Below are 282,339 nucleotides of genomic sequence, written 5' to 3'. Positions count from 1 at the left end.
CAGCGAAAGAGCAAACAGAAAAGAAATAATCCTTTTGCAAAAAAAGCAGAAGAAGTTGTCAAAGAAGTTGGCTCATTTTTGGCTCTGTTGGAAAAATAAAAATTGAGTCTCTCTTGAGAAATTCTAACTCTAGGCGTTCCCTCACACAAAATTTGAGGTTTGAATTTGCATTGCCCACACGGTCCCAGAACTCCTAAGTCTGGAAATTAATATAAAAAGCAAACACGGGGTGGTTTACACCCACAGAGCAGGTGGCGGTAGCAAAGGCAAACCTCTCTGGAGAGATATTCCCACAGTAAAGGCCACGTCGGCTACTCACAGATAAAAGCCTTGCTAACACGAGCTCTTAATTCCAAATTACAAAACGTACAAAGAAGCAAGCCACAAACCACAGAACAACAAACAGCATATATAGAATCCTGCATCTGATGTGTTATTTTCCAGCACACACCGAAGGTTTCCAAAAATGATCGTGAATATCCTGTAGTAGGACATGAAACCAGTCCCAATAAATTTCAAGAAATTGGTATCACAGATCATGTTTAATTTAAAAATCAATAGCAAAAACTTAACTGTTAATTAAAGACAAAACCTCATGTATTTAGACAGTAGCCCAGATCTCTCATTCCTGTGCATTTTTCTCCCTCCCCAAACTTCTGAAGTCTCTTTAGAACAGTGAGATTCCAGGATGGATGTGAAAGTGTTGGTCAGATGGCGGGCACACAAGAGGGTCACAGCCAGTCTGAGTTGAAGCTGGATGTGGGAACTGGTCCCCCTCTGATCTCTAGATGGGATGTGATCATTAGAGCCAAAGACCAAAGTCCTCTCTGTCTTTTCCAAAAAAATGGGCTCAGCGGGTGACAAAGACATGAGCCTGCATTTAAAAGACAGATATCAGCCATCAGCTTTTATGAGCCAGAGGGTCTGGGAAACTCTTGCAGAGCCAGCCAGGGTGGGCTGCTAGGAATGGGACAGAGCAGGTGGCAGGGGTTCTCGGTGCTATGTCATAAAGATGAGCCCCCCCCCCCCGCCAACAAGCCCCATGCTCTTTTGGGGTGGATTTGGAGGTCCCCAGGGGTTCTCTGTAAAGGCTTGGATACTCCCGTCCGCGAGCAAGGAAATAGGACACGCTTTGAAAGAGGCACACGTGGCCTCTGTCCCCCATGGGGACTCATTATAGTGATCGTCATCTCACTGGCTCCCTGGGCCATCCGTGCGGGTGCTCACAGCTGTTTCCACGCAGTGGCGTCCTCCATTAAGGCTTGCTGTTCTCACCATCCCTGGCTCCCTCCCGTGCTCATCTGCCAGCCTGCCTTTGACAACTCGGGCACCGTAAAGAGACCCTTGTCCAGGTTCAGATGGCCAGGTCACTCCCCTCTCGAGGCCTCGAAGCTCCTCAGCAGTAAAAGAGGCCAGGACTCCTTGCTTGGCACGGTTCCTTGGGAGGACTGAATGGAATGAATGTGAAAAGCATTTGTTCAAGCACCGCATGGGTAAGAAGGGACACAGATCTTCCTAACCTGTGTGGCCAGGATTGACCAGTCCTCTGACTTCCCATCCTGGCGTTCCAGCCTCCCCCTCAACAATTCTTGATGCCTTCCTCCCATGGAACAGCTTGTCAGTGGTGGAAGAATAGTGGAGGAGTCTGAGCTCTGCCAGCTGTGTGATCTCAGGCTGGTCAGTCACCCTCTCTGAGCCCCTGTAACCTCTTCTGTAAAGTGGAGGCGAGAGCTTCCTCTCATCATCTTTTCCAACTCAGAATGACTCTAAGGGTAACTAACGAGGACAGAGTGGACTTTTCAAGGACTGACTCATTAAATCCTCAGCTTCCAGAGAGCACAGTGCGAACAACACACAGATGAGGGAGGAGCTGAGGACTCAGAAAGGCAAAGTAACTTGCTCAAAAATTCCTACGTGGTAAAGCTGGGGTGTGAACCCATGCAGTCATACTTACCCACCAGGCCAGCATCCTCCCTGCGTAGCCTGGTGAGGGCTCAGTCACTGGGGCTGGACTGCCTGTCTGAGTGGGACCCTGAGCACATTGCTTATCTCTTCCGTGCCTCTGTCTCCCCATCTATAAAATGGGGAGGGGGGGTGAGAGTAATCCTCCCTTCCACCTGGGACTGCAGGGAACTCTGCTGAGGGCTCCGGGGGCCAGGCTCTGTGTTGCACACTCGGGTTTCAGTCCAGCCTTAACCCTCCCACGGTGCAGCCAAGGCAGCTGGAGAGAGAGGTTGAGTCACTTGCTCCAAATGGTACAAACTTGTGGAGCTGGACTTCAAATCCCGAAGCCCCAACTTCAAAGTCCGTGCTATTAACGGCCCTGCTTCACCTCCGATGAGGCCCTCAGACTCCAGGTTCAAAACCAAGTTCCAGACTGCAAATTGGCAGCCCCCCACAGTCTGCCTGACTCACCACCCTCCGTGATGGGGGCCTGAACCTGTACCTCCTCTTTGACTCATCCCTTCCCAGCTAGTCCTCAGCATCGTGACTAATTGACCCCTGAATGGAAAAAACCATTCCAATCCCTCCCTTCCTCCTCAGTTCTGCTGTCCAGCTCAGTCCAGGCCCCAAAGGTGAGGATGATGGATACCAAGGACGCCCATTCCAGAATGTAGACTTGCAACGGAGCTGGACCAAAACGCTCTTGGTCCCTCAGCTTGCCCAGGCTGTGGGGCTACGAAGCCACATGGAGGTGGGGTTTAGAGACAGCTGGGAAAGAGAGTTGGCTTTAGAGACAGTTGACGTCACTCACCAACTTCAAGCCAGGTGAGGGGGCTTCAGAGAATGGAGAGAATGGAGTGGCAGGTGTCCACTGGGCTTTGGGAGGTGGGTGACTGGGTGAGAGGCTGGCTGAGTCCCCTGTTTCCGCGAGGCAGGCAGAGGCTGAACTTCTTTGGGCAGTCGGCAACCCCAGCACTTGGGGGCCAGGATGCAAGCATGTTTCCTGGAGTCCATGCTTGGAACTTTGCAGAAGGTGACTGGTTTGAGGTCGTTGGATTAGGATCTGCCCCCAAGAGGATTGTGGGTGGGGAGAAACAAGGAAGTGATACTTGATCTTATCGGAAGACTTCATGTTGGGTGGGTGGACCTCAATGATAGGTGCTGAAGAGGGGTTGTATCAGCCAGGGAATGCTGTGCCCAGGTAGGAACTGCAGGTGGGACATTCCTAGTGATAGGGGGATCTATGAAGAACCCACGAAAGTGCCCCTAATGAAAAAGCACCAGCTCCCAGGCGCTCATCTGACCCACCTGAAAACACTGATCTCCTGAGAACATCTGAACCAGACAAGCCAGACTTACCTTGTTACCTCTCTCTCCTCCCTACCCCAATCTCCCACCCTGGAGAAACCAGAGGCAACTAGTGGGGGAAAGGGCAAGGGGAGAGCAGACCAAATTGGGGTCTTAGAGCAGAGTCCCACCGTGCCTCCTTCCCCATTATATAGGTCTTTGAGTTTAAGGCAGACTTGAGCTGGGGAAGAGGAGAAGCTTTGGCTAGAGCTTAGAGCTTTGCCATTAGACTCGACTGTTTCAATATCTAAAAGTAGGATAAAGCCCCAAAGTGACTGAACAAGCTATAAGATATGCCCGGGACCTCATCCAGAGGTAGGGAAGTTTGGGTCAACAGAACAGGTTAACAGGGCAGCCACTGAGAGTAAAATTCTTTCTGCCTGCTTCCCTCCAAGCACAGCTCATTCTGTGTGTCCCTTCTCTTAACAGGCCCTTTTACATTCATCTCCTGTTCCCACCCTGGGTTTCCCAGATGATCTTATCAGTGGTAAGAATACTCAGTGGTAAAGAATACTCCTGCCAATGCAGGAGATGTGGGTTCAATCCCTGGATTGGGAAGATCCCCTGGAGAAGGAAATGGCCACCCACTCCAGTATTCTTGCCTGGGAAATTCCATGGACAGAGGTGCCTGGCAGACTACAGTCCATGGGGTAGCAAAAGAGTCAGACATAACTCGTCTAAACAATACAATACAATACAATACAATACAATCCTACCATACCCTGACCCCATCCCAGTCTACCAGGCCTTCCCTGCTCATCCAGGGAGACAGTCTATCCTAGTGATCATGAGCTTGGATGTCTGAGTTAGGATCCTAGCTCCTTGATTTGGCAGCTGTGTGATCTGAAATAAGTTGCCTAACCTCTCTGTGCAGTATCACTGTCTGCCACGGGGGATCATGATAGCCGCACGCCTGTTCCACCGAGGCTTGGTGAGGCTTTTAATGATTACTTATAAAGGCCTGAGGAACATTGTAAGAAGGATTCCAGCGTTAGAGATCAACATTGTTCTCAAATGCTTCCTCCTTGCTGTGCAATCTTGGCAAAGTCCCTTTTCTCCCTGTTTCTCGGTTTCCGAAAAATAAACCGTGCGTGGGTACCATTTGTTTGTGGCTGCAGCTAGTGCTGGTGGCCAACAAACTTCAGTGAGGAGAGAGATCCAAGCCTGGACCAACCCCACGGTGGGCCAAGGAGAGAGCCAGCAGGCTCTGCAGGCAGGATCAGGGAAGGGTCCAGCCAGCAGGACTGCCCACTCTACCCTGGTCTCATGCCTTCTGCCTTCTCCTAGCCTCTGGGAGAGTCTCCCCAACCTGCCCCCGTCTCCCCCTAGGGATCACCTTGGGTACCCTGGGCTAGATCAGGAAACAGATGGCATTTGAGGAGTAGCTGCCAGGCACCCTTGGCTCCTTAATGGGTACAAGTGAACAGCCATCCAGGTGAGGTCCCAGGTACTCACCCCCTTGGTCTTGAGCCCCATCACACACCTCCATCTGGCCCTGCAGTGTCCACCTGCCCCTGCCCCTCGTTCAGCAGTAGGCCTTTTGTCTTTTACCATCTCTGTAGGCAGCACAGAACTGCTCCTACCCATTTTACAGACTAAGGAAAGAATGCTCTCTAAAACTCAGCTTCCATGAGCTACATCTACAGAGTCGGGGATCATCAGAAAAGTGCCCTTTTGGAACTTCACTGGCAGTCCAGTGGTTAAGATTCCACACTTCCAATGCAGGGGGTGAGGGTTTGATCCCTGGTCAGGGAAACTAAGATCCCACGCACATGCCTTGCGGTGCTACCAAAAACAAAAAGGAAAACAGCCTTTTCTAGAAGAGCTGGAGTAACAGCCACCAGCCCTGAGGTTCCATCATGCTTGGATGGAAATACACCCTGAACACAGGCAGGGAGCCAGTGACCAGATACGAAGCAGACGTGGTAACAGACCTCAAGAAGTTCTTGAACTTGGGAATGCAAGTTACAGGTGAATGCAATGAAAACTGGTGCTGGGACCACTGCTGAGGGCAGGAGGGGTGCTGCGGTGGCTGGTGGATTTAGGGGGGCTCCTGGGCTCTGCCTGGGAACTGCCTGGAGAAGAGGGTAGAAGGGGATAGGACTAAGCCGAGGGCGGAAGGAAGCTCCCAGGACATACTGCTTCCTCACTGGGTGGGGCTGATCAACCCAGTGAGAACATGCGACATGGTTCAACTTCTAGATGGACACCCACTGAGGAAATGAATGAATCTCTCTGATTCCAACTTTTCTATTGTTAAATGGGGACGGTTACAGTATGGCGCTCCAAGGTAGCCACTGGTGAGGATCAGGCAGAATAAGAAGTGCAGGGGAGGAGGAACTGGGGGCATTTGGGATGCTGACGAAACAGTGAGAGCCCCGGCCCTGACGGCCTCAGAGAGAGGACGCAGCCTTATCAGGCAGCCACTCCTTCTGGTCCTTCTTGACTGGACCTGGACTCAAGCTCACACGCTCCAGCCAACTCCCAGGCCCCCCGCAAGGAGGACACCCGTTTCCTCCTTGAGTCCCAGCTCCTCCCAAGCTGAGAACAGATGTCCTCGCTTCCTGCTTGAGCCTGAGAGGTGGGTTGGCTCCTTTTCCCGCTTCCAAGGAAGTAAACACCCTGGATGAAAATCTCTGGGCTTCCCCAGAGAGGAAAGCTCCCTCTTCCCTGGTTGCTGCCCCTCCTCTCTGGCCTGGCTCCTTATCCCAGCTCCTGATGCTCAGACCTAAGCCTTTCGGGCCTTACCTGAGCCCTGCTTCTCCCTGGAAAGCCCTGTTCTGGGGTGTGTTGATGAAACACATACATGAACCTCAGTCTGAAGGGTTCCCCAACTCTGCTTGGAAAGAGGGTGAGAGGGGAATGAAGAAAGGACAGAGCAACTATGGAGGAAGGCACTGTAGGCTCCTGGGGAGTCAAGGAAAAGAAATAAAAAGGGAAATTAACATTTAATGAGCATCTAATATATGCTAGGAATAAATAAGGAAGAGGGTAGCATGTATTGGAGGGGCTTCCCAGGTGGCTCAGTGGTAAAAGAATCCACCTGCCAAGGCAGGAGTTGTGGGTTCGACCTTTGATTCGGGGAGATCCCCTGGAGAAGGAAATGGCAACCCACTCCAGTATTCTTGCCTGGGAAATTCCGTGGACAGAGAAGCCTGGCGGACTACAGTCTATGGGGTCGCAGAGTCAGACACGACTGAGCACGCATGCAGCAGGTATCGGGCATCTGCTGCGGGCCAGGCACACTGAGTGCCCTGGGAATACGAAGTAGCATAATAAGAACCAGTCCCTGCCTCCGAGTCCCTGGGAGGTTTCTCATGCAACACTTCATCTGGTCTTCTAATTCTTGTTATAGTCCACGGCCCCATTTTACAGATGGGGAGACTGAGGCAGCTCTGGTCCAGGGACAGCCCATCCGTGAGTGGAGACAAGTCCCTTGGGATGGGGATGTCCAGAATGGGCTCAGGCAGCTCTGTTTGACCCGAGTCCCCACCTCTCCACCCTCCGGGGAAAGGAGGTGCTTTGGTTCACGAGCACAGCTCAGGTGGCGTTGTTTCCAGCCCCCGTGAGTTTGAGTATCCACAGGGGCTGGCCCTGGAGACCCAGAGATGAGGGTGACACGGCCGGTTCCTGCCTTCGAGGGGTTCACAGTCTTTCGATAGACAGGTAAAGGGGGAGAGGCCGTAGTGGAGGGCAGCCCAGGGGTTGAGGAAGGCAGGGGGAGAGAGTCGTGTGTTATTCGATGTCCACTGGGTACCAGCACTGAAGGAGTGTACTTTAGGGATGGTTCAGTTGACCAGCCAGCTGGATCCACCCTGGACTGAGAGGTTTCCTGGGACACAGGACCTGCAGTGCTGAAACTGGGTGAATCAGGTCACCTTAAGCCCTGATTTCAAAGTCTGGTTCTGCCACAGGCCTGTAACAGAAACTAGCTGCCTGACTAGCGCCCACGCCCCTGTTCTTTTAGAAATGACTTTCTTACAGTCTGAAGTTCTCCCTCCACAATCCTACCTCCTCCCTCCCCGCCTGCAGATATGTTGTGCGTGGACTTTACTAGGCTGGGGGAGGAAAGAATATTCTCCAGCCCCTCCTCACTGCCGTTTACTCAGCAAGAGGTACTAACAGAAGGCAGGGGGAATTTAGACTGGGTGGCAGAGGTAGGAGGCAGTGAATTCTTCTTGGGGCCCTGAGACCAACTGTGATGGGAACTGTGGTTCATCCTACCAACCCCTACTTCTTTTTTTTTTTTTTAGTTCTACCACTTTATTACTACCAACCCATCTCCTTCCACCCTTGTGCACACATGCTCAGTCATGTAACCCCATGGACTGCAGCCCGCCAGGCTTCTCTGTCCATGGACTTTTCCAGGCAAGAATACTGGAGTGGGTTGCCATTTCCTTCTCCACAACCCCTACTTCTAAACGTACCCTCAGGAAGAGGGGCCGAGGGAACCTCAGAGGGGCTGCTCCCAGGCTGTGTATGGAGAAGTGAATGTTCATGGAGCAAGGGGTGGGACGTGGCAGCCATGGACATCACCTTTAGGTGCGGTTCTTGTTGGTTGGTTGGTTAGAGCAGTTTTCAGTTCACAGTATATTAAGCAGAAGGTATAGAGGTTTCCCATATCCCCTCCCACCCCTACGCATGCATAGCCTCCCCCATTATCCACATCCTACACCAGAGTGGGACATTTTTTATGACTGATGAACTGATTTTTATGATGATTCTACATCATTACACCCAGTGTCCATAGTTTACATTAGGGTTCCCTCTTTGGTGTTGTATATTCTGTGGGTTTCGATAAATGATACCATTACAGTATCATAGAGAGTAGTTTCACTGCCCTAAAAATCTTCTGTGCTTCTCCTATTCATCCTCCCCTCCCCCATAACCCCTGATCTTTTCACCATCTCCATAGTTTTGCCTCTTCCAAAACGTCATACGGTGGAGTCATACAGAATGCTGCCTTGTCAGACTGACTTCTTTCACTTAGTAATATGCATTTAGGGTACCTCCTTGTTTTCTCATGATTTGACAGCTCCTGTCTTTTTATTGCTGAATAATATTCCATCATCTGGATATATCTGTTTAGTTATTCATTCACTTACTGAAAGGCATCTCGGTTGCTTTCACGTCTTAGCGACCATGAACAGAGCTGCTGTAAATGTCCGCGTGCAGGTTTCTGTGTGGACATCACCCCACTTTTTGAGCCGAAGCCACCCCCTTCTGGAAAAGTACTAAATTGATGACTGGACATGAAAAGTATACTGGGAACTGGGCATTTCTGCCCAATGCCAAACTTCCCTGATAAGCACTGCTGGCCCCAGAGTGCATGGGTGCTCAGTCATGTCTGACTCCTGTGACCACGTGGACTGTAGCCCAACAGGTTCCTCTGTCCATGGGATTCTCCAGGCAAGAATGCTGGAGTGGGTTGCCATTTCCTCCTCCAGGGGATCCTCCCAACCCAGGGATCGAACCATTGTCTCTGCACCAGCAGGTGGATTCTTTTACTGTTGAGCCACCGGGGAAGCCCATTGGCTCCAGAACACCCTGTTAAGAAGGCCAATGCTTTGTCAGATCTGCATGGAGGTCTGAGGTTCAACCTGCCCAATTCTTCTTTCTCCTCTTTCTCTTTCACAGGCCTTAGTCTCCTATCAACCACTTGCATATCTAATGCTATCTTAGTGTCTGCTTCCTGAAGGACCCAACTAAGAAACTCTACCTCTAAAATCAACCCATGGTCCATCCAATTCTCTCCATTATCATGACCTCCAAACCGCTCAGTCCTCTCACCTGGACGGGGGCATGGCCCCTACCAGGTCTCTGTGTTTCCTCTCCTGTCCCTTAATGACCCAGCCCCCACACAACCACCATTGATCTTTTACAAACACTAACCACATGGTGTTGCTTCTTGCTTAAAGCCCACCAATGGAGCTTAAAATCAAACTCATTCCCTCCCCTTGGCCCGTAAAGGCCCACATGACCTTGCCCTGCCTTCCCCTCCAGTTTCCTCTCTCCCCCCAGTGTTCACTCTGCTCCAGCCCCACTGGCCTTCTTTCTGTTCCTGGAATCTATCAAACTCACTCCTGCCTCAGGGCCTTTGCACTAGCTGCTCCCTCTGCCTAGAACACTCAGTCCTTCCCGAAGTTTCTCCATGGCTGGTTTCTCAGGTCATTCAAGTCTCAGCTAAATGCAGGCCTTTTCTGACAACCTTATAAGTAATGCCCATCTCCCAACACCCCTCCCACACTTCTCACACACCTCCTATAACTTTCTATCATGTTACTTTAAAATTTTCCTTATAGTTCTCATTACTATTATAAATTAACTTGCTTATTTAATTATTCATTTATTTACTGCCTGCTTCCCCACTGGAATATAAAACTGTAATTTTATCCTGTTTCCAGCTCGCCCTGGTGCCTGGCACTATGCCTGGTCCAAGTTCAGTTCAGTTCAGTCTCTCAGCAGTGTTCAACTCTTTGCGACCCCATGGACTGAAGCATACCAGGCTTCCCTGTCCATCACCAACTCCCAGAGCTTGCTCAAATTCATGTCCATTGAGTCGGTGATGCCATCCCACCATCTCATCCTCTGTCGTCCTCTTCTCCTCCTGTCGTCAATCCTTCCCAGCATCAAGGTCTTTTCAAATAAATGAGTCAGTTCTTCGTATCAGCTGGCCAAAGTACTGGAGTTTCAACTTCAGCATCAGTCCTTCCAATAAATATTCAGGACTGATTTCCTTTAGGATGGACTGGTTGGATCCCCTTGCAGACCAAGGGATTCTCAAGAGTCTTCTGCAACACCACAGTTCAAAAGCATCATAAGGGTGCTGTTATCTGCATATCTGAGGTTATTGATATTTCTCCCAGAAATCTTGATTCCAGCTTGAGCTTCATCCAGCCTGGCATTTCACATGATGTACTCTGCATATAAGTTAAATAAGCAAAGTGACAATATACAGCCTTGATGTACTCCTTTCCCAAAGTGGAACCAGTCCTTTGTTTCATGTCCAGTTCTAACTGTTGCTTCTTGACCTGAATACAGATTTCTCAGGAGGCAGGTTAGGTGGCCTGGTATTTCCATCTTTTGAAGATTTTTCCAGTTTGTTGTGATCCACACAGTCAAAGGCTTTGGCGTAGTCAATAAAGCAGACGTAGATGTTTTCCTGGAACTCTCTTGCTTTTTTGATGATCCAACAGATGTTGACAATTTGATCTCTTGTTCCTCTGCCTTTTCTAAATCCAGCTTGAACATCTGGAAGTTCTCAGTTCACGAACTATTGGAGCCCAGCTTGGAGAATTTTGAGCATTACTTTGCTAGCGTGTGGGATGAGTGCAATTGTGTGATAGTTTGAACATTCTCTGGCACTACCTTTCTTTGGGACTGGAATGAAAACTGACCTTTTCCAGTCCTGTGGCCACTGCTGAGTTTTCCAAATTTGCTGGTATATTGAGTGCAGCACTTTAACAGCATCCAATGTCGGTCTCAAAATATATATTTTGAATTAATGACTATATTTGTTTATTTAGGGCAGAATTCCCTTTCCCTAAGGATGGAATGAAAGTGAAGGAAATAAAAAAAGGAAAGAGAAGGAATAAAGAACCTGAGAGATGTGAGCTTTAGAAGGAAAATGTGAGGACTGTTGCAGTCTTATGAAAGTTCCCCTGAGAATCCTATTCTGGCCATCTCTTGAGGAATTCTGTGTTGGGATCAGGAGGGCCTCTCCCCAGAGCTCCAGGGAGATGGGTTTCAAGTCCTTTCTGTCCTAACTTCTCCCCTCTGCCTCCAGCAGCAGCCAGTGCTATCTGTGGGGGGGACAAGTACTGCAAACATTCACCAAGAAGCTACTCTGGGTGTGGCCTCATGCTGGATGCTGGGGATAGAGATGAATCAAGGAAGAAGGAGGGGTGGCATTCCAGGCAGGGGACAACATGAGCAAAGAGAGAGACAGGAGACAGTCTGGTGTGTGGGGGAAGTCAGGCGCAGCTTAATGCTGCTCCAAGCAGTGAAGATGGAAAATGGGGCTGGGAGGGGGAGCCCTGCCAAGTCTTGTAAACCAAGAAAAGCTAACATAATACGGCCCAACATTTATTAAGGCTTTCCATGTACTACTACTATTGTCCCATTTTATAGATTGTAGAACTGAGGCACAGAGAGGGTGATGTCAGGCGCTGTCAAAGACCTGGTACTTTACCCTCTTTGCAAACTAGGTTACCCAACTGGTAACAGGTAGAGGCAGGTTTGAACTAGGCCTTCTGGCTTCAGAATCCCTGCCCTTAACCACTAGATACTAGTGCCTCTTAAGGAATTTGGACTTTCTTCCATAAAGTGATGGGGATGCACGCATGCTCAGTCATTTCAGTTGTGTGACTCTTTACGACCCCGTAGACTATAGCCCTTCAGGCTCCCCTGTCCCTGGGATTCTCCAGGTAGAAACAGTGGAGTGGGTTGCCATTGCCTTTCTTCTCCAGGGGATCTTCTTGACCCAGGGATCGAGCCTGCATCTCCTACATTGCAGGCAGATCCTTTTACCGCTGGGCCACCAGGGAAGCCCCAAAGGGGTGGCAATGGGGAGCCACTAATAGGTTTGTAAGCAGGAGAGTGACATGTTCATATCATAGGTTTAAAAAGTCATTCTAGGGGATAAACAGATCACTTTGAGCAAAATTCAACTCCAGCCTCTGGACCCATGTATCCAACTATTCCATCGCTCATGGAGCAGCTTACATAAACGGGGCACCATTTGATGCCCAAGCCACAGAGGCCTGCTGCTCTGGGCAGCAGGCCCCTCTCTTGGCCTTCTCTGCCCTTCCAAGATAGAATGTGAGTGCTTCTGTCTGCGTAGAACACAGGCAGATGTACCAGGAGTCCCAACGCCTCACGTGCCTGCAGGACTTTGTGGCCCCCTTCTGCCTGCCTGCCTTCACCTTCAGAGAGCCTGGCCCGCCTCTCTGTTGGGGAGATGCTTCCTCCAAGCTGTGCTGCTTGGCGGGCTTCCAGGTCACTGCTCCAATGAGTATTAACTCACATCCATGCACATACAGCTCTGGGGGTTCATCGTGTACAGAGCTGGCATTTGATTTGCTCCTACTTTACAAGTCAGGTAACCCTCGACTCCCAGAGATCAGGTAAGCAGGGCAGGCATGATCCTGAGGCTGGGGGTGGGGTGGAGTGTGTGAAATGTACCCAGAGAACCCCTGGGCAGGATCTCAGTGGCCACACAGGGCCTCCCAGGGCTGTTGATCCTGAGAAATGTTCTGGTCTCTCCCCACCACTTTGCTGAGACCACACTGCGTCCCTGGTGGTCCAGAGCCCCACCGTGGGCCTTCCCTTCAAGTCAAGAATGCAGGCTTGGCAGGGAGACAGGCCTGGGTGCGGCCTTGGCTCAGGACTGAACTGGGTGTGGCCTTGGCACGTCCTCCCGTGAACCACAGCCCCTCTCCTCTACCCCAGCCTTCTGAACATTCTCCAAGTCCTGGAAACCCACGCTGGCCAGGAAATGCCTCATGGAAAATTGGAGATGGAGCTGGATTCTGAAGGATGGTAGAGTTTTTAAAAACATTTTTCATTGCCAGTTAATTTGCAACAAAATGTATATAGACATTTTCAACAGGAGAAAGTAAGTTTCCTTCATCACCCCAGCACCACAGCCCGCTCCCATGCCCACTTGTTCTTTCCAGTGCTGGGTCCGCCTGCCCACCGGGCTTTTGCCATGCTACTGTAGACTGCAGTGGGAGAGGGGTCTTCTCAGCGACCCTTGATGTTCTGTGCTCCTGAAGATTCACGGGTGGGGGGAACTTCTGCTACCTTCTGAAATCACAGGGAAAAAAAAAATTTTTTTTTTTTGTATGAGGCTAAGAGGAGTCACCTCTGCTCTTTCAAGGGGTTGGGATGGGAAAGGACGGTTGGGTGGCCATAGTATAACCAGAGGTTGGGTTAGAATCTCCGGTCCCCTCCCCCCTAACACCGGCCTCTTTCCTAGCTCTCCCTAGGCCCACCACAGCTCCACTGCATAGTCTGGGTCCACTCAGATGCCTCCAAGCTCAAATGCTGCTGTAGCGCATACTAGCCGCGTGACCTTGGACAGCGACCTGACCCCTGTGGGTCTCATTCTCATTTGTACTGGGAACGTGTCCACGGTGAGGCTTAATTGTGATCAAGCCCCTGGCTCCCTCAGCACAGAGCCCGACGTGGAGAAAAGCTCCCCGCAAGCTAGCAGACGGCCTGGTGGGTTCGTGGAGGGGGCCAGAAAGCCGTGGTGGGGTGGGGCGGGGGTCGCCCAGGAGTCCCGCCGCCCGGCCACCGGGTCGCCGCCCTCTGCGAGGCGACGGCGGCTGGCTGAGGCTCCCGGCACCGCCCCCGCCCCTCGCCGCATCCCGGGCGGCGCCCCCACTCGGCGCCCGGCACGGAAGGGGTGCGGGGCTGGGCCAGGGCCGGCCCGGGGGAGCCGGCGGGGCGGGGCCGCCGCGCCCCGCTCCCCCTCCCCGCCGCCCGCCGCCTTCTCCTCCTCGCGCCGCCGGGGCTCAGAACGGCGGCAGTAGCGGCCGCGGCCACAGCTCCGGCTCCGGCTCCTCCTGCGCTCGGGCCCCGCTCGGCCCCGCGCGCCCGGGCCCCGCGCCCCGACCCCGCCGCCTCGCCTGCCGGGGGGCCTCGGGCACCCCCGCCGCCCGCCTCACGCTGAAGTTCCTGGCCGTGCTGCTGGCCGCGGGCATGCTGGCGTTCCTAGGTGCCGTCATCTGCATCATCGCCAGCGTGCCCCTGGCGGCCAGCCCCGCGCGGGCGCTGCCCGGCGGCGCCGACAACGCCTCGGCCGCCGCCGCGTCCCCGGGCCCGCAGCGCAGCCTGAGCGCGCTGCACGGCGCGGGCGGCTCGGTCGGGCCCCCCGCGCTGCCCGGGGCGCCGGCGGCCAGCGCGCACCCGCTGCCGCCCGTACCGCTCTTCAGCCGCTTCCTGTGCACGCCGCTGGCGGCCGCCTGCCCGTCGGGGGCCGAGCCGGGGGACGCGGCGCCGGGCGAGCGCGAGGAGCTGCTGCTGCTGCAGAGCGCCGCGGAGCAGCTGCGCCAGACGGCGCTGCAGCAGGAGGCGCGCATCCGCGCCGACCAGGACACGATCCGCGAGCTCACCGGCAAGCTGGGCCGCTGCGAGAGCGGCCTGCCGCGCGGCCTCCAGGAAGCCGGGCCCCGCCGCGACACCATGGCCGACGGGCCCTGGGACTCGCCCGCGCTCATCCTCGAACTAGAAGACGCGGTGCGCGCCCTCCGGGACCGCATCGACCGCATCGAGGTGAGCGCCGCGCCGCGCGCCGTCGGGGACCCGGCCGGGGTGGGAGGGGCCGCGCGCGGGAGGTGAGGGCATCCCCGGGTCCCGCGGCCACCGCCGGCTCAGGTACCCTGTGGTGGGGGTCGCTCTCGAGTCTCTGAGTCTTGGGTTTCCGTCTGTGCAAAGGGGATGGTTGGCCCTTCCTCCCAGGGAAGAAGGGAGGAGTCAGGGAGGACACACAGGCCGGAAATTCACCCTGACTGCGGCGCAGGGAGCACGCGGGAAAAGCTCGCTCCCGATCCTTTTCCCTCCAGGCACCCCTGTAAGCCTCAGTTTCTGAGTCTGTAAAATGGGTATAACGGTGCCCACTTATAGTGTGGATTGATTAAAATGTAGATACGTGAAAATGCTCGGCACGTACCAGGACCTCTTTAAATGTCCGTTTCATTTCCTTCTTTCAGCCATCCCCAAAGCAGCACCAGCCACACACTCAGCCCCCCGTGGTCAGGAGATAGGAGGGCTGTCTGAGGGACTCAGGGTCCTCCTCTCCTGCGGAATGGCAGGGAACAGTGTCGCATAAACCAAACCCGGATGCTGCTTACCTTCTGCACCTCTAAGTCCCCCAACTGGGCTCGGACCATGGACATGGACAGCAGAAGCTCAGATGGCCATAGACCTGCCAAGATGCCTGGAAGCCGGCAGCTCTGGGTTGAGGGCCGAGTGGAGAGTAGGTCCCATCTGGGTTTCTCCCCCTCCAGTCACCTTTTTCAGATGTTCTGTCTCAGGCTTGGAGTCAGACGCGAGGGGTCAAATAGGGGCAGTCCGCCCTTGGCTGTCCTGTGATCCTGGACCAGCCATTTCTCCTTTGAAGCTTCCAGACCCCTGCCTCCCTCTGAGAACCTGTTTGGAACCACCTGGAGGGGGAGCTAGACAAATTAGTCAGGACAGACATCCAGGAGACCCTGACCACTTCCAGCATCCATGACTTCCAGACTGCAGGGAAGGGGGTTCACAGCAGAATGGGATCCATGGAAGGAGGGGGCAGAATGAGGCCCGAGCACCGGCTGCCCCCTTTATTACCTCCCCCTAAACCCAGTGCAGCTGGTGAAGGGGGGAGAGTGGCTGGAATAAAGGAAAGACAGGGACTCTTCCCTCTCCATGGCTCTCAGTTAAATCCCTGGCGGAGCAGCACAGGAGATGCTGTGTGGAAGCCTGTCCTGACCCGTGGCCCAGTGGCCCTCCTAAAAGTCTGTGTTGGAGCCTGCACCCACCCCGCAGGGTGTCAGAGCACAGCCAGGCAGCTATCACAGCCAACCCCAAACCTGGGGTTCAGAGACCTCCTCACACAGACCTCCTCTAACAGACCTCTCACAGAGGTCTCAATTTGAGTGCTGTTTTTATCATTAAGTTCTAATGTTACTAATTTTTTTTAAATAGCCAAAATTTAAAATGAGAACAATCCTCCACTTAGGAAATAGATTGTATTAATGTTAAAAAAAAAAAAAAATCTGGTCTTCAATCAATTTCCTCTTGCCTGCCCTAGCCCCTGCCCCCACACCCAGATGGCTCCCGTGGTTCCTCCCACTTCTGGGGCTGGCAGGGCTTGGCTTGCTCTGGACCTGTTCCCCCAGCATTTGGCAGGGTGGGCTCCACTCCAGTTAGCCCGCTGAGATTGGGGGGATCCTAGTGGCTGGGATTCAGCACCAGGTCAGCTTCCTGGGTGGAAAAGTCCTGCTTCCCTGTACACACTCCTGCTTTCTGAGTGCAGGGGAGGGACTGCCTGCCCACCAGGACTGCCTTCTGAGCCTGACAGCAGCCAGAGCCAGTCTCTTTGGGGTGTTTGACAGTGGCTGGGACTTGGAGCCCAGTGGACTTGGGATCAGACTACTGGTCTCAGCTCATGCACCTTTCAGCCACTGACTAGCTTCCCTCTTCCCATCTCAAAAACCTTCCTTTCTCCAAAAACTTCAAAAGGATACCCTTCAGGGTCTCCTTTTTCACCACTAATTCTCCTACCTTGATTCACCAGAACTACTCATGGTGTTGAGTTGATAAATTGAACAGGAACATTTCAGTCCTTCTCTTGCTGGACCTCTCTCTGACATCTGACCCCAGAGATCATTCCCTCCTACAAATCTCCATGCCCTGGGCTTCTAGGTGCCTCTCACCCACCCGTCCTCCCTCCCTGCTTCTCTGTCCCCTCTTGGGTCCTTCTCCTTTAACATGCGCACCCTTCCTGGCCCTCCTCTCGCTCTCTCTGGCAGAACTCAACCACACCCTGAAGCTTCCAACACCATTCCACCATAGTGCCCCCAAACCAGCTTCGTCCCCAGCCCAGGTTTCTCTCCAAGCTTCAGACCAGTAGATCCACTGCTTCTTGAGCACCTCCCCCAGGCATCCCACCAGCCCCCTGCCTTCATCATGTCCCAACCTGAACTCAGGTCCTCTGCCAACCTGCTTCTCAGGTGTACCCTGGGAAGCCCTGCTCGGCTCCTGTCTCTCCCTCCTCCTCCCCGTCAGCCTCATTTCTCTGTGGGTGCTTGCAGCAGCCCCCTTTCTGGTTTCCCACCTGATCAGGCACACCCCTCCATCCATCCTCCTCCAGGCCACCCCAGGGATCTTCTTTAAGCCGACCATTGGGCTCCCCTGTGATAGCCGACTCCAGCCTGCTCCCAGGCTGCCATTTCATTTCCAGCATGTTTCCCAGTTCCTCCTTCTTCTGCCTAGATTACCCCCAGCTTATCTATACTCATCATTTAAGTCTGCTCTGAGGACACCTCCTCCCAGAGGGCCTCCCTGATTACACTCTGTCCCTTTCCTGTCCCCACCCCTGCACATCTCAGCACCCCTGCTCCTCCCACCTCTCTGCATCACCCCCTTCCCCACGCCACTGGACTGACTACCTAAAGGGAGAAAGGCCTCCCTGGCCCACCCTATCCCTGCAAAGCTCAAGTTGGAGTCACATTTGAGGACTTAGGAAAAATCGCTTGTCTTATGTTTTTATCTTTGTTGTTGTTAATTGAAAAAATGTCAGAAGATTGGGGAGGGGAATTACATTTAGTTCCACCATTTTATTTGTTTCTGAAGCCCTTCCCCTTTTGGTCCTTTATCAGAATGTGGACATTGTTCCCGAGTTGCTGGGGTTGCTAGTAATTACCATTTTAATGATGGTTATAAGATCCTGGATCCATCTCAGCCTTCTCCATCCATCAGTCCTTTGGCTGTCTCCTGTTGCTGGAGATGTAGGTTGTTTCTAATTATTTTTTCTTCTGGATGCTCATTGCAGGATCGATTTCATGCAGATAGTTGTTTTTTGTTTTTTTCTTTTTAAGTCAATTGAGTTATTTCTTTAGGCTGAATTCCCAGGAGTGGTATTACTGGGTCAGATGATATTGACTTTTATGGCTGTGGCCAAAAACCACTTTCCAAAAGGACTATTTATGTGGCAACCAGCCATGTATGCATGTTGCAGTGTTCTGTTTTTGCACTAATTTATGTGTAAAATGGAATTTATAAATTGATTTAAGTAGCAATTCTTTGACGTAAACCACATTCTTAATCCTACGTGGCAAACTAGAGGCCTCTCCTCATCTTGGGGTGGAAGTGATGAAACGGAACACCTTGATATCTTTGACGATAGTCAAAGAGGTTCCTGGAATATTATAATGATTATAGCTCACATTTACTGAGAGCTTACCGTGTGTCAGGTGCTGTGCATTATCTCATTTAATCCTGATAAAATTTCCATGAGGGAGGTATGATTCTATCCCCCTTTAACAAATGAAGAAACCAAGGTTCAGAGAGGTTAAGAAACTGGCACAAGGGGGCACAGCATTGGAGCCTGGGTTTGCCTCTGTCAGTGTCTGACTCCAGAGTCCTTGTTCTTCATCACTAACTCTAGGTTCATCTGAAGGATCAGGCCTCACCTTCCTTCAAGAGAGTGAGGAAGACAAGTGAGGAAAGTGCCTCTTATGTAGTAGCCTGGACCATTTCTGAATCAGAGCATCTACAGCAAGAGTGATGAGGACCAGTCCTCAAAGGTCTTGTCCTGCTGGCTGGCAAGGTAGTCAGGAGGCTGAAAGCAATAAATAATAACAAGTAAGATGTATTAGGCACTTAGTGCATATTAGCTAATTCAGTCTTCAGCCCTATGAAGCAGCCTGTACACATTCCCATCTTACAGATAAAGAAATGGAGGCTCATAGACTCTGGAGAAACCAGAGCCAGCTAAATCACCACCTGTCATCCCTACCCCCAGCTTCTGTTTCCCCTCCATAAAATGATACAGTGGGTAGAGGCTCCCTAACCACCTTGCAGCTCTAAATATCTCTGAAATGGAAAGACTGTATGGCATAAAGTTGAGTTCTTCTTGCTTGTGACTTTAATTGCTTTCTCTGGGCCTCAGTCTTCTCATCTGTAAAATGGGTAGAAGGAGGGGCTGTGTGTGGTTCAGGCCCTTTGGGCTTCAGATTCTGAATTCTTGGGCAGATGTTTCCTGATTAGGAATTGTCATCTGTGCCCTGGAGGCCTCTCCTCCCTGGCAGGACTCCCCCTGGGAAAGAAGACCCCTCCTGCCTGTTCCAAGCCTGGTAGGAGCCACTTGGGCAGAAGACAGGGATGGGCTTACGTGTGACCCTTTTTTTAAAAGATGTATCTTACATTCAAGATATTTAAGAGCTCACATATCATACTTTAAAAAGACACAAATCTTTTTTAAGGTATTTATTTTTAATTGGAGGATAATTGCTTTACCATATTGTGTGGGCCTCTGCCGTACATCAACATGAATCAACCATAGGTGTACGTATGTCCCCTCCCTCTTGAACTTCCCTCCCACCTTCCACCCCACCCCACCCCTCTAGGTTGTCACAGAGCACCAGCTTGAGCTCCTGAGTTATACACTAAATCCCCACGGACTGCCCATTTTACATGTGGTAACATATATATTTCCATGCTCCTCTCTCAGTTCGTCCCACCCTCTCCTTCCCCCACAGTGTCCACAAGTCAGTTCTCTATGTCTGTGAAAAAGACACAGATCTTAAATGTGCAGCTGCATGAAAATATATGGGCACACCCATGAAAGCACCATCCAAATAAGAATCAGGACTTTTCCAGCACCCCAGAAGGCTCCTTTGTGACCCCAAAATCCATGCTTCCCCAGAGGTACCACTATTCCAGTTTTCATCGCTGTAGATCAGTTTTCTCTGTGTTTGAACTTCCCTCAGGTCAACTCAGACGAGCTGCACCCCTTCATGTCTGGTGTCCTCATTGCACGTTGACCTTCAGTCATGGTGTATGTGTGTTAGAGGTTTACTTTTCACCGCTGTGTAGTGTTTCAGTGTGGGGAAACACCTTATTTACCCATTCTCCAATGGACGGACGTTTGGGTTGTTTCTGGCTTGGGATTATTACAAATCAAGCTGCCGTGAATGTCTTTGTGATATCCCTGGTTGACTAAAAGTCCTCATTTCTCCTGGATGTATCCCCATGAGTGGTTTGCTTGGGTTCCAGGAGAGGCATATATTTAGTGCTAGGAGGCTCTGCCAAACGCTTTTCCAAAGTGGCAGTAAGCGTTCGCACACCCACCTGGTGTGAAACTTGTCAACCTTGCTGTGGTCATTTTAAAGACACTCTCCATTCTGGTGGGTGTGTAGTGGACTCATCGTGGTTTCAATTTGTATTTCTCTGATGACTCATGATGTTGAGCACCTTTTCTTATGTTTATTGGCCATTTTGTAAAGTCCTTGCTTGTGGGAGGTGGACCGAGGTCAGGGGCTGGTGCACCCCATCCCCCGAGTGATAAGGCCATTGGTCTTCCCCAGGACAGTCAGACACTTGATCCCCGCAGAACTTGAGACAGGGATCGAGGCAGCCAACCTGAAGTGGAAGCTCTTAGGTATTCCCGCCCATCTCGCATTTGACTCCAGGGGAAGCTGAGGCTCAGAGAGCCTGAGTGATTTGCCCAAGGCCACACAGCATGTGGAATGCTGAGCCAAGATGACAGCCAGGATTTTCTATGAAAATGGGCTGAGGGTGGGGTCCTCGGTCTCTGCTGCAGATTTTGGGTCAGGGTCCAGAAGGTGTGTGGGCAGGCAGGGCCAAGAAGGGATTTTGTGGCAACTTGATGGGGAGTATGTGAAGGGAGAGGAAAGGGGGCCTGGGGATGGCATGTCTAGTCGCTTGCTCTGAGGCTCAGATCCCGGGATGGTGTATGGACAGACCCTCACGGAGCCGATCCCCCTTCTCCCGACCTCCACTCCTGCGTGCCGACTGCTGTCTCTTGGCACCTTCAGTGTACAGAGGTCCATTTGTCTGTTTTCCATTCCAACTGCAAAGTGGCAGTGGGAACCAGGACAAAGATCGGTCTGGCCTCTGCCACCTGCTCTCCTGCCCCTCCCCTGCTGGGGTGAGATGGAGACAGAGAAGCCTGCCAGGCAGGCTCCTGGGGAGGAAGGGGGAGCAGGACAGCCCCTCTGAAAGAGCTTCCCTCGACTCACCCCACCCTCTCTGCCAGCCTGTTCGGAGAGCCTTACAATTTAGTCCCACAAGAACCATGGGACTGTTACTCTCCCCATTTCACAGATGATGAAACCGAGGCTCAGAGAGGTTAAGAACCTTGGCCAGGTCACTCAGCTGGGATTTCAGTCCTAAGCAGTCTGGCTCCCTGGCCCACATCCCACCCAGTTACTACTCACTATGCTCTCCTTGGTGGCTCAGATGGTAAAGAATCTGCCTGCAATGTGGGAGACTTGGGTTCGATCCCTGGGTTGGGAAGATCTCTTGGAGAAGGAAGTGGCAACCCACTCCAGTATTCTTGCCTGGAGAATCCCATGGACAGAGGAGCCCGCCAGCCTCAGTCCATGTGATCGCATAGAGTCGGACATGACTGAACAGCTAACACTTTTTTCACTTTCATGCTCTCCTGCCTCTCAATAATAGTAAGTAATAATAATGGTTATGACTCCCTATCAGCCATTTTATGCCAGACTTTATGTATTTTTTCATTTTTGTCATTACATATATCCTATGATGTAGATATTATTATTCCCATTTTACAGTTGAGGAAACTGAGGGTCAGAGGAGTTGAATAGCTTGCCCAGGGCCACACATCTAGTAAGTGGGGAGCCTGGGAATGACTCAAGCCTTGTCTGACCTGAGAGTCATGCTGGTACCTATGCATCGTGTTGCCCCAGCACATAGTGACAAATGCATGAATGAATGGAGTGAGGACTTGCAGTCCCTCCAGAGATGCCCTCGTTCCCTCTCCCCTTGGAGCATCTTGGCTGAGGCGTCAGGGAAGCTGCCATCTGGTGAGGGTGAGGAGGTACTGGCCAGAGGAGGTGGAATGGGGGTGGGAAGAGTGTTCTTGGCAGAAGGAACAGCATGTGCGGAGGCCCAGCAGTGAGAGGGAGTTGGGGACAGCTGGGCCTTTTAGTTGGAATGAAGGGTACCTCTCGGGTGTGTAGTAAGGGCTGAGAGTAGAGGGGCAGGGTACTGATGGTGGAGAGGGGGGCTACTGCAGGGTGTAAGCAGGGTGGTTGGGTCTGCATTGAGCTGCCTGCCTCTCTGGCTGCTGTGTGGAGAAAGGCCAGAGTAGGAGCGTGGGGATGGTGGTCTGGGCTGGGGTTAAGATTCAGAGCTAGATTCTACCCTCAAGACTCTGCTTTTGGATCTTTCCCCCCATTTTTTAAAAGAAAATTACTGGGGACTTGTCTGGCCAGTCCAGTGGTTGAGAATCTGCCTTCCAAGGCAGGGGGTGTGGCTTCAATCCCTGGTTGGGGAATTAAGATACAACCACACCATACACAGCCCAGCCAAAACAACTTTTTAAAACAAGACATACGCAGAAGTGTAAAGACTACCATCCAAGTCCCCACTGACGCTCAAGACCCAGGACAGTTGCAACCGACTGATGTCCCTGAGGGCCTCCCCTGTTCCAGCCCCAAGAGAGAGTCACCGCTGTTCTGAACTTGTATTTATCACTCCATGCATTTCTTTATGCTTTTATAAAATACATGATCTAGCTTTGAATCTTTGCACTTTTGTATAAATGATATCCAACTGTTCTTCTGTAACTTGCTTTTTTTTCTCAATATAATGATTAAACAAAAACATTTATGGCTGGAGATGAAGGAGGATGGGCTCCTTCAAAGATGTTTAAGGAGTGTTAGTAATAATCATAATAATAGCTGACACGTAGTATGTCATTATGCCAACTCGAAGGGCATTATATCTGTTAACATTTCTCACTGCAGGCTATGAGCTGTTCTTTTTGTACCCTTTTTGCTGATGAGGAAACTGAGGCAGGGAGGCTTTCCATAACTAGGTCACTGGGCTGATGGAGCCTGGGTGTGAGCTGGGGCAGACTCACACAGGACTTAGGGGATGAGCCCATGTGGGAGATAGGTGGACTGACCCACACCACAGCCACCAAGCCTGCTCTCTGCCCTACTGCCCCTGGAGCTGGGCCCTGTGCTGTCTGCACGGAGGGGAACTGTGCAGAGGGTGGAGCCTTGACTGTGAAAACCAGCACCTTCCCTCTGCCCCTCATAGGAAAGGAGCAGACCCCACATGGGGCCAACGTGGCAAGGTCTTCCCCATGCCCTCCCAGCCCCAGAGCGCCCCCACTTAGGCAGGTCCTTCTGTCTGAGCCCCTCTGCGAAGCTGCCCCACCCCAAGGTCTGACACCACCTGCCAGATTGTCCCAGCCTTCTCACGGCCACTGAAACCTCTTCTGCCAGCCCCTGAGGCAGGCAGGACAGCTGGCACTGTACCCATTTGGCAGATCGACAAACTGAGACCCAGACTGTCAGGGCAAGACGGAAGAAGAATAGGTTCTGGAGTCAGAAGGGGCTGAACTGGGGTCCTGGCTCTGCGACTTGGCAGTGTGTGACCTCAGGCAGATGACTTCACCTCTCTGAGCCTCTGCTCTCTCATCTGGAAAGCAGAGCTCCTTAATTCCCCAGATAGTTGAGAGGGCTTGTGGAATGTTTGCACGGTACTTCCGGAGTGCAGGACTTGGCACGCGATGCGCGGCAGTGAGGACAGCTGCCTCTGTTAGCATCTTGTTACCGAGTGCTAATGAGCCCAGCACGTTAGCTGAGTTGGACCGGAACCCTGGGCTCTGGCTCCAGGCCCCACGTACTTCCACCAAACCCCACCCCGGACTCCAAGCACGACAAGTGTGGGTTTCAAGCCCCCATCAGGACCCGCGTGGGGTGATGGCGTCGTCTCCCTACCATCTTGGGCTGGGGGCCCACTTGGCATCAGGCCCAGAGCCCACGCATCACAGCCTGTGCCTGCAACAGATGGGTAAGTGGGGGGAGTCATGTTCTTCTGATGCAGACATCGAGGTGGGGAGGGGGCCACATGGGATCCGGTGAGCCCACCTCCTCCCTGGCCTTCCTGCTGGCGGCAGAGCTGGCGGCTCTGACAAAAGAACAGCTTGTGTGCCCACCTCCCTCAGCCTGTGCGGTGCCTCCTCGCAACGGCGTCTGTGTAAATAGCACTTGACGTCCTTGTTCCTTCCTGGCAGGTCTTTCTCCCTCTGAAGGAGGAGGACACTTTGCAGGAGAGAGAAGGCTTCGGCTCCAGAGGGGTCAGCTTTGCTCAGCCCCTCAAAAGGACTTCTACCTCGGTTTCCCCATCTGTGAAATGGGGACACTAAGAGTGCCAACCAAAATGAGTGGCTATGAGGATTCATGAATAAATACCTGGAAAGTGCCAAGCGGGGGCAGGCTGGCGCACTCTCCTTCAGAAGTGCCCAGGTAGGCCCGGTGGATAGAGGGTCAGTGAGGCTAGAAGGGGGCCCATTCTAGGAGACCTGGCCCCGGCCCTTCCAGTGCTAACGTAGATGGCACTTCATGAGCTAATTGCCTCAGCCTAAGGTTTCCTGGAAGTGCCACTGCCTCAGATGCAGTGGGTGGCTGACCCTGTCGCTCCATGAGCTGTCTGTGGTCACGGAAAGATTCTGGAGGTAGCAAACTCCCCGTCACTTGATGTATTCAAGCCTCACAGTTTGCGTTGTTTTCTCTTCTTTGGCCACACCGCACCGTGTGCAGGCTCTTCATTCCCTGACGAGGGATCGAGCCCAGGCCCCCTGAAGTGGAAGCATGGGGTCTTAAACCACTGAACTGCCAGGGAAGTCCCATGCATTCTGCTTTTACGGTCCACAAGGAACTGTTACTTCCACTGTTTCATTCCCACATCTGTCTTGCGGGTGGGCAGAGTGGGGCCGGTTGTCCCTATTTTACAGAAGGGGAAACTGAGGCTTTGTGTTTAGTCAGCACCAGAGTCAGGATTCGTGGGCACCTGGGGAATTCCAAGGAGCCCTCCAGACAGTGGACAGTGAAGATTCGTGTAATAGGCTGGGGCCGTGTGTGCTGAGCAGTTCATCCATCCATGCCCCTGGGCTCCCCACCTGGTGGCCCAAGCAGATGTCTGCAAAGGTGGATGGGTGTGCCCTCGCACGTGGGACACCGAGGGGGATACAGGTGGCCACACCGGGTCAAGCTGGAGCTCCCGCTATGCACCTCTTTTGATCCTGACCACAGGCCTGCAAGTCCAACGTTCCAAGTCCCCACTTTATAGAGGAGGAAAAATGACCCCACAGAGATGAACCCACCTGCCCCCGCTCTCGGGGTGCAGTGGCGAAACCCAGTGCCTGGTCCCGTCACTGCGGTGGCAGCTGCCTTCTCTCTGTTGCTGAGTGTGGCGGTGACCCTTTGCCTGCACTGCCCTCTCCACCCCTAGCACTTTGAAGCAGGGGACACATTCATCCTCTCATCACAGCGCTAGGAGAGAAAAAAAAGAGCTCAGAGAGGTTAAGAGACTTGCCCGGTGTCACGCAGCGAATGACTGGCGAGGTCAGGGCTGGGCCAGTGAGGCTGCCAGGGGCCCCTTGTGCTTGCCCTGAGCTGTGGGGCCGTCCCGTAGGCACAGGGCGCTCAGCGAATGCGTGGTTGTGCTCTTGGTGTTCCGTTTGGCCCACAGTAGGTGCCCAGTGAATATCTGCTCGGTGAAGGAATCGTGAGAATTCAGTGAGATCAGATCTGCGGCTAAGCCTGTGTTCGGGGCACAGAGCAGGTGAAGTGGGAACCAGCAGAGCCCCGGGACAGTGAGGAAGCATCAGGCTGTCAGTAGGGAGCATGGAGGAGGGGAGAGCGGGCAGAACTGGTCTAATTTGGCTCCTAGAAGCTCAAAATGAATTATTAATTTCCTACTCATCTTCCAGAGTCTACCAGAGACTCTCCCCTCCCAGAATCAGGACTTGTGGCCTCAGCTGCCTTCCTCCATCCCAGAAGGGGTTTCCTCCAGCAGGGGAGGGGAAAGGAAAGACCCCCTGCCTTCTGTCCCAATTCTCCTTCCCGTGGGGTTCTTAAGACAGACCAAAGGAGGACTCTAAGACACTTTATGCTCATCCTGGGTGGGAGGGGGGTGTCTGAGACCACCCTCGAACACCCTGCTCTAGACAGCAGAGTAAACAGGTGCCGTTCACAGGCATTTACCACCTCATCATCCCCACAACCCTTCTAAATAGTTACAGTTGTGCCATATTGCCTGAGAGGAAGCAAGGGTTCAGAGAGATGGGTGCATTTGCCTCAAGCCTCACAGCAGATTGGTTTTCAAGCTGGATTTGAGCCCTGGGCTGCCTGCCTCTGGAGTCTGTGATCTTAACCACCCATCACAGCAGCACTGGAGCCCTATTCCAGTGCCCCTGGTTTGTGCCCCTGGGTCTGCCCGGCACCCACACGGGGTCTTGCACCATCTGGGAAAAGTTTGGCATGTAAATAAGTGAGGATCAGGACAGCCCACCTCTTCAAGGACCCATCAGGGTGCAACCTTCCCGTGGTGAAGGGTTCGGCAGTGGCTTTCAACCCCAACTGCACACCGGACCCTCTGGGGGACTTTCGCAGCTCTCCACTGCTGGCCCCCAGAGGCTGAGATGTCCTGAGGACAGAAGCCAGCCTGCTGTTGGACCCCCGGTGCACGTTCACTGCCTGAAGCAGGCATTGCCATCCCATTATACATATGGGGAAGCTGAGGCTCAACGGGGGTCACTCAAGCAGGGGCAGTGGGCATCTCTGGGACTTTGTCTCCTTCCATCCTCCCCCTGACTGACTTCGAAGGTCCCTTTCTCTGTCCATGAGCAGCAAGAGCTCCCAGCCCGGGTGAACCTCTCGGCCGCCCCAGGCCCTGCGCCCGTGATGCCCACCACCCTGCACTCCAAGATGGATGAGCTGGAGGGGCAGTTGCTGGCCAAGGTGCTGGCGCTGGAGAAGGAACGCACGGCCCTCGGTCACAGCAGCCAGCAGCAGCGGCAGGAAGTGGAGAAGGAGCTGGATGCCCTGCAGGACCGTGTAGCCGAACTGGAGCATGGTGGGTCCTAGGCCCCACAGAAGGCATGGTGGGTGAGGGCATCCTTGGTCCTCAGGGTGGCAGATTCACTCAGAAAAAGCTTCCCAGAGGTTAAAGCTAGATAGGGTGGTGGGGAAGAGGCTGTGAAACAGAAAGGATGATTGGGGTGTTTCGTTACCATTACCAGTTAGCATTTTCTGGCACATTTTCACCCCCTGTATTCTGGGAGTGGGCTAACTACTTGATATGTCAGTTGGTTTACTCTTCACAGACCATACAGGGATGGTTCTGTTTATTATTCCCTAATAATAAATAATGCTATAAATAAATAAATGTATAAATGTATATATTCATAATATTTGTTTTATTATAATTATTAAAATTATTATATTTATAAATAAGACTATAAACAAATATTTATAAATAAATAAGGGAAATAAGACTCAGCGAGGTCAAGTGACTTGCCCAAGATCACACAACCAGTAAGTGGTGAATCTAGACCTTAAATCAGGTCTGACTCTAAAGTCCATGCTCTTAACCACCCTCAAGAGTGCCTTTGCCATCAGAATTTTGTCGTTTGTTCAACACCTGGGCCTGGCACCACAAGGGTCATAAAATCATGACACGTTGGACACTGTACAGGGGTGAGCTTGAGGAAACCCCTCATTCCACAGCTGCCACCGGCTTGCTCCGCGACCTTGAAAGTTCACTTCCTCTCCCCAGGCCTCATTTTCCTCATCTGAAAAATAGGAATTTAGAACTCGTGAACTCTCAGGGATCTTTCATCTTTTAAACTTGGTGAGAACCACCCTTGAGGCTTATAGACAAGGTGAGGTTTCCAGGGGGCTAGTAGCCCTCATTCTGGAGTATGACCTGCCCCCCACCCCCATTCGTGTCCACTGACCCCCACCGTGTTCACCTTGTTCACCCCGCTCAGGGTCCTCGGCCTACAGTCCCCCAGATGCCTTCAAGATCAGCATTCCCATCCGCAACAACTACATGTACGCCCGCGTGCGGAAGGCTCTGCCCGAGCTCTACGCCTTCACCGTCTGCATGTGGCTGCGCTCCAGGTCTGGCGGCACTGGCCAGGGCACCCCCTTCTCCTACTCGGTGCCCGGGCAGGCCAACGAAATTGTGCTGCTGGAGGCGGGCCATGACCCCATGGAGCTGCTGATCAATGACAAGGTGAGCGGGGGCTGGGCAGAGCCGGAGGGATCCGGATGAGGCAGGGGGGACCCTTCCAGGAGCATTTGCACTGCGCTGGTCCCAGACGGGCGGGCCGTTTCCATTCTCCTGCTCAGCAGAATCAGCATGCATGAAATGCCTCCAAGGTGGACGAACCCATGCCAGGCTGGGTCCTGGGAAGTCAAGATAAGCTAGACCTGGGGCTGATAGGATAAGAGCTCCTGTCCAAGAGAGGCTGTCAGTGGTTTACCGTTTACAGAGGAGCATGTGAGGATCACAGAGATTAAGAGACTTCCCCAGCAACCTGGCTGTGGGCGCAGGACTGGAAGTGCTTCCTACAGCAGGGCACCTATGGGGCCCCCAGGGCTCTGTTCATTCTCCTGAACGAAGAGAGAAGCAAATGAGGTCCTAGGACCTCTCTGGAGGGAGGTGGAAGGAAGGGCAGAAGTGCTCGTGGATTCCTTGTCCCCCTCCCCCCTGCAGTCATCCCCATGCCCCTCCCCTCACGTGGCTAGTAGGCTAGTGCCATGGTCAAGCTCTGGCCTGAATGCTGGATTTGAATCCTCGTTTTGCCGCTAACCCACTGTGACCTTCGACTAGTCACTTACCCTCCCTGTGCCTCAGTTTGCTCATCTGTAAAGCAAGAATAATAATCTCAACTGTACATAGTTGTAGTAAGAATTAAATGGCTTAAATACATGTAAAGGGCTTTGAGCAGAACCTGGTATTTAACAAACTTTGATAAAGGTGCCCCACTTCTATTATTCCAAGTCCTGTGCTAGTACTTTACCCATATTATCATCCTTGACCCAACAGCCCCAGGAAGTAGACACCCTATTATCACCATTTTTCAGATGGAAAAGCTGAGGTTCAGTGAAGGCAAATAACTCACCCTGGCCACAAAGCTGGTGAAGGGGTGATGATGTGATTTGGGGGTCTTGGGCTCCACTGTTCTGCCCTTGGGTCACTGATCTTCCCCATGCCCAGGACTCCCACCCCATCACCACTCTCCCAGGAGTGGACAGGGCAGGACAAGCTGGGGAGACAGGGGGAGTGATGTAGCAGGGGTATGGTGATTAAGGGGGAAGCAAGGTGAGCATCTTATCATGCCATTCCCTGCAGATATCTTCCCTAGCCTGACATATTGCTTTGGGTCTCAATGGCATGCTGGTCTTTTGAGATGCCCTGGGAAATGCAGAGAACATATACTGCACCCACTTGTGACCAGCCCACAGCCACACAGAGCTGCTGGGAGTGGCTGACACCCAGCAGAACCCTGCTCAGCAGGAGGTGCCTTTCATGAGTGTCCTGGAGGAGGAGGAAAGAGATAAGCCCACAGGACAATGAATTTCCCTTGTGGCCCAGTACACACTTACCCTCTAAGTCCATCAGAGGGTAGCTGGGTGACATCTAGATCATGCTACCCAATTCCCCTTCATAACCCCTCTGGCTGCCATCCTTGGCTCTGCCCATGGTAGCAGCCGGTTCTAGTATAACAGAAGGAATTCAGCACCCTGGACAGGGCACAAGGCCACCCAATTTCCTGAAATTCTGGTGCCTTTTGAGTACCAGCCTCACAAGCTACTTACAGTTCTCATTTTATTCCAGTCTCTAATGCTTTGCCCCTGCTGTGCAAACCAGCCACCCGCCCCCCACCTTGGTTGGGGGCGCCTTACAGTGGAATTTCCAGAGTTCATTATACTTCCAGATGTGTTTAGATTTCATGTCTTCTGTTCCCACACTCCTCTCTGCCTCTGGGCCTTTACGGCCTCTGTGTCTCCCACATGGCCCCTACGTTACTCTGTCTTGTGATATTGTCCCTGAAGTCCTCCCCTCCTGTGCAGACTCAGCTCATTTTAGGACCGGATCCATATCCCCCGGTGTCCAGAACAAGGCCTGGCATCAAGTAGGCCTCAGAGAATATTGTAATAAATTATGATCTCAGAGAACCTAAGAGATGAAAGGGCCCTTTGGGAGCCCCAAATCCACAAGCAGCAAGTACCTTTCATCTCACAGGCCAACTCCAATCAATCAGCAGTGCCTTCCAAGAGCACTGTGATGAGAAAGATTCCGAGGTTGAGTCTAGGCTCATGATTGATTAGCCATGTCTGCCTTGGGTGGAGTAGGAGGCAGAGGTGGCTGCATATTTGCCATCCTTTGCCCAAGCCACTGACTTTATGGATGAGACTGAGGCCCGGGGGGCGGGGGGGGCGGGAAGAGCAACCTCCCCAGGGTCCCACAGGGTGTTGGTTGGCAGCACTTGGCCTCCGAGTCCAAGGCTTGTTCCATCATTCCCAGCACTTCTTGAACCCAGCTGTGTGCCAGGCACTATGTGAGATATTCAGGGAAGGGAGGCTTGTGAGATACAACTCCCACCCTACATGACCTTACAGGCCTGTCAGAGTGAATAAACTACCTAGAAACAACCGAAAACCAATACTGAGTAGTCCCTTGTGATCTGAGTGAAGTGCCTGATGATATTGCTACATTGTGGAAAGACACTGGGCTGGGAGGACAGGGAGGGTCGGACCTTGGGTCAGCCCATGGAAGGAGGGACACTGGGCTCCCCATCCCTCATCCCACTGCTCCAGCCTTGGGGCTTGTGGCACCTCTGACCCGGGGCTGGGGGACCTGTTTCCAGGTGGCCCAGCTACCCCTGAGCCTGAAGGACAATGACTGGCACCACATCTGCATCGCCTGGACCACCAGGGATGGCCTGTGGTCTGCCTACCAGGATGGGGACCTGCGGGGCTCTGGTGAGAACCTGGCCGCCTGGCACCCCATCAAGCCTCATGGGATCCTTATCCTGGGCCAGGAGCAGGTAAGGGTCAGGGTGGGATGCAGCTAGATATCCCACCCACCAAGGGCGCCTCAGGAGGAGGGGTAGGCGGGGCGTCCCTGAGAGCACAGAAGTGAGTCCTCAGTCTGACCCAGCCTTTCTGCAGATGGGCAGACTGAGTGAGACCGGCCCAAGGGGCTAGAACCTTGGGGCGGGGCTAGGACCTTGGGGCGGGGCTAGGACCTGGAGGGGGCGGAGCTTCAGCGGGAACAGAGTTTTGACTTTCTGAGCACCCCCTCTCTTCTTTTCTGCTCCCTCACTCCATGTCTTTCTTGTTTCTTTCTGCTCTTTTGGTCCAGGATACCCTAGGCGGCCGGTTTGATGCCACCCAGGCCTTCGTGGGTGACATTGCCCAGTTTAACCTCTGGGACCATGCCCTGACACCAGCCCAAGTCCTGGGCATTGCCAACTGTACGGGGCCACTGCTGGGCAACATCCTCCCATGGGAGGACAAGCTAGTGGAGGCCTTTGGGGGTGCAACGAAGGCCGCCTTTGATGTCTGCAAGGGCAGGGCCAAGGCATGAGGGGCCACCTCGTGGGGGGGCCCCCTCCCTTGCCTGCCAATTCGGGGACCTTCCGGGGCGGGAGAGCATTCCCTCCTTAGCCTACTCACACACGCACTGGTCTCCTTTTTCGCCCCACTCCTCCTGTTTTGCCATGCCTCCCATTTCCCCCACCTGTACCCACACCTCCAGAACGCCCTGCCCTTGATGTCTGTCCTCTGATCCCACTTGAATGGGGACAAGCAGCTCGAGTCAAGAGGTCAAACCTGGGGTGAGTCCAGGGCCTGGCAGGGAGTGCATCGCAGAGCCCATGGCTCTTCCGCCACCACTGGCGTTAGAGTGGAGCCGTCTCTCATCCTGTGTCCCCTCACCCGTCAACCACAGTTGATTCCACTGATCTCACAGCACCATCCATGGGGCTGTGTATGGGCAAAGGGCTCACTGTCTCAGTGGCAGGGATGGTTTTCTGTCCCCTTTCTTCCATGAGGCAGGTGTGCCCCCTTCCTCTTCAAGGCCATCGCAGGCTGTGGAGCTGTCCCCCAGCTGAGAGGAAATGACAGAACCACACAGGAGACTCAGACTCACCCCCTTCCATCTTTCCACCAGCTGCCAGTCACGGGCAGGGGAAATCTTGATGAAGTTTCTCCCCTCAACCCCCGCCCCCACCTGCACCCTTTCTTCCTCCTCTTTCCTTGTTTCTTTGTGTGCTGAATGGTTGCTTTGAATGTTGGTTCCATGCCTGGCCCAGCCCCACCTCAATTTCCAGGACATTCCCTTCCCAGCTCCAGCCTGAAAGGTTGGGGACCAAGATCGCAGGAGGCCCACCCATGGGTGCGTCCACTGGTATGGTCACCTTGCCCCTTCTGTGGCCAGAACAGGGCCTGGACCACTTCAGCCTGGGCTGGGGACGGCATGGGACAGAGGGGACAGCGTGGGACAGAGGCATGTGCCCCAGGAGACCGAGGCTCTGGCAGAGCCACAGTACCGACCCGCTTTGCATGTCCCTGCAGCCTTTGTGGAAGGAAAGAAGCGGAGAGGGCAGGGAGAAGCATGGAGCGGTGTGCAGGGCTCTGGGTGAGAAGGCGCCCCTGGTTCTGGTCTTCTCTGCTGCCAGCCTGCTGTGTAGTCTGCTGTCAGTCCCTGTCTTCTCCAGCTGGCCTTCCTCATTTGTGAGCTTTGGTCATTTCTGAGAGCTCTCCAGATCAAAAGTGGGATGGTCTATGATTCCAGGTGCATAGGGTGGGACAAGCCTGAGAACCTACCTGGGGGTCAAGGGGCATAGCAGGGGCAGGCCCTGGGGCTGGGCAGCAGATGGGATCTGGTTAGGCACGGGTCAGGGTCAGAAGCTGGCTCCAGAAAGTCAAGGACAAGGGGCAAGGGTCAAAGCAGACCAACCTCATACACAGATTGTTAAGATCAGCTCTTCTGGATCACCCCCAGCCTGGCACCCTTGCCCATCTGAGTGTTTCAAAGGGCTGGTGGCTTGCCTGAGCCTTGAGTCCCCACTGGCTCCCCCAAGACAAAAGGAAGAATATCAAAAGCTGAGAAAAGTCACCCAGTCTGACCTCTTATTGATCATGTGAGGAGGAGCTCAGAGAGGGCAAGTGACTTGCACAGGGTCACACAGCTCAGTGGAGCCGAGCCAGGACTAGAACCCCGTGCTCTTTCCCCCACACCATGCTTCTTGCCCATGAGAGTCTTTTGAGTCCAGCCTAAACCTAAGATGATTGACATTTGAGGGGTCAGAATGCTTTCCAACATTCCAACAATGCTTTCCAACACTGGACCACTTTCCTGTATGAAACATACAGACATCTTGGCATTCCTACCCCTGATCCCTGGAAGGTAGGGTGGGAGAGGTGTGATCTCCAGGCACTCTGGCAGGAATGGAGAGCTGACAACACTGGGGTCCCTCCCCACTCATCTACCGGGTGTCTGGACAGCTGTTGGTTACTTAAGTCAGATGGGCACTGATGGCTTTTTGTTCCTTTGGTTCCCTGTCTCTGCTCCCCACATCCACTTAGCCTGAGGCATGATGCCTGAGCTAGACTGTGGGGCGCAGGGCCATGGAGGCTTTTCCAAGACTTGTTGCTTCCAGCCCCCGGATCCTCGTTTCCACTTCAAGAGTGCAAATAGACCATTCAGCACTTCCAGCCCAGCTCCCCCTAGAAGGAGGGATGGCGCGCTTTAGCCAGAACCTGCCAGATCTAGTTGCCCTGGTAACAGCCAATGACATCAGCTCCAGTGCTGGGTCAAGCATCTCATAATGACATACGCTGTTGCTGGGGTGACGGCGAAATTTGGAACTTAGATTTCAGGAACACTGGGCTTTATTGGGTTTCTGTTATTGTCTTTGAGGGAGCAGCTTTTGTGGAGGCCTTAGAGGGAAAGAAAGAATCTTAGGAAGGAGGTGATAGAACTTGTTTGGTCACTCAAGCCCACCCAGGAACATCATCCCAAGTCCTTTATGCTTTGTCATGGTGATCATGAAACTTCTGACCTATGTTGAATCACCCTGGTCAGCCCTCCAGAGGGAACAGGAACAAAACCAGAGATGTTGTCGTGTAGGCTCTGAGTCTGGGCCATCGGTGAGTGGCCTGGGTCCCTATTCCCATTCCAGAATGATGAATGTCCCAAGTCCCCACTCCTCCGTCTACTGATTATCCTTCTTTGCTGAATGCCTGTTGTTTGGACTGCAGCTTTGATCTTCAGCTACTCCCAGGCACGCCAAAAAGATGGGGAGGAGCAGAGGTGCTCAGCTGCGTCCTCGAGCTACTCCCAGCTGAAAATGAGGCTGGAACCATGTCTGTTACACCCCTGTAAACTTGCCATGCTGGGCACCTCACAGGGATCAACTCATTCACCCTCACAACAGTTCTAAGTAGGAGAGTTCTCAGCCCCATTGTACAAGTAGAGAAATGGACGCCCAGAGAAGTTAAGTAATCTGCCCATTGTCAATCAGTCCACAAGTGATGGAACCCAGAGTTCAAAGTCGGTGACATCCAAGGCCCACCCTTCAGCCTGAGGGGACAGGTGCTGCCATTGCCTGTGGAGTGGGATTTGGCCATCCACTGCTCCTGAGCCTGTTCACCCTGACCCAGAGGAACACAAAAGTGAGGGGTGGACTGGCCCCTGGGCCAGGGTCCCCTTGGGTGAGGCTAAGGGAGGGTTCTCAGCCCCTTCAGGGAGCTTGTCCCTGTGTGGGGTGGTCACAGCCTAGCCCTTCTCTCATTGGCTGGAGTTTCCAGGAGAGCTGAAAAGGGAGAGGAAGCTGGGTGTCTCCCAAGAGTCCTAGGCTGCAAAGGAGAGAGAGCTGCCCCTTCTCAAACCCCTGCTTTGGGCCCAGCCCTGACCCTTCCCAAACCCCTGCTTTGGGCCCAGCCCTGACCCTTCCCAAACCCCTGCTTTGGGCCCAGCCCTGTGCCAGGTGCTTCAGAGCTCTTATCTGCCAGATTTTCCCACCTTGTGGCACATGGTGCCCCTAACCAACATCCCAAGAGGCCGATCACCTTGCCACATCTGTGCAAGACCTGGGACCACAGGTGTGGACAGGAAGGGCTCCGAAGCCCTCTTTTTACAGATGAAGATGCCAGGCCCCAGGGAGGATGAGCAGTCTTCGTGGCCACCCAGCTGGGACACTGGGAGACCTGAGCCCAGCTTTCTGACTCTGCATTCAGTGCTCACTCCATGATGCAGTGGTCCTAGCCCCCTGAAATGGATCCCCTGCTTACAATGTTTCCCAGCATTCTTGCTCTGAGCAAACTGGGGAAGGGACACTGCTCCCTGCTTCCCAAAAGATGAAATCATTCTCTTCACCGTCTTTGTCCCAACTGCCTGCCACTCCAAACCCCTCCCCCTGGCCCCTGACCCTGCTGGGTGGGGGAGGGGATCATGTGGGCCCAGGCTGAGCAATGAATGAGCATGTCGAGCTGTCAGACACTGTGAAATTAGTGCATCCTACTGGCAACCCGCCTCCCCCGCCCAGCCTGATTTTGTACATAAAGTGACATGAGATGCAACATGTGTGTGTATGTGTGTGTGTGCGCGTGCGTGTGTGTATGCTATGTCATGGTTTTTGTTACTTTTTGTTTTTGTAAATTTGAATGTCAAAAATAAACGTGATGTTTACTCTGAGGCTCTTCTTGCAAAGGTGGGGCTACCCTGGGGGTGCTGGGCAGGAATGAAGTGCCTATTACTTGGAGCAGGGCAGTAGGCAAAGACAGAAGGGGTGCCACCTCACTATGCCAAAGCCTCACCCAGCCCCACCTGTGCCCCCCTAACCTGACAGGCTCTGCCAGTTCCCAGGGGCAGACACACCCCTGTTTCCAGGATTTCTGCAGGAAGGATGTAAAGAACACGGGTCCCACATGGAAAGTGTCCCAGTTCTGATAACTGGGCTTTGGCCTCATTCCTAATACCTCATCCCCACCTCGTGCCCCAGTTATGGGATCCCAGGTTCCTGACTTGTTCCCTGAGACCCAATCTGCCTGAATTACTTTCCTGGGTCCCCAGAGCATCCCCTGGGGTCCTGGGGAGATGGGGTGGTGGAGTGGGAGGAGCCCTGTTGTATTTCAACCTGTCCCCTCCTCACGGTCTACCTGGACTCCTGTGACTCGCATCAGAGACTAGACTGACTCTCAGCGTCAAGGTCTGCTACCCCCAGCCACCCCTCCAGGGCTCAGCCCACCCCAAGAGGTCCTGACCTGGGCCCCAGCCCTCTCTGTGCAGACCACCGCAGGGGCGCAGCCTCCACCCTCCTGCCCCATCAATATTATCACTGCTCCTAGTTAGACCTTGTCCTCAGATGGCCCCTGGGAAATGCCAGGGGGCCAGTCTGGAGTTACAGGAAGTCACACCAGCAGAACAGCCTTCTCAGGCTTTTCTAAAGTTTCCCAAACTTCCAATAAGAGGAGTTCACCCCTATGAAGCAAGGGGTATAGCTGGAAGCAGCAGTTCAAACAGGAAAACCATGTTTGAAGTCCACTGAGTAACCTGAAAAACTCCTGTGTTTTCTGCACTCTACTCCAGAACGAATCCAGATTTGTTTTAAAACATTGCTTTTCATTACGTAGCACTGAGCAAAATGAAGCTGCAGGCAGATTTGCTTTGTTTATCCTCTCTTCCACCGATTTACTCACAACACCCTCTTTCCCTCTGTCCCACTCAGCTGGTACCACCCAACTGTGGTTAAATCCCGCTGTCCACCTGCTTCCTGCCCGCACCTGCACATCTGAACGCTGATGTGGAAAAGCACAGGGCTCTGATGTGTGCTGACTCTCATTTTACATTCATGGTCAGAGGTCTCCAAGGGGCGTTTCTTCCTTTCCAGCTAGTAAATTCTCTCTGGAAGAAGATAGCATCATCCAAACTCATGTATTTTTGCCACACGAGGTTTGGCAGTCGATAAGAAATGATCAGACATATCTAGAGACAAACTGAATGACTGGAAATCAAGAGTGAAAAAAAATTTTTAAGGGCTAATAGCCCTACACATGTGATAAAATTGCATGGAAGTAAATAAATACGCTATATTTAAGACAGACACATATGCACACATCCACCACACATCCACATGAGTACAAGGAAAGCTGCAGAAACTGAAATAATATTGTATCAATGTATCTTGGTAATAAAACTGTACTATAGCTTTGCAAGATGTTACCACTGATGGTAACTAGAAAGGGAACATAAGCTCTCTCTATTATTTCTTACAATTTAATGTGAATCTATAATTGTCTCAAAATTAAAAGTTAATTTTTAAAAATCCCTATAGGAGATTCATATAGTGGAGTTATGAGACCCAGGCTTTGAAAATAATCATGGTTAATATATCTAAGAATTCAGATGACAAATAGAATTTCGAAAGAGTATTGTAAACTAAAAAATAATCAAATGAAAACTCCAGAACTGAAAATACATTAACTGATCTTATGAGCTTAATACACAGGTCTAACAGCAGATCAAACACAGGTGAAGAAGGAATTGTGCACTCCATCAGAGATCTCAAAAGAAATAGTCCTAAATGAAGACTGAAGGGGAAGAACAGAAAGTACAGGGGGGGAAAAGGCATAAGATTCATATGGAACATAATGAAAATCTCTAATATGAGGAGCTCCAGAAAGGGAGGGAACAAATAGAGCAGAAATCAAATTTGAATAGACAATGTTTCCAAGGTACGCAGTTTCCATCCCTAGTGCAGGAACATTCCACACGCCATGGGGCAGCTAAGCCTTTGCACCAGTTACTCAAGGCCACACGCCCTAGAGCCCGTGCTCTGCAACAAGAAAAGCCACTGGACAAACCTGCTCAGCAACCAGAGAGGGCCTCCCACTCACCGTAACTAGAGAAAGCCCGCACACCACAAGAAGATCCAGCACAGCCAAAATAAATAAATAGAATCTCAGGGAACTTCGACGGTGAGAAACACAAAGAAAACCGTAACTGGGACTTTGATAGTGAAACATCCGTAAATCAAAGGCAAATTCTTAAAAGGTTCCAGAGAAAAAAGATACATGATGTTCCACAGAGCAGTGACCAGAGCAACAGCTAACTTCTCAAGAGAAAGAATGAACAAAGGAAGGCAATAAAATGCTGATAGGAAGTAATCGCCACCCTAGAATTCCACACTCATTGAAGACCCTTCAAAAATGAAGATGACATTGGGAATTCCCCGGCAGTCCGGTGGTTAGGACTCCGCGCTGTCACTGCTGGGGCTTGGGTTCAATCACTGGCCGAGGAACTAAGATCCCACAAGAAAGATGATAAAAAGCTGTTTTCAGACACATGCACCAAAAAAACAGAATATTTATCACCAAGGCTTTTTGTTGTCAACAGAGTTTCTCTTAAAGGACAGAACGCTTTAGGGAGAAGGGGAAAATGGAAAGGAAAAGGAAATATGGAAATTCCAATGAGGAACAAAGGAGAGGGGGAACATGTGGATAAATCTAAGCTAATATTGATTGGGAAAAAATTATGTCCTGTGAGCTTTAAAATTCATGGCAGCAACAGAATTAAAAAGTGGGTAGATGCAACTAAAAGATCCTAACATCTTTGCACAGTCCTGAAAACTATTAATTTTATGTTTGACTTTAACAAGCACAGTATCAATATTGAATTCTCCTAGGGTAATCAGTAAAAAGATTGTAAAAAAAATATGCAACTAACAAGTTAACTATAGGGAGAAAAAAACAGAATAATAAAAATCCAAAGAAGGCCAGAAAAGGAAAAAAAGAAAAAGGAACACAGAAAGGGAGGGATAAGTAGAAAATAGTCAAGTTATTGATTTAAACCTAAATTTAACATCAGTGGTTAATTATATTAAATGTGAAAAGATAAATATTCCAATGAAAATATTAATATTGTCAAATTGGACTTTAAAGTAAGTCTATGAAAGGTTGAAATTAAAAGGATAGAAAAATAAGTACCACGCAAACACTAATTCAAAGAAATTTGGTGTAGAGACTTTCCTGGCGGTCCAGTGTTTAAGACTCCGGGCTTCAATGCAGACTGTCTGGGTTCCAGCCCTTGTCAGGGAACTTCAGTCCCACATGCCATAGAGCTCAGCCAAAAACAAATAAATGAACAAAGAACGCTGACATGGCTATACTTATTTCAAAGTAAACTTAAAGCCAAGAAGCACTGCTAGAGATAGAAGGCCCATTTCATGATGATAAAGAGTCAGTCTCTTAGGAAGAGATAATTATAAATTTGCATGTGTGTGTCAGCACAGCTTTATAGTTATTTATATAAAGTAAAAACTGATAGAAATAAAAGGAAAAGTTGACAAATCCATAACTGTAGTGAGATATTTTAACATACCTATCTAAATGATTTATAGGGCCAGCAGAAGAAAAAAATTTCAGTGTAAGTATGAAGTCCAAGCTGGAATTGCTGGGAAAAATATCAATAACCTCAGATATGCAGATAATACCACCCTTATGGCAGAAAGTGAAGAGGAACTAAAAAGCCTCTTGATGAAAGTGAAAGAGGAGAGTGAAAAAGTTGGCTTAAAGCTCAACATTCAAAAAACTAAGATCATGGCATCTGGTCGTATAACTTCATGGCAAATAGATGGGGAAACAATGAAAACAGTGACAGACTTTATTTTCTTGGGCTCCAAAATCACTGCAGATGGTGACCGCAGTCATGAAATTAAAAGATGCTTGCTCCTTGGAAGAAAAGCTATGACCAACCTAGACAGCATATTAAAAAGCAGAGACATTACTTTGCCAACAAAGGTCTGTCTAGTTAAAGCTATGGTTTTTCCAATAGTCATGTAAGGATGTGAGAGTTGGACTATAAAGAAAGCTGAGTGCTTAAAAATTGATGCTTTTGAACTGTGGTGTTGGAGAAGATTCCCGAGAGTCCCTTGGACAGCAAGGAGATCCAACCAGTCAATCCTAAAGAAAATCAGTCCTGATGCTGAAACTGATGCTGAGGCTGAAACTCCAATACTTTCGCCACCTGATGCGAAAAACTGACTCATTTGAAAAGACCCTGATGCTGGGAAAGGAGGAGAACGAGTCGACAGAGGATGAGATGGTTGGATGGCATCATTGACTCGATGGACAGGAGTTTGAACAAGCTCTGAGAGTTGTTGGTGGACAGGGAGGCCTGGTGTGCTGCAATCCATGGGGTCGCAAAGAGTCAGACACAACTGAGAGACTGAACTGAACTGATAAAACATATGAATAAAATGGTAAACAGACTTGACCTAACAGCGCAACTACAGAATAGACTTTCTTTTCAATTATGTGTGAAAATTTTACCCATACTGACTATAAGAAGTAAAATAATGCCCCTCCCCCAAAGATGCCCACATCCTGATCCCCTAGGACCTGTGACTATGTTCTCATGTGACAGAGAGAAATAAGTTTGTGGATAGAATTAATGTTGCTAATCAGATGACCTTGAGATAAAGAGATTAATGAGGATTATCTGGTTGAGTGCAAGGTAATCATAGGGGTCCTCAGAAATGAAAGAGGCTGAAGAGTTTCTGTCAGAAGAAGGCAGGCAGTCTCTAGAAACTGGAAAAGGGAAAGAAATAGCCTTCTGCAGAGACTCAGGAAGGAAAACAACCCTGGGGACACCTGGATTTTAGCCCATTTCAGACTCCTGACTCCAGAACTGTAAAAATAACAAATGTATGTCATCTTAAATCATGATTTTTCCATTATCTATGACTTGCAGCCAATGCAATTGCTAACTGATTCCAGGGTGTCCACCAACAACCATCCTAAACACCAGGGGCAGTGCATGAACGGGTACAGCTAGAACATAGGCTGGATCTTGGGGATCGATGTGAGCTGAGTCTGAATGAGTAGGGTGGGATCCTATCTACCTCATTTATTTATGAAACATTTACTAAGCACCTACTCTCTGCTAGGTCCTGTGTGAAACACAGCAATGCGGAGATGAACAAGACAAAGCCCTTGCTCTCAGGAAACTCACGGGGAAGGACAGAGAATTAAAGTCAAGTAGAAAACAGTGGAGAAGCGCAGTGATAGGCACGTGCCCTGGATGAGATGGGAGCAGAGGACTCTTCTGGTTGCAAGTGACAGGATCCCAATGTGTGCAAGAGAGGACCAAAAGTATATGGGCTAATAGAGTCAAAAGGAGGAATGGGTAGAGGCAGAATGTGGGCAGAGAGGATGCAGGGAGGTGAGCAACGGCGTGGAGTGTGTGGAGAGCCATGAGAGCTAGGTGGCTTGAGCATAAAGTACAAAAGGTGATGGAGGTGCCCACACCATGGTGGGGGCCAGCCTCAAATGCCAGGCCATGCATCTGGGTGTCATTTGGTAGGCAATGGGCAGCTGTGGTGGAGAGAAACAGTTGTTAAAGAGAGGAAGGAAGGGACTTCCCTGGTGGTCCAGTGGCTAAGACTCTGAGCTCCCAGTGCAGAGGACCTGGGTTTGAGCCCTGGTCGGGGAACTAGATTCTACATGCTGCAACTAAGACCTGGTGCAGCCAAAATTAACAAATACATAATTTTTTTTAAAAAAAAGAGAGAAATGCAGTGGTGAAATTTGGGTATTAGAAGTGTCATGCTGACTGTGTTATGGAGGGCGGATCAGAGAAGGGCAAGACTGCAGTCAGGTATTCCTATTAAGAGATTGTTGCAAAAATACAGGTGGGATGATGGTACTGTGTCTATGAGGAGTGCCATCTAGAAGGGGCTGTAAGCAGGACATAGGAGTTGGAATCAGAGGCTCATGATTGATTTCAGGTGGGAAGGGAGAAGGACAATATTCCCTGATTTATATTTTATTCTATTATTTTTTAATATTTATTTATTTTTGGCCATGTCAGGTCTCAGTTGCAGCTCAGGGGCTCCAGAGCATGTGAGTTCAGTAATTGTGGCTGGCAGGCTTGGTTGCCTCACAAGGCATGTAGCATCTTAGTTCCCCCATCAGAGATTGAACCTGCATCCCCTGCACTGGTAGGCAGACAATTCTTGACAACTGGACCACCAGGGAAGTCCCAGATGCCCTGATTTCTGATGAAGGCAACCGGGGATGGGGGTAATGCCATTGACCAAGGTGGGGATGCAGGAGAGGAGTTTGGAGGAAGATGATGGATTCAGTTTACACTGAATGTAGAGGGTTTGTGGGACATTCTGGTGGAGACAGCCAAGGGGGAGGTGGATATTTAGGCCTATAACTCCAAGCCTAATCTGGAGAGAGAAACACAGGAGCCATCAGAATCTACAGGGACATTGACAATGGAATCATTATCAGTTCGGTGACTCTGCAGCCCTCTCTGAAGATGAGTTTAGTTGACAGTTTTACTCCAGCAGAGGGGATGGGTCCCATAAGATAAAGACTACAAGGGTCTATTGTATTCTGTTCTTCAGGAGGTCACTGGTAACCAAGGAAGAAAGAATTTTGGTGGTATAGTGGGAGTGGAAGCCAGATTGCAGTGGGCTGCAGAATGAATGGGAGGTGAGAAAGAGAAGACAGAAAATGTGGACCCCTTTGGGGTGAAGTTTGGATGAGAGGCGGAAGCAAGAGCTTCATCCCCCTCAAAGGCCACCTTCCATCTCCTGAAGGAACTTGGCAAAGAGGATTGGGAGAATCTGGAGGCTGAGTCAGATGTTCCGTGGACCCCAGAACACACCAGGGAGGCAAGCTGGGAGTCGCCAAAGGCCTAGGGAACCTCAAACTTGCAAGTCTCAAAACTAAACCTGCTGCACCTACCTTCATCTACCTATTCCAAATCCAGTCTGCCATCTTCTCCATCCAAGGAATCGTCCAAAACCCAAATCTGCCCATGTTTCTGCCCTACCTACAACCCTCCAGCAGCTATTTTCCCCACTCTCACCTCACCTCCCTGAACTGCCATTCAAAACCCTACTTCCCAGAGTTCCCTGGCAGTGCAGTAGTTAGGACTCAGCACTTTTGCTACTGTGGTCTGAGTTCAATCCCCGGTCGAGGCACAAAGATCTCACAAGTCGTGCAGAGCAGCCAAAAACAAACAAACAAGAAACTCTACTTCCCTCTGCATCTTCACCTCCACAGTCTTCACTACCCCCCATCCTCTACCCAGGCCTCCTGGAGCCACCAGAGGTTCCCAGCGAACTCTGCTCTCCCACCTTCATTAGCCTACTAGTCACCTTAGACTCAGTCAACACAATCACCACATCCTTTGAGTTACTCCCTTCCTGGAGAGAACCAGGACCTTGACCACACCTCCATCAGAGCTCCGGTAGAAGTAATTACTCTGTGTCTATTTGTTGACATGGCTTTCCCCACACTGGACCATGCTTTCTCTGGGACCAAGGTCCCCATCTTATTCCTCTCTGAATCATCAGAGAGGGCGAATCATCAACCTGGTGAGGGCTGAGTTCCCAGCAAGTGCCAATGAATGTGAAGTGGAGTTCCACCCAGAGTACCCATCATGGGAGGGTAAATGTTTAAAATATGAAGTACTTCACTGACCCTTTGATCCACCAATCAAAACCTTGAATCTTCAGGGTTCTCTCCCTTCCCCCCTTTCCGTTCTCCCTAACTGTACTAATACATTCAGATTAATTTCTCCTAAGGGAAAGAAAAGGCAGGCTCTGGGCAACTATATCTTTAAGTCAGATGCTACAGTGTCTCCTACGGACCAGGTTGAGGCAGCTCTATGAGGGTGTGCCGCAGTGCAAGAGCCCTGGGTTCCTTCTCCAGGAACTTAACCTTGATTTTTTCCTTCTACAAACTATGTAACCTCTCTGAACCTTAGTTCAGATGGATGTGGTTACGAATACTATTACCTAAAAGAACTGTGGAGAGAATCAGGTGCAATACTCATGCAAAAGCCCTACATGATGCTACTTTATATTAGGCTTTTGTTCAGTTCAGTTCAGTCGCTCAGTCGTGTCCAACTCTTTGAAACCCCATGGACTGCAGCACGCCAGGCTTCCTTGTCCATCACCAACTCCCAGAGTGTACTCAAACTCATGTCCACCGAGTCAGTGATGCCATTCAACCATCTCATCCTCTGTCATACCCTTCTCCTCCTGCCTTCAATCTTTCCCAGCATCAGGGTCTTTTCAAATGAGTCAGCTCTTCGTATCAGGTGGCCAAAGTATTGGAGTTCCAGCTTCAGCATCAGTCCTTCCAATGAATGTTCAGGACTGATTTCCTTTAGGATGGACTGGGTGAATCTCCCTGCTGTCCAAGGGACTCTCAAGAGTCTTCTCCAACACCACAGTTCAAAAGGATCAATTCTTCGGCGCTCAGTTTCCTTTATAGTCCAACTCTCACATCCATACATGACTACTGGGAAAAACATAGTGTTGACTAGATGAACCTTTGCTGGCAAAGTAATGTCTCTGCTTTTTAATATGCTGTATAGGTTGGTCATAGCTTTTCTTTGAAGGAGCAAGCGTCTTTTAATTTCAGGACTGCGGTCACCATCTGCAGTGATTTTGGAGCCCAAGAAAATAAAGTCTGTCACTGTTTTCATTGTTTCCCCATCTATTTGCCATGAAGTTATGGGACCAGATGCCATGATCTCAGTTTTCTGAATGTTTAGTTTTTTGTTTGTTTGTTTGTTTTTGAATGTTTAGTTTTAAGCCAACTTTTTCACTCTCCTCCTTCACTTTCATCAAGAGGCTCTTTAGTTCTTCGCTTTCTGCAGTAAGTGTGGCCTATTAGTGTCAGGACACTAACAAGTTGCATTTGCTGTTTCAAATGACTAAAAGAAACTCTCCAGATAATACCGCTCTTCTAAATTTCTCCAAAACGAGAACTTCTGTTCATGCCCGGCTCCTCAGGCCCACTTAAGACAACTATAAGTGAAACCCCGCCTCCTCAATCTGTAAGCCTCGCCTCTTTCCGTACAATCTCCGTTGTAGGGCCCTTCAGTGTTGATTGACATCTTGATTTACCAATAGGAAGTAAAAGTCCCGTAACGTCCGGTGAGGGGGCAGGACTTCCTCGCTGTTGCTAAGACACTCTTGTTTCGCTCCTTGACAACCCTGGCGGGGGTGCGCTCGCTGAGGCCTTAGCTCCGGCCCCCTCGGGAGCAGGTGAGGCCACGGGGTGCGGCGGGCAACCGGGCGGGGAGGGCCGGCCCGAAAGGGGGCCGGGAGGCATTGCGGGGCGGGCGGGGCCTCGCCCACCGCGGAGGCCCCACCTCACCCTTCTGCCTGTTGGTCCCCAGTTCCAGATCCTCCCAACCCCCACCCCCCACCCCCCACCACCACTTCGGGGACCTGCGAGCTCTGTCGAGACAGTTTCGCCGTCGCTACTCTGCAGGCCCTTCAGCTTCACGTTCCCCCGTCCTCTCTAACCCGACTCCCCCTGCACCTTGATCCCCCATCGTTCGCAGAGTAACCCCCTCCTCCCGCGGCTGGGCGGGTGGTCGCCATCGCCTTCTTCCAGACCGCTTGAGTTGGACAGTTGACGACTGTCTGGGAGTCGAGGCTGGTCGTTTCCCTCTTTGGGCCTCAGTTTCCCTATTTGTAAATGAGAAGTTAGGTTGAATGATCCCTAAGGTCTCTTTGACTCTGACGTTCCAGGATGTGATTCTTTGACCCAACTGTAGACTTCCCCGAGGACGTGATTCTCATGGGAAGTTTGAAGTGTAGTGAAAAGGACTTTGTTGTTGTTCAGTCGCTCAGTCGTGTCCTCCGACTCTGCGACCCCATGGACTAAGGCACACCAGGCTTCCCTATCCTTCACGTCTCCTGGAGAAAAGGACTTGGCAAACCTAATTTGAATTCCCAGCTACAGGACCCTAGCAAGTTTTCTAATCTCCCTGGAGTCCAGCCTGAGTATATACAGAATTAGGATACTATAGCACATCTCCTCGGTGGATTCTGAGAATAATATGAACTTCCTTCCTTTGTCTCATATTTCCGTGCATTTCCCTCCCCCTGAGAATCACTCTGTTTCTTCATTTCACCCTCTAATTCACATCTCCAGCTCAGGTATTTCTCCTGGGCTTCCATGGTTAGTGAGACTTTGGGGGTGGGGGTTGGAATAGAGATTGCTTTATTGATGTAGTGATTGGACTTGACGGCTCCCCTCCTGCCCCTGGTAATCCATGATTCTGTGATCCTCTGCTCCTGAGGAGATACCTCCATTTGCACAGCTCGCCAACAAATTAAACTCAGTAATTCAAACATCAAAGTGTCTCACATCTCTGTCTGTTCATCTGTTCTACCTGAATTCTCCTATCTCTCTCAGTTAGATCACCATCCTTCTGGGGCATCATCTGCCCCTCTGCCCTGCTTATCACACTTAGGCAGTGTTATGTCTTTGGTTCTGCCTCTGCAAGGATCTCATAGTCTCTCCATGCCTGAAGCCATCATCCTGGTTCAAGTTTTTAATGCCTGTCACCCAGGCCATTGCTATAGCTTCCTAACTGGTGTTCCTACCCCCAGTATCTCCTTCCGTTAACCCAGTCCACCAGAGTAATTGTCAAAACACAGCCATGTCACCAGCCCCTAGGAGACCTCCAAAGGACTTCTCTTTCTCCACTAAAAATATCCATATTTCTTAAGCCTGGGTCTCAGGGCTCTTCTCCACATCCACAACCCATCCCAGCCTCTTACCCAGCATGCCTCCTCTCTTCTCATTTGCCAGTTCTGTCCTCTGGCCAAATTGGACTGTTGGACTTTCCCATAAAACACTTTGAGCTTTCTGCTTCCACATCACTGTGTTTGTTCATCACTCTGCCTGGAATGTCTTCCTCACGTTGCCCATCAGTCAGGATTCCCACTCACCTTTTAAGGTCTAACTCAAATGCTGCCTCTGCCACCAAACTCTCACTGTCCTCTTCCCTGTCCTCCAGAATTCTCCTCTTTCCTCTAGTTCTGTGTCTGTCTGGTGGCATTCCTGTTCTCTGCCATGAACCATAGTTAGTTCCTTGTGTATGTGTGTTGTTCCCTCATATTAGATTGTATGCTCCTTGAAAGCAGAGACTCTCTCTTGCTTATAGCAGAGCAGTTGAAAAAGCTTAGTCCTAAAGTCATATATGGCTGAGTGCATCCTGGCTCATTCATTTATTAGCTGGGTGGGAAGTCACTTTGCTTTGCTCAGCCTGAATGATCATCAGGGAAGTAGGGATAATAGTGTCTGTCTGATGGAGTTCTTAGGGGGAGTAAATGAGATCCTCTACATAAAACACCCGTCCTGTTGCCTTGCTTAAGGTCAGTGCTCAATAGGTGTTATTGAAGGGATTTGATAGGGCCCCCCTTCCCAGGGGGACAAATGAAATACAGTTTAACTAGAGTTTAGATATTTGTTGGGCTTCTGCCATGTGCCAGACACTGGAAACTGCTCTGGGGGCATCTGCAGGAGAGCAAAGCAAGTCCTTCATCCCCGGGAGATTGTCTGGACTCACGACGCACTGTTGAGTCGTGACTGGCTATGAGACATCACCGGTAATTAGTGATTATGAATGATTTTTTTAAAAAGTAACTCAGTGCTAATTCCAGTTTATTTTTGTGATAACATCATTCTTAGTCACTTACGTGCAAATCTGTTCTCTTGAGTGGGAAAGGGGGGAGTAGGTGTGAAAGGAGGAGGGGTGGGGAAGGGGTGGGTAAGAGATTTAGTAATCCACTGTCTGTAGTAAGCAGCTGTCCCCCTGTGAGGACTGTGGTGGTTAATGCTATTTGTTGTACTTTGTATCTTGACTAAAGTGTTTGGATTGCATCCAGACTTGGGTATGTCCGTGAGGGAGTACCATGTGAGTCAGGATGGTTTATTACATCATCTTACCCATAAAGAAAATGTCTTGATCTCTATCTCTCCGTCTCTCCATCTTTCTTTCCTTCCCTCTCCCTGGTTTAAGGTACATCAGTTTTCACCAGACCTCAGTGAAATTTAAAAAAATAAGGGGGATGTGAAAAACAAAACCAAAAACCCTTTGTGTACCTGAAAGGTAACTTTCTTATCGAGGACTGTTCTTTATCCTGCAATCATCTCTTTCTTGCTCTTGAAACTTTCTTTTATAGTAGATGATGCATTTCAAACTGATGGTGAAACCTAGATGGTCCGTGTTGTTTCCTGACCTCCCCGATATCTTAGATGAATGCCTTCAAGTCCTCAGATTCCTTTCTGCTCACCTTACGAGCCTCGCCTTTTGTTTGCCAGAAGGCGGAGGGTGGACTTGTCAGGGGAGGGCAGGAGGATGTTCGAGGTCCGGAGGGTGTGTGTAGCCTCACTACGGCTGGAACCAGCAGGCCTGTGTGGGCAGGAGTCTGAACCGCCGGCTGCCAAGGATGGACATTGTTTGTGTTACTGTCTTGTTTCCTTCTTACTTGGGACAGGAGAGAAAGCGCAAAAGGTAGAGAAGAATAGATGAGGATTCCGACCCTGGCTGTGTCATTGCTGGCTGTGTCCCCCCAGGCCAGCCCCCAGACCTCTCTGAGGTGCCTTGTCTGAGAACTGTGAGCGGGTGCTGCCCGCACAGGTTGTTCTGGGATGAAATGAGACAGCAGGTGTGAACGCACCGTATCACTCCACCCCAGCCCCCCAGCCCAACTGTGTTTGCAGAATTCCCTGTGACTCCTTCCTGGCTCAGTTCTAACAGCACAGAGCGGGAACTCAATGAGTGTTGGTCTGTTTGCCTGAGCATTTCGCTGACTAGTTGGTTGGGATTCAAAGAAGGACGCTTCCTCCCACGCCAGTAACAAAAGCTGACATTGACTGTGAAGTAGAGTCTGTTCTTAGACCCAGTTTCCAGATGAGAAAACTGAGGCCTGGAGAGGTAGACACTTATCCGAGACAGTCCGAGGTGTGAAGCCAGACCTTCCTGTGGAGGCTGTACTCAAAACCATAAAGCTGTGCTCCACACATGTCCTCCCATCTCACCAATGCTGGAAAGAGGTCAAGGCGGCAAGCCGTGGTCTACGGACCAAGCTTGTTCCAGGCGCCGAGTGGCTGGAGGGGGTGGTGAGGAGCCTGCTAACAGACCCTTTTGGCCTTGTTCCCCAGAATTTGTTCATTTTTCCTTCGTCCTTCCCACATCCCCTAACCCACTTAAGGATTCTTCCCAAGCATTTCAGAAGCAAAAGAATAAATGGTGACTGAGGTCAGTGCCCACAAAAGAACAAAGGACATAGGCTTTGACAGGTGATGAGATGAGGAGCCCAGCTCGTTGCCGAGGAGAAGCCTCGCATCAGACACAGGCGAGGCTGCGTAAGGCTCCAGAAGGGCCCTTGGGTGAGAAGGAGAATAAAGGGCAGAGAGGGGACCAAGGCTGACGCTGGCTCTGTGTGCCCAGACGGGCCCCGGGGAGAGTCAAGCTCTGCTACCCAGCAGATTCGCGTGCCCTGGCCGGGAGCACACTTAAATTATTAAAGGGCTCTCTTTTAGACCTGACGCAACTGCTTCCTGGCCTGGACCTGTCAGGCACACACTCGTTTGCATGGAAAATTGATAAGGTTATTAAAACTTGAGTTGTGCTATTTTGGGTAACATTCTTTCAGCAGGGTTTTAAAATCCGAGCTGAATGACTATAGCTGTACTATAATGATACAGTGTCATAAAAAATTCTACCTTTTTACATTTGGAGACACCTTGTCTATAACTGTTCCTTTTCATTCTGTCTCATCCCTTTTGGATCCCCAGAAGTGTGTGTAGAGGTTAGGAAAAGCCATTTGCAGTCATGATCCTTAATAAACGTGGTCGAATGATGTGGACGAAGTCCCGGCTGATAACATGGTGGTTCTTAGAGCAGCGTGATGCTGGGTGCAGAGGGCCCTACGGTTTCCAAACGCTCACATGCATATATACTTGGTGCTCACGACAGCTTCCTGAGAAGGAGAAAGTGGGATCATCCCACTTCGCAAAGGAGGACACCGAGGCTCAGGAGGTTAAATTACTTGCCTCAGGCTGCAAAGCAGGGAAGAGGGCAGAACTGCTTCGGTTTCAGAGCTGGTACTCTAGCCTTAATGCCCCACCTTATAGTCTTGTACCTTCTCTTCTCTATCAGGTGATATCCCACCCCCCCCCCCAAAAAAAAAAAAAAACTGTCCCAGTGGCTTTCCCACTTTGTTCCTGAAGAATGGGCTTTGATAACACCTCTGAAGTGTGGTTTCATCCAGGATTCCACGTGCTGAAGCAGAGTCCAAGCAGTGGTCACGGACCGTGAGGTCCCGGAGGGCAGACGTGTACACAGTTACCTCTGAGTTCCCCTCTACGCTGGCACTTGTTAGCCCAGAGGCTGGATTGAATCGGATTGAAATATTCAGGTGGAAGGGGCCTAAAGCAGCCACTTCAGTGTCATAAGTTGTTCCCACTGAAAAGTCTCTGGAGACAGCAAAGCTTACAAAGGATGTAATCCTTCTACATCAGTGTAGCCCCCACCTTCTGTCACCCCTTGATGATGTTGGGGAGCAGGCAACAAAGTGGCCTTTACCAAAGACTGCAAGGAGGACGGGGGGAATGGGGCCTTAGTAGGAACAAGAAAGGACAAGATGATTCACTGCCTTTTGTGAAATAAAGAAACTTAAGCAGAAAGTACAATGAGATCGTACTTGGTCGTTTGCCAGCTTATATGTAGAGAGACAAACAGACAAGGCTAATATCCGGGTGGTACAAATGCCCAGGATAGTGAGATAAGAGGAGCCGTCTGTCCGCTGGGAAACCAGAGCATACCCAGGTGATGGGGAGGGGAGGCAGAGGGTGATGCCAGGCTTCCAGCTTCCCCCGAGGGAACCGACCACATGGAGTAGTGCTGAGGATTTCTGCAGCACCAGAGAAGGGGATAAACCTGAGAGCACCGCCCAGAAAAAATGTGCCCAGAAAGCTTAAGGCTTGACCAAACAAGGATCAAGTTAGCACTGGACGGGGAGACACCGAAAGGGAAGCTCTAACGTTCCTCTCACTTCTGGGATCACGGGAGCCGTGCTAGTGGTCATGCCTCAGGGGGAAGGTGTGTGGGCACCCACCTCGTATGCTTGCTATGTGCAGGTTCTGTGCTGTGAGGCGGGTGTTAGGATCACCTGTGCTGGAGACCATCCCGGGTCAGCCCCAGCTCTGCCGTTCAGTAGCTGAGTGACCTTCAGAGTAGTGACGCCTCCCTTACATGCAGGACCTAACTCATGGGGTGGTTGGTGGCACAGGGCCAAGTAAATGCACATGGAGTACTTGGAACAGTGTCTGGCCCGCAGGAGACCCAACTGATGTCACCCGTCATTACCTACCTGTTGGTTACTAAGCTGGGCATCTTCAGGGTTTGGAGGCTGTGCAGTGAAAATTAATTTGGAAATGTGAGCGATGCTGGAATACTATAACATTATTTGACTGTACTTGCATACCAGCTCAGTCCTATCCAACTCTTTTCAACCCCATGACTATAGCCCGCCAGGCTCCTCTTGTCTGTGGGACTCTCCAGGTAAGAACACTGGAGTGGGTTGCCATTTCCTCCTCCAGGGGATCATCTCAAGTCAGGGATCAAACCTGTGGTTCCTGCATTGAAGGCAGATTCTCTACTACTGAGCCATCAGGGACACCCATTTGTCCAATAAGGACAGTTAAAAGGGGTTTAATGATGTGGTGGTTCGTTTTCATTTATATTAGTTGTACTTCTGAGATTAAAAGTTCTTTTAGTTATAGAATAAATTGACTTGTAGGATAGAGAGAAACACTGAGTTTCAAGCTCTGCTTCCAGTCATTTAGGATCCAGGCCCATCTTTTAAGGAAAAGCCCCATCTGTTTTTCCATAAGATTTGGAAAGAAAAAAGAAATCTACGCATGTATATTAGGCTTTATAACTTTTCCATCATTTCCTTGTGTGAATCTCCAGGGAGCCAGGGGGAGGGAAAGACAGTTTGCTGGGTATTTGCTGAGTGCCTACTACGTGCCTGGCATACGCCACCTCATTTGATTCTTGTAACAGCCCCACGGGGTAGACATGACCACCTTCATGTTACTGATGAGGAATCTGAGGCCCAAGACCACATAACTAGTGAGCGGAAGGACCAGTAACTAAGGCCTGAGCCTCCCAGCTCCTGGGCCAGCTGGAAAGGACAGGGTGGCCTGAGGGAGTGGACTAGGAGAGCCGGGCTGTCTGGCACACCATGGAGGGCGCAGAGCATCACTGGTCACATTTCTCCTCTAGAGCCAGGACCTGTGGAAGGAGGCACTTGCTTGCCCATAAGCCCAGGACTGTTGAGTACAACCTGACATTTCACTTCCTGACCACGTCTGCCGAGAAGCAAGGATGAGGTACATAGTGGCCTAGCAGAGAAGCCAAGTTCGTTAATTGCAAGCTGAAGCCTCTACCCTCGGCCTGGCCCGCAGTCAGTATTTGTCTTGATAATGACAGTGTGGGCTTGCAGCATCGTATCAGCGTGTTCTTAACTGGGTCCCAGCATCTCGTGTTGACTCATCCTCCCGTCTCCAGACTTGCTGGCCATTTGGAAAAGGATGTGGAGGAGTTGAGACGGGGAGGTGTCAGATTGTTACTGAGACATTTCTAATTTGTGATGTATAGTTTTTAAGCCAACTCGTTTCTCCTGGTTTTTCCTGTTTTCTGCAGCACCCCTTGGGGAAAGACATTTTCTGCTTCCACCAAGCTGGCAGGGCCTGCTTCCTGAATATCCTGGGTGTGTCTTAATTACCAGTCCCAGCACCTCCTGAAAACATCCCTCTCTCCTCCTGGTCACAGTGGAAGTATCATGGGAGAAACAGAAGGGAAGAAAGATGAGGCTGATTATAAACGACTACAGACGTTCCCTCTGGTCAGGGTAAGGCCCAGGGGAGGGAGGCAGGTGGCCAGCAGGGCCCAAGAGCCCTAGAGAAAGAGGCGAGGGGGAGCTTGTCTGCTGCAGGATAGCATTGGGAGGAGGTTATGATGGGCTCTGCTGGCCAGTCTAGAGACCAAGAGGGTGCCCACAGTAATTCATTCTTTCATTCATCCATTCATTCATTCAACAATTATTTAGGCCACCTACTACATATTGGGCGCTGTTCTGGGCACTGTGGATATGGGAGTGAACAAGACAGAGGCCTGGCCCACATGAAAAAAAGGTTTAAAGAACATAATTTCAGGTCACAATGCCCTGAAGAAAAATAAAGCAAAAGTAAGGAGCTGGAGAGTAAAGATTGGCTTCTGGAAAGGGTTCTCTGATCAGAGACCTGAATAAAGTTAGGGAGCATGCCTTGTGAGAGTCTGGAGAACATTCTCCAGGCAGGGGGAGCAGCAGGCATGGAAAGCCCGAGCAGGCTCAGCGTCTGGGAGGCGCCGGAGGAAGGCCAGTGTGGCTGGAGTGAATGCCGAGGGAGGGGTCACAGGATGTGAGTGTCAGCCTGCCAGGCCTGGGGGCCACAGCGAGCAATGGGGATCCCATCCTGACTCCTTCAGCAGAGAAGTAGGAGTCCAGTGATCTTTTTAATGTTTCTGAAAGAGCCCTCCAGCTGTTGGATGGAGAGTGGATTTTAGGAAACCCGAGTGGAAGGAGGGAGACCAACCAGGATGCTACTGCAGAGGCCCAGGGAGAGAGAGGGTGGCCGGGTCCAGGTCACGGAGCAGAGATGGCAAGACAGGGTAGGGTTCTCGACAGATGTTGAAGGCAGAGCAGTAGAATTCAGCAGTGCACTGGATGCTGGGTGTGAGGGAAAGCAGGCCAAGGGTGACTGCCAGAGTTGGTTTTGTCCTGAGTGTGGGAGAGAAAACTGTCGGTTACCAAAAGGGGGAAGATGGAGGACTAGATTTGTAGGGGAACATCAAGTGTTATCTTTCAGACCTCTGAAGCTGGCAAGTAGGCAGTTGGACATAGGAATCTGGAGCCCCAAAAAAGAAGTTAAAGTAAGGGTGAACATGTGGGAACCCTGCCCACATAGAAGGTGTCTGCACCCACAGAGCAGGGCAGGGCCCCTGGAGAGCAGGAGCTGGAGAAAGGGTGAGGGTGGAGACGGAGCCCAGGGGAGGAGGGCACCCAGAGAAGGCCAGAAAGAACAGCAGGGGGCCCTCAGCACGGCCACACCATCTCTCCAGGATCTGAGCGAGTCAGCTGTGCCCTGAGGCTGCTGGTGAAGCATCTCCGCGGTGTGCTCCTCCCTGGGCCAGCCGCCTTCCCCTGTGTGTTGCTGGGATGCATTGGTTACACAGGGGCCCCGGGCATAAGAGCCCATGAGGCCTCGCTCGGTTCTGTCAGCAGATGGGTCATCTCTCTGGGCTCTGCCCATGCCTTAAGCTTGGGACGAGAGGCCAGCCCAGAAGACGGGTCACAGGCTGAGGCTCTATCTGTCTGTCCCCGCCCCGCCTCCAGCACTCGGACATGCCGGAGGAGATGCGAGTGGAGACCATGGAGCTGTGCGTCACGGCCTGTGAGAAGTTCTCCAACAACAACGAGGTATTGCCATCAGTACGGCCCCTCGTGCCTTGGGTGACCCCTGTGGCCCCAGTCCCCGCAGCCAGCTATAGAGAGTGCCGCTGGGGCCAGGCTAAATCCTTCCTGGGAAGCATTCAGAGCGCGGGGAAGGCCGGCGAGGGCAGAAGCTGCTGCTATCTCCGGCACTGACCCAGTGCTAGAGGGAGAAGAGCCGGGGGCCTTTCTGTGACGCCCCTGTCCACGTGCCCCGTCTCAGGTGGGCTGCAAAATAGGTTACCTTTCCCCTTGGCTCCATCCCAGTGGAGAACAGAGGCCCGCCCAGGCATTCATTCATGTATCCATTCATCCATTCAGAAAAGATGTTAAACACCATCCCTGTGCCAGGCACTGTTCTAGGTGCTGGCGATACGACAGGTAGGCATCAACACAGGAAAAGCCATTCATCAGTCTGCTGGTGAACAAGAAGGAAGCCAGTGTGGTGGCAGCCTGTGGGGGAGGCCGACCCTGGCCACTGTGCACCCAGGCTTCAGGCCAGGCAGGCCCAAGTTCAAATCTCAGTCTCCAGCCCCTTGCTAGCTCTTTAACCTTGGACAGGCCAGTTCTCATCGCCCGGCCCCAGTTTCCCGGTCTGTGCCGGAGGCGAGGATGCTGCCTCCTCGCTGGGTGGTCCTGAGGACAGACGTCCTGCAATGATGTGGGTGAGGCGCCTGGCATGGCGGCGGGCGCGGCCAGCGCGCAGCAAGTGCTGGAGCCTGGGGCTTCACCCCGCGAAGGCCGGGCCTCCGCCCCTCCCCAGACCTCTTGAAAGAGCGAGCTCGGGAAGGACGGGAGGCGCCACTGCCGCGGCTGAGGGAGGCAAGGCCGGCTTCTCTCCCAGAGCCCACCAGACGCGCCAGGGAAAGCCTCTGTGCGCCCTGAAGGTAGCCCTGAGCCCGCACCGTGACGATGGCGATCGCTGCATCCGCAGCGCGCACTCGCAGCGCGCACTCGGGGGCGCTGGCTCATTGAGGGCTGACAGCAGCCTTGTGGGCGCGGGCACCGGGGGCACAGCCCGAGCTCCAGCCGGAGGCCCCGTCTCAGGTCCGACGCCCCGCCCTGCCGCCTCACCCGTGTCTTCCGACGGCTGAGGTAGAACGTCCGGTTCGCAGTAGCTGTGTCGTGACCCCTGGTTAGGAGGGGCGGAAACCCTGTCTGAAGGTTCCGAGAGCCGAACAGCAGCCCCGAGGCTACAAGGCCTCTCTCCTGCTGACCCCTCTCCCCCCCAAGGTGCCCCCCACCCGCCCGCCCCCAACGAGCCTGGTCTCGTTGCAGAGCGCTGCCAAGATGATCAAAGAGACCATGGACAAGAAGTTCGGCTCCTCCTGGCACGTGGTGATCGGCGAAGGCTTCGGCTTTGAGATCACACACGAGGTGAAGAACCTCCTCTACCTGTACTTCGGGGGGACCCTGGCTGTGTGTGTCTGGAAGTGCTCCTGACACGCCGTCCCCGCGCCCTTCCCCGCCCCGCCGCCCCGCCCCGCTGTTCCCCTGGGGGCGGGGAGCAGCCACGGGCAGGTCCTGACCTCCCAGAGGAAAGCTGGGGCCTTTTCTCCCTCATCCTGAGCCGCGCCCCGCGTGTGCATCCGCAACCATCTCACGCCGAGTCCCCGGGTGTGAGGGGGCAGCAGGGGGGGTGGGGGCTGGGGGTGTGACAGGGTCGAAGGAGGGGCGGGGGTGGCATTTTTTTCTCACAGGGACCTGCCAGCCCCCCACGCCTGCCCACACCCGGCACTGTGGGCAGGCGTCCGCCCGTCCTTGTCTTGACGGGGCGTGTGCAGATGGCCTCGAGGGAGCCTCTCCTCTCAGGGGGTCACTAAGGGCTTCTCGACTTCTGGAGAAGCAGTCACCCCCACCCCCACCCCCAGAAGCCCCTTTCCCCGCCTGGCCCCGGGCTGAACAAGCCGCTGCGTCTCGTGGGGCCCACCGCTCCACGGCCCCCTGGCTTTGGCATGAGGACCAAGCAGCCTGTCCCCACCCCCCCTCCGTCCCGGCCCTCCCCCACCTCGCCTCCACGTGCGCAGTTGGTAACCAGTGGCTGAGGGTGCGGGAACCACGCCTGCGCGGTTTCTGGAAGTGTCACTGACCTCCGGTGAGACGCCTGGGCCAGGAGCGCCCTCGCCGCGAGGCCTGCTTCAGCAGGGAAACCTGGCCTGCCACTTACTTCTCATCAGGGACCGCATGCCGATTTGTACTTCTTATCTCTGCTGGGTTTTCTATATTCTTTTTGAGTGTGGGGAGAAGGGTTTTAGTAGAAGGGTGAATCCTATTTTACACAGCGGTCTTATTTATATATAAATGTCTTGGATTTTACAATTAAAATAACCAAAAACTGACCTTGATCTTATAGTCTCTTGGGGAGGGAGCCAGGCTCAGTATTGCCAGGCTGTGCGGGGGTCCCAGGAACCCGGTGAGGCTGCTGGCGTCTCAGCGCCCAGGCCCTGCCCCTCCCCGTTCCCTCACGGTGCGGCCCCGGGGTCACTGACTTAGGCACCCTGGTGGCCAGACTGGGCCACTGTAAAGACGCTTTCAGTCTCACATCGTGTCGTTCCGTTCAGAGATGTTTCTTCAAGCAGCGCTGAGGGCCAGGTTCCCCGGGAGTGGGGACACGAAGACGGAGAAGCCACAGACACCCCTCAGTGAGTTTGCGGTCTGTGGAGGAGGAACGCAGGAACCCAGTTATTTCAACTGGACGTGAAAAGTGATGAAATAAAAGAAGGGTCTTCCCTGCTGCTCCAGCGGTTAATCCACGTGCCAGTGCAGGGGACATGGGTTCAATCCCTGACCTGGGAAGATCGCACATCCCGCGGAGCAGCTAAGCCTGTGCAACACAGCTGCGGAGCCTGCTCTCTGTAGAGCCCGTGGTCCGCAAGGCGAGGAGCCAGCTCCACGGCTAGAGAGCAGCCCCCGCTTGCCACAGCGAGAGAAAGCCCGTGCGCAGCGAGGAGGACCCGGGGCCACCAGAAATAAAGTTTTTGAAAAAGAGAGGACGGGGCGTGGTGGGGGTGGACGGAAGGTCTCCATGCCCAGCCTAGGGAGTGTCGGGGAGCCCCTGGCGGGGTGGGCCCTGAAAGCCAGCTCTCAAGGGAGAGAGGGCTTTTCCCCAGGGAGGAGGTGTTCCAGGCCAAGTGACGTTAGGAGTAGATACGTGGCGTGAGGGGCCGCCCTGCAGACCTGAGAAGCCCCCTCCCCGCAATCTGAGTCTCACCCCTAGAAATGCCAAGTCTGGGCAGACCTGGGCCAGCCTGCCCTGCCCCCAGCCTACCTTCCCTTCCTGAGATGGCTCACCAGAACGTCCAGGCCTGGCTGCCCTGGGCCTTGGCCCGGTCATGGCCTCCTAAGGCTTCGAGTCCATTTGTCATGGAATCTGTCGACTGCTCTGCTGGACGGCATCCCCTCCTTTAAGTTCTACTCAGAGACCCAGGCGGCTGAGTAGGGAGGGGAGCACAGTGGACCACTGGTGAATTTCACAAGGGGTCCTGAGAAAGAGGAGGAGGTCAGGGTCACTGCCCCAAGGCTGGTTATTGAGGCCTAACTGGTCATCTGACCCTCTGGGACTTGTGGGATGGGGGTTGGGCGGTGGGGCAACTCCCTTACCTTGGACCTGCGCTGACCCGAGCCCTGGGCCACACCAGGTGCTGCGGGGGGTGGTTGGCAAGGCGTGCAGATGGGAATACAAGGAGGTGGGCGCTGAGGCCTGGAATAGCTACAGTTTATTAACTGCCGCTTTGGCAGCTGTTCTCGCCTCTAATCTGCCACACGTCAGTGCCACGAAGTAAGCCAGGCTCAGCCCGAATCCCAAGTGGTAGGGTGGCATCCGGGGAGTGTGGGCTCTGAGGCCCACAGGCCTGACTCCGGCCCAACCCTGCTCTTCCTAACCTCGCTAGCCTCGGTGGCTTTGTCTGTAAAATGGGGATGAAACGCAGCAGCTCCTGAGGTTGCTGAGAGCCTCAGGCCTGCCCCCGGAGCAGATGGTGCCCCCCCCATGCACACTGTGTCCTTGGGGGTGCTGCGATCTCCCCACCTTGGTGATGGGAACCCGTCTGACACCCAGCTGCCACAAGGCAGGGTGGAAAGTCAGCAGGACGCAGCTGACCTCGGTGGCTTTCCTTCTCTCCCCGCTGGGACCCATGCCAGCCGTGGTCACTTGACCATCCTCCCAGGACCTCCCCGCTCACGGCCAGAGATTCAACAAGCTTTTGCTGACAGGGACTGAAAAGGAGAGGGTCGCGACCATTGAGCGACACACCTGGACAACCCAGACTTGGCAGCAGGCAGCTGGCAGTCCATTGAGGAAGGCAGACCCAGGGATGGAAAAGCGGGATGCACTTATCCATCCGTCATCTGCTAGAGGGAGAGGGACGGTGGGGTTCAGGGGAATGTGGGGTTCGGGGAAGGAGGCGCTGTCACTGCCCCCGGGGCGCTGGGAAAGGTGTCACAGAGGAGGTGGCATTGAACTAGGCTGTGGCTTCCCCAGGGGAGGGATGAGACGGGGTGGGGGGGATACCTGGGGAGGGCAGCCTCAGGTGAGGGGGGCCAGCATGTGCAGAACAGCAGTGCCCGAGGGAGCCGCCAAGATGGATGTTGAGAGTGGTGACGGATGTGCGAGTGGAGTTCCCAAGAGGGCGGAGGGAGGAAGAGGTTGAGGACAAGGAGACTCAAGCCGCTCAGTGTCCCCCACTTGGGAGGCGCTTAGGCTCGCTCCCTTATGACGTGGTGTCCTGTATCCTCAACAGACCTCCAAGGTGGTCATCACTGTCCCCATTTACAGATGAAGAAACTGAGGCTGGGTGGGCGAGAGATCTTGCCTGGGTCCAGCTAGGAAGCAACTCCAGCTGGGACTCAGACCCCCGCCTGCTGGCCTTACCAGCCCTGCTCATCGGGGCACCAGCTGAGTTCCCAGGCCCGCTCTCTTTACCTCCTGCCCCATAGAGAGCTGGGGTCCCACAGCTTGTTGACCCCTCCATCAAGCCACTCCCTCCCGCCAGCCATCAGCCCCCAGCTCCCTCTATTCAGACTGCCGCAGCCCAGACACTTAGTGATCACAGCCCTGCCGCCACCGTCAGCCGAGGCCCCTCTGGTGCCATCCGTGTGTGGGCAGCGGGGACTCACCCAGACACCTCAGTCCCCTCTGCCGGCTCAGCGTAGGGGAAGTCGGGCAGCCTTTTCTGGACACATCTGGGGGGCCACGTCATAGGCCCCCCACCCTCGGGGCCCCGGCCTTCTGCCTGGGAGGGCAACGAGTGCTGGCCAGATGAGAGAACCGAACACTGGTCCCCTCCGCCAGGACCTGCACAGACCCTAGAAGCACAGGCCTCCCCAGGATTGGGGGTGGGAGCGGGGCAAGGGGCGCCGAGGCAGTCAATGTGAGCAGATGAAGGGCAGGGGCTGGGTAGCAGGGCCCCACGGCAACCAAGACGGTGGGCACGCTGCCAAGGGGGCGAGAGGGCTGCCTTTGAAGCTGGCAGTGGGCCCGTGGAGAAATCTTCTGGTGAATATTTAATGCTGTCTCGGAAGTGATGTGGAGAGGCTCCAGGGTCCCGCTTAACCTACTTCCTGCTTCTCCCAAGAACAGAGCCTTTGGGGCAGGCAGGCGGTGTCCCCTGGGGTGGTGGGGGTCCCCAGCCAGCATCTCGCCCGCCCCCAGCAGGTCTGACACAGCTGCAGGGGCAGGGCTTGTTAGTTCCTTGAGAAGAAGGAGCAGGGAACATCAATAATGTCCTTCAGATCCTCCCCCAAGTCTGGGAGGGGAATTGTTCAATTTTAGCCACAAGCCACCACCCTGTTCTATTTTCCTTTTGTTCTCCCCAGCTCATATTTAAAGTAACCGCCTCCCACTGCCAGCTGCTGTCTTCAATCCTTAGGAAGGCGGGGCGGGGGCGGGGTAGAAAGGGAGCAAGCTGAGGAGGTAGAGGATCTGAGTTAGTACTCATAATACTTCCAAACTATTCGGGGTCCGAAGTGTGCCAGGCACTGCCCTAAGCATTTTCCAAACTGTCCCATTTAGTTGGTATGTCCACCCTGTGAAGAGATACTATCGTGTGCGTGCTAAGTTGCTTCTCTCGTGTCCAGCTCTTTGCAGCCCTATGGACTGTAACCCGCAAGGCTCCTCTGTCCATGGAATTCTCTGGGCACGAATACCAGAATGGGTTGCCAATTCCTCCTCCAGGGGATCTTCCCGACCCAGGGATCAAACCCGTGTCCCTTATGTCTCCTGCATTGGCAAGCAGGTTCTTTACCACTAGCACCACCTGGGAAGCATTTTCCAAACTGTCTCCTATAGTTCGAACGTCCACCCTGTGAGGAGATACTGTCAGCGCCCCTTTTACAGATGAGGCATTGAGGCCCAGAGAGGTTAAGCTCCAGGTCACACGGCCAGAATTCACCGCATGCCCACAGGGCACCAGAGCCCAGCTCTGCAAAGGCCTGCGCGCCACAGGACAGCCACGCGGCTTCTCGGATCTCAGTTTTCTCACCTGCAAAATAGGGTTCCCGGCTCCTGCCCTGCCTCTTCTCCTTGGTAGGGCACCAAGGAGATAGTGGTAATGAAGGTGGAAATGCCTGAAGGTGGGAAGTGCTTATCAGGAATTGGGATCAGGGCCAGTCTGGGGAGCCCCCACGACACCTGGGAGACGGGGGAATCTGGAAGCCAGGGCTCAGCAGGCCAGGTAGGTAGTTGCCTCCAAGGCCCTGTTGGCATCTGGGCTCTGCAGGGTCACAGTGTGAGACACAGGGTGACCACACACACGTCCAGTGACTGAGGATCCCGAACAGGCGGGACCAGATGCTGTCCTTCCACCCTGAGCTGGGAAGGACTGTCCCGATAGCAGGAACTTGTGAGGACTCTGCTGTTGCCGAGCACTCTCCAAGCCGTGTCTGTCCTTCGAGCTTCAGAATGGCCCAGGGAAGTGAGCCAGGCAGATTCTATTAGGGTCTCTGCCCCAACAGTGAGGAAATGGCCTCATAGAGAACTTGGGATGTGCTGGGATGGGGGCTGGCCTGGGGCAGAGGTTTCTCCTCTACACACCAGTAGCCTCAGACACGTGGGAAGGGTGCTGCCAGCTCCTCTAGGACTCCTCCCCCCACTGCAGTCCCTGGACACTCCAGGTCACTTTGTGTCCCCACTGTGCCTCATCATTGTGTCTACACCGGGTACGTTTTATTGACTTGGTGGAGACTATGTCTTATCTCTCTAGCATAGGACCTGCCATGTATCAGAGGTGCGTTGTGACTAGTGAGCAAATGAATAAGGCTGGTTAGAGGGATGAATAGATGGATGGATGATGGATGGTTGGATTGATGGAAGATAGATGGATGAATGGATGAGGGATGGTTGGATGGATGGATTATGGATAGTTGAATGGATGGATGATGGATAGTTGGATGGGTGGAAGGTGGATGGATGGATAAAGGATGGTTAGATGGATGGACAGATGGATGGATGGATGGGTGATAAATTAGAAAATTCTCCAGGAAGCTCAGAGCAACAGAGCACATGAGTGAAAAAAAAAACCAGTGATGACTGGACCAGGGGCGTCCCTTTATTTCTGATGCCCTCAGCCAAATTTCCAGGCCCCTCACAGGAGACCTAAAGTTTATTTGGGACTCAGAAAGTCACTCTGCTTTGATCTGATTAATAAGAAAATACGAAGACTCAGAAGTAGCGCGAGTAGATTCCCAAGGCTGGAAGAGCTTGCTAAGGAACACCAAGAAGAACATTGGGGTTGCCATCAGACCTGAGTTCCAACACCAGGTCCACCACTTGCTGGCTGGGTAGCCTTGAGTGAGTCCCTTCTCCTAAGCCCTGTTCTCTTCAGATGTAAAAAGGAGTGAAGTCCTTGCCCTCCTAGCCCAGAGGTCACGGGGAGGATTGAGCAAATGGAGCAGCCCCAGGAAGGGGGTCAGGGCTGAGCTCCTGCTATTAAAGCCTCTGCCAGAGCATCGTCATTGGCTGGCGAGCCATCAGCCAGGACCCTGTGCCCCAGGCTGGCCTTTTGCCTGCTGGCCTGATGCTCTTTCCAGACATCACTCTGCAAGTATTTAATAAGCTCCGGAGATGCCAGACGCTGTGCAGAGGAAATAGGGCCCCACTCTGGTCCCTACCCTTGGGAGCACAGTCTCAACTCTAAAGGGGCTCCTGGAGAACATCGTGCAAGCCAAGTGCAGGTAAGCCGGCGGGTTATTGAGGAGTGTTCCGGGCAGAACCCCCCGCCAAAGCTCCCCGTTGCCCCGGGCAGGCACAGAACCTCCCCCTTGAACGCCGTGTGGTCTAGAGCTCTTCTGAGAGCCACAGGGCCTTGCACTGTGTAGCCTGTCACAGGGCTTCCCTGGTGGCTCAGACGGTAAAGCGTTTGCCTACAGTGCAGGAGACCCGGGTTCCATCTTTGGGTTGGGAAGATCCCCAGGAGAAGGAAATGGCAACCCTCTCCAGTATTCTTGCCTGGTAAATCCCATCTGGACAGAGGAGCCTAGTAGGCTACAATCCATGGGGTCACAAAGAGTCAGATAAGACTGAGTGACTTCACTTTCACTTACAGGGCTTAGCGCAAGGCTGTGTACACAACCGGTGCTCCATAAATGTTTATAAAGTGAATGTCCTCATCCTCGTCTGCAAAACCTTTCTGCACATTCTTTGTGCTGCTTCTGCTGGGGCCCAGGGACACAGGACGGTGGGAGCTTGCAGTTAGGCAGACACAGGGGCCAGTGGGACAGCTCCATGTGCAATGTGCGACCGTGGCGGGGGGGGGGTGTGCCCGGGAGGGGTGCTGAGACCAGAGAAGGGACACAGCGGACGTGGACATGGAGTTCAACACGAGGGGAAGGAATTGAGGCAGAAGTCAGGGTGTGGACACACTTTTCAGAAAAGAAGGCCATTGGATGGAGCGGGAAGGTGGGGGAGATGAGACAAGAAATGGCTCCCAGAGAGGCGGGCAGGGCCAGGCCTTTGTGGGTCTCCTCCATGGCAGGAAGGACAGAAGTGGGGGGGCAGTGAAGGAGGCAACAGCATCCACGTGGCAGGGGCAGGCTGGGGTTTCAGGGCGAGGCCTGCACCAGGATGGTGTTGAATCCGGGGAGGCAACAGTGCACGGTGATCCATTGAACGCTGGGAACACAGGGCTGGGTGGAAGGCCTCAAGGATGCGTGCGGAGGGGTGGCTCAGCCCTTCCTTGCCTGGGTGGTCCTTGCACTTCCCACACCCCCGACTCAGAGCCTCTGTGGAGCTGGGAGGGGCAACGCCACCTTGATGATGGACCTGCATCTTCGGAGGTTTGCCAAGGGCCAGGAGTGGGGCGGAGTAAGCATTCTGTTCCTGAGGAATCCAGAGCCCAAACCTGTCTTCCCCTTGGTCCCTTGGCCCCTTGACCTGCCGCCCCTTCTCTTGTCATTGCCTCTAACCCCGCCCCACACCACCAGCCAGGGCTCCCTCTCTTGGCCGCCTCCACGGCTTCCCCGGGGCCTTGGGCACTCTCTGGACACCATCTCTGGACAGCCCTCCGGGAGATGCCCTCCCTCCATGGCTGGGTCCAGGAGGTACCACCTCTGACTATCCTGTGCGGTTCAGCTCCCTGGCCTTGCACCTGTTTGAATAGCGGCCATGGTACCACCTCCAGCTCCTGGGACTCCTCTCGGTGGTCCTGCTGCTACTCTTGGCTTCCCCCTCCTCTCGGGCCCCCGTAGGTGGCCTTGTCACAGTCAGGGCAGCCCATGCCCAACCCACCCCATCACCCCCACAGCTTGTCCAGAAGCCATGGGGGCTTCAGAAGCCATAGGATTTCAAGGGTGGCAAGGGATCCCTGGAGAAAGGGGTGCTGCCCAACAGAGCCTGGGGCCGCAGCCCAGCAGCTGGGCCAGGGCAAACAGGGCGAGTCCTCTGCCCACCCCGTGTACACGGCCACGTCAGCGCTGGGGCAGGACAAGCTCTGCTGTGTCACACCTAGAAGTTCGCTGACCAACGAGTGAGAATGCTGAACTCGAGTTCGGGGACTCAAGAGTGGGGCTCAGCCTCCCTGGACCCCCCTGTCCTCTCTCCCCACACCCCTCTCGCTGGATGATATACCTGCCGCTGGGCCAGTCCCTGCATTCAGGCGGCTCCACCCCCTGGACCTTGGCTGACAACCCCACTCACATGGTGAACATGGAACTCCCATGGGATGGGGGTGCCAGGGTGAGGCCTCGATGCCCACACTGGCCAGGAGCTCCTCTCAGAGGAGGTGATATTTGAACTGGGCCCAGAAGGGATTTCTGCAGGCCGCAGGGAGATGAGGAGGGGTCAGAGCACTGCAGCTGAAGTCACTGTGGGTGGGAGTGGGCAGAGCTGAGGACAAGGCTGGGGGAGGTGTCCACCTGCCATTGGACCAGCTGTGGGGAGCCAGGGAGAGCGTCTGGCAGGATTGTGATGCCAGAGAGCCACGAGAAAGGCCTCCTCTCCTGGCCTGGAGGGCTGAGAGGAGACAGCCAGAGAGGGCCAGTCACCTGCCCTGGAGTCAGTGTGAGCTGGGCTGTGAGCCGTGTCGTAGGTGCAGGTGACCACAGCCTCCTAACCCAACTCCCCACCACATCTTACTAACCCAGACCAACCTAGACAGCATATTAAAAAGCAGAGACATTACTTTGCCAACAAAAGTCCGTCTAGTCAAAGCTATGGTTTTTCCAGTAGTCATGTATGGATGTGAGAGTTGAACTGTAAAGAAAGCTGAGCACAGAAGAATTGATGCTTTTGAACTGTGGTGTTGGAGAAGACTCTTGAGAGTTCTTTGGACTTAAAAGAGATCCAACCAGTCCATCCTAAAGGAGATCAGTCCTGAGTGTTCATTGAAAGGACTGATGCTGAAGCTCCAGTGCTTTGGCCACCTGATGTGAAGAATGGACTCACTGGAAAAAACCCTGGCTGGGAAAGATTGAAGGCTGGAGGAGAGGGGACAACAGAGGATGAGATGGTTGGATGTCCAACTCGATGGACATGGCTTTGAGTAGGCTCCAGGTGTTGGTGATGGACAGGGAGGCCTGGCATGCTACAGTCCTTGAGGTCACAAAGAGTTGGACACGACTGAGCAACTGAACTGAACTAGAAGGGCCATGTGCTCCCCGGTTTAACTGCCACCTGATAGATTTCCCAATGGCCCAGGACAAACCCAGCTCCTCACCTGGCCTGCAAGGCCCAGCATGGCCTGGCCTCTCTGCCTCTCAGCAGGACCAATTGCCTGGGTGCCCAGGGCCAGGCCTGCCCCTCGGGCATGGGCTTCCAGGGTCAGCAAGAGCCAAGTCAGAGCCCCTGGGGCACCTGCCTCACTTGGTGATGCTTCCACATCAATGGAGACGAGTTGTACCCGCAGCGTGACTGGCTGAGCCTGCCCTGAAGGAGGAGATGGCTACCAAGAGGGTAGTGGCCTTGGGTAAGCCAAGTGAACCCCATGGCCACCCCCATCCTCCCTGCCCACCAGCCCTGCCCTTCCTGACCCCCATCTCCACCTTACAGTCCAGAAGTCTGGGGGAACCCAGACAAAGTGGCCCAACAACAGGAGGCCCTTGTCAAATCCATGAGATGAGGACCTCTCAGGGAGGGGTCCTCTGGGCATGGCCGTGGGCCAGCCGTGTGTCCCCGGGACCAGCCACCCTCTCTGGACCCATTTCCTCCTCTGTGCCCCAAGTGTCCCTCAGCTGATTCTCCAGATGGTCATTCTCCAACCCTGCTGCGAACGCATCCTGCTTTCTGCAAGGCGAGTTCCTGTCTCCACCGCTAGGGGTCCTCTGGGAGGCTGGATTCACGGCGGCTGACGGTGCGGGGCGACCTCTCGTGGCCACGTGTGCGCACAACAAGGCTCCCTGGCGACTGCCCGCTCCGGGACCCCAGGACGGCGCTGGAGGGGCCCGCGCGGCTCTGTCCACACCCTGCCCTTACTCCCAGGCCTGGAGTAGGGGGCCACAACCACTTCCTCAAGTTCATCAAGCCCAAGTGGGAAAACTCATGAGTTATTCGGACCTGACTTCCTTTGGCTCTTCACTCCCAAACATTTATTGAGCACCTATTGTGTGCCTTGCAGTGTGGGTACCAAGGTGCGTTGTACCTAAGAGCAGGTGGGTCCCCACCGTCACTGAAGTTATGGTCCAGCCAGGCCCCAGCGCCTCCACTTCACACTCTGAACCCCACGCTCCTCCTGTAACTTAGCTCCACAGTCCCCACCTTGCAAGACTTCCCCTACCTCCCCCCACCATCCAGGGAAGGGGTTGGTCCTGTTAATGGAATCTGATTGGGGAACTTTTCAAAACAATGAAGATCCTCTCGGAGAGTGAGGGAGCACTCTAAAATTTGCCTTTCAGGACCCCTGGGAATTTTCTGTTCAGTGGGTTCGCTTCAAGCAAGGCAGTACTGAGCCCCTCCCCACTCCAATGGCCAATCCAGGCCAGAGCATGTGGGCTTCGGTGCTATCACCCCAGGCCCTGGAGGAAAACACAGGCTGGGCCAGTCCCTCAGCTGCCAGGGGGTCCTCCCAGAAAGCAAGAAGGCAGACCCTGGACACTTCATGCTGTGCCTGGGTGTGTCACCTCCAGTGCAGGGCCCCTCACCCCAAGCCTACCGTCACCCTGCGGCGGGACTCTTACCATCCTCCACATTTCACCCTAAAGAGAAAAAGAAAAAAAAAAAAAAACCAGCCACTCATACATCTGTGATTTACCTGGTGAGGACGCTGAAGCACAGAGGGGTTGAGTATCCTGCCCAGAGTCACACAGCCACAGGAACTGTGCAGAGGGGGGAATCCAGAGAAGCCTGCAAGTGCAGTGCTCTTCAGAAACCCCAGGCCTGCTTTCCTGGACCCTCCGGCTCAACTTCAGATAGACCTGCCTTGCCTGCCTGTGGACCAATTTGGGAAGGAAGCCAGGGAGCCAATGAGTTAAGTGCAAGGCTCCATATCAATCTTCATTTCATCCTCACCGTGGTCCCTCAAGATAGATGGCGCCATTCCACTTTTTTTTTTCTTTCTTAAATTTAATTAATTTTATTTTTGGCTGTGATAGGTCTTCCTGGCTGCACACAGACTTTCTCTGGTTGCAGTGAGTGGAGGCTTCTCTTGTTGCAGAGCCCCAACTCTCAAGCGTGGGCTCAGTAGTGGTGGAGCACAGTCTTAGTTGCCCAGTGGCAAGTGGGATCTTCCCGGACCAGGGATCAAACCCGTGTCCTCTACATTGCAAGGTGGACTCTTAACCACTGGACCACAAGAGAAGCCCCATTGCTCCACTTTTGACAAAATGTGGAAACCAAGGCCCAGGGACGCAAGGCCACTCCCACAGTCACGCAGCTCTCTCACAGGGGCCGGACTTGGTCCCTAACACTGTGGGCAGGATGCTGGGACATCCCCTCCACCAGGACAGGGAGGTCTCTGGTCTCCAGTGAGGAATCCGACCACTGGGCTCGGGGGTGGAGGGCCAGGTAGGGAGCAGTCAGGGGGCCTTTCCATCTAATATCAAGCTGACCCAAGACCAGGAGACCCCTGCCAGCTTCCGACTTTGAGCAACATAATTCAGAACTCTTCTCTTTGCACCTCCGCTGGCCAGGTTCCCAGTAGCCCTAGGCCCCTTGAGAGCAGAGACAGGTCTTCCTGTCTCCTCCAGCTCCTCCCAGCCCTGGGGTTCCCTGCCCTAACTCCACCCTCTGGGGACAGCTTATTCCCCTGACATTTAGCCCAATGCCTGGGGGCCACCTGGGGGTGAAAAAGGGCATCATTGTGTGTCAGACCCTCTGGCCTCACCATCCACCAGATGCTCACTTTGGACAAGTCCCTTAATTTCTCCAAGCCCAGCTTCCTGTAAAGGTGATGATCACCCTACGTCTCACCTTTCAAAGATTTTAGTGAAATACTAGGTGGTACGAAGTGCCAAAGGCCTGACTGAAAGTGAAAGAAAAGTGTTAGTCACTCAGTCGTGTCCCACTCTGCGATCCCATGGGCTGTAGCCTGCCAGGCTCCTTTCTCCATGGGATTCTTCAGGCAATAATACTGGAGTGGGTTGCCGTACTCTTCTCCACGGGATCTTCCCAACCCAGGGATAGAACCCAGGTCTCCTGTATTGCAGGCGGATTCTTTACTGTCTGAGCTACCGGGGAAGCCTGACTAACAGGCAGTAGGTATGAGCGGTTTCCTTTCCCTTCCCTTTATTCTGGGGCTGAATCCTGCATTTCAGGAGGGTCCCCTCAGACATGAACTGAAAGATGAATAATGTCAAGGAGATCTGAGATGTCACTGCTGATAAGAGAGCCCTGCAAAGCCTTCCTCATGTCCCCTGGTGACGGGGCCCACTTCTCCAGAGTCCCAGGCCCGGGGAGGCAGTGGATTGAGAGCCCTCCTCACGCTGAGACACCCGCTGAGGCCTTTTCCACCCCCTTACTGTCTCCCCACACCAGCCACACCCTAGTGATTCTCCCTGGGCACTCCGCGTCCAGGGTAGACGCCAAGGCAGTCCTCTGGACTCTACCCACTCAGTCTATACACTTCTGGCCAGCCCCAGAGATGGAGCTCATACACTGGCCTGTGTCTGGCAGGGAACAGGGAGACAGTGCTAATGACAAAGGCAGCAGAATTTACAGGGTACAGTGAAGGGACACCTAGTCCACCCTGGGGTCCAGGGGGACTTCCTGGAGGAGATGCTATTGTCACTAGGATTTGAAGGATTTATGAGTTTTGGGGTGCGTGTGTGTGTGTGTGTGTGTGTGTGTGTGTGTGTGTGTGTGTGAGTTAGATGAGAGTTAGGGGAGAGAGGAAAGGCGAGATGGGCTGCCAGGTGGAGGTCACAGCACCACCAGAGGCGTGGAGCCTGGGAACAGCCTGACAGGTGAGGAAAGCATTGTTGAGGCTGTTATTAGAATTTTTAAAATATTTATTTGGCTGTGCCAGGTCTTAGTGCGACAAGTGGGATCCAGTTTCCCGACCAGGGATGGAACTCGTAGGGCGTCTTAGCCACTGGACCACCAGGGAAGTCCTTGTTATTGGAATTTGAAGAAAGAAAGAAACAGACTGGGGCCCGAGGTTCGGAGAAGTGGAGTGCCTGATCGAGCATCTCCGGCTGGGGGATCAGCCTGGCTCCCAGGCCCGTGCTCTCTCTCCTACCCTGGGCCGGCTATAAGAGGGCATGGTTGTCAGAATCTAGACACAGGTGTTGCTGGGATCTGGGGAAAGTGGCAGAGATCACATCAACCAGGGCAGAGTCAGAGCCCAGGGGAGTCACCTCTTCCTGGCAGAATGTGGGGCAGGGGTCCTTCTGTCCCCTCATCCCACCCCCAGCTTGGGGGGAGCCAGGGCCTTGCCTGGGCTGAGCCTGGGGGAGCCTGGTGAGGGACAGGAGTCAGGTCAACCTGCCCCAGATGTGGCCCATACGGCCTCCCTCCTCCCGCAGCAAACAACAGCGTATACCTCCTACTGCTGTAGGAAGCCCACGCTATGCCATGGCCCCACGTGTTGGAGGGCCCGAACTCCCCTTGCTGCCCAAAGCCACCCTGGCCAAATGCCTCAGCTGGCACACAGCCTGCATAGATGCCCCCACAGCAAGAGCAAGAAGGCCAAGTGAGTCAGGGCAAACCTCTCCTCTAGAACGGCTCTGGTCAAGGCCATGGGCCTTCTCATTGCCTAGCGCCATTCCCCGGCTTCTCCTCTGAGGTCTAAGACAGTCACTGGTCAAAGGGAAAGAGAAACGTGCTTTAGAAATCAGCAGCCCCTGGCTGTGTCCAGGCACTGGCTCTTCTCCCCACCAGGCATCAGGCCCCTGGAGGACAGGCATCGTGGTCCGGCTCACCAGGACCCGCAGGCCTGGCACGTGTCAGATGAATTCATCAGTGGTCACATCGTTTACTAGAGAAAACCAGGACCCAGAGCGGAATAGCATCTGAGCCAAGCTCCTTCCCCGAGCTAAGGGCACAAGTGGGACCAGGGCCCCGTCTGCCAACAGCCCCCAGGCCCTTCTCACGACACCCTGTGCTGTCTCGGCCACTGGCCCCCTCCCTTAACCCAGCCTGGCCTGGCTATTTTCCCATCACTGGGTGAGCGTGGGCTGCCCAGTGCCGCTGAACCATGCTGCCCCCCATTTCTGGGCCTTCCTCTCAGGCAGGAGGGGAACCTGGACTGCTGTGCCAGATCCCAGGGCCTGCCACCTGCTCCCTGGCCATCCTGGACTTCCTCCTGAGTGAGACACAGGCTCTGGGAAGTCGGCCAGGCCAGTTGTCCTTCTTGTTTGCTTGGTTTGTTTTCTGGCAGCAGAATTCTTTTTGCAAACTACTTTGCCCACGGAGCCCCCGTGTGGGGAACAGACAGTACAGAATGGCTCTGGCTGAGGGGGATGGGGAAAGCCTGGCTTCCAGGAGCCCCCTCTGAGCCCCCTCACATCTGAGACAACACTGGGTGAGCTGCTGTCTTGGCCACCTGCTCATCCGCCCCCTGCCCATGGGCCAGTGGGCTCAGGTCTGAGCTCTGAGCAGCTGGTCAGTCTGGCAGCTTGGGCCCACTGCCACCAGGCCTGTCCTCTGGAGCTGGGTGGGAGCTGGCTCCTGACTCCCAGCTCAGCAGGTGGGCGCTGCAGTCTGCAGCCTCCCCACGCCTGGGGTCCCAGCGGCCTCCCTGTGGCCCCCTCTGGCTCCCCTCACCCGGCTTTAGGTGGCCCTCCCGACCTGAGCATTTCTAGGGTCTCCTGTGCAGTCTGTATTTTTGTGTATTTGTGTGTCTGTGTATGTGTGTTGGTCTGTGTTTGAAAGTGACCACAAATTTCCCTCTCTGTTTCTAAGAGAGCAAGGGAGGGCTGTCCCAGGGAGGGGGTGATGCTATCCAAGCTCTGAAGATATCCCTGAACCACCACAGGTGAGGGTCAGACATGGACACTGCATTTCAGGCCCAGGGAGAGACCCAGAGGACATCCTCTTTATCCTGAAATGTGTAACACAGATTCATTCATTTAGCCGTAATATTTCAAACGATTTTTTTGAAGAAATTCATTTGAGATAAAGATCATTTCACGTAACCGTCACCAGAACCCTATGAAGCCTTATTGTCCCCAGAGAGGCAGCTTCGAGCGTTCGACAGCCCCTGCTGCTGGCCGCTGCCCCGAACAGCTGCTCCTGGTTCATCGTGGGTTCATCGTGGCCTCGCCCCGCCCTGCACCTGCCCCCGACCCCATCTGAGGCCATGGCTGAGTGGGCTGCATTGACAGTCCCCTTCTGGTTCCCTCCTGGGCCTGCGGCCGGAGTAGGTCCACTCAGAGAGCCTTGTGGCCCTTGGTGACCTGACCTCCCTCCTCACAGTTGGGACAGCCGTGACGACCCGGAGCCAGCCAAAGCTGGGGTTGATTCTCCTTCTTCTCGGGCTCTTTCCCTGCTGACCCAGGGTGTCTTTTTTTTTTTTTTTTTTGGCTGCACCATGCAGTGTGAGAGATGTTAGTCCCCCCTGCAACCCCCGACCAACCGACCAACCGACCTGGGACTGAACTCTCACCTCCTGCAGCGAAAGAGCGGAGTCTTAACCCCTGAACCGCCAGGGAAGTCCGCAGCCAGGCATCTTTGCCAGCTGCTCCAGACCACGGTAGGAGGGGGCAGCCGGAGCCGCTACTCTGCAAGGAGTGTTGTTATCAAGACACGAATCGAGTTCAGTGTCCTGCCAACTGTCACAAGCCTGACCCTCAGGCTTACCACACTTCACAGTCAGCCATAGCCTCAAAAGCTATGTGCAAATAACCAGTCTTTCATTGATAATGCACGCAACAGGCTTGTTAGTGACAAAACATTCAAGAAGGGATCCTCCTTCACCTCCCCTGGTCAAGCCAAGAAGCACTTGAGAAAGGAATAACCACCCCCTGACTTTTAGGGGTCCTCGGATCAGCCAGCATGAGGCCGGGCAGAACCCACAGCACCGGGTCACAGACGTACAGCGGAGGGCAGGGGGACCTTGGAGGAGGTCGCCTGTGTCCTGGACATACAGGTGCAGACGGGCCCGCCAAGTGAAATGGGGAGATCAGCTTACGAACCAGGAGCAGCGGGAGCAAAGGCATGGAGGCCAAACACCCACGGAGTATTCGAGAAAGGATCAGTCAGCTGGGGCCCTAGGACACCCCAGATCCCATGATTGGCTAGGAGGATTCACAGGGTGCCACCCAGGGTTGTACTCACAGCTATTTCACAAAAGGATATGGAGCTTAACCAGCAAAGGGAAGGGCTTCCCTGGTGGTCCGGTGGTTAAGACTCTGCGCTTCCAGCGCAGGGGGCGCAGGTTTGATCCCTAGTCCGGGAACTAAGATCCCATATGTCACATGGCAAAAAAAGAAAAAAATCAAGGACCACTTCTGGAGGTTCAGAATTTCTATAGGCTCAGGCCTGGTGAGAGTCCCTCCCGGTGGAGTCACACATGCTTAACGTCTTCAGGAACGAGCTATGACCACACATATGCAGAGTTGTTAACTGGGGAAGCTCGTTAGAGACCCAAGGCTCAAGGCTTTCACTGGGGGCTGGTCATGGAGGTACCCTCTGCCTGGCATGTACCCAAATCCAGACTCCCAGAAGGAAAGCAGGGGTTCAGGATCAACCACGCTGGCTGCACCAGAGTTTACCCCCAGTGGCCACTCTTATCAAGGAGTGATAGGAACTTCCTGAAATCCAAGTGTCCAGATGCCAGCCCAGGTCCAGCCTTGCAAGCAGGCCTTTGTCTCAGGCCTGCTGTGTTCCTTTTCTGCATGGTTAGAGTGGAGGTGGGGAGGGAGGGAGGGGCTGGGTAGGGGGCAGTGGAGGCCACGTCACAGAGGGCCTTCGAGGCCGGGCTGGACTTGATAGTGGGAGTGATGGAGCCACTGACAAGTGATAAGCTGGAGGCAGGTTACAAGGCCCCAGCCTGGGCTTAGGGAAGGTCCTTCTGGAAGCTTTGTGGAGGCTGGGGTGGGAGTGGGTTGTAGGGGGGCGGGGTGCAGAAGGTGGCTCAGGTTCCAAGGAACCTATCCTGGGAGGAAAGCTGGCCATTAGGGGCGGGGCACAGGGTTGGTAGGGACCCAGCTCTGGAGGATCTGGGCTGGGAGCTGGGGACAGGCCAGAAGAGGAAGGCTGAGAAATTGCCTGAATTACAAATAACCTCAGCCTCCTTGGGTCCTGAGGACTAGACACAGGAGGATGGAGTACCAGAGAAGCAGGGGGCCGGACATGAATGCTTGGAGCACTTCAGACAGAGAAGAGAACAGGGGGACTTCCCTGGTGGTCCAGTGGTTAAGACTCCACACTCCCAATGCAAAATTCCCAGGGTTCAATCCCTGGTCAGGGGAACTAGATCCCACGTGCTGCAAGTAAGAGTTTGTATGCCCCAACTAAAGATCCCACACGCCACAACTACAGAGCCCAAACTCAACACCAAAGATCCCAAGTGCTGCAGCTAAGACCAAAAGCTTTAAATAAATAAATAAATAAATACCCTGACCGAGCAGGCTCTGCGCTGGGTGTGGAGGCAGATAACTCACTCTCCCGCATGTCCTGGGGGCTGGAAAGGGTCTGGGAGGGTGATCGGAGCAAAGACGGGGCAGCTACGGCCAGTGGGAAGGCTGCGCCCTGGGTGGGCTCTGAAAGGACCCCAGAGGCAGTTCGTTCAACCCCTGGGTGGGCAGACTGAGGCTTGCCCGACGTCACCTCACTCCCAAGTGGTAGCCCATGTCTACCGTCCATGTTTTGCACACACACAGGTGTGCACACAGCCACACATACACCCCAGCTGCTAAAGGCAAGTCCAGTCTTGGACCAGTGGGGTGGAGGGGCAGACCCAGGCCAACCCCCGTTGATCCCGTCCTCCCCTCCCGTCTCATTCTTCAGCATCAAGAAGACAATCTTCTTGAGTCCATGGCTCCTGACCACCAGGTTCTATAACCCGAGGGATGGCACGTGAGAGTCTGTGAGCATCTGGAGGCCCTGGGCTGGCGGGTGCAGCCATGCTCGTATGATGCCCAGAGGAATAGGTTTGGGGCGCTCAAAGGTGTTGGTGGAGGAGCTTGCCAGATGGAGCCCGGCAGGTGACCACGTTTAACCTCTGCAGCCCTGTCTCGCCCTGTCTGTGTGCCAAAGCCGGTCACCCAAGATTCCTCATACACGGAGGGCTTTGGCTCTCAGAAAGCAGAGCCTTCAGGAAATGGGCAGTGCGGGAGGCAGTGGGCACAGGAGGAGGACTGAATGAACTGGGGCCCCCAGACTGAAACGCCCTCAGCCGTGACCCCGGCCCACCAGCCCGGCACCCTCTCTGGGACCACACTGAGCGCCCCGTGATGGAGCATTCCTCCCCAGGCGGGCTGCATTGCTGAAGGCCGGGTGCGGAGTGACGAGGGCTCCTCTGAGGTCGGTCCTGTGTAGGAGAGGCGTGCCGGCCACACCAACAATAACAGAGGCAAAGACTGGCCGCCTCGTGAGTCCTCGTGCAGCCCCTTGTCCCCAGGCCTTGGAGTGGGGAAGGGTGGCAATGACATTCCCTCAGCACACGTGGGAAAGCTAAGACTGGGGAGCGGAGGAGGGGGCTGGGCAAGTGATGGGGGTTTGGCTGGGGCTGTGCTTAGGACATCTCAGGTTAGCCCAGGGCACAAGATGAAGGGTCCAGGGACCGTGCACTGGGCATACGCGATCCTGCGGTGTCCCCACGAGCTGGGTGCCCTCCCTGCTGTCCCCTCTGTCCCCTGGCTACTCCCCCTGCCCTTCCGGTCACTGTAATCTGGTAGCCGCTCTGACTCCCCAAATCTGGGTGAGGGGTCACAGGCAGGCATGATGTCAGGGCCCACCATGCTTACAAGGCCATGGAAATGCTCTGCTTATTTTGATCAATTAGAACAGGGGACTAAAATTTTAAGGGAAAAAAAAGAACTAAAGAAAAAAAGAAGTGGGGGAAATGAATAGAACTCAGTCTGGGTTCTATTCTTCTTCACAGCAACACAATCACAAAATAGAATTTTTAATCCTTTTTTTTTTTTTGGAAGAAGTGGACCATGAGAGTCATACTGAGGCCCTGGTCATGGGGGGCCCTTAGAGGCCCATGTGCCTCCCAGGGCCTCCCTGTGGGGATGCTCACTCAATTGCCTCTTCCAGCAAGGGTCATGTCTTACTGTCAGAGCAGGCTCGCAGTAGGCACTGGGTGAATAAAGACAAGCTTGTAAACAGAAAAGAAGTTTACATTGACTGAGTACTTGCCCTGTGCCGGACACTGTGCTCAGCTTTTGTGAGGCAGATATATTACTATCATGCCCATTTCACAGATGAGGACATGGAGGCTGAGAAAGGCTACATGACTGGCCCAAGCTGCTTACCAGGAGAGCCTGAGTGTCAAGCTTACACCATGGGCCCAGCCATGTCCCCACGGGAGGTGGAGCAGCTGGTGGATGTGTCATTTCCAGGAGGGACAATCTCACATAGACATCAGGCAAGCCCCTGATGTCAACCGTGAGTCCTGACCCATGGACCAGTGCTCTTGAAGGCCCCAGTGCCGCCCTGACCTTCCTCCAGACCACACAGCTCATAACTAGGTACTGTGCCAGGGGGACCGGGGGGTGATAACTGATGACTGTAACTCACAGTCACTGAGCACCAGGCACCAGCTCATCCAATCTTCATGGCATCCCTGAGCACCATCAGTTCAGTTCAGTTCAGTTGCTCAGTCGTATCCAACTCTTTGCAACCCCATGAACTGCAGCATGCCAGGCCTCCCTGTCCGTCACTAACTCCTGGAATTTACCCAAATTCATGTGCATTGAGTCAGTGATGCCATCTAACCACCTCATCCTCTGTTGTCCCCTTCTCCTCCTGCCTTCAATCTTTCCCAACATCAGGGTCTTTCAAACGAGTCAGCTCTTCGCACCAGGTGGCCAAAATATTGGAGTTTCAGCTTCAACATCTGTCCTTCCAATGAACACCCAGGACTGATTTCCTTTAGGATGAACTGGTTGGATCTCCTTGCAGTCCAAGGGACTCTCAAGAGTCTTCTCCAACACCACAGTTCAAAAGCATCAATTCTTCTGTGCTCAACTTTCTTTATAGTCCAGCTCTCACACCCATACATGACTACTGGAAAATACATAGTCTTGACTAGACAGACCTTTGTTGACAAAGTAGTCTCTGTTTTTTAATATGCTGTCTAGGTTGGTCATAACTTTCCTTTCAAGGAGTAAGCATCTTTTAATTTCACGGCTGCAATCACTATCTGCAGTGATTTTGGAGCCCCAAAAAATAAAGCACCATAGGGGAACTCTTATTTTGGTTCCAGAACCCAGCCTGAGACGTATGCTGAGAGAGGGATGTGGGATCCATGCTTCTGCCTTGGGAACTTGGAGGCAGAGAAGCAAGCCTTCATGAGACAAGAGACCTCTGAGGCCCTCTGTGAAAGATTAGAATTTCATCAGGCAGAGAAACAAGGGCATTCCAGGCCCAGACACAGCCTGAGCAAAGGTGTGGGAATGCGAGGGGCCCCGGGGCGAGGTTGTGGAGAGTTCAGCTCTGACTGCAAGCCAGGCCACAGGGGGCTTCCAGCTGCTGCCTTCGAAGGCCATGCAGGGGAGTGGGCTGTTTGAAGATTGGGGAGGTGCGGTCAGGCAGGTACTTGGTGCACGTTTATTGGGCATTCCTGAGGAGCGGGGCACTGTAATAGGCGTGGGGGAACAGCGATGACTAAGGCACAGTCACCCACCAGAACATGCCTGGGAGAGTCCCTCTTGGCGGGGGACCCACAGTCTGTCCCTGGTGCCCCGGCTGGTTCCAATAACCTGGATCCATCACCTTTCCCTCCTTGGACTGGACTTCTCCTTCCATAAAACAGGCTTAACTGCACCTGCCACCTGGTGACGGAGCTCTTTGAGCTCCCTGGATAAAAGATCCTGTAAATACAGAGCCTGGTTGTCAGACTGGGTGGAGCAGAGTAGGGAGCCCACATCAGATCCCCAGGAGGCAGAGAAACAGCCCCTGGGGCAGCTGAGAGGGCACCAAGATCCTCTGCGGTTACCATCTCTTGATGGTTGTCAAACGTGTTCCAACAGTCAGCAAGCCTGACATTAAAGTCCCCTGCTCAGCCCCCACCCCTACTGAGGCTACTCTGCCTGTGATGCTTAAACGACAGACGCCACCACCTTGGCAGCTGATGGGTGTGGATGGCCGGGAGGAAGGTATGGAGGAGCCTTGGCTGCAGGGAGGTGGCTGAAGTGTGTGAATCTGACACAAGCGTATGAGCGCCTACCAGGACCCGTCCTGGCACAAGGGTCAGGAGTCCAGTGAGAGGCAGGGTGAGGGCTCATCCAGCTGTCATGCGGGGGTATAAGGGGGAAGCCAGGCCTCTGGAAGCACAGAAAAGCTACCTGATTTGACTTTGCAAGCAAGCAAGCTCAGCTGCATCTGACTCTTTGTGACCCTATGGGCTGTAAACCTGTCCCATCCCTCTGTCCATGGGATTCTCCAGGCAAGAATACTGAAATGGGTTGCCATTTCTTCCTCCAGGGGATCTTCTTGACTCAGGGATTAAACCCGAGACTCCTGCGTCTCCTGCATTGCAGGTGGATTCTTTACTGCTGAGCCACCAGGGAAACCCAATTTGACTCTGAGTCCAGGACCATCCCTTCTCCCTTCATCTCCCAAAGACCATCGTGGCAAAAGCCCTTTATACTGAAGCAGCGCGTCTCCTCGCCTGACCTCACACTGAGGAAACAGGGGCCAGGGAACCTTGGTGTTTTGTCCTGGGTCACACAGCCAGGTGCATGACAGACAGGACAGTTATTTGCATTTTACAAACAAGAGGTGAAGCGGCTCACAGAGCAGACACAGAGCAGGCAAGCGGTGCACCCAGCCCACACCCAGGGCTGCCTTTGGCCAGAGCCTAGTCCAACACAGTTTCCCTGGTGGCTCAGATGCTAAAGAATCCGCCTGCAATGTAGGAGACCGGGGTTCGATCCTGGAGAAGGGGATCCTCTGGCAGGCAGAGGCGGGGTTCTGGGCCCTTCTTACTGCGCTATTCCTCAGCCTCTCCAGCACAGAGCCAACTTCCTCATGTAGCAGAGCAGGCTCAGCACCCAGGACACAGGGTCCTTCAGGGGCCCACAGAAATGTTTTCATTTCTTTTAAAACTGGAAGAAAAATTGAGTATAATAATAATGAATACTTACTAATGCGTCAAATCTAGATTACAGTCATCTTTCTACCCATGTGGTCGTAAAATATAATTTAATTTTTTTTTTAATGAAGGAAGGGGCCAATGAAGCGGAAGTGGCTGGCAATGGAGAAAGCCACCACGTGGCCCCGTGGCGGTAGCCACATTTGTCAGCTACCAAGAGCCTGTTCCAGCTGGGGCAAAGCTGGCCACTTCCACCGTGCCACTGTCTGTGAAATGATGATAGAGAAAGGAGGAACAAGAAGAGAGCTGTGAAAAAGAGAGAAGGGTGCTGGGAGAAGACTGGACAAATGAGTGGCAGCCAGACAGAGAGGGGAGTCTAGAAGGGCAGAGCGTTGCTGAGGGAGAGGAGGGCAGAGAGGCAGGGGCAGCAGAAACGGGGAGACAGGGCTGTGTGTGACCGCCCAAGTCTGAACAGATCCCATCAGAGAGAATGGTCAGGACAGAGGGAGGAGCCTGGCATAACCATGGGAGCCTTGAGTGACAAGCCCAGGGGTTTTCCAGGGGCCCTTATTATGTTCCTGTTTCTGCCGTAACAAACGACCACAAATTCGGTGACTTAAAGCAACAGCGATTTGTCCTCTCATAGTTGAGAAAACCGGAAGTCCAAAATCAAAATTACTGGACCACAGTGGCTAAGACTTTGTGCTCCCCCAGCAGCGGGCCTGGGTTCGATCCGTGGTCAGGGAAATATTAATAGATCGCATATGCTGCAACTACCAGTTTGCACGCTGCAACTAAAGATCCATGTGTCGCAATGAAGGTCGAGATCCTGAGTGCAGCAACTAAGGCCTGGCTCAGCCAAATAAATAAATTAATTTTTAAAAAAATCACTGGACCAAAGTCATGATCAGTAGGGCCTTGTTCCCATTGGAGGCTCGAGGAGTGATTCCGTCCCCGGCTTCTCCCAGCATCTGGTGTCTGCTAGCATTCCTTGTCTTATAGCCACACACTCCAATTTCTGCTTCCGTGGCTGCACCGCCCTCTCCTCTTCTCCTCTGCCTCTCTCTTCAAAGGACACTGGTGATTACATTTAGGATTCACCTTGATAATCTAGGATAATCTCCCCATCTCAAAATCCTTCCATTTAATTGCATCTGCAAAGACTATCCATGTGCGGTAACATTCACAGGAGCTAAGGATTAGAACCCAATATCTTTGGGGCCCATGGTTCACCTACTACAGGCCCATAGAGTCAACATAGTTTAGTCAGGGCTGCTTCTAGCCAGCCTGTGGGCATGGCCCTCTCCTGTGGCCAGTGGAAAGCACATGGCCTCTCGCTTTACAAACCAGCATATCCTGGGAAGGGGGTCCTTCTGCCAGGATCCCTGGAGAGAAGTGAAGCAGGGTGTGCAATGGAGGTGGCAGGATATGGGAACTCCACTGGAATTGGCTAGGATAGAATGGAGGAGTTAAGCACCTTGGGGAGGACAAGGTGTCAAGAGAGGGCCTCCTCCCCTACTTGAATGCTGACTCTAAATCTGATTTGAATTCTCATTTAACTCATCCCATGTTCACCAGATACTCAGACCGGAGCCAGCCCTTGTCTTCAGGAAGCTCGAAGTCATAACCCCAGAACCTAGCACTGTGGTCTTCAATGGGCTGTTAGCGCAGGTGACACTTTTCCAGGTGGGGCAATGGAGACCCAGGGATGGGCCGGGGGTGCTCATCTGTACCTGGAGCCAGCTGAGTACAAGGGCTTCACACTTCCTCAGTCCTCTGCCCCCAGCATCTTCCTGTCTGGATTTCGTCATTTTGAGTCTCTTCCTCTTGGCACTTTAAAAGTGAAATAACACCATTTCACCTTCTCTTAGCACAGGAAGTGCTTCTCCCAAGTGGGGCCTTTTCTGTGCCTGTAGGGCTGGCCCGTGGGGAACCAGGGCCCTGGACCGTTGGAGTCAGGCAGTGTGTTTATTATTCACTCAGTATCTATCAAGCACTTATTCCACAAGCAGATCTGAGTAAGGCATAGGAATAAATAGCCAGTTTTGCCTTCTCAGCCCCAACTGAGGCAAGTGTCCTCCTTAAAATGGAAAAAAAAAAGCTGCCATGTAATTTCAGAGAATCTTCTAATCTCAATTTTGCCTTTTTCAAGCTGTGTAACTTTAAGCAAATCATATAAAAATTCTAAGAACCTGTTTCCAGATGTGGTTTTTTTTTTTTTTTAAGTGTGATACCTAAGAGAACAATTACGCATATGCCTCCAACAATCACTTTGTTTAGGGGAGGGGGCGGTCCCCTAAGGGCTAACTGCGTGCTACCCCTCCAGGTGGGCCCCAGGCCATCGGGGGTCGTCACTGTCCCTTGCTCCCCACTTCCTCGTGCCCTCCTCAATGCCTTTAAGGTGCTGGCACCCCGGCCCCATCGAGTCAGCTTGCGGAGCACTGGGACCCAGAAGATCGCGGGTGGGGTGAGGCGAGTGAGGCGGCGCTAGGAGAGGTCTCAGGTGTTTTCAGCCACCAGACCCAGTCAAGTGCGCAGTCAGGCCGGCCTCAGCCGAGTACCCCAGCAGGGAGGCATCGCACCCCGCTCACCCGCGCCTCCCACGCGCGGATTCTGGTCTGGTCCTGCCCCGCCCGCTGGGCCCACGCGGCGGGCGGGGCGAGCCGGGGGGCCTTTGTGTTCAAACCGCCAATGGGCGGTGGCAGTGGGCGGTGACGCGGGCGGAGCCTGGCCAATGGGTTGCGGCCTGTCAGCGTTGACTGACAGGCACACACATACACACTCGGCCACGCGCGCGCTGTTCGGCCCCACTCGCGCAGCGCAGTTCAGCGCGGGCCGCATTGTCCGCCTGCCAGCCCGCCTGCCGCCTCTCCGCGCGCGCCCCGGGTCCCCGCGCCGACCGCCGCTCCCCGGATTCCGACGCGGTAAGGGGGGGTGGAGCGCCCGGGCGGCGCGGCGGGCCTCGGAAGCCCCCGGCCTTGTACAGAACAGCTGCGGAGGCAGGTAACAGCCAGCCGTGGGCCTCTGGCGGGCGGACGCGCCGGGAGAGAAGGATGGGCCGGCCTCGCCCCCTTCCCCGCGGGTCCCGGGCCGGCCTGACCCCGGGGTCATCGTCAGGCCGCAGCGGCCAGAGCCGAGTTGCCCAGGCCTGGTTCTTCCTCTCCAGCCAAGCTGGGCCAGGCTCCAGCCCCGCCCGGAGCACGCCCCTGGGCCAGTCGAGAAGGGCCAAGCGCCAAGGCGGTCCTGACTCATCGCCGCCGCCGCCGGGCCCCCGACTCCGGGACTGGCCGCCCCACTGGTCGGTCCTAAGGGCGGATGTCTCCGGGCGGGACTTCCCCGGGCCGAACCTCCCCGGGAGGAGGGGAACGGAGACCCGGCTATCCAAACCGGCCCAGGCCGGTGCCTGCGTTTTCGTGCCAGTTCGGCAGTTTCCAGGGACTGGCAGTTCTCTGCTTCTGCCGCCGCTTGTCAGAACTCTGGGAATAGGGAGGAGGCCCATTTTGTTCGGTTCTAAAAAAAAAAAAAAGCAAACAAATAGGGGGCGGGAGTGTTACTTAGAGCAGAGGCAGGGACAGGCGCGTGGTTGGTTAAAAAAAAAAAAAAAAAGAGAGAGAGAGAGAGAGAGAAATGTCCCGCAGTTTGAGCCAGTAGGGCATGAAGGGAGAAGAGTTAGCATCTGGAGCGGTTTGCCCGTCCCACGTGGGAATGCGATGTGAAAATGTCAGGCGGAGGATGTCAAGATCTAGGTTAAGTCCGAAGAGTGACTGGATACTGCCATATAAGTTTGTGATGAGGAAGGGAAAGGTGGAGTTGAAAAAAGGATGTGGTCAGCTCAAAAGTGGGGCGGGATGTTTTATTTGAGGGTATCTTAACTGTGTGTGTTTCTGGGGGCGGTGTTGATTCTGATATGCAAAAGATTTGAGCTCCTAGAGGCTCACCTCTTGTTTTGTTTTGGAGGACAGAGCCTTGACCTTTTTTGTGAAACCCAGGCTCAGTTTTGTGTTAGCAGTATCATAAACTGTTTTGTGATAGCAGAACCCTAGGAAGAAGACACCCCTCTGGGAGGGTGTGCGCTGCTGTTGGTTTTCAACAACCCCTCCCCCAGCCCCAACACACACACACACACACACACACCTCCATCTACATATTTCTTTATATTCTTGCCAACAGCAGCCTGAGTTCTGTATAAACGCTTTGCTATGTTCCTGGCCCAGGGCAAAAGCTTCATCAACTTTATCAGGGCAGGGTTAAGAGGAGGAGCCTGTGCCTATGTGGGCATCTGGAGCTTCCAGGTAGGAAGGGTAGTAGTGGGGGTGGAATTACCTTATAAGGAGTTGAATATAGAAAAGGACCCAGGCCAACTTCCTGCTGTGGCTACTACCAGTCTGTCGCTTTACCAACCTCGGCTTAAACCAGGGACGATGCCAGGTGAGCATCCAACCTGTGAGGACACCAGTAAGTCCCAAGACATGAGACTGCTTATATTCTGGAAGAGAACTTTGTAGAATTCTCCAGCCAGACCAGCCAGATCTCCTGGTTTCCATGGTGTGAGTTGGGATGTGTTAGAGCCTACGGCCACCACACAACCCAGAGAAGTAGTAATTTAAGTATCAACCAGGAGGGGCTTCCATGGTGGCTCAGTGGTGAAGCATCCACCTGCCAAGGCAGGAGACATGGGTTCTATCCCTGATCCAGAAGATTCCACATGCTGCAGAGCAGCTAAGCCCATGCACCACAACTATTGACCCAGTGCTCTGCAACAAGCGAAGCGACTGCAATGAGAAGCCCGTGCAGCCGCAGCAACAAAGATGGAGCACAGCTTAAAAAAAAGTATCAACCAGGAATATTAGAAGGGATAAATCACAAATACTACTAGGGCCAAAGTATAACAGTGACTTTGTAACACAGGCCAACAAAGGCACCATGTTTAGAGTGCTCACACTGGTTATCAGAGATTCTGAATTTGGGTTTCTAGAGCTGAAAGGTTTATTACTCACCCTGTGTTGTAGAATGCCGCGTTTTGCCAGGTCTTTTCACCTTGGCCTCTTCACCCCCGAGCCTTGGTTTCTACCCACTGTGGTGGCTGGTCTGGCTGGAAGAGGCTGACAGCAATCTCACACAGCTGCTCCACCTACCCGTTTTGCTAGTTTGTTAACCGGTATTTGTAATGTAACAACTCTGTCCACAGTCTGTTCTGAACATAATTTTTTTTTTAAAGTCGCTCAGTCGTGTTGGACTCTTTGCAACCACATGGACTATACAGTCTATGGAATTCTCCAGGCCAGAACACTGGAGTGGGTAGCCTTTCCCTTCTCCAGGGGATCTTCCCAACCCAGGGATCAAACCCAGGTCTCCTGCATTGCAGGTGGACTCTTTACTAGCTGAGCCACCAAGGAAGCCCAAGAATACTGGAGTGGGTAGCCTATCCCTTCTCTAGCAGATTGAACCAGGGTCTTCTGCACTGCAGGCGGATTCTTTACCAACTGAGCCATCAGGGAAGCCCTTTGAACATAATGGAGGCTAAAAAAGACTCTAGTTGGGGACACAACAACACCTTTCTGAAACATCTTGAAAACTTCTTGGTGGAGTGGAAAGACCCAGGCCCCAGCGCAGTGCACACTCTGCCACTGTCACTTACAGCCTGGGTTATTGATCTATGGGCAGGTTACTGATCCTCTCAGTGCTCCCAGGTTCCCCCCTGTACAGTGGGAGCGGTGATACCTCCCTTGATCATAAGGATCAGAAATGAGTATGTCAGGAGCCCCGTACCCAGGAGGCATTTAACAAAGTATTTTATCACCACCATCAGCATCATATCAAGAGGCACTGATGTTGCAGGCCAGTAATCACTAATGGGCTAGGCACCAAGGCTCCAGCAGAATGTAGGCGGGGGTTACAGTGGAAAGGTTTTCTGGAGTCAGAGTTTGACTGGGGCTCTGAATCAATGAATACAGCTACAAAGAAAGGAATGCACGTCCCACTTAAGGGAAACAAGCTAGAACAAGAATGGGCACAGCTCTAGGGACTGGGCAGCCCAGTAAGACAGCTGGACTGGAAAATCTGTGCAGGGCAGCAGTGATGAGTGGCGTTTATTTAGCACCTATAGCCTACCTAGCAGGTGCCACGGGCTCCGCCTGGTGTCAGAGGTTGCAGAAGGCCCAATTCTGGATCTCGGAGCTCAGCATCCAATAATTTGAAAGTCTGGAAATCCTGTGTACCTGCTTTGAAAGAGGCTGGCAGAGTGCAGAGGGCTGCAGGTGGGTGGGGCCGGGATGCTTAATCAACGCCCGATCTCGCCCACATCTCAGGCTCTTTGGTTGAATGTACAGGGGTGTGTGCCTCACTGGGAGGCTGTGTCTTGTCTCTCCGACCCGGCCCCGGGGAGGGGCTGAAAGCAGCGCTGAGCCTCACCTGGCCGCCTTTCTCTCCCCAGACTCCCTTCAGGGGAAGGGTCCCCCCACCCACCTCATCATGTCTCGAAGAAGCCAGCGCCTAACACGCTACTCCTCCCAGGGTGACGATGATGGTGGCAGCAGCAGCAGTGGAGGGAGCTCGGTGATGGGGAGTCAGAGCACTCTGTTTAAGGACAGCCCTCTCAGGTAGGGGCTCCCCACCACCCCCAACCCATGTGGGTCCCCCGACCCACTGAGCCAATGTCTTGGGTGGTTCACCGTGCTGCCTCTTCCCGTTGTGACTTCCGTGGACAGAGACCAGACCTTGCCCACGTCTGGTCAAGGGGACAGCCACACCTCCGAGGATGCCAGAGCCCAGCGCTGTTTCTCCTGTCTAAGCTGGGCTGTCTCATATTCAGAGAACAGGAAGTGGGGAGAGGCAGTTTCAAGCATGAGCCAGGCCGGAAACCCCAAAACCGAGTGCTGGGCTCACAGGAACCCCTTCTGCTGTGGATGGCTGTGCCAGACCCACAGCTGCCTGCCTCACCGTCTGCCTGTAGGGCCTCAGCAAGGCCAGCGAAGCAGCTGAGGACATGAACAAGTCCAAGGGCACCAGGGATGTGAGCTAAGGCAGGCGTCCCCCCACCTTGCATCTTGCCCCCGGGCAGGCGCAAGCCCCGGATAACAGCCCCCCGAGGCTTTGAGTAGCTCTCCGAGGCCAGGCCGGCTTTGTCTGGGTTTTCAGTGGGTGGCAGAAACGACTAATCCATCAGGAAGCATGAAAGAACACTGGGGCTTTGAAGTTCAAGACCTGGATTTGAATCCCGACTCTCTCACTGATCTTACCTAACTGCTTGTGAGATTTAGAGATAATGGGAGCACAGAAAGTACCTGCTTTGCATGGCAGACAGTCAGCAGATGGGGGTTGTTAGTTGCCTAGCAACACGGCTACCCACACGCCCCCCACCTCCCCACGCCACTCACCGTAGGAGGGCAGAGCATTCCAGGCCGGCTCACCTGCCTGCTCCCGCCTCTCCCCTCCTGGCTGACCTCCCACAGGACCTTGAAGAAGAAATCCAGCAACTCCAAGCGCCTCTCCCCAGCGCCGCAGCTGGGCCCCTCCTCGGACACGCACACCTCCTACTACAGCGAGTCCGTGGTCAGGGAGTCCTACATCGGCAGTCCACGGGCTGCTTCCATCGCTGCCTCCCTCACCAGGAACTCCCTCCTCGACGACCGCTACTGGAGTGAGTATCCGCAACCCTCCTCCGAGGCTTTGGCTTCCTCTGGAAATTTATGGTTCAAAATCCACCACCCCCCCGCAGGGGGTTTCCTAACCACTGCTGGGCCAGAAGACAGGCGCCCCACTTTTGGAAATCCTTGGAAGAGCAGCCAGTTGTCTGAACTTCCAGGTCCTTTGAGATGATGAAGTAGCCACGTGTCTGCTCCAGACTAGGAGACAGAGGGGGCAGGTCCTAGTCCACCCTTCCTTGGACTCAAGGGGGCTTGGGAGGGGCTCAGAGTAGATTCCATCTGCCCATCAGAGATGCTCCTCAGGGTGTTCCCAAGAACACCGCCTCCCTCCTTGGAGCATCTGCCCCAGGAGAACCCCGAGTTCTTCCCTCCCCAGGTGAGGACCTGCGGGTGAGGAGAAGGAGAGGCACGGGCGGCACCGACAGCAGCAAGGTCAACGGGCTCCCGGAGAACAAGCTCTCCGAGGACTTCCTTGGGTCCTCCTCAGGCTACTCCTCTGAGGATGACTACGTAGGTAGGCGACGTCCTCCTTCCCCAGGCTCGGGGAGACACTCCGCCAGGTTCCCGGGCTGCTGGGAAGCCGGGGAGGGTGCCCTGACAGCTTGGGAGAGCACCCGTGTCCAGCTGGGCGTCGCTGCTGGGCCACCGTGGTACCCAAGCCAGGCCGGGGGTGGTCCTGACATGCCGGGCTGCGATGGCCAGGCCCCACGAGGCCCTGAGCAGCCTGTGACCAGTCCCCTTGTTCTGATGTTTCCAGCAAGTGTTAAGCATGAGCCTTCACACACAGGAGGTAGTGATTCCTTAGTCCAGTTCTGAGTGGTTTGAGGGACTGCTGGGAAGCAGAGGGAAGCAGACAGAAGTTCAAGGGAAATAAAACGTTGGGAACCGAGCATGTCACTCCAACAGCGTTTACTGACCTGCCGCCTGCCAGCCTGAGTCACTTGGACACACCATCTCAGCTCACAGGCTAGAGGAGCAGACAGTGACGGTCTTCCATATTCCAGGGCTCTTATGAGGGAGGACAGTGGTTAGGACTCTGTGCTTCCGCTGCAGTGGACGTGGGTTCCACCCCTGGTTGGGGAAGTTAAGATCCCACAGGCGGCATGGTGCAGCCAAAAAAAGAAAGTAAAAAAGTTAAAATGAAAGCTTGAAGACAACTGAGTTGTTCCCTCTCCCCCTGACTCCCGCCACCCCACAGGCTACTCAGAGACAGACCACAGGGGCTCGGGGTCACGGCTGCGGAATGCTGTCTCCCAGGCGGGCTCTTTTCTCTGGATGGTGGTCACCTCTCCAGGTGGGTGCACACTGCTCTGTGCACGATCGTTTCTGTTTTCTCCGGCAGTTACTTTCGCCCATCTTTCTGCGGTTGGGCATCCAACTCTGTTACGGAGACTGTAGCGCCACCGGGAAAAGCTTGTTCCAGAATAATCGCTGGGAGCCGGGAGCCACAGGAGCACGCTTGCTTGGAAGCGGGCTGGAGGGCGTTGGTAGCATGGGCGGGCGGGTGGGACGATGGGAACTGGGAGGTGTGGGACAGGACAGAGGTGCACTGGCTGTCAGGGCAGGAGGACTGCGGGTAAAGACCCGAAAGCCGCTGGTTCAGGGTGGCACTTAGGCTCCACGGGCCCTTTTCCAGGCCGGCTCTTTGGGCTCCTGTACTGGTGGATCGGCACCACCTGGTACCGCCTGACCACAGCCGCCTCCCTCCTTGACGTCTTCGTTTTAACCAGGTGAGCGAAATTGACAAGGAATCAGAAGGCCCTGGGCAGGGGGGTGGCCAGTAAAGCATCTAAACCTGTATGCGATCGTTTCTCTGAAGGGTTTTCCCCAGTATTTGCTGCTTGTATTAGAGAGCATGGAGTGGATGCCCAAAGCTCGGCTCTGCCTGACAGAGGGTGGGACGCAGGGTTAGGCTTTGCCCCTTGATTTAATAGCTCGTCAGGAGGCGTTCCGGAACACAGGTTCTTGTTTCTTCTCGGGTGCTTCCTGCTGAACACCAGCCCAGCCACTTCGGAGTCTCAGACGAGCTCGGCCTTACTCCCACGGCCAGGCCTTAGGCTCTAGCCAGCAAGTGGTATTTTCCAGCATCAAGGGCGTGGTGTCCTTGGCCCCCAGTGTTTCCAATGTTGTGTTCAGAAGCCATGAACGGGTGTGACCTGAGGATGCTGTGGGTCTGTTCCCCAAGTCCCTTACCCAGCAGAGCCAGATTTTGGGAGCTGGCCCTTGGGCAGAGGAAGGAAGACTGAACCAGGAGGTTAGGGGGTCCCTCTGGCCCTAAACCTGGTTGGAGTGGGCAGCCAACTATGCTGAAAAGAGGAGCAAGGGTGAATTCATGTCACCAAAAAAGGCTCCTCATTTTTCTAAAAGAAATATTGTCTAAGGAGTTAACTTTTCTTTTCTTCTATATTTGCTTGCTTTGAAGATCTCTTTGTATAAGAGTTTTAGGTTATTTAAGGACCCCAGGATTTATTTTTAATAACATCAGTATAATTCAGAGTCAGAATTGTCCCCATCATTCCCAGCTCTGCAGGTAAAGCTCTCAGCATCCAGTCTGGCCCTGGCAAGATGCAAGGCTTGAGGGTGTCCCCCCACCGACTGTAGCTCAGCACTCTAGGGACTCCCTGAGGGCACCCAGAGGCCCTAGAGGTCTCTTGACCCCTCCGCCTGCCCTCTCTCCCCTCCTGTGGTCCAGACGCTTCTCATCCCTGAAGACGTTCCTGTGGTTCCTCTTGCTGCTGTTGCTTCTGACTGGCCTGACCTATGGTGAGTTTCCACTGTCACCGGGAAGGGAGGACTCTCCTTGTGGAGAGGGGGCTGGTGAGCCAGAGGGGCAGGCAGAGTCTGCACCGAGGGTGGCGCTGAGCAGAAATGTGAAAACTGGAGGGACACTGAAAAGCTACAGTAAGCGCAAAGACAAGGCGGGGTCAGATCAAGCCTGGGCAACATCCTGTCTGGCTCTCCTGGGCCCTCTGGTGATCAGCGGGTTGAAGGGGCAGTGCCCCAACCTGCCCATCTGGTCGTTGGTTTGGGTGGCTCTGTGGGACGGCCTGGCATGTCTAGAGCATCCTTGGAAGCCATGGGGCCAGAAGATGCCCTGTTACAGGAGTGCTGGGGTAAAAGACAGGGACTCTGACACTGTTATTAGCACTCATTTTCCCTCCGTTCCAAATCAGGACATAGTGTGGATGAGTGAATTCTTACTGCATCAAGGCTTCAGCTGTCTTTAAGATCAAAACCATGAAGTAGGAAAGAGAAGTAAGAGCACTTTTTTGCACCAAGATACTAAGTTACATTTTGTTTGCAAGATGCTCCACGTTGTGCTGATCTCTATCATTGAACTTTCACATTTTTTTACAGTTAAAATTGCTACACTTCCCTATGAGCGTCCCCTGTGGCCCCCAGGCTCAAAGTTACCAGTTTATAACTAAAGACCATGCTTTATTATTATTATTATTTTAGAGTTGGTTTTTTAACATCTACTGAAGTTGTATTTCTTTAATTTATACCAAAGTAGGACATCTTTCCAAGTGTTGATTCCTTTGCTGTTATAAGAACAGCTTGTTCCTATTCAGTGGAAACTGGGTATCACTCTTAAAACAATAATAATGACTTTGTGATCCTATAGCATTATGTTCGGAAAGCACATTCCCTCGTGCTATCTGTTTGTTTCACCATCCCCGCATGGGGTTGGCAGGGCCAAGGTCGTCACAGTCTCACGAGGAGATGCACATAGAAAGTCTGAAAGGCTGAGGGGTGGAGTGGCCAGCTAAGGGAGGGCAGTGAGCAAAGGCCTGTCCGGAGGGTCTGAGTTAAAGCCTGGTGGTCACATACTTCCCATCGCACCTGCTCAAGGCCAACACTCATGTGGCAAGTGTGGCATCATACCAGGCTGGAGACCCCACAGCCAGTATGGCTTCTCCAGGTGCTGTCACTGCCACGCATACATGTACATGCCCACACATGCACGTGCGTAGCTCAGGAGTAAATACAGGTGGCCCCTAAAGCAATACATCTTTGTGTGGCAGCCTTGTGCTCTGTTCTGGGGCCACAGGCAGCCTCTCTGAGTGGGTGGATTCTGTTCCAGTGATGGCGCAACTATGGCTACCCATTGCAGTCACTTGGGGAGCTTTTAAAACTCATTGCAGAGGGATCTGCCCAGGCCAGCGAGCTCACTCCCTGGCAGGTGGGGCCAGATGCTATTGGAGAAGCTCCCTGGGTGATGCTGCTATACAGCCTGAGAAGCACCTTCAGGGCCTCTGGGTTCCATCCCTGGATAGTCCTCAGCTTCCAGCGATTTCCTGCAAGCCTTGCCGTCTATGGAAAGATTAGGATCCCTGAGGGGATGTGAGAATGCTTATACTCTGTGATCATCAGGTGGAGGTTGCTGCCTCAGTGGGGGAACCTCCATCTCTCCTACCACCTTCAGCAGGAGCAAGGCTCCCACGAGTGAAACAGGCTAGTGATGAACGCGGCTGCCGTGTGCCTCCTCGCTGGGCCCCGGCCCCCGTAACTATCCTCTCCTCTGTTTGCAGGAGCCTGGTACTTCTACCCCTTCGGGCTGCAGACGCTCCACCCCGCTGTGGTCTCCTGGTGGGCCTCGAAGGGGAGCAGTGGGCAGCGTGAGGTCTGGGAGTCCAGAGACTCATCCCCACAGTTCCAGGTGAGCGTCTTAGGGTCGCAGCACCGCCCCCACCCACCCACCGCCCACCATTGGCCTGCATTTGCCATTGCATTCCTTGCCCTCACTCCTCACACACTCCTAGCCGAAAAGATGCTGCCTGTCTCCCAGGACACCTTCCTGTCTCTACTGTTCGTGGTGCAGGGGGTGGGGAGGAAGTTCTGCCTGCACTTAAATGTGACTCAGACCTGTCCTAAAGTTAGTTTCCATCCTAAGAAGCACAGAAAACAAAAGGAAAAGAAATCAGACAAATTGTCTGCTTTCTTCCTTTTTAATACAGTATCACAAATATTTACTGAGTACCTTCTGTGAGTCAGGTAGCATCCTGGTCTGTTACCTACTACTACCAAAATCAGTGCCTTAAGATTACCAGCACTGGAGGGTCACCTGCAATGGTTCAGTGGTTAAGACTCGCTCTTGTATTGATCCCTGGTCAGGGAATTAAGATCCCGCAAGCGGCACAGTGTGGCCAAAAAGAAAAGTGCCAGCATTGGACTAGCTCGTGAATCCGCAGGTCCTCTGGGTAGCTTTTCTGGTCTGAGCAAGGACAGCTGATCTTGGCTAGGCCCCCTCGACTAGAGCATCCACAGTGGACTGGTGGGTCAGCAGGGGCGCCTGGTCTAGGCCTGGCCTGGCCGGGCTGTACCTTCAGTGTCCGGCTAGCTAGCCTGGGCTTGCTCTCCCAGCAACTGGGCAGGGTTCCAGGAGGGTGGAGTCAGGCCAGACTTCAGGGACTAGATTCACTTCTGCCACACTCTGTTGGCCAGATTCAAGGAGAGGGAAAGAGAGTCCACCTCTCAAGGGAGCACCTGGGAAGCCACATTGCAGAGGGTACAGGTGTAGGGAGGAGGGCAGGACAGTGGTCATTTTTTGGATCCTGTCAGAGGCTAAAGATGGATTGGGTCCAGACCATGCCCTCAAGAGGCCTGGGGTCAAGGGCGGGAGGGGTGATGCATGCACAGACAACAGCAGTGTGTGTGTACAGGTCCTGGGCTCTGCGATGAAGATGTAAAACTCTTTGTCCTCTAATTACTGTTATGTGAACTTTGCTTGCATCCTGCTGAATTTAACTTGGCATCACATTTTTAACCATTTATTTTGATGGATAGTACTTTACTGACCGTGATGTTATTATTTCAGAAAATAATGTGTTGTGGCATCTTTAACTTTTTTTAATCACTAGTAAAGACAATTCAATTTCAGGACCAGCTTTTCTGTAAAATGGGGGAAGTAAAGGATGAACCTATCTTTGTATTTACTTTCATCTGCGTTTAAAAAATAGTTTCCTATGAAGGGTTGGTGGTGAGGGCCCTGGGTGAATGGAGCAGAGGTTAGGACCTTGACTTTGCTGCTTGCTTTTTGAGTCATGCAAATACCGCCTCGTTTAAAAATAGAATTTTTGAAAGTTAGAAGCCCAACCTCTGTTCCCAGTAGGCTCCTACCTTTTAATCGAGTTGGCAGGCTGTGTGTTCCTGGGACTCGCTTCCATTTCTTTTTAGGAAGCTCTGTTGTCACGAGTCCCTCACCTCTGTGGCTTTCCCCCCTCCCCGCCCCGCCAGGCCGAGCAGCGCATTCTGTCCCAGGTACACTCGCTGGAGCGGCGCCTGGACGCTCTTGCTGCTGAGTTCTCCTCCAGCTGGCAGAAGGAGGCCATGCGGCTGGAGCGCCTGGAACTGCAGCAGGGGGCTGGCGGGCAGGGAGGCGGAGGCGGTGGCCTGAGCCACGAGGACACTCTGGTGCTCCTGGAGGGGCTGGTGAGCCGCCGCGAGGCTGCCCTGAAGGAGGACCTCCGCAGGGACACTGCTGCTCGGATCCAGGTGGGCGACAGGAGCTGAGGGGCCGTACAGCCCTCTGTGTGGGTGACACCCTGGGTGCGTGGGGTGGAGGGGGTGAGGCCCCGCACTCCCTGACATGAGGGAGCCCGCAGTGTGTTGTCATCTTAGGGTCAGACAGCTCTGCCGCTTGGCAGTTACCTTCTTTAAGCCTTACTTTCCTCCCCTTTGCGATGGAGGCTCTCCTGTCTGCCCCGTCCCTGGTCTTGAGAGCAAGAGGCTGTACTGCACGTGGCACGGTGCCCGTGTGGGTTCGGCAAACCACGCAGGTGTGCAGTTAAGACGAGAGGGGTCTTGGATGTTTCCAGGAAGGCACAATAGCAGAAAGGCCAGGAGCTGAAGTTTGCAATCAAACAGGCCTAGTTTGAATTCCAGTTACACCACTTACTGGTTTTAAGTGGCCCTCTGAGCACGGCTCAGCAGCGTTCTCAGCCTCTCTCCTATACCTGATAGGAAGAGCTAGTCACCCTGAGAGCAGAGCATCAACAGGACTCAGAAGACCTTTTCAAGAAGATTGTCCAGGCCTCACAGGTTGGTGAGCTTGGGGCTTGATCCAATTCATCATCTCCTCTTGGGCTGAAACACCTTGACCCCAAAGGGTCTGCTTAGACATAGAATGGGGAGAAGGATGTGTAGTCTCCTGACCTCTGCTTAAACTGAATACCCCTGGGCTGGAACACTCTGTGAAGATGCCCTGGGAGTATGCCGGAGGACAGGAAGGGCTACTTTCAAGTGGCCTGTTGTGCTCGGTATAACATGGTGAATGAATGAGTGAACGGCTGAACGCCTGAGCGCAATAGTTATGGGGTGAGACTCACATCAGGACATCAACTGGGAGGCCAGTTTGACATTTGCTAGAACAGCCAGGAGGCCCTGGGGTGGGGATGTGGTTAAGCAGAGACCCCAAAAGGAACAGATCCTGCTCTGGGAGACTGATTGCTGTGAGCCTGACAGTCCTTGAATTGGTGTCTTCTTCCTGCTTATAGGAATCTGAGGCTCGACTCCAGCAGCTGAAGTCAGAGTGGCAAAGGTAATGGGCGCTGCTGTCTGTCCTAGGCTTGCTCATCTCCAGCCTCTCCATTCCCACCTGCAGACAGGGGTAGGGGGCAGAAACCCAGAGCAGAGTTCTGTGTCCCAGGCTGAGAAGGAGATGGCAGAAACCCGGCTCAGGACCATCTGCTCAGAGCCTGTCCTCGAGGGGCAGTGGCGGTCGGGACACGGGATCGTGGGTCCTGCGGAAAATCAGAATCCCCGGGTTCGTTTATAGATGCGCCATCTTTCCTGCGCAGCCTTGTGCTGGCTGCCTCCCCGTGCCCCAGATGCCCGTACTGTGGAGGATGTGCGAGCCGAGGCAGCGAATTCTGCATCTGGGCTTAGGAGCGAAGCAGGATAATAACTAGCTCCTTGGGATATGCAGGCCAAGCGTAGGCACCAGAGCTGTTCTACAGCCTCAGTTTAGAACCTCTGAGAGCAGGCCTTGCACTCACGTATGTCAGGTGCCAACTAGGGGATCCTCTCGTTTGCCTCAGCATAGCCTTACCCCTCACTGGAGACCCACAGCTTATTCTTCTCTTTGGGAGCAGGATGACCCAGGAGTCCTTCCAGGAGAACGCCATGAAGGAGCTGGGGCGGCTGGAGGGTCAGCTGGCAAGCCTGCGGCAGGAGCTGGCAGCCCTGACCCTGAAGCAGAGCTCGGTGGAGGACCAGGTGGGGCTGTTGCCCCAGCAGCTCCAGGCTGTGCGGGATGACGTGAGTTGGAACCCTCTGGGTTCCCCGGGAATACCCCTCCTCTGCGCCGGTCCTGGGAGTCTGCGAGGCAGAGTGCCTCCTGCCCCTGCTCTGGGCACAGATGCTGGCTTTCTTTGATGGAAGTTCTTCCTGTTTTCTCACTGATAATATGGAGGGTTGTTCCTCTTTCCCCCCTGTGGCCTGAGCAGGCACGTGCCAGCCCTCCTCTCGCTGGAGTGAGTACAGAGGGGCCTGTACTCACTGCCTGGCCTCTTGACCCAAGCCAGGCGCCGCCCCCCGCCCCCCACTCCAGTCCGGCTGGGCCCTGTGGTGGCAGCTTCCACCTTCCCAGTGAGCCTCCCAGAGTGAGACCATTTTGGTCCCTAGGTGGAGTCTCAGCTCCCTGCCTGGGTCAGTCAGTTCCTTCTTCGAGGTGGGGGAACCCACACTGGGCTCATTCAGCGAGAGGAGATGGAAGCTCAGCTGCGGGAGCTGGAGAGCAAGATCCTTGCCCGCGTGGCCGAGATGCAGGGCAAGTCGGCGAGGGAGGCCGTGGCCAGCCTGGGGCTGACGCTGCAGAAGGAAGGCATGATTGGGGTGACCGAGGAGGTGAGGACTCTGTTCCTGGACCCCCCACACACACTGTTCTCCTCCTGGGAGGCACAGAACTGCATGGTCCCACCCCGCCAGCTCCCTGGCAGGTTCCAGGACCTAAGTGACATGCAGGAGCCTCCGATGTTTGCTTTGGGGCTGGTGTGAGGGGGCGGGGGCACGCCTGGGGAAGCGCAACACGCTTCTGGACACCAGGGTGGCACAGACATCGGAGGGTTCCGTCTGAGGGCCCCTGGCCCCTCAGAACGGGGCACAGAGGTGGACGCGTTGGCTTCCCCGTCACAGCTGCTCTGGGCGCCTGTGTTTTAGCAGGTGCACCGTATCGTAAACCAGGCTCTGAAGCGCTACAGCGAGGACCGCATCGGGATGGTGGACTACGCTCTCGAGTCGGGAGGTGTGTCTAGCTTGCCTCCCTTTGCTGGGCCCCTCTTGCCCCGCACTGCAGGCCCGCTGGCATCTGCTGGGGCAGCCGTGGTGCTAAGCAAGCAGGGCTTGAAGTCAGCAGAAATCAGAACCCAGAACTCACCACAAAGGCGAGCAACTATGGGAGAGGGCAGGATATACTGAGGGTAATCCTTCACCAGGGCGGGCTGATGCTTACTGCTGCTCTGTGGTCTGGGTCAGATGGAAAGTGCTGTCCTGAGGGAACAGGCAGTTTCCCTTGGCTGGCAAGCTAAGGAGCCCACTGCCGGGGTCTCCCTCCCTTGCTAGTGTCCAGCCCCCAGGGTGCCGGCCCCCGGCGCCCACCCTGCTTCTCTTTCCGGTCTCAGGGGCCAGTGTCATCAGCACTCGATGTTCGGAGACCTACGAGACCAAGACGGCCCTCCTCAGCCTCTTCGGCATCCCCCTGTGGTACCACTCCCAGTCTCCCCGAGTCATTCTTCAGGTGGGGCCCTGAGCACCCTGTGTCACCTCCGTGGCTGTCCCACCCTGGGTCATAAAGAGCTGCGCTCAGGGCAGTTCGCCACCTGCCGCGCGCTGACCCGTCTTTTTCCCCTCCAGCCAGATGTGCACCCAGGCAACTGCTGGGCCTTCCAGGGGCCCCAGGGCTTTGCTGTGGTTCGCCTTTCTGCCCGCATCCGCCCCAGTGCCGTCACCTTAGAGCACGTGCCCAAATCCTTGTCGCCCAACAGCACCATCTCCAGTGCCCCCAAGGACTTTGCCATCTTTGTGAGTATCCCTCCTGGGAGCTGGGGGTCTCTATCGAGGCTATAGCTGGGGTCCTTCTTCGGCTGGGGGGCAGGGCATAGATGTGGAAGACAGTGCCAAGGTGGGAAACGGCACTTCGGTGTCAGCTGCCTCAGGCTGCAGAGGAAAAAAACCGGAGGCCTAAGACGTTAAGCGAGTTGTCACAGATCACACAGCAGCCCTGCGTCCAGAGCTCAGGACCCCTGCAGTCCCCAAGGAGGCCAGCCCCTGCCCTGCCAGATGGCAGGGGACCAGGGGGAGCCAGAAGGGAAGGCCTTCCTCCCTGGGGGCCCATGGCTAAGGGCGGGGTCCTCCCTCCATCCTCAGGGGTTCGACGAGGACCTGCAGCAGGAAGGGACGCTCCTTGGCCAGTTCACCTACGACCAGGACGGGGAGCCCATTCAGACGTTTTATTTTCAGGTATGGAACTCTGGGTCTGCTCGCAGAGGTGTGGCATACTTCCTTTCCCATCCATTCATCAGCTGTTTTCTGAGTGCTTACCCTGTGCCAGGCACTGGGGGTCCCAAGTGAGAAGCCACAGCCCAGCCCACCCACAGCTTGAGATACGAAACAGAAAACTGTCCGAGTGGCGTGGGGTGGAGCCCTTCCGGGGATGGTGTTGGGGAATCTGTGAGGGCAGGTGTCTTGAGTGAGGCTGTGGCCTGGCAGGGTGTCACGCGGCACAGCCTGGCTGGGCCCCAGAGAGGGGCCTCTTGCCTCAACCTGAGTGGACATCGGTCTCCTAGGCCCTTGTCAGAAACAGCTTCCCAGTCTCCAGCCCAGGTGACCTGAGAGCCACCCCAGAGGAGTCCAAGTGTGGAAACTGGGTGAGGTGGAGGAGGGACCAAGGTGGGAAGAGAGGCAGGCCTGGCTGCCAGGCCAGAGAATTTCAGCTCTCAGCCGAAAACGAGCGTACAGAGGCTTGATGGGAACTTGACAAAAAAAACAAAAAAACACATTCTGCTTAATTCATGGTGAAGGAATCCTTTTTCAACATCAGCATGTATCAGACTTCCCTCAAAGGTGGTCCTGCTCATGGTCAAAAGGAGCCCCTGGGAGTTTCTCCCAGTTCAGGATGCATCGTGCTCGTGTTCAGTTGTAAGGTCGTATTTCTGTGGCTGTGGGTACCTCACGCAGCCTTAGCGTGTGTTCCCAGCCCCTGTAGGACCTCGGAAGCCTCTGGGGCTTCTTGGCCCACCAGCTGGAAACTCTTCCAGGGCCTGAAGATGGGATTTTTGAAGTCTGGTTTCTCCGCAGAGGCCTGAGGGAGAGGGTGTCTGGCCCTGGGTGTGGCTGTCTCCCCTCCAATCTGAATTCTTAGCCCTTCCTTTCCTCTGCAGGATCCTAAAATGGCCACGTACCAGGTGGTGGAGCTGCGCATCCTGACTAACTGGGGCCACCCCGAGTACACCTGCATCTACCGCTTCAGGGTGCACGGGGAGCCCGCCCACTAGGCCTTCTCTGTGCTGCTGCCGGCCATGCCCCCCCTCTGGGGTTAGGTGCGCAGCACCTCCCCACCTCCCCGCACACGCTTGAAGCGCACTGACTTCCAGGAGCAAGAAAGGAGCCCTGGCGCAGTGGAGATGAAAGAACACGCGGGCTTTTCCTGTGCAACGGGCGGCTCGAGCGGTCAGCAGGCCCCATTCTCTCTCTTCCTTCTTTGCTCTCCGTGTGCCAAGCACTGGGCATCTTCTCCCTCTTGGAAGGGTGTATATATGTAGCATGTCGTGGGGAACTGAGGCGGGGAGAGTGGGGTGATGCCCGTGGTCCAGCAAAAGTGGACCAGACCTGCCTGCCCCTGGCCCGTGTGGAGGGACTGACACCTCGGGAGCTGCGCAGATGAAGCAGGTGCCAAAGCTGTGGGTGAGACAGGCTAGGGCCTGGGGCAGCTGGGCCGTGCCCCCTCCCTCGGCGAGGGGGGTGCTCAGGGTGCAGGTCGGGACTGGTCCCCGGGCATGAAGCTCCTGGGAGCGGGTGGCTGGGCTCCTCCAGACACCAGTGCCGTCAGCCGAGGCTCACAGCGTTCCTGAAGGGCTTCTGTACACTGCTTGTCCTGGGTCTGGGTGGGCCAGGGCCTTCTTGTACCCTGGAGGGTCTGGCTCCTGGGAGCCTACAGGAGCCCCTCTGCTGGGGACAGCAGTTGTCTTCTCTCTCCTGACGCCGGGCCCAGGGCCCTCTCTGCTCCCCTCTCCGGCTCGGGCCCACCTGTTCCCCAGAGCAAGCTTGCCACGTCCCCCCAGGGTGTAGGTGCAGACCTGTCCTCTGGGGGCAGCCAGCAGTGTTCACAGAGCTCCCTGGGCTCTCGTGGTGGCCCAGTGACACGATGAGAGTGACATCCAGGGTGTCACTGGGGTGGGGTGGACTGTCGGCCCCGCCCCACCCCATCAGGCCCCTGATCCTAAGCCATCCCTGGGGCTCATTCAGCTCTTGCTTCATTGTTTCTATTCTGACTCAATTTCTACAGGGAGCAGTCATGGGTGGGGGTGGGGGGGGGTGGTTAAGGAGGGGTTGCTGAGGTGGGAGCTTTTGGACCCGGCAGGCCCTGCTCTATTGTGTAAATATTTTTCAAGGTCCTCCTGTTTTTTTAACTGGGAAGCTAAGGGCTTGATTTCTAGCCCCGTTCTGTGGGGCCTTGGGTGAATTCAGTTCCTTGTAACCTGGCTGCCAAGACGGGCCTGAGGCACTGACTGGGTTCTTACTCTGTGGTTCATTCTGGCCTGTGGGGAGGGGGCAGGAAGGGCTACTGCATAGGTGGGTGCCCTTGGAAGAGTTCCTAGAAGATGGGGCTGGAACAAAGGTGAGGCCCCAAAGACCCCCTGTGCTGTTCCAGCACCGGCCCCTGCCTCCAGGCAGCCAGGTTTTGTTTGAGCTCTCCTGTCACAAATGCTGCACTATTGGTTCTTAATTTTTTTTATCTCCAGATTCTAATTTATGCCTATGCAAAAAATAAATTATGCCCAGGGTTAATGGAGTGTGTGGTGTGGTTTTTATCTGGCCATTGTGTGGGACTCTGCTCTTGGGAAAAAGAGAAAGGGTTCTTAACCAAAACAATGTCCCAAAGGCTTACCTCCTAAGCTTTAGAAACCCAGGCTTCTCAGCTATGATGGGAGATGGGACCGGAGGCTGGCCCTGTTCTGGTGACTCCTGGGTTTGAGAAAGGGAGATGGCTTTATTGGCCATCACTGATGTCCACTGGGAAGCAGGAGGCTTGCCCTGCATCTCTCAGTGGAGCAGTAGGAGTGACCCACTTGACTCTGAGCTCGTCTACGCCAGTGTCACAATCCCCCTCCACAGGAGTTAGACCCTTGTCCCTTGTACCTGTGTTGGAATGGGACGAGGTGTGTCCCCTGAAGAGTCAAACTCTTGCCAGTTCCGGGGAGCAGGTCCTGGCCCTTCCCTGCATGTATTTCCCCAGATTCAGTGCCTCCAATTAGCAGCTCCAGGTGCCAGAGGTGGCTCCCCATCAGACTCAACACACGCCTCATCCTGACCATGGCACCTGGCTCAGGGCTGGGCCCCATCACAGCTGAGAAAATAAAGGCAGGAACAAGTCAGCAGGGAGGAGCTGGGGGTGAACTGCAGTAGGAGAGGGCATCAGGTGGGACACACAGCCAGGCCTGATGCTTTGGGCCAGTTACTCAAGCCCTCAGCTCTCCACCAGGACAGAGCCAGTCCTAGGACGCACGGCTCAGCAGCCGCTTGCTTCATTACCTCCTGTCTCACTTAACACCTGCATTGTATTTACCACCATTTTCCAACAAAGGCCACATGCCTAAGCAGCACCAGTACACAGTCCCTGGAACTGACCACATACAATCAGAGTTCAGGGCCTCTGCTCATGCCCTCTGGGGCCTGTCTGCACATGGTCAAATCTGATGAGTCCTTCATGGTACAACCTGCCAGGGATGGTTCCCCATCTGGACTCAACACACGCCTCCTCCTGACTTTGGGACCTGGCCATCTTCTCCGTGGTCCGTCTCATGACCCCAGTCAAACCTGCTCTTCCCTGCACCATGGCATGTTCCCATTACCTTATTCTGGTGCTGGGGAAGTCAGAGGGTCAGAACAGCGGGCCTGGATGAATTCAAAAAGGTCACACATGCTAACTGCATTGCAGAAGGTCAGGATTTGCCATTTAAGATGACTGGATTAACAACTTTTCTTCAACTACAAAAGGGCTGATGGTTTGTTCCAAATAGACAGTGGGTAGGGCTGAGACCCATATAGGACCTTTGCAGTCCCAGCCAACGACAGTAAAGTGCTGCCATCAGTCCCCTGGCTAGCAGGTGGGGCCTGGTGACCACAGAGATAAGACTGACCTGAGTGTTTGAAGGCAGAGGCCAGGGTGGAAGCCATAGCTTCTTTTTTTTTTTTTTTGAAGCCATAGCTTCTAAATGTAAAGGAAGTGGTTATGTTCACAGAGGCAAGAGACTGCCAGCTAAATGTGGTTCTGTTTCAAGGTCCCACATGGCCAAGTCCTGTGGGAACAAATTCCACAGCACCTGCCACAGGGACTGAGAGTAGGGTTGCTACTCTACCTGGAACTCCCACCATGAAGGCACCCTTGAACCAGAGTCAAAAAAGCAACGGGGAGACAGCCAGCAAAGGAACCAGGGCCAGCTGGAGGACATGCTGGAGCGAGTGAACAGAATGGCTGGGGGCTGGGGGGACTGCTCCCGAGTTCTTAACTGGAAAGACATCACTAATGCCACCTCCCTCCCAGATGGTAGCCGCGAATGTTAAAGAGCATGAAGCGAGGGAAACGCCTGGCACGGCCCCAGCTGCACAGCAGAGCCGAGTCCATGCCACATCTGTCCTTTGGATCCTGTCCCCCAGCTTGTGGCCTCTGCTGTGGACTTGGGAGCCATCATGGGTGAGAAGCCACGTGGTGACCACTCACCAGGTACCTCCCACATGATGGACATATTGGGATCTCACGCTCGTTCTCTCGCTGAATCCTCATCAACCTGAGGCAGGCATTCACCTCTCTCACTGTGGATAAGGAAGTTGAGGTTCAGAGGATGCCAGTTGGTCCTGGGTCACCACTGGCCGAGAAGCCTGGGTTCTTGAAGCCACGCCTGCCTGGCAGGAGAAGCTGGGCTCCTGCAGGCCCCGCCTGTGGCCGGGGCTCCAGGGCAGGGAGAACAATGGAGGTCCCCGTGGCAGCGCCTCCACCTGGAGGGGCTGGGCAGGGAACACGACACCGTCAACTTGGAACAAACTTTTATTTTGTGTGCTGGTCTGGTCGGTTCATGGCCACAGGTAAGTGATAACTAGAAATAGTTAGGAGGAGGGGAGGAGAAGGGACCAGTGGTCTGGACGCAGGAGGAGTGGTGAAGGGTTGGGGACGGAGGGGAGGGGAGGCTGAGGAAGGACTCAGCCAGGTGTCCCTGGACACTCAGGACCCTGGTGTCCCAGGCTAGAGAAAGAACACAGCTCTGCCCACCAGTCCACCCTAAAGTGAGGGCTTAGTCCACAGCTCAGGCCAGGCTGGTCAGGGGGCCCGTGTTGCCCTCTCTGGCCCAGGGCAGCGCCACCCCCACCCCAGGCAGTGACTCTTCCTGAGGGCTTAATGCTCTTGAGATGGGTCGGGAAGAATCTTGTTAATACCTCCTGCCTGCTCTCCCTGTACCCCAATTAGAGCTTCCCAATCTGGGGCTCGGGCCCTTCACTCTTGTGCTCCTGTAGCAGCCGCGCTGGGGCAATGTGGGGAAGTAGAGGTTCTGTTCCTGCCTGGCTCAGAGGAACAGTCGGCACCCCCACCAATAGGAAGGGCTGCTGAGCTGACCCTGAGTGGGCAGCCTCAAGTCCTGGTCCTCTGGCCCGAGGCCCAACAAGACTCAGAGTCCAAGTTCAAGCAGGAGGCAGCCCTGGGGAGGGCAAGGCGAGAGCCTCCAACGTGACAGAACTGGTTGAGGAGGGGTCACCCCAGTCAGTTAAGCAAACAGAAGATTGTCTCAGAGGGGCAAGAAAAGCCATCAGCTGTCTCTAGGTCAAGGGCGAGGGTCAGAGATGGGGGAAGGAGGATCCTACAATCCAATCGCCAATACCCCCCACACATCTACGGGTTACAGCTTAAGAGCTTTTGGCATTAACTGTTTGGGGGTTCAAGGGGAGCAAGAAGGAGAAAGAGAACAGGGAACCACCACTCTTGGCTCTGCTAAGATCCCCGAGTTCCGGAAGGAGGACTCCAGTACCAGCAGACACTCCCACCTGGACGCCCACAGCCCCGAGGCGGCTCCAGGCACAGAGAATGGACACAGGGAGGGGGGGGGGCATGCCAGCCCCTGACAGCCCCGGAAGGTTCACACAGACACACACAGGCGGACGTACGGACAGGCAGCCAGCTAGCTCCTGGAGGCCGGTGGCCAGCCACAGAGGAAAAAGGGGAAAGACGCCCAGGGCCCTGATTGGCCGTGCTCCTGCACCTCAGACACACACCCCCACACACAACCACACGCACACTAGATAGATAGATAGTTATATAACAAAAAGAATAAAAACTAAGGGCCCGGATGTACAAAAAAGGTGTGAGTGAGGAAGAAGGCGGGGAGGAGGGTGGGAGATGGTCAGTCCTCTCTGGAAGTCTGGCCACCTTCCTCAGCTTATAAATTACAGCCCCCCTGGAAAATGGGGGTTGGGGGGAATGATGAGGCTCCAGGTGTGGCTGGGGAGGGTGAGTGGCTCCAGGGCTGCTCTGGTTCCTCTGGTGGAGCTGGGGCCAGAGCACCAGGATCCCTCAGGTGATGGAGGTGGGCTGGGAAGACTCAGCAGCCACTGGCAGGAGTCATGCAGGCCCCCTGGGACTTCACCTTGTGACGTTGGCCCCCCCGTCGCCGGCCCCCACTGCTGGGCTTGGGCTGAAAGAGAGAAGGAGGAGCTTGAGAAGCGGTGGCCCGCTGGGCCCGGGGCAACACAGTGCACAGAGGGGCTGTGGGAAGCGGGGGCCGCCCATGAGCGAGCGGCTCTCTGGGACAGAGCCGGCGCCCACCCTGCCTTCCTTGCAGGTGGCGGGTCCCAGGGATCTGGGTGTGAGGAGCAGTTCAGGGAGCACACAGTGGGCGGGAGCTAACGTGCCGCCGCTGACAGGTGCAGGGGAGGCGGCGGGGAGACTCGACAAGAGGACGAGGGGAGAGCAGCAAGGACGGGTCCAGGCGGAAGCTCTCTCCAGAGAGGGGTCAGGGAAGACCCTGGAAAGGAGCAATGTGAGGGCGCCAGGAGAGGACTCCAGGGCCCAGAGCTGGCTGGAGGTTCTGAGCGAGAGCCACACGGACCCTCAGGAGGTGCCACGTCGGGGAAGGGCCCTGAAGACAGCCTCTTTCGGACACCAGGGGCTGCAGTGTGCAACATCACTTGTACTCTCACACACACACCACTTGCTCTTACTGTGACAGGGAAACTGACATTTTTTTATTCTTTTTCATTAAAACTAAAGGCTAGTCCAACTCATTAAGTTGACTTCAGGTAGGCCACATCTCAAGTTTGAAAAATACTGCCTTAAGAGACCAAAAGCTCATACTTGGAGAGCACTTACAGGCCTGGAGTGTGGAGAAACACCCACCGAGGAACCCAAGGACACGTCAGGCTGGCAAAGGCTGCCTGGGCTCTTTCGTGAGCCGCCTCTACCCCCCAACTCTCGTCCCTGGCCACCCGAGGTGGTCAGGGGCCGCACTGGCTGGGGAAGCACTCACCTGTGCCTGGAGACTGCCGGATGCAGCCAGCTGGGTGGCCCCGAGGGAGCAAGCTTCATCTCCTGGTGGGGGGCCTCCCACTGTGGGCCCTCCAGAGGGGCCCCCCTCTTCTCGTTTGGGCAGGGGACCCTTTTTCGTCGACTGCATTTTGATCTGCTGGGGCTTGGAGTTCATTGGGGAGTTGTTGGTGGTCTGCAGGAGCTGCCAGAGCCAAGGGGTGGGGGCAAGACTGGAGTTGCCGCCCGTGACACGGGCTCGGCTGCCCCCGCCCACCCCAAGGTCTCAGGGACCTCCCCCTCCTGGCCTGGCTGGGCTTGGGCGAGGCAGGGAGGGCTGGGGGGTGATGAAGGGCAGTGGGGTAGCAACATGCCCTCTCCACTCAGTGTACTCGGGCTGCCGTGGTCGGGGCTAATGTCTCACTGGCCTCCGCCCAGCCCAGAAGGGTTCCACGCTGTTCCCCACCCTGGCTGCTCTTCCCATAATCTGTGAACCCCAGCATCTGCTACTCAGCCCAGCTCCCAGGCTGGGGGTCCAGCCTGCCCCAGTACCTCCTGCTGCCCGTGGAACAAGAGTCTGGGGCAAGCTTTCATTTCAGGATTCCCAGAGAGCAAGTGAGTCTCTCAGGCGTGGGAAGAATCTGGAGTACTGCCATCAGAATTCTTAAGAGCTACCACCCAGGAAGGACTGACTCAAAGCCTTCCCTGGTGATCCCAGTTCAATCTCAAAGCAGGGAACGGGTCCGGCTGCATCCCCAAGGGCACTAGAGCATGCTAGTAGCTTCAGCCAAATCCTTAGCCAGTCCGAAGCAAGGGGGCCTTCAAGGACATGATCCTCCCCTCTCCCCAACACACACTGCAGGCCCAGGGTCACGCGGATGGGCCTAAGGCCATTCTGGAGAGAAAGCAAGCCTGAGCCTGATTTCAAGATCTCAGACAGGCTATATGGAGCAGGGGTCAGACCACTCTCTCAAGGGCCCGTACTCGAGGCCACGAATGAAGTCTGCAGAGGGGATGAGGCGGGCTCCAAGACACAAAGAGCTTGAGCCTATGCCCCACTGCTGGCCAGCACTCGCTCCAACGGGACCCGCTGCTGTAAGGGCACCGCCCCAGCCAGGCCACGGGAGACTGTGCCCAGCTTCTCAGAGGTCGACTCCGCCTAGTCTGGACATCCTCCCACCACTCTCTCCTACCAACGACTGCCATGCCTCAACTCCACCTTCTCTCCACCGCGGCTGCCACCACAGCCCAGGACGACAGGAGGTCTAGGGACACCTCTCAGGGCAGCAGAGCAGATGGCACTTAGTAAGGTTTCACAGGGCTTCTCCAAAAGAGTGTGCTGTGCTCACAGGCTAGAAATGGAAGGCCCCGGTACTTCCCACAGGCAGGCAAGGTGGTCCGCCCGGACATACCTTAGTGATGGTGCCCACGGCCTTCGTGCGGCCTTCCCGGAACACCAGTCGCTGGTCTATGTGCAGGTACTCGGGGGTCTTGATGAAACGGAAATGAACGGTGGCCTTGTCCCCAGTGCGCAGACAGTCCTTATCCATGCTCAGGATGGTGGCTGTCTGCCTGATGCTCCCACAGTGCACTGTCAAGGGAGCCAAGAAGTCAGCAGGGGCCTGAGCCGCCCAGGGGTCTCAGGGCAGGGGAAGCAGTGAGTGAAAGCATGAACCATGCTCGAGCTGTGTGGTAGGCTGAACCTGGAGGGACCGAGTGTGGCTAAGTGAGCTGGAGGCCTGTTCTTGGATGGATCCTGCCTCACACTCTCCCACTTTGTCCTCCACTTATAGACTGAACACAGGCACTCGGCTGGCATGCGAGCCTTCTCTGGACTTTGGGCTTCTTGATGGCAGCACCCTCACCCGCCTTGTCTTTGTCCCCCAGCACCTTAACATCACCGCCTGGCACACAGCAGCGCTTGGCAGACATCCACCAAAGGACTGAGTGTGAGGTCCCTGAGGGCAGCTCTGAGTCTCCAGTGCCTGGCGCAGAGCCAGCGCTCGGTTAGTGTTTGCAAGAATGAACAGACCACAGGCTGCAGCTTGCAGGTGGAACAGGGGATGGTGTCACTAAACAGGACAGAGACCTGACTCTTGGCTGCAGCTGAAACTTTGGGGTGTGGGCTGCTGGATCAGGGGACTTTTGGCTGGCAGTGCCCTTCAACACCTACCCATAGCCTGGTACCGCGGGCTGATTGTGGTGGGGTGATGAAGGACCAGGATCTCGGCCTCAAACTCCCAGGAAGCTTGGGGATTCAGGCGTGGAGAAACCATCACCATGCCCTTCCGGATGGACGAGCGCTTGATCTGAAAACAAGAGGGAACCCCAGACCTCAGGGACAGTAATGCCATCTGGCTTCACACCCTGGTGTAGCAGGGCAGGAGTCCCTCTGTGAACCGGGGCCAACAGGGCCTTGACTTCCCATTGCGCTGGACCACCAGCTTTCTAGGGCAGACCGTCCCAGGCAGACTTTAGGGCTCCATCAGGGGTAGTTACTGGGGGTCAGGAAAGACTTCAGTCCGAAAGTGGCATTTCAGCCAGACCTTGTGGATGGGCTAGAATTAAGTGACTGGCCAAAGGGCAAAGGCAGGCAAGTACTCAAGTGGGAGAAATAGGGTAAGCACAATACGACTGATGGAAAGTAGAAAGTCTGGCCTTGCTGGTTAATTTGTTTGGTGGGAAAAGTGGGTGACCCAGGAGCCAGCAGTCACTCCAGTCCCCTGCCCCAGGAACTGAAAGCTGAATGGCAAGAGAATCTGCTACAGACCTCAACAGCCCCAGGTAGAAAGACCCTCTGCACAGCGGGCAGGCCCCCAGCGGACCTCACCCCTGGTGTAGGGTACCACGGCCAGACACTGTGTGGAGGAGCAGAGCTCAGGAGGCCGCAGGCCTGGGTTCAAGTCCCGGTGTGCTCCCCGAGAGTCCGACAAGTCACCCAGGCTCTCTGGGCCTCAGTTCCTCATCTGTAAAAGTGAGGTCAGCACTCCCTGCCTTCCAGAGCGGCTGTTGAAAGCTGGAGGTGAGTCAGAGCCCAGCATGACGCAGAGCCCGAGGGCGCTTGTCGCTTTCTCCACTCACCTTCTTCAGCGCAAAGGAGGCAGTCTGGCCCCCGCGCACCTCCTTGACAGGCATGCGCTTGCGATGGATGGATTTGACAGCAATCGACAGGAAGTTGCCCAAGGGATCTGGGCCCAGCAGCAGCGTGTCATTCAGCTTGATGAGGCCCCTCAGTGTTGTCCCGGACACCACGGTCCCCACACCCTGCAGGGAAGCCCCGGCCCGGTGAGTCCATCTGCACCACAGGTGGCCCCAGTAGCCCCGGAGGAAACACCGCTGCTCAGCCTCCCAGCCCTGTCCAGCCCACCAGAACCAACGCACCGGGACGGAGTAGGTGTCGTCAATCTGAAACTCAGCAGGCTCCTCCTCCCGGTAGCTGGTGCGAGGGGAGAGGAGGTTGAGGAACATCTTTAGCAGGTCGAGGTTCTCGCCTGTGACGTTGGAGATTTGGAATATCGGGCACATCCTGGTGGGGGGGCGGTGTGGAGAGACAGGAAGAAAGGCGCTCACATGGCGAGCTCCTGCCTGAGCGGGGAGGAGCAGCAGGAGGGCTCCTGGCACAGCTGCTGCAACTGAGGGTGCCCCCACCACCCCTTCACTGGCCTCCCAGGCCCTGCCAAGCCCACCGACTCCTGCCTGAGGCCTCTCCTAACACCATTTTGTCCCTGAAATCTGTCCCCTCCTCTCTTGTCTTGGCACCACTGCCCTATTCCAGGTGCTTGTAAGTACCCCTTCTTCTTACAGCACACACATCCTTAAATCCTTAACCAACTCTCCACTGATGAGATACCAGCTGGAATCCCTCCTCCCAACACCCTGACCAGTTTATTTCTCTCAGAGTCCTATATTCCAGCCAGACTGGAGAATCCCCCTTCTCCTCACAGCTTTTTTCATTCCCATGCCCTTCTTCATTCTAATCCGCCTGCCTGGATTCCTCCCCTCTTATCCAACTACCAAATCCTCTCATCAGGGAACTGTATTCAATACGAATAGCCCATCTCTAATGCCGCCTCCTTCCAGAGAATCCTCCCCAAATTTCAGAAAACTTAAAAAAAAAAACAAAACTGAAGTATAGTAATGCTAAATTTTACAGTGCTAAATTTTTCTGTAAAGTGACTCAGTTATACACATACAAATATATTCAATATATATATTCTTTTCCATTATGGTTTGTCATAGGATATTGAATATGCTACACAGTAGAACCTTGCTGTTTATCCATTCTATATACAATAGTTTCCTGTCTATTTGCTATCCACGGTTAATCAAACTTCTCAAGATCAGGAATTACATGTTTGCTACATCTAGAACAAGGACTGTATAGAACAGGCACTCCGCAAAATGAATGAACTGAAATGGGGCCAACTGAAACATACTCCCTCTGCTGGCCAACTGGTGGTCCTAAAGACAGAGCTAGGGCAGAGAGAAAAGGCCAAAATGTCGGGCTGCTCTGGGTCCTGTAGCAAACAGTCCCAAGACTACGGGAGAAGAAGCAGAGTCAACAAAATTCACTACTACCAAGAGACTATCTTTGACCAAGGAGCCAACCACCCTGACGACAAGGACTGTGCGCAAGTCAACTCTGAGTCCTCAATGCCTAAATGAAAAGACCAGCACAGAACAAACATCCAATCAATATTTATGAAATCAAGGAATTCCCTGGCAGTCAACCACTTTCACTGCTGGCCTGGGTTCAACTGTGGTAACTAAGAGCCCAAAAGTCGCCCATCACGGCCAAAAATACATATATATTTATAGAATCAAAGGACATGCTAATGAGTAAATGCCAAAACTCATCTGTGATTAGACAGCTTTTGAGAAACAACAGTATAAAAAAACTAGGGACCTGGTGGCCCAGTGGCTAAGACTCTGCACTCCCAATACAGGGGGCCTGGGTTTGATCTCTGGTCAGGGAACTAGATCCGGTGCAGCCAAATAAATGAAATAAATATACATATATTTTAAAAGTCAACAAAAACAGTTATAAAAATGGCTGTGTATCTAACAAACAGCAGCCATGCGCAGTGCTAAGTGCTTTACATACATCATTGCCAACACTTACAAGAGCCCTGTGAAGAAGATAATATCCATTTCACAGATAAGGACACTGAAGTCTCAGCTAGTACTCCAACCTCAGTGAGGCTAAGCACCTGAGAATCTGGGTCACTTCATACAGCCCCTGAGCAACATCGATGAGAGCAGAATCATCTATTTCAACCAATCACTGGGCCTGCGCCCAAGTGACTGCTCCCTACTCATTACCTCTCAGAGCTGAAGTTGGAGGCTGTAACAATCACATCATCCTTGCTCTGCACCAGCACGGGGATCTTCCGGCAGCCCGGTGACTTCAGCAGGCGCTGCAACAGCTTCAGGGTTTCTTAAAGGGTGAAATGGAACAAAATTAGGGGACACAGGCTTCTCTTTGGCCAGGCTTCCAAGGCAAGACAGGTCCACTCATTACTGATGCAGCAGGAGACAGACAGATGCACAGTGTTAAATGCCACAATGCCTGGAGAAGAGAAGGAGGGCCAAAACTGGGTGAATGTTTGCCAGAGCAGGAGACTGATGGGGAGGGTGTGCTCAGGTCACAGGGCTGAAACCTGACAGGTTTCTCCAGAGTCTCTAGAAGACTCACATCCTATAAGTAAGTGACTTGGGGGTCCATGTGAAGGACAGTGTTGTTCCTAGAATGCTCTGTTTCCTGGGAAAAAGTTCATCTGACAAGAGAATCTCTAGGATGTTTAGACACCTGCAGAAGCCCTTAGGAGGCCCTCCAGAAGGATCCATCTCTAACTTTCTTCCACCATCTCGAGCCGAGTCTTGCAACTCTATTTAGAAGCCTTTGGTTGCAAAAGGCCATCAGACTCTCTGCCCAAATGTCTCCATATATGCCCAACTTAGATGGTAAAACCCAACCCCTTCTGCCTAAAACCATTTGAAAAGAGATGCCAGATTAGGGACTTCAAGGATCCTGCATTTTCAGCCAGAAGGAACAATGAACAGGGGGTAACTCTAGGCTGTGCTCAGACCAAGAGCCAAACAGGGAGGAAGCAGAAGTCTCTGGGCTGGTGGACATCCGGGCCAAGGCCTACACACAGTACAAGGAAGCACAGGATCCCAGGCTGCAGCCCCGGCGGCAGATCACCGAGGAGCCACCGAGGGTGACTGCGCCAGACTGCTGCTGCCCGCACTTACCTTGCAGGATGTTGGCAGGACACATGTCAATCTTGGTGACCACCACAAACACAGGCACGTTGAGGGCCAACGCCAAGCCCAGGTGCTCCTTGGTCATCCCTACGATGCCAGCGTTGCTGCCCACCTGCCCGACACAGAGAGAACTATCAGGACAAGGGGGACAGACAGTGCTGCTGGGTGGGCACAGGGGCTCAACGAAGGCTGAGGGGAGACAGCACTCTCAGATCTGAGGCCACTGTCAGAACAGAACACAGCGGGTGCAAGTCTTGGGCCAGAAACCAAACAGCTGTAGCTGAAAGCTGGGCTGGGCACAGACCGCTTTAACCTCCCATATAACAAGACGGCCTATCAGAATCTGAGGAGACTTGGAAGCAATTAAAAAAAAGACAAACTCAGTCTGGGAAAAGAACTGTCCAGAGTCATCAAAGTGGATTCAGTTTAACATCCCTGGCACCCAGTTACCCTATCTATAAAATGGGAGGATAATAATATTCACTTTAGAGGGTTCACTTGAGGTTAAAATAACCAAACATGTGTCAAAAGGTCCACACAGAACTAGCAGGAATTATGTCTTTAAGCAAGAGCCGCTGTTACTGTTACCATTCCTTCCTGTAACAAACATTTTCAAATATCATAAAGGCCAGTTACATGAATTAATGCATATGCACAAGTGTGCCTGCAAAAGAAAGAGGAAATTCCTCTCCACTGATAACGGGGTACTCTCTAAGATATGTTTGAAGGGGAGAAAAGCAAGGTGGTATACAGTATGCTACCATGAAGAGTGGTGATTGGATCCCTGTTTGAAAAAAAGCAGCTGTAAGACATCCGGAGGAACATCTAAGATAATATAAATACTTTTAGACTAGATACTATATGATATTAGTGAACTCTTGTTCATTTTCTTGGGTGCAAAAACAGTAGCAGACTGTGCGCTGAAGTATTTTAGGACCTGTGAGAGGCATTTAGGGTGAAGAGTCACAATGCCTATAATAAAATCTACTTTCAATATACACACGTTTGCTGGTATGATTACAAAATATCTCTAGAGGATGTATAAGAAACTGGCAGTACTGGTTGCTTTGGAGAAAATGGAACAGAGGCAGAAGAGAGACTTCTCACTCTAAAGTGGAAAGTCTCTAAAGTCCTTAGGTACCTTGTAATTTTTGTACCATATGCATGTATTACTCACTAAAACAAAATAAGATTAAAATTGCCATGACATATTTATACAGGGCTTCATACATTCCAGAGTGTTTTCAAGTGATGCTCTCACTGGTCATCACAGTTCCCAGGGGAGCTATCACCCCACTAACACAGATGTTCCACATGTGTTCCCTCTGCCTACACCACAACCTCTCTACCATCTTCCTCCTAAATCTTCCCATCCCTTCGACCACCTTCCCTAACCTACCCAGATGTGCTTCTCTTCTTCCAACAGGGATAAGAGAATGCTCTCTCTCTGCTGTCTCTATATGTTCAAGGTTTTGGTTTGGGTGTTTTTTTTTTCTGGAAACTAATTGCCATGAAACAATAATCAAGTATTTCATTGTTTTACACAGAGACTTTTAGTACTTATCTCCTGACCTAAAAGTCAGATAATATATAACATCTCATCTGGGGTGAAGACATGTCCATTAATTGGCCTTGATCACTGTAGCCATGTTGGAGACCCAGGTTTGTTTCCTGGGTTGGGGAGATCCCCTGGAGAAAGAAATGGCAACCCACTCCAGTATTCCTGTCCAGAAAATCCCACGGACAGAGGAGCCTGGAGGGCTACAGCCCATACTGTCGCAAAGTGACTGACACTAACTGTAGCTCAGTTAGAAAAAAGCTCATTTTAAACTGATTTCTATACCCTTCTTAATTTTAATCCAACAACTGCCCCAAATACACTCTCTGCTCTTCCTCTAAAACCCCTTTGGGAAGAGCAGCTTTCCTTAGCCAGTCAAGGTTGGTAAGGGTCCTTTGCAATGTCCAAAGATTCAGGAGCCGAAACCACACTGAGACCCTAAGAATCTTAGGCAGAGAGCTGACGAGCATGTTCACACATAGGCTCTGCCTCTCTTGCTCTCCAGTCTGGAGAAAATTTGCCCAAGAACCTGTTCATTGGGCAACTTGATCAAGTTTGTGCTGAACAGATGCTTGCGTTTACTACACTTATTAATACAGGCAGCTGGAGGGACTGAGAAATGGGGAAGGGCTTTGAGAAGGATTTGCCAAAGAAAAACCAGCTTGCCTGCACTCCGTGAAAGCTGTGAAGTCGTGACCAAGGCTGTGGGCCTCAGACTCCTACTCTCTGGCCAGGAAGATCCAAGAGACCCAACTGCGGGGTTCACAACGTGATCCAGCCCAGAAGCCTCTGCTCCCTTCCCTCTTCAGTTTATCCACGTGGTGAGGTGCTGAAAAGTCTATTCCCACCAGACTGTGAGCTCTAGGGGCGCTCAGGACAGCCTGTTCATGGCTCTATTTTCAGGCCTGGCACGGTGCCAGGCACACAGACGCCTCTCAACAAGTAGCTGTGAGAAGCGGACACCAGTTCCAGGCTTCAGAAGAGACCACCTCTCCAGCCCCTCGATGGCTGTCTGCGTTCTCTCCACCATTTCGTCCCCAGGCTGCCCACTCTGAGGATGCTGCCCAATATCATCTCAAAATAGCCCGACCCCAGGAGGAAACACCTCTGAAAGGTGGTGTTTCCTTTCAGAAGGTAGTAAGAAACGCCCCAGGAGAACCCTCCTCTCCACCTCTCTGAAAAATAAGAGAGGTCTGCAAATGGCACCTTGGTTTCTTTTTGAGGATCTCTTCCTGGCCTCACCTAGGAGAAAGATCAAGGTATACCCATGAGAAGACCGGGCACCCCTGTAACACTTGTGGTCCTTATCCGGTTTCAAAGCCATAAACCAAAAGGCTCCTGCCTCAGAACAATTTTAAACACTTGCATACCACCACATCCCAGGAGCCTAGCCGAAGACCCCCACTCTCCTCAGCAGCACCTCACTTACCATGAGCATGCAGAAGTCAGGCAAATGGCCGGTCATGCCAAAGACAGTGGTCTTCAGGTACTTCTCATGGCCAGCCAAGTCGATGAAGGTAATCACCTTAGTGGATTTCTCACAGATCTTTGTCCACTCCAGGCTGCCACCGTGGCTGTCTGGCTTGTTTACCACATTTCCTTCACTGTCAAAGCCCAGAATGTCGTTGCCCACACTGCTGGTGCGACCCGACTCAATCTCATGTTTGTGGCGGAAGAGTTTCTGGCGGGCAAAGCCTCGCCCATTGTCCAGCTCCCCGTGTGTCAGGACCCCCAGAAGCGTGCTTTTGCCGGCATCCACGTTGCCCACGACCGCTACCCTGCATGTACACAAACCCATACATTTGTGTGAAAGTTGGTGGGTGAGTGAGAGTTGGTGGGTGAGTGAAGTGAACCGCAGCAGCTGGACCTGTAGGGACGGGCTCACCCCTGAGCCTCTCCAGCTCTCTGCTCCCTCGAGTCATGGGTGAGCACGTTGGGAATGCTCTTGGAGCTGTACCCAGGGACTAGAACATTACTCAGGAGGAACTGAGCTCCCCAACAGAAGCCCTAAAGCCAAGAGGGGCACACGATGCTCTCCTCCATGACCCTGGTTTCTAGTCGCCCAGGCTGAAGGGAGGGCAAGTACCCCCACAAAATGGCCAAAGAACGCAGGGCTGGCCTCCCTCCCACTCTTTCCAAATGGAGGATTTAAAGATGAAAAAGGACAGAAACAGAGAATGGAGCCACTGATGTCACTGGACACTCTTTTCAGGCCTCGGGAAGCAAAAGGATGAAGTGAGTGTCCCAGTGTCAAAGGCTCAATCACCATTCTCTATGGTGCCCAGGACCCCAAGGTCATGCTGCAGGGGACCTGGAATCATTCAGGGGCCCCCTCACCTGACTTCCAGGAAGTCATTGTCTCCTACTCGTTTTCGGACCAGGTAATCGCGCACACGGCCCCCGGCCTCTTGCCGCTCCCGCAGGAGGATGACATCAGCCTCTATCTGCTCTGCCATGCTCTTCACGGTGGCGTAGGAGGCCTCCATGTCAGCTTCACTCAGCCCGTACTCGGTCCCATCTGGTGACAACAGTCCACACGTCAGCCTGCCACCAAGTCAGCCAGTTAACCGCCCGTCACCAGGGCCCCACCCTGGGCACTGCAGAACATGGCTGGCTCTCTGACACTTCCAACACTTGGGCACGTGTGGAGCTCATAAGTAACAGGGCTTCCCCATTAAGCAGGGCAGTCATTAATTCCTTCAATGGTAATCACGGAGACTCTCCCAGGTTTCATGCCAAGTCTCACGCTGGGTATGGGGAATACAGGTGCCCTTGACAGGTTCACAGCCCAGCGGGAGAGACAGGAAATTAATTAACTGCCATACCACTTGAGTGCTGTACTATAGAACGGTACAAAGAGAATGTAAAGCATGAGCAACTAGCATTGCCTAGGGAAGCTGAACACAGCTTTGCAGGGCGCTGACTCCAAATTGGGACTCCGAACATGAAAAACGGGCCTGCAGAGAAAGGAGGGAAGACATGCTAGGCAGCAGAGCAAAGCATGGAGCCCGGCAGATCACGGCACACTCAGGAACCGAGAAGCAGCTTGGTGTGCTGGGGAGCAAGGTGTCAAGTGGCAGGAGACCACATGACAGGTGGGAATGGTTAGGCAGGTGAACATCACACAGCAGCAACACACACATATACCAAGGAGGGAAGCCTTGGAGGCTACACGGGGGAGTAACACGATCAGATCGCCGTGGGACAGAAAGATCTCTTGAGCAGCAGTGTAAAGTGTATGCTGGCAAGCGAGAGGCCAGAAACAGGGAGCCAAGTTTAGGAAGGAATTCTAATAACACAGTCAAGAGATAACAAGGATAGGAGACAAAGGAAAATGGGGAGAGAATATACAAATGGCTTTAGGGACAGATTTTTCACGGAGATGGCTCAGGTGAAATGTCCAGCAAGGAGCTGGAAAAAATGAGTCTGAGTTTAGGATGAAGAAGGACGGACCAATCAACCAGTAATTTATGGAGTGCCTACTGTCTGACAATCTGGTCAGGTGCTTCCCACACGGAGTCATATTTAATTTCCAGAGTAGCTGCCTCCGCTTTCCTCCAGCCTGTCTCCCCGAGAGCACCCCTGCTCCTTCCCTGGGCTCACCCCCAGCATGAGTCCAACCTCTTTTCTTTTCTGCCTCTCAAGACCCTGCAGCTCCTTCTCTCATCTGTTTCCACTATCTCCCCTTACAAACAAGCTCAAGTCATTCCTAAACTAAACGAGACCCAACGCTTCTTCCTGTGCCCCAGCAAATGTACTGTGCTACCATCCCCGCCAGAGGACGCTTGGTGACTGTTACTTCCTCACCACCTACTCATTGATCTGCTGCCTCTGGAAAAAAACTGGCTTTCAAGCCATCAGTGGCCTTCTACCCTCATCCAAAGTCCTTTTCTCGAGCCCTGCAGAGTCAATGCCACTGGCCACTGTCCCTCTGTTGACTGAAGCACCTCACTCCCACTCTGCTGCCTTATAACCTGAACTCTTTCTTCCCTTTTATTTATTTACTTTTGGCCATGCCTTGCCACATGTGGGATTAGTTCCCCAACCAGGGATTGAACCAGTGCCCCCTGCACTGGGAGCCCAAAGCCTTGACCACTAAACCACCAGGGAAGTCCCCCAAACTCTTCTGCTTCACCTCCCGCCCTCCGGTTCCTCCTTCTGTCTCCTCTGCTGGCTCTTCCTGCTCCCGCCCCTTGATGTCAGCCTTTTTCAGTAGTTGGTCAGTGGCCCTCTTCTCTGTCCATGAACATGCCCCTCGACTATCTGAATATTCTATGGCTTCCACTGTCATTTGAAAACTACAAAAAACATTCATAACTAGTCCTCTTCCCAAAGCTCTATCCACTCCCTTTCTAAACAACAGCACAAAAACTAACAGTATCAACAAAGCCTGCAGTCCTCCCTGTAGCCCTATGAGTTAGATACGACTGTTCCCATTTAATACTGGGGTACACAGAACCCAGAGGTCTCAGAGCTGGGAGGGAGCAGAGGGGCCATGGGTCTTCTGATTCCACACCTAGAGCCTTTTCCTTTGGCAAGGGCTCCTCCTAATGTCAGACCAGTTCCTCCTGCTGCCTTCCCTGTTTCTGATGACACTACTATCCTTCCAGTCACCCAAGATTAATATTCATCACTCCAGTCCTGCAAAGTCTAGCTTTCCTTGTTCCTGCTCTCCTTTCTTTGCCAGTCCAATGTCACCAGCCTGATTCAGGCCCTTATTTACCTGTATCACCACAAGATCCCTGTCTTAGCAAATCCCATCTGTTTCCTCCAACTCATCCTGCATAGATGCACAAGCTCAAGTTCCTAAACAATGCACAGTTCTGACGTTGTTGCTTTTGAGTCAAAGCCTTGGAAGGGCTCCCCAGGCCCGGCAGTGTTTAGTTCTAATTCCTTAGAGGTGTCCATCATTTACTCCACCCCTTCCCCATCCTCCCCTCCTAAATTCTGTTCCAGTGCAGATGGCCCAGTCACCATCTCCCATGTTGTCTGCACTTTGCCAGCTCTACACCTTTGCTCACCTATTTCCTACCCTGGAAAGCCCATCGGCACATCTCCGCTTGTCAAAAGCCTACCCATTCTGCTCCCTTATGAAATTTACCACGGAATAGTGTTTCGGATATGTTTTCACCCACTATACGCAAGCATCTCGAGGATAAGGACTGTATCTCAAACATCCCTGGACACTCCATGAGGGGTGCCTTTCCTATACCAAGTCTGCAAATGTCTGCAAAATGCTAAAACAAATGAACAAAAAGGGAGCAGTTGAGTCAAGGAGCTTCTAAATGCATGGCCAACTGAGCTCTGGCAATCTTCAGGATTAGGGAAGGGCTTGGAACTGTTCCTGAGAGAAGGCCAGTTGCCTTGCCATTCGGCCAGACTCCAAACTCTATCCAAACTTTTCTGCTTCTGTTACAGTGAAAAGCAATGCTTTCAGGCTCTATCTCACACCAGGGGGCAATCAACAGTGTCACCTATCCATCCAGGGCTCCCTCCCACCTATCCAGCCAGGGCTCCCAGTATTCTGTGACTGAAAATACCCCCAGTCACATCAGCCTTCTCCAGCATGTCCTCACTTGGTAGGAGTGGGAAAAAATCTGAGGAAAAAAGTCAGAGGTCCAATCACTAAAGGCCACATATTAAGCCATGCGGGAAGCTAGTCAGATTTTGGTCCTGTCTCCTGACTCACCCTCCTGCTCAACATGCAGCAGGGGGTCCCCAAACTTTTAGGACACAAATCTAACTGCTTTGGTATGGCATTCAAAGACTCTCAGAGCTGGGCCCTGACTACCTGTCCAGTCTGCCTTCCTGACACTCCCAATCTCACCCTCACTCCCACTTTACTGAATCACCTCTGATCTACCAAATACTCCACAATCACAATGCCTCCATGCCTCTGTGCTTGTGGCTTTCTCGGCTCACTCACTACTGCCTCCACTCATCTAGGAAACTCCTATTCATCCTTTAGAATTCACTCATCGGGCACCTCCTCCTTTAGAAAGACTTTTAAGCCTTCTTTGACCCTGCCACAAAGTTGTCACACTCCTTCCACACTTCCTGAGCTTTTAATGCAGTACCTACTTCTTAGAAAGTCATGATTTAATACTTGAGGAACGAACAAGGCTCTTTTTGAAAGAGATTTCATGGTAAATCAATTATAACCTGGAACCTTTAAAAAATGACTACTCTACTAATAGAAGCTAAGCATTTATATAGTGCTTAGTACATGCCAAGTGTTAATCCTCACCATGATACCAAGGGCTAGATTCTACTATTATCTCCATTTTAAGGCAAGGGAAAGAACCCGTAAGGCAAACAGACCTGCCAGGTTCCAGAACCTAACCTAACTACAGAACTTGAATTAACTAATCACGGTGCCTCCTTTTAATATCAATCTTTAGAATGTATATTTAAAGAGCACACTCCTCCGCCCTGCTTAGAATGTTTTAAAAACCTAATTTATCCATACAAATTTCTCTGAGGTGGGGGTGGTGGTGGTACCATTAGCCCCATTTTACAGACGAAGGAAGCAGTAAACAGAGGGAAGCACCAAATACACACAGGAAGTCAGTGATGAAGTTGACCCCTGGGGGCTTTGCATCTAGTTCAGTCTTCCATTTGAAGTTCAACTTCTTTAACTAGTTGCAATCTTTTTCTACCTCTAAAGAATTCCAGCAGGAAGGAGTCACTATGAATCTAATAGTATCCAATTAGTAGATGCCAAGATAATGCTTGGGTGTGTAAGATACACATTAATGAATGTTTGTTCTTATGCTTTGCCATGGGAGGGTTAATTAACTGTGAGCCATCAAGGTTTGGTAAAGTTCACTAAGAGTTCATATTAAAGAATAAGGGAGCAATGGGGGCTTTAAGGGACTTCTCTGGTGGCTCAGACTGTAAAGAATCTGCCTGCAATGCAGGAGACCGGGGTTCAATCCCTGGGTTGGGAAGATCCTCTGGAGCAGGGAATGGCCACCCACTCCAGTATTCTGGCCTGGAAAATTCGATGGACAGAGGAGCCTGGCTGGCTAGGGTCCATGGGTTGCAAAGTCGAACTCAACTGAGCTTTAAGAATCTGCGTCTTCAACAAACAGTCCCAAGACTTGTCAGAATTGACCTAGGTGTTGTTTTCTTCAATTTTCTAAGTTTGAAGTGACCTTTAAGAGGTTCATCCTATTATAGCAGGCCAGATGTGACACAAAGGCTTTTCAAAAGGCTACCAATGAACCCCTAGTCACCAAATGGAATGGCTTTTTCTGAACCTAACTCTCCCTGCTGTCTCTGTAACACTTGACAATGCTGACCATCTCTCTCTCTTTCTCAACATGAACCTCTTGCTTTGCCTATCTCTCTCACCATGCCTTCTTTAAAGTGATAAGACCTGAAACTGGGGAGGTGGCAGCAAAGACAGAAAGGTTAGGATAAACATGAGAAACATTTCAAAGGAAGGCAGAGCAGTATTGGCAGATCAAACCCTTCTTCCTTGTGTCAATTTTACAGCATTTCTAAATGCTGTTTTCTACTGAAGTTAATTATGTATTATGCCATCTTTCCTTCTCAGGACAGAGGCCAGATTTTAAGTATCCAAAAGTGTTTTGCAACAGTGTCAAGACCTTAGAAGGATACTTAATAAATATTTGTCAAACAGCTCAAAACTGATTTTGAGATTTCTACCATCTTAGACTCACACTATAAAAGAATTATTACCTGTCTTTATAAAAACCTACATTCAGTAAAGAGAACTAGTCCTTTAATGATGCAGGGAGGTCTACTTAAACTTCTTGCAAAGATGACAGACAAGATCTAGTACAGGCTAAATTGATAACTGTTAAACAAGCCCAGCTGCCATTTTAGCAAAGATAATGTCTAAATGAAGATAAGAGTAAATAAGCAGGCTTTGCATTAAGAGTATAAACTAGGAATGACCGGGGGCAGGAAGCCCAGGATATAATCTGGGATTCTGTCAGGGGGATGGCTTTCCTCTAAAATAATGGGCCCCTAAAGTGGAATAAGAGGGCTGGAGGGCAATAACAAGTCCCTTCCAGAATGGCAACAAGCCTACATATGTGATAGGATCTCACAGCTATTCCCACTGAATAGTCAATGTGGATCAGGGCAAGGTAGCCTTGCTGAAGAGAGGAATTCTGGATGTCCTTTCCTTGCTGACATCAAGAAGTATCACAAAGGTTCTCTGCTAAGCAGGCAACAAGTAGCAGTGGGATTGGGAAATCAGGCTTGGAGGGGAAGATCTAGAGCTGCCTAGGGAAGACTTAATTCTAGACCTAACTGTGACTTACTCTATTATCTCAGACAAGAAGTTTCCTTGCTCTGTGCTTCATCACACCTTATGCAAATACAGCATACTAGAAGCAGAAAAGAAGCATCTGTAGAATCTCTTGGAAAGTGAATCTTTAAAGTCAAGCACATTAGGACCACTAAGGTGGGAATTAATATTATCACTGTACTTTCACGTTCTCCCAAACAGTTCTGCAGACACTAAAGAATCACTGCAACTGAGACACACGAACAGGAAAAGTTGATAAAAGAGGGAAAATGTGCTCTAAATAATGTTTTTAAAAATAAAGTGAAAGGAAAACTATGCTCACCTGATCCCTGCCCAATGACATATATGGTCTCTCCGCATCCCTCGTCCATCCTCTCCCACATTTGCCGCAGTAGGCTGTCATACTGCTCTGATGTAGGGCTCACTAGAACCAGCTAGAAGAGAAACCAACAGCCTTAGGACCGCACTTACTAGAAGAGCGCCACAGCCAAAGCAGATCAACAGCCTGACAAAGGCCCTGACTGGACCCCGCTGCGCCCTGACCCAAACTAGCTTCGCAGCCCTCTCATGGCCTCTTTGCCTCTCCTCAAATAGCCTTTGAGCTCAAGGCCTTACGAGTCTGTTCGAAGCCCAACCCACAGAAAAGAGGGTGTGAGCAGCCTGCCTCCTGCTGCTTAACAGGAGGGTAGGACCCACAGGGACTGACGGTGTGGCATTGTAGGCAGAAATTAATGAGCAGTGCTTTACGCCTACATGCCGAGGTCTTCTACCTGCAGCTTGCAAATCACAGGACAGGGATCTCACAGACTGCCATGCTCTCCATCCAAGGCCAATGGTTCCCATAATAACATAAGAATTCTGTTCCATCTTGCCTTGGCTATCTTGATTATTTAGGAATCGGCAGTAAAAACTGCTGCAAGATTTATCTTTATCCACAAAACATCCTTACCTCTAAGATGGGTATCAGCACCATCATTTTGTGAATTTCTGCCAATAACCTTAAAATATCAACCACTTATTTGAGGAGGCTGTTTACCAACAGGCATGTCAAATCCCATTCTCTAACTGTCATGTGTGACCTTGGACAAAGAACTTAACCTCTGAGTCTCAGTTTTTTAGTCTACAAAATGGAGATACTATCACCTACCTCCTAAGGCCACTGTAGAGACCAAATAAGATAACATGTAAAGCAGCCTCAATAAGTGGTAATTACAGTTTTCTCCATCCAGTCATTCCTAGATGAAACTAGCTACCGCAATTCACTAATTCTCTCTCTCTCTGGAAGCTCTGGGAGTCTTATGTCCATCCCCACATTTAACTATCACAAATATATACACTTACAGCTTCTAACCTTTTCCTCAGGAATCAGTCTATTCAACCCATCTCTTCTCTCTCGTCACATCAGTTTTTTTCAACATCATCAATATTAATTTACATATAGCTTCTTTAAAATAATGAGAAGGACTTCCTCAGCTTCATGACGAAGACACACCTCCCTATGCTGGAACATTAAATAAGTTGGTCAGGAAATAAATCTGTTTGCAACTCTGCAGGGCCATTTCCCACTGTTTCAGGCTTCTTCAGCACCTTGGCCATGAACTGACATCTAGTTCATCTGCTTCCGAGTCAAGTGCAGCTCTTACAATTTCCTGAGTTGACTCATCAGAGCTTGTACTTTGAACCTAGGTGCTGGGTCTTTTGCATTGTGTCCCATTGCCTCATACACTTCCCCTGATCATCCTCTTTGAACCCGGCCAGCCTCATTATGGCATTAGAGGCACCAGAGAGGACCCTGTGCTAAGGTGGAGCGCTGTATTCTAAGTACTCAGTGGAGACTAGAGGGAGAGAGTTGTTGGTTTCAAGAAAGTTCTCTCCAGTTTGAATCAAGTTTCATGCAGTTCTGTCACCACAGACTAAAAAAAATCACAAATGTTTTCAAAACTCATTAAAGATTTCTATTATAAGTATCCAACAACAGGTAGGAGGTGGGATGGGTGTGCTATCTTTCATCAGCAGTTATTTAATCTGCACAGAGAATCATCAGTTCCTTCAATTCCCTTCCAACATTTACTGAGTAGTAAGTAACCAGCAGTGTAGTAGATTTCTTACATACGTTTCTCATTTTTACTATCTATTTGTACTAAAAAGATGATGAAGCTGGAGAACTGAGAGGTTAAGACACTTTCCCAAGGTCACAGAACCTTTTTAACTGGCAGGGCAGGAAAGGGAACCCAGCCCGGTCCGACTCCCAAGCTGGCATTCTTTCCTTTAGCAACGTTAGGAACCTTTAAAACGCCAACCCCAAATTATACTTAATTATTTATCCCCGCCCCCACCAACGCCAAGCAGAAGGTTGAGCCCTTAAAATCCTGCCCACCTTCTCAAAAGCTCAGAAAACACGATCTAAAACGTCTTTCATTATTCCAGTCAAAAAAGATAAGGTTCCACTCCCAGAAGACGAAACTATGGGTCATGTCCATCTTTCACTTTTGTTTTGGGTGGATTTCTAAAGGAGACATTCTTGACTGAGTGACTACTTAATATTTCCTTTCTCGACACCAGGAAGAGTCGCAGCTGCCTCCCGGCTCCCCCTCGGACTACCTGATCCTCACGCGCTCGCCCTGCCCGAGCCACCTTCGACCCACGGCTGCCGTGGGCAGTCCACGGAGAGTCCCTCTCGATCTCCCGGGGAGGCGGCATCGCGTGGGGACCGTCACTGCGCGGGCAGCTGCCGGCGTCGGGCGCCCGCGTTCCACGTGGCGGAGCCGAGGGGTTGTGATCTAGGCGGGAGCCGGACGGCTGGGAGGCCAGGTGGGCGCCACCAGAGACGGACGGCGGTGCCCGCGGGCAGCCGGAGCCGCCCCTTGCCCGGGAGCCCGCAGCGCGTCCCGCACTTACAGGTGGGCGGGCTCGGCCCCTCCCGCCCCCGCCGTCGCCCCAGAGACGGCTCGGCCCACCGCCCGGTTCCCCCTCAGTGCCCCGTCCCCTCAGCCGCCGGCGCCCGGGGCCTACCTTGCTGGTAAGGTCCAGCTCCGGTTCGCCGTTGAGCGCCTCGCCGTCCTCGCTACAGTCCGAGTCGAAGCCGCCATGGAGCCGGGCGGCAGCCGCCGCAGCCCTGGCCGCCCCCGGAGAGCTGGGCTCGGGGGCGAACATAGAGGCCGGGACCGGCGACTCCATCGGGGAGCGACTCCGCTCCGCCGCCATCTTTAATAACTTAGGCTAATTCGTAGCCGGCCTCCCCTCCCTCCTCAGCTTATTTGCCTAAACTATGCGTGGCCACGCCCCCAAACCGTATCAGAATAATTTATGCGAAACTTCTCCCGCCGCGTAGAGGGTGACACGTATCTCTAGCTAAGAAACAATCGACCGGCCCTCTCGGCCACCAATCGCTACAGCTCGTTCAAGTACCTAATGAATAATTAAAGAGGCCCAAAGCCTAACAACAAAAGCCTGGGACGTCACGCGCCTTGATCGTAGCTTGCAAATGGGCAGCACAGTGTCCACGCTACCGGCCTGGAGCCTTCCCGCCAATAGGAGCAGAATGGAGTACGACTGACACATCAGTCAACCAATAAGGAGAGAAATACACACCGAGTTTACCCTTACCGCCCCTCACTCCCCTAGTTTTCAGAGGCGGTGCTCAGCTTCCAAATCCTGCAGCAAGATTGTCGAGGGCGGAGAGCCTTCCGATGATAGACACGGGGAAGGCCCAATCCAGTCTTCGGATAAGTCCCGCGCAGCGGGCCACCGCCCACGGAGATTGTAAAGTGCGCAAGGCACCTCCCACTCAACTCAATGACTCCAGGGCTGTCACTGAAGACGAATTTTTGAACTGCTGGCAATCTCCAGGCAATTTTAATAGTAGGATCGATGCCTGGAGTACGCTAGCAGCCAGAGCGCGGCAATTAATTAAACGCTGACCTTAGGGAGAATTCCCCATTCACTGCCTCTTCGGAGAAAGCAATTACACGACCAATATGAGACGACCAGCTCAAACAGAAGCCAAAAGTACCTCACCACATTTGTAAACTGAAAGGCAAAACTCTATTGTCTGCTAAGGTAGCTTCCTATGGGAGATTCTTCCAGTGTCATCAGCTGTGGAAAACCCCAACCCAAAACACTATCAACACCAGTTTTATTGTCTTGAATTCTTCTTCCAAAAGACTGAAGAGCTTGAAGTGAGGGATTAGTCAAACTCTAATAATGCTGGCCATGGCCACTGGTCCCAGGCAGCAACCAAGCAAGAGCAGCCATTTGAGTTGAGAAGATAACATACCCAGGTTTAGGGGTCTGGAAACACAAAGCTTAGTGAGCAAGTGGCGGAGTTCCAAAGAGCCTTCAGTTCCAAGGATCTACTTGAGAGTCAAGAGACAACTTCTTGTTCCTGTTGGCAACCAAATCTGTACAAATACAGCTGGGAATCTGGGTCAAGAAGTCATCCAACTCCAAAGGTTTTGATAATAGTTCAATTTTTTTTCTTCTGGAGAAACTGCTCACCATTATCCTACATATATCTCCATTAGATAAAAATATTAAAATTCCAGTTTGTCGGAAGAGCCAATTATGGCATTATACCCTAATACTGATATTTAGACTCTTACCAACTGGCTCTTCCAGAAGGAGTTCAAGTTCAGAACATGCTTACCCTGATGGTATGCATTAAAAAAAAATGCCCTTCTCACTACAGGGCTTTACCCAGAAAAAATATATATATATTATCAGAGGAAGTACTTCTCTATTTTTTTTAAGAAATGCCAGATCTTTTTTTGTTTCCTTGTTTATGTGTGGCTGTGCTGTGTCTTCATTGCTGCTCTCAGGCTTTCTCTAGTTGCAGTGCACAGGCTTCCCATTGCCTTGGCTTCTCTTGATGTGGAGCACCAATTTCAGTAGTTGCAGCTCACGGATTTATCTGCCCTGCGGCATGTGGGATCTTCTCAGACCAGGGCTTGAACTGGTGTCCCCTGCATTGTAAGCCAAATTCTTAACCACTGGACCACCCAAGAAGGTACTTCTTTAAGAATCTGAAATCACATTTTAGAGAAGGAATTCTTTATGTTTACATCCTTTTTCTGAAAACAGGTTAGAACCTAGGTTCAAATCCTAGGTCCACTACTTACTATGTGACCTCAAACAAGTTAATCTCTCTGTGCTTCAGTTGTCAGCACAAGGAGAAGTATGAACTTAACATGCTGCTGCTGCTGCTGCTGCTTCTAAGTCGCTTCAGTCGTGTCCGACTCTGTGTGACCCCACAGACAGCAGCCCACCAGGCTCCGCAGTCCCTGGGATTCTCCAGGCAAGAACACTGGAGTGGGTTGCCATTTCCCTCTCCAATGCATGAAAGTGAAAAGTGAAAGTGAAGTCGCTCAGTTGTGTCCACTCTTTGCGACCCCATGGACTGCAGCCCACCAGGCTCCTCTGCCCATGGGATTTTCCAGGCAAGGGTACTGGAATGGGTTGCCATTGCCTTCTCCTACTTAACAGGATAGTTCGCAATAAATCAGCTAATATAAGTAAAGCACTTAGAAGTGCTTGCAAGCCTCAATAATGAATCTTATGCAAATATAACTGTAATCCTTAGGTGGCTTACAAATTATAAAAAGTTCAAAAGTTGTGTCCATCAGGGCAGAGGACTCCCAACCACACAGGTAGGCACACACCTGCTAAGTGCTAATCTGTTTGGTGCAATGAAGTTGTTAAAAAGAAACAAGCCTCAAATACAGTCACTTGTGGGTGCATGCTCAGTCATGTCTCTTTGCAACCCCATGAACTGTAGCCCACTAGGCTCCTGTCCACGAAATTTTCCAGGCAAAAATACTGGAGTGGGTTGCCATTTCTTACTCCAGGGAATCTTCCCGACCCAGAGCTCAAAACCCAGACCTCTTGCTTCTCTTGCACTGGAGTGCAAATTTGGAATGCCTCCAAAATCTGGAGGCAGATTTTTTACCACCGCACCATCTGGGAAGATACCACTTGTGTTAAGCCCAGCCAAGATTTAACACCTTAACTAAACTGCAGTTTCAGCCTCTATCAGGAGTAGAATCTTTTTTTTTTTTTTTTTTTTTTTTTTTTTTTTAGTGCTTTACCATTTACAAATCTTTCACATACATTCCATTTGACCCTCACAACAACCCTGTGAGGTAGGCAGCACAGATATTATTTTCATTTAACAGATGAGGAAAGTGAATCTTGGAGTAATTAACTAATGTGCCCAAGGTTCTACAATTGGTAGATAATTGGTATTCATATCAGTCTTTGGCCTAACGATTCAGCACCCCACCTCCCCTCACACTTGCCTACCTACTTCACAGGGATAATGAAGATAAAATGAATTCAAAGCTAGAAAAATACTTTGAGGGAAAAAAGCACTATATAATTATACCCACAAACTATAATTTTCCACAATATATGGCTCATTCCCCTTGTCATCTAGGCTTGTGCGTGAACCCAGAATTTTATATTGCCTCTGTTCTGTGTTCCGCTAAACAACTAAGGCAGGCAGGGGAACAGTGTGATTCTCTTTAAGTTTATATAAATTACAGTCAGGGCAACTGCTATTACAGGAAATTGAAAAACAACACAGAAAGGCCAATGTGCAGCTGGGACCCAGGGAAGCCCAGTAAAGCAAGGCAACGTTATCAGATAGGGCATGATTGCATAGAAGGAAAGGTGGTGTCCGAGTTCACACTGGCACACACAGTCATCTAAGGCAAAGTGGTGGCAAAGAGTCCTTCGTTCCACCGAATATAGACAAGAGCAGAAGATTCATGAGACAGACCCCTATGAAATAGCATCGTATATCACACAGATCTCTCCAGCTGCCTACAGAGAATATAAAACAACAGTGTCATCTTCATTTTAAAGAATGACTGTACCTGTGCTCATAATCCTGAGCTAAACCAAGGAATAGCTCTGTGCTAAACTTCCTTGGCTAAAATACAACCAGTACCATCATTCCTAGTCAGACTGATAGAATGTCTTTTAAGGTAATGAATCTGATGGCTGTGTTTATAGATTTTTTTTTTTTCTTTCAGGATTCACTTTTGATTCTCCTGCTTTTTTAAGACCCAAAGAAAGTTATACTGAGTTTTTATTGGTGATTCTAAGTATATGTGTTTATAACAGTTAACGTGTGATAGGTGAATTTAACATATTTAAAAGAGTGCTATAGCATCTGTTCAGAAAAGATTATATACTGTACAAACTATTCGAGTCATACAAAACCATTTTTTTCAGTGTCTTTTCAATTGAGATGAATCCTATTCAGCACGTTTCTCCTCCTGAGGTGGTTCATACTGAGCAAGCTTTGTTTTCAGTTTTTTATTTTCTTCTACAATAGCTTCATATTTCTCTTTCATTTCTGCCAATTCTAGGCGAAGCAGCTCTATTTCTGGATTTTCTGGGGTAGCAGCTCCTAAGTGATGCTTTAAAAAATCCAAAGCACTATTAGGTTTCTCTGGTTCTTCATATAAGGCTACCAATACCTTGGTCAGCGTGTCCAGCACCCCTGACTTCTCCAAGTACCTCCGGAACTGCTCGCGCTTCGAGTCGGCGGCTTTGTAATGGGCCATAGTGACAGCGGCAGCGGCGTAGCTGGCGCCGGAGACCGTGGCTGGCCAGGAGTAGAATCTTTAACTGAGCTACTACTAGCTAATCTGAGCTAATCTGCCTGATAAGACCCTTGCCTTCCTCTAAGGGAATGTGCCTTTCCAGCGATACAATCCACTTTATTCTATTAAAAACCTTCCATTTTGCACAACTTCTAGGAGCACCTTTCTATTTACTAGCTGGGGTGCTGCCAGATACGTGAGTTGTTTAATAACCCAATTAGATTTTCAAATTTACTCAGTTGAATTTTGTGTTAAAACAGTGAGTTCTGTTGAAGCAGGATTAAAGAAATAACTGAATCGCTATTTTTTAAATTGTTTTTCGAATTTTCTGAACAAAAATCCAAAAAGGGAAAAAAAAAAAAAAAAGCGGGGGCATAGATTTATGCGGGACTGAGTTCATCTTCTTGACACACACACTGCTCTCAAGATAGACCTAGAGAAAATTCAGAGGAAAACTCTATGGCCGCCACCACGGACCAGACGGGAACCTGAAGGCAAAAGGACGGTGGTCTGTGAGTAGCAAGCCGAAATTCGACACCAAGGAACTGAAATACGGCTCTATACCACTTCAAACTCGGCTCACGGCAAGGAACTTAGCACGAAGGAGCTCCCGGAAAGCGACGGCGGTCGGGCCCACTAACCAAGAAAATCTGCGCCCGACCGCGTCAATAAAGTGCTATGAAATCACCTGGTAAACGGCGTGCTAGATAAACATAAAACGGTCGGCGCAGGTAAGACTAGTCCGGGTTCGCGCAAGCACTCAGCCCCAAAATCCCGGTCAGAGAGAGCGGGTGGGAAGAGCCGCTAAATTAGAGCCGCGGGCAGGGTCGCCGCCTTAGAACCGAGCCGACGCCCAGGGGAGGGACGGGGAAGCGAAGGGCGGAACAGGCACCAGGGCGGGACTCGCCGGGTCGCCTGGCCAGCCCAGCCCCGGAAGGAACAGAGCGGAGGAACCCAGCAGTTAGCTCTACCTGCGGCGAGCTACTGCCGCCGCCGCCGCCGGGGCTACCGCGGCCGCCGAACTCCCAACCCCGCACCCGCAGGAGCCCCAAGGCAGCCCGCACCCCGTCAACGGTACCGCCGCCACGGCCTCAAAGCCGGCGCCGCTGACGCCAGGCTGACGTCAGATGTGACGCCGCGGCGGGGCGGGAGCGGGGAGACGGCGCAGGAGGGCGTTTCCGGAGCACGCGTCGGGCGGGGGCCGCCGACGTCGGGCTCAGGTGCGTGCGCTCGCCTGCCCGCCCGCCCGCTTGCCCCGAGCGCGGCCCAGGTGGCGGCCCGCAGCTCCAGGTGGCGTCCTGCAGCGGTGAGAGGGCGAGCGGCGGCAGGCTGTCCGGGCGGCGCGGGGACCGGGGTTAGGGGAGCGGCGGGAAGGCGGCTCGGTTATTGCACTCACGTGACGGGCGGGGAGATTGGGGTGGGGGCTGCGAGCTGGGTGGGCCCAGGCCCCCGAGTGCGAGGCGAACTGTCCGGCCCCACCCCTGACTGGCCTGCGCGTCGCCGCGAAGGACCTTCCCTGGGGCCGGGACTGGGGCTGGGGCCGGGGCCGGACCCGCTGCGCCGCTTCCCGGGGCAGCGCGGTCCTCCGCCGTGGCCCGCACGACCGCCGGAGCTGACAGGAGTTGTCTCCTCCGTAGGGCTGCGTCGAGAGGGTGAGAGTTCGCGCTTTCCGAAGGAGCTGCGTCCGCCTCGTCCCCTCGAGGTCCCGCCGCACCCGAGAGGATGGAGAGCCTCCCCCGAGGCCGCAGCAGGGCCCGCGAACCCACGCCGGTCGGCCCTCGTTAGCTGCTCGAAATTTGTGTTTTATCTGCCGCTTAGGCCTTGTCTCCCGAGCCAGTGGCTTCGTGGTTCCAAAGAAATGGAAGAAAAGGAGCGATGTGACCGATTCCATTCGGTCCTCCTGCCTTGAGGCCTGGTTCGCATTTGCAGAGAGAAAATACAGCAAGAAAATCGTTGGGTTTTTTTGGAGGGGGTGGAAGAAGGAAAACAAGGTCTTTGATTTTACATGGTTTTTTAAAACTTCTGCACTTTGACAGTGGCGGCGAAATACACTAATCCAAAAGTTGTCTTTCTGTTGAGAAGAGGGGGATTATTTTTCCTTTTGAGTCCAACCTTTTCTTCTCCCCGTGACAAAGCATAAATCATGGACACCAGAAAGTAAGGTGGACCTCAGAAATTCTCAAAAGACTGAGAAGCTTACATTCCTCCTCAGGAGGGAAGGGTGGGGTGTTTTTAGCCCTCTCTGGAACCTAAAAGGAAAAACATGAGTTGCGTGCCATGGAAAGGAGACAAGGTCAAATCTGAATCATTGGAGCTGCCCCAGGCAGCACCCCCACAAATCTACCATGAGAAACAGCGCAGGGAGCTCTGTGCTCTGCACGCCCTCAATAACGTCTTCCAGGACAGCAATGCCTTCACCCGGGAAACGCTACAAGAGATTTTCCAGAGGTAGGGACCTCCCCTTCTCGTTGGGGTCTTTATACGTATAGTTTTTGCTCTTTCTGAGTTTCTGTGCACGGGGCAACTTCTCTGCTGCATAAACCTCCAAACTAACACATCGTATTAGCTAGATGCTGTTAGCAGGTATAAGGGACACAGGAATGGGAAAGAGAATAATCAGGACCATTTACTGAGCACCTACAGAGGGCTAGGCTCAGTGCTAAGAGCCTCAGTGGTGGTATCTCAAGTGATCCCCTCTACAGTCCATTGGAATGTGTAGTTATTACCATTTTGTGGACAGGGCTCAGAGAAGTTGAGTAATTTGCCCAGGGTAACATAACAAGAAATGAAACCAAGCTTAAATCCAGGTTTGTTGCTGTGCTGTTGACCACTATGATATTAATGCCGCTCAAGTCCTGCCCTCAAGGAGTTTAAGAGTCTAGAAGGGGAACCAGATACGTACACACTCAGTCACCTGTCAACAGAGTTGAAATGTTGGGTTCCATAAGAAAGTTCATGCACAATACTCAGCTTCTCTGTGAAGCCATGTGCTGGCATTGGTGCTTTTCATATGGTGTTTTGTTTAGCTCTCTTAGTTGATTTACTGTCTCTATTTAACTGATAAGAAAGAGAAGGAAAGGTCAGGTAATTTGTCCAAGCAGCTTTGAAGTAGCAAAGCTATAATTTGAAGCTGATTCTAGGTCCCCTCCCCTTTTTACTTCATTCCAGATGGCCTTTCTTACCTACTTTGCAAAGTGCTACCCGACAGGCTGATAGAAGTTCAGCTTCTTTCTCTCGGCTTTGATGTTTTAAAATTTTTCTCTCAAAGAGTTTGAGAAATGGTTCTGCAGTGTCTGGATGAACACAGCAGCATGACTGCAGTCCATAGCAACTTTGGCAGTGAGCCTGTCTCACTACTCCGGCTTCTAAAGAGTTATCCTGCTCAGTTCTCAGTGTGGAGAGAGCTCAGGAATTCTTCAAGTGGTGCATATTAGCAGTTACAGAAGATCCTTCTCTGACTCCATTCAGAGATGAAATTATGGCCCCAGGAGGGCCTGAATTACAGTTGAGAGCAAGCTGTCTGGGGTGATGTTTGAAGCATAGGTATGGACCATTTACCCTGAAAGAACCCTAGGCCCTCTCTTAAAAGAATGTTAATCTTGGTGTGCTGAGGAAGTTATAATGAGGGTAATTATTTTCCAAGGTCAATAATAGCCACAGTAATGCCTTAGCACGGCAAATGTGTCCTTTGCATCATAGCCATTACCTGGCAAGTAGAAGGAACTCTCTTCAGGAAATAGGGCCCTGGGAGATGAAATAATTTGTCTCAGATTGCTGGAGGCCAGTCCTTTAGACTGCTTCCTTTTGGCCAGCCATTAATGCATCTTCTACTCCTGATTGAATATTTGCAAATTATTTCCTAGTCGAAGACTTGGGAGAAGGAAAAGACCCTGAGTGCTTGAATATGCTTAGTACTTTGAACTCTGACAACCTTCCAACCTTATCAGGAGTGATCCTAAGAAACCAGAATTCACCTTAAGCAATTTACCCAGTTTCACTCTTTAGTAAAAGTCAATTTCAAGAATCTGTGTGTCCATTCAGAAGTTTTTCACTTCGATAAATTTGGCCCAGGTCAACATGATGATAATCACTAACACAGATGAGTACTCACTCCATGCAGAGCACTGTTCTGAGTGCTTTCCTTGTGTTAACTTGCTCCTGACACCCATCTTATGAGGTAGATCCTATTGCTTCTCATTTTTCCAGATGAGGGAACAAACCTATTAATCGCAGGATTTGGACCCAAGCTTTGTGAATGGAGGACCTGCTTTCCTAACTGCCCTGCTCCTTCCTGGATATTGGGAAGGGATGTCAGAGCAATTGTCAGTAGCTCCTCACTCTTGTAGAAAGTTGGGCCTGGGTCTGAAGATGTGGACTGTGATTATAACCTGTCTGTAGATAATAGCAGGACTGTCTCAGCTGTGTTTTCCCCGATGGAAAGAATGCTAAATATTTGCTAAACTCACATAGAACCAAACTTCTGTTCCTGGCTTTTGAAGCTTTAGCAAGTTGTACTGCATTCTCGAGTTACCTATCAGCGTGATGTAAATGTCCATCTCAAAGTAATAGCAGATTAGCACATATAAGAATATTTGTACCCTACCACTCCAGAGGTGGCATTCTGTACAGAGTATTTACTGTGGGAAGATTCTGTGTGGATACACAGAAACAAAGAAGTGTGAAAGGGATCAGAGGGAAAAACAACAACAACAACAACAAAGGGAGAAGAGGTGAGGGAGAGAGGATGGAATTTTTTAAGCAAACATTACCAGTTGCCTGCAGTGTGCCAGGCACCACTCGGCACTGTAAAGAAAGCAAGCTGAACAAGACTTAGCCACAGAGAAGTAATACAGCTCAGAACTGTACACTGACCCAGCTTGAGAATAGATTTAAGTGAATTAGAACTTTGGATTTTAGAGCAGTTTAAAGGGAAAAAGATAATCTGTTTGGATCTTAACAGAAGAGTAATGTTGACAGTAATGTTAACTAGATAATTTTAAATTCCCAAATCTTAAATTCTGTGCTGTTTTGAAGATGTGGTTGATAAATGGTAGAAATGAGGAAAAGTTTTTAATTAATGCCATTTGTTGAGAGGAAGTTCATCCCTGCAGTTGAATTCTAGCCAGGTAGAAGAAATACAAAAGCAGGGTGGAGTTTCAGCGCAGTTGTGCGTATGAGATGACTCACGGTTGAAATGGGAATGAATAGGGATTTGGAAAGGACTAAGCTAATGACAGCAACACAGAAACAGGGGAGAGACAGCCAGATGTGACAGACTCAGTCCAGGATTTGAAGATAGTGGTCACGATTCTAATAGCAGAGAGGTTGTTGATTTGGAAAGGATGAACAACTGAAGTGGAGAAAAGATCAAACTGTAAGGGATTATAGATACTGGTGAACATCCTCTTCCACAAAGAAGCCCTCCTGCCCCCCATTAAAAAGTCACTGAGCACACATTTAAAGGAAGGAGCCACATTTAAAGGTATGGTGTTTGTCAATTGAGCTTTATGTATCTAAAAATTTAAAAACACATCAGGAGGTACTGAGCCATATTTTCTAAGGTCACACCTCTTCAGAACTGATAAAAAGGAAAAAATTGAGAGAAAAGAAATCTTGATGAAATGTCTCCATATCTCTTTTTCATTGAAACCTGAAACATCACCTTAGACAAACACAGTGGTAACCACAAGAGAGGACCAGAGGCTTAACTGAGGACACAGACATCAGTGGAAAACTAGAGTAGAACCCATCTTCTCACTTGTGGATGACTTCACGTCTCATGGCTCTTACCTCTGCCTTGGTGACAAAAATGAGAGGCTAGTGTATAGTGCAGAATCTCTGTGGAAATAATTAAGACAGTCTTTAACAGGAGTTTGCCAAGGAATCTCAAGAAGACATTCCACTGAGACAAAGTAGACTTCCCATGGGATTCAGTGGGAGCAGGTGTTGACGTATCCAGGAGACTGTTGAGTGTAGCTTTAGGTTTAGAGGTGGATTCCTAGCTCTGCTACTCACTAGCTGTATATGACTGTACAAGCCATGCTGACCTCTGTACCTCAGCTTCCTTGTTTACACTGTGGGGTTAATCTCAAGATTGTTGGAAGGATTACGTGATAAATCTCTTAACAGTAGCTAACACAGTGGGCACCTGACTATTAAAGTAAAAACAAGTACTGGTTTAATGGGCACAATGGATAGATCCCACTTCTTCAAAAAAATTTTTACCTGGTTTTTTTTTGGTTGCACCAGCCTGCGGCAGCTTAGTTTCCCAACCAGGGATTGAACCCATGGCCCTGCATAGGAAGCAGAGTCTGAACCACTGGACCACCAGGAAAGTCCCTGGATTCACTTATTCAAATGACCTCTCCTCTAGGATTGAGATGGAAACCACTCTTGGCCTTTTCTATATTGATTGGTTTGGCGCACACATGGTTATTCAGTTGCTAGTGCCCAGCTATTAGAGATATAGTCACGCCTTCACTTTGGGTATTTATTTATGTAGCCACTCCTCCATTGACTATTTCACTGGACAAGTGTGAAATAACCGAGTTCTTCAGTGGTCCTATAAGATAGGAATAGTTCCCACGTTTACCGGTAAGCTAACAGGTGTGGAGATTAAATCTCAAAATTGATACTGATGCTGCTTGGATGTGAACTCAAATATGTGTGGTCCTCTAGATTGTCCTCTTTTTTCCTACCACGTTGGAGTCAAGAAGGATTTCATGGAAGAGGTTGGGTGTTAGGTGGAACTTGAAGAAGCTTTAGGATTTAGCTTGGAACAAGGATAAAGAAGAGAGGCCACATGGCCATGGTACCTGAAGACACTAAGCCCAATGAAAGGGAAACAGCAGGTCCGGTGGGGCTGGGAGGGTTGGAGTTGGCCAGCGAGGCAACTGGTGCCATTGGCAGTTCTTATGTGAGTAATTGAGATGACGCTTTGGTGAATGATGTGGCAGGAACATACAGGCTGAGTAGGTGGAAGGAGTGTTCGGAAGCACGGAGGTCAATTTAGGAACCTGTTTCAAAATATCCAGGTGTGAGATGAGGGGCCTCCAGTTAGGGGGAGAGAGTAGGAATAGACTAGGCAAGGGTTTGAATCTGAGACAGAAGATGTAGGACAAGGGGAAGCCCTTGGAAACTCTAGTCCTCGAAGATGCACTTCAAAAAACTGTGCAGTCAAGGATGTTTGGGAACTGAAACCTTTTATTACCGCCCTCCCAACCCACCACCAACCTCTGTCTCCTGGAGACTCAAGGTAAATATTAGCATTTTAGGGGCGTCAAGGAATCCTGCAGGAAACCTGTTTACTTGATTCATTCAGCTACTGTGTTGAGCACCTTCTGTGATCCTTTGGGAACACACTGAGGGGACAGCACAGCACTGAGGTTCCAGCCGGGTGGGGGGAGTTAGGTGGTAACAGGTGGAGGACTCGGCAGTTTCTCTGCGGGAATCTTCATGCATCTACTGGCTGGAGAAGACTTCACTGAAGGGATTGAGAAGCTATTGAAAAGTTGGTGAAGGAAAGCAACTTGATATATCTTGAGATAGGCTTTCTTCCATAGGCTTTCTCTTTTAATCCAAGTGCCCAAGAATGCACTGAGAGCCTTTATATCCTATCAAGCTACATTTTAGACCCAAGCCAAGGGACTTGGCTGGCCTTTCCTCTTATTAGCCCACAGGCAAGTCAGAAAACATGTCCAATAGTAACCTGTAATTAAATTAGAGCAGGTGGACGTAAGAGGAAATGACTGGGAGAAAGTAAAGGTTGGCTGGTCAGAAAAGGTCTCTAGGGCAGTAACACTTGAGACCCACATAATGAGGAGCAGACCAAGTGGAGATGTAGGGGAAGAGCATTCCAGACATCAGAGACAGTGAGCAAGGGCAGAGGCCTGAAAGAGAGAAAGGGCTGTGTGTCCAGGTGATAGATAGAAGGTCTTTGCTGGGAGGTAGTGATGAGTCAGCAGAACCCTAAGGGTCTTACAGACCCGCCGATGTCATTTAGATTGTTTTTAAGTGCTTTGGGAGCCTTGGAGGGTTTAAGCAGTGGCAAGAATATTTTGGAAAAATACCAGTATGGTTGCTGTGTGTAGAGTCTAAGATCTCTTAAGTTTTTAGAGTTGACTGCAAGATCTGATTCTCTTCTGGAGATGGCAGTTAGCAACCTCCTAGATAGCTCCTCTCCACCTGTATTCCTGAGGAACTCACGAGGTGTGCTGCCCCTGCCTTTCCGCAGGTCCTGGCTTGCGCAGCCTGCGAAAGCAAATTAATAGGATCAGAAATGCCTCCAGAACTGACCTTATCGGACTATGGAGGAGTGGCTAAAGAGGCCTGACCCAAAGATGGCTTAAAGCCAGAGGGTGAACCAGACTGCAGTTGAGTTTTGTTTGTCTGGTGGCAAAAATATTTTTCAATTGGTGTATTTTCTTTCAAATTCCAGTATTTCACACACGTGTATATTTGGAATACCTTTAGGTGGTTCATACATTTCAGTTTAATGCTGTTTTTAATTGCGTTCCCTGTGGCCCCTGTTCATACATTGATGTTACCTGTGTGTAGGCCTTTGAGTATTTAATCATTAACAGTTACCAAGTATGCAGGCCTTAAATAGGAAGCATTTAAATTGTAAAAAACAAAACTAATGACAGATGTTATCCATGCAAATCAAAATATCAAATACTATTTTCTAATGTTAAAAAAAAAAGGCTGTAAAACAGGAAGATCAGCAAAGATTTCAGAAAAGGGAAGTCTGGGGATTTCATAAATGAGAGATTTCTTTCTTTATATCCATCGAATTCACTATAGACACACTTTCTAGATGGCAGGCAGATAGGCACCACCACTGCTGAATTACCGTTTTGCATCAATAGAAAGATAAATCCCTAGGACAGCAGGAGCCCATACTACAAAATACTTCAGTAAAAGCTGGTTGCATTGACTTGAGTGGACTCAACAGGCTTCCAGGGGCGGCGGTGTAAAGTGTCTTCTGTCCCTGCCAGTGTGGGGCCAGGAGGGCTTGGGCTGTCCAGCCAATCTCAGCTTCCCTCCTGTCACATTTGCAGGTTATCTCCAAACACCATGGTGACCCCCCACAAGAAGAGCATGCTGGGAAATGGGAACTACGATGTGAACGTCATTATGGCAGCACTTCAGACCAAAGGCTATGAAGCTGTTTGGTGGGACAAGCGCAGGTAATCGAACCAGGCTTGACTTGAAGGGATCTGGCACTCAGCTGGAAAGGAAGCCAGTGGTGGGGTTACAGCCGGGGAATCCTGGGGAGTCGGCTGACACCGTGGAGCCTGACTCTGTTTCTGTTCTGCAGGGATGTCGGCGCCATTGCTCTCACAAACGTTATGGGCTTCATCATGAACCTGCCCTCCAGCCTGTGCTGGGGTCCCCTGAAGCTGCCACTCAAAAGGCAGCACTGGATCTGTGTTCGAGAGGTGGGAGGTGCCTACTACAACCTCGACTCCAAACTGAAGATGCCCGAATGGATTGGAGGCGAGAGCGAGCTCAGGTACCTGTGTGGCTGCTGTAGTGGCAAGTTGAACTTACCTTTGGGCATTTGACAAGGCAAGTGAAAGTCCTAGCTCTGTGGATCCTTTCCCTGTTGTTACTTAGAGTCATAGCGTCTTAGATTTAAAAGACCTGAATCTTCCATGGCCTCTGAGGATGTTAAGTCCCCTGGTAGAGAAGTGCCATTACCTTGGATGCTGGCTTTCTGGTTTGGTGGGACTGCCCTTGTAACATTCTCCAGCTTAGACAATTGTGACAGTATAGCTGCCAGTTCAGAGAAAGAAGACAGACATTTGGGCCAGAGAGGGCTAAATTTTCTTAGGACCAAAGAAGAAACATTTTCTTTTTTTTTTTTTTTTAACAATTAGAAGTCCTTTTAGAGTACTTGGGGCTCTCTTCCTCACAGAACTGGCTACTGTTGGCAGTAATATATGAGGATGAGCAAAAATTCAGATTGGAAATTTAACTGGAAAGATTGAGAGGTAACCAAACGTGGACTGCTCCAAGAACAAGATGACTAGACTGTGTTGAGGACTGCCAAGGGTATAAATAACAAGGTTACTGCCTGGCAGTGAACATGTGGCCCCAAGACTGGCATTTGCAATTTTACTAGCATTTCTTTCTTTTTTTTTTTTTTATGCTTCAAAAGACACAAGTCTTAACTTTTCTTAAAAACAAAGTTATATACAAATCATGTTCCCTAGAAATGATAGCTGAATAAAAAAGGACAAGTGGCTCCTGGGTCATTGTTTCAGGTTAGAGAAAGTGAAAGTGAAGTCACTCAGTCGTATCCGACTCTTTGCAACCCCATGGACTGTAGCCTACCAGGCTCCTCTGTCCATGGGATTTTCCAGGCAAGAGTACTGGAGTGGGTTGCCATTTCCTTCTCCATTTACTAGCATTTCATTTTCTCTTTCATCTATCCGTTTTTTCCTGTAGGAAATTTTTAAAACATCATTTGCGAGGAAAGAACTGTGAACTCCTGCTGGTGGTACCAGAAGAGGTGGAGGCCCATCAGAGTTGGAGGGCTGATGTGTGATGCAGTCCCGCCCAGCCTCCCCTCACCTCAGCCCCCTGAAATCCTCCGTGATGTGCTGTGGCCTCTACCGTGGGTCTGCCCTTGCCACTTCCCCAAACATCTCATCGGGTCTTTTTTCCCCTCCAATTTGACAGTGCAATAGGACAGACATGTGGACTGTTACAAGAACCAACCAGCGTTACTCTCCCCTGGAAAAGGAAAGTAGGAGCTCTTTGTGCTTAGGGCGAGCTGTGGAGACCTTGGTTTTATGTAAAAGAGAAAGAAAGGTGGGTCTTAGCTTCCTTTCCCCATTTCTATGAGGACGTGACAGAGGCTCTGCTGGAGTTCACTGCTGCTCTGTCTGACTCACCGGGAGACGCTGCCTCCCCTTCCCCTTTCCTGGCAACCAGTGAGTCTGAACGCGAAGTCCAAAGCCCACGGGACTGGTTGGAAGGCCTCAGAGCAGAAAGGCCTCTCAGGAAACCATCTCCTAACTGCAGCAGCTGTACAGCATGCTGTCTCAACCCTCTATGCCACCCTGACCCCATTTTTAAGAGTGGTTTATGGCCATCCTTGAAGTTTTATAATGAGAAGTTCTCTAATATTTCATGCCGGGTGGTTGAATCCTGCAGTATTCTAACATGACAGGGTGAGCTAGATACCTGAGGATGTGGCCAAACCCAGGCTAGGGACAGGCACGGACAGCCTGTCTGCCTCACTCCAGCATTGTCCCTGCCACTTCACTGCACTGGTTTAGGAGGTTTGGGGACACAAGACAGGCCAAAGGGCAGTTTTCCCAGCTGACCCACCCCGGTAAAATCAGAAAAAAGTAAGACTGCCTTCACCATCAAATTCTACTAGTTTGAGGCAGCGTTGGGCAAGGGAAGTATTGTGAAGCTAGGCCCTCAGAGATTTGGAGCAGCTCAAATTAGAAGCCCTAGGCTTGGAGTCATTCTGGTGACCAGAAGCAGAGCCCTCACATTGGGTAGATACGTGCATCCTGCTTAGGACCTGGGTTTGTCATCTCTGGAGCTTCTTTTACCGATAACTGAGAACTGACCCACCCCTACCTCTTTAAATAGCTGTAGGCCACTTTTCTCCTGGTAACTTTGGAAAACAAGAGGAGGAGAAATAAGTGTTAGACTACACCACCTGTCACCAAAGGGGCCATGGTTGTCTCAAGGCAAGGGGGCAGGCAGGGGTGGCCTGTCCAGCCCTTCACAGATCAATGGTCTTGGCAGGTCTGCGAGCTGCCCCACTGGCCAGGCTCCTCTCCAGCAGCAGAGCCAGCCTGGGGCTTGCATGTCCAGCCTGAGCAAGCTTAACGGGATGAAGCTGAGGCTTTCTCCCCACTGTGACTGGAGTGCATGTTTACACCAGCACTTTTTCTGCACATGTATCTTCAATCCCACAAGGCCATTTTTTTAACGCTGAGTAACAGAGGCCACCAAGCAGCTACTGCGTTTCACCCTCTCAGCAAGTGGCCGCAGTCTCTTCTGCACCATTTTCTACACCAGACCTGCTTGGCACCACAGGGAGCTCGTCACCCCTGCACAATGACATTCCAACCACCACCAGCCAGAAGTTACAGCCAACCTTGCTGACTGTCACAAGCAGGACCTTGGGTCCATTGGCACTGTCAGTGATGTAAGCCATTTCCTGGGAGGAGGAGAAAACTCCTCGCCACCAGTCTGCTTGGGTCTGTGCAGATGGCACTTCAAAGGAGTCCTCACGCACTTGGAGTCCATAAGCCAATGGGATATGCAAAGACGCTTAACCATTTCAGGGCTGGTTCCTCTGTTCATATCCAATTCTGGTGCTTAGGAACAGGGACCTATGCTGATGCCCGAGGGCAGAAAGCCCCACTTCCTTTAAGGAAGTGGGCAGGCCTGACCCTGACACCCAGTCAGGGGCAACCCTAGGCTTTTTGTTTTTCTCTTGCTTTTCCTTTTTGTTGGCCTTGTGCTGGGTTTGTTTACAAAAGATGTATTTTGTTTAACCAAATATTAAAAATGGAAACTCCGTACATAAATTTCATCTGTCTGAATTCTGTAACCATGTACAGTTTAAAAAGTGAACTTTAGTTTTAGAAGGCATTCACAACTGCTCTAAGTCATCTTTTAGAGGCATACTGTGTTTTGGTCAAACCTCTCACTTCAAAAATCCAGATGAGTCACCAAGTACGACTTGACTCAGAAGTCTAAGACATTTCTCAATTTAACTTCTAAAAACTAGGCTCCACAACATGAAGAACCCTAACCTTCATCTAAGTACAAGTTTTCGTTACTGACAAGTGATATATTTTTCCCTGATTAACAAGTAGATCAGTATTTCAGGAGGGCCTGGGAGGCCCCAACATCAAGTACATTGCAGGATTCTGAGTAGGGCTGTCTAGATTTGAATTCAGATCAGGCATTTTCTGTTCAGCCTGGAGCAGACCATTTAACCTTTCTAGGACTGTCTTCTGTAAAATGAGACTACCACCTCCTCATGTGTACAATATGGTTCCAGCAACCCACACGAAAGGCTTAGTATTGTTACTAGCACAATGCCAATAAAAATGTATGTTAAGTGGAGAAACTACAGAGTTCAAAGATAGGGCTACAGCTGGATTCACAATCAAGAGCTCATCAGCAATTACAGTTGATCCTCAAACAGCACAGGTTTGAACTATAAGGGTCTGCTCTATACATGAAATTTTTTCAATGAATACGCCAGTACCAGGACCTGGACTGAAGACACACAGAGGGCCACTGATAAAAGAAATGCACAGACTTGATTGCATGATGGGTTAGTCCCCCCAACCCTTTATTTTTCAAGGGTCAACTGTATTTTTAAAAAAAACAAACCCAAGATGTTCTACTTGCAACCTTCCTACTCCCAGATTAGAAATCAATACTGTTCTTTACAAGTCCTTTGGGGGCAGGGCGGGGGTTGGGATTTGCTGTATGGCCATGTGGAATCTTAGTTCCCTGACCAGTGATCAAACCTGTACCTCCTGCAGTGGAAGTGCAGAGTCTTAACTACTGAACCACTAGAGAATCTGCCTCTCAATGCAGTTTTTGATCCTTGGGTCAGGAAGATCTTGGCAACCCCCTCCAGAATTCTTGCCCGGGAAATCCCATGGACAGAGGAGCCTGGCAGGCTACAGTGCATGGGGTCCCAAAGAGTCAGACACTACTTAATGACTGAAACAACGTCACTGTAGACTGTGCAAGTACATAAACCCAATCCTCTGTTGGCGGACCTGAAAGTGACTGCTGGAACTCGGAGAGGTTCTTGGACAAAGAGGGATTTTTCACCTCTTTGGCCTTAAGGGGTCAATCGGTATTAAATGGTGCTGCTGGCTTAGGTGAGAGAAGACGTCTTTGCCCTTCTAAAATGGTCTAAGTCATTTCCAGGTATGTATCACAAGCACTTGGAAGACTTTTTGGTTGGAATCTTTTTTTTTAATATTTAAATACAAAAAGTGAGCATTGACTTTTTTTTTTCCTTTTTAGACACATATACACACAAGGCTAACAGCCGAAATATTGGAGGAAATGAGCTCCTGCTCTGTCCTCCAGTCCCCATCTTGTGGCTGAAGCTGCCAGCCCTCCCTCCATCCTTTCCAACGTACACAGAAATTCACAGTGGCTGCTTTGCAGCAGAGCTGTAATTAATGCATTTTGTATTTTATCTCGTGTGCATACCCTTCCCCAGCAACTCCATTCTATTTTTAATGGTCAGGGGCACGTCCTTCTCCACAGCATCAGTTCCCACCCCAGCAATGGAATAGTGAGATCTTCCACCAGGAGTAATTTAGTGAGGGGGGTGGGGTGGCCAGAGCTGGAGTAACCGTCTGCGTTGCTGCACTCTGGTATCAGCATGAGGAGAGAAGAAATAGGACAGTGGAGGGCACAGCTGCAAGTGAGGAGTCTCTCCATGAGCCAATGTGGGGAGAATTCCCGCCACCAGGTTTATAGAGCAATGTGCCAAAGTTTAAAAAAAAAAAAAAAATCCAATAATCAGCAGTTCAAACACTATTGAATTTTCAAACTTCTTCCACCAAGACAGGTCAAATATAGCAGTAGCAATCTAGATTTTTCCGGGAAGTGAAGGTAGAGCCCCGGGCATTCCTCCTGACAGCCCTGTATTAGGCCCTAGAAGTATCTGGAAAAGAAAAGGACGGATGTAAGGCATTGTACAGACCCAAGGGTCTCATTTTCATCATACCTGTCTGGGCAGACAAAGTCTATGAAAACAATGTTGGCGAAAACAATGCTCAGGTAGCTAAAGGGTTTGGGCCAGATCCCAATCCTGCATGGCACATTAACTGCCCTACCTAGGCGCTGGAGGAATAAACAAACTTGTGTCGCCACTGCTGGCAAAACGCCCAGGGTCTGGGCTCACCTGCCGTTGCTGCAGCTGCTGCTGTTGCTCCATCTGCAACTTCTCAGTTTCAAAGACGACCGGGAGAACCAGGATCATGAAGGAAGTGGTTCCAATCCACAAGGCTGCCCTGGAAAACCTGCACAAGGAGCATGAGCATGACGGCGAGACAAAAAGAGACAGCTTCCCCAAGAACGAACTAGTAACCAAACCTTTCACCTTGCACACACCGATGTTCCTGATAAACGTGTTCTACCCAACCCTGCACCGCACTCCTGCCAGAAACAGGAGGAGCAGTTCTGGGGGGCTGTGTATTTAATAAGAGTCTGAACTGAGTTCTCACAATGCTGCTTTTATTACACATTATCTCACATAATCTGATCCTCACAATGACCCCCACCCGATAACAATCCTCACTTCACAGAGGAGAAAATCGAGACCAAGAAAGGTTAGGGTGGCACCAATCCAAGGTCAGTGATCCAGGTGGCTTCCAATCCAGGTCTGCTTCTTCCAAAGCCCGTGTTCATTCAGGGCACCTCGGTCACGCCAGGCACATCCCAATATCTTGTCCCTTGTCCCTTACCTGTACATTTTTTGAGCCACGAAGAGGGAAAGATCAAAAGTGGCTCCAGCCGCGGACCGGACCCTCTCCGGGAACATCTCCGTCAGACCCCAGAGTCTCTCCGATAGGGTTTCATCTAGCTGTGATGGAGGAGGCGTGGATATGGGCCAAAGCTGCGGCAACCACCCCCCGACGCCGGGACACCCCGGCCCCAGCAGGGCATCACCCCGCTTCCCGGAGACGCCTCCGCTGGGACCTCTCCAGGCTCCGCGACGCGCCTTCATCCAGATTCCGCACCACGCGGACCCCACACCCCCACTTCCTGCCCACACTTTCCAGCCCCTCCCTGCCCTGCGGCTCTCAGTACCTCCTCGTCGTCGTCTTCCTCCAGCTCTTCCTCAGGCTTCTCGGCATCGCCTTTCGGAAGCAATTCGTCCGGGGACAGGGGCGCCCCAGGGCCGGCGGCGGCGGCAGCCATGACTGTGGGGGACACCGGAAGCGGAAAAGAAGAGGCGAGTGCAGCGACGGCGGCGGATAGAGCCGCTCTTCCGGGAGCCGGGTCTTGGCGGACTGGGGAAGAGCGCCGCCCTCTGGCGGATCGACTTCACCGGCCTTCAAAAAGGCAGAAGGGAACGTGACACACCTGGAAAATTTGTTAGGGCAGAGAGTCTGGTGTGCCCGCGGTAATTCTGTTCGGTGGACTTAGGGTAAGCCTGGAAATCTGCATTTTATTAATAACAAGCCTCCCAGATATCACACTTAAGCCAACACTAATCCAATTTCATTTAAAATTAGAGAGCTGGAGATTTATTGGTCTTCTGGGGAAACATGAAGTTAACAGTCTCAATGTATTAACATAAAGGCGAGTTAACACTCAAGTACCAGACATCGTTTGTGTGTGCGAAGGCGGGTGTGTGTGGGTGCTCATTTAATCCTCACATCAACCCACTGAGGTGCTATTACCCCCATTTTATTTATTTTTATCACCCCCATTTTAGAAATGAGATTGAGGCACAGCACAGGGTTCAGGGTTGCTGCAAGTATTCCTGAAGGATAGATTTTTAGAAGTGGGTTTCCTGGACAAAAAGTTGTTCAGTCACTCAGTCGTGTCTGACTCTGCGACCCCATGGACTGCAGCACTCCAGGTGTCCCTGTCCATCACCACTTTCTGGAGCTTGCTCAAACTCATGTCCATCGAGTTGGTGATGCTCTCATCTCATCCTCTGTCATCTCCTTACCATCTCATCCTCTGTCGTCCCCTCTCCTCCCACCTTGAATCTTTCCCAGCATTAGGGTCTTTTCCAGTGAGTCAATTCTTCGCATCAGGTGGCCGAAGTATTGGAGCTTTAGCTTCAGTCCTTCCAATGAATATCCAGAGTTGATTTCTTTTAGGATGGACTGGTTGGATCTCCTTCGAGTCCAAGGGACTCTCAAGAGTTTTCTCCAACACCACAGTTCAAAAGCATCAATTCTTCGGAGCTCAGCCTTTTTTATCATCCAGCTCTCACATCCATACATGTCTACTGGAAAAAACAAAAAAACTAAGATCATGGCATCTGGCCAAAAAGTGTGAACATTTAAAATTTTGCTAGGTATCAGGTCATTGCCCTCAGAATTAGAGTATCATATACTGTCACAATAGTAAATGGAAGTGTCCTTTTCTCCACGTTCTCCAAATTTTAATTTTTTGTCTATACAATGGATGAAAATGCTTATTTTTATAATGTGCCCAACAAGTTACTAACATGAGGGTAATTTGATATACCTCTTTAGCCAACTGACTGTGGAACCATAGACTCTCAGGACTGGACAGTCCCAATCCTTATCTGATACTTGACTTTGTCTTGTTCTTTCATATTGGGGTGGGGGGGGAGGGACGGGGACTCAAGAGATATACCTAACCTTTGAGTTATGCAGGAGTCAAGGTCCCTACGAAGGAGAAGGATTGTAACCTCAGGCTGAACACAAGATTCCCGGAGAATCGCCCTGTTAACTCACCGCCAACCAATCAGGAGAAGGTCTGCACACGGTGGAAGATAAGGAAGACTCTGACCCCCTGCCCAAATGATTCTCCCTTTAAAGACTCTTATACTCAGCAGAATTTCAGAGTTGGCTTTTGGACATGAGCCTGGCTTCTCCCCAAGTTGCTGGCCTCCTGAAGAAAGCTACCTTTCCTTTCCAACCAAGACTTGTCTCTGAGTATTGGTTTTTAAGCAGTGTGCAGCTGAACCTGGTACTTCCCCAGTGGCTCAGTGGTAAAGAATCCACCTTTAATGCAGGAGACTGAGGTTCGATGCCTGGGTCAGGAAGATTCCCCTGGAGGAGGGCATAGCAACCCACTCCAGTGTTCCTGCCTGGAGAATCCCATGGACAGAGGAGCCTGGCGGGCTACAGTCCACAGAGTCGCAAAGAGTCAGACCTGACTGAAGCAACTGAGCAGGCAGGCAGCTGAACCTGAGTTCAGTAACAGGCTAGCTCTACAGAAATGAAAGGTCAGCTTAATAGCCCAATGCCAATGGCATCTGGGGCTTCCCAGGTGGCACTGGTGGTAAAGAACCCACCTGCCAATGCAGGTTAGGCATAAGAGATGCCAGTTTGATCTCTGGGTGGGGAAGATCCCCTAGAGAGGGGAATGGCAACCCACTTCAGTATTCTTGCCTGGAGAATCCCATGGACAGAGGAGACTGGCGGGATACAGACCATAGGGTCGCACAGAGTCAGAAACCACTGAAGTGACTTAGCAATGGCATCTGATTTCTTTTACAGATACTTTAAAAAAAAAAATGCTAGAAGACCAACACTCTTGAAGGGTTGAGAAGGCCATCTTGTATGGAAACTACAGATGTTGTCTCTGATGAAATAAAATTCATACTATAGAAAGATAAGAAAAATTTAAACATAAAATCTTCCTTTGCCTGTTCGGGCCTCCTCCCTCCCCTTTAGCATGTATTGTTACTCTTTTAACCAGACCTCCTTGTTGTTGTTGCCCAGTTGCTAAGTCATATCTGACTCTGTGTGTCTGACCCCATGGGCTGCAGCACACTAGGCTTCTCTGTCCTCCACTATCTCCCAGGGTTTGCTCAAATTCACATCGATTGAGTCGGTGATGCCATCCAACCATCTCATCCTCTGTTTTCCCCTTCTTCTCCTGCCCTCAATCTTTCCCAGCATCAGGGTCTTTTCCAAAGAGTTGGCCCATTGAGTCAGGTGGGCAAATATTGGAGCTTCAGCTTCAGATCAGTCCTTGCAATGAATATTCAGGGCTGATTTCCTTTAGGACTGACTGGTGTGGGAGACCTCCTTGGGAGACAGATAGACTGCCTGGGGACCTCCTAGATATTCCTTCTTAATCTCAAGGGTCACAACTCTTTAGGAGATAGCCTTCCTTTTTTAAAAAAAAAAAAAGTTTTTGTTTTATTTTTGGCCTTGAGCCACGGTGGGATCTTAGTTCCCAGACCAGAGGTCGAACCTGTGCCCTCTGCAGTGGAAGAGCAAAGATTTAACCACTGGGCCCCCACAGAAGTCCAGATAACCTTCCTTCTTAATCTTGTAAAATGCCATGATGACCCATTGATCTGGACTGTATAAACTGTCGATTGTGTAAACTGGGCCTTACAGGACTTCCCTAGTGGTCCAGCGGATACGACTCTATGCTCCCAATGCAGGAAGCCAAGGTTTGATCCCTCATCAAAGAACTAAGATCTCACATACCGCAATTACTGAGTCGGAGTACCACAATGAAGACCCAGTGCAGCCAAAATAAATAAATATATAAAAATAAAACCTAAAAAAAAAAAAAAAAAAGCACAAAACCCGGTAATAGGGGACTTCCCAGGTGGTCCAATGGTTAAGACTGTGCTTCCACTGCGGGGGGCAGGGTGCAGGTTCAATCCCTGATGGTGGTGATGGTTGTACAATACGATGAGTGTATTAATATGACTTAACTATAAGCTTTTAGATAGTTAAGATGGTAATTTTTATGTTATGTGTTTTGCCACATAAAAATGTTTTAATTAAAAACAAAAAAATTAGAACTATCCTCCAAAAATCCCCCTAAAAGTGTCGGGGGTGGGGAAGGGTATCTTCTTCCCGCAACCCAAGAGTGAATTCAAGGAGGAGCTGCTGGGGAGGAAGGAGAGAAAGTGTCACTGATTATCTTAAGGAGAAATGGCTCAGTGGCAGCAAAGGAGACACACGAGAAGACTGGTGATAACCCAGAGCCTCCCTTGAGGGACAAGTTGCAGGTGTCATCAATTGAGGGATGATGTTCCGTGCTGGGTACAAGGGTGACTCTGCCATCTGCATGGAGCTGGGGTGTTCTAGATCCCCACCCCCAGCTCCTCTTACCCCCTATCCCTCAACTCCATAGCTTCCACCTTTCCTGTTTCTCTCGTGTCGGAATGTGAAACTAGCAATGAGGTAGTTCCTAATTTGGTTTGGTTCAGTGTGGGGCATAGATTCCTTTGAGAATTTTACAAAAGCTCTAAGTACCCCCTCCCAAGAAACCATACATGTCAGCCCATATCTGTACAATTATGCATATGGGTCCCCTTATTAGGCCTCGAGCTGTAAATTTTTTTTTTTTTTAGCATTTATTTTTGGCTGTGCCAGGTCTTCATCGCTGCTTGGGGGGACTCTCTCTAGTTGTACTGAGAGGCGGCTACTCTTTAGTTGAGGTGCGTGGGCTTCCCATTGTGGCAGCGTCTCGTGTGGACCACAGGCTCTAGAGGGCTGGCTTAGTTGCCATGAAGCACATGGGATCCTCCCAGAGCAGGGATCGAACCTGTGTCCCCTGCACTGGAGGTGGATTCTTAATCACTGGACCACCAGGGAAAACCCTTCTCTGGTTTTTTGCTTTCCCTCTCTCACACCCACAGAACTTTCTATCTCAGTTCTTCAATAACAGTTCTTCCCTAATGACAGCTCAGAAATTTACAAAGTGGTTGCAGTGATTACAAATGATAGCAAATATTAAGTAGACAGCATTATTTACTTGAGCGCCCCCCAAAGTAGTAGATTTGGTCAATAAAGCTTGGAGGAGGAAGAATTTTAGCCAGCACCTGATAGATATATCTGATTAAAAGGTAAGATCTTGAAGGTATATAGCATTTTCTTTTTTTCTTTTTGGCCACACCGCATGGCTTGAAGATCTTAGTTCCTTGACCAGGGATTGAACCCAGGCCCTTCAGCAGTGAATGCAGAGTCCTAACCACGGAACTACCAGGGAACTCCCAAACCACATAGCATTTCAGTGTGTGGGGGGGGTGGGGTGGGGGGAGGGAGGAACCATAAAGGTTTATGGTAGTGCGATATGACTGATTCTTTTTCCCATTTCTTACAGATTTTCATTATCCTTGACTTAACCTTTGTGCCCAAAGATAATAAACAGTATAGTCCAAATTTCATCTATAACAGTATTAAGGTAGGTATAATGTGAACAATGAGTACTGCTTAATCAAAGTGTGACATTACAACACTGGAAAAATGGAGATGGAAAAAGGTAGGGGTTAAGAGCTAAATCCTTCTCTTCTTGACTTATCCTTGACTCAGCTCACACAGCACATCCATCAACAAACACTGGTGGGCTCCACCTTCAATTCCAGCTTAGAATCTGACCACTTCTCTTAAACTGCCACCTCTCTGGCCCCATCCTTGCCCCCTTCCATCTGTTCTCACACACAGGGAAGCCAGAGGGATTTTTTTTTTTTTAAATAAGTCGGTCAGCATTCCTCTGGTGAAACTCACCAGTGGTTTGCTTCCCTCCTCACCCTAAATACAAGTGCCTGCTCACTGCAGAGCTGTCCCACACGACTGAAGCCCCTTCAGGTGCCAGTGGTGGTGCAGAGGGGACCAGGACCCTCATCATTGGGACCATGAAACATGCCCCTCCTGATTCCAAAGCTCAGTCCTGGATCCTTCCCTTCTAGCTGGGTCATCTTGCTGGGCTTGTTTCTTCATCTAAAAGCAGGGGATGATGATAACAAACTTGAAAATTTTTCATGAGAATTACAAACATGGCCCTTCTTTGGTTTATGTCCCAATAAACCCATCTCATCCTTCTCATCCTCTGCCGCCTCCTTCTCCTTTTGCTTTCAGTCTTTCCCAGCCTCAGGGTCTTCTCCATTCAGTCGGCTCTTTGCATTAGGTAGCCACAGTACTGGAGCTTCAGCTTCAGTTCTTCCAATGAATATCCATTTTGCTAGCATTTTGCTAGCCTGGAAAACTATCATAAGTCAAAATCCAGTTTACACTAAATGGGTATCACTTTTGCGCCATTCTAAAGTCAAAATATTGTAAGCTGAACCATCATAAGACCACTGAACCACTGTCTACAGGTGTCTAGCATCCAGGGTGCACAGTAAATGGTTGCTAAAGACACTGGTTGAGGAACAGGCAAACTCTCCACTGCTCCTATTATTTCCACGTGAAGACCTGCAGCTTCATCCAGTATCCTTCCTCAGTCTTCTCAGTGAGTCTCTCCTGCACCAGGAAGGAAGATTATGGGCTCCCCATAGGGAGCTGGCCCTGAGGAGGGACTACACGAGGCAGCCCCTCACCAGCTCCCCTCTTTCACTGTGGGCTGTGCATCACAGGCTCCCACACTTCCTCTGTCTGATCCCAGACCAGCTTTTGAAACCTCTGGAGTTTGGTTCCTTATCTACCAACAGGCATGCAGACTGGTATGCCCTGCTCCACAAGGCTGAGCTGAGGAGCAAAAGAGAGTCTAAAAAAGATCCAGAACCCTGTCCCAGGCGGTAACGGGCATCCAGAAACAGCTGACCTCAGTAGCCATCCCCATTCTAAAGCCTGGAGCTCTGTGTCCCCGCCTCCAGTGCCTTCCCCCTGGACTTTGGAACCTGGACTCCCTCTTGCTGACTTTGGCTAGCTCCTTCCACTAGCCAGAGAAGCCCAGCTCCCTCTAAGGGTACAAACTCCCACTTGGGGAAGCCAGCCCTCTATCCCAACCACTCAATCCCTCCAGGTCCAGGCGAGTCCCAACACCCAGAAAGAAGGTGGACAGGGGGTCTGGGCAGAGCGACCGTTTTTACTCCAGCTCAGCCTCTGCGGATGCCCAGGAAGCTGGAATGCTTCTCCTGCGATGGGGACATCCCCCCACAACCTAGATGACGGTGCATCCCAGGATTAGAACCCAGCCTCCATAACTCACTTCCTCGGGAACTGAGACTTCTTTTTTTCAGTCTTTTGGCCAGAGAGAGATTAGATAGCATAATTTAATTTTTAAAAGTAGGATAGAGAGGAAAGTAGCACAAAAATATAGTGTTGCCATGGAAGGCTGGCGCTGGCTGCCGAGATGCTGAAGCCAGAGGAGGTTGTGGATCTGGGGGAAACGAGTGTTCTTTAAAGGAGCAAGAGGATGGGCTGGAGGGCAGAGAACCAGGACAGCCTCTCATCTGAGACCCCCCACCTCCCAACAAGAGGGCGCCACACCTCAAACACTGACGTGAGGGGATGATGGGATGACCTCCGTCCCAGGAGGGTGAGCCTGAGCCATGGGCATTTGGGTATTAAGTGACTGGAGAAAACTCAAAGGCTTCCGTCACCCCCAGACCTCCCCGGATAGGTCTCCCCTGCCGTGAAGCACAGGACTGGCCTGAAATCTACTGCGGTCACCTTCCTACCACCAACCCAAGGGGGCCAGTGCCTTCTGGCCCTATTATATGATGCTCTCTCCCGGGACCTGATCCCTCCGTTTGGCTAAAAATACCCTCAGCCACATCCCCCTCTTCTGATGGATGGGTTTCCCCCTGTTCTCCAAACAGATGTCTTTGGGGTCTTCATTTTCTCCGCCTGCTGACGCTCTTCAGTTCATCCAGCTCTTTCTCCATCAAGTGGGATTCAGCAGTGGTCTCCGAGAGCTGGAAGAAGAGCAGCAAACCGTTAGAGGCAGGGATATTTCAGGGCCATGATTCAGGTTGGCAAGGCCAGCCCTGTGCGCTGGGAAAGGCCCCTGGCATTTCTCTCATGCTGCCGGCACCTCCACGATGGGAACCCCTTTGTAACTGGGCAGAGAGTAATCTCCTGATGACCCAGGGCCTCAAGCGCTTGTGGAGCACTCACCATCCATTCTCCCATCATTTCTTATCACCTAGGGTTGTGTGGCACTCCCTGTGTTAAGGACACCAGGTTTCAAGGGATGAAAAGCGCAGATATTGGCAATTTCAAGGCTAAAGGACTAAGTTGCCTCTGAGTCGTGGCTCACATAAAAAACAGTTGAAAATGAATGCCACTCCCCCCATTAGGATCCCTCACTTGTCTCTGGAGGAGAGGGTAGAAGATGTTGCAGACAGGGATGGAGGGACACAGACTCTAGAGGTCAGCTGGCTGTGAAACAGAAGAGCTGTGCTTCCCGAGCCAGACGCTACTCCCAGAGCTTTACTTGTATTATTAACTCAGTAACGAGGTGGATCCTCTTTTTGGGCCCATTTTACTGCTGAAGACACTAAGCTTCGTCACACAGAGTAGTTAAGTAACTTGTCTGAAGTCACACAGCCAGGGGCGAAGGTGGGTCAGGGACCCAGGCAGTTTAGCTACAGACACAGGCTCTTAAACACACGGCAGGGTGCCCTCCTGCCTCTCCGGGAACCTTCACATACACCTCTAGGTTCAACAGGCTGTTGGGTTTTAAAAGCCACAAGAAACGGATGCCAACAGGCAGTGTGGCTCTCCACAGGTCTTCGCCAGGCTCCGGCTAAGGCTGCGTGGTGTGGGTCCCTGCCCAGCCAGGAGCAGACTGTCCTTCAGTCCTGAATGCCTTCCGGCCTCCATTCCTCGCTTTATCTTTCCTTAAATACCCCTTCCCACGATGGGCTCCCGACTGGACAGAATGAAGCGCTCCCTCCCCTTTGCGGATTCCAGGCCTGGACAAGACTCTAACCTCTGTCCTCACCCGAGGCACTTGTCACCAAGTTTGCTGTCTTTCTCTCAGTTAGACTCTGAGCCCTGGAGGGCGGGGGCTGTGTCTGCCTTGGTTTCCTGTCTTTAGATGCAGAGCAATGTGCCGGGCAAGCTGGCACTCGAGAGCGTGGGCTGGTTGAAATGACTCGCAGGGAAGCTGCCCAGGGAAAGCCCAGGCATCGCCCCCGGCCGCACTCCTCACCATGTCCAGCAGGATGGCCACCTTCAGCCGCAAGAGGTTGTTCTCTTCTTCCAGCTGCTGGTTCCGTCTCCGCAGGCGCTGAGCCTCCCTCCGGTCCACACCTCCACTAACCCCCGTCTCTGGCAGAAGGGTGCAACCAGCGGTCACCAAGTGCGGGTTGCCTTCCACCATCGTGCTGGGGCAAAATGGCAGGAAATGCAGCCCACCTGCTATCCACTTGCCGTTCTCAAACTTCAGGCTCTGCCCGGCCAGGTTCATGGTGGGGGTTCCGTAGTCAAGGCCCAGTTCCACCTCCCGCGTTGACCGGTCCAACTGTGGGGGAGACATTCACGCCGGCATCAGGCGGTCAGAGTACCCAGGCTTGTGGCCCGGCACCTCTTCTGCTAGCTATGAGACCCCCTGCATGCACTCAGTCACATCAGACTCTTTGTGACCCCACCAGTTGCAGCCCGCCAGGCTCCTCTGTCTATGGGATTTTCCTAGCAAATACTGGAGTGGGTTGCCATTTCCTCCTCCAGAGGATCTCCCCAACCCAGGGATAGAACCTGGGTCTCCTGAATTGGTGGGCGGGTTCTTTACCACTGTGCCACGTGGGAATCCCTGACTATGTGACCCCCAACAACTCATTTCTTTTTCTTTATCATAACTCCGCACATTTAATAATTTTTTTTTCAAATAAAGTCAGAAAATTAAATAAGGTACCGAAAAACTTTTAAACTATAAAAGAAAAGTACTGCTTTATATAATAGGTGCTTTCCAGAAAATCTATATATGCTGAAATTTGCAAACTGAATTATTTCATATCTACAGGGCACTTGGCAGTTTAAGAAGTCTCACTGTAAATTTTTTGTCAAGTGAAAAATCCTTTTTAAATGTAAGCCTGAGCCATCACTTGCTTCCTATAGAGCTACATATGTCCTGGAAAAGGCATAAAGTGCTAAGTCCCAATTAGTGGTAGCAGCGGTTCTTTAATGTGTTTTTCAATGTTTCTACAGCTCACTGAGCACCCACCGTGGGCCAGGGCTGGTACTGGATATACAGAAATGAGTGCAACCCTTCTACCCTGGAGGAGCTCGGAAACTTGCCTTTGGAGCTGTGGCAAATCCTTTTGAACGTTTTTAATGTTGGCAAAACATCATCCTTTGAGAATGAATTTGTTCTCAGACACGACTAAAAAACTGATTCTTGGCCAAGTCTTGGGAATCAAGTGAAGTCAAATTGGATAAGATCCTTTGGTCTCCAAAATCATAATGAGAATGACTATCTTTTAAGGTTCTTGAACAGCTCTGATAATAATTTCCAAATAGGAGTTAAGACATGTTTTCAGCAATAGCAATCATATGAATTAAAAGGATACCCTCCCACGAGGATGCCTCTGGAGGACCACACTTCCCATTAAGAGGCCAGGCTTGAGGCTCTGTTCACACTGCACACCACTGTTGATACTCACATTATGCAGGTTGGAGAGAGAGGCCGACTTCCGAGGGGGCGTCTTCTTCGGACTAAACGTACTTCCAAAGAGAGGCATCTTCAGCCTGATGAAGGAAAGGTCAATGCTCCCTTCTCCCAGGGTCAGAAAAAGTCAAGGGGTACAAAGAGTTGGATCAGTGACCTTGTGCCCCTGTCCTGAAATCATGAAAACACACATTCTATCACGTGACCATCAACTATCCTGGGGACAGCTCCCCTGTGCTGAGTGCTCACGATGTGCTAGGCAGCATGCCCAAACCTTGGCAACATCTCCGTCCTCACAGTCACCCTTGGTTCAGCTCCTCTTAGTATACCTATCTGACAGATGAGGTTTAGAAAGACTACGGGCCTAAGTGGGAGCTGGTATTTGAACACAGGTCTGGGTGACTAGTCTGTGTCAACCACAGGCAAGTGCCTAACTGGCTGGTCTTAAGTTCGTTAAAAACTGGCATCACCAGATTTACAGTCTAGACCAAGGCACTAGAAGCACTCTCAAGAGAGTCCTTTGGACAGCAAGGAGATCAAACTGGTCAATCCTAAAGGATATTAACTCTAAATATTCATTGGAAGGACTGATGCTAAACCTCCAATAATTTGGCCACCTGATGCAAAGAGCTGACTCACTGGAAAAAGACCCTGATGCTGGGAAAGATTGAAGGCAGGAGGAGAAGGGGGTGACAGAGGATGAGACGGTTGGATGGCATCATCGACTCAATGGACATGAGTTTGAGCAGACTCTGGGAGACAGTGAAGGACAGGGAAGCCTGGTGTGCTATAGTTCATGGAGTCGCAGAGAGCTGGACACCACTGAGCGACTGAACAACAACCAAAGGCGTGAGATCCTTACTCCTGGACACTGGTAAGGCTCACACCTGGGGCAACAGCTTCTACATATACTCCATTTTAAAGAAATAAAGCTTTTTCTGGGAACATGCCTTTTTGCTTTCTTATTGGTTTCTTTTTGACTAAAGAAGTTCTTCATTTTAGTGGGATCTGACTTATTCAATTTTTTTAATGATTAGTGTTTTTTATTTAAGAAATTTTTGCTTACCCTAAGGTCATGATATTTTCATACATTAACTTTTGAAAGTTTCCTTCTTTCAGCTTTCACATTTAGGACAGACACTCATCTGCAATTAACTTTTGTATGTGATGAGAGGTAGGGCCACGGCTCCTTTCTTTTCCTGTATTGTGTGTGTGTGTTATTCGCTCAGCGGTGTCCGACTCTTTGCAGCCCCATAGACTGTAGCCCACGAGGCTCCTCTTCCCATGGAATTCTCCAGGCAAGAATACTAGAGTGGGTTGCCATTCTCTTCTCCAGGGGATCTTCCCAACCCAGAGATCAAACCCTGGTCTCCTGCATTGCAGGCAGATTCTTTACCATTCGAGCTACCAGGAAAGCCCAATTTTAATGTACATTACACAGATAGCTTAACAAGATTCCCTCTAAGAAACTGTAGAAGGACGATAACAATAATGAAGGCACAAATGAGCAAAAAGAAAGCGGCAAAGCTCTCACCTTTCCTACTCGCAGGGATAAAAATCTTCCTTCACCACATCATGAGATAAAATGGTAATTTTATCATATCTAGCAAGAAATTGGCCAAAAAGAGAGGGAACTTCTCAAGACTACTTGAAACCAGGTTTTATATCAACTATTATTAAAAACTAACTCATAGTAGCTTTTCTTCACAATTAGCAAGACATATATTTAATAAGGACACAAAGAAAAAACTTCATACTGTTTTCAGTGATGTAGAAATTAATATCAGTTAAATTAGTGATAAAAGTTTAGAAGCTTCTTTAGAAGCTTTACAACATAGATATACATATATGTATAGAAGTATATGTACACATGACTTACAAATAAATAAAATACATAAGACATTTAGGGGTGTGTGCTCATGAGTTTTACTGGTGTGTGTGTGTGATTAAAAACACAGAGATAGAAAACAGACTTGTGGACACAGTGGAGGAAGGAGATGAGACAAATTGAGAAAGTAGCATGACACATATGCGTTACCATATATAAAAAAGATAACTAGTGGGAGGTTGCTATATAACACAGCTCAACCCAGTGCTCTGTGACAACCTAGAGGGTTGAGATGGGGTGGGGGGCGGGAGGGAGGTTCAAGAGAGAGGGGAACATATGTATACTTATGGCTGATTCACACTGTTGTGCAGAAACCAACACAACATTATAAAGCAATATTCCTCCAAAAAACAGTGGTAGACCCACAGCCTGAGAGATGGCATTTGGGCTGGGGCATAACACTTTAGGACTTGGACAAACCAGAGTGCTTCCATCTTGATGGTGGGTGGGACAGCAGCGGGGACCGAGATCTTGAGGGTGTTTGAAGCCGCGCTACTATGTCATCCAAAACATCGTGGAAAGCCCTGGCATTATTTCTGCAGGAGAAAAGAAAAATCATGGAAGAGGGAAGACAATTACTCTTATGTCCACAGAGGGCAGAACAGGAATGAAATAGGAACACCCAGGGAGAACGATTTTCACCCAAAAAAGAAAAGGTCATAACAAAAACTAACTAACTAATATCTTCTTGAGTATCCATGAGAAGTTGGATCCAATGCTGGGACACTTCATATATTTATTTTATTCCTTGCAGGAATCCCATAAGGTAATTTTCCTGTCCATATCAGAAATGAGAAAACTAGGGCTTGAAGAAGTTATCCAGTTTTCCCAAGGTTCATAACCATGGTCAGTTGGCTAAACATGTATACCAAATTATCCTTGTATTAATAACTGGTGGGGTACATCATAAAAAGAAGCATTTTCATCCATCATGTTGGCAACATTTAAGAGATCAATAATACAACGTTGGTGAAGGTATGGAGACAAAGATACTCTTGGTGGAAACATAAGATGCTATCATTTTTTTCCATTAGGCAAAACCTAGTAAAGTTTTTCAGGTGCATAGTTTTTGGCAAGCAAATCTACTTGTAAAAATTTATCCTCCAGAAAGACTTGGACATGTTCACACAAATATTCTCTGTTGTTGGTAGCAGTCAAAAATAAGAAACAATGCAAAAGCTCTACTGATGGTTGGTATAGCCAAATACATTATGGCACATTATTATAAGGGAAGACTAGATAATAAGTAAAAACGAAGAGACAGCCGTACGTGTACTGACTTGAAAAGACATCCAACACACTCTTGTCATTAAGAAAGCAAGTGATAGGGACTTCCCTGGTGGTCTGGTGGCTAAGACTACACACTTCCAATTCAGGGGGCATGAGTTCGATCCCTGATCAGGGAACAAAGATTCCATATACCAAATGGCATGACCAAAAAAAAAAGAAAAAAAACAAGCAAGCAACAGAACCATGTATATATTATAATTGCACATGAGAAGACAAAAAGAAAAAAAGAAAAGCAAGAATATAGGTCTCTAAATAAAAAAGATTTGGAAGGATAAACACCAAACTGCACACAGTGGTTAAATCTGGGAAAGGAAGTAGGATGGCTGACTCAACTGAATTTGTCATTTTTAAACAGATTTTTTTAATTTTAATTTTTTTGGCTGTGTCGGGATCTTTACTTCCCCAACCAGGGATGGAACCTGGGCCCCTGGCAGTGACAGCATGGAATCCTAACTCCTGTTCTGCCATCCTAATTCCTGAATTTGCCATTCTAAAGGTTAAAAAAAAAACCCCAAATGGCCAAATAGTGGCAATCTCATGTTATAATATAAAGTTATATTAAAGAAATATGTTTGTGGATTTAATGAATTATTACAATGACAATATATTCATGCATAACTTATGAAAACAAACCAAACTAATGTACAAAAAAAAAAAAAAAAAAACAGATAAAAAGCAGTCCCTGCCCCTTCAAGCACCTGGAGACATCTGAAGAAGGAAAAATAAGCCAAGCTGTTCATGCAAAGTCCACAGTGGTGCTAAGAATACCAAGACTGAGCATAGCACCTGGCTACAACAGGCCACGTTCAAGGCTCAGTTCTGCCGAAGCTGCTGGCTAAACCTTGGCCAAGCTACTGTAGTCTTCCAGGTTTTAACTTATTACTGACTGGGTGGACTTTTGCAGAATCTAATGCCTATGGCCGGCGATTTGTTATGTAAGTGAATACATCTCTGGTCAATAACGTTCAGGAAACAAAACCTCTCTGGTAAATAATGTGTTCACAAGGGCACTTCACCCATGACCTCACAAATTCTCATAACACTGAAGTCAACGCCCATCATCAATATATTACAGACAGGGAAAAGGAAAGGTCTGGACTAACTTTTAAGTCAGATCCACTCATCCACAAACAACTCTGGCTGAGACCCTGAGATTCTGGAACATGAGTGTCGATCAAGAGGTATGAGCTCTATCCCTGGCCCCAGGCAGCCCTCTTTCCAGTTAAATTCCCTGGAGAGAGAGGGCTCAGCACAAAGGAAGCCAATGGAGAGCATCCGAGTTCCAACCGTCGCTCTGCTGTTCACCCCCAGGGGGCCCCTGCACTTACTTCTCTGGGCCCCAGGCTTCTTTATTTAAAATCAGGGCTTCCCTGCTAGCTCAGTTGGTAAAGAATCCGCCTGCAACGCGGGAGACCCGGGTTGGATTCCTGGGTTGGGAAGATCTACTGGAGAAGGGATAGGCTACCCACTCCAGTATTCCGGCCTGGCGGAAGAAGAACAAGTAGTTTTTTCCCATCTACAGATCAGAAAACTGAGGCTTAGAGAAGTTAAGTAACGTGCCTCCAGTCACGCTGTGGGAACGCAGTGAAACTGGGCTTCAAATAAGGTCTACGCATCCGCGCTGATGATCGTAATCATTTCTTCACTGTGCAATGCTTTACCGTTTGCAATGGGCCATAAAATACAGTATCTTCTTTTAATCTAACAAGAAAGTGAGAAAGAAGTCTCTAGCTTTCACCGGAATCTCAAAGACTTCAGAGCCAAGCAAGTACGTGCCACGCAGGTACATGGCCACCACTCAGGGCTGCTAACTAACCGCAGCGAGCGTTCATTCGCGCGCTCTTGTTAATCACCGTCATCGCTGACCTACGAGGGGAATTACCACCCAATTTACAAACGAGGAAACACTACGATAAACGCGGTGCACGGCCTGCGGAGAACCCGGCCCCCGCCCCCTGCTCCGCGCCCTCCGGTCGCTCCAGCCGCCGGGAGGCCCCAGCTCCCCTGGGGAACGCCGGTGTCCCACCCTTTCTCGGACCCTCGGGCGATGCCGGGCTCAGAGACGTACCTGACGTGCCCCAAAGTCGGGGGTTCCAAGCAAACCCCCGACCTCCCGCCTGGTACCCACCAGAGGCCGAGTCAACCGCGGCCAGAGCGAGCGCGGGTGGCGCCCTGCCGTCACGCGCATGCGCGGGCGCAGCCCCGCTGGGTTCTACCACCGAGAGATTTGGAGGTACCCGGCGCCGCGCGGTCCCCATCGCGAGCCTATGCGAAGCGCCAGAAACTCTTGAGGACGGCTCTTGACATACTCAACAGACTCCACAGAGGCAGTGTCTTCTGGAGTCACTTGGGCTATAGGCAAGGTCGAGAAACCACACTCACTCTCCCCGCAACCCCCTTTGTCTGGTCTCTCCCCGGCCTACGGGGACCGTCACCATGGTAACGGCGTGTCACGGATGCTGGCGAAGCTCGCGAGGCCCCGCATTGTTGTGGGAAAAGGTGCAAGTGTCGGCTGTGGCCCGCGTTGCCGGGAGAACGTCAGGATTTACAGCAGCAAAATGGGCCTCTCCCAGACGTCCCTCCCCGTTTTCCTCCTCCCAGATCACAAAACAAAGGGCATCCCTTCCTGGTGGATGTGGGGGGCAGCAGGTCTCGGGTGTCCCATCCAGAACTTCACCGGGTCCCCTGAGGGCCCTGTGGCGGAGTCGGCGCCGCCGAGTTCCGCGGATTCCGCCAGCAGTCTTCAGGTAAGATGAACAGACACAGACCATGACCCTGCCTTCCCAGGCCCCATCTCTCGTCTGCTTTGACAGGTGGGGGAGACTGAGGCCAGGGGCCGCTTCAAGGTCGCACCGTGAGCAGGGTGCGGAGAACTACTAGCGAATCGACTCCAGATCTCCTAAAATCCTGTGTGTTTGATAAACATTCCATTTGATGAAGAAACTCAGGCTCATTCAAGGGATATTTACTGGGTGCCTAGTGAATGCACCAGGTCATCCAACCAATGAGGGGCAGGACCCGTGGGTCTCTGGCTCCAAGTGCAATTTTCTTCCAACTATATGTTACTTCATTGAAAAGGGGAAAGTTCCATGTCCTGGAACCAAACTGCCTGGTCTAACCCAGCACATCCAATGGAAACGTAATGTGGGCCACATACATAATTTAGAATTTTATCGGAGCCATATTTTTAAAAAAATTCTTTTGAAAATCAAGTGCTATTACTATGAATAATGTTTATTTTCACTCATACATCCCAAATATGACCATTTCAATGTACAATCAACATTTTTAAATTTATTCTGCTTTAGGTTTTAAATTTTAATTAACTAAAATTAAGATGTTAGGACTTCCCTAGTGGTCTAGTGGCTAAAACTCCACGTTCCCAATCCAGGTGGCCCAGGTTTGATCCCTTTTCAAGAAACCAGATCCCATGTGCTGAGGCAAAGAGTTTGCAAGGTGCAGCTAAAAGGTGCCACAAGGAAGATCAAAGATCCCGTGGGCTGCAACTAAGACCCAGCACAGCCAGATAAATAAATTTTTTTTTTAAAGATTTTAGTTGTTTGGTCACACTAACCAAATTCCAAGGACTCAGTTGTCATATGTGGCTAGTGGCCACTGTGATGCACAGGCCTAGACTTTTCTGGTCCTTCTACTCTGTGCTCCTCTGCTTGGATGGTATTTCCCTTCCTCATTTATCTAAGTAACTCCTGCTCTTCCTACAGGTTGTGACACCTTGACTAGGTTGATATCCACTATTACGTCGCCTCTCATAGCACTGTTTCCCTCCCTTTGAGGGACAGTGTGCTCAGTCGCTAAGTCGTATCTGACTCCTCTGTGACTCCATGGGCTGTAGCCCACCAGGTTCCTGTGTCCATGGGATTTTCCAGGCAAGAGTACTGGAGTGGGTGGCCATTTGAAGCAGTGGTCAGTTATAATTCATGCTTCCCAGGTGGCGCTAATGGTAAAGAACCCTCCTGCCAATGCAGGCGTCTCCAAAGAGACACAGGTTCAATCCCTGGGTGGGGAAGATCCCCTGGAGAAGGAAATGGCAACCCACTCCAGTACTCTTGCCTGGAGAATCCCATGGACAGAGGAGCCTGGTGGGCTACAGTCCAGGGGGTCACAAAGAGTCAGACATGACTGAAAGCAACTTAGCACTAGCACATAATTAATTAGCACTTGTCACCTCTAGTTAACATAAGCTCCATTAGGGCAGGGATCAAGGCTGGTTTAGTTCACCATCCTGTCCCCCAGTAAGAGTGAATTGCTGGTTCTGTTGGGCAGTCAGTAAGTAGTCATTTAATGACTGAAGGTTAAACTGAACAAAAGTCTGCCTGACTACAACCTCAGCATTGTTTTAACTTAACATGTTTAAGTTAAAACATTTAACTTTAAACAAAGGACTTTCAAATCTCATGTGCAAGAATGTGTGCTCCATGAGGGCAGAATCTTTTTTTATTCTTCCACTCATCTGCCCCTAATATACAGCACAGTCCTGGACACAGGGTAGATATTCAATGAAGTTAGTGTTCTCCCCATCCTCTTTTTCTCCCCAAGTAGTGACAGTAAAAACTTACCATGCTTCAGAGAATACTTATCCTAAAATAGTATGATGAAAAATTCAGAAAGGAACAGAGAATTTTAAATGTTTCTCTTAAGAAGCATAATATTCAGTTCTCCCATTAGACGTGAGTCAGTCAGTTCAGCCGTTCAGCTGCTCAGTCGTGTCCGACTCTTTGCGACCCCATGAACCACAGCACACCAGGCCTCCCTGTCCGTCACCAACTCCCAGAGACTACCCAAACCCATGTCCATTGAGTCGGTGATGCCATGCAACCATCTCATCCTCTGTCGTCCCCTTCTCCTCCTTCCTTCAATCCTTCCCAGCATCAGGGTCTTTTCCAATGAGTCAGCTCTTCGCATCAGGTGGCCAAAGTATTGGAGTTTCAGCTTCAACATCAGTCTTTCCAATGAAATGTTAAATGAAAGCAAGGGGCTTCTTAACAGAGTCCCCCTAAGCCTGGCTTTTCAGAGAATGTCTTTAATTTTCCAGTTCATGTTGGGACAGGGGCGTGGAAGATAACTCAGAAGCACTGTATGGCTAAAGGCTAAGAGCAGAGTATTGGCCTGGGCCAATCTTTCCTCCAATCCAGCTGACTTGGGACAACCCAAATGGATAAGCTCTTTGGCCCAAAAAGAAATGTGATGAGTTAGAAAGGGACTCAGGGAACTTCCCTGGTGGTCCAGCGGCTAAAACTCTGATCTCCCAATGGAGGGAGCCTGGGTTGGATCTCTGGTTGGAGAACTAGATCCCACATGCTGCAGCTAAGAATTTGCATGTCACGACCTAAACCTCCTGCATGCTACAACTAAGACTCAGTGCGCCTAAGTAAATAAAATGTAACAAAAAAAAAAGGAATCAAATATTGACTGAACCTACTTCCTAGAGGGTAATTTGCCTAATGAAGAAAGATGTGGAAGCAAATTCTTCTAGTTCAGGATTGTAAGTGCTGTTAATAGTTGCAAACAGAATCCTGGCCTTCACAGAGTAGGTGTGGTACTAATGGCCTGGAGTAATTCAAGAAGGTTTTCTAAAAAATACATCACCTGGGCTGATTGAATGGGGGCAGCAGCATGTACAAAGGCATGAGCATACAGCGGAGCAGAACCAGGAAGAAGCTGAGTGCAGCAGGAGTATGCGATGGCTGGCTGGGGGAGGAGAGCAGAGCAGCAGGCAGGAATCAAAGGAGAGGGAAGGAGACTATGGTCAAAGGGCACCTGATTAATTTTTTTCATCGAACTGTACCTTTTCTCTCTCCATCATGTATGAGCTTCTTGAGGGCAGACCTGAGTCTTTTACTTCATTATAACCAGGCCTATGCCCCCAGGCTCTGGACAGGGAGGACCCACAGATGGTAGTGATAAATTCCTCCTGGCCAGTAAGCAAGGATCCGGGAGAGCAGTCTGGCCAGCATATTCGAAATCCAGGAGGAGAAGTAGTGATGGGGCCAGCTTCTGGAGAGGGAGCAGAAAGCCTCAGGTCCCTCAGGAGCCTCATGCTGAGGGGATGGACCGCCCACTCCATCGTCATAGAAGCCCAGTATCTGAAAACTGAAGAGGGTCCTAGCAACCTAATCTACGTCTCTGACTTTATAGTTGAGGCCTAGAGAGGCAAAGAGATTTGACTGCATTTCTAGTTTGAAATCTGACTTGCTGGATGGTCTGGAGCCCCGGTCTTTTCAGCACTCTGCCCTCCTTTGGGCTTCCCGGGTGGCTCAGTGGTAAAAAATTCACCTGCCAATCCAGGAGACAAGGGCTCAACCCTAGAGAAGGAAATGGCAATCCACTTCAGTATTCTTGCCTGGGAAATCCCATGGACAGAGGATCTTGGCAGGCTACAATTCATGGGGTCACAAAAGAGTCGGACATGACTTAGCGACTGAACATCAACAACAGTCTCCTTTTGTTTATTTATTTGGCCTTGCTGTGTTGCTTTCAAAATCTTAGTTCCCCAACCAGGGGTTGAACTTGGGCCCCTGGTGGTGAGAGCATTGAAACCTAACCATTGGACCACCAGGGAATTTCCTAGTCTCTTTATTTTTAAAATTAGGATAATTTTCATCAGAGGGTGATGGTGGGGATCGGCAGGTAGTAAGCAAAAGTGTATATGTCTTGAAGTTTTCAGTTAGGAACGTGGTACATACATACAGTAGACTGTATGACACCTAAAAGATAAAAAAATATGGTGGCGCAGTGGTAAAGAATCCACCCGCTAAGGCAGGAAATGCAGGAAGGAGATTCAGGTTCCATCCCTGGGTCAGGAAGATCCCCTGGAGAAGGAAATGGTAACCCACTCCAGTATTCTTGCCTGGAGAATCCCATGGGCAGAGGAGCCTGGCAGGCCTTAGTCCATGCAGTCACAAAGAGTCAAACGTGACTGAAGCGACTTAGCATGCACACTCCAGGCATCTTGTGTTCAGCCTGAGGTTACAATGCTGTGCCTGTGTGGGGACCTCAGTTCCTGCACAATTCAAAGGTTTCGTGCATCTCTTGAGAAGCTAATAAGAGCTAATAAGGATCTACTGTGTAGCACAGGGAACTCTACTCAATACTCTGTAATGACCTATATGAGAAAAGAATCTAAAAAAGAACAGATATATAACCGATTCACTTTGCTGTATGGCAGAAACTAACACAACATTGTAAATCAACTCTATTCCAATAAAAACAAAAGAAGCAAAGAAAAAAAAAAGAATGGGTTTCTCTAACAAGTCTTTATTCCCCATGTTGTATGCAGCGTGTACCTCGCCATCAGCCCTGCTTGCGAGATGAACATGGTTGAGCTTTTTAAGTTGGTTCTGTGCTTATTTCTGATTTCCAGGAGGCTGGTTGAACAGAGAACAAGACCACAGGGGAGGAATGAGAGGCTCCTAAAGGTGGAAACGTAACTGTTGGTCAGTGTACAAGAGAGTGGACAATGGCTCACTTCAGGAGGTTGGATATCACCAACCTCACTGCTTTGCCAATGGTGCCCCTGGATGACCACCTGGCTATTTCCCTGATTGCGCAGAACGCACTCAAGGATGCCACGAGGAAGACTCTGAAGGACAACATGCCCTGTATCCTTCTGTGGTGCCGTCTGCAATGCAGACAACACACCTGCACGGAGGTGTAACCTGGGCTCTATCATACACCACTTACTAACTTGTTTCTTATGTGTTTGTTGATTTTCTTCAATTATTTAAGCCCCACCTATCCTCTAAAAGAATTTGAGGCTGTGAAGGAGTGTTTGACTTGAGTTTGTTTTACTAAGATAGAGCAGAAAGCACACCAAAGGAAGACATACTGGAAATGTTTGTTGAAAAGATGGGGAAGAAAAGGGGGGAAAAAATGCTCTTTTTTCCCCATTGTCTCCTTTCCCTTCTTTCTTCCAAAGAATTAAACTTAGAAACTTATAGTCCAAGACTCTGCCCTCAGAGGAGATAGCTGAGTACTCAACTTTCTTTTTTCCTTTAAAAAAAATTTTTATTTGTCTGTTTGTTTTTGGCTATGCCATGTGACTTGCAGGATCTTAGTTCCCTGACTAGGGCTTGAAACCAGGCACATACGGCCGTGAAAGTGTGCCAAGTCCTAACCACTGGACTGCTAGGGAATTCCCTCTCTTTCTTTCTCTCCCTTTCTTTCTTTTTAAAACTCCATTTGGGGGACTTCCCAGGTGGTCTAGTGGCTGGGACTTCACCTTTCAGTGCAGTTCGATCCCTGGTCGAGGAGCTAAAATCCCACATGCCTCATGGCCAAAATCCAAAACAGAACACAGAAGCAATATTGCAGCAAATTCAATAAAGAATTAAAAAAAAAAAACACAAACACCAAACAAATAACTCCATTTGACCTTTCTAACTTGCCAGCACCTCTACCTGGGCCAGACTTTGCCCCTTCTGGCATCATCCAGACTCTACCAGAATCTTCCTTCTCTGACTCTGGCCTCATTGATTCGGATCTCACTTCTGACCCTGAACCTCGTGTCTCAGAGACTCACAGAATCCCGTCTCTGGGGGACCACAAAACTCATGCAGCAAATAGAGACCGTCTTAGGTTATAAATAAGTCTGTCTTTCCATTTTCTATAGAGCTCACGTACCTTCGAGTCATGCTCCTGCTAGCCAAGCTGCGTGTATCTCTCTGCATCACCTCACTTTCTGGGCCTCTCCAAAACCCTTCTCAAGATGAGCACAAATGATCCCATGAGGATCTACTTCAAGGTCTCATTTTCCTGGCCTTTTTCTAATGTGCCCTCTCTCTTAATCCCACACTCATCACAACCTAAGCAATCCATTTCACTCCCTATGATTTGTCATGTCTCTCCTTGGCATCTTCATTTGTCAAGTGTCCTCCAATTTGTAAGAACACTTGAGGGTAATGGAAGTAACAGTGAGCCTGGCTTTACGTGAAGGCTATGAGGAGTGATGGATTATGGGGCTTTTACAAAGGCTATATCCTAGGCCACTTGAGACTACGACAGAAAGAAATGCAAACGTAGAGAGGGTAATAAGAGGGGCCGTCAAACTGAGCAGAGATTTCAACAGTGATAAACAAGATCGAGATGCCCTTGGACCCAGGCATCCTTCACCTGGAAATCTCTCTTAAAGGAATAATCCCAAATAAGGAAACAGCTCTCGGTGTGACTGTGTGCATCACAACGTGATTTATAGTTGCAAAAAATGTAAACAGCTTAAATATTCAATAGCCAAGGGACAGTTAAGTCTATTAAGATGCATTCTCTAAATGAATTTGTATACTGCCATTTAAAATATTACAAAGATTACGAAAAATGATCGTAATAAAATGAGTGGGAGAGAAGTCAGAGTAGTAACTAACATAGGCATACCCTGATGTTGTAATTATGTAAAAAGGCATGTATGTAATAGTGCTAGAAGGAAGTCTCCCCATATCCTAATAAGTTGTTAGGGTGGTAGCATAATGGGTGATTCTTCTTCTGTTTTCCAAGGTGTCTAGAATATGGTTAATTTTTGTTTGCAATTTCTAAAGCAGCTCATTTAAGGCAAGATAAAAGAAGTGTGAATGTTTGCAGAGAAGATAATGGGGTGGGAAAAAGCACAGGAAGGAAGCGAGCTGCTGTCCTGGCCGGGCTCCCTCGGCCTGTGCTGTGTGTGTGATCGTCACCCGAAAGTCTCCTTAACAGGCCCACCTCCCAGCGTGCCTGGTTGGCTCCATTCAGCAGGTGAACCAGATGATTGCTGACATAGACCTGAGTCCCAGCCCGCTGGTGCACAGCCTGGTGAGTTTTGAGTGCTAAGGTAAGGCTTCCAGGAAGAAAGGACCCTACGGACCCCTTTATTAATTTGAAAGCACATTTGGACAATAGAAGTCTCAAACACATGTTTCTTTAAATTCATAAACTTTTATTTTTATCTATATAAAAGTCCTATTTTTTTATATAGGATTTGACTATGGCAAAATCAATTTAACTCTTCCCTAATTCCTTATTTCAGTGGCATTTTCAGCATAGTAAACATGTGAATATTTTTGTACATGTATCTTGGGACTCATTTGCAAGTGTTTCTGCCAGATAGAGCCCTGGAAGTGAAATTTAAAATTTTGATGGATACAACCAAGTTGCCTTTCGCAGAGGTTAAGCCACTCTTTACTGAAGCTGGAAGGAAACCACGAGCTTTAGTTCTCCCTTACCCCACTGTCGAGCAGAGCCTAGAATTGAATTGTGAATAAAAGCAAAATACACACACGCACTATTTGGAACAATTTTGTTTAAGTTCAAAAGCACTCTGTCTCTGTATGTGTGCTCTGTACCTGTGCATGAGGGTGTATGTAGCTCCAGAGGCTTAGAATAAGACTGTCAGAGTTTGAATTCCTGCTGCCGTACTGTTCTCACACATTCTGACATTAGGTAAACTATTGAGCCTCTATGAGTCTCAGTGTCTTGTAAAATGATGATAACATTGATACTATATCTACTTCATAGATGTATTATTATCTATGCAAGAATTAGATGAGTTAAGTAAGTAAGTTCAGTTGCTCAGTCGTGTCTGGCTCTTTGCGACCCCATGGACTACAGCACGCCAGGCTTCCCTGTCCATCACCAATTCCCAGAGTTTACTCAAACTCACGTCCATCATGTTGGTGATGCCATCCAACCATCTCATCCTCTGTCATCCCCTTCTCCTCCTGCCTTCAATCTTCCCCAGCATCAGGGTCTTTTCCAGTGCATCAGGTGGCCAAAGTATTGGAGTTTCAGCTTCAGTATTAGTCCTTCCAATGAATATTCAGGACTGATTTCCTTTAGGATGGACTGGTTGGATCTCCTTGCAGTCCAAGGGACTCTCAAGAGTCTTCTTCAACACCACAGTTGAAAAGCATCAATTCTTCAGCACTCAGCTTTCTTTACGGTCCGACTCATCTTAATAGATGAGTTAAGACTCAGAAACCCTTAGATGGTGCCTGGCTCTCAGGAAGGACATTATATGTGTGAATGTGTAGGGAAAGAGTCTGGAGGGATACATGCCAAGTGGAGTCAGTTCTGGAAAGGGAGTGGGATGGAAGATGGGCAAAGTTTTTACTCCATGTCTGTAATGTTTGGGTATTTTACAACAAGACTGTATTTATATGTCAGTTCTGTGGGGTTGTTCTGATAATTTTAGAGCCAGGAAAATGAATATTTTCCTTCCAGTAGCAGGATCTGATGACTTTTCAAGGCTGCCCAGCATCGGCACAGCTTCTCCACATTCTTCACTGCCAGTCAGGGGCAGGACAGGGTTGGCAGGAGCAACCGTGGGTCCTCACGTGACCTAGAGGAAGGGGGGCTTTGTCCTTCCTACTCTCCTGTCCAGGCAGCCTATCAGACCTGGCGGGTGCTGACTGCCTGCTGCCAGCAGAGCCCTCCCCTGGTGACCCTGCCCAACCTCTGTGACCGCAGTGTGCCCTGACCTTTATACATCAGCCTTGACCACGGGACTGCTCCTCCCACGTCAGCATCTGAGCCAGATGTGTCTCCAGGCTCCACACTGCCCTACCAGAGGGCATCTGGCACAGTACCAGACGCATAAAAAGTGTTTAGTGGATGTGTAGTAAGTGAGCCATCTCCTTCTGAGATCCAGACCCCCCTGCCTGCTTTACCCTTAGCCATGTCCTTTTTCTGTTCCTTCTCCCACACCCCAAGTGTGGGTTTCTCCTCCAGTCTCTGGCTGTGAACTTGCCTAGCTCTTCTTTCCAGTCTCCTTCCCTCGGGAGCTTGTGCACTCACCACTGCAGCTTCACCATTCACTCTTGCAGTAGGGAGTAGGGCATACCTTCCTCTGCCTATAGGCCATAGCCTCTGGAAAGGCCTTCCTTGCACCCTCCACCCCAAGACCAGTGTAGGTGCCCCTTCAGGGCACACTCCTGACACCTGCCCCCCACCCCCAATAGCACTGATTACCTTAGTCACCTCGCAGTCACTGGCTTCTCCCCTCTAGTCTCCGAGACCTCAGAGGACCGAGATGGGCTTTGATGCTCATGGCTGCATCTTCAACACTGGCCAAGTGTCTGACTTTTAGTAGATGCTCAGAAAATATTTGTGGAATGAAGGATATGCTTGCAAATTTGAGCTCACCCATATTTCAGTCTCAGATTCCTAGTTACCTAGAGCAGTGATACCTAAACCTAACTGATCATCAGACTCCCCTGGGAGCTTTTTGAAAAACTAAAAGTGAAAAGGACCAGGTGCAGACCTGAGTGCTGTGTATGCTCTCATCTGATTCAGTACAGAACACCTCTCAAAAACCTCTAGAAAGCTATGCAAGAAACTAAGAATCTTGAGTGAGCAGTAGGAAGGCGACTTCTTACTGTGTTTGATTTTGTACCATGTATAATATTTATGGTTTTAAATTTTTAAGTAGAGAACAATTCAGAGCCACAATAAATAAACAATTCAAAACCCAATGAGGAATGATGTTTGTTCCAATGAGAAATCAGTTCAGTTCGGTCGCTCAGTTGTGTCCAGCTCTTTGCGACCCCATGGACTGCAGCATGCCAGGCTTCCTTGTCCATCACCAACTCCCAGAGCCTGCTCAAACTCATGTCCATCGAGTCAGTGATGCCATCCAACCATCTCATCTCCTGTCATCCCCTTCTCTTGCCTTCAATCTTTCCCAGCATCAGGGTCTTTTCTACTGAGTCAGTTCTCATCAGGTGGCCAAAGTATTGGAGCTTCATCTTCAGCATCAGTCCTTCCAATGAATTTTCAGGACTGAATAAACATCTCTAATAAATCCGTATATCTGAATAATTCCCCAGCAAGGCTGGTCATCAGCCAGGTTTGGGAGTTGCTTCCTAGGGAACAGTCCTACCTGTAGGTCCTTCTGTCATCTCAAAGGCAAACTCAGGTCTCATCATTTTCTCCCTAAAACTTACTTTTCCTCCAGGAATCAACGTTCCTTTCTGTTCTTTCTCTGTGGAAATCTAGTCCGTCCTTCCAGGCCCTGCCAGTGTCAGCTCCAGTGACACCCTGGTGGATGGCAGAGGCATGGCTGTATTGTCATGTTGACACTCACCCATCCGATTCATTCATCCATCGTGCCTTCTCTGATGCACGTGACTGGGGCCACAGTGTTGGTGCAAAGACTTATCAGTGTGACCCCTTTCCCGACAGGCCCACACACCTGCACACATTCCAGTACCTTTAGCTCATCTTGCAGACTGGGGCTGCCAGTTCAGGAGGAAGGTAGTGGGAGGCTGGAGAAGCGTTTCACGGTTTCTCAAGCTAAGGAGAGCTGCCTCCTCCCTTATCCCCAACACTCGTACTCGACCTTTTCTGGCCAGTCCTCTCTGCTCCAGCCCATACTGATCCCACTCATTTGAATCCTAAATGTTTAGGACTTAATTGTCCCATGTATGTTGATTTGGTTCTCTTAATAGACTGGAAACTCCTTGAGGGCAAAGACATAGAATCATACTTGATTAACTTCATTATCCCAGCTTAGCGCTGGGCTGGTTGACAGTCAATGCAACTTGTTGGGTCACTGACATTCGTTTTTCTTTCCTCCCTTATTATCAGGGCTGGGGGAGCGGGGAGAAGGAATCAGAGATCAAGAGAAATCTCTTGAGAGGTCGGGGTATTGTGATGATTAATAATAATAATAATAATAGTTACTCTTTATTAAGCAACTCCTATCTGAAAGCCTACGGAGTGCTAGTGTTTTAAAATGCATCAGATTCTTTATAGTAGTATCTCAGCCTTATAAAAGTACTGGGAGGTAGGTATTACCATCCCCCTGTACAGAGGTTAAACCGCAGCTTGTCACCCATGGAGCCATGATTGGAAGCCTGCTCCAGATCCTGTGTTCCTCGGGAGTGTAGCCAGGAGGAGGGGCAACGAAGGAGAAGGTGGGGGTAGGGGACACAGTGGTGGTGACCCTCAGGGGGATGAGGTCAGTGACACATGGCTACCAAGGCCCTGCCACCTAGCGGGGAGACAGCAAGGCCCTGCCACAAACTTTGTTCCAGGCCTTTTGTGCACCGGCAGGAGAAATGGCCTAGTCCCTGACCCCTACCCTCCCCCCAGATTTGCACTAAAACCCTAAAACCCCATTTCTCTTTTGGTTTTTGAAGGCAATTGAGAAATATGAGATGGAGAAGAAGGCTTTAAAAAGAGAGCGAAGTCGCGGCGGCTTGGCAGACAGAGGCAAAACTCCTTTCCTGTAGCCTTGATGGTGTTTTTATGGGGTTTGGTTTTTTTTTAGTGTCTAAAATGTAATTGAGTAGGAATCTGGAGTTTCAGGTGAGAGTATCTTTGGCCTCTTCTGAGAGAGCCTTTAATCTCACTTCCAGGTAAGGAAGGAGGGAGGGACGGTACCATTTCGAGACGGCCTGCAGGGGACACCTTGCACCAGGTGTTTTCATACAGATCCCCTTGTTAAAGCTTCCTCAGACCCCCTACCTGTGAGGCAGGTGCCTTCGAATGTGTTTTATACTTGAGAAAAGGTAAGGGAACCACTTGCCGAGAACCACAAGGCTTATCCACCCCAGGTCTTGGATTCGCTCCAGACTGACTTCGAAACCCTTGTTTTATCTGCTCCTCCTGTTTCTCTGAGCTCAAAAGCAGTCTGATCAAATAAGGAGGGGAGTCTTAGCAAGTCAGCAACCCAGGCAAACTAATAGTGCGTATGCCATCTGGCTGCTCAGGATGAATGAAAAATCACAGGTATGATTACCACACAGCCGTGGGCACACCCCATGGTTACTCACATCCTATTTCTCTTCTTTCATTCTCCAGCAGAAAAGAGCGAAGGAAAATCAGAGTATATTTGCAAGGGCTCAGAATTCAGGAATGTCAAATCTTTCGTTATCAAAAGGGTAAGGGACCTCTTACTGGGTCGGTTTCTGCTGGGCCTGAACTACATTTTATTCCCAGGAAAAGGCCCCTTGGCACCCGGATGGTGATTATGTAGGAAAATGGCAGAGTACCTGTTTTAGAAAATCTTAACCTATCTTAATGTCTGATTCAATGGACATGAACTTGGGCAAACTCTAGGAGATGATGAGGGACAAGGAGGCCTGGCATGCTGCAGTCCATGGGATCACAGAGAGTCGGACATGACTTGGTGACTGAACACCACCAATGTATTTTAATAACTTTAAAATTTCTCATAACACCTCAAAAAGGTAGAACCAAGAGGATTCCAGAGGTCAGTTGTCCGTTGATTTTTAGAACTTAGAAACTGTTTACCCTTAGAAACAACGAGTTCAGCTTCAGTTCACACAGAGCCACCATGCTGCAGAGCTCCTGGGGGTGCATTCCCACAGCAGTGCAGGTTTTATGGGTCACTGCAGACACCCCAGGGAGCTGACAGTCAGGAGCAGTCAGAGGACCCGTCCAGCGTCATGCAGCTTGCTGGTGACAGAGCTCCCTGCCTCTCGCTCAGATCCCCACGCCTGGGGTCTTGCTCTCTCAGCGGCCTCTGCAGTAGCACTCTGGCCCCATCTCATAGCCGCCCCAGTAAGATCCTCCTAAGTGCTGTCGCTTCAGTTGTGTCCGACTCTCTGTGACCCCATTGAGCCTGTAGCCTGCCAGGCTCCTCTGTCCTTGGGATTTCCCAGGCAAGAATACTGGAACGGGTTGTCATTTCCTCCTCTAGGGACTCTTCCTGACCCAGGGATCGAACCCACGTCTCTTGACTCCTGCATTGGCAGGCAGGTTCTTTACCACTAGTGCCCTCTGGGAGGCAAGATCTTCTTAGGAAGAGCCTAAGAGCTTAGCCCTCTTTAAACTACCCAGCTCATGTGTATTCAAGCCTTTAAATGCTAGAGAATATGTTACCCTTTCTTCACCTTATAGCCTGGAAAATTCCCACACAGCATAGAGCCCGATGGTTGTGGGTCTACATAGAAACTGTCATACGACCCAAGATAGTGGTCGAGCAGGTCTAAATGTCCTGTCCAGAGCAGCACAGCCAGTACATGGGTGAGCTGACATCTGACTCAGAGTCAGTGCAGTCAGTCACTCGGTTCTTCCATTGTCAAGGCCATAGCCCAGTTACCGGGGAACTCAGTCCCTCAGAATGCTTCCAGGAGGTGCCTCTGGGTCATGGTTATTGATCTCCTCTTCCTACTTTTCTGTATTTTTGCATTTTTATAGTCATATTTTTATCCTAAAATCCATTTAATGATTTATGTTAAGAACCATAGAGGTGGGGTGGTCATATCCTTTGACCCTAACAGTGCCATTTTGAGAAATTAATGCCCATTTTGGGGAATTCATGCCAAGTAAATAAGCTCAAATGGGTGAAGCATATGGTCCCAGTTAGTAATAAATAATATTTATTTGAACTCATCTGTGAGTAGTTAATTAAATTATAGCACATCTTAACAAGATATACTACTTTAAATGATAAATTTGAAGACAGTGAGGCAATGTGAAAAATCCAAGGGGATAAAGCAAGACATAAAAGTGTGTGTGCATATATATATATCGTAAAATGATTGAAGTAACGCATACGTATTTGTATACATGTGCTCAAAGCCTGAAAGGAAAAGTCGAAATATTGTAAATAGCTGTTGGATGAGGACTGCTGAGATCACGCACACACTCTCATTTTCTTCAACATCCTCTAAGATTACTAATATTGTCTCCATGATAAAAAGAAGATATTGTGTTGTTTTAAACTGTCAAAATAAGGGACCCCATTTTCATATCCTGTTTTTGTGTTTAGAAAACAGCCGATAAAAATCTCCTGGCGGAGCTGTACCAGTACCCATCCTTTGACGACTCTAGGCCCAACAATCTTCCAAATGGGGTGGACTTCTGTGACTTGGTGGGCAACGTGATCCTGGCTGAGAAAAACCCCCTTAGCGGCAAGGTAAGAAGAGAGAGCGCTCTGGGGCGTCTGCCTGCATGGGGCACACCACTGTCCCAGTCTTATACCCCAGGGATCTGAGCCGGGCAGGTAAGTTGCTGAGGGCCACAGAGTTTGCAAGTGACTGAGCTGAGATTAGACCAACGACGAAACCGACATCCTTTCTCCCAGTGCTCTGGGCTCCTAACCATGCTGACCGCATGACCTATTAGTGTAGCATTTTGAGGTCACACCCTTGTGATATATGCTGATTAATGATGCATGTGTTCTGTTGTCAGTCACTAGGTTGTATATGGGTAACCTTAATTTTTTTCTTAATTAGACAGTAGTTAGAATATTTACTTCCCGTGCCCCATGGATACCCCTTGAGGTGAGTCACCAGCTTGGAGAGCCGGGTTCCTTAGGAAGGAGAAAAGTAAAAGTGAAGGTCACTCAGTCGTGTCCAATTCTTTGCAACCCCACGGATTTTAAAGTTCCTGGAATTCTCCAGGCCAGAATACTAGAGTGGGTAGCCATTCCCTTCTCCAAAGGATCTTCCCAACCCAGGGATCGAACCCAGGTCTCCCGCATTGCAGGCAGATTCTTTCCCAGGTGAGCCTCAGGGAAGGAGGAAAGGGAGTATTCTGAGGCCCAGAAGAACCTGTGTGTGTGTGTCAGACAATGCTGGCCCCTCAGGAGCTGGGGGATGGTTGTCAGCAGGGGTTGAGAGGGGAGGAGGCCCAGAAAATTGTCTCAGCCATCTTCCAGCTGTGCGTCAGTGCCCCTCACAACTGCACAGCACCAGGGTCCCCACAACAGCTGTGACCAGTGACCCCTCAGCTCCTAACTAGCTACCCCCGCCATTCCTGGCGCCCAGCTTCTCACTGCTTCAAACCACACCCCCATCTCGCGCTGTCCCTCCTCCCTCTCTCCCTAGCCTTTCTCTGCCTTCTCTTCCTCCTCTTCATGATTTTTTTCCCTGCTGCCCTCTTTCAGGCTGTCTCTCTACCTCTGTTACATCTTGCATGCTGACTTCCTAAGAGCAGTGATCTGTTTAGGCCAGTCACTGCCCAGGATGACAGTGGTGTTTGCTGGATTTCCAGTGCCAGGCTCCAGCATGGACTGTGCTCACTAAGCGGATGGCTGCCTTTCACCAGGTGCTGGTCCCCAGGGCAGGCAGTAGTCACCCTGGGATCAGGTCCTGGATCCCCTGCCTTCTTTAGCAAAGAGGTGAAGGAGCAGCAGACACTCACAGCATCACATTCTCTCCAGGACAGTGTAAAAATAAAGTTCACTACATGGTTTTTGTGATAACAAGGACCTGGAAGGAAGTACATCTTGGTGATTAAGTAGCTGTCTGTGCTCCCATTTATTCTTCTGTGAATAGCAATAACAGTAGCCTCTACCTTGAAGTATTATTGTAAAATTAAATAATGTACATAAGCACACAACACGGCACATAGAAAGGCATAACTTCTCAGAAAATGATTGTTTTATTATCAATGTTATTAGAAAAGTTTAATGATAGAACAACAGTGCAGTCATTTTTGGTTTGCCGCTCTAATGAGTATTTATAAAGAGTGTATTTTAACATACTATGCTATGACGTTAAATGACGTTACATGAAAAACATCAGTACGTAAAACTCTGGAGTACAATGTTATTATGTCAGCCTACAGGAAAATCTGGGGTGAAACCATTCAGAGATATCACCAGCATTCTCTGAGTGACAAGTAGTTGATTTACAATGTTGTGTTAGTTTCAGGTATACGAGATTGTAGTTTTTTCTTCCTCCTTTTTCTGAAATTTAAAAGAGGAGGAAAAACATGGAAAATGGATGGTGTGTTCCATGGATCCACTGTTCCTGTGCCACCTTCTGCCCATCCTTGTACCCCTGACAGGCCCACTGGCCCTCTCTGGAACCTGAACTCTCATTCCACGTGCTGTGTGGGTGCCCCCAGGATGGTGACTGCTGTGCTAACTAATGTCCCATTTCTCAGGTCCCCTGGGAAGTGTTTTCCTTAGACCTTAATCCTGAATGCAGAAATGCAGAAAAACTGCATTCCCTGGAATGGTTTTACTCTTATATCTGATGCTGGGTCCTGCTTTTCTTTGGCTCCCAGGAAACCCAAGACAGATTTGTGCCCTGCCTTTAAAAGGACCCTCTTCCATCCTGCTCGGGGGCCAGGCCAAATGTACTTGCCTCCTCAAATCTTCTCCTCCATCCCCTCCGTCTGCCCTCAGCCACCAGCTTTAAATCTGGCTCAGAGAACCCAGTGGTCACGCCTAGACCATGAGTTCACTCATTGAACCCTCACAGCCGTTCTGGAGGTCAGGACTGTCATCACCACCATCTCCATTTCCCAGATGAGCACAGACAGATTCAGTACCATTGGTCAGGACCCTGCAGCTAATTAGTGTTAAGAGCTGGATGAGAATCCGCAGTGTCAGTCTGTGCTCTCCACCCCTCTGACTGTCCTGCCTCTCCAAGGAGACGTGAGAAATGGCAGAGAGGACAAAACCAGGAGCAGGTCTCAGAGCGCTCTTTGCTACCAAGGGTGGCTTGCTTATGCACTGTGCCTTCAGCTTCTGTAGGCTTGAAGGGACAGCCAGGAATTCTTACCCTGTGCATCCAGGACACACCCTGTTCCTCCAAGTGGTAGGAGGAAAGGCAGCCCGTGCAGTATCTCTGGGGCCAGGCTGCCTGCTTTTTGCTTTTCTTTTTTTCTTTTTTGGCCGCGATATGTGGCATGTGGGATTCTTAGTTCCCCAACCAGGGATTGAACCCGCGCCCCCCTATTGGAAGCACCAGGGAAGACCCAGGCTGCCTGCTTTTGAGCCTCCCTGTCTGTATAAGCTTAGGCAAGAATTCTAACTTTTCAGTCCTCACTTCCCTCTTCTATCAATTGGGGATAACAGTTTCATCATTCAGCAGCAACCACAGAGATAGATGGTGAAAAAGTGAGATAAGGAAATAATGGCATGGGCCAGCGCAAGATCCATGGCAAATGTTCCCCTCCTTCTTGAGCCTCCCCGCCCCCCCACCTCCCGCCCCTTCAGGTTGTCACAGAGCACTGAGCCGAGCCCACTGTATTATATAGCAGCTTCCCACTCCCAATCTTACACACGGGAGTGTACACATGTCAGTGCTACTCTCTCGGCTCGTGCCGTCTTCTCCCTACCCCTCTGTACCCACACGTCTGTTCTCTACCCTTGTGTCTCTATTCCTGCCCTGCAAATAGGCTCATCAATACCATTTTTCCAGATTCCATATATACACATTCATATATGGTATTTGTTTTTCTCTTTCTGGCTTACTTCACTCTGTATAACAGGCTCTAGGTTTTTGGTTTTTTTTTTTCTAAGTTGACCCCAAAGTATGTTGACTCCAAAGATGATTGGCAGGGAGATGGTGTGATTAATAACAATAACAAGCCATGGAACGTGGGCGGAAAGGAAGGGTTTGAGTGGAGATGATTATGAATCTGGCTGTAGCTCCAGGTAAATTTCAAAGAATAAATAAGTAAATAAGCAATAATAACATGAATTTTGTTTCTTTTCCAGTCTTTCTGTTCAGGTAGAGAATTAGAGAAGTTTCTCTCTTCCCCTTCTCTAAGAGCTATATGGCTGGATAGCTTCTGGTGGATCTTTCATGAAAGGTACCAGGTAAATACAAATCTGGTTGCTTCTCTTCCTTGCTTATTTTTCTGTGGGACAAACCCCAGCCTCTTTTTTTAAAAAAAAAAAAAAAAAAACCCCAGCCTCTTTAACATGGGCTATCAGCCCCCCGATTCCACAGACCACCCATGGACCACGCCTCATCTGTCACCCTCATCCTTCCCCACCCATGCCTTCTCCAGACACCTTGGGCTGGAAACATTGCACCATGCCTGCAGCAACCCCGAGCTTTAGGAACTGGCCCCTGTCACGTGGCTGGTCAAGGGCAGGGCAGAGAGCAAAGTCAGGACCTCCTGGCTCAGAGTTTAGGGCGCTTTTCTCAACAGCCTGCCTCTCTGTACATGTTCTGTAGATCCTAAAGCAAATTAGTATAGCATTTCATAAATAATATGAGGTTAAATACCTTGCAAATAAGATTCCTAAAAATAAGAGAAACACAGAAGGTTCTCAGCCCTTGACTGTTTGAAGAAGTAATTCTTGTCATTCCTTCTCTATTTGTATTCCTGGTAGCCAAAGAAGGACGTCCAGAGCAAGCTGTTCGACCGGATAGCCCAGAACTATGCTTTTCTTTTGTTTTGTGAATCCAGGACCCACTACGAAGAGGCTCTCTTAAAAGTGAGCATCAACCACTATTTAGGAAAAACAAATCATATTAGATAGCTATTTACTGCTCGTGCCAAGTTAATGCCCTTAACATTCTTTCCATAAGAAAGTAATAACTAAGTTGTGGTATCTTCATATGCATGCCTGTTCCATGCTAAGTTGCTTCAGTCGAGTCTGTCTCTTTGCAACTCTATGGACTGTAGCCTGCCAGGCTCCTCTGTCCTTGGGATTCTCCAGGAAAGAATACTGGAGTGGATTGCCATGCCCTCCTCTAAGGGAATCTTCCCATCTCAGGGATTAAACCCACGTCTCCTGCATCTCCTGCATTGCAGGCAGATTCTTTACCCACTGAGCCACCTGGGAAGCCTGATAGTTTCATATACTGACTTGTAAGGCAGCAGTTACAAAAAATAAGATAGCTCTATATATACCGATTGGGAAGATATAATGATATATTTTAAGTGAAAAACAAAGCAAAGTATACAACTCCATGTATATGTATATATATGTGTGCCTATGAGTGGGGAAAAAAAGTCTGGAAAAATATTTGCTGAACTCATAGCCATGTTCATCTCTAGGGAATGAAAGTGAAAGTGTTAGTTGCTCAGTTTATCTGACTGTTTTGACCCCATGGACTGTCACCCACCAGACCCCTCAGTCCATGGGATTCTCTAGCCAAGAATACTGGAGTGAGTTGCTATTCCCTTCTCCAAGGGATCTTCCTGACCCAGGAAAACTTGGGGAATGAAGTTAGAAGAAACTTCCTTCTCTATTTCATTTATTTCTATAGCATTTAAATATGTAATTTCAAAATTATGAATATACATATATACTTTATATATGTGTGTGTATGTATATATATATGGGCTTCCCAGGTGGCTCAGTGTTAAAGAATCCACCTGCCAAGCAGAAGACATGGGTTCAGTCCCCGGGTCGGGAAGACCCCCTGGAGAAGGAAATGGCAAATCACTCCAGTATTCTTGCCTGGGTAATCCCATGGACAGAGGAGCCTGGTAGACTATAGTCCATGGGGCCACAAAGAGTTGGACACGACTTAGTGACTGAACAACAGCATGTATGTGTGTGTGTGTGTGTGTGTGTGTGTGTGTGAACACTAAAAGGGTTGCTAGAAGAAAATATAAGTGAACATTTATATGATTTGAGGATTTGAGTATGGGGAAGGACTTTCTAAATATGACCCCAAAGGAATAACCATAAAAGAGTGATTTAACTATTAATATATAAATTCTTTAAATTATTGCAAAGAGGCAAATGAGAAATTATGCAAACATACTGGTAGCATATATCCCACACAACATAAAGAAGTCTTACAAATCAGTAGGAAAAATGGACCAATGGACAAAGTACATAAACCAAAAATTCACTAGGGAAGAAATACAAATGGGAAAAAAGTTCATCTTTGACAACAATTAAAAATATAAATTAAAACAATAATCATTCGATTCCCTTTTTACCTGCTAGATTGCGTAGATTAAAAAGTGTCACTCCCAGGATTATGAAGGATATCGGGATTTCCCTTGGACAGTCTGAGTGGAAAATGAATTGATACAGATGTGCTGAAAGGCACTTATACTGATAAAGCGTCTGTTTAACAAGTCACTTAGGCTGTCTGTGTCTCAGTTTCATCATCCATAAAATGGGGATAATATTAATAATGCCTCTCTCACCAAGTTGTCCTAAGGATTAAATGAGATTGTGTTTGTAAGACATGTGACATATCACCCAGCACTTGATGGGTGACGAATATATAATAGCTGCTATGATTGCTATTATTGTACCATCTAATGCAAGTCATAACCTAATAAATAATAAAAGCTGCTTTCATTCATGCATTCAACAAATTTTTAACTGCCTAATATGTGCCAGACACTGAGCTAACTTCATAAATAAATATAATTACTCTGCATAATTTGTAATGCAAAGTCTTAGAAACATGACGATATGATTTTTTTGGACATTTTTGGGATCATTTATCAAGGTATTGTCATGTTTAAGTAAATTTTGAAATGGCCACTCACAAAATATTATGAAGGTCACTTTTGGAAAAAACATTCCAAAGAGTTTATAATAACCTGGGGAAGTATTTATGTTATGATGTTAAATGAATAAAGCTAGATATAGACGTATAATTTGAGCCTAAGCACAGCTGAAAAGAAACAACAGTACTACTTGTGCATGTGAAAAAACTAAGACTTAATATTATCTCTGGGATGGAGCAAGATGGGTATGTCAAATGTACTTGTCATCTTTGAGCTACTCTTGGACCAGGTGGTAGAAAGGGCTGAGCTACAGACCATGTGCAGAGGAGCTGGAGGAGAGGAAGTTTGCTGGCCAACACAGCACGATGTTTGAGGTGTGGTCCCCACCTAGGGTAAGGGGTCCACCTAGATATGTGGCAACTGCAGATGGAAATCGCTCCCCTCGTGGGACTTCCCAAGTGGCACTAGTGGTAAAGAACCCGCTTTCCAATGCAGGAGACGTAAGAGATGTGGATTCGATCCCTGACTTGGGAGGATCTCCTGGAGGAGGGCATGGCAACCCACTCCAGTATTTTGCCTGTAGAATCCCATGGACAGAGGAGCCTGGCGGGCTACAGTCCACAGGCTCGCAGAGAGTCAGACACAACTGAAGCAACTTAGCACGCATGCTAAGCATGTGATCAGGAAGGTAGCACTGTGTCAGGTAGAGCGTTTTATCACAGGTCCTTTCTGAAGTCAGGGGCTCTTTTCTGGGTGTGGAAATGTCCAGAACACTCCCCTGGGCTCCGCTTGCCCCCTAGAGGTTGCCATCGCTTCTGAGTAAAGCCCTGTACACCAGCTTCTGCTGCTGCTTCCCTCAGTCCTGGTTCAACACACATGAGTTCAAGTCCGACATCTGTAACACGATGAGCCTGTGGATTTCAGGTGAGAGGGGGCTGCTTTCTCCTGGGAAAGCCGTTCCAGATACACGTCTTCCACCCGAGCCTGGGTAGGTTCCTGTTTGCCATCACCCCTCCTCACTGAGGCAGTTGTCCTTTTCTCTCCTTGACAATCAGGAAAGTGAAGTGTGCAGTTAGAGCCCAAGGAGTACCCATGAGCCTGCTTCCTCAAGCAGTCTGAGACAGTCCTCGTCCCCCTTTGTCCCTGGCTGCATCTGCAGGCAGCAGGTTTCAGCACAGTCCTGCCAGTCAACCATGTGCTATAGGTGGGTGGACCCAGGAACCCCCTGCCATGTGCTGGCCAGACAGCCCTACCTTCCTCCCCCAGTGTGTCCCCACGTGACCAAGGGTTGTGTCTCTCTCTCTCCCTGCAGCACACCACAGTGCCAGTTCGATGTTTGCTTTTCAACTATTTTTCAGTCTCCTTCCTCACTCGCCCTATCTCAACCCAGGTATCTCCTAAAATCATTGAAAGCTGAGACGTCCCCAGTGGACTGAGTGCTGTGCTAAGTAAGCACTTTATACATTTCCTCCTGTGTTGAGGATCACTTCCACGTCAGGAGATGTGGTCGAACTCACAGATGTCAGCTTACAGTTGTATTTATAGCTAAGATTTATTGCAATGGAGTGAGGATACATAACCAGATCCTAAGGGGACAGACGGGCAGAGTTTGAAGGAATTCACATGCAGGCTTCCTCCTCCCATTGATGCAGAGCCCCTCATCCTGAAGCAGTGAACATGTAGCCACACTTGTGTGATGGTTCTGCCCAGACACCCATTAGAGAAACAGTGCCCAAGGTTTTTATTGGGGGCTGCTCATGTAGGCACCTCTGTCTATCATGTACCAAAATTCCAGGGAAGCAGATGGTTAGCATCAGCTGCATTGTTTTATAAGTAGTCTAGGCCCCCTGAGTCATTCGTGTCAGGGAAAAAAATTTCCCCCAGCTTTATTGAGATATAATTGACATATGACATTGTGGAAGTCTAAGGTGGACAGTGTGAAGATTTGATGCATGTATATTTTGTGACGTTTTTACCACAAGCAGATTAGTTAACACGTCCTTCACCTCACATGATTCCCAGTCCTTTTAACACATGCAGCGCTGAGAGCAGGCATTCAGATCCAGGCCCTGCCACTGGGAAGCTGAGTCTTTGACCACTACACCACCTCACCTCCCATTCTGACTCCGTCCTTTCTGGTCTTTTTTCCTATTCCCTTTTCTGTCCAAGGCTGTGCCTCCTTCCCCAGCTGACCCCGAGTAATAAGCCTCCTGTCTGCTTACTTTGTCCAGTGGAGACCGGAGCTTAGTATAAGGGCTTGAATTTTTTTAAGTAATTTTTGGGCTTTTCCTTCCTAAATCAAAGAACTGAAGGAGGCAGTGGAATTTCTGTACTGTCTGAGAATTCAGACTCCCAAGAAATCAAGACTCTGAAACACATGGTTTCCTTAAAAGAAAGGTATCAGCCCCCTAAGCCTCACCATTCGACATTTCAGGCAAAGCCATTTCTGGCAAAGCCATTTCTGGTATTGAACAAAGTATAATAATATGTTGAACGAAGCTTTACTAAGTGTCTGTTTATCGTGTGCCAGGTCCAAAACTAAGCCCTAGAGGTGCAGAGATGAATTGGACCCAGCCCCTGCCTTCAAGGAGTTCCAATAAGAGCAAAGGAGATAGACAGGAAAAACAGTGACAGTGCCTTCACACCTACATAGCACGTAGCAGGTTCACACGTCTGTGGTGTGATCTGATCCTCACACTGTCAGGAGGGCAGGGTTGGCCTCACATCTCCATTCTCCAAATGAAGAAACCAGTCTCACGGAGAGGAAGTGGCTCATGGCAGGCTGTAAGGCCGGCATGGGGTTGGGCTCATGCTGGAAGCCCGGTCCCCCCAGGACCAGTAGGGGTATCTCAGGGGCCTCACTCTTCTGCTTCCTGCCTCCCTTCCTCTTCTGCAGCAGTTTTCATGATCACTGTTAACTCCTTCTTAGGTATATATCCTTGCCCACACAGCTATAACAGCTGGGACTACTCAAAACTGGATCCAGAGAGGTTCCGGAGAGAAGAATTAATGTTACAGAGAAGAAGATTGAAGGGTAAGGTACCAGCTAGGGACTGCCATCCCCAGTGCCCGCTGCCACATCCGGCTCCCACCTAGTCCAGACAGTTGCTGTGCGGTCGTGTCCGACTCTGTGCGACCCCATGGACTGTAGCCCTCCAGGCTTCTCTGTCCACGGGATTCTCCAGGCAAGAATACTGGAGTGGGTTGCCATTTCCTTCTCCAAGGGATTTTCCTGACCCAGGGATCGAACCGTTGTCTCTTATGTCTAACCTGCATTGGCAGGCAGGTTCTTTACCACTAGGGCCACCTGGGAAGCCCCTAGTCTGGGCAGGGAGGGACCTTGATATTGACATCCTCCGACCTGGTTCTCTCTCAAGGCTCACTCTTCACGTACCCTCAACTAGCTTCCAGCAGACCTCGTGGACACCCAGGAATTTCAAAGTAAAAAGAAAAAAAAAATCTAACCTGGAAATTGTCTTCACATTTAATGACATTTCAGTGAATATTAAATTTAACACCTTAAGAATTTGATAGGTTGTTACTCTTAAGTGTTTAGTTCAAGATTTATTCATTTCAAATTTGCAAGGTTCTGAGTTTTTGTCTTTTAAAGCCAATTTTTTTTTTCTTGTGAGTTGAGTGCTTACCCTGTTTACCCTCTGCAGACATTATTTCCTTTAATTGGCTCATCAGCCCTTTGAAGTAGTTAGTATTCACACCTGTTTCACAGGATCAAATGTGAGGTAATTTGCCCGAGGTGAGGTCGCTCAGCAGGTAGAATGACAGAGAGGCCCTGGGTTGCCTGATGCCAGTCCTCTTGCTGTTGTTGTAGCCTCCAGGGCTTCCCTGATGACTCAGGAAGAATCTACCTGCAATTAGGGAGACCAGGATTCAATCCCTGGGTGGAGGGAAGATCCCTGGAGAAGGGAATGGCTACCCACTCCAGTATTCTTGCCTGGAGAATCCCATGGCCAGAGTAGCCTGGCGGGCTACAGTCCATGAAGTCCCAGGACTCAGACCTGAATGAGTGATCCTCTAACTTTCATGGCCTCCAGGGAGGGGGCTCCTGCTCAGAGCTCCTGCTCTGGTGTCACCCTCAAGACAAGACGGAACTGATGAACTACTTTTTCCCCTCTTCCCTAGGAAGAGGCATGTCTTTCCTCACTGCTAGGAAGTACTCCGTCTGGAAGGGCACTCAGAACAGGAGGACCTGCTGTCATCACGTAAGTGTGAGGTCCACACCCAGACCCCTCAGAGCCCCCTAAGCTTCAGCGACTTCCGGCTGGTTGCACATCTGTGCACTCCTTGCCCCGTCACCTCAGGGAGGGGCCCTGGATCTGGGTCCTCAGGTCTGCAGGGATGAGTGGGGACGCTAAAGGGCAGCTGGAAGTGCCGGGACTGGGAGGAGAAAGGAAAGGAAGTCATCTTCCAGTGTAGGCTGCAGGGCACGTATCTTTATATCTTCTCCTCCCTGGTGAGCCTCATCTCATCCTATAGCCTGGACATCCTCCCGACACCTCCTTGCCCCTCTCCTCCTGGTTCCTCTTCCCTCCTATGTAGTGCCGGGCGCCACCACCTCTCTGCCTTCCACTTCCAACACCCCAGTTTGAGCTCCCTTCACTACTGCAGGACGCTCCCGTCTGCCTCAGGCTCTAATGCAAGTTTTTCAAAACACAAATCTAATTACATTATCCTGTCCTCACCGACCCTAAATACCATCCTCCCTTCTCAGCCTTCCAGGCCTCAGAAGGGGCAGGCGTTCGATCCCTGGAACTGAGATCCTGCATGCCTGCCACAGGGCCTAACCAGAAAAATAAAAAATAAAAAAAAAAGCAGCAGCAGCAGTAGGAAGGCCCTCGCCTGCCTGCCTGCCCCGAGGCCACCTGCCCCCGTCTCTGCCCTCGCAGTCTGCTGTCTAGGAGGAAGGGCTCTCACCCTTGTGCTTGGACCTCAGCCCACAGCTTCCACTCCTGCACTTGGCACCATCCTTTTTGCAGCATCGTTCCCCCCTCAGCCCCACCCCGACTGTGGTCTGTTGGTTCGCTCCCATCGTTGAACAGTCCTCTGGCATCTCTTGCCTTTACAGAGAAAACCCACTTTGTCTCTGCACCCCTGTTTCTTGCTGCTTGTCCCACAGAATTTCTGGAAAGCCTCATCTGCCCCCACATCTCTTTCTCAGCCACCCCATGGTTCCTGCCCCCTGTGCTCCTCTGCACCTGCTCTGGCCAACTTGGTCTGGCCCCTAGTCTGTTCTCTCTTCTGGTCTGTTTTCATATGGCTGGTTGCTCTCATCTCCTTGAAATCCTTTTTTTTTTCTTTTAGCTTCGCTTCTTTGTTATCAGACTTTTTGAGTGTCTTCCTCTCCGGCTGGCTGCCCTCCCTTTTGTTTTTCTGGCTAGCTCCCCATCTCATCAGTCAGCTCTGTCCTGGCCCCTTCCGCCTATATCTAGATATCCTTTCCGGGTGATTTCGTCTGGTCTGGTGACTTTCTTTTCTTTTTTTTTTAATGCATTTATTTATTTTAATTGGACGATAATTACTATATTGTGATGATTTTTGCCATACATCAATATGAAGCGGCCATAGGCATTCATGTGTCCCCTCCATCCTGAACACCCTCCTCCCTCCCCACCCTTCCTTCAGGCTGTCACAGAGCACCGGCTTTGGGTGCCCTGCGTCATATATCAAACTCCCACTGGCAGTCTATTTTACATATGGTGATGTATATGTTTCAATGCTATCTATTCTCTCAAATCATCCCACCCACCCTCTTCTTCTCCCACTGAGTCCAAAAGTCTGTTCTTTATGTCTGAAAAATATGGAATGCTTCATGAATTTGCATGTCATCCTTGCGCAGGGCCCATGCTAAGCTTCTCTGTATTGTTCCAACTTTAGTGTATATGCTGCCGAAGCGAGCACGGTCTGCTGGCTTCCCGTATGCCAGTAACGCCCAAATCTCCCTCCGTACCCTGGCCACGCTCAGGACTCATCTGGTCTCTCCAACTGCCCTGTTAGCCTTCCCAGAAGGCCCTCAGCTTAGCAAAGCAGGGGCCTGGGGAGAGGAGCCCTGACTCCCAGCCCACGTGACAGCCCTCTCCTGGCCCGTGGCCGTAGCCTCTTCCTGAGTTCTGTTCTTTCACTCTTAGCCCCAGCTGCTCTCCACACAGCGACCAGAGTGACCTCTTTCAGACACACGTTGGCTGAGGTTGTTCCTGGCTTAAACAGCACCAGCTTCTCCAGTGCCCCCAGTCCGCCGAACCCAGCCTGAATTGCTCTGCAGAATTCAGCCACCTCCACCTCTCTCTCCTGCCTCCTCACTTCCATTCCCTCGCTGCACTTCCTTCTGCCTCTGGGACACTCCAGCCCTGTGTCCAGTTGAGTCACCAGCCGTCACCTTTACCTGGAACGTGCTTCCCTCAGGGTTCCTGAGGGAAAGGGCTGACTCCTTCTTGCCCTTCAGATTCCAATTTTCTGTCATTACCTTAGCAGTGTCCCTGGCCCCCCAATCACTCTCTGTTATCATATTGCCTATGATCATGCTCTGCTATTCGTTTTCTTTTTTTCTTATCTGCATGGCATGTGGGATCCCTAGTTCCTCAATAGGGATCAAACTCTCACCTCCTGCATTGGAAATGCAGAGTCTTAACCACTGGACTGCCAGGGAAGCCCCCTGCTATTCTTCCTGCAGGATTTATATGTTGTTCAGTATCTGTTTCCCCGTATTAGAATATAAACTCTATGAGAACAGGACCTCTTTTCCTTTATCCCTCTTCTATCTCAAGCTCCTGGAATAGACAGCACAAAGAAGATACTCAACAATTATCTCTTGACTTCACAGAGGAGGTCGTCTATGTAAACTCATCCCTCTGCTTAGCATATAATGTGTTTAGTCACTCAGCTGTGTCTGACTCTTTGCGCCCCCATGGACTGTAGCCTGCTAGACTCCTCTGTTCATGGGAATTCTCCAGGCAAGAATACTGGAGTGGGTTGCCATGCTCTCCTCCAGGGAATCTTCCCAACCCAGGGATCGAACCCAGGTCTCACTGCTCTATAAATGTCAGGAGGCTTCCCAGGTGGCTCAGTGGTAAAAAATCTGCCTGCCGATGTGGGAGACACAGGAGACAGGTTCAATCCCTGAGTTGGGAAGATCCCCTGGAGTAGGAAATGACAACCCACTCCATTATTCTTGCCTGGAAATTTCCATAGACAGAGGAGCCTGGCAGGCTACAGTCTATGGGGTCACAAAGAGTCACAAGGAGTACAACTGAGCATGCATGCATGGTATAAATGTCAGCCTCCAGAAGTAAGACAGAACAGGCACTGTGGAGGGACAGCTGTCACTCCCAGACTGAGAACAAAATATTATTCAGTGTTTTTGCACTGCCTGTCACAACTGTGTCAAGCAAATGTATTTTCTTTGTACTGGAATACATAAAATCTTCCGACAGTTATTTCAGAAACCCAGCTAAGAGAGTCCATTTTCTGCCTCAGAAATAGAAATAATCAAAAGCTTTCCAACCTTAAAAGCAGCTGAAGTTTCACTGGGCAAACCAGAATGGAGGGAGTCATCGAATTCCACTGTGGGGACAGAGCTTCTCTCTTGTTTTTAGCAGACACGCTTTCCCATCTGCTCGGGGAGATAGTTGGCTGTGTTCAAAATGTGCTTTTCAGTGGCAGCAATCTGTCTGGGAGTCCACAGTTGAACGGACGAGCAGCAGGTTTTAAGTCTTACCCTGTGGTCTGCCCTACGCCAACTTCATGTTGCGAATTTGCAGAGTGGGAATGAAAAAGCATCTAACTATGTATCTGGCTTCCCCTGTGAGGCTCGGCTATAAATAAGGGCTCCTACCTATTAGAGACTGAGTCACTTGTTCACTTAATAAATATGGGAGAATAGTCAAATAAGACCTTTATAAGGAGTCATCATCATAGTTCTTATTTGCAAGCAGTGGAAGCTAGTCCAGCTGCTTTAAACAGGAAGAGTATAATAAAGAGTATTAGTGGTACGCGGTTCCCCGGGATGGGCCAGGGCACTAGTTTCAGAGGCCGTGCCGCCAAGAATGACGGCACCGACCGATAGTAGTGGGGACTAGTGCTCCAAGCTCCACTCTTGTTTCCTTGAAAAGCCAGTTGCTCCCATTACAGTCTCTCCAGAAGCCAGAGTCTCCTTGGTTCCTCATTTCCTCACGTTGCCCATTTCCACCTTAAAGTCTCAGGCAGGTGCATTGCATCTGAGGGTGAGAGCCTAGGTAAAATGTCTGCGCTCAGCCACAGAAGAAGCTGGGAGAGCTGAAGTCTTTCACTCACCTTGGGCCCTGGGTCTCATGTGCATGGAGGAAAAAAAATGAAAGTGTTAGTGACTCAGTCATGTCCAGTTAACTCTTTGTGACCCCATGGACTGTAGCCTGCCAGGCTTCTCTGTCCATGGAATTCTCTGGCATGAATACTGGAGTGGTTGCCATTCCCTTCTCCAGGAGATCATCCCGACCCAGGGATCAAACCCAGGTCTCCCACACTGCAGGCAGATTCTTTACCGTCTGAGCCACCATGGAGTATATTGAGAATGTGTGACAAATAACACCTCCAGGATGTGCCATTTGAGTTGAAAACCAAAGGACGAGGAGTCAGCCATTAGAAAAGTGAATGAAAGAAACTTCCAGGAAATGGGAACAGCATGTGCCAAGGCCCTGAAACAAAAGGTGGAGGGTGATATATTCAGGGAACAGAGAGAAGGCCAGTGATCCTGTAACCCAGTGGGAGTGTGGAAGAGGGGCAGGAATCAATCCTGGAGAAGCAGCAGGAGCTATATCCTGCAGTGTTGGCTCGGCCACAGTATGGTGTATGGATATAATTTCAGTGCTACAGGAATGCACTGAAATAGGGAAGTGACATCTGATTTCTGTTTTTAAAAGATCACACTGTCTTCTGAAGATGGAGAATATAATGAAGGGAGGAGACAGAACACCAGTTAAGAGGATTTTGTAGTTGTCCAAGGGCTTCCCTTGTGGCTCCACTGGTCAAGAATCCACCTGCAATGTGGGAAACCTGGGTTTGATCCCTGGGTTAGGAAGATCCCCTGGAGATGGGAAAGGCTACCCACTCCAGTATTCTGACCTGGAGAATTCCATGGACTAGTCCATGGGGTCGCAAAGAGTCAGACAAAACTGATCGACTTCCACTTTCACTTTCAAGGAAGAGGCAGTGACAGCAGGATGCAAGAAGCAGAGAGGCCTAGAGTGTGTTTTGGGGATATTGATCTTTCAGGAGGTGCTAATGGATGGCTTTGGGAGTTGGGTGGATAAGAAGGAAAGGGAGGAGTCAAGGATGAGTCCCAGTGTGTGGCTTAAGCAGCTGAATGGTGTGTGGAGTTTGTGAGATGGAAAGTGTAGGGTCTGGGGTAGGAGACTATCAAGAGTTCAGTTTTGAACTTGTTAACTTTAAGATGCCTGTGACAGGTGCAAGTGGAGATGTCACGTAGATAGTGAAACATACTAGGCTCGACTGAAGGAGAGGACAGGGTTACAGAAAAAAACAATTTCTGCCCAAGTTTTTATATATTTGGGACAAAATATGGAAACTACGAGTGAGTGACCACCGTGGAGCCATAGGCCAAGGCGGGAAGACATATACTAGGCTTGGTTCAGAAGAGCTAAGTTTTCATCTAGGTAAGGCCACCTATCAGGTAGATAGCTTTATCAGTTCTAGAGCAAATCTGAGCCTTTGTGTTCTTGTTTGTGAAATGGGCATCATGGCTGGTGTTTTTTTAATTAATTAATTTTATCTTTGGCTGCACTGGCTTTTTGTTGCTCACAGGCTTTCTCTAATTGCTGCGAACTGGGACTCCTCTTGTTTTGGAGCACAGGCTTCGGGCTCAAGTGCTTCAGTAGTTGCGGCACCCAGGCTCTGGAGGACAGTTTTAATAGCTGTGGCGCACGGGTGTAGTTGCTCTGCAGCATGTGGGTTCTTCCTGGACCAGGGATCGAGTCCGTGTCCCTTGCATTGGCAGGCAGATTCTTAGCCACTGGACCACCAGGGAAGCCCATGATTGGTACTAATTCTTAAAGATTCAATCCAGGGAGAGGTGCTGTCCCATAAACTGTTGTCTAGCCATGTCCTGTCAGAATGTTTTCTCATTTTAACCATAATTTCCTCAAGTTCCAGAGCAGAGGTACATAAGGGTCATTTAACAATAATGACCCAATTTCCTGAAGCTCATTCCTGTACCTGCTGATACCAGATCTGCCAAGCCCACGTCCCTTGCAGACATTTCTGGGCATCCCCAGATTGTCACAGTGGCTCAAAAGCTGGTCTCCCTCCATCACAGCTAAGCCTTCAGTGTGCAGAATCTGAGTGGCAGGGTGACAGGGTGGAACGGTCCCATCTCCACTGTGCTGCAGTGGGAATGGGGGGGTCCCAGAAGAGTCTTAATTTACGCCCCCATCCCAACAACAGTGCCTCACATGCTCAGAGCGGAAGTTGCTGATCACAACACATGAGAGCGGGTGGGAAAATAATTTGGAGAGTCCACCATGTGCAAATTTTCTTTGTGTGTATCCTATCCTAGCATTGACAGCATCCCTGCATGGTAGGTCATCATTATTTTTATCTGACAAAAGGAGAAATAGACTGAAACTGGTGAAAACTTGCCCCAGGCCACATGACTAACTTCAGCTGACATAGAAAGCTGTCATTCTGAGCTCTTTCTGCATCATCCTACTGCCTCTCCAACAAATGCGAAGGTCTAATGACTTCAACCAAGTCCATCTCCTTGTGACTATTCTCCGCTCCACAACAGAGCTCTCTGAAGTCTGTAATCAATGAGTGTGATGCTTCACTGAGCTCTGGGAGTGTCTTTTCTCTAACAACTCCGAGTAACCACTTCAACGCTGTGAAAATCAGCGGCTGTTAGACAACCAGCTGCATGGTAGATGGGAGGTCCTTTCAGCTGTCTTCTTCCCATTCAAATACCATATTTATGTAAAAGCAAAGTGATGATTGTTGAGGCTGGAGGGTTGCTTGTCTGCCACTCGGTGGGCCATCTGTTTAAGACTGCCAAACTCCTACTCATCTTTAAAGACAGAACGAAAGTGTCTTCTCTCCTTGGAAGCCCTCCAGCTCTGCCCCAAACAGAATCAAGTGTTCCCACTGGGGCTTCCTAGAATACTCTGCTGGCACTGCTTGTGACAGATTATCAGCTGTTTCCCAATATTTGTTTTTCCTCCCCCTGTAGAAAAGAGAGAGACTTCCTGGGTGGTCCAGTGGCTAAAACTCTGCATTCCCAATGCAGGGGAGCCGGGTTTCGATCCCTGGTCAGGAAACTAGATCCCACATGCAGGAACTAAAGATCCCACATGCCGCAACTAAGAACAGGTGCAGTCAAATACATAACACACATAATTTTTTAAAAAGAGAGAGAACCTATAAAGAAAAGGTTACATTTTCTTGGCTTCCTTCCATCCGTGTGTAGCCATGTGGCTAAGATCCAGTTAATGAGATAGAAACAGATGTGCCATGTGGCAGTTTCTGGGAGTCTTCCTAGAAAAAAGGAAGATTCCTTCATCTCTTTGTCCTTTTCTCTATTCTGCTGCTTGGAATGTGAATGTGATGACTGGAGCTCTAGTTGCCACCTTGAACCCTAAGAACGAAGGTCCTATCTTAGGAAAAGTGGAACAGAGCTGGAAGAAGTCAGAATCCCTAAGATTTATCACAGGAGAAATAATGTATAAACCCTGAATTGCCTACCTTCAGAGTGTTATATGGGAGAGACATTGCTACCTAGTTTGAACCACTATTAATTTCAAGTCTCTGTCAGTCATGTGCAAACCTAATCCTGAGTTATATTACCTCTGTAACAAATATGTGGTACTTTCCAATTACCTTAGCGTTATTGTGATTTCCTATCATCGTCCCTGCTAGACTTGTAGCTCCTCTCAGCAGGGACTAGGCTTCAGGTTTGGCTCAGTGCAAGACACATGAGTAGTTGCTCAATGAAATGTCTTCTGAAGGAGGTGTGGTGAGTGATTTCATAAACAACCGTGCAATGTCTGCAGAGCACTTCAACCATGAGCAACAGTTGCGCTTTGCATTCATTAGCTGACTTAATCCCCTTAAGAACCCCGTGAGGAAACCAAGGCAATCAAGACGTTCATTGACTTGCCCAAGACCACAGGCCATTGTGACAGGGCAGAGAGTAGAACCCCAGTCTGCCTCAGGCCCCAGCTCACGTGTTTTCTTCATCTCTTTTTCCCATGCTCCCAGGATGGAGGGCTGAGTTGTTGAGCTGTGCCTGAAAGGTCTCCCTTACGTGCTTTTGCTGAGGACAATGAAAGACACCTAAGACATTGCATGTATACTTTTTGTATTCCTCTCACTACCAGTTTTACTAAATTTGTTCTTCTGTGATTTTTGTGTGTTTTTTCTCTCTCCTGGAGTCTGGTGATACGAATTCAACTAATGTGAGAGCCAGTTCTGCCCAGAAGAATTCAGTGTTTGGCCGAAAAGGTACATTAACCACCCAAAGGGGAAATGTAGGCTTTTGATTTAGTTATTATCTCCAAAACCCTAGTTTCTTGTTTGTTTTTTTTTTAAACCTAATCTGCTGTCCTCATTTACACTTATGGTGTAAATGTCTTTTACACCATAATTGTCTTTTCAGTTCAGTTATCACTAATTAAGTTCCACTTTTGTGATAATGAGTTCAGCACAGTGTTGATATCTGTGGGGAAGAGAAATTGATGGCACTGGAAGAAGAAACCTAAGATATGATTACTGCTCTTCTCCCCCATCAAAAAACAGAATTTATTGAGTTATAAACCTATTTGTGCCTGGGTGTTAATTTATTGGGTGGGTCAAAAAGTTCATTTGGGTGAATGGTGCAGAAAAACCTAAATGAACCTTTTGGCCAACCCAACACAAAGGTGACTAAGTGACTACATAGGTCAGTGCCGTTAAAAGAAACTTCGTTATTCTTAGTTCTAGAAATGGGAGGCATAGCTTGCCATGCAGGGCCATAGGAGGAAGCTCCAGTGTTGTCAGGAGGCAGAAGGGAGTAAGGGGAAGGCATAGGCCACAGCCTTTATTGGAATTTCCTTGGGAAAGGCCAGACATGACAGTGTAAACAGCACAGGATTGGCTATATTGAATAATTTTGGTGGGTTTCAGGGCATAAAGTCTGTCCCTAGTTAGGTTCTGTATTTGTCTATTTGGCATCCATTAATTACAGGGCCAAACTAATGGCCAAAGTTGTTTACACCTCCCCCATGAACCAGAGGCCATATTCTGAACCACCTTCTTTATCTAACTCTCATAGTTCAGTTCGGTTCAGTCGCTCAGTCATGTCTGACTCTTTGTGACCCCATGGACTGCAGCACACCAGGCCTCCCTGTCCATCACCAACTCCCAGAGCTTACTCAAATTCATGTCCATCGAGTCAGTGATGCCATCCAACCATCTCATCCTCTGTCATCCCCTTCTCCTGCCTTCAGTGTTTTCCAGCATCAGGGTCTGACACCTGAACCGGGTCGATTTAAGTCAGGAGAAATATTGGCTTGGTGTGAGAGTTAGATGCTTGCTCCTTGAAAGAAAAGCTATGACCAACCTAGACAACATGTTAAAAATCAGAGACAAAATGCAAACTAGTACAGCCACCATGGAGAACAGTGTGGAGATTTCTTAAAAAACTGGAATTAGAACTGCCATATGACCCAGCAATGCCACTTCTGGGCATACACACCGAGGAAACCAGATCTGAAGAGACATGTGCACCCCAGTGTTCATCGCAGCACTGTTTATAATAGCCAGGACATGGAAGCAACCTAGATGCCCATCAGCAGACGAGTGAATAAGGAAGCTGTGGTACATATACACCATGGAATATTACTCAGCCATTAAAAAGAAATCATTTGAATCAGTTCTAATGAGATGGATGAAACTGGAGCCCACTATACAGAGTGAAGTAAGCCAGAAAGATAAAGAACATTACAGCATACTAACACATATATATGGAATTTAGAAAGATGGTAATGATAACCCTATATGCAAAACAGAAAAAGAGACACAGATGTACAGAACAGACTTTTGGACTCTGTGGGAGAAGGCGAGGGTGGGATGTTTCGAGAGAACAGCATGTATATTATCTAGGGTGAAACAGACCACCAGCCCAGGTGGGATGCATGAGACAAGTGCCTGGTGCACTGGGAGGACCCAGAGGAGTCGGGTGGAGAGGGAGGTGGGAGGGGGGATCGGGATGGGGAATACATGTAACTTCATGGCTGATTCATGTCAATGTATGACAAAACCCACTGCAATGTTGTGAAATAATTAGCCTCCAACTAATAAAGATAAATGAAAAAAAAAAAAGCAGAGACATTACTTTGCCAACAAAAGTCCATCTAGTCAAAGCTGTGGTTTTCCAGTAGTCCTGTATGGACATGAGAGTTGAACTTTAAAGAAAGCTGAGCATCTAAGAATTGACACTTTTGGACTGTGGTGTTGGAGGAGACTCTTGAGAGTCCTTTGGACTGCAAGGAGATCCAAGGAGATCTAAAGGAAATCGGTCCTGAATATTCATTGGAAGGATTGATGCTGAAGCTGAAACTCCAATACTTTGGCCACCTAATGTGAAGAACTGACTCATTGGAAAAGACCCTGATGCTGGAAAACATTGAAGGCAGGAGAAGGGAATGACAGAGGATGAGATGGTTGGATGGCATCACTGACTCGATGGACATGAATTTGAGTAAGCTCTGGGAGTTGGTGATGGACAGGGAGGCCTGGTGTGCTGCAGTCCATGGGGTCACAAAGAGTCAGACATGACTGAGCGACTGAACCGAACTGAACCATGAGAGTTAGATAAAGAAGGTGGTTCAGAATATGGCCTCTGGTTCATGGGGGAGGTGTAAACAACTTTGGCCATTAGTTTGGCCCTGTAATTAATGGATGCCAAATAGACAAATACAGAACCTAAGAAAACTGTGTTAGAATATAAAGTCTTCAGTATCATTCTAGATTATTTCACACGTCATCAGTATTCGAAAAGTTAAGCAATCTTTTTTTCTTGATTGAGAAAGGGAGGTGCAAAGAGGTATGTAAATTATATCTCAGTAAAACCATTAAAAAAAACCCTCAAACTTGGGGACCACTCATTGAGAGGTATAGAGGGGGTTCCAAATAGAGGTAAATATTTGTAGGAGACTTTGCAAGTCCCCCGAATCTACATATATATTCAATTCATGTAGACCTATGAGTCAAAGAGGAAGAATGAAAGGAAATTAGAAAAAAATTTTTTAAATTTATTTTTATTAGTTGGAAGCTAATTACTTTACAATATTGTAGTGGTTTTTGTCATACATTGACATGAACCAGCCATGGATTTACATGTATTCCCCATCCTGATCCCCCGCTTCCATCTCCCTCGCCACCTGATTCCTCTGGGTCTTCCCAGTGCACCAGGCCCGAGTACTTGTTTCTTGCATCCAGCCTGGGCTGGTGATCTGTTTCACCCTAGATAATATACATGTTTTGACGCTGTTCTCTCGAAACATCCCACCCTCGCCTTCTCCCACAGAGTCCAAAAGTCTGTTCTGTACATCTGTGTCTCTTTTTCTGTTTTGCATATAGGGTTATCATTACCATCTTTCTAAATTCCATATATATGTGTTAGTATACTGTATTGTCTTTATCTTTCTGGCTTACTTCACTCTGTATAGTGAGCTCCAGTTTCATCCATCTCATTAGAACTGATTCAAATGATTTCTTTTTAATGGCTGAGTAATATTCCATGGTGTATATGTACCACAGTTTCCTTATCCACTCGTCTGCTGATGGGCATCTAGGTTGCTTCCATGTCCTGGCTATTATAAACAGTGCTGCGATGAACACTGGGGTGCACATGTCTCTTTAAGATCTGGTTTCCTCGGTGTGTATGCCCAGAAGTGGCATTGCTGGGTCATATGGCAGTTCTAATTCCAGTTTTTTAAGAAATCTCCACACTGTTCTCCATAGCGGCTGTACTAGTTTGCTTTCCCACCAAAAGTGTAAGGGGGTTCCCTTTTCTCCACACCCTCTCCAGCATATATTTTTTGTAGACTTTTGGATAGCAGCCATCCTGACTGGCGTGTAATGGTACCTCATTGTGGTTTTGATTTGCATTTCTCTGATAATGAGTGATGTTGAGCATCTTTTCATGTGTTTGTTAGCCATCTATATGCCTTCTTTGGAGAAATGTCTGTTTAGTTCTTTGGCCCATTTTTTGATTGCATCATTTATTTTTCTGGAATTGAGTTGCAGGAGTTGCTTGTATTTTTTTGAGATTAATCCTTTGTCTGTTGCTTCATTTGCTATTATTTTCTCCCAATCTGAGGGCTGTCTTTTCACCTTGCTTATAGTTTTCTTTGTTGTGCAAAAGCTTTTAAGTTTCATTAGGTCCCATTTGTTTATTTTTGTTTATTTCCAATATTCTGGGAGGTGGGTCATAGAGGATCCTGCTGTGATTTATGTCGGAGAGTGTTTTGCCTATGTTCTCCTCTAGGAGTTTTATAGTTTCTGGTCTTACATTTAGATCTTTAATCCATTTTGAGTTTATTTTTGTGTATGGTGTTAGAAAGTGTTCTAGTTTCATTCTTTTACAAGTGGTTGACCAGTTTTCCCAGCACCACTTGTTAAAGAGGTTGTCTTTTTTCCATTGTATATTCTTGCCTCCTTTGTCGAAGATAAGGTGTCCATAGGTTTGTGGATTTATCTCTGGGCTTTCTATTCTGTTCCATTGATCTATTTTTCTGTCTTTGTGCCAGTACCATACTGTCTTGATGACTGTGGCTTTGTAGTAGAGTCTGAAGTCAGGCAGGTTGATTCCTCCAGTTTCATTCTTCTTTCTCAAGATTACTTTGGCTATTTGAGGTTTTTTGTATTTCCATACAAATTGTGAAATTATTTTTTCTAGTTCTGTGAAAAATACCATTGGTAGCTTGGTAGGGATTGCCCTGAATCTGTAGATTGCTTTGGGTAGTATAGCCATTTTGACAATATTGATTCTTCCAATCCATGAACATGGTATATTTCACCATCTGTTTGTGTCCTCTTTGATTTCTTTCATCAGTGTTGGAAATTAGAAAATTTTTGAACTGAGTAGAAATGAAACCCCTTTTCCTAATATGAAAAATGCTGTAGAGTTTCTTTTGAACACTAAGCATTCCATGACTTTTTTAGATATAGTGATTTTATTTTTTTCTGTTTGAGTTATTTGCACTTTGTAACTATTATAAATAATGCTGCTGTGAAATTCATGTGCAAGTTTTTTGTGTAGACATATATTTCATTTCTCTTGGGTATATGTATGCAAAGGGTGAAATTGCTGGGTCATATGTTTAACATTTTGAGGAACTGCCATACAACATTCCAAAGTGATCATCATACATGTTTTAAAGACTGTAAGAGGAGAAAAATACAGTATTATATTTACTATATATAACCAGACAGGTTTACAATACATATTATATATTTATTATTTATATTCTATATTTACTATATATATTGCACTTATGCTAGATAACCAGGTATTTACAGTTTCTGTTGCTTTTCCTTCATTTCTGAAGTTCCAAGTTTCCCTCTGGAATCATTTTCCTTCTTACATCCCCTCCCACCACCAAAAAAATCCTCCATTTGAAACAGGCCTGCTGGCAATTAGTTCTCTTGCTTTTCTTTCTTCCGAGAATGTCTTTATTTCACCTTCATTTTTGAAGGATATTTTTTCTGGATATAGAATTCTGGGTTGACAGTTCTTTTCTTTCTGTATTTCTCAGTGTTGTTCCACAGCCTCTGGTCTCAATGGTCTGATGAGAAATCCACAGTCATTTAAATTCTTGTTTCCTTTTCTCATCATAGCTGACAAGTCTATTGATCATTTTTTGCTAATATTGTACTGACAGAGCATACCTATCATCCTCCGGTTTTGAGGAAACCCACAAAACAAGTCAGGAGGATATCAGAAGCAAGAGAACTTGAGAATATGCTTCCTAAGCAGGTGAGCATGTGATTGCAAGTTTCATAGTAGAGATGGCTTAAAAGATGCTAGGAGTTCTGGCTAGAAAAGTGGGTCTGTGAAAATGTCAGAGTAAAAACTGGGGTGTTTCTGATTGTAGACTCGGTTAATACAGTAAGGAAATCTCCTGCAGGTAATTACTAACTGAAGTGGGCACAAGTTTGAGTAAGCATTTAGCCTGGATTTCTCCAGATTTAAATTATTTGCTTGAAACTCAAGAGCCTGGATGTAATGTAAAGAGAATCCTGGGCCTCTGTTTCTTATTCTATAAAACGTGGACAATAATTCATAGGTCCTGGTGTTCTTATGAGGTTTATCTGAGGTAGTGATGATAATTAACACGTAATGAACACTTACTATGTGTCAGGCATTATAGTAAACCTGTGGAGAAGGAAATGGGAACTCACTCCAGTATGCTTGCTTGGAGAATCTCATGGACAGAGGAGCCTGGCAAGCTACTATCCATGGGGTCACAGGAGTCGGACACGACTTAGCAACTAAACCATCACCACCACCATACTAAACCTGTGCATACAATATATTTTATTTCACTGTCACAATCCTTTGAAACAATTACTCCTCCTATTCTTTAGTTTATTAGTGAGGAAATTGATGCTCAGAGCATGCTGAAACAAAGACTCAGCACAGCCAAATAAGTGTGCATGTGTGTGAAGTTGCTTGCGACCCTATGGATTGTAGCCCACCAGGCTCCTCTGTCCATGGAAATCCCCAGGCAAGATTACTGGAGTACTGGGTTGCCATTTCATAATGGCACATAATGGCATAATGGCACATTTCATAATGGCCCTCACCGGGAGATGCGGCTTTAGGAATTATGGGACTAAATGATCTGTGAGTTCCCTTCTGACTCCAAGTTTCTGTGATCCCAGTGGGATCTTGCTAAAGAGTAGTGCTTCCCAACGGGGGGGGGGGGGTGCAGTTTTGCCCCCCAGGAGACATTTGGCCTTGTCTGGAGGCATTTCTGGTTGTCACAACTGGGTGTGGGGGCAGAGTACTACTAGTATTTATTACATGGAGACCGAGGATGCCGCTCAGCATTCTACAGTGCCCAGGACAGTCTCCCACAGCAAAGAATTATCTGGCCCCAAACGGCTAAGTGCCAAGGTGGAGAGAACCTGATATAGTTAAAGGGAATCTCATTAAGCAATTAAAATGAATAGGATTAGGGACTTCCTGGTGGTCCAGTGGCTAAGACTCCACCCTCCAAATGCAGGGGTTCCAAGTCTGGTCCCTGGTTGGGGAACTAGATTCCATGTGCTGCAACTAAAGATTCCACATGCGACAGCTAAAAAAGATCCCACATGCTGCAACTAAATTAAAAGAACATGCCGCAACTAAGACCTGGCGCAACCAAATAAATATTCAATAAATATATACATGTGTTTTTTAAGTTAAAAAAAAGTAAAATAAAACAAAGTAAATAGGATTAGAGAATGATGTGGTTAGGTACTGCTACAGCGTTTATTCATGAGACAGAATTTTTGTCTGATTAAATTATCACCACCTCTTCAAAATAAAACGTATTTTAAAAAAAACAGAAGTAGTACACAGTCACTACAGACGTTTTGGAGAAAAGGCAGAGGAATATAAGGAAAGAAAACAAATCACTGTCAGCCCCTGTCTGTTCTCTTTCCTGGTCTCTATTTCAGCATCTCAAACACAGAACATCCCAAACAGACTTCTTGATTGTTCTACTCTGTCAACCTTTTCTTCCCCAGACTTTCCCAACTGGGCAACTGGCAGCTGACCCTTTAGAGTCATCCTTGACTCCCCTCTTTCTCACACCTACATTGACTCTATCAGTAAATCCTGCCAATTCTGCTTTTACGGTATAATCACAAATTCCATCACTTTTCACCTCTCTCCCAACTCCCCAGCCGCAGCCCCAGCACTGCCCGAACCACTGTAGAGGCCTCCTAAGTGCTCTTTTTGTGTCCATGCTCACCCACTGCAGTCATTTCTCCACACATCAGTTAAAGGGATCTTTAGAAAAAGATTAATCAGATCATGTTGTAACCCAGCTCAAAACCTTCCCAGTGGCTTCAGTCACACTTAGAAAATCCTAGCTCCTTTCCGTGGCCCGGAGACCCCACTCCTTCTTCAGCTTCATCATTTATTCTCTTTTGAGCCACGCGGGCCTGTTTTCCATCCCTCAGCCACACCAAGCTCCTGTCTGTCTTGGGGGTCTCTTGCACTTGCTGTCCCCTTTGCCTGGAACATTGCACAGATCTTCCTTCCATTGTTCAGGGTCTGCCAGGATTGCTCCTCCTCAAGGCAGCCCTCCCTGACCACCCCATGGAAAAGATTCCTCTCCTCCCCAGTCTCCCATCCCACCACGCACACCCCTTACTCTGCTTGATTCTTACCTGGAGCCCTTATTATTCCATAGTATCATGTACTCTCTTACTCATTGATTATTGGTTTTTTCTCAACTATAATACAAGCCCTTTAGGGCTGGAATGTGTCTCATTATCGGCTGATATGCCAATGTCTAGATCAGTATGTATACATAGTAGTCACCCAGTATATATTTGCTGAGTGAGTTGTTAACATTTTAGGAACTAGGCTTCTAGTCTCTCATCTACCCTTTTTTGGTTGATTTATTTCATATAATTATATCTATTTTATACAATAGACATAATATTATATACCTAATTTTGTATCTTGATTTTTAAATTACTATTGCATCTGAAACCGTATTTTAGTACCAACTCTTCATATTTTAGTACCAACTACCACTATTGATGGTAGAATGCCACCAATAGTGGCATACTACTCCTTTGGGTAGAGATACCTACATCTCCTTGAACATTTAGATTAGTCCAGTCTTCTGCTGTAGTAATTATCACTGCAGTAAATATTTTAGTGCCTAAATCTTCTTTGCTTGTGGGTAGTTTTCCTTAAGATAGCATCCTAAAATGAGTTCCTAGATAAAAGATATGAGTACTTTTACATTTCTTAATATACACTGTAAAAATGACAGTATCCTTTATTTTACTCCTCTCTCTTTCCTACTCAGTCTTACCCTGCCTGCAAAAGCCCTCCGCTGACTCCAAACCTCTTCAACATTTATGGGAAGAGTCCTCTGATTGTGTACTTTCTCCTGAACTACTCCACCCTGCAGCAGCATGGCCAAGACCTGTTGATGGTCAGGAGAGAAAGAACCAAGACCATCCCATATCCTTTCCACAATGGGTTAGACACACGTCACTCCAGATCCCTGCTTCCCCTTCCCAGAAGCAAGGGTGAAGAGAGACACATCCAACACCTGACACATAGTAGGGACCTGTCAAGGGTGACCATTGATAGATGCCTATGGGTCAGAATCTTGTTCATTTAAATCAAAACCTACCTTGTGCTCTGTGGGACCCTGGGCAAGTCAGATTTACCTGTGTGCAAAATCTCTTCCTATCTACCATAAAGAATGGGCTACTTAGGGACTCTTACATACTTTGCAGTTTACTAATGCCTCCCAGATGCTCACTGACACCACAGTATCTATTGATCAGGAATTTTGGTGTCCAGGTGTGTGTTTCTTCTAGCATCCTCCTCACACACACACACACACACACCCCTCTGCAAGACCCATTAGCAAATTCCTGGCCCCATTGAAATTTATCCTAAAGATATGGTCAAAACCCAGATCTTAAGCAAACCGGTGTGATATGTGTTGGCGTCTGAGTCTTAGCAGTTTCCATAGAGGGTCAGAACATGGGATCAAATAGATCCAGATTCAGGAACCAACTCAACTGCTTACCAGCTGAGTGATCCTAGACAAGCTCCAGCTTCTCTCTGAGCCTCATTTTTTCACCTAAAAAATGGGGATAACAGTACCTGCCTCATAAGGTTGTAATGTAGAGAACAGGTACAGCGCCTGGCAGGTAACAAGCGATTGAATGAATGTTACCTGTCAGCATAGTACTTTGTTATTTATAAAATGCTTTGCTTTATATCACCTCATTGTTCTGTAAGGACAGTGTGGTATAGTAAAAGGAGCCTGGGTTGGGGATACCCAGCCCTGGATTTGAGTCCCAGCTCAGCAACCCACTGGCTTCAAGATCTCATGTGTGCACCTTCAACCCTAAGCTCAGTATCTTTTCACTTCATTCCTAAAATGAGGATAGTCACACCAAATCAATAGTTTTGTGACCAGGATTAAATGGCATAGAGCTGGTACTAAAAAAGTAGTAGCTATCATTATTATCATTAACATCATCTGAGGTAGGTATTATTATCCCTATTTTATAGATACGGCAATGGAGGCATAGAGGGTGACATGCATTGTCTGATGTCCCATAGTTCGTGATGAGTGTAACAGATTCTGACCAGTTCAGAAGGGGTGGAAGGGAGGGGAAGGTAGAGAGAACTTTTCAGCATATTAATACAAACATGAGATAGGGAATCAGAATTGGGCCTGAAAAGAAAGGAAAGTTGGAATCCCTTTCTATTCACCACTTTGATAATAGAGTAAGAATTTTAGATGATAGTCTAAAATAAGCACTTCCTAGGCCTTCCAGGATCTTCCTAGGTGGTTCAGTGGTAAAAAAACATAAATCTGCCTGCTTATGCATGAGATGCAAGAGATGTGGGTTCAATCCCTGGGTCAGAAAGATCCCCTGGAGAAGGCAATGGCAACCTGCTCCAGTATTCTCACCTGGGAAATCCCATGGACAGAGGAGCCTGGCAGGCTACAGTCCATTGGGTTGCAAAGGATCAGACACAGCTTACTGACTGAGCATAGCACAGAGCCCTTCCATCAGCAGGAGGGGAGAAAGACTTTATTAAAGATGGGAGAGTGGCCGAGTCATGGAGAGGTTAGGCTTTTTCTTTCCCAAGCAGGCCACGATCAAGGTCATGGAGGGTTTCCTGCTCAGATTTCTAGAAGCAGGTCAGTTTCCCCACTCTGGCATCTCACCTCCCTCCTCCCCATGCCCTGGACATATCCCATCAACAAATCTGAGTCAATACCAACTGATGGTGTGAGGTTTTCCTTGACATGAAAACCACTGAGTCCACCCTGACCTATGCTGAGGTCATCAACCTGACCCTGAGCAACATGAAGAAGCGGAGGGAAAACTTCCAGCAGCTGAACTGGCTTCACTGGAATGAGTGGAATTATTTTGACGAGTACCTGAAGGAACTGCAGGACAACTTCCTCAGGTATTTAAGGGGCCTTCAAGGGAAAGAGGCATGGTTTCAGCATTTGTCTATTGCAGCATGTAACACTAATTTGTAACTGGGATCCCGCCCTGTAACCAGTGTGTTCAGAATGTAAATTTGTAAATTCCACAGTAACAGAGACCAGGTCTTTTTTTTTACAAGTTTTTTTTTTTTTCCCCAACTACAAAAACATTTATGCTCAATGAAAACAAAGAACCTGGAAAAATACCTACAGGTACACATTCACATTGCCAATATTTTTCTATAAATCCACCCAGTCTTCTTTCCTGGGCACATATATCTTTATCTCCAGGGGTGCAATTGGTGAATCTAGAATAGGAAATTCTATAGGACAAATAACCTGGTTTCTTCAGCACTTAAAAAGCAAGGAAAATAGAAGAGGAGGGAGGAGGATCAATTGTTTAGAAGACACTGGAGAGAGATATTAATCAAAGCATTGTTTGGATCCTGACTTAAATCAACCAGTTGAGATAATTATCTCAATTATGAGATAACTGGGAAAATTTGAACATTGACCTGGTTTTAAGTGATATTAAGAAATTTCTTTTATTAGAGTGTTCCTTTCTTAAAGATATTGTAATAATTTTGTAGTTATTTTTTAAAGAGTTGTGTCTTAAAGAGATATGCTGCTGCTGCTGCTAAGTCGCTGTAGTCGTGTCCGACTCTGTGCGACCCCATAGACGGCAGACCACTAGGCTCTGCCGTCCCTGGGATTCTCCAGGCAAGAACACTGGAGTGGGCTAAAGAGATATATAATGAAGTATTTATGGATGAAATGACACAGCGTCTAGGATTTGCCTTAAATTAACCCATTTGGCATGGGGAGAGGGAGGCAAAGGAGATAATAGATAATAGATGAATCAAGATTGACTTCAGATTGATAACTATTGAAGCAAGATAATGGGGAAATGATGTTAATTATACAACTTTCTTTACTTTTATATATGTTTAAATTTTTGAACACTGTCTTTATTTTTTTTTTTTATGGTGGCCATAACAATAGTGGAAGATGAATGCCCATGTGGAATATTACTTGTAGGTGGGCTAGGACTCTTTGGGGATGTCAGTTACCACTTGTTCCCCTAATGTGCCTCCCTTGTGGCTTAGTCGGTAAAGAATCTACCTGCAGTGTGGGAGACCTGGGTTCGATCTCTGGGTTGGGGAGATCCCCTGGAGGGAGGGCATGGCAACCCACTCTAGTATTCTTGCCTGGAGAATTCCCAAGGACAGAGGAGCCTGGCGGGCTGCAGTCCACGGGGTTGCAAAGAGTCAGACATGACTGAGTGACTAAGCACAGCACCCATAATGTAGCATATCCGTTCAGAGCGCTGGCATTGAAGGTGGACAGACTGAAGCTGCAGGTTCAGCTCTCTCACCCTCTCTATGGATTAGGTCCATCATTTAGCCCATGTGAGTCTTGTATACCCCATCTGTAAAACAAGGACACTACTCACAGAGTAGTTGTGTGGATTAAAGGAGATGTCTAGGTTGGAACCTGGCTCATAGGAAGTGCTCAGCAAATGACGGCTCTTAGAGGTAATACATGTGACCTCATTCCATGAAAACTGCAGGATCCAAAGCAGCACCAGGTCTTGGAGTTGGAAAGTTTGCTATTGGGGCGGCCTAGAGCAATGTTCCTTAGAAAAGGCAATCCAGGGACTTCCCTGGTGTCCAGTGGTTTAGAATCTGCCTTGCAGTGCAGGGGATGGAGATTCGATCCCTGGTTGGGGAACTAAGATCCCACATGCCTCAGAACTACTAAGCCTGTGTGCTGCAAGTACTGAGCACACGTGCCGCAGCTAGGACCCAAGACAGCAAAACAGATAAATAAAAATAAAGTAAATAAATATACAAAGAAAGAAAAGGCATCCAGGAGCTATCTTGCAGGGATCTCTGCTCTAGGTGGAGGAGGAACATAGTTAGCACATGCAGTTGAAGCTGTAATGAAAGAGCAGGATCAATTGCTGCTGGAGAACTTAGTTTCCTTGTGAGTCAGAGCCGTGATCCTTAAACTTGTATAGGGGCCAAGCACCTGCAATTCAAAACCCCCTTTGCAGAATTTTATGAAATGTTTCGACATATGATCCTGTCATACAAGCTAAAGATGCTCTTACTAGTGGAAAATAGGTGCCTAAGACACGTATTGGAGAAGAAAATGGCAACCCACTCCAGTATTCTTGCTTGGGAAATCCCATGGACAGAGGAGTCTGGCACGCTACAGTCCATGGGATCGCAAAATTGTTGGACATGACTTAGCAACTCAACAAGATATGTATAGGCTTCAAAATCCCAAGAAACAACAATTTGGAAATATTGCTCAGTTCAGTCGTGTCCGACTCTTTGTGACCCCATGGACTGTAGCCCACCAGGCTCCTCTGTCCATGGAATCTTCCAGACAAGAATAGTGGAGTGGGCCTTTCTCTGGTAGAAAATACTATCAAGGATTTATGTCCAAATTTTTCTGTTAGAAAATGTCATCACAACAAAAACAAATGCAGTTTGCTGCTTGTTTGTCTCTCCACTGCAAGCAGAAGCTGGCTTCAGAAGGTTAGGAAAAGAGGATGCCAAAAGTGAGAATGTTGTGTCAACACAATGTTTTTCTTTTGACTTGGGGAAAGACATTGTTGGAATAACCACTGGTTCAGGCCAAGGTCAACAGTAGTTTCTTAAAACCACTCTTTTTACATCTATTCCATAGCAGCAGAGAAATATATGGCACCATCTTAATTCTCTTGAATATATTTTTATTTCTGTTTTGACTACCTTGAATGTCCATAACTTGTTTCTTCATTGAATAGAGGTCTACTCACCTTTCAAAGGTCAGGTGGTATACTTCCCAATTCCACTGAAAACCTTCTCCTATCATAATAGCAGCAGCAGCAACTGACATTTACTGAGCACTTCATGTGTATTACTACCAGGCCCTGTGCTAATCACTTGACCTATGGTAACTCAATTTATCCTCAACATTACACTCGGTTCTATTATTACCATGTTGAGATGAGTATACTGGCAAGGAGAGGTTAAGTAACTTGCTCAAGGACACACAGCAGATGGCAGAACCCCAAATTGAATTCCACTTGCCTCAAGTTCATGTTTCAGCTTTCTCTCAGATGGTTGGTTCTCCTCACCCGTCTTCCTAATTTGAGTACGTTCTGCTGAGTCAGGGACAGTGTCTTATTTCTCTGTATCCCCCAGGGCCGTATGACTCCCAGCACAGAGCAGGAGCTTGGTGACTTGAGTCACTGCTGTGTGGCCAACTTTCTGCTTCAGTCGGTTGCTCTTGACAGATGTAATGAATGAATTTGTAAATATCTGCTACTTTTTCATGTGAAGATAGAGTAAAAAGTAAAAAGATAATGCTGCCTCTTTAGTCTTTTTCCATGTGTCTTTGTGATTTCCCCACAGGGAGGTGAAGAATATTGATCAAAGAGCGAAAGACAAAAAAAAGGCAAACCACATGTTCGTCCAGGCTTCAACCTTCCTTGAGGACACTCCTGAAAAGAAATCTAGAAGTCATCAGAGGGAGACTGAGTTTATGTTGAGGTTTGTTTGAACAAAGACCATAGAAAAAGTAGAAATGTGAACATGGTAGGAATTCTTAATACATGGAAAAATATATCTGTAGTATTTTTATATTATAAAAGTCCACTCACTTTTATGGGTTAGTCACCCAATTCTCACTTTATTTTTTATTAATGGTAACTGTAAGGGCTACCAATGACCTTGTACTTCCTCTATGCCAAATACTTGTACTTTACGAACTGTTTGAGTCAGAGCTCTTAGGTTGCATGTGCCACAAAACCAACTCAAACCACTTGAGTGGAAGGAAAATCTCATGGTTTTTGTAACTGGAAAGGCCACAGACAGACTGGCTACAGGTACGATAGACCTGAGGGCTCAAAGATTTTTTCAGATTCTTTCCTTTTGTTTCTTTAAAAATTTTTTTTACTTATTTATGTAGACTTTACTGGGTCTTTGTTGCTGCACGTGGGCTCTCTCTAGTTGCAGTGAGCAGGGGCTACTCTTCATTGCAGTGCAAGGGCTTCTCACTGCGGTGGCTTCTTTTGTTGCAGAGCATGGGCTCTAGGGAACATGGGATTCATTAGTTGCGGTGCTCACAGGCTCTAGAGCGCAGGGGTAGGGGGCGGCTCAGTACTTGTGATAGTTGTGGCTCTCGGCCTTAGTTGCCCTGAGGCATGTGAGATCTTCCTGGACCAGAGATCCAACGGGAGTCACGTACATTGGTAGGCAGATTCTGGTCCACCGGATCACCAGGGAAGTCGTCTCCCTTTCTTTTATGACCCTCTGTTCCTGTGTGCTGGTTTGCTTTTCAAGCTACCCCTGCCCTTGAAAGAAAAGACCCTGATGCTGGGCAGGAGGAGAAGGGGACGACAGAGGATGAGATGGTTGGATGGCATCACCGACTCAATGGACATGAGTTTGGGTAAACTCCGGGAGTTGGTGATGGACAGGGAGGCCTGGCGTGCTGCAGTTCATGGGGTCACAAAGAGTTGGACATGACTGAACTGCCCTTGATAGAAAGAAAGAGCGCCAAGAACAGCCCCAAGCCTATGTCCTTATAGTGTGTGACCTGAAAGAGAGACACCCTCTCCCAGCCTCCATAAACTAAGCCTCATAAAAGTCTCTGATGGTGATGCCAAAAGCTCAGCCTCTGAACACCAGTGTTGAATCGAATCTCAGAGACAGAGTTTTGGATGAAGTAGAAAAGAAGAGACTTATTGTTTTGCCAGGTGAAGCAGGGACACGGTACGCTCCTGCCCTCAAAACTGTGTGTCCTAACCCAGGAGGATTTGGTGAGTTTTAAAGCAATTTCTCTTGAGTTTTCTTTGACCTATGTGTTGTTTAGAAGTATGTTGTTTAATCTCCAAGTATTTGAAGATTTTCTAGCTCTCTCTGTCTGCTATTGATTTCTAGTTTGATTCCATCTTGGTCTGAGAGCAGGCATAATGTGATTTATCTTTTTTCAGATTTGTTTAGGTATATTTTTTTGGCCCAGAATTCGGTCTGTCTTGGTGAATGTTACATGTGAGCTTGCAGAGGCTGTATAATCTGCTGTTTGGGGTGATGTAGACTACAGGTGTCAATTACATCCTGTTGATTATTGGTATTGTTGAGCTCAAGTATATTCTTACCAATTATCTGCCTGCTGGGTCTGTCCATTTCTGATTAGAGGAGTGTTGAAGTCTTGGAGAAGACTCTTGAGAGTCCCTTGGACTGCAAGGAGATCCAACCAGTCCATCCTAAAGGAGATCAGTCCTGGGTGATCATTGGTAGGACTGATTTTGAAGCTGAAACTCCAATACTTTGGCCACCTGATGCGAAGAGCTGACTCATTTGAAAAGACCCTGATGCTGGGAAAGATTGAAGGTGGAGGGAGAAGGGGACGTCAGAGGATGAGATGGTTGGATGGCGTCACCGACTCAATGGACATGGGTTTGGGTGGACTCCGGGAGTTGGTGATGGACAGGGAGGCCTGGCGTGCTGCAGTTTACGGGGTTGCAAAGAGTCAGACACGACTGAGCGACTGAACTGAACTGAAGTCTCTGACTATGATAGTGGAGTCACCTATTTGTCCTTGTTTTCAAGCAGTTTTTCCCTTGTGTAGCTTGATGTTGCTTTGTTAGGAGCATACACATTAAGAATTGTTATGTCTTCTTGGAGAATTGACCACTTTATCATTATATAATGTCCTTCTTTATCCCTAATAACTTTTTTGGCTTTTGAATCTGCTCTGTCTGAAATTAGTATAGTTACCCCTGCTCTCTTTTGATCAGTTATTAGCATGGTATATTTTTCTCTATTCATTTACTTTTAGTCTATAGCCACATTCTCTTTTAAGGAACATTTCCAGAAGTCCCAAACAACATTTCCACTTACATCTCATTGCTAGAACGTGAATGCATGACTACAGCAATTTCTTTCTTTTTAATAAATATTGTTTAAAAAATATTTAAAATGTTCTTTTATTAAAATAAAAGTGATTATGATTTTATAATATTAATGAGGTACAACTTACCATAACATTTGCCCACTTTGCCAGTGCAATTTGGTGACTTTAGTAAATTTACAGAGATTTGCAACAATTACTGCAATTTAGCTCTAGAACTTTTTCATCACCCTAGAAAGATCCCTCATACCCATGTGTAGTCAATTTCTTTTAACTTCTCCCTTTTTAGTAACCTCCTTGGAAATATTGTATAACATTACCAATTTATTTCAAGGGCCAGATATTAGTCACATGGTGATGTTAGCTTCAAAGGAGACTGGGAAGTGTGTTGTTTATTTGTTTTTTAAATCTGAGTACATTACCATCTTAAACAAAAACTAGTTCCATTGCTAAAGTGAAAAGGGAGAGTGGATGATGAGTTGTTAAATAACCATCTCTACCACAGATAGATGGTGTTATACTCGCCATTTCAGAGATAAAGAAACCAAAGCATAATGATTTGAGAAATTTAATGAAGGAAGACTTTCAACCTTCTAGTTGAAATTTTCCTTCAAACCAGGAAGGAAATTTTCCTTCCTTCCTTCCTTCACATTTTAAAAAGAATAGTTTAGCTTGAGGCCCACCTGTTTGAGCCACGGAATCCTGTAAGTTCAGTGGTGACTCATTAGCAGTCTTTGTGATATCCAGATTAGATTCTCAGAAATACAAAAAGCCAACTAATCTAATTCACCAATATTATTGTTATTCCCTCAGACATGACTATCTTTCAACTACTTTTTTTTTTAATTGAAGTATAGTTGATTTACAATGTTGTGTTAATTTCTGCTGTACAGAAAAGTGATTCAGTTATACGTAAAAATAAATTCTTTTTTATATTCTTTCCACTACAGTTTATCTCAGGATGTTGACTATAGTTCCCTGTGCTATACAGTAGGACTTTGTCATTTATTCATTTTATGTGTAGTAGTTTATATCTGCTAATCCCAAACTCCCATTCCATCCCTCCCCCACCCTTTCAGTTTACAGCTTTTCACCCTTACTTCTTAATCTAGCTAACCCCTCAGTAACCCTTAAAGCCCAGCTCAGACATCACCTCCAGGAAGTCTTCCCTGACTTACCCACTCAGGGTATTGTCCTATGCTTTCCTGATCACATACCACAGAACATAGTATATTCTAGTCACAGATTTGCTTGTCCATAGATTGAGATTTGTCCTTGAGGTCAGGAATACTGCCCTAGATGACCTTTTTTTTCCTCCAGGGCCTAGCACCCGACAGATGCTCAATGAATACTTAGAGGATGAATGAGGGAGTCATTGCTATGTGCTCAGCACTCTGCTTCAGCTATTTGTTACTGCCAGTGTTTGGCTGATTTGTAAACTTTTTCTTTCAGTGCTTATCAAGATTCTAGTGAAACCTTTGAAGAGATCACACTGAAGTTTTGAGCCAATTTTTGTTCATGTCTTTTTTATTTCCCCCACAGGAAGGAAAAGGAAGAGAGGGATGGAGAATGGAAACAGAATTCGACTGACTCTTCCTTCTCACTATCAAGCACTGATGAAGTCCCTTCCGTGTAGGAACTAGGAAGCTCCTACAAAATTTCGGACATTCCTGCTAGTAGGAGAACAAAAGCAGGAGGAAAAGAAACTTGTGGCCAAAGACTGAGAAATAGAAATAAATATTCCCAAGATAGGGGAAAGATTCCACTATAGTTTTTCCTAGGTTCAGTGAAAAGCAGGAGCGGGGAGATTTTTCCTTAGGTCACTACATTTACTCATGCATTTACTCTTTTACCCATTATTTTACTTAAAATAAAATATTATAGGTTAACAATATTAAGTGGTGGCTCAGATGGTAAAGAATCCACCTGCAATGTGGGGGACCTGGGTTCTGCCCCTGGGTCAGGCAGATCCCTTGGAGAAGAGAATGGCAAACCACTCCAGTATTCTTGCCCAGAGAATTCCATGGACGGAGGAGCCTGGAGGGCTACATACAGTTCATGGGGTCACAAAGAGACAACTGAGCGACTAACACTTTCACTTTCTTTATAATAATAGTGGCTACCAATTTACTGTTTACTCTGTGCCAAGCATTAAGCTAAACACAATACAAACATGTGCGTGTGTGTTCAGTTCCTATGTCTAATTCTTTGTGAGCCCATGAACTGCAGCCCTCCAGGCTCCTTTGTCCATAGGATTTTCCAGGCAAGATACTGGAATGGGTTGCCATTCCCTTCTCCAGGGGATCTTCCCAACCCAGTCGGGAGCAGCAGAGGCAAAGACTCAGACGCAGCAAGTAACATGGCAGGAGGTCAAGGAAGTATGTGAGGGGTTCTAGGAGAGATGAGCCTGGAGAAGATTCCTGGACAAACCATGAAGGAATTTTCTTTTCTAAGCAAAACCACTTTAGTATCTAAGTGGTAGGAATCCATGAACGATATTAAATAGGGAACCACATGGCCATATTTGGACTTTTCAAGTCCTGGTGGCAGATGGTGGGCTACATGATGGAATTATGTATGTACTTCAGGGGATCTGCAAAGTCTTCCACAAACATCTACCTCTACGTGAAACCCTGGCTATCTTTTTGATCAGCAGTTTCCAAGCTTTCTTGATCTTATATCTCTCTTAATAAAACATTTATGAGAACTCAGCTAACAGCTTGTTACAAAAATTGCACTCTTCCAGACCCCCTTGCCTATTCCACAGCAACACTTTCCACTTTTTTTTTTTACTGTCATTTTAAATCTTTAATCAGATTCCATTCATGATTATCAGTCATATTACATGCCATAATTAGCCTTCTACAAACAATTTTGCCTTCTTTGTACAAATTGGTATCAATGAAATAAAAAATAAAACCATATACTAGGCAAAGAATTTTATTTATCTTTGTCTCAAACTTTATTCTTAGGCTTCTTCAGCTTCATTAGCTGCAAAGAATGAATTGTATATGAGCAAAAACTGAAAAGAGCTGCAGTGTCCAGGGGCTTAGCCTTAAAAATATTAGAGATCTAGATTTTATCAGATCCATAAACAAAATTTTAAAAAGCAGTCATAATATAAAATAGCAGCTCCCAGTAACTTCTTCAAGATTTATCTTCTTCAGAAGTTAACTCAATTCAGTTTGCTTCATTCTTGGAAGCCTCATCAAAATGCTCCACAAGATCTGGAACTTCATTATCCACCTCCTCTCCAGTGGCAAGAGGTGCTTTTCCATCCACGGACTGTTTGGGCAGAGCTTCAGCCAGTCTCCTTAAACTGGTCAGACTGTCGGCACCAAGCTGGTTTAAGATGCTGGTGAGCATTCTCACCAAGCTGGTTTAAGATGCTGGTGAGCTTTGTCTCAGCGTGGCCTGTAACGGTGAAAGTGTTTGCTGCCAGAGATGCCTGAACTTTAGGGTTGTTAAAGTGGATCACTGTTCCTTGATTTGTGAACATATTCACCTCTTCAATACCAGAGATATTGTTTACCCCTAACTTCTTTAAAGAGAACTGAAGTTTTTTGTCATCTGCTGTGGCTGTTCTATGAACCACCTTCTTTCTGCGAGCAGTTCCTTTCCCACCACCTGCAGTTTGGCGAGTTTCTCCTGGTTCATGATAGTTTCTTTCATCTTGTTGGAGCGGAAGTGGGGCCGCGTGGGGGACTAGGGTTGGCGCTCAGGTGGTCTCGGGCAGACCAGCTAAGGTTAGGTGCACACACGCAGGGGCTCAAGATGGCAGCTAGAGTCACTTTCCACTTTCTTAACTGATTGTTTTATTTGTTTTCTTCCATATGTTTAAATATCCTGGTGCTCTTGACTTTCCAGTGTTAGGCATTATCTATCGAATTCTCACAATGAAAGGTGAGGACTAGATTCACACATGCACACACTTTTCCTCTCCCATCCTGACAATGTGCTTCTGTTGTGATTTTGGCTGGTTCCTTAATCAGTATTATTATACCATCAACACCATTACCATGAGCTACAGAATATACTTTCATTGTTTTTATTTCTTGCAAAACTCCTTGCTGTCACTGGGACTAAGTCTCTCTTTCAGTCGACTTGTTTTCTTTCTTTTTTAAATATACTTATCACAGTCTATCTCCAAATTCTCCCAGTACATTCAGACACTTTACATAATCTATCAGTTTCACCTCCATTTCCCAGCCTTCTGATCTACTTCACTCTAGGTGATTCATTTCCAGGCTGTTTATATAATGTTGGGAATTCCTTACTTCATTCTCTTGATCACATTGGTTTTTTAACCCACTTCTCTCTGTGTCTTTATGGTTCACCCACAGAAAGGTGATCAAGAAATCAAATCCAATGCAGAAAAATGAAATAGTCTTTCTTATTCTCTCACCTTCCATCTCACCTGAATGAATCCTTGTCTAAGAATCAAAATAACTTTTTGGATGAAGTCTTCACATGTTGTTGGATTTACTCTAAAATGGAAACAAGAAAACAAAAAATAATACAATAATACATTTAGTCATTCCCCTCCATAGGACAAAGAATATTAAAGTCCACCACTACCTGAGCCAAAGTCAGAATTTAAATTGGCATAAAGTTACCTCATTCATTCATGCATTTGCTTACTAATTCTTTTATTCACTTGTTTATTAATAATAACACTATGGAGTATATATGCTGCTGCTGCTGCTGCTAAGTTGCTTCAGTCGTGTCCAACTCTGTGTGACCCCATAGACGGCAGCCCACCAGGCTCCCCCTGGGATTCTGCAGGCAAGAACACTGGAGTGGGTTGCCATTACCTTCTCCAATGCATGAAAGTGAAAAGTGAAAGTGAAGTTGCTTAGTCGTGTCCAACTCTCAGTGACCCCATGAACTGCAGCCTACCAGGCTCCTCTGTCCATGGGATTTTCCAGGCAAGAGTACCGGAGTGGGGTGCCATCACCTTCCCCCATGGAGTATATATAGGTATGTATTCTATGTATCATATAATAGTGATCATAGGAGACATCATTTATTAAGTACTAAGTGCTGAGTACTCTAAGTCCTTTTCAGACATTATCTCAAATTTAACCCCTTTCCCCTCTTCTCCTCCAGGTGGGTGTTGGTACCTCCATTTCTCTTTTAGGAGGACACTGGGGCTTGAAAAGAGGTTGAGGAAGTGTTCATGTTTGCACATACCAGGTCCTGTTGATACAGAGATGAATAAAGACACATAAAGACCTTAAAGAGGACACAGACTAGAAGAGAGGGGAGGATGTGTAAACCAATAAATGCATTAAAGTTGTGCTAGAGATCTGTGTGGAATCCAAGAAAAACCAAGCCCACAGAGACTTCACCAAGGCTCAGAAGTACAGGGGCCAGTGTGTAGAAGGACCTGCAGTTGGGCTGAGGGGCTTGACTTTTATCATATGGGTCTCAGGGAACAAGGGAGTAATCTAGTCTGTGTTAGAACAGTCTGCCCAACCCAGCCAAGAAAGAAAAAAATCAAGCAAATGAAAGCCTGAACCAAGAAGCAATTAAGTACATTCTTAAAACAGATGGTGTCTCCCTTAGATAACATCTTCACTTGAACTTGAGTGTAATTCTAGGTGACCTCCTTGGAGAATATTACTCAGGTAGAGGAATAGAAGAAGGGTAAAAGGAAAGAGCTCAAGCTTTGGACCCAGAAAATTTAGAACTTTGGATCCCTGTTCTGCGTCATAGTAGATTTATGACCTTAGGCCTAGTAACTTTTGTGACTTGGCTTTTCTGAACTTGTTTTCTTTTTTTTTCTGAACTTGTTTTCTTGAATGCAGAAAGGGAATGTCTGCTTAGGAAGGTAGTTTTGTATTGGTTAAATGAGATAATTTATGCAAAGTTCCTGGCTTAGCATATTGCACTTGATAATTGCTACCAGCTATTGTTGTTACTATCATTACTGTTAAAAGGTATACTCTTCTCCTGAAACCAGGACATGTTGAACATGGAAGCCAGGACATGTCTTTCAGGATAATCCTTTGCACAGCTTGGTTCCCAGATCATGCCTGCTCAGACCCCTTCCAGAAGTTACTGAGGACTCATAACCATAGGCCTCTTGGCAGTTCAAGATGAAAAGATCTGTCTCTACTCTTTGTAAATATTAGAAGGGAAAATTATGGTGAAGAATTCTTCACCCTTTATAAAGGGGGGAGGGGATAAAGCACCAAAGGGAACATCTAAGAAGCACTAGCTATAATATGGAATAAAGCAAATGAGTAATTGTATAATACCCCTATTCTGTCACTCCTACACCATGGAAGTAAAGAAAATCAGATGTTAAGCTAGAAGAAATGAAGTTAAAATCTGGTGGTCCTGAGTTTGAATTGATTATGAATTGAGGATATATTTTATCTTTAGTTAGTTACTGTTAGTTGCTCAGTCCAACTCTTTGTGACCCAATGGACTGTAACCTGCCGGATCCCTCTGTCCATGGAATTCTCCAGGCAAGAATATTGAAGTGGGTAGCCATTCCCTTCTCCAGGGAATCTTCCTGATTCAAAGATGGAACCTGGCTATCTTGCATTGTAGGCGAATTCTTTACCGCCTGAATCACCAGGGAAGCCCTGTCTTTAAAAACAAATAAATAGTTGCCTAAGGAATGAGTGTAGAAGTGGCTAAAGAGGGTAGAGGAGGAGAGAAGGAAGAAATTACAAAGGGGCCATGACAATTTTGGGGAGTGGTGGTTATGTTCACAGTCTTCATTGTGCTGAGGGAGTCACAGACTTTAAATATGTTCACTTTCTTGTATATCATTTATATCTCCTTAAAGCTTAAAAAAAAGAAAAAAACAACCAACTAACTCTGTCCATTGAAATGACTTGGAAATGAAGACTAACCCAGTAGTAGTGAACTAGACCATGGTTTTGAAATACTATTTGCACTAAAAGGATACAGGGATCCTTGAAGAATTGTCTGGTTCCAGGTCTAGGGCAGGAAAATTATGAAATGAACTTGGAACATCGCCATACTAGATAGCAAGGAAGCTACCAAAGACGAGAGTCTTGTTAGAAATCCTCAATAGCCAACTTAGAATCCCATTGGCTAAAGATGGGACAATCTAAGTATAATAATAGTCATGGACTGAAGCATGTCAAACATGTTTTCACCCACATATTCATATCATTAGTTAAAAAAAATAATTGGTCACTGTTGAAAGATGCTAGGGGACCAATTTGTTATTTTGAAAACTAGCAAATAAAGGAAACAAATCAGTATCTATCATGCCATTCCCATATGAACTGTCAGTTTCAGTTCAGTGGCTTAGTCCTGTCGGACTCTTTGTGACCCCATGGACTGCAGCACGCCAAGGCTCCCTGTCCATCACCAACTCCTGGAGCTTGCTCAAACTCACGTCCATCGAGTCGGTGATGCCGTCCAACCATCGCATCCTCTATTGTCCTCTTCTCCTTCTGCCTTCAATCTTTTCCAGCATCAGGGTCTTTTCCAATGAGTCAGTTCTTCACATCAGGTGGCCAAAGTATTGGAGTTTCAGCTTCAGCATCAGTCCTTCCAATGAATATTCAGGACTGATTTCCTTTAGTTCAAAGGAAATCTCAAGAGTCTTCTCCAGCACCACAGTTTGAAATCATCAATTCTTAGGCACTCTGCCTTCATTGTAGTCCAACTCTCACATCGATACATGACTACTGGAAAAACCATAGCTTTGACTATATGGATCTTTGTCGGCAAAGTGATGTCTCTGCTTTTTAATATGCTGTCTAGGTTTGTCAGGGATTTCCTGGTGGTGCTAGTGGTAAAGAACCTGCTTGCCAATGCAGGAAACAAGAGACATAGGTTCGATTCCTGGGTCAGTGGAAAAGGGGATGACAACCCACTCCAGTATTCTTGCCTGGAGAATCCCATGGACAGAGAAGCCTGGTGGGCTACAGTCCATGGGGTCACAAAGAGTCAGACACGACTGAAGTGACTTTGCATGCACGCACGCTAGGTTTGTCATACCTTTTCTTCCAAGGAGCAAGCATCTTTTTAATTTCATGGTTGCAGTCACTGTCCATAGTGATTTTGGAGTCCAAGAAAATAAAATCTGCCAGTGTTTCCATTTTTTTCCCCATTAATTAGGTTCTCATTAGTTATCTCTTTTATACATAGTAGTGTATATATGCCAATCCCAATCTTCCAGTTCATCCCACCCATCCCCTTCCCCTCCTGGTATCCATACGTTCATTCTCTACATCTGTGTTTCTATTTTGACAACTGGTTATTTGAATGCTGTCTGGATATTTGATATTGAAAATTATTATTTTGGTGGTGTGATAATGGTGTTATGGATATGCATTTAATTTACAGATGAAATTATATGACATATAGAATTTCCTTTAAAACCATATGAGAGGGAGGAAGTAGGTGGAAGTATTAGTGAAACAATATCTTGAAAATTGTTGAAGCTGAGTGATGGGGATGTAACATTTTACTTAAAAACAGTAAAGGCACTGCTGGGGACTTGTACTTTTAAATGTATTTTTACAGGTTATTTTGTCTTCTCTCATGAAGTGAATGAAGTAAATTTTCCCCATTTTCAAACTGAGGACTTTCTTGGTTGAAACCACCATTATCCCTGGCTTGGACTTTTACAGTATTCTCTGAAGTATTCTCTTTGCCCTCTCTCCTAACTCCATTTTCCGCATAGTAGCCCAAGTACTTCAAGTATATTAACCCACTAATTTTCATACCAACTCAAGACTAATACTATTCTTGGTTTTCAGATGAGGAAAATAAAGCACAAAGATGTTTAAATAAATTTTCCCCAAGACCAGGTATCTTGTAGATGACTGGACTGGACTGTAATTTGGGCTTATTTGCTATGCCTATGTGTGCTTATATCATACTTACCTAAATGGAAAATAGAATCACATATATGAATATACAAGTCAGCCATATACTCATTTAACATATTGGCTGAGAGCCTGAACACAGGAGCCAGACTGTAAGCCTTGGGCAAGTTACTTAACCTTGTGATACCTCAGTTCCATTATCTGTAAATAGAGATAACAATAGTTCCTACCTCATGCTATCTCTGTATGAAGTGGATATGTTCATCTGTGGAAAGCAGTTAAGTGATATGTTAGCTATCAACAAATGCTACCTTTGGTTTCTGAGAGTTCCTTTTTCCCTAGTACCTTTCACTCCAGCAGAACAATTTGCAGCTCCCTAAATAAGCCTCTGTGTTCCCTGTGCCCTTACCCCTGCCCAGCTGGAAAATCCTTCCTTATTCTTTTAGTCCCAAATAAAGGGTCACCACCTCTATGAGGATCTTCCACAGAGAGGTCTACATGGCTCCCATCTGTATCTATAATCCCTCTTACCTCACCCTGTTTGTTATTATCTCTTTCTGTATCTATCTTTCCTACTAGACTCATTTCTCCTTGAGAGCAAAGACCTGTCTTTATCTTCATATCCAGCAGGGAGCTGGGTCCAAGCAGTGTTTAATAAATGTTGGTTAAATAAACGGTCATAAGCATACCTCTCTGGGCAGCTGTGTGCCAACGTTGGAAGCTTTTCAAATTTGGAAATAAATCTAAATAAATGAGAAAGCCTCAAATGACTGATATGTATGTATGTTTATATAGGCTACTGTAATTGCCTATAAACTTATCTATAACCCACACTAGAGTTTTTATTTTGTTTGTTATTGATCTCTGGCACCCAGCACCTAGTACAGTGTCTGACAAATAGTGTGTGTGTGTACATGCGCGTGCATGTGCTTAGTTGCTCAGTAGTGTCCAATTCTTTGCAACCCCATGTACTGTAGCCCACCAGGCTCCTCGGTCCATGGGATTTCCCAGGCAAGAATACTGCAGTGGGTTGCATTTCCTTCTCCAGGGGATCTTCCCAACTCAGGGATTGAATCCACATCTCCTACATTGGCAGGCAGATTCTCTACTGCTGAGCCACTTGCAAAGCCCTTGTCAAATAGTAGGGATTTAATAAACATTTTTTAAAATAAATGCTAATTTAAAGGGAGATATACCCAATGAGATTCTCTTTTTGTAATGACCCTTCATTCTTTAGTTCTCTACTAAAACATTTTTCAAATTTGAGCTCTTGAAACCAAGAATACACACATCTAGAGGCACCAGTTTGGAAAAACTTAACCGTACATGGTGGAATTATTTGACTCTATTTGATTATAAAGTGGTTGTCCACAGAGGGGCAGTACAGTGTAATGGTTTAAGATTCAGGTTGCCCTGTAATTCCACTCTGTTCTCTGTTTCTTAGAGTATCATAAAATGACACAAATTTTTAAAATTTTGTGGAGAGCTCCTGGACTTGTTAAACAGTTTGAGAAACTGGAAAAGCTAACTGACACAATTCTGTTTGATTACTAATTGACACAAAGCCTTGATTTGCCATGCTTTGTATCTAGGATAGGAAAGTAGCATTCTGCCATGAAGGATTTTTCTCTAATACAGTAATTCTTATAAGTTTTTTATGGCTTCTAAGTTTTATGTCATACTTTAAAAGACTTTTCTTACTCTGAGATAGTAACATTTTTTCTCATGCTTTCTTCTAGCACTTTTATTTTTCAGACTTAATTTCTTGATCCATCTAGGATTTATTTTAGTATAAGGTGTGAAGTATGGTTCCAATTTTATTTTTCTTCCAGATGACTACCTAGTTTGTTCCAACACCATTCACTGAATTCATTTCCTCACAAATTTGAAATACCACCTTCATTATATTCAGAATTTTTGTAAGATATTAAAGACTAGTCTTTTTTTGTTTGTCCTGATTTGAGTGAAAACATTTTCAAGTGTACTTTTTAACCACCCCTGGGTTTTGAATTTTTTTTTTTAAATAATTTTTTAGTTGTATATAGCCATCAATATCCTAGTCAAACAAGATTTTTATACTCACTTCACCAATTTGTCATTACCAAGTTCGTTTTAGTTTAAGTGTACTGCACACAACCTTCAAATATTATGAACATTTCTCTTTCCCAGCTGTCACTACACCAAACTGCATATGTTATATTTCCCTAAATGATCTTGCTGTGCTCTTTGCAGCTCTTCTGTACAGTTGATGTCTCCATCTAACAAGTTGCTCAGAAGTTACTATAATTATTTTAGGTGAGGCCCAAGGTGAAAGCCTATTATCACCATCCAGTTCATCTAAAAAATAGACATTAGTTTCCATTTAACCTGAACAGGTTATGTTTCTGGAAAATAACAGATTTTGAAGAACTATGGCAGTCATTTGTTGGCACTTTAAAAAGCCCACCTGGGTGTGGGGGTGGGGGGGATAGTCCTACAAAATGCCAACTGCTATTGTGGAATTTTTTTTGCTATTTATTCCAGCAAAGAATGATTCAGACACTGAAGAAAAAGGGTCACCCTGAACTAGGTCTTGAACCCAAAGAACTATTTGTACAGATACTCATCCAAGACACATCACAGCCTCTACCTCAACAGATGCTCTTTCAAATGTTTCATGACTCTTCTCAACAGTCAGTCTCCATTTAAGGGGAGGAGTGTGATGCTGCCAGAGACAGCTCTGCTGGCATGAAGGCTGGCCTAAAATTTCTATTTAAAAACTGGACCAAAATATGTTTGGCTTCTGTTGGCTACTTAAAATTTCAAGTTAAGAGGAAGAAATATTACTCTCCATCCTGAATGGGCCTTGGGTGCCTCACTCACAGAGTAGAGTGGTAAATGGTAAGAGAGTCACAGAGAAAGGAGAGAAATTAGGAACATTGACTGAGGTATTACGTACAGATTATGAAGCCAGATAAGAAAAACTTGGAGTGAAAAGAAAAGCCTTGAACAGGGAGAATCCCGCCCCCGCCCCCGCCATATTCGACTTCCTAACCTGAGTATCCTGATTAAGATAAGTATTCCGCACGTCACCTGTCACCATGTCAGTCATCCCTGCTTAGCATCCCTCCCCTGCCTCACAGTCTTCCACCTCCTGACCCCTTTCCAGGGGCCTCTCTTCATCTCAGAACACGGCCACACCCAAGGGCCTTCTCTCTCACTGCAGCTTGTTTTCACCTCAGCGCACACCTCAATACCCCCTAATTTCGATGCATCGCCTCAGCGCCCCCCTTCAGAGTCTTTTCCTGTTCTCAGCATCTCCCTCCGCTCGAGAGACGCCCTAGCCTCCGCTCCAACCAAAGCGCCTCTCCTCTGCGCACTCTCTCCACCTCAGCGTCGCTCCCTCACCCCAGCTCGCCACCCACATAGGTTCTTTTGCGGCTCCTGGCGGCTTTCCCGCAAGACCCTCCCACGGGCCCGCACCTCGGTTCTTCTCCAAGTCTAGGGCCCCGCCCCTCAATCTTCGCCCTGCCCTCGGTGGGGCCGCCCCGCACCACCCTGGCCCCGCCCACGCCAGGCGCGAGCCCAGACTGGCGGTTTGGCGCCAAACGTCTGGGTCTCCGACGCGTTGGACGCCTGTCTCAGCGTTCTGGTTCCGAATCAGAATCCCTGAGGACTAGAAAGCCCCGGCTGGGGGCGGGATTCGAATACCTTGGGAACCTGGGGGAGACTGTCGGTACGAGTGGTGTTTGTGGCAAAAGGGGAAGGCGGGTGAAGAATGTGAGGGGAAATGGGGGCTTCCTTTCTTAGGTCGTGCTCGACGGTCGTTGCTGGGCCCTAGGCTGGTGGCTTTTTGCGTTTCGGCTCCCCACCCGGTCGAGTGCTCTTGAGGGATTTCCAGAATCCTTATTTTAAACCTAGTCGGACCTAAGCTTTGAAGAGGCCCCCTCGGACCCCTTATGAGGGAGTCCGGTGTCAGGAAAATGGCCGGTGGGCGGGGGCGGTGAGGGTGACCTGGACCGCGCTCGGCCACGGTAAGGGACCGCTTCTGGCGCCTTAAGCCAAGGTGTTTGGGAGCCCTACTTCAGATTCAGCTGTTCATTCCATCAACTGCTATTTGAGAAAGATGGAGAACAATCTTTTTATTAAGAAAGAAAGGACAGTCACGGAATTTGGGGTTATCATGTATATGATTGAGTGAGGGACCGCATTCCAGAAGATTCCGTTTACATTGTCTTCACGTTTGCCTCGAATACTTTCCTGTACTAGATGGTAACGACCCTACTTCTGCTTCAGAAGTTTGTTCCTCACTGGGCTGGGCCCCAACTTAGTTTGGTGTTCAGTGAGGAGATGAAATAGAGCAAACTGATTATTTGGACCACATTTTCTAACGAACACAGTCATGCCTTGTAGATTCCTGACTTAAAGGCTTTATCTGCTTATTGACCCTAATATTTTATCATTAAAATACTAGATTATTGTTGTTTAGTTGCCAAGTCATGTCGGACTCTTTTGTGTCCCCATGGACTATCCACCATAATTTTAGATCTTAAAATCACGAATCTAGTTAATTTTATAAAATGAAATACATCTAATGTTTTATGAAACAAAAAAGTATATTACAAGAGAGCTCCTCATCATTCCAAAGCAGAAGGGATTCCTCATACATGAGAAAAATAATATCTTTTTATTGAGGATAGATTTAAGTTCTAGGTGCCAGGGAGGATGCAAGGAAGACTTAAGGTCAAAGTTCTTAGACTGTTAGCAAATATGAAAGTTTAATATCAATATGGAATTCTAAGATTCTACTTCTAAATAACCTTCCAAGAGAGGGAGGTGGGAGGGGGGATCGGGATGGGGAATACGTGTAACTAACTATATGGCTGATTCATGTCAATGTATGACAAAACCCACTGAAATGTTGTGAAGTGATTGGCCTCCAACTAATAAAATAATATTAAAATAAATAAATAAATAAATAACCTTCCAAGACAACAAAAAAGATATTGTTAGCCATGATTAACTGTACTATAGGAAGTCAAAAGATGATACAGTGTGGCCATTTTTGAGGAAATAAATGAAACTAGTCCCCTCACCCACACATACCACACCAGAAAAAAGAAATAATACCACAGGCTTAGGAGAAATGAGATAGGTCAGCCTGGTTATAGAGAAGGCAATGGCACCCCACTCTGGCACTCTTGCCTGGAAAATCCCATGGATGGAGGAGCCTGGTAGGCTGCAGTCTGTGGTGTCCCTAGGAGTCAGACAGGACTGAGTGACTTCACTTTCACTTTTCACTTTCATGCATTGGAGAAGGAAATGGCAACCCACTCCTGTTCTTGCCTGGAGAATCCCAGGGAAGGGGGAGCCTGGTGGGCTGCTGTTTATGGAGTTGCACAGTCGGACACGACTGAAGTGACTTAGCAGCAGCAGCGGCGGCAGCCTAGTTATTCCAAACTAAATATTTTTTCTTGAAAAAAAATTTTTTTAAATTTAATTTTATTTATTTATGGCTGCGCTGGGTCTTCCTATTTCCCATCCTTCTCAAGTTGTGGCCAGCAGGGGCTACTCTAGTTGCTGTGGGCAAGCTTCTCATTTCAGTGGTTTCTTTTGTGTGAAGCCGGGCCCTGGGCGCACAGGCTTCAGTATTGTGGTGCTTGGGCTCAGTAGTTGTGACTCATGGGGCTCTAATATTTGTCTAATTATCTTTCTGGTCCTTGATGACTGAAATGAAATTAAAAAGTCTGTGGGCAAAGGATTTTGTACTATATGATCTGTGACAACTTATTAATATTTCTTGTTTTTCCAGAATTGATTATATTTCTGCTGTTCACTGTTCAATATGAAGGAGGATCAAGTTGTGCTGGAAGAACCGGGATTCCAAGATGAAGACGTATGCCTAGAATGTTGAAAGATACATAGATATTCAGTCATTCTATAAAAATGGAGTTCCTTCTCTGTTTACTACTTTTAGAAACTTAACTACTATTTTTATTTATTAGAAATAAAACATAGTTCTGGAGAGAGGCACTGTTACAAATATGTAACAACTTGTTTGGGAAGGGATGCTAAGATTAGCTACTTAGCAGCTGGCATGAAAGTATTTTAATAATTTAACAATTGGTGTGGCCATATTGGTAACCAAACAGCAGAGGAAGGAGTTCAAGGTCTGGTGGAGAAGACTGAGAAAACATATTTTAAAATAGCTTGTGTTGTTCCACTCTTTTGAATTAAGGTCTTAAAAAGTTTGGAGAGACTGTTGGAATTCCTCAGTGGTTCAGTGGTTAGGACCTTGTGCTTCCACTGCAGGGGGCTGAGTGCCATATTGGGCTTCCTAGTGCTTTCGGTGTTGGCACTGCTTTTAAATATGCAACAATATGTTTGAAAAAGTATTATTGATCCTACCTCAATCTATCTAGAGAAGCAGAATTTGAGGCATTTTAAAGTGACTCATAATGCTGAATTAAGTCTTTAAAATATGTGAAACTGTTGGATATGAAGAATGAACACTTTTTTTTTCTGTTCCATCTCCTTTAGGAATCTTTGTTTCAAGACATTGACCTGTTACAAAAACATGGAATTGTAAGTATTTTTTCAGCACTGTGAAATTGTCCCTTTGAGGGTTTCTCAGCCTTGACTTTATTGGCATTTGGGACCAGGCAATTCTTTCTTGTTGAGGCGGCTGTCCTGTGCATTGTAGGGTGTTTAGCAGCATCCCTGATTCCTAACCACTTACTCTATGCCAGCAGCAACCCTCTGGTTGTGACAACCAAACATTTCTCTGGACATTTTTAGGTGTCCCTAGGGGGCAAAATTGCCCACAGTTGAGAACCACTGGTCCAACGGGAGGCATTCAGAGCTGTCTACTGAAAATTTACTTTCTGTGTTATGTGATTAGAGTAAATGATGTTGACAGAAATCCAGACTTTAAGTAACAAGCTAGATGAATTTCAATAGCAGTCAGTTGACAGTAAAACTTTTCTGACGTTACCCTTTGAAGCCCTCACATTTACTCTCTTTCAGTTGAATTTAGAAAGTTGGAGCAAGAGAAAATGCTGTTTTTTTGGTTATGTAGTTATTTGCATTCTCCAAGGGTAAAGAAAAAAATCTTAAAAGATTTTTAAAGAACATACTGGTAATGAAGTTCTGTAGAAAGAAGGAGCTGAACTGAGGGGGTGAATGTGTGATAAATTTGTTAGCTTTTCTACCAACAGACTCTTCTTTTGAATTCCTTGTTACATTGCCATGGTCTCACTAACATTCTTGGGAAATCAGGGCACAGCCAGAACATTTGGCAGCATGCTGGGTATGTTCTACTCAGATATTTCCAGAACATTTGGCTACATGGTGGGTGGGTTCCACCTGGCTGCTTGTGTAAAATTGGCATCGTAATGGAAGTAGATGGACATGAAAGCACATGACATAGTATGGGAGCCTTTCAGGCTGGCATTTTCTCAATCTGCTGCACCCATTCTTTTACTTACAGAATGTGGCCGACATTAAGAAACTGAAGTCAGTAGGCATCTGTACCATCAAAGGGATACAGATGACAACAAGAAGAGCCCTATGCAATGTCAAAGGACTCTCAGAAGCAAAAGTGGACAAGATTAAAGAAGCAGCCAACAAGCTTATTGTAAGCAAAATCCATTCTTTGTTGTTTTAGCTTAAAAGGGCCCTGGGAATCTCTGTAGCCTTTCTCATTATGTGCACTAGAAACTATTGTGAGAACTCTGAGTTCCTGTGGATTACCATATATTATATGCCCCATATTAGCTTTTCATCATGTAAGTTTCAAAGTAGTAATTTCTGAAAAAAAATTAAGAGACAGGTTAAGAGACCAGGAAAACTATGAAGGCAATCATTTTTTACAAAACCTTTTATTTTTGTCTCCTTTTATACCACTTTTTTTTTTCCTTTTCTGTGCCTCTGCCTTTCCTTTCTTTTTCTTTTTTTGTCCAGGATGTGCTACTTGCAGGATCTTAGTTCCATGACCTGGGATCAAACCCAGGCTCCCAGCAGTGAGAGTACCAAATCCTAACCACTGGACTACCAGGGATTCCTTCCTTTTCATATTTTTTTTACCTTCCTCCTCCTATTTTTTGTATTATCTTCTCAAACATTATATATATGGCTGTTGTGAAGCACTCAGCACAAAAGAAATTGCTCTCTCCTGGTATAGGCATTTGATAAGAGAACATTGCATTTGAAAAAGACCAACAGTGGCTGGGTCTATATTTGTGCAGTTAAGATAGATATGACCAAGAATGTGCTCATTGAGGCACCTGAGCTTAAAGCTAAGTGAAACCTGTACTTTGTACCTGGGCCCATAGACTAAGAGACCTACGTGGCCGAGAGGCTCCAAGCAAAGACACATGCCTTTGACCCAAGTTTTTGTGTAGAACTTTTGGGGGCCACTGGAGGCAGCACCTCTGGGAATAAGAATGTGCAGAAAGGCCAAAGTGTCCCTCTTTGCATAAGAGCAGGCTTCTCCTTTTCTACATGTGTATAAGAGAGTCTCATTCTCACCAAGTCCTAGAAATTCTCTTCACCAACGGTCACTTGTTTCCTTCCAGATGCAAGCGTCAGTGTGGTCCTGAACGTGGAGAGGACCCAATTGAACTGGTCTGAACACAACTCAGTTGCTCTGTGTTCTGAGTACTCTTTGACTGTGTTACCCACAAGGCAGTTCTGTAATTGCCAGGGTGTCTAATGAAGCCCTAATGCAGTACCCAGGGTTTGGGATTTAAACTGCTCCTTTTTATAGCCAAAACATTAGCCTTCTTTCCTTTGAAAAATAATTCTGTTACCAAATAGAAGAATCTTTCTCCTCATGTACCCACTAATGCACCAACAGTCTAATCCTCTCTTAACTGAAACTGTTTATTCTTAGAGAAAGAGATTGAGATATAGAGGGAGAGACAGAGACAGAAAGTTAATTTCATAGTACAGTGGTATGTATCAGAATTATCTGGAGTGGCTAATAAAGAACACAGAGGGCCAGCCTCATTGAATGAAATCAACTGAATCACTTAGTAAAGTACGAGTCTGCTTTATGCCATAAATGTATCTCATTTAACCTTTATACCTTCCCTATGAGAGAGACACTATTATTATCCCATTTGACCCAAAAGAGGAAGCCAAAGTACAGCATGATTAAGTAGTTTACCCCACATCACACAACTAATAAGTGTTAGAGACGTATTTTGAACCTTGGTAGGGTGGCTCTAAAGCCTGTGTTCTTAACCATGGTCTTTTGCTGCCTTCAAAGACAAATGAACTGTAGCTTATAGCAAATGATGATTCTGAGAATCAAGTACATAGTTTTTGGCAGCATTTGAAATTAAAATATTTATCTTATATCTTTTTTGAACCTTTCCTTTTGTCTTTCTGTAGGAACCAGGATTCTTGACTGCATTTGAATATAGTGAGAAGAGGAAGATGGTTTTCCATATCACCACTGGGAGCCAGGAATTTGAGTATGTATTCATATTTTTTATAACCACTAAGCACAGTCTCTGGAATACTGCATTTCTTTTCCTCTATCCGAGTTGTTATTTTGACTATAAACAATAGAAATAGCTTCTTACTCTGCAGAATTTTTTTCCCTCAAACGGCAACTGAAGCAAATAAATTTTAGACTGCTTGTAAAAATGAGATTACCTTTCTTACAAGAAATTTAGACCCAAAGTATAAGTAGTCTCTGAATCAGTCTGTATTAATCAATAAGCCATTAAAGAAATCAGTTTAACTTTTCATTTCCTTTTTATTCTCCATTGATCAAGGAAATTCAATTTCACTTTTGGTTTTCCTTAAAAACCAGTTGTTAGGTACTCCACTGGTGGTCTAGTGGCTAAGACTTAGAACTCCCATGAAGGGGAGCCAGGGGCTCAGGTTCCACCCCTCCTCAGGGAACTAAATCCTGTATGCCGCAACCAATTAAAAGAACCTGCATGCTCAGTTGAGGATCAAAGATCCTGTGTGCCGCAACTGTGACCCGACACAACCAAATAAATATTTTTAAAAATTCAGTTGTTAGAGTGAATATTTTAGAAGAAATAATCCAATGTTGTTTTTGTTTTTCAGCATCAGCAGTTTTAACTCCTCCCCACCTTATTTTTTTTACCATCTTATGATTCCTAAGACATAGTCACCGTCTTCCCAATGCAAGTTGACTACAGTTTGTTTTTTTTTCCCTGCCTTAGTAGGCAGAATTACTATTTCATAAGTTAGAGAAGTTTCCAAGAGCAATTTGAACAGTATTTCCTCAAAGTATTCCTCAAAACCTTGACCTCACAAAAACTCCAAGAAGAAAAGAGTTTCATAGTCAAATATGCCTCCCCATTTGAATGTCTGCTAGGCAACTCAGATGTCACAGGTCCAAAACCAAATTTCTGATATTTGCCCCAGATTTGCTCCTCCTAAAATCTCCCTCAGCTCAGATCTCTTCTAATCCTCAGATCTGAAACCTTGGTGTCATCCTTGGTGCCTTTTTTACCCCCTCACACGCTAACTCTAATCTATTAACAAATCCTATCTGCTCTGTCTTCAAATATGTTTAGAATAAACCAACCAGTTTCTTCAACAGATAAATTATAAAGAATAGAAAAGAGGTGGAGTCAGGGAGAAGACCCAGAGATTAAAAGTCATTTTAAAGACATGTCACTTAATACATAGATCTTATTTTGGGTCCTGATTCAAACACACTATAGGAAGTAAGACATATGAGACTGAAAATTGAACCCTTACTAGATAGTTGATATTAAGGAAGTACTAATTTTTTTAGATGTGATATGGTAGTTTAGTTATATTAAAAGTAAGAGTCTTCATCTTGTAGAGATACTACTGAAATATTTAGGATGAATTGATATGTTACCTAATATCTGCTTAAAGTAATATGAAAAGGAAGGGAAGTGGTTGGCAGTTTATATGGAAAAAATTTTGGCCGTGAGTTCATGGTTGATAATTGTTGAAGCTGAGGGATAGGTACATGATGGTTTATTATTATAATGTTTTTTGTCTACTTTTGTTTATGTTTGAAATTATTTGTAATACAAAATTTATATGTATATTTTTCCTATTTGTATCTATATGAGTACAGAGAGGGAGAAAAATGAATTCAATTACTTCTCACAACCTTCTCCTTTGTTACCTCACTGGTCTAAAACACCTATTAATGTCTCTTCTGGATTATTGATAATAACTTCTAACTAACTTACTTCCTTTAGACCTTGCCCCTACCGTTTATTCTTCACATAGAAGGCAGAATAAGTTTTTTTTAAAATAATTTTATTTATTTATTTTTGGCTGTGCTTGGTCTTCATTGCTGGGCAGGCTTTTCTCTAGTTGCTGGGAGCAGGGGCTACTCTTCATTGCGGTGCACAGGCTTCTCATTACGATGGTCTTTCTTGTTGCAGAGCACAGGCTCTAGGGCTCATGGGCTTCAGTAGTGGTGGCATGTGGGCTCAGTAGTTGCACTTCCAGGGATCTAGAGCGTAGGCTCAACAGTTGTGGCACCAGGGCTTAGTTGCTCTGCGGCATGTGGGATCTTCCTGGCCCACGGATTGAACCTCCTGCATTGGCAGGAGGATTCTTTACCACTGAGCCATCAGGGAAGCCCCTGAATAATGTTTTCAAAACATAGGTCAGATCATAACACTCTTCTGTCCAAAACACCCTAATGACTCCCCAGGCTCACTCAGAGCAAAAGCCAAAAATCCTATGTAATCTCAAATCTAAGCTCTTATGTCTTCTGGTTTACTGTGTACCAACCGTGCTCATTTTTTTGCTATTCCTAGAAAATGGCAGACACACTGCCACCTCAGGGCCTTTGCACTTAGCATTCCGTCTGCCTGGAACACCCTTTCCTCATTACTTACATGGCTTATTGTCGAACTTTTCAGGTCTTTGCTAAAATGCCTATGTCTCACTAGGGCCTTCTGTGATCATTTTCTTTGAAAATTTATTTGAAAACTTGCTACTTTCATCCTCTGTGCCTTTTATCCCCTTTCCAGATCTAATTTTTATTCATACCATTTAATAACATCTGACATACCACATATTTTGCTTACTTATGTTTATTGTCTGTTTTCTCATTAGAATGTAAGCTCCACAAAGTGATGGCTCTGTCTCTTTTGTTCACTGCTTTACTCCAGTTAGACCCAACTGAGCACTGAGCACATACACACATTACTCCAAGTGCATAAAGCAATCTCTGGCACAAACTAGATGTTCAATAAATGTTAGAATAACTAATGGACTGAATAAACAAATAGTGAGTAAAATATGTTGGGGAAGTGCAATAAACTATGTATTTCTCTTGGAGATTTATACATTTTATTAAAGGGTCTGAATTCCTACAGTGAAGTAAAACACCTGTTTAACCTAGCATTGCCTCAAATTTTTAAAATCACAGAACCTTTTGTTCAAGTAACAGCTAAGGAAGAGTCTTTGGGAAATCTTGCTCCAAGACAAATTGGTCAAGCACTTTCCTGGTGGTCCAGGGTTAAGAATACAACTTCCAAAGCAGGGGACATGGGTTTGATCCCTGGTTGGGGATCCAAGATCCCACATGCTGCCTGCATGCTTCGAGAAGAGCCCACGTGCCACAGCTAAGACCCAACACAACCGAAATGAATAAATATTTTTTTAAAAAAGACAAATTAGTCAAAGTCAGGTTGATCAAAATAACTTGATTCAAATGATGACTTAATATTCTCCAGTTGTTCTACTACATCATGGTTTAAGAATCATCTGGCTGGACTTCCTTGGTGGCCCAGTGGTTAAGAAACCTGTCTACCAGTGCAGGGGACACAGGTTTGATCCCTGGTCCAGGAAGATCCTGTATGACATGGGTCAGCTAAGTCCATGCACCACAACTACTGAGTCTGCATGCTCTAGAGCCAAAGCTTTGCAACAAGAAAGCCACTGCAATGAGAAGCCCGAGCACCAAAAATACTAGAGAGTAGCCCCACTCACTGCAACTGGAGAAAGCCCATGGGCAACAACAAAGACCCAGCGCAGCCAGAACAAACAAATAAATAAATATTTTAAAATTTGGCTTAGAGAAATTATTACTCTATATATTACTTATATATTACTAAGTAATATATGTTATTATTTATATATTTTTGGGGCTCCCTTTGTGGCTCAGTGGTAAAGAGACTGCCTGCTGCAATGCAGGAGACCCGGGTTCGATCCCTGGGTCGGGAAGATCCCCTGGAGGACGGCATTCTCTAGTACTCTTGCCTAGGGAATCCCATGGACAGAGGAGCCTGGCAGGCTGCAGTCCATGGGGTCGCACAGTCGGACTCGACTAAAGTGACTAAGCAGCGTGTTATTGCTTAATATACTTTTTCTTAAGCTGCAAACCCATTTATAAATTTGGCAAATTTTAAGGAACTTTTCTAATATGGTTAACCAAATTTCCTTGAATATTTTAACTTATATTTATAAATTTATTATATTTCTCCTCAGAACTTTGCTTGTATAATTACTAAAATCTTTTCAATTACTTGAATGTCTTATAAATTTAATGCATTGCAGGCAGATTCTTTATTATCTGAGCCACCAGGGAAACCCCTATAAATTTAATAAATTAAACATATAAGTATAGTGAGTCTTAGACACTCTTAAATGTTCAAATACTGTGTATAAAGTTAGCTATCAACTTAGAAACTGCAGCTCTATATCATTTAATCAATTACAGGCTAATGTGTTATGTTATAAAAATGTCAAGTTCTCTTAACTATGAGAGTTTTCAAGTACCAAATATGTGCAGTTATTCCCAAATTTAATATAGTAGTCATCTGTGAGTTTGATTTTTGTCTCTATTTTAAAATCTTTCAAGATTTAAAAGTACTATTTCTATTCCTAATACTAAATTTTCCTGAGTTTCTCAAGGGAACAGTTATGCTATCCCAAGCAATTTGGGGTACACTTTCAGTTAAATTTGGGGTTCATTTTTTCAGAATATCCACCAGAAATTTTGTCTTAGATTTTCCAGAGCTATAGTCATTTCTCTAAAATTTCTCTAAGCCAAATTTTCAGGGTGGTTTTTCTCAAAATGAAGAGGGACAAGTAAAGCTTCCTTTAATAGTTGGTAGCCCTTGCCTGGGCCGCTCGGGCGGCGAGGGGACGGAGCGCGGGCCCAGCTTTGTGTGCCGCGCTTTTGTGAATCGCCCGAGGGCTGGAGCCGCACGCAGCGTGGCGCGCGCTTCATACAGAACAGCCCGGAGCCTGAGCAGCACAGACCGAGAAAAGAGCGCAAGCCTCTCCCGGGAGCGCCGGCCCCTCCCCGCACAGCCCCTCCCCACACAGCCCCTTCCCGCACGGCCCCTTCCCGCACGGCCCCTCCCCGCACAGCCCCTCCCCGCAGCGCGACGGAACTAGCTACCTGAATAAGAATCCACCTCCGCCCCCTGTGTCAGGGCGGAAATTAGGCGCGGAAGAGACCGGCAACAGAACCCAAATAAAGGGAACCGCTTCAGAAGGGACCGGTGCAACAGATTAAAATCCCTGTAGAAACCACCGACTGACTACACCGGAAGGGCCTGTAGATATCGAGAAGTGTAAGCTGGAACGAGGAGCTATCTGAAGCTGAGCCGAACCCACATTGACCGCAACAGCTCCAGAGAAATTCCTAGATATATTTTTTCTTTTTCTTTTCTTTTCTTTTTTTTTTTTTTTTTTAAGTAAGGAAAAAAAAAAAAAAATTTTTTTTCTTTTTTCTTGGTTCTCTTTTATTTTCCTTTAAAAATTCCTTATTACTCCCCCATTACTCCTTAACTTTCATAGATTTTTACGATTTTTTTTAATTAGGCAAAACAATTTTTTTTCTCTTTCTTTTTTCTTTTTTTTTCTTTTTCTTCTTTTTCTTCTTTTTTTCTGTTCTTTTTTCTTCTTCTCTTCTATTTTCTTTTTCTTTTTCTCTTATTTCTTTTAAAGCCCTCTAGCACTCCTTTTACTGCGCCTTAATTTTCATTTTCAATCCACTATAACCTTACAGAAGAAAGGGAAAAAAAAAAAAAAAAAGAAGAGAAGCCCTATTTTTATACCAAACTTCATATATATTTCTAAAATTTCTTTTGTGTGTTTTGGTTTTTGTTTTTAATATAGTATTTTTAAGAGTCTAACCTCTACTCTAGATTTTTAATTATTGTTTTTCAGTATATGATATAAATTGTGAACATTTAAGAATCCAATATTCAGCTCCCATTTTTATTCACGAATGTGTTGATTATTCTCTCCCAATCTTGACTCTGTTTTCTACCTCAGAACACCTCTATTTCCTCCTTTCCCCTTCTCTTCCCAATCCAATTCTGTGAATCTTTGTGGGTATCTGGGCTACGGAGAACACTCTGGGATCAGACAACTTCATAGATCTGTCTCTCTCCTCTTGAGTCCCCCTCTTTCTCCTCCTGCCCATCTCTATCTCCCTCCTCCCTCTCCTCTTCTCCATGTAACTCGGTGAACCTCTCTGGGTATCCCTAACGGGGGAGAAACTTTCCACCATTAACATAGAAGTTTTATTATCAGTGCTGTATAGTTGGAGAAGTACTGAGACTACAGGAAGAATAAAACTGAAATCCAGAAGCAGGAGACTTAAGCCCAAAACCTGAGAACACCAGAAAACTCCTGACTACATGGATCTTTAAGTAATAAGTGACCGTACAAAAGCCTCCATACCTGCACCGAAACCAACCACCACCCAAGAGCCAATAAGTTTTAGAGCACGACATACCACGCAAATTCTCCAGCAACGCAGGAACATTGCCCTGAACGTCAACATACAGACAGCCCAAGGTCACACCTAACACATAGACCCATCTCAAAACTCATTACTGGGCACTCCATTGCTATCCAAAGAGAAGAAATCAAGATCCGCACACCAGAACACTGACGCAAGCTTCGCTAATCAGGAAACCTTGACAAGCCAATCGTCTAACCCCACCCACTGGGTAAAACCTCCACAATAAAAGGAACCACAGACCTGCAGAATACAGAAAGTCCACTCCAGACACAGCAATCTAAACAAGATGAAAAGGCAGAGAAATACCCAACAGGTAAAGGAACATGAAAAAAGCCCACCAAGTCAAACAAAAGAGGAGGAGATAGGGAATCTACCTGAAAAAGAATTTAGAATAATGATAATAAAAATGATCCAAAATCTTGAAAGCAAAATGGAGGTACAGATAAATAGCCTGGAGACAAAGATTGAAAAGATGCAAGAAATGTTTAATAAAGATCTAGAAGAAATAAAAAAGAGTCAATTAAAAATGAATAATGCAATGAATGAGATCAAAAACACTCTGGAGGGAACCAAGAGTAGAATAACGGAGACAGAAGATAGGATAAGTGAGGTAGAAGATAAAATGGTGGAAATAAATGAAGCAGAGAGGAAAAAAGAAAAAAGGATCAAAAGAAATGAGGACAACCTCAGGGACCTCTGGGACAATGTGAAACGCCCCAACATTCGAATCATAGGAGTCCCAGAAGAAGAAGACAAAAAGAAAGGCCATGAGAAAATACTCGAGGAGATAATAGCTGAGAACTTCCCTAAAATGGGGAAGGAAATAGCCACCCAAGTCCAAGAAACCCAGAGAGTCCCAAACAGGATAAACCCAAGGCGAAACACCCCAAGACACATATTAATCAAATTAACAAAGATCAAACACAAAGAACAAATACTAAAAGCAGCAAGGGAGAAACAACAAATAACACACAAAGGGATTCCTATAAGGATAACAGCTGATCTATCAATAGAAACCCTCCAGGCCAGAAGGGAATGGCAGGACATACTGAAAGTAATGAAAGAGAATAACCTACAACCTAGATTACTGTACCCAGCAAGGATCTCATTCAGATATGAAGGAGAATTCAAAAGCTTTACAGACAAGCAAAAGCTGAGAGAATTCAGCACCACCAAACCAGCTCTTCAACAAATGCTAAAGGATCTTCTCTAGACAGGAAATGCAGAAAGGTTGTATAAACGTGAACCCAAAACAACAAAGTAAATGACAACGGGACCACACCTATCAATAATTACCTTAAATGTAAATGGGTTGAATGCCCCAACCAAAAGACAAAGATTGGCTGAATGGATACAAAAACAAGACCCCTATATATGCTGTCTACAAGAGACCCACCTCAAAACAAGGGACACATACAGACTGAAAGTGAAGGGCTGGAAAAAAATATTTCACGCAAACGGAGACCAAAAGAAAGCAGGAGTCGCAATACTCATATCAGATAAACTAGACTTCCAAATAAAGGATGTGAAAAGAGACAAAGAAGGACACTACATAATGATCAAAGGATCAATCCAAGAAGAAGATATAACAATTATAAATATATATGCACCCAACATAGGAGCACCGCAATATGTACGGCAAACACTAACGAGTATGAAAGAGGAAATTAATAGTAACACAATAATAGTGGGAGACTTTAATACCCCACTCACAACCATGGATAGATCAACTAAACAGAAAATCAACAAGGAAACACAAACCTTAAATGATACAATGGACCAGCTAGACCTAATTGATATCTATAGGACATTTCACCCCAAAACAATCAACTTCACCTTTTTCTCAAGTGCACACGGAACCTTCTCCAGAATAGATCACATCCTGGGCCATAAATCTGGTCTTGGAAAATTCAAAAAAATTGAAATCATTCCAGTCATCTTTTCTGACCACAGTGCAGTAAGATTAGATCTCAATTACAGGAAAAAAATTGTTAAAAATTCTAACATATGGAGGCTAAATAACACGCTTCTGAATAACCAACAAATCATAGAAGAAATCAAAAAAGAAATCAAAGTATGTATAGAAATAAATGAAAATGAAAACACAACAACCCAAAACCTATGGGACACTGTAAAAGCAGTGCTAAGGGGAAGGTTCATAGCATTACAGGCACACATCAAGAAACAAGAAAAAAGCCAAATAAATAACCTAACTCTACACCTAAAGCAATTAGAGAAGGAAGAAATGAAGAACCCCAGGGTTAGCAGAAGGAAAGAAATCTTAAAAATTAGGGCAGAAATAAATGCGAAAGAAACTAAAGAGACCATAGCAAAAATCAACAAAGCTAAAAGCTGGTTTTTTGAAAAAATAAACAAAATTGACAAACCATTAGCAAGACTCATTAAGAAACAAAGAGAGAAGAACCAAATTAACAAAATAAGAAATGAAAAGGGTGAGATCACAACAGACAACACTGAAATACAAAGGATCATAAGAGACTACTACCAGCAGCTCTATGCCAATAAAATGGACAACTTGGATGAAATGGACAAATTCTTAGAAAAGTATAACTTTCCAAAACTGAACCAGGAAGAAATAGAAGATCTTAACAGAGTCATCACAAGCAAGGAAATCGAAACTGTAATCAGAAATCTTCCAGCAAACAAAAGCCCAGGACCAGATGGCTTCACAGCTGAATTCTACCAAAAATTTAGAGAAGAGCTAACACCTATCTTACTCAAACTCTTCCAGAAAATTGCAGAAGAAGGTAAACTTCCAAACTCATTCTATGAGGCCACCATCACCCTAATTCCAAAACCAGACAAAGATGCCACAAAAAAAGAAAACTACAGGCCAATATCACTGATGAACATAGATGCAAAAATCCTTAACAAAATTCTAGCAAACAGAATCCAACAACATATTAAAAAAATCATATACCATGACCAAGTGGGCTTTATCCCAGGAATGCAAGGATTCTTTAATATCCGCAAATCAATCAACGTAATACACCACATTAACAAATTGAAAGATAAAAACCATATGATTATCTCAATAGATGCAGAGAAAGCCTTTGACAAAATTCAACACTCATTTATGATTAAAACTCTCCAGAAAGCAGGAATAGAAGGAACATACCTCAACATAATAAAAGCTATATATGACAAACCCACAGCAAGCATCACCCTCAATGGTGAAAAATTGAAAGCATTTCCTCTGAAATCAGGAACAAGACAAGGATGCCCACTCTCACCACTACTATTCAACATAGTGTTGGAAGTTTTGGCCACAGCAATCAGAGCAGAAAAAGACATAAAAGGAATCCAGATAGGAAAAGAAGAAGTGAAACTCTCGCTGTTTGCAGATGACATGATCCTCTACATAGAAAACCCTAAAGACTCTACCAGAAAATTACTAGAGCTAATCAATGAATATAGTAAAGTTGCAGGATATAAAATTAACACACAGAAATCCCTTGCATTCCTATACACTAACAATGAAAAAACAGAAAGAGAAATTAAGGAAACAATACCATTCACCATTGCAACAAAAAGAATAAAATACTTAGGAGTATATCTACCTAAAGAAACAAAAGACCTATACATAGAAAACTATAAAACACTGATGAAAGAAATCAAAGAGGACACAAACAGATGGAGAAACATACCATGTTCATGGATTGGAAGAATCAATATTGTCAAAATGGCTATTCTACCCAAAGCAATCTATAGATTCAATGCAATCCCTATCAAGCTACCAACGGTATTTTTCACAGAACTAGAACAAATAATTTCACAATTTGTATGGAAATACAAAAAACCTCGAATAGCCAAAGTAATCTTGAGAAAGAAGAAAGGAACTGGAGGAATCAACCTGCCTGACTTCAGACTCTACTACAAAGCCACAGTCATCAAGACAGTATGGTACTGGCACAAAGACAGAAATATAGATCAATGGAACAGAATAGAAAGCCCAGAGATAAATCCACGAACCTATGGACACCTCATCTTTGACAAAGGAGGCAAGGATATACAATGGAAAAAAGACAATCTCTTTAACAAGTGGTGCTGGGAAAACTGGTCAACCACTTGTAAAAGAATGAAACTAGAACACTTCCTAACACCATACACAAAAATAAACTCAAAATGGATTAAAGATCTAAATGTAAGACCAGAAACTATCAAACTCCTAGAGGAGAACATAGGCAAAACACTCTCCGACATAAATCACAGCAAGATCTTCTATGACCCACCTCCCAGAATATTGGAAATAAAAGCAAAAATAAACAAATGGGACCTAATGAAAATTAAAAGCTTTTGCACAACAAAGGAAACTATAAGTAAGGTGAAAAGACAGCCCTCAGATTGGGAGAAAATAATAACAAATGAGGAAACAGACAAAGGATTAATCTCAAAAATATACAAGCAACTCCTGAAGCTCAATTCCAGAAAAATAAACGACCCAATCAAAAAATGGGCCAAAGAACTAAACAGACATTTCTCCAAAGAAGACATACAGATGGCTAACAAACACATGAAAAGATGCTCAACATCACTCATCATCAGAGAAATGCAAATCAAAACCACAATGAGGTACCATTACACACCAGTCAGGATGGCTGCTATCCAAAAGTCTACAAGCAATAAATGCTGGAGAGGGTGTGGAGAAAAGGGAACCCTCTTACACTGTTGGTGGGAATGCAAACTAGTACAGCCACTATGGAAAACAGTGTGGAGATTTCTTAAAAAACTGGAAATAGAACTGCCATATGACCCAGCAATACCACTTCTAGGCATACACACTGAGGAATCCAGATCTGAAAGAGACACGTGCACCCCAATGTTCATCGCAGCACTGTTTATAATAGCCAGGACATGGAAGCAACCCAGATGCCCATCAACAGATGAATGGATAAGGAAGCTGTGGTACATATACACCATGGAATATTACTCAGCCGTTAAAAAGAATTCATTTGAATCAGTTCTAATGAGATGGATGAAACTGGAGCCCATTATACAGAGTGAAGTAAGCCAGAAAGATAAAGAACATTACAGTATACTAACACATATATACGGAATTTAGATAGATGGTGGCGATAACCCTATATGCAAAACAGAAAAAGAGACACAGAAGTACAGAACAGACTTTTGAACTCTGGGGGAGAACGTGAGGGTGGGATGTTTTGAAAGAACAGCATGTATACTATCTATGGTGAAACGGACCACCAGCCCAGGTGGGATGCATGAGTCAGGTGCTCTTGCCTGGTGCACTGGGAGGACCCTGAGGAGTCGGGTGGAGAGGGAGGTGGGAGGGGGGATCGGGATGGGGAATACGTGTAACTATATGGCTGATTCATGTCAATGTATGACAAAACCCACTGAAATGTTGTAAAGTGATTGGCCTCCAAACTAATAAAATAATATTAAAAAAAAAAAAATAAAAAAAAAAAAAAAATAGTTGGTAGCCTTATAGAATCTCTAAATACGTGCCTTCCAAATGGAGTGGTCTCTACAGCATGTCCGTTAGATTCAGTTCATGTGGGTCAGTATCTAGATTTTTTTCTTTTTCTCATTGAAGTCCACAGCTCTCACTAAATTTGTGGACAACTTCCAACATTGCTTCAATTTACATTTAAGTTACTCTCAAACTATGTAAATGTACATCTGTTAAATTGTCCATATCTCTTAGAGCTCTGTCTGATCTGTGACCATGTCCCAAAAGTCAAGCTAATACAAACTACAAAGATTTTTAAAGTGCTTCTACCAGATCTTAGGGCAATTACTATAGTTAATATATGTTGTATTAAATGAATGAATGAGCTTATTTAACTTTAGGTCTTTTCATATCAAGAATATATATCAAATGCATTAAATAACTGAGTTACTAAGTACATGCTGTCAAAATCTGACAGTTATTTTTCTAACTGCTAGCAGTACCTATCACATCTTTGAATATTTTCTATTCTGACAGGTTCTTCATAGAATTCGGCTGTGTGAGATATGTCAGTCATGGTGACAATCACTGGATTTTCTTAAATATCTATTTTTCATGTTTCTCAGTACTTTAAAAAATTTGGATATTCACTTGACTTTTAGAAACATAGTCTCAGCACAGTATGAAAAACCCAGTTAATAACTAAAACCATTTATTCAAACCTCAGTTCAATTCTAAAGAGTAATGAAACATAAGGCCTGCATAGCTTATTTCCTGTTGGTAGACAAGAGTAGGAACAGCAGGACTTACAGATTGTTTTGTTGATCCCCCTACCCATGCACAATATAACCTGTGATCTAAGCAGGTGGGAAGCCATTTGTTCAGCCAAGAATGTGTGTTTATCTGGGATAGATAGAAAGATACATAGATGAGTTCAGTTCAGTTCAGTTGCTCAGTCGTGTCCGACTCTTTGGGACCCCGTGGACTGCATCATGCTAGGCTTTCCTGTCCATCACCAACTCCCAGAGCCTACTCAAACTCATGTCCATCACGTCAGTGATGCCATCCATCCATCTCATCCTCTGACGTCCCCTTCTCCCTCCGCCTTCAATCTTTCCCAGCATCAGGGTCTTTTCCAATGAGTTGATTCTTCACATCAAATACATAGATAGAAATAGTACCAATGATATTAGCACTTTCTCCTTTCTTGATATTTCTATTTCTGATTCTGTTACTGAAGCTTACTTTCTATTTCTAGTAAGTTGCTGGGAGGTGGAATTGAAAGCATGGCAATCACAGAAGCTTTTGGAGGTAGGTAAAAGCTTAATATTTTGTTATGTGAAAAATATATGTATGTATACACACCCATATCAATGTATACACACCCATATCAAGGTAAATTGTATCTGTTTTGGAACTTATGATGAAATATCAGTCATCATAATGCAAGATCTTTCTGGGTTACAAATAAAATATTTTCCGACATTAACAGATGAGTTTTATTGACATTTTTCATCTTTTTATCTCTGATTTCTTTAGAAGAAAATTTTTTCCTCTCATACCTTCAGAAATTAGTTGTATAATGAGATTTATCTTATTAATATTTTTAAGAAATGCATATTTCAGGAACATAGAGAATAGATTTTCTTTTTGTTGTATCCTCTGTTAAAAAAAAAGTTGGCAATTCCCTGGCAGTCCAGAGGTCAGGACTGCATTCTCACTGCTAGGGGCCGGGTTTGATCCCTGCTTGGGGAACTAAAATCCCACAGGCCTCATAGTGCAGCCAAAATAAAATCCATGCATAGCTATTTTATGTACTGCTCCTGACAGTTACCATTATTTTCAGTCCTCAGAGAACCAAATGTGTTTTTTTGTTTGTTTGTTCAGTGTTGATGTTTCTGCTGACTTGGAGAAACAAATCTTTGTTTATTTATGTTGACTCCCAGTCTTAATGGCTTGTTGTTGTTTGGTCACTAAATCATGTCTGATGCTTTGCGACCCCAAGGACTATAACTCACCAGGCTCCTCTGTCCATGGGAGTTCCCAAGCAAGAATACTGGAATGATTACCATTTCCTTCTCCAAGGGATCTTCCCCACCCAGGAACTGAACTGCATTTCCTGCATTGCAGGCAGATTCTTTACCACTGAGCCACCTGGGAGACCCATTTGAATGACTTAACCTTCTTGTATGTTTATTGATATTTGTGAACATATTTCTTGATTTTAATCTGTTGAAGTTCAGTAGGCCTAAATTGGTATAGTGGGGATGTTTTTCTCTAGATAGTATTTGCTTTTGTTGGTAGCTAGGAGATACCACCAATCTGAGGATCCCCCTGGGATTCCCCTTGAGGATCTCAGATCAGTGGGAAAACCCCAGGTTCTCTTTCCTGTGGTGGAGCCTTACACTTTCATTTACATGACTATTCCTAAGAAGAATTTGAGTTTTACTATCTTCTAAAGGACAGTTCTGAAAAAGAAAACCTTCAAAAAGTTCTTTTTATTACTGGTATTCATATATGCAGAATCCATTCATGATACAGAGGTACTTGTGTGTGAGATTTGACAGTTGGAAAAGGAAACCATACCTTGAGACCATATCTATTCTTTATGAAAGTAATCTAAAAATTAACTATTTTTTTCTTTCTATGTTTCACAGAATTTAGAACTGGAAAAACCCAACTCTCTCATACCCTCTGTGGTAAGGCTATATAACAACAATGATAGCAATAATAATAATAATCATAGCCATTACTTACTAATCTACTTTGTGCCTGGTACTTTACATAATCTCATATAATCTGAACAGACTTGCAAATAATCTCAGAGAGATTACTTAACTCCCCACGGTTGTACAAATACCAGAACTGGTCTGTGAATGTGTGATATGTGAGGTCATGCTGTATGTACTGCACTCTGAACACCTGAATGGAAATAGGGAGGAGGTAAATGGATTTATGAATGTATTGGTGGAGAGAGGTATTTATTCATGGCCTCGATTTTTCTTATTCTGTCTTTTGTATATCGTGTTTATAAGAATATCACAGAATCTATTGAGGCTTTAGAATTCCTTACTTTCCACAGAGTAAGGGTGGAACTAAAAAAGACTTAAAATAAGCAAAAATATCTCCTTTTACAAAAAGTCATTGTACTGCATTTCTTAGACCTAAGTAGAAGAAACATGGGTAAGTGTTTAGTAAGGGGATTCTGGAATCCAAATAGCTCTACACTTAATAGCTGCATGACCTTGGTTAAGTTGCTTCACCTTTCAGATTTTCTCCATCAGTAAAATAGGAATAATGATAGGGCCATTTTAGGATTGTTTTGAAAAATAAATGAAATAATGTGTGTACTTAATGTAAAGTAATTCCTTAGTGTTAATACTGCATATAAAGAAAATGCATTTAAAATTAATGCATACATTAATTGAAAAGTTACTTAAATGAGTTACATAGCATAAATTATATTTGTGATTATTTCTTATAGGAAGAAAGTAATGTTTAAATTCCACCTCTGTTCCTTTTAAAAATTTTTGTATTAAAATATGGTTGATTTACTGTGTTGTGCCAATCTCTGCTGTATTGCCAAGTGACTCATTTATGCACATATATACCTTCTTTTCTATTATGGTTTATTGCAGAATGTTAAATATAGTTCCCTGTGCTATACATTAGGACCTTGTTATTCTACTTCTGTTCTTTAAGAGAACTAAATTTCATGAATATCTCCCATGGTGAAAGATACTGACATGCTTTGCTGAATTACTGTTATGCTGGAAGAATACTTATAAGTTTACCACTGGTTAGTAATATAAAAATATAGCATGCTATTTAGAAACTACTATTTACTAGATGGCTAGAGAGTTGCAACCAGAATAAATCCCATGTTAATTTGTATATCCATTTGTACAGAGTTCATTCACTCTTGTTAATATTAATTAATTTTTAATTGCTTCCTAGTGACAGCTCAACTTCCAGGAGCAGGTGGCTACTCAGGAGGAAAGATTATCTTCATCGATACAGAAAATACTTTGTAACCCTTTTATTTATGCAAATTGCTAACATAATAGTGTGATATAGTACTATTACTATAAAAGAGCATTTGTTTGAAATATGTCATTTTTATAACTATCCTATATAAACCAATAATAATGAAAAAAAAGCAAGAGGAAACAGTTGCTAGTTGAGTTCTCAAATCACTTTTTTCTTTCAAATATTTTTAAGAATTATTTATTTTTTTATTGACAGAGTTGATTTACAATGTCATGTTTCAGGTATATAGGAAAGTGACCCAGTTATATATATATACACATATGTATATATGTATACATACATATATGTATGTATATACACACACACACACACATACACACACATATGTATATCTGTACACACATATATTGTTGTGGTTGTTCAGTCACCAAGTCGTGTCCAACTCTTGTGACCCCATGGTTTATAGCCCACCAGGCTCCTCTGCCCATGGGATTTTCCAGGCAAGAATATTGGAGTGGCTTGCAATTTCCTTCTCCAGGGGATCTTCCCAGCCCAGGGATCAAACCTGCATCTCCCAAATTAGCAAGTGGATTCTTTACCACTGAGCCACCAGGGAAGCCCATATACATACATATGTATACATGTGTGAGTGTTAATTGCTTAGTTGTGTCTGATTCTTTGTGACCCCGTGGACTGTAGCCTGCCAGGCTCCTCTGTCCATGGAGTTCTCCAGGCAAGAATCCTGGAGTGGGTAGCCATTCCCTTCTCCAGGGGATTTTCCCAACCCAGGGATCGAACCTAGGTCTCCTGCATTTCAGGCAGATTGTTTACTGTTTGAGCCACCGGGGAAGCCCATATGTATACATATATATATATGTGTGTGTGTGTACATATATATACATGTGTTCTTTTTCAGATTCTTTCCCTTATAGGTTATTATAAAATAAATGAATATAGTTCCCTGTGCTATACAGTAGGCAGTAGGTCCTTGTTGGTTATCTGTTTTATATAGCGTATATATATTAATTCCAAACTCCTAATTTATCCCTCCCCACCACTTTTTCCTCTTTGGTAACCATGATTTTGTTTTCTATGATCAAATCACGTTTTATTTAAAAAGGTTTCACTTCTCCAAATGGGTTTGGTATAAAATTAACAAAACAAATACATGAGAGGAAATTATGTCTTATTTGTTTTTAATCCTCCTACTTCTCTAAAGATTTAGCTTAATAATTAGAAGATTGTTGACTCATTTAAAGTCATTGTCTGAAATAAAGGAAAGGTCTGAATTGAACAAAAGTATGAAAGGAAAAAAGAACCTATTTGGGTAACAAAAAGAATTGCAGTTTCGTTGAAGTATTAAGTTAGTTCGGAATGCAAGGCTGGAAATGTGACTGTTAGACATGAAGGGCCTTAAAACTGGATGATGGGTGTAAATTGGATACTTTTGTAGTATTCTGGGAAAATAATGAGATTTGATGACTATACTTGATAGACAAAGGGAAGAGAGGTTTGGGAAACCATTCATAGGTTTGTCTACATACTCAAAGAGTAATGATTACAGAATTGGGAAGCTCATGTTTCAGAGGGAAAAATGATGTTTCGTTTTAATATGTTGAATATAAGGTACAGAAGGACATTTATATGGCAGTTGAAAATGTTGGACTCAGCTTGATGTGAATGAAACAGCCAGGGAAAAGCAAGAGAGTTTACAGGAAGAGAACTGAAAGCATAACTTTGGGGTGTGCCTGTGTCTAGGAAGAGGGGATAGACGAAGTAAGAGGATATCTGGTTGTGGATACCAAGAATAAGGAAAATTTCAAAAGAGGATTGGGACTTCCCTTGTGGTCCAGTGGTTAAGAATCTGCCTTTCAAGGCAGAGGATGTGGGTTCCATCCCTGGTCAGGGAACTAAGATTCCACATGTCCTGGGGCAACTAAGCCCTCGCCACAACAGAAGAACGTGCTCAGGTAACCTGCCTGCCACAACTAAGACCCCATGCCGCCAAAAAAAAATTTTTTTTAAGAAGAAAAGGGGTTCCACACAGAGGGTACAAACTGAGAAAGATCACTGAAATTTGCAATTAGGAGTTCAAGAGACCATATGCAGTAAAGAAAGATGATGGAAGCTTGTTGCAAATAAACAGTAAGGAATTGAGGTAGTGTGTAATTAACCAATAAATAGAAGAAATAACGATAGTTTGAGGAGCTATCAGGTTCAGAAGACATTCCTTTTAACAATAGAACTGTAGCAAGAAGTACTCAGCTGGAGTTCAACTAGTTTCAGAAATAGTTGATTAAATATGGTTCTTTGAGAGGGAGGAATTGTTCTTGCAGAATATCTGCCACTGTTTGGCAATTTGGATTTTATCCAGAATGGTAGAAACAGCTAAGAGCCAGGTCATGTGTAAGAAGGAATGCAGAGGAACAAGGACATGCAAGGGCCCAAGTGAAATGTTCTTTCTTTCAGTGTCTCTTACATGTATACTGCTCTATCTTGATATTTTTCTTTGTATGTACTTATATTTGTATGTGCATAATTATATTTTACACTTACTTATGGCATAAATTATCCTTAAATCCTCCATAGTGCCTTGCACTGGTAATTGGTTAATATGCTGATAATTTCATATGCTGATCTGCTAAAAAACATTTGTAAATTGGTTTGAACTTCCCTTTAGTGTAAGCCCAACTTTCCATTACTGGGTATATAGTCACCTGGTTTTATAAAAACTGATAGTCACCTGGTTTTATAAAAAGAATTTTTTTTTATCTCTTCCAATTCCTTGTCGTCTTTGATTTGTCTACCAATAACATTTCAGTATACTCAGCAGCAATAGAAGATTTTAGTGGCTGTCATTGTAGCTCTGAAGAAAGCATATATAGTGCTGTAGGATGACTGGGAAATACTAAAGACAGTTTAGCATTTACTGAACTAGTTCCAAGTGTCACAAATAAGATTATAAATGGTCCTTGCTTTATAGTTACTTCTAAGCTTCCCTGGTAGCTCAGCTGGTAAAGAATCCACCTACAATGCAGGAGACCACAGTTTGAGCCCTGGGTAGGGAAGATCCCCTGGAGAAGGGATAAGCTGCCCACTCCAGTATTTTTCGGCTTCCCTGGTGGCTCAGGGAGAAGGCAATGGCAACCCACTCCAGTACTCTTGCCTGGAAAATCCCATGGACGGAGGAGCCTGGTAGGCTGCAGTCCATGGGGTCTCGAAGAGTTGGACACGACTGAGCGACTTCACTTTCACTTTTCACTTTCATGCATTGGAGAAGGAAATGGCAACCCACTCCAGTGTTCTTGCCTGGAGAATCCCAGGAGCAGCGGAGTCTGGTGGGCTGCCGTCTGTGGGGTCGCACAGAGTCGTACACCACTGAAGCAACTTAGCAGCAGCCACAGCTGATGGCTCAGACAGTAAAGAAACCACCTGTAATGCGGGAGACCTGGGTTCGATCCCTGAGTTGGGAAGATCCCCTGGAGGAGGGCATGGCAACCCACTCCAGTATTCTTGCCTGGAGAATCCCCATGGACAGAGGAGGCTGGCGAGCTGCAGTCCATGGGGTCATAAAGAGTCGTAAAGGACACGACTGAGCGACTAAGCACAGCACAGCATAGTGTGACCAGTATTAACACAAATACTGTAAACAAAGTGAAGGGAGTCCTTGGACATGCATTTTATCTTACGTCATCTTAGAAAATACTGGGGTCACCAAAGACCTAAAAAAGTGTTAATACTCTTTATAAAAAAATACTCTTTATAGTCTAGATAGATATAAGTGATTATTAGCATCTTCCAGAATACCTTTCCAGGTACACCGAATTTGTCCCCTCTATGAATTTACTAATTTCAGAATGCTATTACAACTCCTTTAGAAGTGGATTTTTAAACCCAAAACAAATGAAAAACTATATGACGATAATTCCTGTCTGTACCCTTAAAGTGACTTTTTTGATCCTTTGGTTCATGTAGTCAAATTTATCATTTATTGGCAACACGTGATTAGTGGTAAATGAAACTGTTGGGTGTTGAACAAGTGAGGAACATGGAGTGAATTAATTCACTTGGAAGTGACTTGAATTATAATTCAGTGATATTATCTTCATAGAAGAGATTTATTTTTATAGAACTGAGAACAAAAAAGATTCAAAAATCTTAATTTCTAGTTTTTCTCTTATAACTGATTTGCTGCCTACCCCTGAGTCATTTACCTAATCTCTGTCCATGTCCTCATTTGTAAAATGTAATATAGGCCATAAGAACTCACTTCCAAGATTGTTGTTTAGATTAGATAATTTAATATTTAAATTCATTACTGTCTCATTATTTCTATCACTGTGATTACTACCTAATTAAGGCATTTAGGAAAAATGAACTCTGATATAGATTTTAGGTGTTTATTAGCATCCTCAGAATACCTATGCAGGTAGAGTGTTTTGCCTCTCTTCAATACACTTACTTAGAGCATTATTGTTTGTAGTTGTCTAAACTTTTTGGAATTGATTTATTGGATCCTTAATCTGGCATACTCCAGCCGTCCAGATCGCCTTCGGGACATTGCTGATCGCTACAATGTAGACCATAATGCAGTCCTGGACAATGTACTTTATGCACGTGCATATACTAGTAAGAACTCCCTGCAATTGGATGCTTAGGCTGTTTTAAGATTGGCAGCATTGATGTATTATTTGAGTGATACTTATATTTTGACATTATTCTTTTTTCTATTTTACTTTTCTCCAGATTTATTTAGTCAGTCCACAGATTTTATTATCTAAGTCCTTAGACATTAATTTGCTCTCAAATTACTTCTTATTCTATGTCTTTGAAATGGAGAGTAACATTCTTTTGGATAAGGTATCATTTGATATGTATGCTGCCATATTTAATAAAGTCATAATTAAGAAAATCCTTCAGGGGCTGTCTTTTGCCAAGTTCCAAGGACATACATGATCTTAGTCTCTGCTTCTTCTAGCTTTTATAACATTTTCCCACTGCACTTCCCATCAGGTGAACATCAGATGGAGCTACTTGATTATGTAGCAGCAAAGTTCCATGAAGAAGCTGGCATCTTTAAGCTACTGGTACAAGCTTTTAAATACTGTTCAATCTGTAGCTATTTAACATGTTATCTTTCTTCTGTTGATTCCAATTCAAATTAACTTCCATTTCCAAATGCACTATTTATTTTTACATTAATTTTGTACAGATCATTGATTCAATAATGGCACTTTTCCGAGTGGATTTCAGTGGTCGTGGGGAGTTGGCTGAACGGCAGCAAAAACTGGCCCAGATGTTGTCACGACTCCAAAAAATCTCAGAAGGTAGATGTTTAAAATAAACGATGATATCAGAATAGCATCTGTGACTGTTTGCTGGATAAGCTTTGCAGAGAAGCTCAGAATAATGTCAGGAGACAATCTATTTTTAAAAAATAAAATTTCCTTCATGGGGATACAACACTTTTTTAAAACCAGAAATACTGATTCTAAAACAATAAAGTACTTAAATAATATAACAATAACTTTGTGTTAACAGTGAAAAAACAGGAATGTAATCTTGTTTATCAGAGAAATTCATGGCACAGTGTTTTTCTAAACTCTGAAATCTAAACAATGAACTTTTAATATTTATATTGCCATTCTCTTAGTTTGTTAATTTTATTTCTTGATGCAGAATATAATGTAGCTGTGTTTGTGACCAATCAAATGACTGCTGACCCAGGAGCAACTATGACGTAAGCCCCAATATTCTGCTTTTGTATTTCACAAAAGTTAGTATCAAAAGGGTTAGAGTGGAAAAAAAGTAGAGTGTAGAATAGGAAATAATTCCAAAATGATCAGTCTTGATATGGTGTCACAAATCATGTTTTTCACAGTGCATATTACTTCATAATTGCAAATATCACTTATTTGTTATCCAGATCTATTTGTCTCTAGTTCTTTATAAAACAAAGCAATATTTTAACTATTTTCAGAGATATTTGGGGTTCTTTTTTGTCTGAGATTAAAGGATATTGGAGAAGAATAAGAAAAAATCTTGGAAATAAAAACTTACATACAAGATACATGAATAGTTTCTTACAGGGAGGGGAGGTGACATTAATTATGTGCAGGAAGTGATGTGGAGACTTCTGTCACCAAAGATACATGAGTGGTTTTTGTTGCACCGATAAGCTGTTAGCCTTAAAACAAAAAAGCAGGCTCTCTACAGGATATACATGGGATATATTTGTAAGAGGTCCTATGAGAGAAGTCTCCTATTTGAAGAAACAGAATTTCAGTCCATGCTAGTCCAGGCTAGAAATATTCGTTTTTTGTTGAAGTAATTGGGCACATAACATACATATTGATGCCTCTTCTTGAAAGATGGCAGTGAATAGAAAGATAAGGAGAGTGAAAGTAGGCTAGCGAAACAGAGAATTCTAAGAAAGGTTAGTTGCCACCATCAAAAATTTTGAGCACTGTGTATCTGGATAAGCAATCAAAATAACCCTGAATCTATGTATTACTTTTTTAAAGACCTTTTCAATGACTTTTTATTTATAATTATTTTTAGCCAGAGAAAAGTTGAAAGACTAGCACAATGAATACACAAATAATATCATTTGCCTAGGTTCATTAGCTGTTAACATTTTGTCATATTTTTTCTATGTGTGTGTGTGCATGTGTATGTAAAATCTGTCTATATACTACATATGTCCACAGGCTTATATTTGTATGTATATGTTTTGTGAACCCTTTGAGAGTTTTTTTCCCTGAATTATTGAGAATTATTTGCAGACATCATGACACCTCACTTCTTAAACTTCAGCATATCTCTTCTAAGAACATTCCCGTACATAGCTACAACATAATTAGCATAGTCAGGTTGCTAATTTAATACTGGCGTACTAGTTATCTAATATATGGTTATATTCATGTGTCTCCAGTTGCATCAACAATATCCTTTGTAGTTTGACAGATTTCTTGTTTTGTTTTTGATTCAGGATCAATTAAGGAACATGCATTCCATGTCCTTGTCATGTCTCTTTAGTTTTCATTAATCAGAACAGCTCCTCAACCTTTGTTTGATTTTTGTGACGTTGATGTTTTTGTCGCACTATGCAGCACATGGGATCATCAAGTCCATGCTGCCTGCATTGGGAGCATGTGACATTTTTGAAGAGCACAGGCCAATTGTTTTTCAAAATGTCTCTCAATGTGGAGTTTATTTTTTCTCATTATTTAAAACGTTAAACACACTTGGCAGGAAAACTATATACGTGATGTTATGACCTTTTCCATATATCATATCAAAGGCACACTCTTTCAGTTTGTACCATTACTACTGATGTTCAGTTTGATCATGTGATTAAGATGGTGTTCACAAGATTTCTCCATTGTAAAAAACCTTTCCCCCTTGGTAATTAATAAGTAATTTCTGGGGTGATACTTTAAAACTTATGTAAGTATCATGTTCTGAACCCATTGATTTTAGCATCCATTGGAAATTCTTTTGTTTTTAATTATTTATTGATTTATTGGCTGCACTGGGTCTTAGTTGAGGCACACAAGATCTTCCATCTTCATCGGGCATGTGAGCTCTTAGTTGCAACATATGGGATCTAGTTCCCTAATCAGAGCTCAACCCCAGGCTCCCTGAATTAAGAGCACAGAGTCCTAATCACTGAACCACCAGAGAAGTCCTTATTGGAGATTCTTGTTTAAATCAATTATTACTGTGATGGCTGCAATACAAATTTCTGTTACTTTAAAACCGAGTCAATATGTCATTTGTTAGCAGATAAATCAATCATTGACATATATGTTAGAAGATATTTGATGTAATATTGTAAATTCTGAAAATTGTTCTGAAATGAATGTATCTCTCTTTAGGCATTTTCTGAACTCATTGTAAGAGTATTGCTGCATCTTTTGCAGTTTGATATAGCTCTCACTTTTCAGTACCGTTTTATGAATATTTTCTACTTAATTACAAAAGATTCCAATGTGAAAAGTTTTAACTACACAAAAGTTTTTAAGCAAATTTTTTTTTTTTTTGGTTTGGTCATATTTTTTGGCCTCACTTTGAGGCATTCAGGGTCTTGGCTCCCTAACGAGGGACTGAACCTGAGCCCCCTGCAGTGGATGAGTGGAGTCTTAACCACTGGACCACCAGGAAAGTTCAAGCACGTTAAAATGACTGGGGGGAGAGAAGTCATTTATTCATTCAATATATATTTATTGAAAATATACTATGTAACAAGATTCTGGGAATTCACTAGTGAACAAAGGAGACTGTGTGCCTTGCCTCCATTAGGGAAAAAGAAAATACATGATGTCCATTTAATTTAAATTTTAAAGTCTTGATAGGTCATGCAAAGTCTGTAGTCCTTGAGTGGTTAGGGCAGTCTCTGTTTTATATACACAGGACATGAAGTACTTCACAAAAGAATAATTTTAAGCTGAAGAGAAATGGAAGATTTTTAAGGCTCACTTTAAAAAGAGAAAATGACTCATTGGCTCAGAGGGAGGAAGTGGGTTGCATTCGAATAAAACAGTACAAGTTAGGGAGCAATGTTCTTTCTTCAGGTGTTGGGAGGGAACATTGAAGAGGCCAAAACTGTCGATCTAGAGTTAGAAGGCAAAAGAAGTCTGTGGAAATTAGGTCAAATAGGATTCTTTTTCTTATATTTGTAAAAAGTTTCGAAGAGAATCAAATCATTTTGAATTGACTCCAGTAAGAGAAAAATAGAGAGGTGACAGAAAGGAAATAATTGAAGAGTCAGGGAGCAGAGGAGATTTATAATGAAGGAAGCTGGGTAAAGAGCTAAACAAAGTAACAAAGGCTAGTATTTTTGCTTGGCGAATCTGCTTTGAAATAGCATCTCTTCCACCTAGCCAGGTTATACAGGAACAAGTTTCACTATAATTAGTATATTCTAAAATGTATTAATATTATGACAATATAAATTAAATGCATGTGCTATAAAGCACATAAATTGCCACAACTAAATTAAAAAAGAAATTTTAAACTAAAGAACTCCAAATGCTATTAGAATACTTTCCATAAAGAAAATATCTTTGTTTCTCAGTATTAAAGGAACTCCAAGCTGCAGCTCTCCTGGAGCCTGTCAGAGAAATATCATTATAATTGGTATGAGTCCCCAAGTACACTGACAATAATTGAGGCTTATATCCATGCATTGTACTCGATGGCACATCAATTTAAAAAGGAACAAAATTATAGAGGCGAGGAGCTGCCATATGATACAGCAGAGCAATAATTCCTAGATAAGGCTCACAGATACAGATTTTAGGACTAGAATGATCCAGTTGATTAAGGCCTGGAAATAGTCAAAGTATCAGCCTGTGAAGCTCCATACCACAGCAAATAATCAGATAAGCAACAAATAAGACTTTGATGTCCCCCTACTTCATTTGTGTATTTGTTTCCCTAAAACAAAAAGTCATCTTAGAATGTTTGCAGTCCTGTACGTGTGCAATTTATTCTTTAAGGATGTCACTTACTGATTCACTTACTGATTCACTTACATCATTAGTATAAATGATTGAGGGCAGGAGGAGAAGGGGATGACAGAGGATGAGATGGTTGGATGGCATCACCAACTCAGTGGACATGGGTTTGGGTGGACTCCAGGAGTTGGTGATGGACAGGGAGGCCTGGTGTGCTGCGGTTCATGGGGTTGCAAAGAGTCGGACACGACTGAGCAGCTGAACAGAACTGAAGAGGCAGAGAAAAAAACATTAAGCCAAGATCACTAGCATGCTGACCTTGTGCAGCATTTAAATTATTTGAATTTTACTTTCCTCTCCCTTAAAATTAAGAGCACTTATATTTATTGGTTGCTTACCATGTGCCAAATGCTTTCACTTATCATCTCATCTGATTCTCATATCACCCCTTCAGAGCTTGCCTGCTGTGCTGTGCTTAATCCTACAGTCGTGTCCGACTCTTTGCGACCCCATGGACTGTGGCCCGCCAGGCTCCTCTGTCCATGGGGGTTCTCCAGGCAAGAATACTGCAGTGGGTTGCCATGCCCTTCCCCAGGGGATCTTTCCAACCCAGGGTTCAAACCCAGGTCTCCTGCACTACAGACGGATTCTTTACTGTCTGAGCCACTGGGGAAGCCCAAGAATACTGGAGTGGGTAGCCTATCCCTCCTCCAAGGGATCTTCCTGACCCAGGAATTGAACCAGGGTCTCCTGCATTATAGGTGGATTCTTTACCAGCTGAGCTACCAAGGAAGCCCTAGCTCACCTCCTAGATCTCCATATTCTATGAAGCCAGTCTCAGAATATTGCCACATCTCTCCCCATCTCACCCCCCAAAACCCAGAATTCTGTCTTCAAAACTTTTTAAAATGTGTAGATTTTTCTGCATAGTTTGAGAGGAAGTGGTGGGGTTATTTAACAAAACATCTTACACATACTGTATTTTTTAAAGCCATCCTTTTTTTAAAATTTTTATTAGTTGGAGGCTAATTACTTTACAGTATTGTAGTGGTTTTTGTCATACATTGACATGAATCAGCCATGGATTTACATGTATTCCCCATCCCGATCCCCCCTCCCACCTCCCTCTCCACCAGCATCCTTTTTTTTGCCAAAATTCTGCTCTTTTGGCAGTACTCTTCTCTCTTTATCTTCCTCTAATCTCAAAACATCCTCCTCACTTTTGGATATGTTCACTCAAGTCTCTCAATGGACCCCTTCTAAAAAATTCCATCTTTAAGCTTGCTCCTTAGCAAGTCAAAAGTTCCAGGAGTACCAGTTTTCTCTCACGTTCGCCCTTGCCCGGACCCCTCTCTCCACTCCAGCCAGTATTTGAGGTAGACACTATTGTTATTCCTAATTTATAAAAGAGGAAACCGAGACTTAGAGTGCCTACTTGGTCAATCACACAGTTAAAAAAACAGGAGACAGAATTTAAACCTAGATATCTGACTGCAACGCTGATGCTCTTTTAGCCTCACTGTGCTATTTTTCTTATATCATCCCAGAAAAATACCACCTGCCCTACCATCACCATAATCTTATGCTTCCTGCATCCTGATTTGAAGTTGAAAGATCAGGAGATTCTCTGTTTTGCCATCAACGATATAACATGCTGTATCCTGTTTAACCAGAGCAGGATAAATGAAACAATTTTTCTTGGCCTCTCTATTCCTAATATCTACCCCTGTCTCTTCCTCCTTCTCATCATACTCCCCCGTCCCTTGAGAAAGGGAGAAAAGAAGAAAAGATAATATAGAAGGGGAAATAAGAGAATAGGCTAAAGGAAGGATGTGGGTGGCTTTCTGAAGCTGTTTTCTCTTGATCAGAAATAGAAGTAAATTAAAGCCCTCTAAATGAATGTGGAATGGTATTATACCTTCTTGCACTTTACCTCAAGACATGTTTATAATTGCTAGAACACTCAAGAAGTTCAAAGAAACTTGAAGAAAAATTTCTTGATTTCAGATTTGATCACTCTTTCAGTGAGGTGTAAATCAAGAAATTTTTCTGGGATCCAAAATCACTGCGGATGGTGATTGCAGCCGTGAAATTAAAAGATGCTTGCTCCTTGGAAGGAAAGTTATGACCAACCTAGACAGCATATTAAAAAGCAGAGACCTTTGCCAACAAAGGTCCGTCTAGTCAAGGCTATGGTTTTTCCAGTGGTCATGTATGGATGTGAGAGTTGGACTATAAAGAAAGCTGAGCGCCAAAGAATTGATGCTTTTGAACTGGGATGTTGGAGAAGACTCTTGAGAGTCCCTTGGACTGTAAGGAGATCCAGCCAGTCCTGGATCAGTCCTAAAGGAGATCAGTCCTGGGTGTTCATTGGAGGGACTGATGTTGAAGCTGAAACTCCAATACTTTGGCCACCTGATGCGAAGAGCTGACTCATTTGAAAAGACCCTGATGCTGAGAAAGATTGAGTGCAGGAGAAGGGGACGATGAAGGATGAGATGACTGGATGGCATCACCGACACAATGGACGTGGGTTTGGGTGGACTCCAGGAGTTGGTGATGGACAGGGAGGCCTGGCATGCTGTGCTTCATGGGGTCGCAAAGAGACATGGCTGAGTGACTGAACTGAACTGAACTGAAAGAGTGACTCTTAACGGAATCATTTAGTTAAATAATAATAGTCTCCATTTACTGAGTGTCTTTTGTGTACCAAGATCACTGGAAATGTAAAGTTAATGCTTTATAAATGATCTATCAGTATGACAAAACCCACTGGAAAAAAAAAAAAAATGATCTGGCACTGTTCCTGGCATGTAGTAGGCTCCTCATGAGTTGTCTTGAGTCTTGAATACGTCTTGACTCTTCACAACCGCACTAAAAAGTAAGAGGCTTTTTTGGTTCCCATTTTACAGTTGATGAAACAGATTCATAAAGGTAAATAATTAGCCCAAGGTAACATAGATAGTGAGTCAGGATTAGGAAAGCAGATAATAATTTCAGTTACTGGGTTACTGCCTTATCTAAATTATTTCATTTTATTCTTACAACTACTGTACCAGTTATGTACAGTTATTATTCTCCATTTAAAATCAAGAAACAGACATTGAGAATGAATAACAAGTTTCCTGAGGTCATATGGCTATCTGGTAAGCCAAAATTTGAACTAACTCTAAATCTCTTATGCCACATAGAATATTAAAGCTGTATATGCCAGGGGAAAGGTTAGCATGCTGTCATTTGATAAGCTTTGGAAGGATGTGTCCATCACCCTGTTGAATTGACCAGAGTTCAGGGCCCTTACCCTTACAGAGTATTGATTTGGTCATCCACTGAGAACAAATCCATTTCTTAGGGGCAAATTCACATTAATCAAACTTATGAGACTCAGTGAAAGATCAGAGGGCCAGTTTACTGATAAAGAAATATGTAACTTCATTTGAGGTTCTTATGACCAGGGTATTCTGTCTTTGTGGGCAGACCTACAGACCTTGGACTCTGTAGGCAGAATCCAAATTTTAATCCAAAATTATTTACTAAATATGGAATCCCAACAAAGGGAAATAATTAGATGAGCTAGAAGAGTGTCTGCCACATAGTAAGGACTCAATAAATCTTGGTTGTTACTATTATTGTTAATACTTGTCCACACCAGAGCAGGAAGGAACTATGAATCACCTAAACTGACATGAAAATTTTTGTATGTGTACATTTGTGCATTTTTCTGGGGAAGAGTTTATATCTTTTATTAAATTATTAAAGTGTTGGTAACTTAGAAGAAAAGTCAAGAGCCATAAATTTCCCATGAAATTCTACACGGAAACCTGAACACTTTGATGGAACAAGTAAAATTTGAATTGGTTTGATATTCTCTAGAGCTAAGGCTATTTATTGTGCTGTGTTGTACTTTGTTTTAATTAAGTATAACCTCTTACATTATGAGTTATTTTTAGGACATTTTATCCACATGTTATCTTTCCTATGTGATTTCTTAGCACTTTTGCAGATCGTATCATTTATTTCCCATTTAGTTAATTCAAAATCATCTCTCTTTGGAAATGAGTGTTCATTTCCCTAGTAAGTGTATCTATCTCTCAAGAGTGTCAGTATTTGTAACAACCTTGTAATCATAATTTATTTTTGATTCCATATGATCATAGTAAGAGCTTATCTTTCCTGTATCCTATTTTAGAATAAACTTTAGATGATGTCAGTAAATATATTTCTGAAACTCTTCTCAAATTCAGAACCGTAGAACATTGAAGACTTCCAGTGTACAATTAATGAGCAAGAAAGAGGTTCTCAATCTGTTCTCATTTACATCAGAGCATCATGCAGAAGGGTTGGGGAATTTCTTATTTCTTATTTATCCCTTGCCATTCTCCATAGAAAAGTTGCCTTGTAATTGCAGGTATTTTTGTATATAGTCCATATGATGAAACCTGAAAAGTGTTCTGTTAATTCAGTTTTCAAGCAGACCCCAAAAAACCCATTGGGGGACACATTCTGGCTCATGCTTCAACAACAAGAATAAGTTTGCGAAAAGGAAGAGGAGAGCTGAGAATTGCCAAGATTTATGACAGGTAAATATTTTTTTATTCTTAATCAGATTCTTGTGCATATGATGTTACATAGAATTACTTCTCCTGAGAGGCTATAATTATTCCAAGGGCAGACCCTACATGCTTGAATTTCCTTCTCAAAAAGTATTAAATGCATTGGAAAGTCCCTAATATGTGCTAGGTTCTAGGGATTCGGGGATTTTGTTGACAAATAGGCTTGGTCCCTGACCTTCCAAATGTTACAGTAAAGCTAGATAATGAAATAATTGATTTCCACTTTAAGTGAGGTAAATGCAGGAAAAGTACAGCATGTTATAGGGATGTTCTTCTTTCTACTAGTTTTCTTTTCTGGTTTCAATTTAAACAGCGCTTCCTCAAGAAACATTTCCCTGACCCTTACAGTCTAGGCTAATACTCTATACACCGTATATTCTTTCACAGTACTTACTTATTTAATTAATAGTTATAAGCTTAGATTTTACCAGTAGTAAACCTAAAGCGATTTGAATTGAGGGGGCATTGCTCACCCCTTTCTGAACATTGCTGCTGACCCTTCTCTGTGGACCTCCCCCATTTTTGCCTATATGTTGTGTTATCTCTGAAGGGTTGGCGGGGAGGGGACCTTTACCCTTCCTGCAACTGTTCCTCAGTAGAAATACCTTTGACTGGGTCTGGAAAAGCTGAGCTGGAAGAAGCAGCCCTTCGTTCTGAGCACTTGTTTCAGACCTGAGGCTGGTGGGCATGGGGGTGCTGTTGGAGCTGGGCTTCAACACCTAGGATGCTGTCACCCAGCTGGTAGGGTTGCTGGGCTTCAGGACTCCAGCTCCAGCTCTTGCCCCTCTCTGACCTGAGAGAGCTCCTTGATCCCCTGAAGCCAATAAACAGAGAGAGTAAGAAAACAATCTTTAGAGTAAGAAAGCTAATATCTTGGCCATTTAGAGATGAACTGCAAAACAAGAGCCTGGCATGGGGCTGGGACTAAAGATTTTTATGGAACTTTTCAAGATTTGCAAGTATGTAGCATGTATGGACTGTGAAGAAAACTGAGTGCCGAAAAATTGATGATTTTGAAATGTGGTGTTGGAGAAGACTCTTGAGAGTCCCTTGGGCTGCAAGGAGATCCAACCAGTCCATTCTAAAGGAGATCAGTCCTGAGTGTTCATTGGAAGGACTGACGCTGAAGCTGAAACTCCAATATTTGGCCACCTCATGCGAAGAGTTGACTCATTGGAAAGGACCCTGATGCTGGGAGGGATTGGGGGCAGGAGGAGAAGGGGATGACAGAGGATGAGATGGCTGGATGGCATCACCGACTCGATGGACATGAGTTTGAGTAAACTCTGGGAGTTGGTGATGGACAGGGAGGCCTGGCGTGCTGTGATTCATGGGTTCGCAAAGAGTCGGACACGACTGAGCAACTGAACAGAACTGAACTGAGCATGTATGGAGAGTGAAAGTGAGTGTGACCCGTGGACTGTAGCCCACCAGGCTCCTCCCTCCATGGGATTCTCCAGGCAAGAATACTGGAGTGGGTTGCCATTTTCTTCTCCAGGGGATCTTCCCAACCCAGGGATCGAACCTGGGTCTCCTGAATTGCAGGCAGATGCTTTAACCTTTGAGCCACCAGTGAAGAAGCCCTGAGAGTGGGACTGTAAAGAAAGCTGAGGGCCAAAGAATTGATGCTTTTGAACTGTAATGTTGGAGAAGACTCTTGAGAGTCCCTTGGACTGCAAGGAGATCCAACCAGTCCATCCTAAAGGAGATCAGTCCTGGGTGTTCATTGGAGGGACTGATGTTGAAGCTGAAACTCCAATACTTTGGCCACCTGATGCGGAGAGCTGACTCATTGGAAAAGACCCTGATGCTGGGAGGGATTGGGGGCAGGAGGAGAAGGGGACGACAGAGGATGAGATGGTTGGAGGGCATCACCGACTCAATGGACATGGGTTTGGGTGGACTCCGGGAGTTGGTGATGGACAGGGAGGCCTGGCGTGCTGTGGTTCATGGAGTCACAAAGAGTCGGACATGACTGAGCGACTGAACTGAGCATGGAAGGAGACTGGTGCTTTTGTTGTTAAAAAAGCAATAGCCTGTCATTTCCTGTAATGTTTGCATAGTACATCTTACCCCTCTCCTGTCTCTCCCTGCAAAGATGGTGCTGGAATGTTCTGAAGGGTGATGTCACCCTCAGCTTTTCCTATGGAGACTGAAGCCATTGGGGTTTTCTGTCCAAATTCAAAAGGAGTCATACATGAGTATGTATGTATAGATATGCATATAGGTTGATATACATATATTTTTGTTGTTGTTCAGTTGCTAAGTCATGTAACAATCTTTGTAACCCCATGGACTGTAGCACCCCAGGCTTCTCTGTCTTCCACTCTCTCCTGGAGTTTGCTCAAATTCATGTCCATTGAGTCATATTCATGTCCATTGCTATCTAACCATCTCATCTTCTGCCGCCGCCTTGTCCTTTCGTCTTCAGTCTTTCCCAGTATCAGGGTCTTTTCCAATGAGTCAGCTCTTTACGTGTATGTACATATGTACATGCATGTATTATATATATATATATATATATATATATATATATATAAATCATAGGCTTCCCTGATGACTCAATTGAAAAATAATCTGCCTGTAATGCAGGAGACCCCGGTTCGATTCCTGGGTCAGGGAGATCCAGGGGAGAAGGGAAAGGCTACCTACTCCAGTATTCTTGGGCTTCCCTGGTGGCTCAGCTGGTAAAGAATCTGCCTGCAATGTGGGAGACCTGGGTTCGATCGCTGGCTTGGAAAGATCCCTTGGAGAAAGGAAAGGCTACCCACTCCAGTATTCTGGCCTTGAGAATTCAAGGTAGAGTTGCAAAGAGTTGGACACAGCTGAGTGACTTTTACTTTCATGTATATAATAAATAAACACATGGAAATATAAATATAAAACACATGGAATAAACTTTGACAAGGTAATTGATGTACATGGTAAAAAAAATCAATAAAATCAAACAGTACAAGAAAACAGTTACGAGCTTAGTGGGTTTTTACAGAGAAACATATTGCACTTCATCTGTTCTCCATTCTGGGGACAGAGCAGTGAACCAAACAAAAAGACCAGGCTCTGCCTTCATGAAGCTTCCATTCCATTGGTAATGACTTATGTAACATACATCATCCCCACTAGACAGTAAATACCCTGAGGACGGGACACTATTCTCTCACCTCCCACTGTGTTCTTAGTGCCTCAGACCGAACAGAGGCCAATATTTGTGACTGACTGATGAGCCAGTCTTGGGCAACAAGGTAAAGATTTGTAATAACTCTTAACCCTAGGGAGGAAAAAAATCAGCCAAAAGAAATCACATGAGCTCTTAATGTGGTTTTGGCTATGAATCACAGTGCCTATGTATTGTAATTATAAATATTAAATAATCAGTTCCCCTATCTGGGTTGTTTTTTTTTTTGCTGCACACGGGCTTTCTCTAGTTGGAGCAAGCAGGGGCCACTCTTCGTTATGGTTCTCTGGCTTCTCATTGTGGTGTCCTCCCTTGTAGTGGAGCACAGCCTCTAGGGCGCTCAGGCTTCCGGAGTTGCGGTTCATAGGCCCTAGAGCGTGTTCTCAGAAGTTGTGGTGCACAGGCTTAGTTGCTCTGTGGCATGAATATTCCCAGACCAGGGATTGAACTCTTCTTGTCCCCTATGTTGGCAGGTGGATTTTTATCCATTCTACCACCAGGGAAGTCCCTCTATCTGTTTTTCATTCAGACCATTTCATCACTTTTCATTTGTTACAAATGAACTTTGTTGAATTAAGTAGAGAGTAGGATTGTTTCATCTTTTTCCTAAAATTTCTTGGTTTATATCTTGGACAGATTGCTGTGCTTAGAACTTTCCCAAGCATTTTTCACTCTGAATTGTAATCAGCCAATTACATGTACGTTGCCCTCACTACAATGATCGAGTCTGGTTCACTAATGTCCCAAGAGCTTAGCATGGTACTTGGTATCTAGTAAGAGCTCAGTAACTATTTGTTGAATTAACAGATGAATGAACTCCATCTACATGTTCAATCATTTGTATATTTAATCAAGTCTTCTAAACTTTTAGGAACAAATAACCCCTGCAGTTGTTACAGTCCTAAGAGAACACTCGGGTTCTGCAGACTCAACAAAGGATAATTAAAATTATCATAGAAGTTAATTATGTCAAATATCCATAAATTTGAGTAAAAATAGCAAAACCAGATCAGAACTTAAAATGTCAAAATAGTTTTCTGTACAGCTTGTACTTCCTTTTTTATGGTTCCTAAAGATTTCTCACAAAGAATTCTCCTTGGCATTAGAAAAAACATTTTGATAGAGAAGATCATGAAGCTAAAAATGATAGCAATGCTAGCTAACACTTACTGAGTGGGTTTTATGTGGTAGGCCTTGTGCCAAATGGAGATTATTATCCACATTTACACATGAGGAAGGGCTTCCCTTATAGCTCAGTGGTAAAGAACCAGCCTGCCAATGCAGGAGACACAGGTTTGATCCCTGGGTTGGGAAGATCCCCTGGAGAAGGAAATGGCAACCCACTCCCAATATTCTTGCCTGTGAAATCCCATGGACAGAGAAGCCTGGCTAGCTATAGTCCATGGGTTCCCAAAAGAGTTTGACACAGAGACTAAACAACAATAACAACACATGAGAAAACCAAGGTCCCAGTTAGTTAGGTTACGTTTGCCCCTCTTTAAACATAGACACCAGAATGATCCTTTATAACACCAAGTCAGGTCATATCTATCCTCTGTTTAAAACCCTCCAGTGGCTCCCCATCTTGAGTCAGAATAAAAACCCATCTCTACACTTCTTTACAGAGCAGTATGAATGGCCCTATTCTTAATTCATGCTAGAAATGGAATACCCCCATTTCTGCTTCACAGGCCTCTATGAAGTCCTTTATAATCTATGAAACCTTTGCTGAGTAACCTAGCCTGCATAACTTCTTCTTTCCTTAGAGTTCTATAACATATACTGACTTCAAGGGACTTAGCTTACTTTGAATATTTGTTATGTCATAGTTCACCTTTTAGGTTTCTTGAGAGTAATGCATACATCCATTCTAAGTCACTTCAGTCATGTCCAACTCTTTGCGACCCCATGGACTGTAGCCTGCCAGGCTCCTCTGTCCTTGGGATTCTCCAGCCAGGAATACCAGAGTGGGTTGCCATTTCCTTCTCCATCTTGAGAGTAAAGGCTGTCTCAATTTTATAAATTCTGTGGGGTCTAGTACTTGCTAAAGTCTGATTTTCAAAGAGTTAAAATTAAAAACATCACTTTGTGTAAATCAGCGTAAGATGGACATGTGTTAAAGATTTTCTTCATCTCAGTTAATGAAGAAACCACTGATTTAAAGGATAATTTGAGGAACAGAGATTTATGTAGTTGGTCAATTCAATGAAGAAATAAATTTGCTAATAGATGCAAAACTGGTTAATATCCGACCAGGCAATAAGTTATAACATTTGAAGTTGCCTTTTCTACTGGAGAGAAACCTATTGTTTCTCTACACAGTGAAATTAATTTCCATTGTTATAGACTGGCATCATAAGAATAATTTGCACTGCTATCTGTTTTCTACAAATAAATCTCTACTCCTATAGAGTTGTAAAATAAATTAAAATGTAAAGTTTAAAAGAGCATGTAATGAGGGGTAAAAAATTAAAGAGCTTGTAAATCATATAAAATGTCAAAGATCATATTTAACTCAGGAACCAGTAAGATTTTATAACCAGATCAAAGGAAAAATCAAATTAACACACAGATGTAGTCATATAAGTAATGCTGAAATGAATTCTCAATTGATAAAAATGGGTCAGTATCCATAGGACAATAATCAGTTGCATTCCTCTTCACATAATTTACATTTCTGTGGACAAGAACAATTTTTATTACTCATCATTTTCTGCAGCTCATGGAGTTGTAAAATAGCTCAAAGACAACGAAAACCATGGAATCTTCATAGATTTGTATAACCTGGAAGGATGTGTTAGGCAACCTGTTTTTCCACTGAATACTCAGTTATCTTTTAGTTTATTTCAAAGTCTTTCATCACGGTTTTCCCCTACATTAGTCATGGAAAGATGCACACCCATTTATTTTATTATTTTTTAAAATTTTTATTGAAGTATAGGTGATTTACAGTATTACGTTCATTTCTGCTGTAAAAGTGATTCTGGTATACATATATATGTATTCTTTTTCATATTCATTTCCATCATAGTTCATCACAGGATACTGAATATAGTTCCTGTGCTATAAGGAAGAACTTTGTTGTTTATCCATTTTAGAGATAATAGTTTGCGTCTGTTAATCCCAAACTCTCAATCCTTCCCTTCCCCATCCTGCCTTGGTAGCCACAAGTCTGTTCTCTTGATCTGTGCGTCTGTTTTGTTTCATATGTATGTTCATTTGTGTCTTATTTTAGTTTCCACATATAAGTGATATCATGGTACTTATTTGTCTTTCTCTTTTTGATTTATTTTGCTTAGTATGATAACCTCTAAATCTACCCATGTTGCTGCAAATAGCATTATTTTATTTTTTTATGTGAGTAATATTCCATTGTGTGTATATATATGACATAAACATATATATACATATACATACATACATACATTCATTTGTCAATAGACATTGGGTTGTTTCCATGTCTAGACTATCATAAATAATGCTATGAACATAGAGGTGCGTGTCTCTTTTTGAATTATGATATTGTCTGGATATATGCCTGGGATTGGGATTACAGGATCATATGGCAACTCTGTTTTTAGTTTTTCAAGGAACCTCCAGAAAAAAAAAGGAACCTCCATACTGTTTTCCATAGTGGCTGTACTAATTTACATTCCCACCAACAATGTAGGAGGGTACCCTTTTCTCCAAATCCCCTCCAGCATTTGTTATTTGTAGACTTTTTAATGATGGACATTTCGACCACTGTGAGATGGTACCTCAATGTAGTTTTGATTTGCATTTCTTTGATAATTAGCAATGATGAGCATCTTTTCATGTGCCTATTGGCCATCTATATGCTTTCTTTGGAGAAATGTCTATTTAGGGCTTCTGCCCATTTTTCAGTTGGGTTGTTTTTTTGTTATTGAGCTGTATGAGGTACATACTATTTAGAATCAGTAAACCCCTAAAGGTCTTCTGCACAATGCCTGATAGTGCGCTGTAAGAACACCCAGTTACCCCTGTTGCCTATTTCCAAGTTTAGGGTAATTTTTCTTGACATCCAGAACCTTAGAAGTTATTATATAGAAGCTATTCTATAAATGTTTGTGACAGTTGATAATACTTGTAGATAAATTCTGCAATCCACATTTAGCTGTACCAACTCACATGTCTCAGGAGACTCAGACTAATAGGAATATGATGCCTGTGACATGAATACAGTATTTATAGCAATAGAGCTTTTTATAAACTTCTGTTCCCTTGTATTCTGTTAGCCCTGAGATGCCTGAAAATGAAGCCACCTTCGCAATAACTGCTGGAGGAATTGGGGATGCCAAGGAGTAGGTGGCGAATTGATGCAGATTGCTTCTTAGTGCTTATTAGGAGCTGAAGAAATGGAAAAGCAGTCTTAAATTTCAGATCTTGAAGTAAGAGTTTGGTTTTTTTTCATGTGTTACTAATGGAAAGTCAGCAAAAGAGATTTAACTCATATTTATTTTAAAAGTCTCTGATTTATAATAACTATACATTATGTGTCAGTTTAGGAATATAAATATGTATATGAATGAATAAACGTTTTGAGAATTAGTTAGGGAGGGATTACCTCACTTTAGCTTTCCAAAGTGAGCCGCTAAGCAGATGGAACGTCTAAGAGCTCAGAAATGTCCCCTTCTTCTGCAACTTCCCCATGAACACAGAAGTGAATAAACTTACAAAGGAGGGAGGCATGTTTACAGGACACACACAAAAAAGCTTTTTTATTTATGATATCAAACTGTACCTTCACAATTTCAGCAACAGAAATGAAACATTAAGCTAAATTTTTAAATCATTTGACTTTTAGGCAAATTGAAATTATTTTTTAAAAAATGTACTTCTTATTGGGAAGATAAAAGCAAAGGTAATTAGAATCTTTACAATTTTAGGTGGTCAAGATAGCGTGACTTTTATATTTTAAGTTTTGGGTAGAGAATTCAAAATCTTTTTTAAGATACTAAGGTTAATTGAAATATAAAATTTTTGTATACTAATTTTATAAATGTGTAAAAATATTGTTTTTTCTAAGTGTTAAAAATAAAATCTGGTTTTCAAAATGTATGTATAATAAAAATACTTATAAATTAAAACTAATAATATTTACACTGACAATCTTTATAGGTCTCAGAAAGGTTTAATTTCTTACGTTGCATCCACTTGTATGAGAATTCAAGTGCTAAAAGTACCATTTGTTACAAAAGGTATCTGATCATCCATTAAATCTTTCACTCACCAAGTGAATGTTAAGTCTAAGCAATCTACAAAAGAAGTATGGTTCCTGCCCTCAAAAGAATGTATATACTAGCTAAACGAAACTCCTAATGTTTATGAAAGAATGAGAGAGCAAATGATTAAAAAATACTTTGGATTGTGTGATTCCAGAAGTGGGGGAGGAACAGTTAAGCTGTGGGATAGCATATGCAGAGGTATAAAAGCTAGGATTTAGGAACAGAGACCAACTTGGCAAGCAGAAATTGTTTATAGTGTGAAGTACTGGGAAGTAAGAACTTTTTAATTTTACTATTATTTTTAAATCAGAAGCTGCTCCTCTGAATAAGCATAAGTTAAAGTCATTTTATATTTTTGCAAAGTCACTTTTTGGCCTTTTTTTAGTGTGCAAATATAAATGCACACTTTTTTCCTGAGGAGGGGAAGGTTTTACTACTTGATAAAAACTGAGCATTTCCAAGAGATTCCTTGGTATGCCAGTCCTTGGAAAGGGAATGTACTAATCTGTTTAGGAGACCAGAGTTTTCTTAGTAGGACAGGAAATAAAGCTCTTAAGATTTGAAATTCAGGAAAATTTCCTGGGTTAAACTGAGTACCCTCAGAAAAGAAGAATTTACCCATTGGTATAGAGGTGGAAACACAAGGACTACGGTTCTGTGGGAAAGGCTGGTTTCAATGTGTCACATGGCTAAGGCTGGAAACCTCTCTGGATCCAACCACTCCTCTCTGTCCTGCTTTAGAGAACAGTAGCTAAGCATGTGAATGTGCAATAAAAATAAGCCTATAACCTTGGGGCCCAACTTTGGCAAAGCATAGCAGTTTGTGCAGTGCCCACTGAACTTTTCTAGGCCAGGTTCTATTTGTCACCAGTGACCAAAGTATCAAGTCTTTCCAGTCTTCCTCCCCCATCTGACTGTAGAAATAGCTTTGGCTTCTTATTCCAAGGGGCAGAGAGAGACTCAAAAAAGAGATGCTACTGGTCAGGACTATTTTGATTGCAAGCCACAGAAACTCAAACTAGCAAGTGGAAGACATGAATTCATTGGCTCAAGAGACTGAGAAGTCCAGAAGTAGAGCTGATGACCTTAGCCACCCACGGCTGAAGCCAAGTTGTCTAACAGAATCATCAGAACATTTCTCTCTGCCTCCGTCTCCTGCTTTGCTCATTTTCATGCTGCTATTGTTCTCTCTCAGACTCTCCCCATGTAGTAAGTAGCCAAAATGCTGCTTGTAGCTCTAGACTTACATCCCACTAGAAAAGGCATGCCTTTTTCATCCATAGATTATTCATTCTGTGGAAACAAGCAAAAACCACCAAATGAGAACAGAGGCTATTTATTCAGAGTTGCTACAGCAAGAGTCTGTGACCTTAATTTGCTTTTGGTAGAGAGTCAAAGGCAGGCAGAGGAATGGGAAGGCTTTATAGAGGAAAGGAGGAAAGGCTTCAGGCACGCTCTGATTGGAGGCTGTTGGCATGGAGAGTTGGAAGATTAATTTGATAGAGATGTGGGAAACAGATAAGGGAAATAATACTGGCATCAGGGAGCTAATTTAGGAAACAGTTAGGATAAATCAATTGTTAGGTGGTAAAGAATGGGCCTGGGGTGGTAGCAATGAAATGGATAGACAGTTCAAAAATAGACAATTTTTGAATAGACAATTCAAAAATCCAGTTCACTGGATAGACAGTGAAGATTTGGTGTGAGACTGAATATAAAAAGAGGAAGAGAAGGCAGAGTCACAGGTAACTTGACAAAGTTCTTTAACCTATGAGAGGAGATTATGTTTGTATCATGAATACAAATGAAGAAGTGTCAAATAAAGACTAGGGACTTTACCTGGGAGGGTAAGTTTGTATTAGTTTGCTAAGGCTGCCATAATAAAGCACCACAAACTTAGATGGCTTCAGTTCAATCGCTCAGTCGTGTCCGGCTCTTTGTGACCCCATGAACCACAGCACACCAGGGCTCCCTGTCCATCACCAACTCCCAGAGTCCACCCAAACCCATGTCCATTGAGTCGGTGATGCCCTCCAACCATCTCATTCTCTGTCGTCCCCTTCTCCTCCTGCCCTCAATCTTTCCCAGCATCAGGGTCTTTTCCAATGAGTCAGCTCTCCACATCAGGTGGCCAAAGTATTGGAGTCTCAGCTTCAACATCAGTCCCTCCAATGAACACCCAGACTGATCTCCTTTAGGATGTACTGGTTGAATCTCCTTGCAGTCCAAGGGACTCTCAAGAGTCTTCTCCAACACCACAGTTCAAAAGCATCAATTCTTCGGTGCTCAGCTTTCTTTATAGTCCAACTCTCACATCCATACATGACCACTGGAAAAACCATAGCCTTGACTAGACGGACCTTTGTTGGCAAAGTAATGTCTCTGCTTTTTAATATGCTGTCTAGGTTGGTCATAACTTTCCTTCCAAGGAGCAAGCATCTTTTAATTTCATGGCTGCAATCACCATCTGCAGTGATTTTGGAGCCCAGAAAAATAAAGTCAGCCACTGTTTCCACTATTTCCCCATCTATTTGTCATGAAGTGATGGGACCAGATGCCATGATCTTAATTTTCTGAATGTTGAGCTTTAAGCCAACTTTTTCACTCTCCTCCTTCACTTTCATCAAGAGACTCTTTAGTTCTTCACTTTCTGTCATAAGGGTGGTGTCATCTGCATATCTGAGGTTATTGATATTTCTCCAGGCAATCTTGATTCCAGCTTGTGCTTCCTCCAGCCCAGCGTTTCTCATGATGTACTCTGCATATAAGTTAATAAGGAGGGTGACAATATACAGCCTTAACATACTCCTTTTCCTGTTTGGAACCAGTCTGTTGTTCCATGGCTTAAACAACAGAAATTATTGTTTTTGAACTTTGTATTTTGTATTGCAGTACAGCTGATTAACAATGCTATGATGGTTTCAGGTGAACAGCAAAGGGACTCAGCCATACATATACATGTATCCATTCTCCCCCAAACCTCTCTCCCATCCAGGCTGCCACATAACATTGAGCAGAGTTCCATGCGCTATACAATAGGGCCTTGTTAGTTATCTGTTTGAAATATAGCAATGTGTGCATGACCATCCCAAACTCCCTAACTGTCCCTTTCCCCCAGCAACCATAAGTCTAAACAACAGAAATTATTGTCTCTCAGTTCTAGAGGCTAGAAGGCCAAGGTCAAGATTGGTTCCTTCTCAGGGCTGTGAGGAGAATCTGTTCCATGCCTCTCCCTTAGCTTCTGGTAATTTTCAATATTCTTTGGCTTGTAGAAGAATCACACTGATTTCTGCCTTCACTGTCACATGGTTTTTTCCCTGTGTGCCTGTCTTTTTGTCCAAATTTCCTCGTTTTATAAGTATACCAGTCATAATGGATTAGAGGCCCATCCTACTCCAGTAAGACCTCAGCTCAACTAATTATATCTGTAATGACCCTATTTCTAAATAAGGTCACACGCTGATGAATTGGGGTTAGGACTTCAACATATAAATTTTAAGGTGGACACAATGAAATAATGGTAAGAATCAGACACAGTTAATGGTCAAACACCAGGATGCACTAAATACAACCTGAACTCAGTGCCTGCTAGTCAGAAACAGGGAAGGCAAGATCTGGGGAAATCTAGTATATATTTAGAAGATGAAGAGTTTGAAATAAAGAACAAAGGAAAACAAGGACAGAAAGCTAGGAGATCAGAATAAGGCGGTCACACCAAAAATAGGGAATACAATACACCAGACTCAGAGAAGGGATATCTTTCACGGAGAGGAGAGAGATTAGAACCTTAGACACCAAGGTTCAGCCAGTCGTGTCCTTCACCTGACTCAGGCTTGGTTGGATATGGTGAGTGTTTATCACAACCAAACGTGAATGTTTGGTTGCACAATTTTCATTTATCCATCATAATAACACTTTGCATTTCTTTTAGTCACCTCTTCCCAATTCATGTAGTCTATCCTGAGACACTGGATACTGAGCAACAGTCACAAGGATGAGAGCATGGATTAGAGGTCACTAATACATGCAGTGACAGAAAAGGCAGTAAGGCTGGCAGCAGTGGCATTGACCTGAACAAGCTGTTCCTGCTGCTAGACTGCAGGCTTCTGACTCCCAAACTGCACAGTTATTTAGACGCCTGTCCTTTCCTATGGTAGTTCTCCAGCCTCCTGACAATTCAATGACTCCTAATGTCCTTCTGATAAATTTATCTTTGCTTCACTAGTCATAGTTGGATTCTATCACTTGCAATCTAGAACTCCAAGGTGACACCCAAATGCTGCTTCAGGGGACTGGAAAAAAAGAAAGCCAGGAAGAGCTTACTTAACACTCAGTTGGATGACTCCTCATTATTCATAAACTCTTCTATACCAGTCTTCAATATTTTAAAAGGAAAGTTGTTGAAAAGTCTATTAGAATTTTACTTGACTGAACCCAAAATAATAGTATCTTAAACAAAATCTAGGTTTATTTTTCTCTCGTAGACAGAAATCTGAAGCCAGGCAAGTCCAAAACTATTACAGTGGCTCTACTTTGTAATCAGGACTCCAGGCTTTCTGCTTCCATTCTGCTCTTGGCTTCCATTTTCAGGGTCAGCTCATAGCCTAAGATGATACTGGAACTATGGTCAGAGAAATCAAGTTGGGGAAATAAAAATGAAAGGCAAAAGGGCCAAAAAAGCTCCTTTCCAGCCGAGTCAGCTCCTATGATGCCCTCTCCCAACACAACGCTTTTGCTTACATCTCATTGGCCTGAACTCACTCATATGGCTCTATCAATATACAAAGACGTAGGGAAATACTCTTTTGTTGTAAGCAGCAGTATGCTCAGCTGAAAATCGTAGTTCTATAATTAAGGAGAAAAGAAAATGGCTATTGGTAAGCAACTACCAGTTTCTACCACAAAATCTTCTTTTACTTTCTCAGCAATGACAAACTTCTCAAATGTCTATTACTATATACAAGGCAGAGCACTTCAGGAGTTTTATACTTGTACCAGTAAAGCTAGTTGAGGAGTATATCAGTTAGAATGCCCTCAGCTGCAAGTAACAGAAAACCCAACTGAAAGTAGCCTAAACAATGAGGAAATATGCCATCTCATATAATAAAAAGTGCTGAAGTCAACCAACTGCTATGTCAGTTAATTCAGCAACTCTATAATATCATCAAGGGTTCATGTTCTTTCTTTTCACTTCCCCTCATCTGGTTACAGGTCTCTAAAAGCCCCACTTTGGTCAGAAGATGACTATGTAAACATTGAAAACACCTAGAAAAAGACAAGGTATTCTTTCAGGAGCAAGGAAATAGCTCACCCATACAGTTGCATTCAGTTTGTGGTTTGGCTGGAGGGTCTAAAATGACTTTGCCTGTATACCTGGTATCTTGGTGGGGATAGTTGAAAAAGTGAGACTTCTGTCATCATTCAGTAGTCTAGCCTGAGCTGCTTTACATGGCAGCTGGGTTCCAAAAGGGCAAATGCTTAGCAAGTCTCTGCTTGCCTCATGCTTGTTAGTGTCTCATTGGCCAAAGCAAATTACACAAGAAGTCCAGAATCATTGTGGGAGGGGATTACACCAGGGCTTGAATACCAGGGAATGTGCTTTCTTGGAGGTCATCAGTATAACAGTCTTCTATAGGGTACGGTTTTGAGCCCTTTGGGGTGGGGAGTTTGTCTTCAAGAACTTACAATATTGTCAGGGATGTGAGACAAACTCCTGGAAAGTTAAATAGAAACTCATGACTTCAATATTTTAATAACATTTTAAAGACTATGGAAGTCTGAAGGCAGGCCCAGAGAGAGAGGTTTCAACCTGGAAAAGCTAGTTGGATTTTTTTCCCAGGAGATTTCATATGGTGGTGAATGTTCCATGCCTCAGGGTCAGGCCTTCAGTGTTCATCTTCAGTATGTTTAGTGCCCTGGGTGCATGCATGCTGAGTCGCTTCAGTCATGTCCAACTCTTTGCAACCCCATGGACTGCAGCCTGCCAGGCTCCTCTGTTCATGGGGATTCTCCAGGCAAGAATACTGCAGTGGGTTGCCATGCCCTCCCCCAGGGGATCTTCCCAACCCAGGGATCAAACCCAGGTCTCCAGCATTGCAGGCAGTTTCTTTATTGTCTGAGCCACCAGGGAAGTCCAAGAATACTGGAGTGGGTAGCCTATCCCTTCTCCAGGGAATCTTCCCGACTCAGAAATCAAACTGGGGTCTCTTGCATTGCAGGCAGATTCTTTACCAGCTGAGCTACCAGAGAAAGCCATTTAGTGCCCTAGTACTGGTTAATTTCTAGAGAAATTAACTTCAGTCTGACTGAACACACAAGCTGCCAGGGAGAGTATACCAGGACGCCAGTGACACTGAAGAGTAGAATATAATGTCAAGCAGACCAGATGTGAAGATTGACATGAACAGCCAGCCCATTGCCTCAGTGAGCAAGTTCATTTGAAGCTAAATATGCTTGATGAACACAGATTCAGAATAAGGCTGCTTGGACATAAAATTTGAATTATTAAAGGGTTCTGGTAGCCCATTACATTGATCTTCATTCATTCATATGTTTATTTTCAATGTATTATGAAGTGCGTGAGTGTGTGCTCACTCGGTGATGTCCGACTCTTTGTGACCCCATGGACTGTAGCCCACCAGGCTCCTCTGTTCATGGGATTCTCCAGGCAAGAGTACTGGAATGGATTGCCATTTCCTTCTCCAGGGGATCTTCCTGACCCAGGGATCGAATTCGAGTCTCCTGCATTGGCAGGCGGGTTCTTTACCACTGAGCTACCAGCAAAGTCCCTTTAATTACTCTGGGCAGGAGTCATTTTAAGGGGAAACAACAGGGCTGCAGCACTTCCATAAATTCTCAAACATACATGTCTAGAATTACATATGTATACAAAAGCAGAAGCCCCTTCTTTGGACTCCAACTGATTTCCACCCAGTGCCAATATGAACCACCTCCAGATCAGGTAGGGGTGTGTGTTTATTTGGGATTGATGTCCTTGTTTGGTATAGTCTTTTATCAAAGATAACCCTAATACTAGTTGGTTTTCCTCTAAGTGTGTGCAAACTATATTTTGCCTTTGGGACCAAAATTATGTAAATACCAGAGCTTTCCTTCTCATTAATATCTTAGACACCAGTTGGTGTTTAACTGACCTATTGATGTTTTCACTGTCTTTGTCTCTCTGTTCTAATTGGTGATGCCAGTTTGTTTTTCTTCACATTATTAAGTCTATTTCTAGAATACAATTGAGTGTAACATAATTATATACTCCTTTCTATTCTATTTCTTAGAAGGATGTTGCCAACTTTCCTCTCTGACTCTCCACTCAGCTCCATATCTTTTCAACACTGCTGTATCTGTCTGGGCAACACAGAGTAATCTATTAAACAACATGAACCCACCTCTCTACTCTTGCTCAGCTACTGAGTTTGGTCTGTATTTTGGCATTTACCTACTCCCTCCCTCTAGGTTTCCCACGTGGCGCTAGTGGTAAAGAAGCTGCCTGCCAATGAAGGAGATACAAGAGATGCAGGTTCAATCCCTGAGTGGGGAAGATCCCCTGGAGGAGGCCATGGCAACCCACTCCAGTATTCTTGCCTGGAGAATCCCATGGACAGAAGACCCTGACAGGCTAGTCAGGGTTGCAAAAAGTCAGCCAAGACTGAAGCAACTTAGCATGCCTCCCTCCCTCCAGTTTTTGAGGACTGACTTTCCTCTTTATGCTTGTCAGAAGCGAACCAAGAATCTCTATCACCTTGGTTTTCTTCAAGGAAAAGAAAGACTTGTCTGTATTTCCCAGCAAAAACAAGGCCCTGCTATACAGTTCAAGAGATTCCCAGGGCCTCCCAAGCACCAGCAGGCATACTCCAACTGGCAGGGCTGATCTTTAACTCTTGAGCCCTCTTGAACCCATTTCATGTGAAATGCCAGGCTGGATGAATCACAAGCTGCAACCAAGATTTCCAGGAGAAATACCAGCAACCTCAGATATGCAGATGATACCACTTTAATGGCAGAAAGTGAAGAAGAACTAAAGAACCTCCTGAGGAGGGTGAAACAAGAGAGTGAAAAAGCTAGCTTAAAACTCAAAAAAACTAAGATCATGTCATCCGGTCCCATTACTTCATGGAAAATAGATGGGGAAACAATGGAAACAGTAAAAGGCTTTATTTTCTTGGGTTCCAAAATCACTGTTGATGCTGTTGTCAGTCATGAAATTAAGACACTTGCTCCTTGGAAGGAAAGCTATGACAAATCTAGACAGTAAAAGCAGAGACATCACTTTGCTGACAAAGGTCTGTATAGTCAAAGCTCTGGTTTTTCCAGTAGTCATGTATGGATGTGGGAGTTGGACCATAAGGAAAGCCGAGCACCAAAGAATTGATGTTTTCAAACTGGTGCTGGAGAAGACTCTTGAGAGTCCCTTGGACAGCAAGGAGATCAAATCTGTCAATCCTGAAGAAAATCAATCCTGAATATTCATTGGAAAGACTGAGGCTGAAGCTCCAATACTCTGGCAACCTGATGCGAAGAGCCGACTCATTAGAAAAGACTCTGATGCTGGGAAAGATTGAAGGCAGGAGGAGAAGGGGATGACAGAGGATGAGATGGTTGGATGGCATTGCTAACTCAATGGATATGAGTCTGAGCAAACTCCGAGAGATAGTGAAGGACAGGGAAGCCTGGCGTATTGCAGTCTATGGGGTTGCAAAGAGTCGGACACAGCTGAGCAACTAAACAACAATTATTGAAAGAGAAATCATTATCTTGTTTCTTCTCCCACTTTGTCCATACAAAACTTTTTGACTTTTTCTGGCTTCTCAGATTTTACTCTCCCATTCCCGTCATTTAACACTGTCTTTTATTTTGCTTTATATTTTTGGAGCATAGAAAGCTTTATTTCAGGCCCAAGCAAGGAGAACAGGTGGCTCATGTTCAAAAACTCCAAACTCCCCGGTGGCTTTGGGGGAGAAGTTTTTAGGCAAAATTTGGGGTGAGGACTGCAGGGTGGGTGACTTTCTTCTGACTGGTGAGGAGATAGCAGGATGATGTTCCAGGAATTTTGTGCTCAGCTTGAAGTTGCCATCCTCCACCTGTGTGGGGGCCTTAGTTCCTGGGAGGCGTACAGGGTCCTGCTCAGTTTCAAACCAGAATCAGATTCCAGAACCAAGAGATTAGAAGAACACCATCCACCTGGAGTCTGAAGTCCATCAAAACCTGTCTTTAAGAAATTAAAATAAGAACCATTTGGTCTCAGGACTGAAGCTCAGTAGGTATATGTCTCATCTCATAAAGAATCAGTGAGATGCAAAGTGAGAGGTAAGAAATGTATCTGTGTATTTAGTTAGAGAGACAGACATTCCATAGATAGAATGGATCCATGTCAAAAGGCAAGAATGGCCTAGGGAGAAACATGCCCCACAGACAGAGTGTGGGCCATCTCAGAAGGCAAAAGGCAACACTGTCTTTAAATTCATTTATATTCAACAAACCAAAGAGGCGTCAGTCATTAGGATTCCCTAACTTAGAAGGCTGCTAGGGAACTATAACAATTTTTTGTCATCAAATAATATTTTCTTCTGCCACACTAATTAGAAAGGTCCATGCGCCGGCAAAGGACACTGTGTATGTATCATCCTGTGCTTTCCCAAAGATAAGTGCCAAACATTTGTGTGTGAATGTAGTATTTGTCACACCTTGTTAATTATAATCCCCCTTTCTCATTTAGAGCTTTCAAGATGTATTAATACTGTTATTCTCTGAGTCATTCTCTTTAATTCTGTTTCACCCCTAGTGAGCTGACTGTACAATCTGTACAATCTCTTTCAGCCAGCGTGCGTGCTGTGTGTTGAGGGGAGGAACTGAACAGCTGCCCCCATTATCTATAAAGAGAACAGGAAAAAAAACCCAAACATTTTCAGGTGGTGATTAATGTGTCTAAGTGCCACAGGACAGGAGATCACGTCGCTAAGATTCCAAGGTGGGGGGGAGGGGTCAGAAGTGAACCTTGAGTTTTCCTATTTGCATGCCTCTAGAGGGATTAACAAAAAAATAATCACAGAGGTTGGGGGAAATGCGGGGGGTGGGGTGGGGAGTAGAGAATAGAGATTTGTTAAAGCAGGGAGGTGATGAGAAGTGGGAGGCAGAATTTGGAAGCCCTGAATGTCAGACTGTGGAGCTAAAGCTGGGTCTTTAGGTTATAGGAAACAAGACACCTACAGACTGGCAGTTTTGCTAGTCTGTAAAACACCTGGGATTCCATTCTTCTATGCCTCTCTAATACAGAAGTCACTAACACACACATTCAATTAGTTAATAATCAAAACTCTGTGCCTAAATTTCTGCTTGGCAATAATTGGCTGGACAGTAAAGCAGCTGCTTTAGATGGAGCATGGCTCTCCAGCTCCCTCAGGCCCTACCTGGTCTGGGTTTGCTTTTTTAGATTAATGGCCTTCAAATCATACTCGCTAAAAAAATTCTGAAAAAATAGGCTGCTGCCTAAACTTTTAAATTATCAGTTTAAATTGTTTTAAAGGATGTAATTTATGATATGCTGAAACATTAACATTTTAAAGTGAAGTTGTCATATCACTTTTAAATGCATCCCAGTTCAGTTCAGTCGCTCAGTCATGTCCGACTCTTTGCAACCCCATGCATGGACTGCATCACGCCAAGGCTTCCCTGTCCATCACCATCTCCCAGAGCTTGCTCAAACTCATGTCCATCGAGTCGGTGATGCCATCCAACATCTTCTGTTGTCCTCTTCTCCTCCTGCCTTCAATCTTTCCCGTCATCAGGGTATTTTCCAATGAGTCAGTTCTTTGCATCAGGTGGCCAATGGAATTTAAATACCATCGCAGTTTGATACCATTGTCCTTTAAAAGTACATGAATAAGGAACTTCCCTAGTGGTCCTTTTCATACTGTCCATGGGGTTCTCAAGGCAAGAATACTGAAGTGGTTTGCCATTCCCTTCTCCGGTGGACCACATTTTGTCAGAACTCTCCACCATGACCCGTCCATCTTGGGTGGCCCTACACAGCATGGCTCATAGTTTCATTGAGTTAGACAAGGCTGTGGTCCATGTGATTAGTTTGATTAGTTTTCTGTGATTGTGGTTTTCAGTCTGTCTGCCCGCTGATGGAGGATAAGAGGCTTATGGAAGCTTCCTGATGGGAGAGACTGACTGAGGGGAAAACTGGGTCTTGTTCTGATGGGTGGGGCCATGCTCAGTAAATCTTTAATCCAATTTTCTGTTGATGGGTGGAGCTGTGTTCCCTCCCTGCTATTTAGAGTCAGTAGCTGACCCTCAGATCCCGGCTACACCAGAAAGGAGACTGTGATATGGAGGTCTGACTAGAAAGACAGAAACTCAGGCAGCACTGAGACCTCCAGTCGAGATAGAGTGCCTGATGAACCATGGACAGAGGTTCGTGACATTATACAGGAGACAGGGATCTAGACCATCCCCAAGAAAAAGAAATGCAAAAAAGCAAAATGGCTGTCTGAGGAGGACTTACAAATAACTGTGAAAAGAAGAGAAGCAAAAAGCAAAGGAGAAAAGGAAAAGATGTATGCATTTAAATGCAGAGTTTCAAAGAATAGCAAGGAGAGTTAAGAAAGCCTTCCTCAGTGATCAGTGCAAAGAAATAAGAGGAAAACAATAGAATGGGAGGGAGTAGAGATCTCTTCAAGAAAATTAGCAATACCAAGAGAACATTTCATGCAAAGATGGACTCAATAAAGGATAGAAATGGTATGGATCTAACAGAAGCAAGGAGATATTAAGAAGAGGTGGCAAGAATACACAGAAGAACTGTACTTAGATCTTCACAACCCAAATAATCACAATGGTGTGATCCAGACATCCTGAAATGTGAAGTCAATTGGGCCTGAGGAAGCATCACTAAAAACAAGTTAATGGAGGTGATGAAATTCCAGTTGAGCTAATTCAAATCCTAAAAGATGATGCTGTGAAAGTGCTGCACTCAATATACCAGCAAATTTGGAAAACTCAGCAGTGGCCACAGGACTGGAAAAAGTCAGTTTTCATTCCAGTCCCAGAGAAAGGCAATGCCAAAGAATGCTCAAACTATCGCACAATTGCACTCATCTCACATGCTAGTAAAGCAATGCTCAAAATTCTCCAAGCCAGGCTTCAGCGGTATGTGAACCGTGAACTTCCAGATGTTCAAGCTGGTTTTAGAAAAGGCAAAGGAACCAGAGATCAAATTGCCGACATCTGTTGGATCATCGAAAAAACAAGAGAGTTACAGAAAAACATCTATTTCTGCTTTACTGACTATGCCAAATCCTTTGACTATGTAGATCACAATAAACTGTGGACAATTCTGAAAGAGATGGGAATACCAGACCATCTGACCTGCCTCTTGAGAAACCTGTATGCAGGTCAGGAAGCAACAGTTAGAACTAGACATGGAACAACAGACTGGTTCCAAATAGGAAAAGGAGTATGTCAAGGCTGTATATTGTCACCCTGCTTATTTAACTTATATGCAGAGTACATCATGAGGAACGCTGGACTGGAGGAAGCACAAGCTGGAATCAGATTGTCGGGAGAAATATCAATAACCTCAGACATGCAGACAACACCACCCTTACGGCAGAAAGTGTAGAGGAATTAAAAAACCTCTTGATCAAAGAGAAGGAGAGTGAAAAAGTTGGCTTAAAACTCAACATTCAGAAAACTAAGATCATGGCATCTGGTCCCATCACTTCATGACAAATAGATGGGAAAACAGTGGCTGACTTTATTTTGGGGAGCTCCAAAATCACTGCAAATGGTGACTGCAGCCATGAAATTAAAAGACACTTACTCCTTGGAAGGAAAGTTATGACCAACCTAGACAGCATATTAGAAAGCAACCTAAAAAGCAGAGACATTACTTGACTAACAAAGGTCCGTCTAGTCAAGGCTATGGTTTTTCCAGTAGTCATGTATGGATGTGAGAGTTGGACTATAAATAAAGCTGAGCACCAAAGAATTGATGCTTTTGAACTGTGGTGTTGGAGAAAACTCTTGAGAGTCCCTTGAACTGCAAGGAGATCCAACCAGTCCATCCTAAAGGAGATCAGTCCTGGGTGTTCATTGGAGGGACTGATGTTGAAGCTGAAACTCCAATACTTTGGCCACCTGATGTGGAGAGCTGACTCATTGGAAAAGACCCTGATGCTGGGAAAGATTGAGGGCAGGAGGAGAAGGGGATGACAGAGGATGAGATGGTTGGATGGCATCACCGACTTAATGGACGTGAGTTTAAGTGGACTCTGGGAGTTGGTGATAGACAGAGAGGCCTGGAGTGCTGCAGTCCATGAGGTCGAAAAGAGTGGGACACAACTGAGTGACTGAACTGAACTGAACTGGTGGTCCAGTGGTTGATTCCAGCCTGCAGGGGACAATTGGGAAACTAGGATCCTGCATGCCATGTGACAAAAGAAAAAAAATTTCTTTTAAGAGTTGAACATTTTATTAATATATGGTTCCTTTTTCTCTTTGAAATCCTATTTTCTTTCTAGAATTTTATACTGTATTTTCATATCAAATGTCTTATTCATCATTTCATTTTCTATGTGTATTAAAGTTTCTTTTGGCTTGTTATTGCAATTATTGAAACACAATTAAGCAAAGCAATATATTACAACCTTAATAACTATCAAACAGGAAATAAAATTTTTAATGGAAATGCCTCTTTTAATAAGATAGAGACTAAAAATAGTAGCTCCTGTATCCATGGAAAAATATTATCTGGACAATTTTTTCTCCCTCTCTATAGCCGTTAAGTGCTGAGAAACTTTGATCACACAATTTAGTAGGTGGGACTGGAAAGAGTTTTGTTATGGTAATGTCCCTCAATTATTTGATCTTCTTTCAAGTTATACAGCAGAAATCCAGTAATCTATCTTAAGAAATTAAAGGATCAGCTGAAAGTTCCATGTAGTCCTCCTTCTCTTTTGTTGAAAACTAAGAACCAGAATTCTTCTGATTTGCAAAAGGATATGTTGCCAAGTCATTACTCTTTTCACAATATTAGGGTTTCTAATTGTCCTTCTCTTTGTCACCTCTTGAGATTTTTAACATCCATGGCAAAGCCCATCCTGAGATTTCGAGTAGAAGAGAAATATTTTTGTAAAGTGGAAGGGTGCAATTTTTAAAAAATTTCTCAGTCATATCAATTTTAGAAAAGACTATATATGATGGGACTTCCCTGGTGGCCCAGTGGTTAAGAATCTCCCTTGCAATGCAGGGGACACTAACTTCCCACATGCCACACGCTTATGGAGCAAGTAAGCCCTCCCAGGGCAACTAGAGAGTAGCTCCACTTGAGTCAACTAGAGAAAGCCCACGTACAACAATGAAGAAGACCCAGTGCAGCCAAAAATAAAAATAAATTCTTTTAAAATGTCATTTGATCACGAAGCCCTTCTCAAGACAGCCCATGTAAACACTATCTTACAAGTATACGTCGATCCACCTCTCTCCCCCCACAACACTATCCCTTTTCTATGCTTTAAATTTTTGTTTTAGTTAGCAATTGCCTGATATTTGTCTATCTCCCCACTAGAGTGTTAACGCCACAGGTGCAGGAACTCATTTGTTCACTGCTGTGCCACAGTAGCTGGCACATTGTGTGGACCATCAGACCGTCAACACTTGGTCCAGTAAATCCATGACTGTCCATCTTCCTTACAGCCTAAATGACATCTTCTCTCAGGTCAGGAAACTCCTTCCCTCATGCTGCTTGCGGCTGCCTGCTAAGTCGCTTCAAGCTGGGTCCAAGTCTTTGCAGCCCCATGGACTGTAGCCCATTAGGCTCCTCTGTCCATGGGATTCTCCAAGCAAGAATAATGGAGTGGGTTGCCTTCTCCAGGTGATCTTCCCAAACCAGGGATCCAACCCACATTCCTTATGTCTCCTGCATTGGCAGGCGGGTTCTTTACCACTAGTGTTAGGGGAGCACACTGATTGAAACCGCCCACCCTGGCCAGGCACCATAGTAACCATTTGCATGAGTTGTTTTATGGCAGGAGATCCTGATAAGGAATACGGAACTAATAAGCCACCACCAGCCCGAAGAGTTCGGGAAAGATCGAGAGGAGACACTACCTGTCCGTCCACTTCCCAGAATCCCTCTCGCTAGCATCCATCTTGGCTGAGCGATGCGTGCGCCACCAGGAAAGACTCTGAATTAGAATGATTGGCCAAAGACTACCCGGAAACGAATCCCATCACCATAAAACCCAAGACTGCGAGCCATGCGGCAGAGCAGTTCTCCTGGGTTCCCTTACCCTCCTGCTCTCCACCCGGGTGCCCTTTCCCAATAAAATCTCTTGCTTTGTCAGCATGTGTCTCCTCGGACAATTCCATTTCCGAGTGTTAGACAAGAGCCCAGTTTCGGGTCCTGGAAAGGGTCCCCCTTCCTGCAACAAATGGCGACCACGAAGGGACATCTTCTTCGCTGAGATTGACATCCTGACCACTCGGGGTACTCAGGGGCCAGCTTGCCTGCCAATGGACCAGACCCAGCGGCTGCAGCTGGGACCCTTTTGTCCCTGGTCTCCTCCTGACGCGGACAACTGGCCAGAGTGCCCCGACCGGTAAGGAACAAGAGATTTTATTGACCTCCCTCCCCTTCCCTCCCTCTTTCCTCTCCTTAGCCCTTCCTATCCTTCCCGTTTTTCTAGTCCCCCGGTCCTGGACACAGGAATCTGGTCGAAGGGCCTCAGCTTGAGCTGAGGATTGGAGACTGATCACCTCCTCTTGGCAGAGAACTCGAATTTTCTGGTCTGGTTTCTGGTAGGGCCGAGTTCCAGTCCTCCCTTCTCTGGAAGCCCAGGGAAAAGTCCCGTAACGCCTGGGTGTCTGCAGGTGGCAGGAGACGTCTGTAAGGCCACCCCTTTTGCCCCCCTTTCCCGCCTCCTCCCCCTTCTTTCAACCTGGCTTCCTTTCCTCCTTTTGAAATCTTTGAAGACATCTGAAGTTTTGTGTCTCTATAAAAGGTTTTCTGAGAGACTGTATTCTTGTATTTAAGAGAGTGTCTGATGAGGACTGCCAGGTTTATATGTGTGTGTTTTAACTCTGTTCTGTGTTGTGATTTGTGATGGCCATTTTGCTTTGTCTGGCCACCATTTAAACCTGCCACCATTTTGTTAGAGCTTGGTTTTCTTTCCCTGTGCCTTGAGGCCAGGGCTCTCAGGAACACTTATCTAGACCATCTCTAACTCCTGAGACTGAGAAAAAAAGGAAAAAAGCCTTTAAAAATGTTATTTATTTCAGCTTTTTTAATAAAGTAGTAAATTTTATATTGTAATATCTAATTGATGACCAAACTTAGAAAATGAAGCTAGATCTTGCAGTGTGTCTGTCTAAATATGTCTTGGCATGTTTTTGTCTCTGGGTAATATTTTTTAGGTTAATTTGTAAATGAGCTCTATTTAATTGGCTTAAAAAAAGGTAAGCGCTTACAAATCAAATAATTCCAAATTAAACAATAAATTCCAGGTTCAGGTGAACTGGGAAATATTCAGTATTAAATACCTGATATTAATGTTTGTTTGTTGACCTATCTAATATAGACATGTCTTAGAGTAAGTAACATCAAGTAGAATATTTTCATTGTACCTAGGTTTAATATAAGTTAAATATTATATCTGTTACAAGTTTGTCAACAAGAAAATTACCTCGAGTGAAGAAACTTCTAAAAAATGTAAATGAGATATGAGTTTGTATTCTTTAGGAATATCTGTCTACAATAGTCTCTCCAGATTGGCATAACTTGAATTTCTAAGGGTTGTGCTAAACTAAGTATTGGAAGTCTATTGAATAATTAGGTCATTTCCAAACAAAATAAGAATTTGAAATATTTACTACTAAACACTGATTTCCTTTTACAGAAAAACTAAAGAGATTTGGGACTATAAATGAATGATATTTGATGCCATCCTAAAATGTTTTAACAAAGCA

At 47.3% G+C, this 282,339-nt stretch overlaps 10 protein-coding genes, 1 non-coding gene and 1 pseudogene across 23 annotated transcripts; 6 read left to right on the top strand and 6 right to left on the bottom strand.

Moving 5' to 3' along the window:
* The first annotated feature begins 13,319 nt into the window (after positions 1-13,319).
* On the top strand, positions 13,320-35,554 carry NPTXR (neuronal pentraxin receptor). Its single transcript, XM_065937207.1, has 6 exons — positions 13,320-13,515; positions 13,613-14,571; positions 26,700-26,925; positions 27,842-28,089; positions 30,731-30,910; positions 31,228-35,554. The coding sequence occupies exons 1-6, from the start codon at positions 13,320-13,322 to the stop codon at positions 31,450-31,452; spliced, it is 2,034 nt and encodes a 677-aa protein (XP_065793279.1). The 3' UTR covers positions 31,453-35,554.
* Positions 35,555-44,843: 9,289 nt separating this feature from the next.
* On the top strand, positions 44,844-56,580 carry DNAL4 (dynein axonemal light chain 4). 3 transcript variants are annotated; one of them, XM_065923830.1, is made up of 5 exons: positions 44,844-44,944; positions 52,414-52,621; positions 54,146-54,229; positions 55,520-55,618; positions 56,269-56,580. In XM_065923830.1, the coding sequence occupies exons 2-5, from the start codon at positions 52,553-52,555 to the stop codon at positions 56,284-56,286; spliced, it is 270 nt and encodes an 89-aa protein (XP_065779902.1). In that variant the 5' UTR covers positions 44,844-44,944; positions 52,414-52,552; the 3' UTR covers positions 56,287-56,580. The 3 variants fall into 3 exon arrangements, with proteins under 3 accessions (XP_065779902.1, XP_065779884.1, XP_065779892.1); XM_065923812.1 differs by having other exon boundaries at positions 56,113-56,580; XM_065923820.1 differs by lacking the exon at positions 56,269-56,580 and having other exon boundaries at positions 55,520-56,105.
* Positions 56,581-81,065: 24,485 nt separating this feature from the next.
* Positions 81,066-98,960, top strand: SUN2 (Sad1 and UNC84 domain containing 2). Of its 2 annotated transcripts, none has more exons than XM_065943976.1 (18): positions 81,066-81,233; positions 84,743-84,908; positions 85,761-85,948; positions 86,332-86,469; positions 87,154-87,249; positions 87,592-87,685; positions 88,648-88,718; positions 90,488-90,615; positions 92,193-92,450; positions 92,919-92,996; positions 93,452-93,495; positions 94,049-94,214; positions 94,581-94,802; positions 95,115-95,199; positions 95,576-95,691; positions 95,808-95,975; positions 96,321-96,413; positions 97,334-98,960. In XM_065943976.1, exons 2-18 carry the CDS (start codon positions 84,781-84,783, stop codon positions 97,445-97,447), a joined length of 2,187 nt encoding a protein of 728 aa, XP_065800048.1. In that variant the 5' UTR covers positions 81,066-81,233; positions 84,743-84,780; the 3' UTR covers positions 97,448-98,960. The 2 variants fall into 2 exon arrangements, with proteins under 2 accessions (XP_065800048.1, XP_065800057.1); XM_065943985.1 differs by having other exon boundaries at positions 81,066-81,312.
* Positions 98,961-101,201: 2,241 nt separating this feature from the next.
* On the bottom strand, positions 101,202-125,754 carry GTPBP1 (GTP binding protein 1). Of its 2 annotated transcripts, XM_065943998.1 has the most exons (12): positions 122,802-125,754; positions 120,112-120,223; positions 113,843-114,023; positions 112,935-113,283; positions 109,936-110,059; positions 109,003-109,117; positions 107,062-107,206; positions 106,762-106,944; positions 105,854-105,989; positions 105,093-105,271; positions 103,685-103,885; positions 101,202-102,853 (listed from the first exon to the last, which is right to left on the bottom strand). In XM_065943998.1, exons 1-12 carry the CDS (start codon positions 122,991-122,993, stop codon positions 102,761-102,763), a joined length of 2,010 nt encoding a protein of 669 aa, XP_065800070.1. In that variant the 5' UTR covers positions 122,994-125,754; the 3' UTR covers positions 101,202-102,760. The 2 variants fall into 2 exon arrangements, with proteins under 2 accessions (XP_065800070.1, XP_065800079.1); XM_065944007.1 differs by lacking the exon at positions 120,112-120,223 and having other exon boundaries at positions 122,802-122,940.
* Positions 125,755-126,859: 1,105 nt separating this feature from the next.
* Positions 126,860-127,399, bottom strand: LOC136174109 (c-Myc-binding protein). The gene has a single exon (XM_065943965.1). It carries the CDS (start codon positions 127,355-127,357, stop codon positions 127,046-127,048), a length of 312 nt encoding a protein of 103 aa, XP_065800037.1. The 5' UTR covers positions 127,358-127,399; the 3' UTR covers positions 126,860-127,045.
* An 897-nt stretch (positions 127,400-128,296) lies between these two features.
* JOSD1 (Josephin domain containing 1) lies at positions 128,297-140,740 on the top strand. 3 transcript variants are annotated; one of them, XM_065943877.1, is made up of 5 exons: positions 128,297-128,702; positions 129,034-129,844; positions 136,456-136,584; positions 136,716-136,966; positions 137,849-140,740. In XM_065943877.1, the coding sequence occupies exons 2-4, from the start codon at positions 129,660-129,662 to the stop codon at positions 136,960-136,962; spliced, it is 561 nt and encodes a 186-aa protein (XP_065799949.1). In that variant the 5' UTR covers positions 128,297-128,702; positions 129,034-129,659; the 3' UTR covers positions 136,963-136,966; positions 137,849-140,740. The 3 variants fall into 3 exon arrangements, with proteins under 3 accessions (XP_065799949.1, XP_065799947.1, XP_065799945.1); XM_065943875.1 differs by having other exon boundaries at positions 128,312-128,616; positions 136,716-136,910; positions 137,849-140,727; XM_065943873.1 differs by having other exon boundaries at positions 128,312-128,702; positions 136,716-136,910; positions 137,849-140,727.
* Positions 140,741-141,354: 614 nt separating this feature from the next.
* On the bottom strand, positions 141,355-143,381 carry TOMM22 (translocase of outer mitochondrial membrane 22). Its single transcript, XM_065943890.1, has 4 exons — positions 143,228-143,381; positions 142,882-143,000; positions 142,320-142,437; positions 141,355-142,079 (listed from the first exon to the last, which is right to left on the bottom strand). The coding sequence occupies exons 1-4, from the start codon at positions 143,336-143,338 to the stop codon at positions 142,005-142,007; spliced, it is 423 nt and encodes a 140-aa protein (XP_065799962.1). The 5' UTR covers positions 143,339-143,381; the 3' UTR covers positions 141,355-142,004.
* Positions 143,382-150,078: 6,697 nt separating this feature from the next.
* CBY1 (chibby 1, beta catenin antagonist) lies at positions 150,079-158,800 on the bottom strand. 7 transcript variants are annotated; one of them, XM_065943900.1, is made up of 6 exons: positions 158,680-158,794; positions 155,742-155,857; positions 153,429-153,513; positions 152,185-152,290; positions 151,979-152,097; positions 150,079-150,737 (listed from the first exon to the last, which is right to left on the bottom strand). In XM_065943900.1, exons 2-6 carry the CDS (start codon positions 155,753-155,755, stop codon positions 150,657-150,659), a joined length of 405 nt encoding a protein of 134 aa, XP_065799972.1. In that variant the 5' UTR covers positions 155,756-155,857; positions 158,680-158,794; the 3' UTR covers positions 150,079-150,656. The 7 variants fall into 7 exon arrangements, with proteins under 7 accessions (XP_065799972.1, XP_065799977.1, XP_065799996.1 ...); XM_065943905.1 differs by having other exon boundaries at positions 158,740-158,758; XM_065943924.1 differs by lacking the exon at positions 158,680-158,794 and adding an exon at positions 154,968-155,036 and having other exon boundaries at positions 153,429-153,538.
* Positions 158,801-159,231: 431 nt separating this feature from the next.
* Positions 159,232-211,015, top strand: FAM227A (family with sequence similarity 227 member A). The gene is made up of 17 exons (XM_065923798.1): positions 159,232-159,358; positions 163,993-164,230; positions 166,327-166,409; positions 170,735-170,807; positions 171,402-171,478; positions 173,335-173,481; positions 177,022-177,123; positions 177,646-177,750; positions 180,539-180,662; positions 182,668-182,772; positions 183,879-183,958; positions 192,167-192,236; positions 197,660-197,754; positions 200,813-200,970; positions 202,801-202,953; positions 206,383-206,486; positions 210,426-211,015. Exons 2-17 carry the CDS (start codon positions 164,089-164,091, stop codon positions 210,473-210,475), a joined length of 1,668 nt encoding a protein of 555 aa, XP_065779870.1. The 5' UTR covers positions 159,232-159,358; positions 163,993-164,088; the 3' UTR covers positions 210,476-211,015.
* Positions 185,548-185,654, bottom strand: LOC136156707 (U6 spliceosomal RNA). The gene has a single exon (XR_010661194.1). It is a non-coding gene; the product is annotated as a U6 spliceosomal RNA (small nuclear RNA).
* A 669-nt stretch (positions 211,016-211,684) lies between the features above and the next one.
* LOC136160305 (transcription factor BTF3 pseudogene) lies at positions 211,685-212,642 on the bottom strand (annotated as a pseudogene).
* An 8,663-nt stretch (positions 212,643-221,305) lies between these two features.
* On the top strand, positions 221,306-264,447 carry DMC1 (DNA meiotic recombinase 1). Its single transcript, XM_065923773.1, has 14 exons — positions 221,306-221,425; positions 223,502-223,585; positions 224,230-224,274; positions 225,179-225,325; positions 227,086-227,168; positions 240,133-240,185; positions 241,532-241,573; positions 242,832-242,904; positions 247,402-247,493; positions 247,878-247,951; positions 248,077-248,191; positions 248,544-248,604; positions 256,789-256,905; positions 264,370-264,447. Exons 2-14 carry the CDS (start codon positions 223,535-223,537, stop codon positions 264,437-264,439), a joined length of 1,023 nt encoding a protein of 340 aa, XP_065779845.1. The 5' UTR covers positions 221,306-221,425; positions 223,502-223,534; the 3' UTR covers positions 264,440-264,447.
* Positions 264,448-282,339: the final 17,892 nt, after the last annotated feature.

The sequence above is a fragment of the Muntiacus reevesi genome, chromosome 1 (assembly GCF_963930625.1).
Source record: "Muntiacus reevesi chromosome 1, mMunRee1.1, whole genome shotgun sequence".
NCBI classification, from domain to species: Eukaryota; Metazoa; Chordata; class Mammalia; order Artiodactyla; family Cervidae; genus Muntiacus; species Muntiacus reevesi.
Note: the sequence above shows the minus strand (reverse complement) of the source record. Positions and strands in the feature narration are given on the sequence as shown.

What these genes read in the sequence shown, in the direction of transcription:
- NPTXR (XM_065937207.1), top strand. Translation starts at nt 13,320, where the DNA reads ATGCCTCCAAGCTCAAATGCTGCTGTAGCGCATACTAGCCGCGTGACC. An exon ending in GCAAGCTAGCAGACGGCCTG is followed by an intron (nt 13,516 to 13,612) that starts GTGGGTTCGTGG and finishes GCCCTCTGCGAG; the next exon opens with GCGACGGCGGCTGGCTGAGG. An exon ending in AGCTGCTGATCAATGACAAG is followed by an intron (nt 28,090 to 30,730) that starts GTGAGCGGGGGC and finishes ACCTGTTTCCAG; the next exon opens with GTGGCCCAGCTACCCCTGAG.
- TOMM22 (XM_065943890.1), bottom strand. Translation starts at nt 143,338, where the DNA reads ATGGCTGCCGCCGCCGCCGGCCCTGGGGCGCCCCTGTCCCCGGACGAA. An exon ending in AGGAAGACGACGACGAGGAG is followed by an intron (nt 143,001 to 143,227) that starts GTACTGAGAGCC and finishes CCTCCATCACAG; the next exon opens with CTAGATGAAACCCTATCGGA. An exon ending in GTGGCTCAAAAAATGTACAG is followed by an intron (nt 142,438 to 142,881) that starts GTAAGGGACAAG and finishes CTCCTTGTGCAG; the next exon opens with GTTTTCCAGGGCAGCCTTGT.
- DNAL4 (XM_065923812.1), top strand. Translation starts at nt 52,553, where the DNA reads ATGGGAGAAACAGAAGGGAAGAAAGATGAGGCTGATTATAAACGACTA. An exon ending in AGTTCTCCAACAACAACGAG is followed by an intron (nt 54,230 to 55,519) that starts GTATTGCCATCA and finishes GTCTCGTTGCAG; the next exon opens with AGCGCTGCCAAGATGATCAA. An exon ending in GCTTTGAGATCACACACGAG is followed by an intron (nt 55,619 to 56,112) that starts GTGAAGAACCTC and finishes CCCCACCCCCAG; the next exon opens with AAGCCCCTTTCCCCGCCTGG.
- GTPBP1 (XM_065943998.1), bottom strand. Translation starts at nt 122,993, where the DNA reads ATGGCGGCGGAGCGGAGTCGCTCCCCGATGGAGTCGCCGGTCCCGGCC. An exon ending in CCGTGGGCACCATCACTAAG is followed by an intron (nt 103,886 to 105,092) that starts GTATGTCCGGGC and finishes TGGCTCTGGCAG; the next exon opens with CTCCTGCAGACCACCAACAA. An exon ending in CCGGCAGTCTCCAGGCACAG is followed by an intron (nt 102,854 to 103,684) that starts GTGAGTGCTTCC and finishes TCTCTCTTTCAG; the next exon opens with CCCAAGCCCAGCAGTGGGGG.
- LOC136174109 (XM_065943965.1), bottom strand. Translation starts at nt 127,357, where the DNA reads ATGGCCCATTACAAAGCCGCCGACTCGAAGCGCGAGCAGTTCCGGAGG.
- SUN2 (XM_065943976.1), top strand. Translation starts at nt 84,781, where the DNA reads ATGTCTCGAAGAAGCCAGCGCCTAACACGCTACTCCTCCCAGGGTGAC. An exon ending in GACGTCTTCGTTTTAACCAG is followed by an intron (nt 87,686 to 88,647) that starts GTGAGCGAAATT and finishes CCTGTGGTCCAG; the next exon opens with ACGCTTCTCATCCCTGAAGA. An exon ending in TTCAGACGTTTTATTTTCAG is followed by an intron (nt 96,414 to 97,333) that starts GTATGGAACTCT and finishes TTTCCTCTGCAG; the next exon opens with GATCCTAAAATGGCCACGTA.
- JOSD1 (XM_065943875.1), top strand. Translation starts at nt 129,660, where the DNA reads ATGAGTTGCGTGCCATGGAAAGGAGACAAGGTCAAATCTGAATCATTG. An exon ending in CTACAAGAGATTTTCCAGAG is followed by an intron (nt 129,845 to 136,455) that starts GTAGGGACCTCC and finishes TCACATTTGCAG; the next exon opens with GTTATCTCCAAACACCATGG. An exon ending in GTTTGGTGGGACAAGCGCAG is followed by an intron (nt 136,585 to 136,715) that starts GTAATCGAACCA and finishes TCTGTTCTGCAG; the next exon opens with GGATGTCGGCGCCATTGCTC.
- FAM227A (XM_065923798.1), top strand. Translation starts at nt 164,089, where the DNA reads ATGGCTCACTTCAGGAGGTTGGATATCACCAACCTCACTGCTTTGCCA. An exon ending in GCCCGCTGGTGCACAGCCTG is followed by an intron (nt 166,410 to 170,734) that starts GTGAGTTTTGAG and finishes TGGTTTTTGAAG; the next exon opens with GCAATTGAGAAATATGAGAT. An exon ending in CGGCGGCTTGGCAGACAGAG is followed by an intron (nt 170,808 to 171,401) that starts GCAAAACTCCTT and finishes ATTCTCCAGCAG; the next exon opens with AAAAGAGCGAAGGAAAATCA.
- DMC1 (XM_065923773.1), top strand. Translation starts at nt 223,535, where the DNA reads ATGAAGGAGGATCAAGTTGTGCTGGAAGAACCGGGATTCCAAGATGAA. An exon ending in CGGGATTCCAAGATGAAGAC is followed by an intron (nt 223,586 to 224,229) that starts GTATGCCTAGAA and finishes CATCTCCTTTAG; the next exon opens with GAATCTTTGTTTCAAGACAT. An exon ending in AATCACAGAAGCTTTTGGAG is followed by an intron (nt 240,186 to 241,531) that starts GTAGGTAAAAGC and finishes TATGTTTCACAG; the next exon opens with AATTTAGAACTGGAAAAACC.
- CBY1 (XM_065943900.1), bottom strand. An exon ending in CTCTCTCCAACCTGCATAAT is followed by an intron (nt 152,291 to 153,428) that starts GTGAGTATCAAC and finishes TCTCCCCCACAG; the next exon opens with TTGGACCGGTCAACGCGGGA. An exon ending in GAACGGCAAGTGGATAGCAG is followed by an intron (nt 152,098 to 152,184) that starts GTGGGCTGCATT and finishes CCCTTCTGCCAG; the next exon opens with AGACGGGGGTTAGTGGAGGT.